This window comes from Lemur catta, chromosome X (genome assembly GCF_020740605.2).
Source record: "Lemur catta isolate mLemCat1 chromosome X, mLemCat1.pri, whole genome shotgun sequence".
NCBI classification, from domain to species: Eukaryota; Metazoa; Chordata; class Mammalia; order Primates; family Lemuridae; genus Lemur; species Lemur catta.
The window spans coordinates 38,269,920-38,519,722 of NC_059155.1; the positions used below are offsets into that span (position 1 = coordinate 38,269,920).

The 249,803-nt window shown below is 38.1% G+C and overlaps 2 protein-coding genes and 1 non-coding gene across 9 annotated transcripts; 2 read left to right on the plus strand and 1 right to left on the minus strand.

The window, feature by feature from the left end:
- Positions 1-88,066: 88,066 nt before the first annotated feature.
- F9 (coagulation factor IX) lies at positions 88,067-119,192 on the plus strand. Its single transcript, XM_045538158.1, has 8 exons — positions 88,067-88,242; positions 93,930-94,093; positions 94,284-94,308; positions 98,294-98,407; positions 105,241-105,369; positions 107,479-107,681; positions 116,378-116,492; positions 117,159-119,192. Exons 1-8 carry the CDS (start codon positions 88,155-88,157, stop codon positions 117,704-117,706), a joined length of 1,386 nt encoding a protein of 461 aa, XP_045394114.1. The 5' UTR covers positions 88,067-88,154; the 3' UTR covers positions 117,707-119,192.
- Positions 119,193-136,218: 17,026 nt separating this feature from the next.
- MCF2 (MCF.2 cell line derived transforming sequence) lies at positions 136,219-233,130 on the minus strand. 7 transcript variants are annotated; one of them, XM_045538857.1, is made up of 28 exons: positions 205,902-205,971; positions 201,256-201,370; positions 198,560-198,650; positions 183,581-183,700; positions 182,334-182,450; positions 180,710-180,859; positions 178,174-178,307; positions 177,753-177,867; positions 174,893-175,012; positions 172,694-172,885; positions 171,482-171,673; positions 170,120-170,291; positions 168,574-168,621; positions 165,278-165,315; positions 162,751-162,839; positions 160,263-160,329; positions 159,448-159,563; positions 159,262-159,331; positions 157,317-157,409; positions 153,911-154,003; positions 152,973-153,098; positions 151,766-151,987; positions 144,283-144,375; positions 142,742-142,820; positions 142,046-142,112; positions 140,654-140,763; positions 139,006-139,118; positions 136,219-136,964 (listed from the first exon to the last, which is right to left on the minus strand). In XM_045538857.1, the coding sequence occupies exons 1-28, from the start codon at positions 205,924-205,926 to the stop codon at positions 136,932-136,934; spliced, it is 3,000 nt and encodes a 999-aa protein (XP_045394813.1). In that variant the 5' UTR covers positions 205,927-205,971; the 3' UTR covers positions 136,219-136,931. The 7 variants fall into 7 exon arrangements, with proteins under 7 accessions (XP_045394813.1, XP_045394814.1, XP_045394816.1 ...); XM_045538858.1 differs by lacking the exon at positions 168,574-168,621; XM_045538860.1 differs by lacking the exons at positions 198,560-198,650; positions 201,256-201,370; positions 205,902-205,971 and adding an exon at positions 195,245-195,657.
- Positions 233,131-238,688: 5,558 nt separating this feature from the next.
- Positions 238,689-238,819, plus strand: LOC123628982. The gene has a single exon (XR_006731857.1). It is a non-coding gene; the product is annotated as a small nucleolar RNA SNORA24 (small nucleolar RNA).
- The last annotated feature ends 10,984 nt before the right edge of the window (positions 238,820-249,803 follow it).

Here is a 249,803-nt window from a genome sequence, read left to right on the forward strand (position 1 = left end):
GAAACAATACCCAGGGCTCACATAATTATATTATAATTATATTATAACTTACTATCTAAGGGCAGGGTTCAAGACTGTTGGGGACCTCTGCTTTATGTAGGACTCAGGTTTTTTCTGTTATTATTCATACATTCCCTCAGCACTATTAACATTTTGGGCTGGATATGTTGGGGGTTGTTCTTGCATTGTAGGATATTTAGCAGCATCCCTGGCTTCTACCCACTAGAGGACAGTATGTTATATGGTCACATCTAACTGCATTGGATGATGTAATGCAGCTAAGCAACCATGTGCTCAGTCATAATTCCATTGCTTTGGAAGAAAGGGGAAATGGATTTTGGTGGGCAGCTAGCAGTCTCTGCCACCATATGTATGATGCTATTAAAAGACAGACACACTTGGATTGTAAAGCAAAAAATGTCCATTTATATGCCATTTATATGAAAAGCTTGAAAATTAAGGGATACAAAAATGTTAATGAAAAAAGCAGATGTAATAATCAATATCAGACAGAATAGCAGTCAAGACCAAAAATAAAATTTAAAGAACTAGCAGGAATATTTCATATTAATGGAAACAGTAATTTGCCAAAACCTTATTGCACTCAGGAAATTTTAAGTACCTGACACTTAAGCCCCAAAATATAAAATAGTAACAAGGAGTAGTGGACAAATTATTAATCTTACTTGGAAAAAAGCACATGTCTCCCTGAAACTGATAGATTAAGTATACTAGAAGTGATTACAAATATAGAGGATTCAAATGGCATAACTAATTTGCATTATCTTTATCTCTGCATCCTTATAGCAGTCACCAGAGATGCTTTCACATAGTTGGTGCCCTGCAAGTATTTGTTGATTTAAATACACAGGGTTTACACTGTAGCAGTCTTTTAGAAGCTTGGAATAGGACTATTAAAAGGTATCCAAATTTATGTAAAAATTCAAGGGACCTAGAATAGCCAAAACAATCTTGGGGAAAAAAGCAAATAACACAGTTACACAGTTGGAGGATATAGCACTTCACACCCACTAGGATGCCTATAATAAAAAATACAGATAATAACAAGTATTGGTGAGGATGTGAGGAAATCAAAACCCTCATACATTGCTGGATTAACTTCAAAGATATTATGCTAAATGAAAAGTGCCAGTCACAAAGAACTACACACATCACACATCACATTTTGTGATACCATTTATATGAAATATTCAGAATAGATATACCTAGAGACAGAAAGTAGATTAGTGGTTGCCAGGGCCTTGGAGTGTGTGTGTGTGTGTGTGTGTGTGTGTGTGTGTGTGTGTGTGTGTGTGCTGGATGTACTGGGAGTGACTGCTAAGGGGTGTAGGGTTTCTTTTTGGAGTAATGAAAATGTTCTATAATTGGTGGTGATGGTTGCACAGCTCTGTAAATATGTTAAAAATGATTGCATTGTGTACTTTTAACACATAAATTGTATGGTATATGAATTACATCTCAAAAAAGCTAAAAAGGTTTCCACTGTTAGAAATAACAAATGAATTCAGTAAAGTTGCAGTATACACAATCAACATATAGAAAACAGTAGTGGTTCTATATACCAGTCAATTATGTGAAAAAGAAATAAAACAATCCCACTTACAAAAGCTATAAAAATTAAATACTTATGAATAAATTAACCAAAGAGGTGAAAGCTCTGTACACTGAAAACTATAAAATATTGATAAAAGAAATTGAAGAAGACACAATTAAATGGAAAGATATTATGTGTTCATGAATTGGAAGAATTAATATTTTTTAAATGTCTATACTACCCAAAGTTATCTATAGAGTCAAAGCAATCCCTATCAAAATTCCAGTGACATTTTTCACAAAAATAGAACAATCCTAAAATTCACAGGGAACCACAAAAGACTCCAAATATCCAAAGCAATCAAGCAAAAAGAACAAACCTAGAGGTATCACACCACCTGACTTTAAAATATACTACAAAGCTGTAGTAATCAACACAGCTTGGTGCTAGCATAAAAACAGACACATAGAGCAATGGAACAGAATAGATAGCCCTCAAATAAATCCATGCATTTATGGTCAATTGATTTTTGACAAAGATGTCAAAAATACACAATGAGGAAAGGACAGTCTCTTTAATAAATGGTGTTGGGAAAATTGGATATCCACATCCAGAAGAATAAAATTAGACCCTCATCTCACACCATATACAAAGATCAACTCAAAATGAGTTAAAGACATAAATAAGACATGAAACTGTAAAGAAGAGAATAGGAGAAAAGCTCCATGACATTGGTCTAGGCAATGATTTTTTAGATAGGACCCCAAAAGCACAGACAACAAAAGCAAAAATAGACAAATGGAATTACATCAAACTTAAAGGCTTCTGCACAGCAAATGAAACAATCAATAGAGTGAATAGGCCAGGTGTGGTGGCTCACGCCTATAATCCTTGCACTCTGGGAGGCCGAGGCAGGAGGATCACTCAAGGTCAGGAATTTGAGACCAGCCTGAGCAAGAGCGAGACCCCGTCTCTACTAAAAATAGAAAGAAATTGTGCTGCTATAATTATCAGGACAACTAAAAATGTATAGAAACAATTAGCCGGGCATGGTGTTGCATGCATGTAGTCCCAGCTACTCTGGAGGCTGAGGCAGAAGGATTGCTTGAGCCCAGGAGTTTGAGGTTGCTGTGAACTAGGCTGATGCCATGGCACTTCTTGCCAGGGCAACAGAGTGAGACTCTGTCTCCAAAAAAAAAAAATAGAGTGAAGAGACATCCTTTGGAAAAAATATTTTCAAACCATACATCTGATCAGGGGTTAATATTCAAAATATATAAGGAATTCAAACTACTCAATAGCAATAAAACATAATCCAATTTAAAAGTGGGGAAAGGACATGAATAGACATTTCTCAAAAGAAGACATACAAATGGCCCAAAGGTATATGAAAAAATGTTCAACATCATTAATTATCAGGGAAATACAAATTAAAACCACAATTGGATATCACTTCACACCTGTTAAAAGAATGTAGAGAAGGGGAACCCTTGTATACTATTGATGGGAATGTAAATTAGTACAGCCATTATAGAAAACAGTATGCAGGTTTGTCAAAAAATATAAATAGAACTACTATATAATCCAGTATTTCTACTTGTGATTATATATTCAAAGGAAATGAAACCAGTATGTTGAAGAGCTATCTGCACTCCCATGTCCAATGCAGCATTGTTTACAATAGCGAAGATACAGAATCCACCTAAGTGTCCCTCAGTAGATCAATGGATAAAGAAAATGTGGTATATATACACAATATAATACTATTCAGCCTTAAAAGAGAAGAAAATCCTTTCATTTGAGACAACATGGTTGAACTTGGAGGATATCATGTTAAGTGAAATAAGCCAGGCACAGAAAGACAAATACTGCATGATCTTACTTGTATGTTGAATCCAAAAAATTTAAACTCATGGAAGCAGAGACTAGAATAGTGGTTACCAGAGGATTGGGGTGGGGGGATTGGGAAGAGCTTGGTCAAAGGACACAAAATTTCAGTTCAGAGGAGCAAGTTCAAGAGATCTATTGCAAATCATGGTGACTACAGTCGACAATATATTGTATACATGAAAATTGCTAGGAGACTATAGTTAAAGTGTTCTTATTTAAAAAATGAAGTACTTCATATATGATAACTATCTTGATTTAGCCATTCCACAATGTATGCATATGTTAAAGCATCATGTTTTACACCGTAAATATACAAATTTTTTATTTGTCAATTAAAACAATAAATTAAAAAACTTTTTCATGGCTTAATCCAGAATGTTAGCTAGCGTTTTGGCAAAATGGGCGTGCACATTCGTGGGAGAAGGAAAAATATATCATGTTTCTTGGCATCTGAGGACTTGTAGCAGTCCTCACACCATACTGTGCATTCAGTTAACCAGACGATAGCTATTTTCATATTCTTATCTTACTAAATCACATTTCAGGGCCACGTATTTGCCTTTTGTCTCTGTTTTTTTATTTATTTATTGAGACAGGGTCTCACTCTGTTGCCCAGGCTGGAGTGCAGTGGCGTCATCATAGCTCACTGCAACCTCTAACTTCTGGGCTCAAGCAATCCTTCTGCTTCAGCCTCCCAAGTAAGTAGCTAGGACTACAGGCATGCACCACCATGCCCGGCTAATTTTTCTATTTTTTGTAGAGACAGTGTCTTGCTCTTGCTCACGCTGGTCTCGAACTCCTGGGCTCAAGCAATCCTCCCACCTTGGCCTCCCAAAGTGCTAGGATTATAGGCATGAGCCACTGCACCTAGCCTTGCTTTTTGTCTTTAAATCTGGACTTAAATCAGGAGCTCTCCCATTATACTCTTGGGCAAGTTGCTTAACATATCTGTGCCTCAGTTTCCTCATCTGTAAAATGGAACACATATGGCACCTACTATATATGATTGCTCTGAAAACTAAATAAGTTAATACATGTAAAGTGCTTATAATACTATCTGACATGTCATAGGATATTTGTCAAATAGTGTTGCTGCCACTATTATTATTATTACTCAAATCTAATTACAGTACTATAAAATTTGTTGTTCATGATAATGACTGTAGCTCTTTAATAAATCATTAATTGTATTAATTCAAGAGTATCTGAAAATATACAGTGGATGTTGGAATGATTTCTATCAAACTGTGGTTAAATAGTTATGTTTGGGGTTTAAAGGGTTCACATCTGCTTATACGGAAAATGTACCATTGTGGATGTTTCCTTTATAGATACTGCTGGGTAATTAAGATGTTAGCATTAACAGTTACAAAGAGCCTAAATTTTTCATTTTTTAGGTTAATCACAAAAGAAGAGTTTGCCATCAGATATACCCATTCCCTTAGGAATTACATCTGCTGGCATATTAGTTTGCTCTGAGATGGTAGATGAATCCAAATTTGCTATTAAATAAAAAACAAAGATTCTGATCTCTACCATGAAATCCCAGTCCCTTCCAATCAGATAAACCACCATGGCTCAGACTTGAGGCAAAAGCCATGGCCTAATCATTCATTACTTCATCATTTCACTTTTGTTTGAGGGGGAAATTTGGTCTCAGGTGGAAAAGGATACCATAACCTAGTTACTTGAAAGAAGAATTATTCTAAGGCTCCGAGGTTGCTTCATCCTCACCCATCCTCCAGGTTTAAACTAAGACAAGAGAGTTTTATGCAAGGCAAAATAGGTGGGTCAAAAGTGCCTGGCCTTGAAGCTTGGAAAATGACAGTATATATTTCAACTCTGCCTATGACTTGCTTTATGAACTTGGGCATAAGACTTAGTGTCTCTGGTAATACACAGTATATGAATTCAGCTTCTTAATTCATAAAATGAGGTAAGGTAATTCTTTTTGTCTATCTCATAAGGTTATTATAAAGTCCAAGTGAGGTATTAGACCAAGATGTGCTTTTGAACTATAATATTCATTGGAAACATAAGATGTTGCTGTACCACTATCTACACATTCATTCATTTAACAGATATATGTGTGTGTGTGTGTGTGTGTGTGTGTGTGTGTGTGTGTGTGTGTTGTTTGTATTGTACTGACTATATAATGGACGCTCTTCTAGGTCCTGAGATACAGTAGTGAAAACAAGACTTCTTCCTTAATGGAGTTTCTGTTCTACTAGGTAGAAGAAAGATAATAAACAAATATTTATGGCATTTCAGGTAGTGATAAGAGGTATGAAGAAAAATAAAGCAGGGTAAAGAAGATAGAGAAAACTGGATGATAAGACATGGGGGCTATTTTAGATAGGGTATGTGGAATTCAAGGGACCCCCATAATACCAGTTGAGAAATTAAAAAAAAAAGAGTAAGGCATAGGGAAGATAGAAGACAAGAGAATAGAAGAGTCTCTCACAAATTGATCACAGCACAGTCTTATCTCAGTGCCAGATTAGGAAAAATCATTACACATGTACATGCACACACTGAGCCTTTCTCCTCAAAATTAGTTTAGTGTGCTTAGTAATTTGCTGCCTGCTTTCCCAAACACAAGCAATAATTCCATAGTTAACAAGCACAACAGGAGGAAATTCAGGATTTATAGAATGATGCTCGTCTGAGGGTTCTGAGATCTCAAAAATAATTCTATGGTGTCTCAGTGGTAATAGGCAATATCACTCAATGAGTAAACAGAGGTACAGCTGTGTATTGCAGCAGAGAATATATGACGAAATATATTTTAGTGATTGATACTCTAGAATTGCCAGTTGAGAGGGCCTATTTTTGCAATCAGTGGAAGTGAGAAACCCAAATGACAGGATATCAGTTGGTCTTTTGTCAAACAAATGAAGTAAGGAAGTGATTCTCTCCAGCAAAGATGGATGAGACCAGCAGCATGTATTACAACTAGGAGCATAGACAATGCCTCCTGCGAGAGTTACTGGGGCTTTAGAGCCAATGTAGTATAGAGTTTTGCACAGAGGATGTGCTTGGGAAATATTTCAGGAAAGAATGAGGTCCAGAATCTCCTTGAGAAGATTGTTCTTTAAGGATTTGGCTCTAGGAAAGCTGGTTTATGGCACCAAAGCTTGAACTGTGAGTTAGAAAATCAGTCTATTAATTTACAATGGAAACATAAGTGTTGAATGATCAATCATATTCACATCAGTCCTTTAACTCCTGAGCGAGGAAAACTATAGCAGGAACACCCTTATCTGATGCTTTGGGAGTGTGCAGTTGGTCAGTTATTTTATTTAAATTTTTATTTTGATAAAAATTAAAAAATACAAAAATATTGCAAGAACAGTACAAGGAACTACCCTGTACCACATACCGTGTACCCTTCACCCAGGCTCATCAACTGTTTACATTTTGCCCCATTTGTACTTAGTCTTGCACTCCCTTTCTCTCTGTGTACAGTCATGTGTCACTTAACAATAGAATATGTTCTGAGAAATGCATTGTTAGGCAATTTTTGTCATTGTGCGAACACCATAGAGTAGACTTACACAAACCTAAGTGGTGTAGCCTGCTACATGCATAGGATACATGGTATAGCTTAGTGCTCCTAGGCCACAAACCTGTTCAGCATATTACTATACTGAAGAGTGTAGATAATTGTAACATAATGGTAAGTATATTAGTATGTAAACATAGAAAAGGCACAGTAAAAGCACAGTATTATAATCTTATGAAACCACTGTTGTATATGCTATTTGTCACTGACCAAAATATCATCATGTGATACCCGAATATGTACACACACACATGCACACATGCACACACACACACACGTGTGTGAAATTTTCATGAATCATTTAACAGTAAGTTAGAAACATGATATCTCTTAAATACTTAAATGTATATTTGCTAACAACAAGGATATTCTCTTACATAAATATGGCACAATTATCAAAATCAGGAAATTTAACATCAATACAATTCTATTATTTAATTCATAATCATTTTCAAGTTTAGCTAATTATCCTAATAATGTCATGCATAGCTAATGTTTTTCTTCATCCAGGATACAATTCAGAATTATTTATTGTACTTAGTTATCATGTTAATTTGATCTCCTTTATTCTGGAATAGTTCTTCAGCCTTTCTTTACTTTTTTGATCTTGACATTATTGAAGAATATAGGCTACTATTTTGTAGTTTGTCCCTCAATATGAGTTTCTCTGATGTTTCTTCATAATTAGATTTCAGTTATATATATTTTTGGCAGAGATACCACAAAAGTGATATTATGTCTTTCTCAGTGCATCATATCATTTTGATGCTAATGTAAGTGGGATTGTCTTTTTAAATTTTATTTTACAGTTGTTTACTTGTGGTATACAAAATATAACTGATTTTTATATATTGATGTCATATTCTAATGCTTTATTAGATTCACTCATTAGTTATAGTAATTGTTTTGTAAATTCTTTATGATTTTGCATGTAAACAATGATGTCAAATTCAGATAGAGATTTATTTCTTCCTTTCCATCTTTATGCCATTTTTTCTTGCCATATTAGATCATCTAGTATAATGTTGAATAAAAATGGCAAAAATGAACATCCTCACCTATTACTGAAGACAGGGTGATATGTTCAGTATTTTAGCATTTAATGTAATATGAGCTGTAATATTTTGAAAGATATACTTTATAGGGTCAAGGAAGTGTCATTCAATTCCTGGTTTTCTGGGAGTTGTTATCATAAAAGGGTATTGAATTTTGTCACGATATTTTCTGTATGTATTGAGATAAACATATGGGTCTTATTTTTAATCAATTAAAATGTTAGTTAACATCGATTGGGTTTTTATTAATGTTAATATAATCTTGCATTACTGAGATAAACTCCTCATTATCCTTACATATTATCCTTTTTATGTCCTCACTGAAGTATCTTTGATAATATTTTGTTATCTAAATTGTGATACAAAATTTTTGTATCTGTCTTTATGAGGGATATTGAAACATAACTTTCTTTTCTTGTAATGTTTTGGCTGGTTTTTGTATTGGGGATATAGGCCTTAGGATCCAGGTTAGAAGTTGGAAACCCTGGTGATGATGCCCCAAACCAACAAGAGCCACTTTAAGAAGGCAGGCCTATGTCCTAGAGGCAGGATCTCCAAATATAGTACTGACTGCAGACTGAAAGCAGCCCCTTCCCTCTATAGACTGAGCTCCGGCCTTGCTTGGCCATAGTCCTGCAACTAGCCCCATTCACCAAGGGACCTGAGAGGAGCCACCGTCATCTGTGCCCCTTGTAACAAGCTTGCCAACCTCAGTCCTATCTGCAGATCCTGAAGTAGCCCTTTGACCTGGTGCCATCCCTCCTCTGCCGTGGTCCAGAGTCAGTCTCAACCCAAAGGTACCTGGTAGGAAACATGCCCATCCATGTCCCTGGTAACAGGACTGCTGGCCTTGACCAGACTTCAGTCCCTGAAGAACCTGAATAGATAATTTCAAAAGAAGATACATAAATGACCAACAGATATGTTAAAACGGGTTCAATCATCACTAATCATCAGGGAAATACAAATCAAAACAACAGTGAGATATCATCTCACATCTGGAAAAAGTATATCTACCATATGATCCAGCAATCCTACTTCTGGGTATATATCCAAAAGAATTGATATCAGGATCTCAAAGAGATATTTGCAACCTCATATTCATTGCAGCATTATTCACAATAGCCAAGATATGGAAACAATTTAAGCATGTGTTGATAATGGAAAAAGAAAATGTGGTGTTATATATATGCACATATATATGTAAAATATATATGTGTGTGTATATATATACACACACACAATGAAATATTATTAAGCCTTAAAAAGGAAGGAAATCTTTCCACTTGTGACAATATGAATGGACCTGGAGGGCATTATGCAAAGTGAAATAAGCGAGGCACAGAAAGACAAATACTACCTGATCTTACTTATATGCAAGATCTAAAAATTGGTGAACTTATAAAAGCAGAAAATAGAATAGTGGTTGCCAGGGGCTGGGGGTGGTGGTAGGGGAAAGGGGAGATGTTGGTCAAAGGGTACAAAGGTTCATTTATGCAGGATGAATACGTTCTGGAGATCTAATGTATCACATTTTGACTGTATTTTACAATACTGTATTGTATACTTTAAATTGGCTAAGTAAATTGATCTTAAGCATTCTCACCACATACACAAATCATAACTATGTGAGGTGATTAATATGTTAATTAGCCCAATTATGGTTATCATTTCACAAAATATGCATATATCAAAACATCATGTTGTACATCTTAAATATATACAATGTTTATTTTTCAAATACACTTCAACAAAGCTGGAAAAATTCAAAGAAAAAAGACCATGTCATCTGCAAACAGGGACAATTGTACTTGTTACTTTCCACTTTGGATGCCTTTTATTTTCTTTTTCTTGCCTGACTACTTGGTTAGGACTTCCAGTACTATGTTAAATAGAAGTGGCAAGAGTGATCATCCTTGCTCTGTTCCTGATCTTAGAGAAAACACTTTCAGTTTTTTACTGTTGAATATGATGATAACTGTGTCCTTTTCATCTGTGAATTTTATTTTGTTGAGGTTATTTCCTTCTATTCCTAACTTGTTAAGAGTTTTTAATCATGAAATGGTGTTGAATTTTATCAAATGTTTTTTCTGCATCTATTGAGAAGATTATGTGATTTCTATCCTTCATTGTGTTAATGCAGTGTATCACATTAATTGATCTCATATATTGAACCATCCTGCATTCCAGGGATAATTTTGATAAATTCCACTTGGTCATGGCATATTGTCCTTTTAATATGCTGTTGAATTTTATTTGCTAATATTTTGTTGATCATTTTTTGTATCTTCTATGTTCATCAGGAATATCGGCTTGTATTTTTCTTGTGATATATTTGTCTGGCTTTGGTATCGGGGTAATGCTTGTCTTATTAAATGGCTTAGAAGTATTCACTCTTTTTCAATTTTTTTTGAAAGATTTGAAAAGGATTACTGTTAATTCTTCTTTAAATGTTTGCTAAAATTCACCAGTCCAGACATCTGATCCTGGGCTTTTCTTTGTTAGAAGACTTTTGATTACTAATTCAATCTCCTCAGTGGTTATAGGTCTGTTCTGTCTTTCTATTTCTTCATGACTCAGTCTTGGTAGGTTGTATATTTCTAGGAAGTTATTTTTTTAAGTTATCCAGTTTGCATATTCATGAAATTGTTCATTGTAGTCTCTTATGTTCTTTTTTATTTCTATGGCATCAATTGTGATGTCTAGTTTCTTATTTCTGATTTTATTTTTTTAACCTTTTTTTCTTAGTATAGCTAAATGTTTTTCAATTTTGTTTATCTTTTCAAAGAACCAACTATTAATTTTGTTAGTTTTTCTATTTTTTTCTATTCTCTATTTTGTTTATTTATGCTCTAATTTTATTATTTCCTTTCTTTTGCTAATTTTGGGCTTAGTTCCTTTTTCCTAATTATTTGAGGCACAAAGTTAGGTTGTTTATTGCATATGTTTCTTCATTTTTAATGTAGGCATGTATTGCTATAAGTTCCCCTCTCCTAGCACTGTTTTGCCTGCCCTCCTATAAGTTTTGGTATGTTGTGTTTTCATTTTCATTTGTCTTGAGATATTTTCTAATTTTTCTTTGATCTCTTTGATCAATTGTTATTTAATGGCTTAACTTCCATGCCTTTGTGAATTTTATCATTTTCCTTTTCTTATTAATTTGTAGTTTTATTCCACTGCAGTTGGAAAAGAAACTTGACTTGTTTTGTAACCTAACATGTGATCTGTTCTGAAGAATGTTCAATGTGCATTTGAGAAGAATGTATATTCTGCTGATTTGGGGTGGAATGTTCTGTATATATCTGTTAGATCAATTTGGTCTATAGTGCTATTCAAGTCTGCTGTTTCTTTATTTTATGTTTGGTTGTTCTATCTATTATTGAAAGTGGGATATTAAAGTTTTAATTCATATTTTTATTGCTGTATATTTCCTCCTCCCTTCAGATCTGTCAATGTTGGCTTTATATGTTTAGGTAATCTGATGTTGGGTGCATATACATTTATACTTGGTATATCTTCCCGGTGACGTGTTGCTTTTATCATTATATAATGTCCTTCTTTGTCTCTTGTGACAGTTTTTGATTTAAAGTGTATTTTGTCTGATGTAAGTGTAGCTATCCCTGCTTCTGTTTTGCTTTTCATTTGTGTGGAATATCTTGTTCCATTCTTTCAATTTCAGCCAATGTGTGTCCTTAAATCTAAAGTGAGTTTCTTGTAGAAAGCATGTAGTTGAATCTTAATTTTTATCCATCAGCCACTCTATTTCTTTTGAATGGTAAGTTTAATCCATTTTGATTAAAGTAATTATTGATACGGAAGGATTTACTGTTGTCATTTTGTTAATTGTTTTCTGTCTGTTGTGTAATTCTTTTGTCTCTTTTTCTCTCTGTGTCTTTGTGTTTCTTTGATTTTTGTATTAATATGCTTTGATTCCTTTCTCCTTTTCTTTTGTGTAACTTGCATAGGCATTTTATTTGTGTTTACTCTGAGACTTATACAATGTACCTTACAGGTATAACAGTCTATGTTAAGCTCATAACAACTTCAATCTCATACAAAAAGTCCACACTGTTATTTTCCCCCTTCACTGTATGTTATTTATGTAATAATTTATATCACTTATATTGTGTGTCCATTAATCTTTTATTTTGATTATAGTTATTTTTAATATTTTTGTTTTTTAACTTTTGTACTAGAATTTAAAGTGATTTACCTGCCACCATCACAGTAATAGTACTCTGTATTTGTCTATATATTTTCCATTACCAACAAATTTTATATTTTCCTTATGCTATCATGTTGCATTTTAGTGTCTTTTTGTTTACTTGAATAACTTCCTTTAGCATGTCTTGTAAGGCAGGTCTAGTAGTGATGAACTCCCTCAGCTTTTGTTTGTTTGTTTGTTTGTTTGTTTGTATTTTTGAGAAAGTCTTATTTCTCCTTCATTTTTGCTGGGTAGCATTTTTTTCTATCAGCACTTTGAATGTATTATCCTACTTTCTTTTGGCCTGCAAGGTTTCTGCTGAAAAATCTGTTTGTAGTCTTATGAAGGGTCCTTTTACATGACAACTCATTTTTTATCTTGCTGCTTTCAAAATTCTCTTTGTCTTTGACTTTTGATAATTTGATTATAATGTATTTCAGTATGGATTTCTTGGGTTCATCCTATTTGATGTATGGATGCCCATTTCCTTCCCCAGATTTGGGAAGTGTTAAGTCATTATTTTTTGGAATGAGCTTTCTGATTGTTTTTCTCCTCTTTCTGAGACTCCCATAAGTCCTTTAAACCTTATTTATTCTTTTTCTTTTTGTTTCTCTGACGGGATAATTTCAAATGACCTATTATTTTCAAGTTTGCTGATTCTTTACTTTGCTTTCCCTAATCTTCTGTTGAGTCCCTCTCTTAAATTTTCATTGCAGTTATTATATCCTTCAATTCCAGGATTTCTGTTTGGTTCTTTTTTTTCTATATTTTGCAACCTCTTTGTTGAAATTTTCACTGTCTTCAAGCATTGTTCTCCTGAGCCCATTAGCATTTTTATGATAGTTATTATGAATTCTCTCTCAGGTTATTCATATATTCTATTTCATTAAAGTCTATTTCTGGAATTTTATCTTGTTAAGTGTTTGGATCATGTTTCTCTATGTCTTCATTTTCCTTGACTCTTTTTATTGATATCTATGCATTAGAAAAAAACTACACCTTTTCTGAGTCCCATGAATTGCCCTTTATACAGGAAAAGAACTTTAGCAATCAACCTGGCCAGAATTTCTGTGATCCTCTGAAAATGTTTTGGTAGTTCAAATTACAATCATTGCTCTTAGTGGTCCCAGGCAGGCGTCTATGGTATTCCAGGTCCTATCAATACTATAATACAGGTGATACATAAGCCAGTCCCTTGGGCAATACCCAGAAAAGTTGGAATGTTTGATGCATGGTCTAACTCTTTCTCTCTTTAGGGAGAAGCTGGTAGCTGAATTCATTGTCTCCTCTTGTGTTCTCTGCATTGCTACACAGTAAGGAGCTTTGATCAGATCCTACACACTAGTTCAAACTGCCACCTTTGTTCTCTCTAGCCTTAATGGTCTAGTGTATACTGGATTCCATGAGCATGCTGATACAGTTGAGATAGAAGCCAATCCCTTGGGCAGCACCTAAAAAATGAGGTCATTGGATGTATGGTCTAGCTCTCTCCTTCCTCAGGGAGAAACTGAAAGCTGGAGATTTTTTTCTGATCACATAATGATCTGCCAGGAGTGGGGATTATGGCAAGAGGGTGTCTCCAGTTTTCCTACTGGTTTCTATGTGGCTACTTTTTCACTCAACCAGGGTGCACGAGCCTCTCAACTAGTTTCTGGATTTCTCACAAAGGGAATTTATTGGTGTATTGCTGTTGAATTGATGTATTCATGGGGTAGAAGGAAAGTCCAGGGCTTCTGCTGATATCATACCTGGCCTTCACTTTTGAAAGATACTTTTCTAGATACATAAATTTGAATGAATTCGTTTTTTTGTTTTCTTTATCACTTTGAACATTCTTTTCTTGTCATCTGGCTTCCATTGTTCCTTTGAGAATTCAGGTATCATTTGCATTGTTGTTCTCCTATATATCATGTGTTATTTTCCTCTCCTTGTTTTCAAGATTCTCTTCATCTTTGGTTTTCATCAGTTTGACTAGGATGTACTTAGGTGTGATTTGATTAGCTGATTTTTAAATGATAGTTGTTGAGATTAATTAAAATGTTCACATACAGATTCTAACATATTAATTTAAAACAAAGTACCACATTAATACATTGTTCATCAATATTTAACATAGGGCTGAGGTTTTTGTCCTTGCATTAATCATACCTTCTCGAATGTTTACAGTTTCTGTTTCTTTAAACTGGATAATGAAGTTAATTATGACACCACAATGCAATCTGAGTACAGAATCCTTCTAGGCTTTTACCATTCTCCCCATTATTTCACAGATGTCTTGGTCATATCTAATTTAACAGTGACTTATATTTATGAAGTCTTTCTGAAGTATTCAGCTTAACTTTTAAACAAAGAACACCTCACCTTTTTCTCAACTTCTGTTTAATTGGTTTAATCAATATTTTAATTAAAACTGGTGATTCTGATAACAAGTAAAATTTGAATAAGCATATTTGGGAATAAATTGAATTTATATTCAGCATGCACATAGCCTAATGGTGGAAGCACAGTGGGGTGAATATACCAGACCTACTTTATTATACCTGAGGATTTAGCATGCCATGGCTATTGGGCAGGATATTTTACAAATGGAATGAAGTATTTGGTTAATTTTTAAATATAATTTAAATGGATATCATTTAAGAGATATTCTATCTTACTTAGAAAAGTTTATAAGAGTGGAAGGATGCTTGATTAAACAGAGGCACATCAAGTGGATTTGGAAAATCCTAAAGTGTATTTTCAACCAGCTGTTGTGACCCGATAAATTACTCTTTTACATTGTAGGGATATTTACACCTGCCAAGCCATATGGATACTTAAGGCACCAAGATGTTGAAGACATTCAGTTTCGTTGATTAGATCAAGGGTTTGGACTGAAATTGAAACAAGGAAGATAAACACCATGAATAACTAGGGACTGTGGAAGAAAAAAATAAAGTGAAATTGCTTTATGAGTTTGAAGAAATACCTCTGAGACTAACACAGATGGTTGAAAAAGTGTGGGAAGAGAATGGTATAGGCGAGGATTCCCTGCACCTGCTAAACCAGATCAGGTATGATTTTATCTATTTGTCTTTTGGGCTTGTGCTTAAAACTTTGTTGAAGAAGAATTATGGCTCTAAAAAGTTTTGAAAACCTTGCGTGGAAGAACAGAAATGGAAGAAGGCTTCCAATGATCTACAAGCTAAAAATTTGAGGGTAATTTCTCATAGCTTCAGGTGTCCATTTCCAATGTATAGAGAATGGATCAAGACCAAAATGACCTTAAGGATTTTGTACATGGAGTTAAAATTATCTCCTAGGTTTTGCTGAGGTAGGTAGAGTGAGATTCATGACTGGAATGCTGTAATAGGTTGTATACACTATATCTAAAAATACTCATCTGATGGGGGTTAAAAGTTGCAAGATACTGTACCCCACAAGCTAAAGCCATAGAACTAAGGAAAAACATAATGAAAAGCAGGTGGGTGGTGGTGTTGCTGGGAGAATACTATGGCTGTTTTGAATGATGCTTTTCTAATGTTAAAAAAAGAGAGAGAAGAAAAGCAAGATAGAGCAGTGATGGCAAATTTTAACTATACCGATGATGACTAGAGTTCTCCTCCTACAGCACAGCACCCTAATAATTCTTGATGCACCCACAGGCAATTTAGCTCTCAAACAGAGGACTTTATATGCTTTAGGATGAGAAAGGCATGGCCATGAGACACAGAACTTGTACTTCTAAAATAGGCAAGTACTGGACAAAATAGCTATATGAATTTATTTCTAGAACTTACCTCATGATTTCAAGGAACACCATTTTTTGCAGGTGATGGAGCCCTCTCTTTATAATGCTGTGCCAATTTGGGAATCTCTTTTTTTCTCATGTTTCCAATCATAATATGTGTTTGGGCTATCTTCCTTCTTACAGATAGGTCCCTTTATTAGAATTCTTTTCCTGTGCATGCTTGAACTCCTCCCCATACATATCACCTTAGAAAAGTTTAGCACAACCATGATAGGCTAGGGAGAATTACTCTAATTCTCTGGTATGGTTTTTCTATATTATTCCTGGAAGATTAAGTTAGAAAGCCAGTATTGGTGCATGGGGAGGTGAGTTGTTCAAGGGAAAGGTACCAAGGCAGAAGACGCATGGTCTTTCCCATATCTGAGTAAAGAGAATTCTTAAAGCTTTAGCTCTGCCAATCAGGATAGGAGAGCCCACTGACAGATTGAGAATCAAAGTTCCTGGTAAGTATAACAATGGGCATTTGCCTTTAGTGTTCTGTCTTGTAGTAGAGTAGTGAGAGACAATAGGACTGAGTCACAGATTCAATGATCCTCAGCTTGGATACATTTTACTAAAAGTAATGGTAACTGTAAAAGATAGGGACTACCAAGTGTTAATTAACACAAAGAAAGGCAAAGCTATGCTCAAAAGCATATCATAAACTGTGATTTCAAAAAGTCTAATAAAAATTCAAGGATGAGGTCATGGCCAAGACTCTAGAAAGAAAGATAGCTCTAGAAAGATGAGGAGCTCTCAAAAATGAAGCTGATCATTCTCAAATGATTCCAATAAAGAAACTTAAAGGACATACATTAAAAAATGTGGCTATGCTAAACAAATCATGTTGGAAAAACTGGCTATCCCCATGCAAAAGAATGAAGTTGGCCACTTACTTATACCATATATAAAAACTCAAAATAGATCAAAGACCTAAAACTATAAAACTTTTAGAAGAAAACATAGGGAGAAAATCTTCATAACATCAGATTTGGCAATGGTTTCTTGAGCAAGACACCAAAAACACAGGCAGCAAAGGTCAAAATAGATAAACTGGACTACATCAAAATTAAAACTTGTACATCAAAGGGCATAATTAACAGAGTGAAAAAGCAACCTATGGAATGGGAGAAAATACTTGCAAATCTGATAAGGTGTTAATACCCAGAATATAAAAAAACTCTTACAACTCAACAAAAAAAAAACAACCTAGATGAAAAATGGTCAAAGGACTTAAATAGACATTTCTCCAAAGATATACAAATGGCCAATAAACATATGAAAGGATGCCCAACATCACCAATCATTAGGGAAATGCAAATTAAAACCACAATGAGATATCACCTCACACACACTAGGATGGCTACTATTAAAAAATGCAGAAAATTATGAGTGCTGATGAGGATGTGGAGAAATTAAAACACTTGTGCACTGTTGGTGGGAATGTAAAATGTTATGGCCAATATGAGAAACAGTATGGCAGTTCCTAAAAAAATTAAAAATAGAACTACCATATGATCCAGTAAAGCTAATTCTGGGTATATATCCCTCAAAATTGAAAGCAGGGTATTGAATGCTCCTATGAACATGAGTGCTATGGTCACCCATGTTCATAGCATAGCACCCATGTTCATAGCAGTATTACTCACAATAGCCAAAACATGGAAGTAACCAAATGTCCACAGACAGATGAATGGAAAAACGAAATGTGGTATATACGTACAGTAGAATATTATTCAGCCTTTAAAAGAAAGGAATTCTGGCCTTTGCTACAATGTGGTTGAACCTTGAAGACATCATGCTAAATGAAATAATCCCAAAAGACAAATGCTCTATGGTTACACTTATATGAGGTATCTAGAGTAGTCAAATCCATACAGAAAGTAGAATGGATGTTGCCAGGAGAAAGAGGGATGGGGACATGGAGAGTTGTTGTTTAATGGTTACAGAGTTTCAGTTTTGTCAAATGAAAATGTTCTGGAGATCTGTTATACAACAATATGAATATACTTAACACTACTGAACTGTATTCTTATAAACAGTTACGATGGTAAATTTTATGTTATATGTATTGTATCACAATTAAAAATTAAAAATATTTAAATGTGACCATGAAATAAACTTTCTGATGATCTTAGTTTTAGGAAAGCCTAGCATGAAAAGTGAAAGTACCTAACCATGTTGTATACTATTATTTTATTTTATTTTTTTGAGACAGAGTCTCACTCTGTTGCCCGGGCAAGAGTACCGTGGCGTCAGCCTAGCTCACAGAAACCTCAAACTCCTGGGCTCAAGCGATCCTTCTGCCTCAGCTTCTCGAGTACCTGGGACTACAAGCATGAGCAACCATGTCTGGCTAATTTTTTCTATATATTTTTAGTTGTCCGATTAATTTCTTTCTATTTTTTTTAGTAGAGATGGGGTCTTGCTCTTGCTCAGGCTGGTCTCGAACTCCTGGCCTTGAGCGATCCTCCTGCCTCGGTCTCCCAGAGTGCTAGGATTACAGGTGTGAGCCACTGCACCCAGCCTGTATACTATTATAAATGCCAGCGAGAAGTTAAGAAAAGGCTGTCAGAAGATTAAAACTTGAATTGAGCGGAGAGTGTCAACAGAAGACAGAGGATGACTAAAGTACTATCCTCAAAGATGCAATGAGAGAGTGCAACAGATGCACTTAATTTTTAAGGCAAATGGCATATAAGAGGTGATTCCTAGAAGGCCTATGTACTCAATTTATATTTTACTCCTCTCCTTTTTCTCAAGAGAAATGGCCTTCAACAAATTCAATACCAATTGATAGTGGACTCCTTGTTTTTTCAGGTCACTGTAGATATGAAGACAACCACAAGCATGGGTTGTGATTGTTCTCTGCTTTGCTGCATCCATTCTTGGCTTGCCACCAACACCACACTAGTGGTAGACCCTAGCACAGTATCTGGCTAATAGTAGGAGTTCAGTATACATAAATTTATTTGTCCAAAATATCTCTGTATACTTGGTCTTTAAGTTATGACATTGTATTCAAACAGCTACTGTTTGCTTTAATTACATGCAGGTCCAATGCCTAGTAGGCAATTATGTCTCATGAGTCCTAGCCTGGATATACAAAAGCTTAAAAGTTTCCTCTGAAGTAATTTTTGGCTCATTCATTTTATTGCCACCTAAACTCAAAAGTCATCAAACTTAGTTAAACTATAGAGCAAAGACTGCCAAATCCACAAAAGCTTTCCTTTGGAAATACACTTTTGAAGACTCAATTGAATTTAAAAATTACTAATGGCCCTCTTTATATCTGTCTACATTCTTTGGCATGCCAGAGGGTTTTGCTAGTTGTATACTCTACAGATGGGCTCAACTTTAAGAAAATATAGTAAAGAAAAAATATGAACTTACAAAACATAATCAGTGTATCTTGCTTCAGGGGGTTTCAGTGTGTGGGTAGGGGACAGGTATAATATTATCTTATGGGGTTTTGTAAAGCTTCACACATTCCTATATTCCTCCTTTCCCCTTTTGTTAATACTAGCTCTTTAAATATTCAGGCACTAAGGCATATAGAGTCTCAGGAAGAGGCAGGAATAGGTTAAATATTAAAAAACTCACAGGTGATACTGAAACATGCCTGATGTACTTGCTTTGCCAAAGTTTGGCTTTATAAAATTACTTGTCAATGATGCCACAAGGAAGGTATATATTTTAATTCCATTCATTGGGAAAACACAGCTAAATTTACAGTGATTCAATTCACACTCCAGAAACACATCTACTGCCTAATGTAAAGAATGTGTGGAAGTGTGATTGTCACTTAGGGCCCTCCAAAGCATTCTTTCTTTTAGTCAACACTACTTCCTTACTTCTGTTATAAAAAAGTCAGATCCTGGAGAATGAGGAAGGCACAAGAAAAAATTTCTAGGAAAAGGCCTATGGTTGCAGATGTTAGAACTCTCCATCCCTAACCCATTTCCATACATAAAGCATAGAAGGGCTTTTCTTAGGCTGGTACCTCATCATGTTTGTGGTGGAAATAGAGCCAAGGTATGGGTGGAGCTCTCTGTATAGAAAGAAGGAAGTCGAGGGAGTGAAGGAAAAGATGAAGAGCTACTTTTGAGAACTTCCCACTATATGATCTGATGATAAGACAGAAGCAACATTGCCTTTTTTTCTCAAAAAGCAGCATCATTAACAAAGCTTGTTTGACTCTTTAATCAACATGTATAAGAGTTCAATACACATCTAGCTAAATTTAACAATGCAACAAGGAATTAGTTCATTTCCATACATGATATTGAGATAATTTGACATTACTATTGAGAAAATTAACTTAAGCCTACACCTCAAGCAATGTATCATGATTAACAACATAAAAATTAAAATGTGAAATATTTAGAAAAATTTAATTACAGGGTTAAAAACCAGGAGAAAGTAGAATAGTTATACAATCTATGGTGGGAGATAATGTTTGATTAAAGTACAAAAATAAATTATAAAGGAAAAGAGACATCATGATTGTGTAAAAAATTAGTACTAATAAAATGCAACAGTGACAAAATAGAAAGTTATATTTAGTATATATGATGGTGGATACATTTCTAAATTATATTAGGAGTTTTTATAAATTTATATTAGGTTCCCTGTGTATAGTGTCCAAAGAATATGAAGAATGATTACATAAGATGAAACACTATTATTAGTATATTAACATAGGAAACAGTGTGCATTCTTGCCAACAGTAAAAGAAGTGTGAATTAAAACAACAATAACATGTCACTTTATGCCTCTAAAATTAGCAACAATTAAGGGACATTATTAAAACCTGTGATGGGAGTATTGGGGAAATGGAAACATTTATACATTTCTATTGGCATTGTAAATTATTGCAGTCAATTTGATGAACAATCTGGTAGTTTTTAGCAAGAGCCATAAAAATGTTCATACCTTTTTAATAAATAATCTCACTCTTGGGTATGTTTTAAAGATATAATTCAGAAGAAGTAAAGCATTACATATTATTTATTATTATGGAAACCTGGACATATCCCAAACAGCCATTAATAGAGAAATAGTTATAAAATTATGGCATTTTAAATTTAATGGAATTGCTTACAACTAATGAAAATGATAAATATGAAGAGTATTGAGATAGAAGGAAAGGTATATACAAATATTATATTAAATATTTAAAATAAAATAAAAATGAATTATAGGAGCCCATATAAGAAGGCCTGAAGAGGCTGGAGCTGGATATTCCCTATCACCTATTAAAATTGACCCACTAGGACTCCCCTCATAGGATAGAGATCCATACTGAAGAGGAACTCCTAGCAGTTGAGTAAAATTGGAACATATTACAAACAACAGAGAAGAGGGAAAGAGAAGGTCTAAATCAAAGTTGGAGAGGGAAATATCAGAAAGCAAGTGGTCATATTATTTAATATTACACAAAAATAACAGAAGAGGGGACCCTGTGAAGTTAGAAAATCCATCTGAATCATGACGTTCTAAAAGTTGAGTCAAAGTAAATTTGCATTAAAATAAGCAAAAAATGTATCAAGGTAAAATCTCATATGAAGTTAGACTATCACCATATATGTTAACAGTGCCTAGAACTAGTAGGCACTCAAGTGTGTTGAATTGAATTCACTGAACCCACAAATTAAGCAATAGATTTTCTGCATGTAGAAGTTATAAGAGCACTCGGTGGATCCAAATAATCTCTTTATTCTACATTGTATTTTGGCTTCATTCTTTCCCTTAACTCTTCTTTCATGTGTTCAGCAGGAAGAGGAGGTAAGACACTGGCTTATTTAGATTCAGATCACAGCTTCTTTCTTCATGTGGGAACTAGCACTCTCAGTCTGTTCTGCATGGACACTAAGGATCTTCTTTCATTCACATGGGTGTTCTCAGGCATCTGGGAAATACGAATATTATCTTGCTTTCCAGTTTTCAGAGCAACAGATGTGCTCAAGAGGGCACATTCAGTTAGTTCTCTATCTCAATATTCTTTCTGAACATAATCAGTAATTTAGAGCATGACTCACTCAACAAAAACATTGCTTTAGTTTGGAAAAACAGGGTTCAGATTGTAGTCTCTCTCATCCTGCTGGGTAAAGCCATTGCCTTTGGTCTAGCATGCATGTATTTGCATTATGTTTCATTTAACAAATATAGCCAAATCCCTGACTTAATTCCTGGGAAGACATATGTGGGTGTTTACAGTTAACAACATTGCTTTAAATGAATTAAACTCATTCTTAACATTTTTCTCAACTGACTTTTCTTCATTTAACATGTATGTGCCTACAAGTTTACTTTATTACAATCTTCGATAATCTTCTGATTCCAGCTCTGACTTTCAAAGACAACTGAACTTTCTGACTATTGTTAACCTTTTAACATTGTGATGAAGTGTAGTGGATAGTTACTTTTAAGTCCCAAACTGCATTAATGTGATGGATCTCCACCCTTTAGAATGTCATCCATGTATATATCATGGGTATATGTGGAGAGACAAGTGATTAAGAATGAGAAGGGTAGATATATAAGGGTTTCTTATCCCTTGGGGTTATAAAAATCAATTTTTAAGGATACTGCTTACTCATATTCATCAGACCTAAGAGTAAGTAACTTCATGTCAAACAGCTATTGTACCACCTGGAAATCAGAGATGCCACTGGGGATGTTACAATTCATATAAAAATAATTCCTTCTGCAAATACTTTTATTGGTACAATCATCACTTTTTTGCCTTTAAATTTTTGGTCTTATTTGACCAATCTGTAAAAAGTGTTCATCTAGGGAGAACCCATTTATTTTGAAGAAAGAACATCTATTATTAAAGAGTTTATTTGTCAAAAAGCACTGGAACTTTTAAAACTGAAGAACTAATGAAATATTCTTATTTTCTGGGTTGTTTTCTCTCTTGCTATGTCCTAACTTCTATCTCAGAAGTGTTTTCCTAGTAAGCTTACAAGGTCCTGGGACTCTATTTCTACATGGTTATGTGGCACTTCATTACAGTTGTAAAACACTTTTAAAGACTGCTAACTGTTTCACATACATAACAATATTTCTCTCTGAGGACTCAAGGGAAATGCTATGGTCACGTTAAATAGAAATCAGGTTACAGAATTGTGATCTACTTTTCTCAGTAAAGAGTGGAAGGCATATGTGTCTTAATCACTCTTATGGATTAAATTGTTTCCAAAAAAAAAAAAAGATATGTTCAAGTCCTAACCACCAGTACCAGTGAATGTGACCTTCTTTGGAAAAAGAGTCTTTTCTGACTTAATCATGTTAAGACTAGGTCATACTGGAGTAGCGTGGGTCCTACTCCAGTATGACTCATTTCCTTGTAAGAAGAAGAAAAGAGACATACATACAGGGAATGTGGCCATGTGAAGAAAGAGGCAAACACTGGAGTTATGCTGCCTCAAACAAGGAATGCCTGGGGCTACAAGAAGCTGGCAGAGTCAAAGAAGGAGTCTCCACTAGAGACCTCAGAGGTAGCATGGACCTATCAACATCTTGATTTCAGACTTCTAGCCTCCAGAATTAGAGGAGAATAAATTTCTGATGTTCTAAGCTGCTCAGTTTGTGGTACTTCATTATAGCAGCCCTAGGAAACTAATGCAGTTACTGAAAAAAAGGCAGGGCATAACTCAAAAATGCATCAAAACTGCCACATGGGGCCATAATTTGATGAGGAACAAGCTATATTGCCAGATAAATCTCTAATATATGGAACCCTGCACATGTTCCAGAAGTAGAAGGCAACTCTCTATTATTTTAATGGTACCCACCCTGCTTAAACCATAAGCAAAGAATCCTTGAGTAGATATGAAAGAAACCTTGGTGAATGTGATGTTCAAGGAGAGGGCATGGTTTCCCATAGTAATTTCATTTTATGATGTTGGACAAGTTTCTCTTAGTCCCTTGGACTCCTAATCAAATTGGTTCCATAGAAGTCATGAAAGCATCTGTGTGAATGGGACAATGAAATGCAACTTACTCCTGGAAATCACTGCACTGGAGCACAGGCAACATTATTAAACTCAACGATACCAAAGTTACATGATTTCTTATCATGCAAAATATAACCTTGGCTGGGTGCAGTAGCTCACGCCTGTAATTCCAGCACTCTGGGAGACCAAGGTGGGAGGATCGCTTGAGGTCAGGAGTTCGAGACCAGCCTGAGCAAGAGTGAGACTCTATCTCTACTAAAAATAGAAAAAATTAGCCAGGCGTGGTGGTGGTGTGTGCCTGTGGTCGCAGCTACTCGGGAGGCTGAAGAAGGAGGATGGCTTGAGCCCAGGAGTTTGAGGTTGCTGTGAGCTAGGCTGATGCCACAGCACTGTAGCCTGGGCAACAGAGCGAGACTCTGACTCAAAAAGAAAAAAAAGAAAAGACAAAGAAAATATAACTTTTACTCATGGGCATAGAAAAATAAGACAGTTTCGTCCTAGGTATCTTCTGCAATGCAGTAGTGGTAGCTATTAGGTTGGGCAGGCAGAAAGGCTGTGTCAATCTTTCAAGGGCTTTTTACAATATACACAGAAATAAGGGACCCCTAACTCCCTGTCTAAATAAGATTAAACAAGAAGAAATAAAATCATGTTCTTAGGTTCCTCTCAGCCTGTCTGTAGCACATTCATTCACACTCTCCCTTTTCTTTATGGAACATAGCTGATCTTCTTAACTAACACTAATGTCCCCTTTCTGTTTAGCATCAGGTCTTCTTTGCAGGACAAATAATACAAGTGGTTTTCCTAAATTACATACTACTTTGTATTCAATATTGGCAGGCACAAGGAAGAAAAGGTCCTCCTCCTCCTCCTCCTCCTCATCATCATCACCACCAATTTATTTAGAATCTATTGTTTAAAGGCCAGTTGGCTAGGTCTTGGGAATGCAGAGAAGCATAAGGCATGCTATCCTTGTTCTCAAGAGCTGGCAATCTAATTGGAAAATTAGAACATACAGAAATGAGCTAACTTACACTTTACAGTGTGGCATGTTAAGATTCAAATGAGTGAAACTGTCAATAAGTACACTAGGATTCTATAGGAGATAGAAGCTTGTAATGAGATATAAAGTTAGCAAAGACTCCATAGAGGAGCTAGGACTTGAGCTAAACCATTGGAGATAGACAGAGCTTATTTAAGGGAAAATTATGGGAGAGTGCATTCTGCCTCTAGATGGAAAGAATGTAGTGGGCAAAACCCTGGACAAGGGAATACATGAAGCACGTTTAAGGGACTACAATTCAATCCATTTGATTAGATTGGAAAGTTTCTCAAGGGGAATAAATGGAGACTAAATTGTGGGAGATTTTGAATATTTGACTTGGGTCTTTTGAGCTTACTTTTAAGAAACTGCTGAACATGGGAATGGTATTTGCAAACCAATATTTTCAAAGATGTGACTAAGGGAAACCAAATAAAAATTTACATGATAGTTTGAAGATCTAGATATGGCACTAGGAACAAAAAGGAATTGACAGATAGAAAAGCTATCTGTAGGAGAGATTTTGGATAGGTGACTTACTGGATTTTGGAGTTGAAAGAAGGATCCTAGGAAAGGAAGTAACCAAAGAATCCTTGGATTTTAAGTCACCTCATATACCTGCTTAAGAATGTTCTTATTCATTTTTAGCCAACAATTATCAACCTTTGATAGTGTGCTAGGCAGCATGCTAGATTTGAGAATATAAAACTGGGTAACGAATGGATGGTTTTAAAAATAAGACTATTAGTTTTTTGGGTATTGAGTTGTAGGACTTATTTATATATTTTAGAAATGAACTCCTTATCTGACAAATGGGTTGCAAATATTTTCTTCCATTTAGTGGGTTGCCTTTTTACTCTTTTGATTGTTTCCTTTCCTGTGCAGATTTTTAGTTTGATGTAGTTGCACTTTTCTATTTTTGCTTTTGTTCCCTGTGCCTTTGATGTCATATTCATGAAATCATTACTAAGACCAGTGATATGAAGCTTTCCCCTATGTTTTCTTCTAGAAATTTTACAGTTCCAGGTCTTATGTTTAAACCTTGAACCCATTTTGAATTGATATATATATATGTATATATATATATCTCAATTCATATAAGGGTCCAGTTTCATTCCTTTGCATGTGTATATTCAGTTTCTGCAGAACCATTTGTTGAAAAGACTGTCCTTTTCCCATTATATGTTCTTGTTACCCTTGTCAAAGATCAGTGGATTGTTTGTTTCTGGACTCTCCATTGGTCTATATGTTTTTAGGATAGTATCATACTTTTTGGATTACTACAACTTTGTAATATATTTATTATTTATTTTTATTTCAGCATATTATGGGGTACAAATATTTAGGTTACATATATTGCCTCTGCCCCACAAAGGCAGAGCTACAAATGTGTCCATCCCCCAGACGATACACACCACACCCATTAGGTGTGAATATACCCATCCCCTCCCCACCCCCCGCCCATCTGCCTGATATCTGATGAATGTTACTACTATATGTGCACATAAGTGTGATCAATTAAGACCAATTTGATGGTGAGTACATGTGGTGCTTGTTTTCCCATTCTTGTGATACTTCACTTAGTAGAATGGGCTCCAGATCTATCCAGGATAATATAAGAGGTGCTAGATGACCATTGTTTTTGTGGCTGAGTAGAACTTCATGGTATACAAATACCACATTTTATTAATCCACTCATGTACTGATGGGCACTTGGGTTGATTCCACATCTTTGTGACTGAATTGTGCTGCCATAAACATTCGAGTGCAGATGTTTTTTTTATAGAATGTCTAAGGAAAGGAAATATGACTCAAAAATACTTTGCTCAGACAAGCTGGTCAAGTGTAAAAGCAATAGGCAGATATTCTCAGACATGAATAAATTAAAATCTCAGGAAATGTAGCCCTAATGACCTCCACTTTAAAAAATACTACCTGATAATGAAATTCAGCTAACCAAGAGGGAAGTCTAATAAGGAACTCAGGACAAGATAAGATAAAGTAATGGGACAGTAAACATTGAATCCAATTAAATGTAGAACTTCAACAAGGGAGAGCTTTGTGACTGCAGAATAACATGTAAATATCATAAGCCCCGAAGAAATAAAACCAAGACAAACAAAAAAAATGAGAAGCAGAGGGGAGGGAAGTAGAAGTGGTAAGAAAACTAAGAAGCTGGTGTTATAAGGCAGTCAGCTCAGTTATATCATTTAAAATTGAGATATGGAGTCCTGCAAGAAAGCATTACTTCAGTCTCCTAAGTGATCTTTGCAATCTGTTTTCTTATCTTAAATGGATCTTTTAGGAACCAATATCTCTTATGGCAAAATAAAAATGAAAATATGAAAATATGAAAAATAAAATCTAATAATTTTTATTATTAAAATAAGATTAATAACATGATCCTTTTCTCGTAAATTTGCTTCTATCTGCACACCTACACATACATTCATCCTTCTATCTTCATATGGAGAGCAATCTATAATTATGGCCACAATGTATGATATTATCACTCATTGCTGAGCACTGGGATTTGGGATTTTTTTTTTTTTTTTGAGACAAGAGTCTCACTCTGTCGCCCAGGTTAGACTGCAGTGGCCTTATCATAGCTCACTGAAATCTCAAACTCCTGGGCTCAAGTGATCCTCCTGCCCCATCCTCCCAAGTAGCTAGAACTACAGGTACACACTACCACACCTGGCTAATTTTATTAAGATTTTAATTTTTTGTAGAGATGGGGGTCTCACTATATAGCCCAGGCTGGTCTCGAACTCCTGGCTTCACTCAATTCTCCCACCTTGGCCTCCCAAAGTGCTGGAATTATAGGCATGAACAACTGTTCACGGCCTGATTTAGGATTTTTTAAAAATATATATCCTTTGTATGGTTTTGTATAGCTAGCCTGTGTCATTTAAAAAAAAAAATCATGCCTGTTAAAATGAATTAGAGGGTCACTGTATGGTAGAGAGGAAAAGGAGAAAGAGAGTTGGAAAAATATTTATTTTTGACCCTAAAATGAGGCTCTAACCATAAGTCTCTGATGTCAGAACTACTTTACAAGGTCATCACTTTGGGCAATTTCAAATTGATTTAAGTTATTGAACATGTGCTGCCTGTACTGTTCCATCACGTAATTCTTTCTCCTTCTGTTTGTGGTAAAACAAACCCTCGCCAAGAGAACACTGACAGAAGACATAAATTATCCTGTGAGTTAAAGGGGCAACTGAGGCTTTTATTGTCTGCAGCAGTGGTTAAGGATCTGTTCAGAGACAGAAAACATTTGGATCCTGGTGGCAGTGACTCTGTGATACTCTATCACAGGCAGCTGGGTGGTAACTCTCCTGGTAACTAACTATTCTGGTCTTCTACCATTCCATAGACATGATTGTAACATGTGTCGTGATACATAGTCCAAAGCAGAGCCTAACAGAGACAACGTCTATTTAGAAGTATATAGAAACAGCACAGTTCTGAAACTCTAGATCTAGTGACTCAGGATCATTTTCATTTACAGACTTATAAAATGTAGATTAACTACTAGTGGACTGTGGATATAACTCATAAAGGTATGTGCCCTATGGAAATGTTCATTAAACTAGGAACAAATTTCCTCCCTTTGGAAAACCAAGTGAGTCCTGCCCTCAGAGATGAGACTAGAGATCTGCAGAAAGGAATTTTCCTAGCAGAAAAATGGCAAAAATAGCAGAGTTCACATATACCCTTCTCTCAGTTTCCCTTAATGCTAACATCTCACGTAATGATAGTACAATCATCAAAACCAGGAAATTAAGATTGGTAAAATACTATTAACTATGTGTCTTATTCAAATTTCTCCAGTTTTTCCACTAATGTTCTTTTTCTGTTCCAGGCTCCCACGTTGCATCCAGTTGTTATTTTCCTTTAATTCTGATATACAATAATTCCTCAGTCTTTGTCTTTCATGACCTAGACACTTTTAAAGAATATTAACCAGTTATTTGCAGAATAAGCTTCAACTTTGGTTTGTCTGATGTTTCCTCATGACTACATTGAGGTTATGTAGTTTGGGCATGAATAACAAGAAGTTACGTTGTACCCTTTCCAGTGTTTCATATCAGCAGGTACGTCATGCTCATATGTCTTATTACCATTGATGTTAGCCTTGATTACTTGGTTAAGGTGGTATTTGATTGGTTCTTCCACTGTTAAGTCAATACTTTTGTCCCTGTGTAACTGGTAAACACCTTTGAGATATTTTTAGACCATCCCAATATCTTGCTTCTCACCAAATGGTCACCTATTTTTTTTATCAGAGATAGAATTTTTTTTTTTTATTTCAGCTCATCATGGGGGTACAAAAGCTCAGGTTATATACATTGTCCATGTCCCACCCATCCCCCTGAGTCAGAGCCTCAAGTGTGACCATTCTCCAGACAGTGCGCCTGGCACTCACCATGTAGTCATACCTCCATCCCCTCCCTATTGATTTTGTTATTCACTGGTGGATTTCACCTGTTAATAATTATCACTGTGGTATTTGCCTAATGGTGACTTAGCATTTTGCTCCTTCCTTCTACATGTATTAATTAGAATTCTGTAAGGAAAACTGCCCCTTCCTTTCCATTTACTTATTCATTCAATCTATGGACAAATGGATGTTTGTTTTATTCTGGGTTATAATCCAATAACATTATTTATTTTGTTGCTCAACTTGTCCCAGATTTGGCCACTGGGAGCCCTATCAGGTTGGATGCCATCTCCTTTTGACATGTTCTGATCTTTCTGTGTGAACATTTTCTTATTTTCTGGCACCACAAAATGTTCCAGGTTCATTTTATATCTTTCATGCCCCAACTCTGGAATTAGTCACTTCTGCAAGGAATCTGGGTTAATTGTGCTTACTGCTAGTGAGTTTTCATTAGTTCTAGTCCTCTCAGAGGATCAAGCTGGGAAATATAGGTATGTACACTAACCTGCATGTAAGCAAACATCACCATCTGTTTTCATATCGACACCTCTATACTAAAAGCCACGAGTCCATACTAATACCTCTGAATCTAATTTAACACCTCAAGGTTCATTCTAGTCTTCCTTCTTTCCTTGTTTGTAAATTCTTTCTCTACCAATGAGAAAATTGGCTTTTATCATCTACAATGGATTCATTCATTTGTTCAATCTTGATCATATAAAGTTGCTATAGAATTGCTAAATAATACCCCTGGGAATAATAGCATTACCAACAAGGGTATGGTATTTGTGTAGCTTTTTTTGTCTTTAACCTTATGATATCCAGTCAGAATACTGTTTTCCAAAGTTACTGTATTAGTTATCTATTGCTAAAGAACAAATCTTCCCCAAAACTTAGCAATTGAAAATCACAAATATTTCTCTGTGGGTCAGGAATCTGGGCATGGCTATGCTGGATGCCTTTAGCTCATGATCCTTCACAAAGCTCCAGTCAAGAGGTTAACCAGGGCTGCATTTATCTCAAGGCTCAACTGGGGGAGGGCTGTCCCAAGCTTATTCATGTGGCTGTCTGCCGGCCTCAGCTCCTTATTTCTGTTGAATGGCAACTTCAATTCTTTGTCCCATAGACCTCTCCATGGGGCAGCTCACAACATGGCAGTCACATTCTGTCAGAGTGAGCAAGCAAGCAGAAAATGGTGCCCAAGACATAAGGCACAGTCTTTTCATTAGTTTTAGAAGTAACATCCCTCCATCGCTATCACTTTCTTTTCACTAGAAGCAATCACCAAATCCAGCTCAAACTCAAGGAGAAGGGGTTACACAAGGGCATGAAGGCCAGGAGGTAGAGATCACTGGGGGCCATCTTAGAGGGTACCTACCACAGTTATTTCTATCAGTTCTTCCTGATACCCTTCAGGGTAGCTATGTTGTTCATTTGAAATACAATTAAGTTCATTTGTTACGGTTTGCATCCCAGTTGGGTTCTCCCTCAGCGCATCTTGCTCGATTTTAATTGATTCATTTTTGGCCAGTTATATGAAAATTACCACAGTTCTATAGTTCTACACATCATAACTATACAAAAAGATAAACTCTAAGAAGTGTCACTGCCTCCTCATCCTTATTACCTCATCCTATTCTTCCCTTCTTTCCACTCAAATCTCACTCAGACCCTGAATGTAACCAGCCTCTTCAGTTTCTGATTTCCTTCCTATAGTTTGTATAAATGAGCAGATATGTATATATTTTCTTATATCCCTTTCTTGCTTACACGAAGGGTAGCATATTACTGATAGTCTTTTATACTTTGTTTTTTCACTTAACAGTATATCCTGGAAATCATTCCAAATCTGTTCATTAGAGATCTCACTCTTTTTTTAATCAACTGCATAGTACTCCATTGTGTGCATATGCCATGGTTTAGGCAAAGGAATTTTTGATTACCCTTGTATGACCAAGAAATACTCCCCCAAATATTAAAGTATAATTTTTCAAGTGATAACTAGGTTAGAACATTGTGCTTCTGCTAGGCTTCTCTGCAGATTAGAAGAGCAATGTATTAATTCTCATTGCTTGGTAAAGTAGAACTAGAATCTTCACACTCCACTGGTGGCCTTGTGAATTGACACATCATTTTGAAAGCAGCATAGCAATATGTAAGAGCCTCCTCCTTTGACTCACTAATTCAATTCACGAGAATTTACTCTAAGAAAATAATTTAACAAAGGGGGAAATCTTGAGGCAGAAGGATGTTCATAGAAAAAAAGCACAATCTTCAAAACCAGTAAAACAATCTAAATATCCAAAAAGGGATGGCCTAATAAATTAAGAATCATCAATACAATAGAATATTATGTGACAACTAAAAAATTGTTAGGCAAACATGCAGATAGAAAAGATGTTAATACACTATTAACTGAAAAAGCAGGACACAAATGATATGATTGCAATGATGCCCAATTGAAAATAATAGCTATGTGCAGCTGCACCAAAGTGGGTTTATGCTGGGAAGTGGCTGCCTTGTCAGGTAGGATGTTTTCCAGTTTCCCTTGCATCTTTGTGGAGCCATGTAGTTGTGTTCTGGCTGATAGAATTGTATAGAACTTATATGAGCAACTTCCCTTCCTGATCCATAAACATCCCTCATGTAGTTTCTTTCCTTGTCTGCCAGTTGGATGTTAACACCAGGAAACCATGTGTTGAAGATGGCCGAATATCCATCAGTCTCCCAGAGTGTGGGGCAGAGCCTCACCCACACCATTGCTGACTTGGCTTAAATGATCTAGAAATAAATATCTCCTATGATAAGACACTGAAATATCATGGCCTATCTGTTACAGTTGGAAGCATTACTTTAACACCCTGTGCTATAGTGGTAGAATTAACAAATGATTTTATTTTCAAAATTTTCTTTAATGCCAATATCTTACCATATGTTGATAATAAAAAGTAATATAACACTTTGATCTGTAGGAAAAGATTAAAAATGAGCAAGTGAGCCATTAGTACTCCTTGGTACTTCATCAGGGAGACAGCCAATATAAGCCTAATCTCCACTTTACAACTGATTATTCTAAACAGAGTTTCAGAACATTCCTGGATAAGGGCTGGAAATGTTCCCTGGACTCTCAAAATGCTTTACTCACAGGCTGCCACAGGCAGCAGGAATACAATAATCTAGGAAGCCAAGAGTGTCAGAGATTTGGGGCTATAAAAGATGACTAGCAATATATCAAAGCATCACCTTAATCCAATTGTTCAAGCAAAGATGTATTAGACTGAACAGCTGCTTTGGGCCTGTCAGAGATCAGTTGACCCAACCCTCCAGACCCTGACAAAAGGAGCCCATGGAGTTGTATATCATCAGCCTTAATATTTGCAGCCACATCTACAAACAGCATTGCTTCTTGTGTTAGAACTCTCGCTACCAGTTTGCCTCCTGTGGCTTAGTGCTGACAGTGCTGGTGGCTTACTATACCATTTAGAACTTAGAATTTGGAAGCCAGATGAACAGCTAAAGGAGGCTACACCCTTTAAAAGCCCAAATGAAAGCTGTCACCTCCAGAAAGCCATCCCTACATCTCTCTCACAACTACAGTAAGGAAAAAAGACCTCTTGACTTCTATGAGCTCTTAAGATTTATTCAGTGTGTATTATGCTTATTGCACTGGCTTAAATATACATCTTACCTCCCTTCTCACAATCTCCTTCAGAGTGGGAACTACATCTTTTTGATCATCCACTCCCTCCATCTTCTCATTTTAGGGCCTAGAAAAGGGTCAAACAAGTCTTTTCTACTCATTTACTGAATTTGAAGTAGATTTGCAAACACCCAAATAGTCAATACGTTTCAACTAGATAATGTTTTCACTTTAGTAAGCCACTGATCTAAAGATGCTGGTGTGTTGGTGAACCAGATAAATTATTTGTCTTAATTTAGGAAAATTTTCCATACAAATGTCTATCCTGATTAATTATATCAGCCAATTCAGCCATTCTGACAAATCGTACACTTTTTAATGTATTTAGTACCACACAGCTGATTTGACTGGTTTTCTTTCTCCTTGAGGAAATCAATTGTACAAATAACCAGTTGTTCAGGCTCACCCCCTGCCTTATATGAATATAATAAGGGTTCTCCTTTATTGAATCTATAATAGCTTAGGCAACCCATTAAGTGTTGCTAAACTTTCAACTTATATAGTCATTACAAAACTCTAAGATATAGAAATAATATTCATTTGACATACAGAAAACCTCAGTGAAGTTAATTAATTTTTCCTATGCCATGTGGTACATAGACAACAGTGCCAGGATTTAAACTCAGTTATGTCTGATTCCAAAATCCACTAGACCAACACTTGTCCTGGAAGAGGAAAACAAAACCTGAGTGGGTTCTGTTTGTGTGGAGCAGGTTTGTGCTCCTTTAACTGTAGCAACTGGAGTATCAGAGAACATAGTCCAACAAGGCTGGCATTAACACAGAGCACTATATCTAATGGTGGAGTTGTTGAGCAGATAGGGAAGGGACCTGATCAGGCCCTAGGAGAAGCTAAACATGGTGTGGGTTGGGAGACTTTCAGATGTGGTGAACTGAACCATACAGGGATATATCTGTTTCCTTCTCAAACACCATAAAGTGAGGGTAAAGGAATAAAATAGGACAAATCTACAAGCATGGGATACTATAAAGAAAAAGAATATCCAGAAAACAAGATATACTTCTGTGGATTAAACATTTAACAGCATATTTGTTTTAAGGACTATGGAAGGGTTGGAAGGTCAAATTGAGACACTCCAATCTCCTTAACTGCAGAGTGGCAGGCTAGGTAAAATGAGGAGGAGGTATAAAATGGTCTGCCTTTAAAAACATCAAAAGCACTCATGTAGTTGTTGAAACAAGTGACTACAGTTGTGAACCTTTCCAGGCTGCTACCACAAGACTCTAGAGAGCAATGCTACAATAACTCTATGTCCACCATGTCTAACATTGCTCTGTCAACTCCGCAGACACCCAACTCCCCAATTGCAGATGCTCAAAAGGATAACATCTCTTCTCCCAGCTCTACTATCTGGTTTTACCTTGACCAGCTCAGTCTAACCACCATCCAAACGCCTTGATCTTAGTAAAGAACTTCTTAAGGCACAGACCAGCAATCTTTGGCATCACTAACTTTCTAGCCTAGGTAAAATACAAATCCATTCTCCTACAAGAAACATATCCCTCCAAAACGGACATGAAAATCTCTGTATAATGCTAGTCTTGCAGGAGAGAACTGATATCTATTTCAACCACTCATCCTACATAGAGTGTTCTATCTGGAGCACATGGTTTGGCCAGCAATATAACTGAACATATGTTATAGTAAGGTTGGGTGTCATGGAGTTCTACTACATTTACTCCTGCAAAGGCAAGAAAATCTGGTCCTTTACTGTCCTTCTAGGGGAGAACAGAAGATAAATTTATAGTCAAGATGTTTGAATTCTAAGGGCTTGGGTTAGGCTAAAACTATTTTTGGAGAATATTCCACACTGTATCACACACAGATCATCTAATTCAAGGAAGATTTATATCTCTCCCCTCTTCTTGCAATTATAATTAAGCAACCAAGCTCTCAAATTAAAATGCATAAGAATTTGGGTGATATTCCAAGAAATGAATGCTTGGGAATGTTAGATTTTTTTCACTGATCTTGCTTTGCAATGTCATAATGGTGCCAGACCATGGACATACACAGAAAGTTCTGGTAGAGTTTATTGATGTAGAATTCCTTCAGGCTCTGGCTTCTCTCCTAAAATCCTCAATTAGAAAAGTGATAGTTAAGAAGGTTGTGAGAGGTGTCTTTGGTTTGTCTCTTGTTTTTAGTTTTATGGTTGTTTGCTTTTGCAAGATGCATTTTACATCTCTTAGAAATGGAATTGAAAAGAAGAAACTCTCCTGTTAGTGTGCATAATGTCCCCCTCTGTACAGATGCTTCCTGAGGATCACAGCAGCTGCACTCATCAACACTGTCCTGAACACAGAGCTGTCCCAGGAAGGGACTCACAAAGTATAAAGAGGAATAATAAAGATTTATCATCAACTTAACATTTACTAGGAACATTCTCATACTTTTCAAGGCTTCAATGTTCATACACCATTGGCCATCATGGCATTTTATTCTTCAGCAGCATAAGAGATCTATGACTCCTCTTAGTCTTTGACTAGAACCAGGTGTAATATTCAAAATACTTAACACTCAGTACCCACAGGCACTGAACAATCAAAGAAGATGCAGGCTGAGGGCTGTAGATAGTTGCTGGAGGTCCCTTGCTTCACCAGAACTTAACCCTTTAATCACTACCTGGGAAGGGGGAAGTAGAAATTGATTTTACCCATGCAAATCTGCTGAATTCAGCACTGACTAGAACTGGAAGTTAGGCTACAGCAATCAAACTGACTCGCTGACTTCAGTACAGCTGAAGATAGTACAGAGGTACCATTGCCACTGGTGATGGAGGGGAAGGTCATGGCCAACACAGTGGTAGTAGTATTAATTGTAGAAGTAGCAGGAACAAGAGCAGCAATAGCGGCAGCAATAGCGGCAGCAATAGCGGCAGCAATAGCAGCAGCAATCAAGCCAATCGACACCATCAACTGAGGATTAGCCAGTAAGCTAACCTTACATTTATAATTTCTAATTGTCAAATAATCTTGCCAGACAAGTATTAACTACAGCCTGTAGATACAGACCCAAAGTTTCAGAAACTTTAAGTAACTGGCTCCAAGCCACATAGCCAGTACACCATAGACCCAAGATTGGAACCCAGTACTCCAAAGGCTATGCTATTTTCTTATGCAATACTGACCACCTCCTATGCAAAAGTGAGCCAAAGACTAATGCCATACACCTGGGGGATCCAATTTCATGACTTAATTCTGACATGTGCTTATACAACTTATAATTCTATAATAACCTTCTGCCATAAAAAAGAAAGGATATAATTTAATAGTTCATATGGAAATGTTTATCTACAAGGACTAATAAGTTTTGCTAGTAAAGTTTAGGAATCAGGAAAAGTTATACAACCAGCACTTTGGATGTTTAGATCACTCTGTATATTTTATCATATTTTGGAATATTATGGGAGTAAAAATGTTTTGGTCACATGGATTACTTTTGCACTGCTTGAGTCAAAGCTACAAGTGTGCACATTACCCAATTGTACCATTAGGTATGATTTCACCCATCTCCTCCTCCCCGCTCCCAACTGCATGATTTCCGTTGAGTTTTACTTCCATCTGTGCATATGAGTGCTGATTGGTTAATTCCAATTAATGGTGGGTAAATGTGCTGTTTATTTTTCCATTCTTGCAATACTTCACCTAGGAGGAAGGTCTCCAGTTCCATCCAGACTGTTGCAAAAGTTATTAATTAATATCTTATAGCCAATTAGTACTCCATGGTACACATATACCACATTTTCTTAATCCGCTCATGAATTGAAGGACACTTGGGTTGATTTCACATCTTTGTGGTTGTGAATTGTGCTTCTCTGAACAATCGAGTCCAAGTGTCCTTTTGATAAAAAGACTTTTTTCCCTTTAGGTAGGTACCCAGTGGTGGGATTGCTGGATCAAAATGTAAGTCTACTTTTAGTTCTTTGAGAAATCTCCATACTATTTTCCATAGAAGTTGCACTAATTTGCCATCCCATCAACAGTGTATAAGTGTTCCTTTCTGTATCCATGCCAGCATCTACGGTTTTTGGACTTTTTGGTAAAAGCTATACTCACTGGGGTTAGGTGATACCTTATTGTGGGTTTTTTTGAGACAGAGTCTTGCTCTGTTGCCCGGGCTAGAGTGCCATGGTGTCAGCCTAGCTCACAGCAACCTCAAACTCCTGGGCTTAAGCAATTCTTCTGCCTCACCCTTCCGAGTAGCTGGGACTACAGGCATGTGCTACCATGCCCAGCTAATTTTTTTGTATATATATTTTTAGCTGTCCAGATCATTTCTTTCTATTTTTAGTAGAGACGGGGTCTCACTCTTATTCAGGCTGGTCTCAAACTCCTGACCTCGAGCAATCCTCCCACCTCAGCCTCCCAGAGTCCTAGGATTACAGGCATGAGCCACCATGCCCGGCCCTCATTGTGGTTTTGATTTGCATTTCCCTGATGATTAGTGATGTTGAGCATTTTTTCTTATGTTTATTGGCTATTAGTTTATCTTCTTTTGAAAAGCTTCTGTTCATGTCTTTTGTCCACTTTTTAATGGGGTTGTTTGACTTTTTCTTGCTGATTTGTTGAGTTCTTTATAGACTCTGGTTATTAGCCATTCATTGGATGTATAGCATGTGAATGTTTTCTCCTATTCTGTAGGTTCTCTGTTAGCTCTGTTGATTGTTTCCTTGGCTGTACAGAAGCTTTTTAATTTAATGAAATCCCACTGATTTATTGTTGTTGTTGCTATGATTGCCCGTGGGGTCTTCTTCATAAATCCTTTGCCTAGGCCAATATCTAGAAGAGTTTTTCCAACATTTTCTTCTAGAATTCTTATGGTTTCATATCTTAGATTTAAGTCTGTTATCCATCTTGAATTAATCCTAGTGACTAGTGAAAGATATGGATCCTATTTCAGTCTTCTACATGTGGCTATCCAATTTTCTCAGCACCATTTATTGAATAGGGATTCATTTCCCCAGTGTATATTGCTCTCTACTTTGTCAAAGATCAGATAGAAATATGTGGATGGTTATATCTGGGTTTTCTGTTCATTCCATTGGTCTGTGTCTCTATTTTTTGCCAGTACCATGCTGTTTTGGTTACTATCGCCTTATACTGTAGCTTAAAGTCTGGTAAAGTGATGCCTCCAGATTTGTTCCTTTTGCTTAAGGTTGCTTTGGCTATTTGGGCTCTTGTCTGGTTCCAAATGAAGCGTAGAATTTTTTCTAGATCTGTGAAGATGACATTGGTATTTTGATGGGGATTGCATTGAATTTGTAAATCACTTGGGGTGGTGTGGACATTTTAACAATGTTGATTCTGCTGATCCATGAGCATGATATGTTTTTCCATTTACATCATCTGCAATTACCTTCCTCAGTGATTTGTAGCTCTTTGTAGACATCTTTCATCTCCTTGGTTAAATATATTCCTAGGTATTCTATTTTCTTTGTAGCTATTGTGAAAGGTATTGAGTCTTTGATTTGATTCTCAGCTTGAGTGTTGTTGATGTATAGGAATGCTACTGATTTGTGTACATTGATTTTGTAGCCTGAGACTTTGCTGAATTTATTTATAAATACCAGGTGTCTCCTGGAAGAATCTTTGGGGTTTTCTAGATATAAGATCATATCTTTAGCAAAGAGTAATAGTTTGTCCTCCTCTTTCCCCATTTGGATACCCTTAATTTCCTACTCTTACCTGATTGCTCTGGCTAGGACTTCCAGCACTATGTTGAATAGAAATGACAGTGGGGACCCTTGTCTTATTCTAGTTCTAAGACAGAATGCTTTCAACTTTTGCCCATTTCGTATGATGTTGGCTATGGATTTGTCATATATGGATTTTATAATTTTGAGGTATGTTCCATCTCTGCTTATTTTAAGAGTTTTTATCATAAAGGTATGAATTTTGTTGAATACTTTTTCTGCATCTATTGAGATGATGTGATCGTTGTTTTTGCTTCTGTTTATGTAGTGAATCACATTTATGGATTTACATATGTTGAACCATCCTTGCATCCCTGGGATAAAGCCCACTTGGTCATGGTGGATTATTTTTTTGTTGTGTCACTGAACTCAGTTTGCTAGCATTTTATTAAGGATTTTTTGTATCTATTTTCATAAAGAATATTGGTCTACAGTTTTCTTTTTTTGTTGTGTCCTTTCTTTGCTTTGGTATCAATATGATACTGGCTTCATAGAACAAGCTGAGGAGGATTCCTTCCTTCCCAATGTTATGAAATAATTTCTACAATATGGGTCCAAATCCTTCTTTGTAGGTCTGATAAAATTCAGCTATGAAACCATCTGGTCTGGAACTTTTTTTGTTGGATGACTTTTTTTTGCTGCTTCAATATCATTGCTTATAATTGGTCTGTTCAGGAGTTCTATTTCTTCCTGACTGAGTCTTGGGAGTTTGTTTATTTCCAGGAATTTATCCATTTCCTCAACATTTTTGAATTTATGTGCATAGAGCTTTTTATAGTATTCATAGAAGGTATTTTGTATTTCTGTGGTATCAGTTGTAATATCTCCTTTTTCATTTCTGATTAAGCTTATTTGTGTCCTTTCTTTCCACTTTTGGTTAATCTAGCAAGAGGTCCATCAATTTTGTTTACCTTTTCAAAGAACCAACTGTTTGTTTCATTAATCTTCTGTATTATTGTTTGTTTCTTATTTCATTTAGTTCTGCTCTAACCTTAGTTATTTATTTTCTTCTGCTGGGTTTGATTATGGTTTGCTCTTCCTTTTCCAGTTCCTTGAGATGATTCATTAGATTGTTGATTTGTGATCTTTCTGTCTTTTTCATGTAGGCATTTAAGCTATGAATTTTCCCCTTTGATGGCAATCTAGGTTCTAGGTGGATGCCTTAGTTATAGATATCTTTGGTGTGGTGGTTTTCTCAGTTGCTAGTTGTTTATAGGGTGTAGGAGTGGTGAGCTATGTGAGAGGGCAGATTCCCTGCCTCTCTTTGATGAGTAAGGATGGAGGTCTTTGAAATCCTTTCTCTTTCCCCAGCTCTGTGGTCTTCTTAACAGTGTGAGTTGTAATGGCATGACCAGTTTAATCTCTGAGATAATAGGTAGTGCTTGTGGGTGAGAATTAACCATACTCTGTATGATTCAGTCAGTAAATGCTGTAAATGGCTATGCAAATTAACTTCCCTGTCAGTAGGCGGTGCTTGCCAGAAGGAATGAGCTACAATGTTGTTTTGGGGTCCTATTACCAAATCTAGTCCCTCAGGAAAAGCACTCAAAAGCCCCAGGTGGTGGGTGGGGCCCTAGAATTCAGGTGAGTCATTACTATCTGCCACAGCAGAGGCAGAAGGGGGAATGCCGCTGGGCAGGGCTGGGTTGGGTGAGCTTGCCCTCAGGCTCCCCAAAAGCTGGCAAGGTATCTGTTTCAGCAGAGATCTAAGGTCTGCTCCTAGCTTCTGGGCAAAGCCACCAGGGAGGGGCTGAAGTGTCCCACCCAACCAGCAAGTCTGCTTGTGGAGGCAGGGCTATTTGAAGTTTACAATCTAGCAATGTGGAGAGGCCTTGCTCCTCTCTGCCCTCCTCTGCTCTGCGGTTTTCCCCCAGCATCTGCTGATAGGCAGGAGTTCAAGCCAGCCAAGCTCCCCAACAACTGTGATGCTGGCCAAGAGGTTCTCTACTCAGGATCCTGGCCTGAGCTAAGAACGCAGCCCTCCTATCATGTAGGGGTGCTCCACAAGCACGCTGAAGCTAGGACCCACACTGCACCCTCCCCTCAACCTGCCCATGCAGGCACCCTTGCCTCCTGAGACTAATTGACAAATCTCCCCTCCATGCTCCGAAGCAATGCAATCAAGACCTGGGGGTATGGGATCTGGCCTGCAGGCCCATCCCCAGGCCCCCAAAGATCAATCCCTGACCATGCCAGGGAGAAACGTACTGGTCCCAAGTTGCTCACAGGGTGCCCAAGCAGGTTCAATGTCCCTCTGCCTCGGGGTGTACCCCACTCTGATGTAGTCACTGGTCAAGTAGTACCAGGGAGGGCCAATGAGCATGGAGCTCACAGTACAAGTACCCCTCAGTCTGCTGCAGGGCCCCAAGGGGAAAGGTCTGAGCTCCACTCCCTGTTGAAGCCTCGGTGTGATGGTGCAACTCTCTCTCTCAGCAGCCAGGGCCGGGGGAGGGGAAGGAGAGGAACAACAGTCTGAATGGAGTAAATCTAGCACTCTGGTTGTGCCTGTCCCTCACTCTGGGAGGCTGCCCACCCAGAATGTCTAGGCACTAGTGTCACGCAGATCACTCAAGACCCACTGGACCCCTGTGGTTCCTGCAGTCTTGGCCAGAGTTGGGAAATGTCTGTGTGGGAGTGAGCAAGACAAAACCTGATGAATTTAAGCCCCTTGGGGAGGGGTGGGTGGAGAAGCAATATGGCACCTGCCATCCCATCTTGGGTCTATGGAGACAGGAGGCACCCCTGGGGGCTGGGAGCCTGATGCCCTGTCCTTAAGAAGCTCCCAGCTCACTGGCAGTAGCAGCCTCTTGGCTTATGTGGACAGAGAGTCTCTCCAGCAGTCTCTCCACCAACTGTCAGAGATGTGAGAGAGGGAGGAAAAAACTGCTCCACCTACCCTTCTCACTGGACTCTAAGCTTCTCAGGGGTTGATCTCTGCTGATACCTTGCTCCTTCCTGTTCTGCTCCGTAACTTCTTCCCATGTAGTCTCCTGAAGGTTCTGGCACCCTTCCCTTAGATCCACACCTGATCTCTGTTTGTATGTTTGTTCATTTTTTCTCTTTCATCTATAACTTCTTTTTACTGAGACACTCTGGCAGCTGGTCTTTCTGGTCCACACCATTCCCAAGGTGAGGAGGCATACCATGTCACAATTACAGAAGCTGAGAAGTCTCACGATCTGCCATCTGCAAGCTGGAGATCCAGGAAATCTGGTGCGGTACATTGAAGGCCTGGGAGCTACAGAGAAGAGGGTATAGATTCCAATCTGAATCTGAAAGCCTGAAGACCAAGAGCACTCAAGGCAGGAGAAAATGGATGTTCAGCTCAAGCCATGAGGAAGAGACCACTCTACATTTTTTCAATCAAAAATAGAGGATTCTACCATTTAAAACAGCGAAACTTCCCCCTTTCTTCCAGTCACTAGTAATTTTCATGACAATGTTTAGATGCTGGACTTGACTGACAGGTTTGGTGACTAATGTTCTTCTCGTAAGTAATTAATGTTCATTATAAACTTTGGAAAACACAGAAAAATATAAATGTTACCCACAATCCCACTGCCCAGAGATAACCACAGTTTAAAATGTGATTTATTTTTTCCAATATTTTTACTATGCCTATATCAGCACATACATACATATAGACACAAATTGATATCTCATATATATATATATATATTTTAAAACAAAATGTCATTATGAGCATTTTCTAATGGCCATTAAAATTCTGAGAAACAAGCTTTCTTAATACTCCAACATATAGATGTAGCATAATTTATTTAACCATTCCCCTATCTTTGGAGAACAGCAGGCCTTGGTTAGGAAATAAATTGTTATGTAAATAACAGGGCCTGAATTAAGTGCAGAAGATTAAGAACCCCAGGTTATTCCTTGGTCTCTGCAAGTTAATGAAATCCAACAAGGCAGGACAGTCAAATGCAATATTTTTAGCCTTCTGAAGGATCCATCCATATACATATAGCCTTTGTTGCCAACATGTTATGCTGAAAGGTGCCCAGAGCAAAATGTTTAAGACAGAGGTTTCTTGCCAGAATGGTATGCATCTGTATGGGCGAGAAACCAGTACCAGAGATCACAACTCAAGGAACTCTACTGGCCCCATCAAAATCCAGCTCTAAGGAAAGGAGATCATAGTTTTTAAATAATTTCTAAACTTGAGCTGAAATTGTCAATAATTTCATTTGTTTTTCTATCCTTTAAGTGATGGTACAATTTTTTCTTCCAGCTTTATTGAGGTATAATTGATAAATAAAAATTGTATATATTTGAGATGTTTTTATATACATATCCATCGTGAAATGATTATCACAATCAAGCTAATTAACACATCCATCACTTCACAGTTACCTTTGTGTATGTGTATAAATGTGCACGTTCACAGTGAGAACACTTCAGATCTACTCTCTCAGCAAATTTCAAGTATATAATACAGTACTATTAGTTATAAACACCACACTGTATGTTAGGTCTCTAGAAGTTATTCATCTCACAACTACAATGTTGTACTCTTTGACCAACATCTCCTCATTTCCCCCACCCCCAGACCCTAGTAACCACCATTCTACTCTCTGTTTCTGTGAGTTTTACATTTTTAGATTCCACATATAAATGAGATAATGAAGTATTTGTCTTTCTGTGATGATGGTCCAATTTTAATGGTGGATTTCTGGCTCAAGAAAACATAAACGGTAAGATGTTTGCAGCTATAAACATATAGAGGTGCCTCACTTTTCTCCAGATACAGTATTTAAATTAAGAGACAATCTCATTTCTTACTTGTAGCTTTGACTTGAGGAGGATTTTTTGAATACACATAGTTCAGGTAGAACAGAGAACAGAGCAGGTCACTGAGGGATCAGAAGACAGGCTGAGGCGTTCTTATGGAACAATGTTTTCAAAGGTTGGTGAGCCACAAACAGCTAGAAGTAATACCAAAGTGTAGTGATGTCATTGGGAAGTGACTGCCTGGCTTGGCTAGCTGCTACATTTCCCAGTCCCTCCAGGATCTGTATGGGGCCAAGTGACTAGTTCTAGCCAGTACAATGAAAGCAGAAATGAAGTATGTACCACTCTGGGCCAAATGGCCAGTATTCCATCCTCACATCCATCCTCACACTTTCTTTCCCTTCTGAAGTGACCATGAAGGCTCATATTGAAGATGACAGCATCACAAGATGGAAGGAGACTATATCCTTGAGTGAGCAATTAGAAGAGAGCTTCCCAGGACAAATGCCTGACCAAAAACATCAACACTGGATTTTGTACGACTGAGGAACAAATATTTATTATATGTTAAGTCATTGACATTTGAGGGTTGTTTGTTAAAGTAGTCACCATATCTTGACAGGGACTCATTAAAAAGGCCTTGGGTATCTGAGCACCTGATTTGGGAGAGACAGGGCATGGGAAAAAGATAAGTGTGGAGCACTTCTTCAAGATGGAGAACACAAATTCGGCAAACACAGGGCAAGGAAAGGATAAAACAACAAGGGTAATAGTCACAGGAAATCAAAGCTTAAGTTCCAAAAAATCAAGGAGGTGGAGGGAAGTCTAAAATCAATTTTTTTATATGACTTGGGCTCTTAATTTGTTCCATGGCCTACATGACCAATGAAACAATAGTTACAAGTATATATTTCTGTCAACAAGCAGCTTTTTTCCTTTTGTATTTGAATCATTTCTGTTCCCCAAATAATCTCCCTTTTTGATTGATGATTCTTTGCTCTTGATTTTAGGTCACATTTGAATTCATTATGTTCTCTTGAGAGTTTGGTTACTGGTTCAAGCAACAATAAAGGCATGAAAAATAGTTTGAGATTTCATTATACAGATTAAAGATGTTAATGAAAGCTTTTTTGATCCTAAGCAAGAGCACTCGGGATTTTTCAGTTAGCTAAAGATTTTTCAGACCTCTGTTATCGTTCACAGTGACAAGAAGCTGCACCAATCTGTTTACTAATATCATGAGTGTTAAATGCTCCTTATATTGCTCTCTGAGGATAAAGGAATATTGAATTGTTATAAAGTACTAGCCTTTGCCTCCTGCTGAATTACTAAGCCTCATTTCCATCCATCTATATATCTGTCTGTGTCTCAATTTTAAGCCCTAATAATGAGCTATGCAGGGAATATACTAGACACTAAAACAAATGCTGACTAGGGAAGAGCCTTATGGGAATCCCATCCACACCAAAAGTTGAGATCTATACAGTGTCTTCCTGCCCTCATATGGTGCTAGATCTTCCTGATGCATGTTATATCCAATGCTCTCTCATTTCCTTACAGATTGGGGCCATTATATCCTCAGTGCCTGGCTTAGAATCTGGTACACAGTAAACAATCAACAAATGTACATTGAGTAGAGCTAAGTTCTGGAATGCTCAGAGTCATGATTTTCTTGGAGCCCTTTCCGAATTGGTAAAGTCTGTTTGCGTGGCTTCCTGCCTCACTTTCTTACTAGGGCTAAATATCAGCCCTACAAATCAGTCACAGTCTACCCTAATACTGACCAGTCCCTTCCTACAGGAGGTTGGACTCTGTTTTCAGTGGATATATCTTTCCCAAAAGAACCAAAAGAAACTCTCTACTTGATTTAAGAGCATCACCCACTTGTGCCATGTGCCCCCTTCCCACCCATACAAGCACACACTCTAGAACTTTGAATATTTCCATAAAGGCTTTAGGTAAGGCAAAATTTACCCTACTTCACTGGATACTGTATTTTCCATCATTGGATAGCCATGCCTTTGGAACATAGCCTATAACTTTGCCTCTTTCTGTTAACTTATTCTACTATTTCTATTGCTACTCCCTCAATAATATCTGCTCACTGCAAAAGCTCTAGTAAGTCCCTCAACACAGTCCCTTCACCAGCCCCTCTAACTCCAAAGAATGACCTCTAAAGCTAGTTGGAGGGACTTTTCAAATGATCTCTGCTCCTTATCAGACCTAAGGTTTACAATGTGCAAATAACTACACACATAATTAGAAACCCATAGAATATGAGTGTTTTCTACTGATAACTTATTCAATCCAGGATTTACTGAAGATGGGAGAACTCCACCTACGTACAAAAGGAATCGAGGTAACGTGCACCTGTGAATAATTATAAATAAAATTAATTGGGGGAGGTGGACATGATTATAAAACAACAACATGAGGGAACCTTATGAGGATATAACTGTTCTGTATGTTGACTGTATCAATGTCAATAATCCTAGTTATGACAATGTACTATAGTTTTTGTAAAATATCAATATTGGGGAAAGTAGATACAGTCTATATTATTCCTTACAACCTCATGTGACTCCACAATGATGTCAAAATAAAAATTTTAATTGAAATGAGTGAATGGGAGTAAAAGGAGTCACTTTTGGAATTTGCTCTTAGAAGTCTGTGTATACATGCAGAAGACAAAGAATTTTAGCTGAAAAGACTAAGTTGAGCACACATGTACACAGAGGAGTATGAAACTTAAGCAGGGAGGGAGGAGAGAGGAGGGAGAAGTAAAAACTATCTAATGGGTACAATGAACACTAGTTGGGCAATGGGCACACCTATAGCCATGACTCAAGCATTACAAAAGCGATCATTGTAACCAAAAACATTTGTACCCCCTTGATATTTTGAAATAATAATTTTTAAAAAGACTGAGTTGATTTGCTGATAAGGAAAATTCAGATAAGATACAGGTTAGTCAGGCAATTCTCAGTAAAGAAAATGAAGAGAGAGAGCAGAAGAAACATAGTTGTAGGACCTCCTAGAACTCACCAAGATATGAACCATTCAACTTCTGACAATAATATAAAGAAAACTCCCCAAATCAAAACATTTAATTCAGTTCCTACACTGTACATGCCATAGTGATAACTGTAGATATAAAAGAACAGTCTTTCCTTTCTGCAATATTTCATTCAGAAGTTTAGGATATGAAATAGCAAAATGAACCTATCATTCTCTGTTATAAGTTAGATGAGATAAATCATAATTAAACATTGAGATGCCTCGTGACTGGAGAAATAAGTATTAGGCTGTGACCTGAAAGTCAACTAAATAAATTCCTGGCATTAACTTGAAACTCTTTTCCACAGTTGCAACATAAACCAAATTATTAATGAAATGATAGCTGATGTGCTGCAGTCCTCTGGGTAGTGATGCCAAGTTATACTTCCCACATGTACATTCACTAGAAAATAATTATAATTACTTTTAGTACAGCCCTGGGCTATCATTAGTGATAAATAATGATGATGATTGCATTGCGGTTCAGTGTTATTGACTACATTGAATGATAATATATTAACAAATTAGATTGAAGGTCTTATCTAAAACTAATTCCCTAAAGAAGAGAAGTAAACCCTTTTCTATGACAGGCCCAGAGTTATTTACAGATTGCCAGTACCATCTCCCTGTGAACTCTGATGGTATAAGGTGGATAACAAGAAGTGATAAGTCTCCAATTCTAAAGATACTCAGGCCCCTTTTCTGAGTGAGAATGAAGAATAACCTTGTACTGCTCATTTGCAGAGTCATTAGCCAAGACTTCCAGCTTCCTGGAGAGAGACTCAGAGAACTGGCACTGTGGACACCTAATAAACTGTGAAAGATCCAGGTCTCCAAGTTGACATTACAAGAGTAGAGATCTTGCCAGAAATGCCAAGTCATACAGTAAGTCAGAATAGGAAGAACATGTGCTCATCCAACTGAAATTAGCCATCAGAGCCAGGGAGGGGCCAGGTTAAGAATGCACATTCAGGCTCACAGGACACAGCCAAGGGCAGTCATGAGCACATTTTCTTTTCTCTAACTCTACCTTCAATGCCTTCACTTATTTTTTTTTATCTTGGACTATTTCATTGCAAGTCACCTCAATTCCTTTTTATAATAAATTACAAATGAAAGTGTAAAAATAAATGTCAACAATATACTGGCCTTGCTTGCTGCTCTTGAAGGCCTATATCGGCCTTCTTTCATGGTGGCACCTTGATGGTCTAAAAGCAGCTTAAGTTATGAGGTTGTGAATCACCATTAATCAATTGCTGATTTGGACATTTATGAAGAACTGTTCTGATCAGATAATAAGCCATCTGATCCTAGCTGGCAGTGGTCTCTGAAGAGAGAAATATTCTGCTGGGAGGACTACCCTTACACACCTCTGGGTCCCAAAGAAAGTTTAAGACTGTCCAAACTGGACCAACCAACACCCCTATCTTTAGATACCCATCAGGCACTGTACTTTTATCTCTTCAAATAATTTGAACCAGAATCACTGAATATTTGAATTCTACCTACTTCCAAAAGCACATTAACATGTTCACCACCTGTGACTAACTGTAGATAAAAATGGCAGAAGTTTTTTTTTTTTTAAAGTTAGTCATTTTTGGAATTTTTTCTTAAAGCCCTGTCAACACATGCAGAAAGGTAAAGAAACTTCAACTGAAAATGACTAAATTGATTTAATGAAAAGGAAAAATCATCCAAAGCATAGGCCACTCAGTTGTCAGTAGAGAAAAATGGGAGCTGGAGAACAAGGAGAAGAACCAGAAGAGCAGTGAGAAAGTTTAGCCATGTTTACCCGCTCACTGTCTTTGTATGTGTCATTCCTCCCACCTGGAAAGCACACCCACTTTCAATCCTCACACCCACCATAGATGTGTCCCTATTGCTCATTAACTCTTTCCTATTTTCACTCCTTACTCTCCTTAGTGGTGATCCACTCCTTTTGTGATTAAAAAAGAAATCAAGGCACAGATGATGAAGTGTTGAGAATAAAAACAAATTACTATTTATCTGAAATTCAAATTTAACTGGGCACCCCTACCCAGGAACTATTTATGAGCTTACATGATGCAGTCACACAGACAGAACTGGGCTTGAATATAGCTCCACTGGACAAGTCACTTAATTTGTGTGTGTGTGCTAGTTTCCTTACCTGTAAAATGGGAAGAAAAACAGCACCTACTACACAGTCTTATTGTGAGGATTAAGTGAGATAATTCATGTAAAGCACTTTGAATAATGCCTGGCACATAGTAACTGCTCAAGGAATATTTATTAGCTATTATTATCTAGAAGAATATCAAGGGCCATAATAACTGGATCAGAAAGATAGCCTTTATGCAAATGAGCCTCAAAAACATTATCTCTAAAAACTCTTCCTCCACTGGGTAATGACAGACCAATTTCCGCAGCATCTCAAAACTGTCTAAGACAAATGCAACATCTTCCCTAGAAGCTACAACTCCTCAGTACAACTTTGTGTCCATTCATAGCACCACCCTTCCCCCAGGCTCAAAATCTAGGAGTCATGTCTGGCCACTCCTCTCCCAACTCCACATCTAATATCTTTGGTCTGAGTTAAGTATTTTCACTTTGCATGCTAATTTCTTATTAATCCCATAAGACTGTGACATTCTGGCTTGGCATTATAACCATGCTGTTTTTAGACTAATTAATGAGGGCACACACAAGCTGCTTATCTAATCGACACTCACCTCAGAAGCAGGATATGTGTTTATTGACGTTAGTGTAAATCTCACAGTCACGGCTTCCTTCATATACAAGAACAATAATATGAACATTGCCTGTTGGGAAGGTTACAGACTTTGGATATGAGCCAAAGGCCTAAGTTTTATTTGGTTTTTCCTCTTTAAGAAAAGTCAATATATACAATGCAGACTTAAAGACTCTTTCACACTCTGAATCACATCGTGCATGTTTCTATATAGTCTAAATTTAACTTCTTTGGCTACTGTACCCAATGCCAAACCAGAATACAATCCGTAAACATATCTTCCATTATCTATCTATCTCCATACTTTGATTTTTGTTACTCCTTCAGATTCACATTTTTGAGTACTCCATCAGGAGTCATCATATACCCTGTACCATCTCATCTAATCCTCAGAACAAACCTGTCAAGTGATTGGTATCATCATCCCCATTTTATATATGGTGAAACTGAGGCTTTGAGAAGTCCAGTGACTTATACAAGGATACATACTAGTGTGTGGCAAAGCTTGAATTTGAACTCAAGTCTTCTGGCTCAAAGTCCCATATTCTTCTCACTATACTACACAGCTTCCCATGGATGCAAAGTGCCTTCAACTGTACCCCATTCCAAATTTTCACCTGTGAAGAGACATTTTTAAGGTTCATTTCCAATACTATCTCCTCCATAAACTCTTCACTGATCATCCAATCTAAAATGAGCTCTCCAACAAAGAAAATAAAATATCTAGGAATATATTTAACTAAAGAGGTAAAGGACCTCTATAAAGAGAACTATGAAACGCTAAGGAAGGAAATTGCAGAACACGTAAATAAGTGGAAATCCATACCATGCTCATGGATTGGAAGCATTAACATTGTTAAAATGTCTATACTACCCAAAGTAATCTATAGATTCAATGCAATTCCTATTAAATTACCAACATCATTTTTCACAGATTTAGAAAAAATAATTATACACTTTGTATGGAATCAGAGAAGACCCCATATAGCAAAAGCAATCTTAAGCAATAAAAACAAAATGGGAGGTATTGATTTGCCAGACTTCAAACTATACTACAAAGCTGTGGTTCTTAAAACTGCCTGGTATTGGCACAAGGGCAGGGACACAGACCAGTGGAACAGAACAGAAAACCCAAATATAAAACCATCCTCATATAACCATCTAATCTTTGACAAAATAGACAAAAACATACTCTGGGGACAAGAGTCCCTATTCAATAAATGGTGCTGGGAAAACTGGATAGCCACATGTAGAAGACTGAAACAGGACCCACAGATTTCACCTCTCACAAAAATCAAATCATGGTGGATAACAGATTTAAACCTTAAATGGGAAACAATTAGAATTCTAGAAGAAAATGTAGGAAAGACTCTTACAGACATTGGTCTAGGCAAAGAATTTATGAAGAAAACCCCTAAGGCAATTGCAGCAACAACAAAAATAAACGAATGGGACCTGATTAAATTAAAAAGCTTCTGCACAGCCAAAGAAACAGTCACGAAAATAAACAGACAGCCTACAGAATGGGAAAAAATTTTCGCATACTACACATCAGATAAAAGACTGATAACAAGAATCTATTTAGAACTCAGGAAAATCAGCAAGAAAAAATCAAACAATCCTATCAAAAAATGGGCAAATGACATGAATAGAAATTTTTCAAAAGAAGACATAAGAATGGCTAAAAAAATGTATGAAAAAATGCTCAACATCCCTAATCATCAGGCAAATGCAAATCAAAACCACAATGAGATACCACTTAACTCTGGTGAGAATGGCCTTTATCAAAAAATCCCAAAACAACACATGTTGGCGTGGATGCGGAGAGACAGGAACACTCATACACTGCTGGTGGGAATGCAAACTAGTGCAACCCCTATGGAAAGCAATATGGAGATACCTTAAACAGATTCAAGTAGACCTACCATTGGATCCAGCAATCCCATTATTGGGCATATACCCAGAAGAACAAAAGTCATTCTTTAACAATGACACCTGTACCCGAATGTTTATAGCAGCACAATTCACAATCGCAAAGATGTGGAAACAACCCAAATCCCTATCAATCCACGAATGGATTAGTAAACTGTGGTATATGTATACCATGGAGTACTACTCAGGTATAAGAAATAACGATGATACGACATCTCTTTGGTTCTCCTGGAGAGAGCTGGAACCCATTATATTAAGTGAAGTATCCAAAGAATGGAAAAACAAGCATCACATGTACTCACCAGAAAACTGGTTTCCCTGATCATCACCTAAATGCACATTGGGGAAGGATACCAATTGGATATCAGACTGGGATGGGGGGTGGGGGGAGCGGATGGGTGTATGCCTACATGATGAGTGCATTGCACACCCTCTGGGCAATGGTCATGCTTGAAGGTGCAGACTCGGGGAGGTGGGGGGGGAGGGGATGGAGGTATGACTACATGATGAGTGCCAGGCACACTGTCTGGAGAATGAGAATGGACACACTTGGGACTCTGACTCAGGGGGATGGGCGGGACATGGACAATGTATATGACCTGAACTTATGTACCCCCATGATGAGCTGAAATTAAAAAAAAAATGAGCTCTCCTTACTCATTTTAGAAGAAAATGGCAGCTATGTCCTATGGATTGGTATTTTGGGTTGGCATCGGGTACAGTTACAAAAGAAGTTAAATTTAGACTGTATAGAGACATGTACAATGTGATTCAGAGTGTGAAAGTATCTAAGTCTTTCTTTAGCATGTTCTATGTCCATTCAGTCATTCAATAAACAAATGAGCACCTGTTATGTGCCAGCTTCTATGACAGGTGCTAAAGAAACAGCAGTGAATAACACAAAAAGGACACTAATCTCATGGACCATATATTTGTATGGTATATATCATAGAATCATAGAATAAATAGTTGTGGGGTTTTTTTTAGGATTTTTGCTTCAGTATTCTTTTTTTAATTTTTTTTATTTCAGCTGTGAATAGTTTTAAATATCACATCATCTATAGCCCTTATTTCACAGATGAGTAAACTTACACACATGAAGTTGAGGGTCATGCCATTTTAAGCAGAGTTCAGACAAGAGGGCTTCACCCATGTTTCCCATCAACATTGTTTGTATCTATGGCTTCTTTTCCCTACTAGGTTCTCAGCAACTTGAGGGCAGGAACTGTGCCTTAAACATCTCTGTACATTCCTCAGCATTAGCACAGACGTTCAAAAAATGAGTGGAATGTGTGATAATGGTGGTAAAGAAGAAAGATGGATTATCTACATTCTTAGATCCCCAGTGGGCAAAAGAGCTAGATATTTAACATTTACAAATATGTTACAATTTCAAAATATTCCCCCACATCCTTCCTCAGCAAAGGAGCTTTCATAAATTATGGATGCACACTGCAGAGTTGTGGAAAGAATCACATATTTTAAAAAATAGGAAATGTTTTCTATGATAATAGCCTTTAATTTCTCTTTATTTACCCCCTTAATCCAAGTCCCAGGAATTATAAATAGTATATTAATACCTAACTTATATGGAGGCTACAACCTATTAATTTCAACCATGAGGAAACCACTTAAGATACAAGCAGCAACAGCAAATTCCTCTGAGCAGCCAAAGTACATTTTATAAAGTATAAGCACTAAAGAAATATATTGCTTCTTTACCACCAATGTATTGATCCTTTACTGTTTATTCAATGCACAGTTACGGAGGACTCATGCTTTCTCTGTACTAGGAGCTCACTCTGGGATTCTTATCTCTCATTTCGGGCAAAATTCTATCAGGAATATACATCTAATTTTCATGCCCCACAGCCAACGAAAAGCAGCAAACAGAAGGTAAAAAAGAATGGCCAGAAGCAGTCCATTCCATTCCATCTTCCTAGATCATTGTAATTCCAAAGGTCACAGCCATATGTTATAAATGCTAAAGAATGAACACAAGGCAGTGCTAGTCCATGGATTATTCTATTTCACATGTGTGAAATATGTTATATATAAATATACTGTGCAAGAGAACTTGGGTTCCTTTTTGCAGCAGCCAGGTAATAATCAGATTGTAGTGGCTAATGAAAAAAATATTCATTTTTCTTTCTTTTGTACTTAAAAGGCAAAAATCATTAACTATGTCTAAGTGAAAGCATTTTGTTACCATGAGACTCAAATCCACTATCCTTAAATTGTTCTGCTTTTGAACAGAATACATGTGAATTATTTTTCACCAGTAGGGGGAGGTTAAAAATAAGGAAGTTCTGAAAATTTCTAAGTCTTCACCACAGAGGCTAAGTCTTTTTGCAATGTGACCAATTGCCTCCCTTTGGCAGCATGGTCTAATTTAGAAAGGTCAGAAAATAGTGTTCAACATCTACTGAGGCAACAAACTTTGGAAAAACAAAAGTGACAAAAAGGAAACACGCTCAGCAGGGCTGGCCCTTGTGCAATGGCTCCAAGGAGAAGAGCTGAGGGAGAAGCTTAGCAATGTCTGCACCACTTCACACTAACAAAAAATCCTTTTTGACATGAAATCACAGTTGGCATATTTTTACAGTGAGAAGATATATGCACTTTAACTCAGAGAGAGCTTACTCTTCATTGCAATGAAACTGATGAGACAAAGGCATTTGTTGCTGCTTTTACGTAGAAATCAAGCCTAAATCCAACTCCTTGGCAAGACCAGGGGGGTGGGCAGAGAGAGGCCAAGCCGCCGCCACTGCTGCTGCTGCTGCTGCTGCTGCTGCTGCCGCCTTTGAGGTTCAACAGAAATGGGTTTTGAGGGCCTGGGAAGGAACATCCCACTTAGGATTCTCCCAGGGAGGCTAAGTAACAAACTGGAAAGCACAGTATGATGGCTAATTTTAGGTGTCAACCTGACTGGATTAAACAATACCTAGAGATCGGTAAAGCATTACTTCTGAGTGTATCGATGAGGATGTTCCCAGAGGAGATTGGTGTGTGAGTCTGTGGACAGAGTGGGGAAGATCTGCCCTCAATGTAGATGAGCACCATCCAATCATCTAGGGACCCAGGTAGGGCAAAAAAGGTAGAGGAAAGACTATTTCCTTTCTCTCCTGGAGCTGGGACACTCTTCTTCTCCTGCCTTTGGACAGCAGAACTCTAGGCTTTTTGGCCTTTGGACTCCAGGACTCATACCAGCACTCCCCCTCACCACTCACCCTGGGGTTCTCAGGCCTTCAGCCTTGAACTTAGAGTTACACCATTGGCTTCCTTGGTTCTGAGGCCAGCGGACTTGGACTAAGACATGCTATTGGCATTCCAGGATCTCCAGCTGGCACATGGCCAGTCTGCCATGAGACTTGTCAGCCTCTATAATCACATGAGCCAATACTCCTACTAAATCCTCTCTCATACATCTATATCTATATATCCCATCAGTTCTATTTGTCTAGAGAACCCTAACACACACAGTATAAAATAACCACCAGACAAAATCAGAACCAAGGAAAAAGGGGGTAGTGCTTTGAAAAATGCAAATTTTGTCAAAATATTTGTATCTCCTGAGAGACACAGGCATACCAAATCCAGGGGAAGTGCAAGTTCTAACTTGAACTTTCCGTGTGACCTTGAACAAATCACAATGCTTCTCTTTGCTTCAGATTAAGGAATAAGTATGGACTAGAGAATCTCTAAAAGCACCTCTCCTTCCTAACTCAATGGTTCAGTTGCCAGATGGAAAATATGTTAGTATTATCTTCCCAAACAAAGGTTATCACACATATTTGTTCATCATAAGAAAGGCCAATTATTATAATTATAATGGGTCAGTCTTCCCTCATGAACTCTGCTCAATTTCCAGCTACATAACGATATTGAGGAACAGGAATACTTGCTACTTTGAGCTGACTGTAGAATTCCTCTCTGGGAGAGAACTGTTTCTATTTAGGACAAAGACGACGTTTGGTTATAAAGATGAGTCCCCTGGGCAGAACCTGAATGGTCTGGGCTGTGACCAACTTACCAGCTAAACTACTCTCCATAAAAAATGAAAAGAATTTGGGTGATTGGAAGGAAATGAGCTGGAGAGGGAAAGAGAAGAGGTGGAAGGCAGGAGCAAGAGGCCCTGCAGCACAATGGACAGCTGAATCACCAGCTCAGGGAAGATATGAGACTGAGGTTGCCAGATCAAATTTAACTGGACATCTTGCATTTTAATTTGAGGTAAACAAGGGATAATTTTTAGTATAACTATGTCCCAAATATTGCTTGAGACATACTAAAAAAAAATTCATTTATCAGAAACTCAACTTTTACTGGGTGTCCTATATTTTTGTTTGCTAAATCTGGCAATTGTACCAGAGATAGAAATGACAAACATTTTAAGGACTTCAATTTGAGGTTGTTTAGCTACACTAGGGTATAACCTCCCTTAGGGCTGCCACTAACCCATAAAACATGTTTAGGTCAGTTAGAAAAAGGTGCTTCTGACTCCCAGGACCCAGCAAAGCTGCAAGGCTTGGTGAGTGGTTCATGGGCTGGATTTCAGCCTCCATTTTCCCCTCAATCCTACCTCTCTACCATGTCTTTAAACCTTTAGTAAAGTCTGCTGCACACAGCCCTCTGCCACGGGTATGGAGGGCAGTGAGGGTCCTCTGGCCCCAGAGTGCAGGATTTGCATGAAGAAATGCAAAACAAAAAAAAGAGAGGCAAGGTTATTTCAGGAGATAAGCCTCAGAGCAAAGATCAAGGATCACTGGTCACAGGGAATAGGATCCAGAGGTGACTGAGTAAAACAATCCTTAGCCCTTGCTAAGAATCCCCAGAGATACAGGAGGGATTCTAGCTGCCCACTATGTATTGGGTAGGGATTAGTGTTGATAATAAAGGACAGGGTAAAACCCGAAAATGAGATGATTTGCAATACAAATGTGTTTGCATAACTAAAGAGAGAAGTAGAAAAGTTCATGAAGATTTAGAGATGGTGGAGAAAAAGGAACTCCTACTCACACTTCAAGACTAAGGACAACTGCTACCTATTCTGTAACGCTTTCCCTGATAGCTCTAGGCAGAAGTCATTCCTTCTTCCTTGTGCTCCATTGTTTCTGGCGCCCACCTTTATTAAACCACTTGGGGAAAAAATCATAATATACTGTGCAAGCCAGTCTTTCTCTTTCTCTCTCTTTCTTCCTCTCCCTCTCTCACGAACCAGATTATGAGTTCTTTGAAAACAAGGACTGATTTATTAACTTATAGGTCCAGTGATTAACATATATTAGCCAATTGATACATTTGTGGGAAAAAGAAAACATATTTTGAGTTTGAAATTAAGACTGTAGAACAATATAATAATGGTGTTTATGTTTATGAGAGCTCGTACAGATGTTCTCCATGTCCATAAGAGGACAGACATTTCAAATTGAAGATTAGGGACTAGCCATAAAGAAGAACAGAAGAATCATTCCAGCAACTGGGTAATCAGCCTTTGATGTGGGCTTTTAAAAATAGAAAAAAAATCATTTTTCATATACTTTAGTCAGTTTAATATCATCCTACCTCAAGGTCCCTTGCAGATCTAGAATTCTGTTTCCCATGACTCTGAACGCTAAGTACAACAGGAGTAGCAGCTACCATTTCCCTAACTCAGAAGGGTAGTTCACTATACAAATTGCAATGCTATGTGGATGGCCAGCAGAACTGATGCTTTGGGAAGACTTTCTCCAAAAGTAAAAACCAAACTGCTAGTCCGTAGGAGACCGGGAAGTACCTACTTTGATTCCACTCTGAAATTTTCCTTTAAGGAGGGAGAGATGTAAAAGCCCAGCTAATTCAGTCCTGTTGACTAATCCTCCTGGGTTAATTTTGGAAGTGCTAGAACTGTCTGAACTCTCATATGAAAGAATTGTAAATAGAAATCTGGAAAGGAGAAAGGAAGGACAGGTCAAGTCTCAGAATAATATTGCTAATACTGATGGTGAGAATTTTTATGCCACACAAAATCTCATGGAGCCTTCATTCTCCCTCTTTTGTTCACATTTGACACAAAGAAAGACATGCATCCCTCCTTTCCAAGGCTAAGTTCACCCCACTTGGTACTTTCGTGTCCATCCCTCTTCTAGGATTTTACCCTATTAATTCTTATTTTTTCTCACTCTTCTCTTTTCCCTTTTCAAATTCCTCTTCCTCTGGCACCCATCTCTTAGCCTACATTTATGCTCAGTTCTCTTCTAGGCTACAAACACTCTTCTGCTTCTCTGTTCCTTTCCAAGCAAATGTGACTCGTCCTCACAAATATCCAGTTTTCATCTTCTCCCAGGTATATAAAGTACATACTTCCCACTCTCTTGTAGGTAGGTAGGATCATGTGACTTGTTTCAGCCAATGAATTGTGAATGAGGTAACATGTCACTTGTGGGTTGTTAGTGTAATAGTGCCTAGCCAATCCTGATCAATACAGTCCTCTCTCTCTTCCACTTTACTATGAAATTTCTTCAAATAATAGTCTAGACAGTGGTTTTCAAATATACCTGTGCATAAGAAACACTTGGAGTGATTTTTGAAGAAGCCAGATTTCTAGGCCCCACCCCAGACCTGATGAATCTGAATACAATTCTGGGGTTTGGAAATCCATATTTGGGGGGCAGTCCCCAGGTAACTCTGAAGCAGCTGAACTGTACCACTCCTCAGACATGTGTGGGTACAAATGGACACACATAATCTTACTTCCTCTCCTCCCCATTTACTCAATATTCTATAACATGGCTTCCTCATCCCCTATCCTTTACTACTAATGAAAGTGCTTTCTCATAGGCCATTTAAGACTTCCAGGACCTCCTAATTGCAAAACCATTCAGTCCATGTCCTACTCAAATTCCCTGTGGCATTGGGCACTGTTTATCTGCCATTCCTGTTCTTGAAATTCTCTCCTCTCCTAGTTTTCATGACACAACAGTACTATTGTTTGCCTTCCATCACTATGGCCAATATTTTTTTTCTTCTTTGCTGTCTTATTTCATCCTTGGTAGAAGTGACCTTATGCTTTTAGTTTTAGTCCTCTGCTCTTTTCTCCATTATGTACTGTCTCCCTCCATTAGTTTGCTAGGGTTTCCATAACAAAACACCACAACCTGGGTGGCTTAAACAACAGAAATTTATCATCTCACAGGTCTGGAAGCTAGAAGTTCAAAATCAGGGTATTGGTAGGGTTGGTTCCTTCTGAGGCCATGAGGGAAGGATCTGTTCCAGGCCTCTGTTTACCTTGTAGATGGCTGTCTGTCTTCTCCCTGTGTCTCTTCACATTATCTTCCCTCTATTCATTCCCTCTATTCCCTTCCCCACACAGAGCTAACACAAGATCATTACATAAATAGCTACAAGGGAAAGTAATGAGTGCTGCAGTGGAATAGAGAGAGTGTAGGGATCTATAGGAACCTATTTCAGTAGGATCTACTCTAGTTTTGTTCCACTTTCCACCTGCTTTTTGGGTACCTTTGTTCGGATGTTTAACCAGCACTGCAAACCCAATATATTCAAAACCAAGTAAATCTTCTCCCCTTTCAAACCAATGAATCCAGCTGATTCTCTATTTCTATGAGTGATCCTATTCATCTAGTCACACAGGCTTGCAAACTTGCTATCATCTTTGTTTCCTCTCTACCTTATTCCCAACATCCAATGAGTCACCAAGTATGATGGTTAACTTTAGGTGTCAACTTGACTGGATTAAAGAATATCTAGAGAACTGGTAAAGCATTACTTCCGAGTGTGTCTGTGAGGGTGCTTCCAGAAAATAGAGTGTGAGTTAGTGGACTGAGTGGGCAAGATCCACCTTCCATGTGAGTGGACACGATCCAATCATCAGAAGAACCAGATAGAACAACAAAAGGCAGGGGAAAGCTGTCCCCCCCCCCCACCCCTCCTGGAGCTGGGACACTCTTCTTATCCTATCCTTGGATATCAGAACGCCAGGCTTTCTGACCTTTGGACTCTAGGATCTGAGGCTTTTAGACTTGGACATGCTAGCATCCCAGGGCCTCCAGCTTGCAAACAGCTTGTTGTGGGATTTTCAGCCTTCATAATTACATGAGCCAATTCCCTGATTAAATCCCCTCTCATATATCTATATCCTATTGGTCCTGTCTCTCTTGGAGAACCCTGACTGATATACTAAGTCAGAGCCAACTTAGCTCTCCAATATATCTATCAATCCTGTCTCCTCTGTTCTCTTCCCATTGCCATCAGAGTAAGTCAGGCCCACATCACCTCTACCTAGAGCACTGCAGTGGCCTAACTACCTTCCACACTTCCAAGATATTCTACAGAGCACTATCCAACTCATGTTCAAAGTAAGAGCTGCTCTCGCTAACACTGGAGTCTACCCTATCTTTTCAGCCATATTTCCTGTCACTCTTCTACTTTATCTGGCACTGGACCTTGTATGACCTATATTTTCCAATCCCTCTTTATGCCTTTGTTACCTGAGATGAGACATGCTATATTTACTGAGAGCATGGAATGCAATACTCACCTCTATACCCTTCTTAACTGTAATTAGAGTGCCTTTCACTCAGGAAATACAGCTCAGTACATATCTGCTTCATTGAAGTGTGTGGTGTTATATGGTCCACTAAAGATATATCATTAATTTTCAAATTCACCTTTTAACATAGTTGCTGCATTTGGCAGGGGTCAACTAATCCCACTCCCAACCCAAAACATACAATTCTTCATTTTTATCTGCCTTGGGCTAACCTGACTGGGCCAGGAAATGAGGGAAGACAGCCATCCTGGCCTTTAAGAGCATGCCCCTTGCCCAGGGAAGCATGCCAGGCCATGCAGAGGAAGGCTGTGTTCATGAAATTACTTTTGCCACCAGCTTCAACCCCTTGCATCTTGCTCTCCTCTCTGCTGGCTCCCTTATGCGTATCTGACTCCCAGCTACCACTGTCCTTCCAGTGTGGTGACCTGTTTGGTCAATCTTCTGGCTCTTGATCCTTTTGCTTGCCTTCTATGCTATAAATTGCATTTTTCCTCCAAACTCAGAACTTTCCCAGTCTCAGTTCCAAGACACCATTTGGCTTGGCCCCAGGACCTCAGGAGTAGGAAGAACATAGCTCTATACCATTCCAGGAGGGACCATACAACTATGGGGCTGCTTCCAAATTTTGTGTTCAAGTCTGATGGCAATAACTAAAAACCACCCCCTGTCTTGTTTTAGCATGAGTAGTATAGCTTGCAAATACCTGGATGTCACCACCTTCCATCAATTATTCCTGAAATTCTGGGTCCTGTTGTGGAGGGATGGAAGAAACAAAGTTGATCGATCTCAGTAAGATCTCTTCTGGTGCTACCGTGTTTATTGATCACAGAGGGACTGTGCATGGATTTCCCCCATTGTGTGTGCTGTCCTTATCACCTCCCAGCATACAGCTCCTTGTTGGTACTTTCTGTAGGGCTGAAAAGAGAAAGAATTATCTGCTTTTTCTCATTCCCACCTGCTGAAAATCCTGTCCCGTTTTTATGCTTCTGAGATGGGCAATATAAAGGTCTTGTTTTAAGGGCTTCAGGACACTAATTCAGACAAATGGCAGATGTGGTATCAAAGTACTTGCTCTGCTTCTCTCTTCACAATTCCTGAACAAAAAGCACAGGGCCATAAGAAAAATATTTACTCATTCATTCCACAAACATCAAGGGAGTACCAACTCCGTGCCAAATGCAGGGAATCCAGATCTTGCCTCCCGTGAGTAGTTCACAGTAGAGCAGGAAAGAGCCAAACATATCATTTCCTTTATTTTAAAATTATGATCATTCCAAACAAGCATTTTCTCACATTTGGGAGGCCCTTGTTCAACTTTCCTCATCCACTTCTGCCTTTTTTTTCCTTACAAAAGAAAATGTGAGTTTTGCTTAGGGAACTTTGCATGTAGATCCAGTGGGCAGAGGATAAAAGATTTCCATGGTGGGGGCTTGTTTATAGCCTTTTCTTTGCAGAGATTATTCAGCCACAGAAAATAAATATTCCATTCACAGGAGAGTTTGCTTCATTTTATCTTTCTTTTGCCTTGTGGGAACCCTATTGTGATGTAGCATGAACTTGAAAATGTCCCACTTTAACAAATAGATCACTTCCCCTCATTGGAGTAGAGCAGGGGTAGAGGTGAGGCCATGCTTCTAGAGAAACACAAGAGGCCAGGCCTGGTGCCTGGTCTGGTCTGGGAAGTGGAGGTCAGGAAAGGCTTTTTAGAAGTAATGTTTGAGCCAACTGTGAAGGATTGAGGGAGTGGTAGGGGAGTGAGTCAGGCTAAGAGGATGATGGTGGAGGAAGGCCTCATTCCAGGCAGAGCAGAGAATGGGAGCAATGGCCTGGAGATCAGGAATAGCAATGACATGTAGCACCTATAGATCACTGGATCATCAGCAAGAAGTAGGAGATGAGGTTGGCATGGTAGACAGTGTCAGGTCACCAATATGGCTTCTTCACTTCCTTGGCAAATAGAAACAACAAAATATCTGTAAATTTTCTACCTCTAGTGTGTGGGAAACCTCTTCAGTGACTTTGTGAATAATTTTCCCCCATGATGCCTTAAAGAATTTCCCTTCCTCCCATAATTGGATAATAATATATCCCAAGTAGCCTGGGTACCAATGTCATTTGGGTGTTTCTTTAAGTCACTGTAGATATATTAAAGGGTGTGAAAGTTCCGGGTCTCTTTTGAAAATACAGAGGCACTAGGCAACCAGTAAGGGCCTATTGTGAATGTGTCAAGTAACGCATATTCAATTGCTAAAGAAAACTGAAGGAAAGCCTTCAGTTTAGACAATACGACAGATGCAGTCTGTAGTGATCAAAAAGAATGTCTCCCAAACAAGAGCAAAGAGAATATGGGCAGGGAGAAGGAGGTATGCAATTTGAAATGGATAGTGAGCTGACAACAGCATGGCTCTTTGAGCCCAGTCAGATGCTTGCGTAGAATGAATAACTGATGGGCAGGCAGCATGGTCCATCACAGTATTAGTTTTCTGTAACTGCTGGAACAAATTACCACAAACTTAAAACAGAAATTTATTTTCTCACAGTTCTGGTGGCCAGAAGTTCAAACACAAGGTATCAACAAGACTGCATTCCCTCCAGAGGCTCTAGGGGTGAATTCTTTTTTTTTTTTTTTTTTTTTTGCCTCCTCTAGCTTCCGGTGGCTGTTGGCATTCCTTAAGCTTGTGGCCACATCATTCCTTACTCTGCCTCCATCTTCACAGGGCTTTCTCCTGTGTGTCGGTGCTTTCTCCTCTTCTCTCTCTTATAAAGATACTTGTCATTGGTTTAGGGCCCACCTTGATACTCCAGAATGATCTCATCATGAGATTCATAATTACATCTACAAAGACTCTTTTTCCAAGTAAGATCACATTCACAGATTCCAAAGGTTAGGATGTGAGCATACCTTTTGGGGGGCCACCATTCAACCTACTACATAGTGTTTGCAAGGGGGAGAAGTAGCCTTTTCTCTTCTATTCTCGATTGTAAAGTTAATACATACTCATTATAAAAGGTATAGAGAATATAGAAAAGCACAAAGAAACATAAAACCCATCTTTAATTCCACAACCCAGAGTCAATCACTGTCAAAAATTTGAGAAATTATATTCCAGTCTTCTGTGAATATATGTACTGACTTTGTCAGGCTTCTACTGTACTTACTATTTTGTAATGTGTCTTTTTTTCCCAATTACTGACATATTGTGAACATCACCCCATGCCTTTAAATCTCTTTCTGCAACAAACTTCTTGTCACCTGCATAATATTCCATCACATGGCAGTATCATAATTTCATGAACAAGTTCCGTACTGTTTGATATTTAGACTGTCCTCAATTTTTCAGTGTTATAGTAACACTGAGATGAGAACATCCATGCCAGGGTAGTTAAAAGAAGACTTGGGTTATAAGATACAACAGGACATTGACTGTGGATACCCTAAATTCTCTGAGGTTTATAGTAAAGTGTTCGCTGGACTATACTGAATCAGGCTGGAGTTTGGCAAAAGATTTGGCCTGGAGCTGAGAATTACTTTACTACTCCTCTTTCTTAGAAAAAAATGTCTTATTTATTCAGCTTCATCTCCTGCCATTCCCTGTCTTATGCTTTTTACTTTCAAGGGTGGGGTAATATGCCTGCTACCTCTTTTTTAAGTCTCATTAATATTTTATTAATGCTCACCATCTTATCTAGCCAAGCAAACCTTCTTACTCAGTGAAGTATAAATATAGCTTTTCATTTTAAGCCCCATGGTGAAGCTTGAAATGAATAGCACTAGAAAAATCTACCATAGTTTTTTTTTTTTAATTTCTAAACATGCACTGAGAAATATTTGTATTTAGACTAGAATAAAAGGCTGGGAGTAGAGGGGTCATGGACAAACTCAGCAAATACAGAGTTCTCTGAAAAAGCTGTTTAGACTTCTGAGTAACTAAAGAAGATGGTCCTCAGATTGATGTGAAAGGGAAGTTTATATTTGAACTACAAAAAAAGTCAGTACAAAACCCATCTGGGAGGCTCATATCATAAGGAATACAAAGAGCCTCCAGATTGTTCATTAAAGAAAATTAGTATTTGCTGAGGAAGCCCATTGTTGTGCACTGCCAGCTTACTTTTTGAAATGACATGGGAAGTAGAAAGTTCTGATCTACTTATATTTGTGATTTCCAGGATTACTGCCATAGAATTTTGGCCCATGAAGTGAATGCTCTTTCTGGTTTGGCATTCTGCATTCATAAAGTGAGCAATTGCTGAAAAAAAAAAAAACAGAAAAAAAGTCAATCTGAAAGTTATTTCTGCATCTGAGTAATACAAGTATACAATTCTGATGATGAAATCACAGAAGTGACAGCAATACACAATACTAGTATATCCAGTTTCAAGAAATATGTTGAAAGTGCATATTCATCACTCACTCAGCTTGACTCCAGTAGTGATATAAAAAAAATCCAATCTGAGCAAAGGGGGATTGTTGAGAACTTTAGAAAAACACATTTTGGTCCAAACAACCAATTCATTAATAGCAGCTTCTGTCATCATGCAGCTCCATATAGCTCACTGCTTTCTGTACTGAAGCTTGATACACAGCATGAACACTTGGCCCTCAGATTGGCAAAGAAAGCTCTTCTAGATTTGTCCCATTCAGCTATTTCCTCATTCATCAAATATTCACTATGTCTACTATCAATGATCTCAAAATCTAGAGAAGAAACACACAAATGAAACTATACAGCCTGCTGAGTACAGTGAGAAAGGTAAGAAACCAGAGGAGGAGCAGATACTTACCCTACCTAAACCACTATCAGATCTTCACTCCCAGGGTCCTACTGTTTGACTTGGTATCTCAGCTGACCACTCAATGTCTAGGCTCTTCCCAGGCTGACCACATTTATTTTTTGCTTACTGTATGCCATATTTTACATACATTATTTCATGTGATCCTCATAATCACAATACAAGGTATTTACAAATTCTATTTTATAGTCTTTGAGAAGGTAAGTAAAATTACCCAAGAATTTGAATCCAGTTTGGCCTAAATCCAGATCTCTTGTTTATTCCATCTCACCATGCTGACACTCAAATTTTAAAAAGTAAGATGACATACGACTAAAGAGTACAAAGTGATTGGCCAGAGTGCGTAAGAAAGAGCCTTTGGACTTGATCATTAGGAAATCATATTTATGCCCACTGTACTAGTATGCTAGGGCTGACATAACAAAGCACCCAAAACTTGGTGGCTTAAACAGCAAAAATCTGAGAGATCAATGTGTGAGCACGGTTGATTCCTTCTAAGGGCTGTGAGGGAGACTGCTGTAGTCCTCTCCCCTAGACTCTGGTAGCGTCAGACATTCCTTGGCTTGTAGACAACATTCTCCCTGTGTTTTCACATCAACTTCCCTCTGCACATGTCTGTCTCTGTGTCCAAATTTCCCCTTTTTATTATATAAGGATATCAATCATATTGCTCTTGAACTTCTGCCTTAAAGCAATCCTATTGCCTTGGCCTCCCAAAGTGCTGGGATTACAGGCATGAGCTACCATAATTAGCCTAGGACTTCAGTCATATTGGATTAGGGCCCACCTTAATGATGCCATTTTAACTGGATTACCTCTGTAAAAACCCTATTTCTAAATAAGGTCATATTCTGAAGTACTGGACATTAGGACTTCAACATATTTATTTTTAGGGCACACAATTCACCCCATTATACCCACTGAATGAGCACTTTCAGCTCAGTAGTAAGCACAGAAGACAGATTTAGAAGGGGTAAGGCTTGAGACATGATAAGGTCATGGGAATTGGCCGGGAGGGGGCGCTAGAGGAGGCTTTAGAGTGTTTTCCAGGTGAGGAAAAGACACTAGGAGAAAGGGAGAACTTTCTGAAGAGAGGATAATTGACAGAGTAGAGTCCTTAAGGGAATGGGAGGGGGTGTGAATTGTCAGAAAAGAGGTAGGATACCACTTCTTTTAAAACAAAAAATAAAGAGAGAAGCTTTCACCAAATGCTATTTGTGTGTGTTTCTAGAGATTATCTTCATCACCCTCAGCTGAAATTTCATCCCAGATTTGCCAGAGGCCTGCCTCATATTTCTTCAATAACTTGGAGCTATTGCTTTATGAGTTTATAACAGCTTCATTTGCAGCTTTATAATTCTCAGGTACAGCTTGCCACTTGATAAAAGTATCACAGGAATCTATCCCATAGTTATTTCTAGAAAAATGCTTAAATGAGTGATTGAACAAATGAATGCACAAGTGAAAAGAAAGGAGACAATGTCACACAAAATAATCAGGTCTTGTCTCTACTTAAACCTGATAGTAGCAAGTTGTGGAGGTTGAGCATGCCTGAGGCAAAGTCCTGCTGGTGCAGATGACAGGGAAAAAGCATTGAACAAGGGTGGCAGCAAAGCATGCACCTGGGCCAACACATGTGACAGAGAGGAGCCCTCCATTTGCAGCTGTTCACACTCCAATAATAGAACATTCAAAGAGAACAACTTCAAAACCCCTCTTCTTCATTTCCTGCTAGGGTAAGCAGCAGTTGTGTACCTAAAATCATTATCACAGAATGAGCACTTTGAATAAAAAGGATACCTTAATGCCCAGAACTTCAATATTTCAACCCAGGTGTCAAAATCAGAAGCTATTAGACAAGAGGAAAGTCCTAGAGCCGGGTGTGAGATGGACACTTTTGAAAATAGACATTTTGCATATGGTGACCTACCAGCCACCAGAGTGCTAGTGATTCTGGCAGTGCTTCACGGAGTTGGCACTGGTGCTGCTGATCTGGGGACTTGGTAGAGCATAGCTCCTGCCATCGAATCATGTTCATTTTTGCAAATTAAGAGAGCCCATTAGAGAAAGTTGAAATGCTTTCCCTAGGACCTTTTATCTAAACAGTGCAAGCGTATAGAATGTGACCAGAAAGACCCCTGAGTGCCCCGTTTGTCTCTTAACCATAAACAATAGGAGGCTTAAGAATATAGCACAACACAGAAGGCAAGTATGATAGCATTGTCAATATTCTCTCTCCCATCACTATTTCTCTTGGACTCACACACATAGTGCATATTTACGGAAAGTGTTTATATATAGCTTACCTGCCTGAGAGCATGATTCACGTTCTATAAAATGTGACATTTTATAATTGAGCACTTACGCTACACAGTTTATTCTTTCACTAATTTGACAGCTCTCTTTTGAAATGAAAAGCTCTCATAAACCAGCACCCTCTGTATGTGTGTGTGTGTGTGTGTGTGTCTGTGTGTACGTGAATGTACATAACATAAGCAAGAGAATATTTCAGTATTTAAAGCAATAAGGCCCTAAATTTGATAAGTCTATCCCCGAAAGAAAATGAAGGCTTTAAAGAACCTGACAGGTTCAACCTTTAATCCCCTTCCGCTTAAGATATTATTGACAGAAAGAGGTTTTTGAAATTGTAGATCAAATTATAAAAATTATTATGTATTCCAGCTGCTATGCTACTTGTTCATAATTCAAATATTTTGTTTTCGAAGCAGGGTTCACATTCAGAAACAAAGCCTTGAAACAATGCTCATGGACTAATTCAGTCAGACCATTCACAGCTTTGCTTTCCTTTTTCCCTCCCCTCATCTCCATTTGGGAGCTAAGAGGCAATTAGTGCTGTCTCTGTGTGCTCTGGTTAACCATGGAAGAACTCAATTCACAAAGTCCAACTGTTGTTCACTCACGCCAATTAAAGGACTCTGTGCTTAAATCTGCCCCGGGCGATCTTTTAGAAATGAGCCTTTGTGACCAAAATTCTCAGATGGGGAAAGGCACTGAAAATTAATTAGTGCTATTTCCAGGTACCAGCAAGGAATTCACCTGGGACTTGAAGCTATGCTCAGAATTTGCACTATCTCACCTATTTGCTAAATTGATTCTTACAAATGACAGATACCGGCAGGTCAGTTCAGAGAAGGTAAAATTCAAAGAGCAAAAAACCAAAAGTTGGGCTGAACTTTCAATACACAATACACATGGCCTTAACTTTCTGCTTCAAAAGAGATTTGTACATCAAGGATGGCTCTTCAAACAAGCAGGAATATGGAATCAGCCTCCAAGCTGTCACTGGTGACATGACATTTAATTGTGGCAAAGGGGAAAAACAGCACTTGGGTCCTCTTTTGTGTGACCTGTTGTTGAATATCAGAATAAACGATGTCATATGTTCAGATGGTTAGTCTTTCTTGCTTCATGCTAACCTTTTCAACTGTATCCTGTCATACCTTGCTCTTCTCCCTCCAAAATTAGCAAAGTTCTCCATTGGCCTGTCATGATGATGGAGTGCAGCAATGTCTTAATTATAACACTCTGCTTTGGATAGAACAAAAAAATGTTTTCATTACAATATTTGCTCTGACACACTGTCACTGCCCAATATCTCTTTTCCTTCTTATAGTCAACAAATTTGTGAGGGGATTATCTCTAACTAAACTGTAAAAATAAGTGAAGAGTCTCTTGACAAACAGTTGACTCTGAGGTCCCTACAACCCAGTGATGGGACTTCTAGAAATAAATTTTGTTCTGCATTTACTCTCACCATCAGGCATACTTGGGGCCTCTCAGATCACCTCACTGACCCCTCTTTTTGGTGACCTCTGCCAGCTCTTCCCTATTTCCCTGAGCTTTAAGTGTTAGAGGGCCTCAGGGATTACTCTTTGGACATCTCCCCTTCTCTGTGTTCACTCCCTTGGTGATCTCATCTGTCTCATGGCTTTAAATTCCATCTATATAAAGACAACTCCCAAATGTGCATGCATGTGTGTATGTGTGTGTGTGTATGTACATATGTATGTGTGTGTGCCTTCTAACGCCCAGATATGTGTACCCAGCTGCCTCCTCAATAGCTCCACTTGAATATTGGTAGGCATCTCAGATTTAACATATCCAAAACCAAAATCCTGACTTTAAAAACCTGTTGCTCTTCAATTTTCCCCATTTAAGTTAATGACAGTCCTATTCTACTTGTTCAGACTAAATCCTTTTAGTCATTCTGACTCCTCTCTTTCTCTCACACCCGACAGCCCAACTGTAAGAAAAATCCTACTGGCTGTACTTTCAGAATACATCTAGAACCCTACCAGTTTTCACCCCCTCCACTGTTGCCACCCTGGTCCAGCCACCATCATCTCTCCCCTAGATTGTTGCAACAGCCTCCTCACTGGTTGCCTCTGCAATTGCCCCCTTCAGTCTATTTCCACATAGCAGCCAGAGTGATCCTGTTAACAAATGTCATCCTATCACTTCTCTGCACAAACCCCTCTACTGGTTCCCCATTTCTCCCAGAATATAAACTCAAGTCCTTGTGCTGGCCCATGAGGCCTTCCATGATCTGGAGCTCCATATGTTCTTCAACTTTGTCTCCTACCATACTCGGCCTCCCTCACTCAACTCCAGCCACCTAGCATTTCACTGCCCTTACTACACATGGGCCCATCTCAGGGTCTTTGCACTTGTTATTCTCCCTATGCCTGGAATATTTTTCTCCCTGTTATCTGCATGCATCATTCCTTCAACTCTTTCAATTCTTCACTCACAGACCTTCCCTTGCCCCCCAATTGAAAATGGCACCCTCTTCCATATACCACATGTGTACTCCCTGTCCCCCTACCATCCTTTATTTTACTCCATAGCACTCATCACTAACATACTAGATGTTTGATTTATTATTTAATTCTGTCTCCCTGACACTTGAATGTATAGTCTACAAGTTAGAGATTTATGCTTATCTTGACCTCTGCTCTATCCCTACCACCTAGAACAGTATACCTAGCATATGGTGAGTACTCAGTAAATATCATTTGAATAAATGAATTAAAACCCTAAGACAAGCAGTCAATTCAGAATAAAACTAAGGTAAATCAATAAAGTAGCTATATATTGAATTAAAAGTTCACTCCAGCCAATTATTCAATTTGGGGGCTATATATACATATACATGCACACAAATACATACGTATATATGACACAGAGAGAAAGAGACAGACAGACAGAAAGAAAGAACTTAAACTAGTTAGCAATGAAGCAATAGAGACAGGAATGAGGGTACCGTGGCTGAGCCGAGGTGTTCCCAGCCCCTGGGACACCACCAAGGAGGCCAAGGCCAATTTTGTAGGCCTGATGTTTTAAAAAAATAACTTGGCAAAACTTATGATAAAGCACTATTGACAATTCAATCAGCCATACAAAAAAGGCAGATTCACCTAACCTCTGGCTCAAAACTTTCTCTTTTATTGCATAAAATGGCTATAATCAGTCATAGACATAAACAAAATTACCAGGTCTGATTTTTGTTTTATCTGATAGTTCATCATCAATAGAAAAACAGACCAGACTCAAGAGAAGGAAAATGGTAGACACTATAGGAGGGAAATGTGGTTTACTAATGAATTAATAATCATGTTTGTCCTTTCTACTATAAAGACTTGCTTTTCTTGCCACTCATTTCTGTCACTTAAGTGGGAAAGCTATCTGTGCAAGAATTTTTTTAAGTCAGGAACTTCATCTCAACCTGCATATTTTTTACCTTTTGATATTTTTCTTCCAAGACATATTTTACTGTGACAGGATTTCTCAGATGAAAGCAGAGTTCAAGGTAGGTTACTACACACAAGTCTAATTAAATATTTGAGGAAATATGTCTTTTGATCCAGCAAGAGTTCAAAATTTTATGTATTAATTTCCTTTCTAGTTTACTAAAAGTTCAAAGGTGGGGGTTTAAAGATGGCTGAAGAAATGCTAACAAAGCTAGCCCAAACATCAACCCAGCTTCTGGGATAGCAGAGCTGGATAATGGCAAGAATAGTGGCTAGGATTCAGAGTCTTGGCTTCCATACATCTAAGACTGATAATTACTCTTTTCCTTGCCTGTCTCAAAGGATTGCTGTGAAATGCAAATGTGAAAATGAATGGGAATGGGCTCTCTCAATGATAAAATGCTGTCCATGTAAAAGCCAAACTACTGGGAGAAGTAGGGTAAACTTGCTTCTACTTATTTCTCAAGCTGGGTGAGCAAATTAAATTGTTAAATGTAGAAACTTTTAGCCCCCAAAGAAAATGGAATGTTTTAAAAGGCAAAAGAACATCGTTGTGTTGAATCACTCAAAAATTCCTTTTACGTTTCATCTGCTATGATGTATTATCTTTGGAGACAATATGATGCTTCTCTTCTAAAAATGTCACAGCTCTGAGGATAATAATTTCAGAATTTCAGACAAGCCAATGAATTTCTTTTGGAAGATCCTTTTAGAAAAATCACCAAGTATAAATCCTTTACCCTCAATTTATGTCATAACAATCAATAACCAGAGTGGCTGGCTGACTTATAATTGGCTATATCCTACTGATAGGGCTCTTGATTCTAGAATGCAGAGATACAGCAACTACTTTTACAAGAGCCTGAGATACATACTGAAAATCAGCTACTTATATAGCACTATTTTTTTGTATGTCAGAAAACCTGTTATCTAACTTGGGTAGAATGGTGTCCTCTCTGTTCCCTTTCAACCACATAGTCACATTATGCTGTACAATTGCACCTCATTTTCTCCGGGCTCCTTTGCTCATTTGAAGATTCTTACACAGAGAGGACACTGAGTGATTATCATCACATCCTCTAGTTTTAATTCATAAATAGATTAAGTACAATTTAACACATTTCTGCAGCTGAAACATGAGTGTGATTACTTCACAGATCATCCACTGAGGCAACCCAAATTGCAAAACAATAAAATGAAGAGTCTATTCCTCATGCTGTCAGTTACAAGACTGAGCTCCAGTAAAGCTATGTAAGTAGGTCACAGCCAGTTGTACCTCAACTCCCAGCTCTGTGTTCTTCCCTGATGCTTTCTCTTGATCCCTCTATTCAGAGGCAGGCAAAAATGACTGATAATAGGTGCACATTTTTGCCCCTACCCTAGTGTGATACAGCATGAACAGAGATCAAATCTTTAAAAGGTCAGGAAAGGAAAGTAACATCTATTTTACTGAGTACCTATCAAGTGGCAAGGACTTTATAGACATTATCTCACTTATTCATTCATTTATTCATAAATAACCTATTAAATGTTAGACAACCCAAAATAAGTAAGGCAGACAATGTTCCTACATTTATGTAGCTTACAATGGAGTATGTTATACAGACATTTTAAAATAATCATACTACTTCTGCTTCCAAGTAGAATGGACTATATAATAAGGCACAGCAAATAAATACTTCTGTTGTAATAAGTATTAATATCAAAATATGAATAAATTATACAAATAATATTTAAATGCCTGAGAGAGCTTTGTTAATAACTAGATGAATGAAAATTCCAGAAAGTAGGAAACCATTTCAAGCTCTGAGCTAGAATAAAAGATAAAGGGAATCCTTGTGACAGAAGAAAAGGATCCCAGACAGAAATGTGGAAATGCAGGAAAGAGTGAAGAACAGAAGAATGGACTATTATGTGGATTAATATAAGTAAATATTAACTTCACAAAGTAATAGTGATATTGCCTTGTATAATTCACATTAACTGGCAATAACAAAAAGGCAAGAGAAAGGTAAATGGAGTTTAGAGGATCTAAGGATTTATTGGTTATGGAGATATGGCAAAATAATAACAGGAATAGCAGGGAACTTTCCCAACCTGAAAAAAGCACTCTATGAAAAATCTACAGCTGACATCATACTCACTAGTGAAAAACTATTTTCTCCCTAACCTAACATCAGGAGGTAGACAAGGATGTCCACTCTCATCACTTCTACCCAACATTGTCCTGGAGATTCTAGCAGAGCAATTAGGTAAGAAAATGAAATAAAAGTCATCAAGCTGTAAAGGAAGAAATAAAACTATCTCTATTCAGAGAATATATATATTATATATATGAAATCATAACTAATATTATAATTAATAAGAGAGTCCAGCAAAGTTTCAAGATACAAGATCAATATACAAAAATCAAGAATGTTTCTATACATTAGCAATGCACATTATGAAAATGAATTCCATATACAATAGCATCAAAAAAAATAAAATACTTGGGAATTTTTAAAGGAATACAAGACTTATATATTGAAAACTAGAAAACATTGTTGAAAGAAATTAAAGAAGACCTAAATAAATGGAAAGACATCCCATGTTCATGGTTTGGAACAATTAATATTGTTAAGATGACAATACTTCCCAAATAGATCTACAGATTCAATGCAATCCCTTTAAAAATCCCAGTTGGATTTTGTGTAGAAATTGACAAGCTGATTCCAAAATTCATATCGAAATGCAAGAGTCCCAGAATAACCAAAACAATCTCAAAAAAGAACAAAGTTGGAAGACTCACTCTTTCCAATTTCAAAATTTACTACAAAGCTACAGTAATTAAGACATTGTGATACTGACATAAGGACAGACATACGCATCAATGGAATAGAATTGGGAGCCAAACAGTTTGGCAGTTCCTCAAAGTGTTAAACATAAAGTTACCATATAACTCCAGCAATTCCATTCCTAGGTACATACCCAAAGAAATTGAAAACATATGTCAACACCAAAACTTTTCATGAGTGTTCATAGTAATATTGTTCATAATGGCCAAGAAGTGGAAACAACCCAAATGTTTATCAATTAGTGAATAAACAACATGTGTGATATCCATACATGGGATACTTTTCAGCATAAAAAGGAATGAATGATTGATACATGCTACAAGATAGATGAACCTTACAAACATTATGCTAAGTAAAAGAAGTCAAACACAAAAGACCACATTTTGTATGATTTTATTTATATGAAATATCCAGAATGGGCAAATCCACAGAGACATAAAGTAGAATAATGTTTTCTGGGGTCTTGGGGTAAGGGGAAAATTGGACGAGACTAACAGGTGCAGAGTTTCTTTGGGGGGTGATAAAAATGTTCTTAAATTAGATAGTGGTGATGGTTTTACAACTCTGTAGTTATCCTAAAAATCATTCAATTCTACACTTAAAAGCATAAATAGTATAGTAAGGAAGTTATATTTCAATAAAGCTATTATAATTTTTAAAGCTAAATTATTCTTACAAGAGCCTATATTTTTTAAAAAACATAAGAACACAGAAAAGTGTAAAGTGAAAGGATAAAAAAGAATCATTCAAGCATTAATCAAAAGAAGCCTGTCATAATTATACTGATATCAGGCAAAGTAACTTTTAAGGCAATAAGCATTATTAGAGATAAACAGCAACATTTTATAATAATAAGAGGTCAAAAACTTCTCAATATCTTTATAATGATAAAAAGGTCAATATGTTCAATAGGAAGACAGTACTATCCTAAAACTATATATACATAGTAATATAGCTTCAAATTATATAAAGCAAAAACCTGACAAAAGTAAAAAGAGAAATTGACAACACAATCATAAAGGAATAATGACACACCTATCTTAATAGCTGATAGAACAGGCAGACAAAAAAATCAGTAGACATATGAAAGTTCTGAAGAGAACAATTAACAAACTTGATATAATATTCACTTATAGCACACTGAATCCAAAAAAGCCAGAATACACATTTTTCCAGTGGCACGTGGAATATTTATCAAAACCTACCATATGCTGAGTCATGAAGAAAACCTCAACAAATGTTAAAATATTGAAACCATTCAGAAAATGATTTTTAACCAAAACAGAATTAAAATAGAAATTAACAACAGAAAGATAACTAGGAAAAAACCTAACTGAATGGAAACTATACAGTACAAACAAAACAGACATGACCGTGGGTGATGGTGGTTTAAATATTAGCTCAAGTCTTGAAGTGCTCCTTTGAGTCTGTTTTGTAACAATGTGGTTCAGGGCTCAGCCTGAGACTTTCATGCTGTTCATACACAGGATTAGAAGATCTCCTTCTCCAGCTCTCTTCCCTCTGGAAATTATCCTTCACTCTGTAGATATGGCTGCCTGGGTTTCTTTCATTGATTCTCCTAGCCAGAAAGGCAGCATCATTTCTATCTGAGTTTTAGCTGTCTTTACTGTTCTGTCCCACTAAACAACTGATGCCTACTTTTAAGTCAAAGCCACAAAAACAAAAATAGCACAAAACTCATGCCCTTCCCTGTTGTTTCTTCAAGTTTCAGTTGTACTCCACAGTTTGTCTGCCTGCATTTTTTCCCTCAGCATCCTCAGGTAATTATCTTTGCATTTTGTCCAGGGTGAAGAGTTGCCAGTGGGAGAATTGGTCTACTGGGGGGTTGCACTGCTATAACAGAAGCTAGAGGTCCCACACTGATTTTAATTTGTATTTATCTGATGATAATGAAGCAGGAGGACCATGGTTTTCTCATCAGAAAAATATAAGATAGCGGAATAGCATATTTAAAGTGATGAAAGGAAAAAAAAGGTCACCTGGAATTCTATATCCAGTGAAAATATCCTTCAGGGATGAAGGTGATATACAATTTAAGAAAAAATAAAACATTGCAATGTTATTAATACTGAAGGGAAATAGTAGTGGAGAGAAGTCTGTATCTTCAAGAACAAATGAAAAGCATTAGAAATGGTTCACTTCTTAAGTTTTTAAAAATATGTATTATTGAAGAAAAATTATAGTATTTTCTCATGTGGTTTTCGATGTAGGTAGATGTAATATATATGATAATTATAACATAAAGAATGACAGTGGGGGTTCAATGGACCTGCTGGATTAAAAAGTTTCTACATTTTACATGATACAATATTTTTTTTTTCTGAGACAGAGTCTCCCTCTGTTGCCCAGGCTAGAGTGCCGTGGCGTCAGCCTAGCTCACAGCAACCTCAAACTCCCAGGCTCAAGCAATCCTTCTGCCTGAGCCTCCCGAGTAGCTGGGACTACAGGCATGCGCCACCATGCCCGGCTAATTTTTTTCTATATATATTTTTAGCTGTCCAGATAATTTCTTTCTATTTTTAGTAGAGACAGGGTCTCGCTCTTGCTCAGGCTGGTCTCGAACTCCTGACCTTGAGCAATCCACCTGCCTCGGCCTTCCAGAGTGCTAGGATTACAGGCATGAGCCACCACGCCCAGCCCATGATACAATATTAATTTTAGATAAAGTGGTAAATTTTAGGGATATATATTGTAATTGCTGGTGCAACCACTAAAAATAGTGTGGGAGTAGTGTTATGATAATGAAACAGAGATTCAAAGAAATGGATTGGTTTGCCCAAGGTTACCTCACCATTAAGTAAGTGGCTGAGCTAAGATTTGAACCCACATTGTCTAACTCTAAATAAAGCCTGTGCTCTTTTCACCACTATATGCTGCCTCCTCAAACATGGGCTGTAATCAAATCCATAATCTTTGAATTTCTGTGTATTAAGTCACAGAGCCACACCTTAAGCCAAGAAATGAAGCTCCCCTATTTGTCTTATAAGCATCAGTCAGCTGACGGTCAGAATTATCGGTCACTAGATGTCCTCCTGATGCCCTGATGCATTACTTCACACGTGAGAAACAGTTCCTAACATTGTATTCATGAAATAGCATATCTCTCTCTCCCTCTCTCTCTCTCTCTCTCTCTCTCTCTCTCTCTCTCTCACACACACACACACACACACACACACACACACACACACACATATACACGATTCTCCTACACAGGATAAAGAGCAATTCACAAAACATTTTCACATTCATTCTTTCATTTAATCCTCCCACCACTATCATAAGGTATAAAGCCATTATTACTCCCATTTTTACAGATGAAGAAACTAGGATCCAAAAAGGAGATGCATCTTATCCAAGGTCTCACAAAATAAATGACAGAACTGCAACTTGAACCCAGGTCTTCTGTTCCAACAGTCTGCCTCTAGTTCACTACTGCACCCACAGTTTCAAGACCTGTCACTAAATGGCATGTGAAAGAAAAACTGTTCCAACTCACACAAAGATATTTGAAGGAAAGGACAGCTGCTAACTGTAATTAGAAAAATCACTCTTTTCCTGCTCTTTCCATTACACCATTAATACCATGCCTCCAGCACATCACAGATATGGTCAAGTACTCACCTATGCATGATGACCTATAAGGCAATGTGGGTTCAGACAGGAGGCACACTGAGACCTCTGCAGTGGGCCAGTGAGTGGAGAAGAATGCTCTGAACACACAGAGGTCTGGCCCTGAACAGAGTGGTCCACAGTCCACTACATTTAGCCCAAAGAGTCATGGGGCTGGCTTCTATATGCTGAGGCAGCTGGTAGCACACATTAGTACTTCACAATTGAAAACTGTGAGCAGCTGAGATCGTAAGAGCTGGCTCCAGGCTCCAGGGAATGTGTAGGTAAAGGAGACTATAGATTTGTAGAAGAGGGTTTACAGAAAAACTGGTGGTCAGGTGGAGGAAAATGAGGCAAAAGACTAGTCATATGGCCTGGTTGGGAGGATTCACCTCAGCCATCATGGTAAGAAAAAGCCATCACCTGATGGCAGGGATGGGACTTCTTAATACCCTCTCTGCCTCAGGGCTGGTTGGGGCTAAGTACACAGGCTGGAACTTGGGAAAGGCAGAGGCTGACAGTTGGAGCTTTCCCTGGTCAGAGAGAATGCTCAGTAGTTATTAATTGCACAGAGGAAAATAAGATGGTTTCCCTGAAGTTTGATGTATGGAAATGAAACAATTCTATGACCTACTGTTTTGCTTCTGTAACCTAAACTCATCTCTAAAAATTAGTGCAATCATTTCTAAGATACCCCTCCATCACTTCTTGTGGCTGCTTCTCTCGGAAAAACACAGGAGAATGTTTTAGGTAACAGCAACAAAGAGAGAATGCTAAGGGCTGTCTCTTCCTGAGCTAGGCAATTCCCAGAGAAAAGTGAAAGGGACAAGATGAAATTCTGCCAGCAAAACCCCTAGAGATCATTCTTGGCACGTGACCCTCTTGCCCAGCCCTATGCAGGCTGGCTATCTGGCCTTTCATTTTCCGAGAGTACTGGCTTGTTGTCTTCCTAACCAAGAGGCCATTTGACAGCCATACTTATTTCCTAGGTATATTGCAGCATGAGGGTTATTTATTTTGTGGATGGTTAAGCCAAATCTGGGATGATAAGTCTAACGCCACCATTTCTTCCTAATAGCTCAGTTTTTCCAACACCATTTTCAGTAATTGTTTTTGCAACCTCCAAAATACAGGGTACTTTGTTTATTTTAGTATTCTTTGTACATTTAGCCATCATTCTTATTCGATAGGGGCTGGTGAAGAAAAGTAACTACAGTTACCAACTGTGTTTATTCAAAAATCCTTCTTTATGAGTTGATTATTCCCCAATTATAGCTGCTCCCCCTCACATGCCTCATTATTCAGGACTCCTAGTTACCTTGACCATGAAAGTTCAAAGTGGAAATTTCTCCAGACCACACGCGAGGTAGTCCTTTGAACCCTGAGCATGCCCCAAGAGCTGTGTCCACATTAAATTCTGAACCACCCTTTCATTCCATTTTGTAGCTGTCTGGTGGTTGACAAAGACTTAATCAGAACACTTAATACTCTCAAATTTCTGCCAATTGATTATGTCAATTTATTTTAAAAAATGAACAAATCAGTTGGAATAAAATTTACTATGGTCCTTGGAAATTTGCAATGACAACCAAAACTCTCTGTAGTGGGAACTTTGGATTGATCCACATAAATTATGGTCTAGTGCATGGAGGATATTATTTCTATGGTGCAACATATGGGTGAGGTACCAAAAGAACTTCAGTAATTTGGTCTTACAATTACAGAGAGGAAGGAGAGTGGAGTTTAAAAACCTATTCCCTGGGTTTGGGAGTCAGATAAAACTGTATTCAAGTTCTGCCATTTCCTAACTGTGACTTTGACCAAATTACCTCATCTCTTTGAGGCTCAGTTTCCTCATCAGTAAGGCAGGAAAAGCAAAAATACCAACTTTAAAATGTCATAAGGATTGAGTAAGTATAAAAAGAACTTGAGAAAAGAATCTGGTATATGGTTCACATTCAGTAAATGAGCACTGCTGATATACTTAGAAATATTTTCATTATTCCCAAACACTGAAGTGAGTTGATCACACATACTCTATTCCAGTCAACCTCAACTACTTAGAAGGCAGGATATAGATGGTGGTAATGGTGATAAATGATAGCAGTTACTTTTTATTGAGCTCTTATTGTATTCACTCTGCTAAGTACCTTACATGCACTATCCTATTTAATTTCCTTTAATTCTGACAACAACTCTATGAGGTAGGTGCCAATGTAGTAGCTAACCACAAGGGTTTTGAAACCAGAAAGATCTGGGTTTGAATTGTGGCTCCCCCACTTAATAGCTTTGTAACCTTGGACAAGCTACAGAAACTATCTTAGCTACAGTGTATCAAATTCCCCATCTGTAACAAAAATATAACTCTTACTTCCTAGGGCTACTATGAGGATTTAAGAAGATAGTGTAAATAAATTTCCTCATACATAACAAGTGTTTAATGTTAGACAACTTCCTTCTCACCTTATAATTTAATATGAAGAGGGCAAATGAGTGAGTTTGTGTATTATCTTATCACTCCTTAAATCCAAATATTACACTAAGATTTGTCAGAAGAAATATAGTAGAGAAATAAAATAACAACCCAAGCCATCTTGGAAGAAGTGGGAAGAATGAAAGAAAGCTGAAAGGAGATTTTTATCTTAGCTTTTTTCAATATTACTCCTGAAAACGGTGCTATTTTTATTTGAATGGAATGTTATTTCTCAGTTTCATTCACTTGACAACTGCTTCAATAGTTCTTCATTGGGGTTGTGATTACTTGAATAAAGAATATTGTGACATTTGAATAAGCCATTTTAGAACCTCTATTTTAGACAAATATAGACAATATAAACGTCAGATAAGCAGAGTCAGAAATCAACCCAGTGGCTTGATTATCTTTGTATTTTAAATATATCTTAATGGTAACAACCTCAACTGTCAGTTCCCAGAAATATTCTAACTGGCCTTTTACCAGCAAGAGACAGGGTTCAGCCTTGTACAGAACGCTAACAAGCTTCCCCTGCCACAATCCGCCACACGCCCAGTGTTCACAAATGCGTTTCCTCAACTGCCCACCCAAATTCACTCTGTACTTTTTTCCTTGTTCTGACTTCTTTCACCTACTGGCCCCTGACCATTCCAACTTCAAATCACCCTTTCAGCTGGACAGATAATCCAGTCCATCTAAACTTTCAGCCTTCCTCCTGGCCAGATGTCCCTATTATCTCCCCACCTAGCACATGCTGATAACTCACAGAGTGAACCCTTGTTGGATTAACCTGGCTCCATAGAAAACTTCTGCCCACATACTGTCCCTACCTGCAGCTTCCTAAACCTGTTCTACCATATAGTCTTGTAGACAGCCCTGGACTGACACGGGTGAAAAAGAGGAGGGATCAGCAATCCAACAATCATCCCTGCAAAAAGCCTGAACTTGAAGGCAAATGGAATTCTTATGGACTAAGGGAACCTGCAGCCTTAAGGCCACTTGTGGCCTTCTAGTTCCTTAAGTGTGGCCTTTTGACTGAATCCAAATTTTACAGAACAAATCCTTTTATTAAAGGGGTGCAGAAGAGAAAGATGAAGCTTTTCTTGCCTCTTTTGGGGCTTAAAAAAGAATAATCAGAAGGTTACAGGTTCCCCACTCCTGGAAACTTCCTCCCAGGGCCCTTCCATCTCTCTTTTCTCACCCCTCCTCTTTGCCTTGTCCCAGTTCCAGTTTCTTTTAAGATCACTCTCCACTATCGCCAAAACGTAATGCCCCCTCCCTAACTCTTCTTTTCAGCACCTAGCTATTTGGATTGGTATTCCCACTAGCTTCATTATGGCAAGTGACTGCCATAAAAGAAATATCTTTCTGAGTTGCTGCTGAGCACACCAGTAGCTTCAGCAAGCTCACCTGAATGGTTTAGCACAACATCTACCTTTCCATTTTAAAAAATGCTTTGGCTTCTATGGACACAACTACAGTGTACAGTTTGAGACTTTTGTAGCATTCAAACAAGTTATTTATACTCCCCCTTGTTACCAAAAGGATTTAAGGTAGCTTACCATATGATAGGATATGATTTTGTTCATTTTAGTTCAGTTCACAAGAAAATTAAAATTATAATTGAGAAGATAAGTCAGGAAATCAAGGAAAGCTGAAAATAATGGTAAAAAGGTTAAAATGGGGCCAGGCAAAAGGTTAGTACTCAAAATGTCTACTGAAAGTCTAGAACACCTGGCTAAATGGTGAGCCACAAAATTGGCCAGTGTGAAGGAAGAAAGATGATTACATGATTTACAGTGCCTATAGGAAATAAGCTGAACAAGAGAAGCATGAGTATTTCTGATACCAAGACCAGATATCACATTACAGTATCTACAACAATGTGTAGATAATGTAGATAATGAAAATGTTTTCTTATTTTCTGTACAATCACATTCAGAGGGAAGGTATTATACAAGAGCATGGACACCCAGAAAAGGGCATCATGGGGGCTACTTTATGATTTATTTATCAGCCACACTTGTGATTTATTTTAAAGTTATACCAGGATGTTACATTGAGGAAATACAAAACACAGACCAGACCAGGCAGAATCTCAGAGCTTGAAGACAACTTTTTCGAATTAACTCAGTCAGTCAAAAATAAAGAACAAAGAATTAAGAGGAATGAACAAAGCCTACAAGAAGTATGGGATTACATAAAATGGCCAAATGTAAGAATCATAGGCATCCCTGAGGGTGAAGAAGAAAATGCACAAGGGCTAGAAAACCTATTTGAGGGAATAATTGAAGAAAACTTCCCTGGTCTTGCTAGAGATTTAGACACCTAGGTACAAGAAGCTCAGTGAACACCTGGGAGAATCATTGCAAAGAGGCAATCAACAAGAAACATAGTCATTAGATTGGCCAAAATCAATACAAAGGAGGAACTCCTGCAAGCCATGAGACAAAAATATCAAGTAACTGCCCAAAGAAAACCCATCAGCCTAACTATACACTTTTCAATGGAGACCTTACAAGCCAGAAGGGATGGGGCCCCATTTTCAGTCTTCTTAAATGGAACAACTGCAAGCCTAGAATTTTGTATCCTGCAAAACTAAGTTTCATATATGAAGAAGAAATAAAGACTTTTCCAGACAAGTGAAAACTGAGGGAATTTGTCAAGACAGACCTGCCATGCAGGAAATACTCAGAACTGCATTATACACAATTCAGCACAATAGACACCCACCAGTGTAAAACCACCCAAAAGCTAAAGCTCAGAGTTCATATAAAACAATAGCACAAAAGGTAAAATGAAGCAATAAGGTACTACCCAACAGGATGAACAGAACAGTATCCCACATATCAATTCTATCAATCAATGTTAACAGTCTGAAAGCCCCACTCAAAAAGACATAGGCTAGAGGAAAGGATGAAAAAATATAATCCAAGTATCTGCTATATCCAGGAAACACATCTAACCCACAAGAAATCATACAGACTCAAGGTGAAGGGAGGGAAAAGAAATATTCCATGCAAATTGAAACCAAAAGAAAGCAACTGTAGCCATTCTCATATCAGATAAAATTGACTGTAAATCAACAATGGTAAAGAAAAAAAAAAGATGGTCATTATATAATGGTAAAGGGAGCAATTCAACAAGAAGACATAACAAACCTAAATATTTATGCATATAACACAGGTGCACCCAGATTCATAATGCAAACCCTACTAGATCTAAACAAAGTGATAAATAGCAGCATCGTGATAGCTGGAGACTTCAACACCCTACTCACAGAACTTGACAAATCCTCCAAGCAGAAAATAAACAAAGAAACACTGAACTAAAATGGGACTCTACAACAAATGTGCCTAACAGACATTTACAGAACATTTTACCCAAAACTACTGAATATACATTCTTCTCATCAGCACATGGAACATTCTCCAAGATTGATTATGTCTTGGGCCCCAAAACATGTCTCAACAAATTCAAAAAAAATAGAAATTATGTCACGTAGCTTCTCAGACCACAATGGAATAAAATCAGATATTAATTCCAAGAGAAACACTCAAATCCACAGAAGGTCATGGAAATTAAACAATTCCTCGAATTGCGCTATATAACCATAAAAAGAAATGGAGAAAATTTAAAAGCACATTACTAAGTGAAAGAAGCCAATCTGGAAAGGCTACAGAGTATATGATTACAACTATAGTCAAGTACCACATAAAAATGTTTTGGTCAATGATGGACTACATATATGATGGTGGTCCCATAAGATTATAATGGAGCTGAAAAATTCCTATCACCAAGGACGTCATAGACATCATAATGTTGTAGTTCAACATATTACTCATGTGGGGATGCTGGTGTAAACAAACCTACTGCACTGCCAGTCATATAAAAATATAGCACAAACAATTGTGTGTAGTACATAACACTTGGTAATGATAATAATGACCATGTTACTGGTTTATGTATTTTCTATATTGCATTTTTTATTGTTATAATGTACTCCTTTTACTTATGAAGAAAAAAGCTAACTGTAAAACAGCCTCAGGCAGGTCCTTCAGGCAGTATTCCAGAAGAAGACATCGTTATCATAGGAGATGACAGCTCCATTCATGTTATTGCCACTGAAGACCTTACAGTGAGACAAGAAGTAGAGGGGGAAGACAGTGATATTGATGATCCTGACCCTGTGTAGGCCAGGGCTAATGTGTGTGTTTGTGTCTTAGTTTTTTAACAAAAATGTTTTAAAAAGTTAGGAAAAAATTAAATTCTTTTAAAATAGAAAAAAGCTTATAGAATAAGGATATAAAAAAGAAGATATTTTTGTATAGCTGTACTATGTATTTGTGTTTTAATCTACATATTACTACAAAAGAATCAAGAAGTTTAAAAATTTTAAAGTTTATAAAGTAAAAAAGTTACAATAAGCTAAGATTAATTATTAAAGAGGGAAAAATTTTTTTTAAATTTAGTGTACCCTAGGTATACACTGTTTATAAAGTCTATAGTAATGTCCTAGGCCTTAACATTCACTCATTGACTCACCCAGAGCAACTTCCAGCCCTGCAAGCTCTTGTCACTGTAAGTGCCCTATAGAGGTATACCATTTTTTATCTTTCATGCTCAATTTTTACTGTACCTTTTTCTATGTTTAGATACAGAAATACTGACCATTGTGTTACAGTTGCCTATGGTATTCAGTACAGTAACATGCTGCATAGGTTTGTAGCCTAGGAGCAATAGACTACACCACATAGCTTAGGTGTATAGTAGGCTATACCATCAAGGTTTGTGTAAGCACACTCTATGATATTCACACAATGATGAAGTCACCTAATGACACATTTCTCAGAATGTATCCTCAGCATTAAGTGACACGGGACTGTACGTGGCTTTCTAGAAAAGGCAAAACTATGGTCTCAGTGGTTGCCAGAGGTTGGGGGGAGGGAAGATGGAGCACAGAGGATTTTTTAGGGCAGTAAAACTACTCTGTATGGGACTATAATGGTGGAGACATGTCATTACACATTTGTCCAAACCCAACGAATCGACAACACCAAGAGTAAACCCCAAAGTAAACTATGGATTTTGGGTGTTAATGATGTGTCAATGTAGGTTCATCAGTTGTGACAAATGTGTGACTTTGGTGGGGGGTGTTGATAATGGAGGAGGCTCTGCATATGTGGGGACAGGGGCATATGGGAGATCTCTGCACTATCTACTCAATAATGCTGTGAACCTAAAATTGCTCTAAAAATATAAAGTCTTAAAAAGAAACACAATAGCATTCATAATCACTCCAGAGAAAATAAAATACTTAGTTATCACTTACCAAAACATGTATAGGATATATATGCTGAAAATTACAGAATATTAGTGAAAAAAAATCAAAGACCTAAATAAGTGGAGAAACATACATATTGTGCTCCTGGATTGGAAAACTCAACACACTAAAGGTATCAAATTCTCCCAAATTGACATACAGGTTTTATGTAATTCCTATCAAAACCCTAGCAAGAGATTTTTTTTACGATACAGATAAGATCATTCTAAAATTTATATGGAAAGGTACAGGACCTTAGAATAATTATAACCATCTTACCAAAGAAGAATAAAGTTGGGGGAAACCACAAAGGCTAACTATTAATATATCGCTACAGTAATCATGGCAGTGTAGCAGAGGGATAAATACAGACATCAGTGGAACAGAATAAATAGAGAACCTGGATATAGATCCAAAACAATATTCTTAAGTGCGTTGTGAAAAAAAAATGTAAGAGCAATTCAATTGAAGAAAAATAGTCTTTTTAACAAATGGTACTGGATGAATTCAACATTCATACACACAAAACAATGAAGCTTGACCTAAACCTTATACAAAAATTAACTCAAAATGGAATATGAGCATAAATCTAAAACTTCAAACTATAAAACATTTATTAAAAACATAGGAAAAAAACATTAGGATCTAGTGTTAGTGGAATAGTTCTAAATGTGATCCATAAAACAAAAAATAATGATAAACTGGACTATGTCAAAACTAAAAAATTTGCTCTGTGAAAGACCTAATTAAGGGGACAAAAAGACAAGCTATAGGTTTAAAGATAGTATTTGCAAACCATACATATAACAAAGGACTCATATCTAGAATACATAAAGAATCTTAAAAGTTTGACAGCAAAAGAATGAAATAATCTAATTAGAAAATGGGCAAAAGACATGAAGAGACAGTTCATTGAAGAGATAGATGACAAATATTTAAACGATAACATATTGACATCATTAGCCATTAGGGAAATCTGAATTTAAAACACAATGAGATATCACTACACACCTATCAGAATGGCCAAAATAAAAAATAGTGATAGTACCAAATGCTGACAAGGATGCAGAGAAACTGGATCACGCATATATTGTTGGTAGAAATGTAAAATGGTACAGCCATTTATGTAAACAGTCAGGCAGTTTATTAAAAAACTAAAGATACAACTACCATAATACCCAGAAATTGCATTCCTGGGCATTTATCCTAGAGAAATTAAAAATTTACATGTACACAAACACCTCTACTTGAATATTTATAGGACATTATTGCAATAGCAAAAAACTGGAAACAATCAAAATGTCACTCAGTAGGTAAATAGTCGAACTGTGCTACATCCTTACCATGAAATACTACTCAGCAATAAAAAGGAATTACTAGTGAAATTAATATTGAAATAATTAACTATTTTTTTTGAAATAATTAACTACTGATACATGTAACAACCTAGATTGATCTCAAGGGCAATCTATCTAGGTTGTCACATGTTGAAAATGAAACAAGTCAATCTTCAAAGGTCATACATTGTGTGATTCCATTCACATAGCATTCTCATTGTAGAGACTGAAAACAGACTAGTGGTGCCAGGAGTTAGGGATGATTGGGGGAAGGGAGGTGAGTATGATTGTAACATGGTAGCACAAGGGAGTTCTTTTAGGTGACAGAATTGTTTCGTATATTGATTGTACTGGTGGTTACATAAATCTACACATGTAATAAAATGACTTAGAATTATGCACATATATTAATATTATACCAATGTTTATTGATATTGTGCTATAGTTATGTAAGGTGTGAACACTGGGAGCAACTAAGTGAAAGATATGTGGGATCCTTCTATACTTTTTCTTTTTTTTTTTTTTTTAGACAGGGTCTCACTCTATCACCTGGGCTAGAGTGCACTGGTGTCATCCCAGCTCACTGCAACCTCAAACTCCTGGGTTCAAGCAATCCTCCTGCCTCAGACTCCTGAGTAGTTGGAACTACAGGCAAACGCCACCATGCCTGGCTAATTTTTCTATTTTTTGTAGAGATGGGGTCTCACTCTTCCTCAGGCTGGTCTCAAACTGCTGTCCTCAAGGGATCCTCCCATCTCCACCTCCCTGAGTACTAGGATTACAGGCTGGTTTTTGCAATTTCCTGTGACTCTATAATTATTTCAAAACACAATTTTAGGAAGGTCCAAACATTTTCCAAATTATATTAAAAATATCAAACCACAGATCCAAGAATCTCAATTAACCCCAAGAATGCCTTGGCTCAATGTGTAATAGTTATGTTACTGAAAATCAGTAATCATATTCAGTGCCCTCTCTTCAGAAACAACACATGCCAAAAGATAATAGGATGACAACTTTAATGAGCTAAAAGAAAGAAAAAAACTCAGTCTAGAATTCTATATCCAGCCAAATTACTGTTTAAAACTGAAGATAAAATGGAGATATTTTCAAATAAACACAAGCTATGAAAATTTATCATGAGACCTACACTATTGAAATTATTAATGAAGAAATTCTTCAGAGTGATGAAAAATGATAATAGATTGAAACTTGGATTGACACAAAGAAATAAGGGGTATCAGAATGGTAAATATGTATCTAAATATAAAAGACTTTTCCTCATTTTTAAGTTTCATTGAGAGATTGCTGACCACTTAAAGCAAAAGTAATAACAATGTAATATAGGCTTTATAATATATGTAGAAGTAAAATGTACCACAACAATATCACAAAGAATGACAGGCAAATGGTTGTATACTCTTATGAGTTTTTAATATTATATGTGAAGTGGTATGCTATCGTTTATTAACATATACTATTATATCATAATATACATTTATCTATATATATAATATATATGTGTACATATGTATATATATGTATGTGTGATACATACATACATGTGTTCTGAGACAGAGTCCGTGTGCTTCACCATATGCGTATATGGCACAACACAGTTTGTAAACCACTGATTATGAGGAAGAGCATAAAGGATTCATCCAGTGACTTGGGGTATATAAATTCATTTTTAAGTATTTTTAGGTGAATGATCAAACGACTGTTTTTCCCTTTAAACTACATGACATAAGTACTCCCTGACAAAGATAATATGGGTCCCACTGATGAATTTTGCTGCCACAGCAACTGTAGCCACTATGACTGGCTCCATGCTGAAGATGTGTCACTTCCTGCTTTGGCCTCAAATCAGCCACAGTGGCAGAAACCCATGAAATCGCAGTTGAAGTTTAATGATGACCACTGTCCATTCTCTTCACTTGTCCCAAGGGGCCATTAGAAATAGTCCAAAGACCCACTGAGGGAAATGGATATAATTTCCCAGAAGTAAATACAGCTCAGCTTGTACTTTGGAACAATTGATCGACCTTCCCACTTGCACAATCTACTAGCAAAGGTTATGCAGTGCCTGAACACGATCATGGCAGAATCACCAGGCCTCGTCACCATTTGCCTTTTAGGATATCTACTCAGTGCTGAATGTGCAGGTTGGTTTCCTTTTAAAAATACATTGAGGATGCTTGTCTTTTAGATATAGAAATGTCTGGTGCTGTCTTCTTTACTAAATAATAATTGCATGATTTGACAGCAATATTGAAGATTCTAGCAGCCAGCATTCGGGTTGGTAAGTACTGGGTCTCTGGTAGCTGGGTTTTCTTCTCCCTCATTTTTAAAACTAAATAGATTTACAATGCTTATAATGTGTTTTTTACTTAATGAATATCATTGAGTTTATGATTTGACAATCGCTTATGATTTGACCATGTAATTCCTCTTAGAAAACATTCATCTCCTTGATTAAAAAAATTAAAAGTGGGAAAAGATTTTAACAAGGAAACAACAGAATATGCAGGAAAAATTAACTATATATTTTTGGATTTTTCTGACTCACCACTTTGAAATCAAAATGGGAAACATTAAAACCATAAACAATGGTCTAATTAACACAAAAAATCTAATTTTAAGATACACGTTGTATTTCAAAATTTTGGAACTATATAATGAGGCATGTCCCTAATTTTTAAAATTATATACCTTCAATTTAAAGTTTTAGTTAAAATCCAAAGATTAACAATTCATTAGTAAGTAGTTATTTGTCACCAAAGTTTTTCATGGATTAGGAAAAAAAATCATTTTGTCTCTATTCTAAACATCTTAGAGTCGCTATTTGGAGAAACACAATGCTTAGTTGCGCTCCCTAGGGGAGAAAAGCAAGTCCAAGAATTGATGCAAAGAGTAAGGCCTTAGTTAATGCAACTTATATCATTTTGTTTTTTCACAACTACAGACTTTATATACTCCCCAGAGGAAGGCACACAGGGAAGAAATTATCCCATTTGGACAAACAGCATGTTCTCACAGGAAGCATGTATCACACTCACTTGTCAACCTTCTCAAATCAAATCTAGTAGCTGACAGTACCAGGATCAGGGGTGCCAACCCTAAGCGTCCCCAGAAAGCAGACTGGCCCTGTGGTTTCCACTCCAGACATGATGTCAGCTGTAGAATCAGACTGAAATGCTAAAATAATGATGCGAGAATACAGAGGTTAAACTATCAAAGTGGGTAGAGTCGAGGGATAAAGAAAATTTGTTGGAAAACTCACAAAGCAAGACATAAAGCAATGTCATTAGACATAACTCATCAGTGTGATATCTGGGAGAACAAAAAATCCAAACCTTTTCTTAGAGATAAGTGGTGAGGTGATGAAGGTTACAAGAGGGCTGCTGCCCCCCGGAAGACCTCAGATATTAGAAAAAGGATAGATACAAAGAAAGAGGAGCTAGGATTTCAGAGCTGGGGAAATAATGACTAGAGATAAACATGAAGGGAGGTTAAATATATGACCCCCAGATAATACTAAGGAGAAAGGCAGTGTGATTCTGGAGCCATTATAGTCCACCATAATAGGTCCTTGAGGAAAGGGCCAGAGGAATTTCCTTAAGGATGGATAGTATTGATGCAGCACTCTCTTGTTATTAAACTGTCATTGGTATCTAAAAGGAGTGACTTGCTGAGATGCTGAATTTTCATGGCTGCTGCTCTTAGGTATTAGACATCAATTTGGAATTTTGAAATCAAAACTGTTCTGTAAAACCAATTCAGTTTTGTAAAGTGCATGGATCAAAGCTGTCTTCCATTCGTTCAGACAATACTGAGTTACTAGTATGGTGCCAGGTACTGCGGCAGGGTACTAGGGACATGGGGATAAACCAAATTCCTTCCTTGACCTAAAACACCATAAGGTCAGGTGAGAAATTTCAATATAATGTGATAAAATGTATACTAGGTGCTAATGGGTCATAGAGAAAGGAATACATTAAATGGCGAAACACTTGATGGTATTTTGAGGTGGGTCTTGAAAGATGAGTAGGAGTTCACTCTCCTTAAAAGTCGGATCTAAGGCATTTTATGCAGAGAGGATCACTCATGTGCAAAGATCCAGATTGACAAGACTGTAAGGTACTTCATGAGTTCTGTATAGTTTGAATATTGACTATGACAAGTAAGGCAGGAGAACTAGGCAGGGCTGGGTCAACAGATAATAAAGGTCCTAAACTAAGGAGATTGGACAGTAAAATGCAATGTGGAGGTATTGGAAGTATAAACATAAGAAGTACCACTGCTGGCTGATTTAGGATGCTCAGTCTGGCAGCACTCTGATGAACTGATGAGGGTGGTGCCAAGACTAGGGTAGAGCAGTTCTGAGGCTACTATTGCAATCATCCAGGGCAGATACAAGGGCCAGAACCTAGACAGTAGCTGGACAGAGAAAAGGGGAATTCAAATGATATTAAGGAAGTAGAAATGACCTGACTTAATAAGCATCTGGGTATCGAAGGGGAAGCATACAGAGTATGTCTTGAGCATTTTGAGTTTGATGTGATTATGAGACACAGCATAGTAGCTAAGAGGGTGGGCCCTTTAGTCTGACTGCCAGAGTCTAAATCATGGCTCTGATATTTTAGCATGTTACCTTGAGCAAAGTGTTGAGCCTCTCTGAACCTCAGTTTTCCTTATTTACAAAAATGAGGTGACAGTGCCTACCTACCTCATGGGACTCTTGTGAGGATGAAGTGAGATCATGGATGGAAAGTACTGAGCACACTGTCCAGCACAACATAAGCATTACATAAACATCAGCTATCGCTGGCCACATTACAGTGGACAGTTAGAGAGCTGGAAAAATTATGTGAAATTCAGAAGATATATCTGCCTAGAGGTGGGTATTTGGGACTCGGTGTTGTATGAACAATAGTTACAGCCATGTGTGCGTGAGCATCCAGAGAGTGAGTATGGATGTTTTGACACCTAGTACAGTGCCTGGCAGTAGTGGTTGAATGCTCAGTAAATTTTGTTGAAAGGGTCAGAGCCAGACTTGGGTGTAGTGAGCAAGGCCCATAGGGCATAAATGTACTTGCATACCTTGAGAGTGAGAACCCCTTAATACTGTGCCCTAGACGTCTTGTTTACCTCATTTTAGTCCCAGCCCTGGCAAGCCTGTGTGGAGTGAAGAGGGAAAAGACTGAGGCTGGTGCCCAGGAGAACCCTGGACATTTCAGGGCCAAGCAGAGGAAGAAAGTTAATTGATTCAAGTGGTGGATAGATAACAAAGAGTTACAGCCAAGAGGAGAACCAGAACAAAGTGGTTTCATGCAAAGAGTTTACTGAAAAGGCAGAGATCAACAATTGGAAATGAGGAAATGATTTAGCACAGTCAGTAAATACTAAACTCAAAATCATCCTTTAGGAGGTCATTGCTGACTGTGACAATAGTCATTTCATTATATGAATGGGAGTATGAAAGTAAAGAGCTGCACAAAATTACATCAAGGAGCTAAAGAAAATTGAGAAAATTATAAAGAAAGTAAAGCCAGCATGAGAGGAGTAGGGAGAAAGAGAGACAACCAGCATATGCCAGCCTACACATTATCTCACTAATCCTGTCAACAACACTGAGGTAGATATTCTTATTACACTACTGTTATACTCATTTTACATTTGACAAAGGTAAGGTTCAGAGTTTATGTGACTTGTCCAGTGTTACACAGTCAATAGGAGGCAGATATGTGATTCAAACCACCCAGGTCTGTCTGACCCGATTCTAAACCCTGCTTTTTCACTCAAACACACTGTGCGGTTGGCCCTCCCTGTCCATGTGTTCTGTATCCACAGAATCAAGCAACTATGAATTGAAAATATTCAGGGGAAAAAATGGATGGTTGTGTCTGTACTAAACATGTACAGACCTTTTTTTTTCTTGCTATTATTCCCTAAATGATATAGTATAACAACTATTTACATTGTGTTAGCCACTATAAGTAACCTAGAGACAATTGAAGTATACAATAGGATAAGTATAGGTTATATGCAAATACTATGCCATTTTATATCACAGACTTGAGCATCTGCAGATTTTGGTATCCACAGGGGATCCTACAACCTATCTTCTGCAGATACCGAGGGACAACTGTAAATGGATGCAGATATGGATGCTATTTAGGAGTGCCCAGGGCCAAGTCATGAGTTGCCAAGGAGAGAGGCGGGCCTGATGGAGGTTGGGAGGCATCAATATGTGGTGGCACCTATCTGTAGCTTGGTGATGCCCCCCATGGTGCTGGGCCATCTGGGAAGAGAAGAAGGCAGGCAGATGGCAGCACTGATCTGGAGGTTGGGACTGCAGAGTAGGCACAGCATTGCAAAGGGGTGAAGGGAATTGAGAAAGTTGACAAGTGAAGAGTTGAAGAGAAAAAGTTTAGCTAAATTCAGGAAAAAGTGAGCTCAAAGGAGACTCACAGAACAAGAGAAAAGCAGGGATATTGAGGGACTAGAACACTCCATAAAATGAACAGCTGCAATGAAAATAAGGAAATAAAGTTTAGTTCATTTTTTTTTTTAGTTAATGAGAGAGTAGTCCCAAATGCCTTGGAAAGTTTATCTTATAAGCACTTGGTCCTGTTGAGATGGCCTCAGATACATTGTCAGTCCATTGAAGAAAGGAACAACCCAGGCAACTTCTTGAGTTCCTCTTATTAATTATACATATATATAAAATATATATATACACATAAAGATATACATGGGTGTGTTTACAGTCATGCATAGCTTAACTGGTATACATTCTGAGAAATGCATTGTTAGGTCATTTCATCATTGTGCAAACATCATAAAGTGTACTTCATAAACCTAGATACTCTAGCCTACTGCACATCTAAGCTATATGGGAAAGCCTATTTGCTCCTAGGCTACAAACCTGTACAGCATGTTACTGTACTGAGTACTGGGTACTGTAGGCAACTGTAACACAATGGTAAGTATTTGTGTATCTAAATATATCTAAACATAGAAAAAGTACAGTGAAAATACAGTATTATAATTTTATGGGACCACCATCGTATATGAAGTCCACTGTTGACTGAAACATTGTTATGCGGAGGCACATGACTGTGTGACTGTATATGTAGAGAGAGAGACAGAGACAGGGGAGAGAGAGAAGAAGGAAGAGAATTCAGATGGAGACCTCAACCTTCCACAGTTCAGGAGCGTCCCTACAGACTAGGCAATCATAGCTAAAATAAACTACATCCTGAATTCCTGAGAAATGCTTAAATCATTGGAATTCCTATAACACATGCCAACTGAAGGTGTTCTGGGTCTAAAAATAAAAAAAAAATTAATGCAGTGGTTTTTATTTAACATCCAGTGAGAGACACTGGAGTCACATTTACAGCGGGACCACAGTTGCCTGAATGTCTGTTCTTCAGGAGACATTTATTGCAAAGTCATTTGGGCAACTGCATTCTGAAAACACAGCCCAGCCAGGGTGATGGATCACCTTGCAAGGATCTGCAATGAGCTATTTTCAAGTGATGACAAAGTGTGAAGTTAACTGCTTATTTGAGAACTTTCTTTTGCATCCAAAGTAAATTCAAATACGATTGAAAATCTGACCTTTTATCACTAGAACTCTCCTGACTAAAAGTAAAATTGAATTTTAATTCCTAAATCTCCATGTGCATACAGTACTGTGGAAACATCACAGATTTTGGCTCCATGCCCCAAAGAGAAATTGGCTTTGGGATTACTTGGATTAAAAACAAAGCCTTTCTTAAGAGATGTATTTAATTTTGATGATGTTTTCTTTTTCCTAAAGTATAGCTCTTTTAAATTTCAGTTTTTCTTGATCGTGAAAATGCCAACAAAATTCTGAGTCGGCCAAAGAGGTATAATTCAGGTAAATTGGAAGAGTTTGTTCGAGGGAACCTTGAAAGAGAATGTATAGAAGAAAAGTGTAGTTTTGAAGAAGCACGAGAAGTTTTTGAAAACACTGAAAGAACGGTGAGTATTTCTATATAATGTCCTTCAGAAAGAGAGAAAAGAACATAAAACCTTTAAAAAAAGATACTTCTCTTTGGAATTTTAAAATATCCCACACATATATGTGTATTATAAATGTTACAAAAGAGAAGAAATCAACACCAAAACACTTTAGATGCTACCATTAACTTCTCATTTTTTTTCTTTATAGACTGAATTTTGGAAGCAGTATGTTGGTAAGCAATTCATTTTATCCTCTAGCTAATACATGAAACATTCAAGAATTTGTATTTTTCTCTGTATAAATAGACAATATATTAAAGTCTGTCAAAAGGACTCAGATCCATCCAACCCTTTAACCTAAGATTGAATGGTGATATACTACAGTTTTAGGCTAGTGTGGGAGCTATCAGCTGGCAGTTAAGCTTGCTCCTCCCTAGGGCTTCACAAAGAACATTGTTCCACTCCATGAAGCTGGAAGGAAGAAACTGAAATGACTGTATCTTAGGACCTAATGAGAGTTTGCAATCCTAAGTAAGGAATCAGAGAATGATGATTGACTTAAATGTTTACTGTTTCCAAGTTCTCCTCTTTTAGATGGCTGACAAGGTCTTCCATGATTGTCCTTCCCCACCCTTCACATTGCCCTTCTCACCTCCTCTCCTAAGATGCTCCTCTTCACACACTGGGCTCCAGCCATCCTGGCCTTCCTGTTGCTCCTTACACACTCTAGGAATGCTTCCATTTTACAGGCTTTATCTGGTTGTTCCCAGCTTCCCCTGGGCTGGTTCCCCCACCTCCTTCAGGCCTTCACCCAAATGTTACCATCTCAGTGAGGCCCACCTTGATCATCTATTAATATTCCAACCTGCCTACCAGTAGCCCCACCACTCTAGACACTCATGCTCTGTTCTATTTTTAATAGCACTTTTCACCACTTAATGTAGCATATCATTTTCTTATACTATTTGTCATTTATTTTTCCTACTCTACTAGAATGCAAGCTTCATGTTAGCAGAGATATTCGATTTTTTTGTTTTTTGATATATTCCTAACACCTAGACCAATATCTGAAACAGAGGGACTCAGTAAATATTTGTCCAATTAACTGACCAAAAGGAAGAAAATTCAAAACTTTAATGACAACTAGTTTTAAAACTACACTCATTTAAAATCTAGCAGTAGGATTTTGAAGGAGCATAAGTTTCAGAGATTGATTTACCTAAGACCATCTGTATGGATAGAAACAAATTAACCTGGACACCAAATTCACCAAATTCCACCAGTTAGAGATCCAACTCTATTTTTTACAAGTTTCTGCTCTGGAGACACTATTAGTCATTGTCTTATCCTCATAACTCATAATTCCTCCACTACTGTTTTAAGGCATGAGAGAAAATAAGGTTCACTCTTATATGGCTTTACCTGCCTTTTTTTGTTCTTGGTGATAAATGCTACCATAACAATTTCTACTGAGGTATCTCCTAAAGCTAGTCCAAACAAGTCTTTTTACTCTCTATTCCCACTGAATTTAAAACTTTGAATCCTGTGACTTATCTCTAAAAGCAAATCAATGTCTACTTTTCAAAATATATATATATTCCTGGCTGTATTTAAACTCCTATGATCCCTTCATTGCCCACTCCCATCCCTAGCAGAGTATTTTGAAGTTGGGCCTCTGCCTTCTAAGTCACACAGGTGCATTGTTTGCTAGACCTCAGGTATAGATGATACTGGGGAATATCAAGGGCATGATTCTGTCACTACTGCTTTGGCAAACAAAAAATAAAACAACAAAAACAAACAAACTTCATGCCTCTTTTCACTTATAGTTGGGATTCCTAATCACTGCAAAAGTAGCCTATGGGCAGGGCGCAGTGGCTCACGCCTGTAATCCTAGCACTCTGGGAGGCCTAGGAAGGAGCATTGCTTGAGGCCAGGAGTTCAAGACCAGCCTGAGCAAGAGCAAGAACCATCTCTACAAAAAATAGAAAAATTATCCGGGCATGGTGGCACATGCCTGCAGTCCCAGCTACTCAGGAGGCTGAGGCAGGAGGATCACTTAAACCCAGGAGTTTGTGATTGCAGTGAGCTATGATGACACCACTGCACTCTACCCAGGGTGACAGAGCAAGACCCTGTCTCAGAAAATAAAAAGTAGCCTATGCTATTTCTCATACCTAGCAGGCACCCAGGCTCCTCACTGCTGTGCTACTCTGTAACATCAGCTCACCACATAAAGAGCTTGGTTGAAGAAAAATGATCGCCCAACCACATTAACTAGCACCTGTCAAGCACTTTGTAGTTTACAGAATGCCTATCACATTTAACCCTCACACCATGTCTGTGAGAAAGGCATTATTAACACCATTTCACAAAGGAGGAAACTGAGGCTTAGAGAGGTTAAGGGACTTGCCAAGGGTCACCCAGATGAGGAGTCATGAAGTCCAGAAGAACCCAAGCTCTCCACTGCCCACCCCCTTGCTTTCGCTATTATACCTCAAGGCCTTCAAATCTAAAGGCAGTTATTCATGAAACAGGAGCCTAGTAGTCTTAAACAGTACTCTCTCATTTGGCAAGGTCTTGTCTCTTGTTGTCTTTGACCCCAACTGTCTACGGCTTTGCCTCAGCCCAAAGTACACCTGGACAAGAACCCAAAGGAGGACTAAATGCAGGATAAAATGACCCTCATTTTAACAATATGTCTCAGCAAATGAGTTCCTGTGTAGCTGGCTGAAAGCCCAGACCCTTTCAGTGAAACATCCTAAATAATTCAGAATTGTTGGTCTATAATATAAAGTGCAACTGTAGCTCGTTTTTTAGACCAGTCCTGAACATCAATAATAATAAACCAGAGATAACGTATTTTGTTTTCATAGAATTGGAACAAATTGAAGTATCTGTGCAAAAGCACACTGGATCAAGGGGCAAAGGAGACAAGGTCTAATTTTTACAGTAAGCAGATTTTCCAGAGAGGGACTATTTCTGAGGAAGGGATTCTAGTCCCTTAGTCAATGGGACCTAGATACATGCTTCTCACAGAGAGGAGGGAGAACAGGCAGGGGTCTATGCAGTAGATGTCAGGGAGTTTTGCTCTAAAGTCTGACTGGCAATTAGAAATGTCTCCTTGATTTCCTCCTTTTCTCTCATACTTTGATTCTTATTGTTATCTTTATCTCTTGCTCTTTTGTTTCTCGGATATTGAGTCTTACTGATCCAGGTCCAATTTTTCTTCAGGGCTATTTTTCTTAGCTCAAAGTGTGTACCAGTCTCCCTTCCAGTTCTATTCATCCTTTTCTCCTGAAGCTTCCTTAGAAGCATAGATTGAGGCAGAGCACTAAGAAACCAGACTTAAAGGTTCCCTTCTCATCCTGACCCTTCCCCTCTTGCCTATTTCTTCCTCCTGTTTTCTTAACACCGGTATCTTCAAAGGCTTTCAAGACCTCTGTAAATATAGAAACTCCGGGAAAGGTAGAATGAAAACATAGCCAATCTATACATGATAAAGCACCCTGTAGAATCTTTTTAAATTCTTTATGATATATTGAATGTTGTTTTCTCACTTTACCTAGACCATTGGGAACCTAACTTGTAGACCGTAGACTATCTCTAAGCAGGAACAGATGCTCCTGGCATCTTTTCTATTGTCTTAGAGCATTACTACATACCACACTTCAAAGTTAAATGACAATATAAGGAAGTGGGTACATTTGCTCCATGCCTAGACTGCCAGCTCCTAGAGTAGAAACACCATATATTATCTAGTTCAACTTGGTCTGCAACACCTGTAAAAGAGCAGGCCTTATATGACATACAGATAATACTTGTTGAAGTAATTCAATTTGATTTAGAATTAACTCTGCCATTATTTTATAAGGAAGGATTGAAAATATTTCTCACCCTATGCTGATATTTCTATGCAATATACTGACATTTCAATGCAAAAAATGTTCTTCTCCCTCTTCCCTTGGATTACATAAACTATGTACATGCCTTCCTTGGGGCAATTGCTTAGGATAGTGGTAGCCTAGAAACCTTTGCTTGGGTGGCTTTTAGAAACTCAGGAAGACAGGAGCATCACATGCTTATAGGCAGCTGATTCTCATGTCAGTAGTTCTACTCTGGCCCTAAAATCTGTTCCATCCCCATAAGTCTGTGCAGGTGAGGACTAGGCATTCTAAGCTGTGTATCTGCTAATTCAATTTTTAACCTACCTCAAAGATGGAGATCAGTGTGAGTCCAATCCGTGTTTAAATGGTGGCAGTTGCAAGGATGACATTAATTCCTATGAATGCTGGTGTCGACTTGGATTTGAAGGAAAGAACTGTGAATTAGGTAAGTAACTATTTTTTGATTACTCACAGTTTAAAGTTTCCCTTTGAAACCAATTGAAATTAGAAAATCCAATATTGATGTATCACAATTTTCTCTTAAAACATATACTTTCAAAGCTGAAAAACATTCCCTTCATCTGTAGTCATAGTTTTGAGAATATGAGTTCAAGAAACTATATTAAAATCAATTAACAATATTTGGTAGCTAATATTAAGTGGTAATGATGTTCCACTCACTTTACTTATTAATCCTAATACAACCATATTCAGTCAGCCTCATTATTCCCATCCTGTGCAGCTCCAACAGCTCAAAATCACAGAGACATAAATGGTTTAGCCAGGACCTGAACTTCTGTTTGACCAAAACCCATGCTTCTAAGTACTGTACTCAAAACTCAGAGAACACTGAACCCATAAAATTGTTTGAACTCATTAATAAATTGCTGTCAACATAGGTAGTGGAAGTCAAGTAAGTATAGAATTGGGGTATGACAGACCAATTATCCCACATAATAGGAACTTGTTCACACATACAAACCACTTCACATGTTAAATTTGTTGGCAAAAATTGGAGATCATTTTTGAATTTGACTATATTTATTACATCAAAAGAGTTCCATAGCAAACATGAGAGCATTGTGTACCTTTTCTTCTCATAAGGCAGAATATTTTTTTCTGGGGTTTTGGTAATTGGAGCAGTAAACCCCAAAGTCCTTTCTCTACTTGTTTATTACCTCCAGACGCAATATTACTGGTATTGTGACTGTGAAAAGCACACGGTGCTAATGAGGGATTCTCTTTTTACTCTGAAACTCCAGAAGAATAGAGATGTAATCCTAGGGAAAGAATTTAACAACACAGGCTACATGACTAAGGACAAAGAGTAGAAAATTAGCAGGACTCTATTAAGGTCTTATAGGAATCCATCTGACAGATGAAAAAGGCATAAAATGAAATGAAATGTAGCAGCTGCACTTGTCCTACTGAAAAAGGAAACAGTGTCACCAGTAATACTGTTCAGAAACCTTTCAGTACTAAAGAAAACTTCATTGATCATCTTCCTTTGAGCTCTAAAAGATCTTAGAAGTAAGAAAAGGAAATGGTGACAGGGCAAAAGAAAGAAAAGAAAGAAAAGAGTGAATGCAGGTGGATGAACTAGCACACCTTGCTTGGACCCCCATTCCCTTGGGTTTCCCAGCAGGGGGACAAACCAATACCTGGATTATTGTTCCTGAGGGTGTTTTAATTGGTTCAATATCTCTGATGTGCTACTTTCATCTGAAAGGTTATAATTTCACATTCAGATATACCTGGATAAATTTGATCTTGCTATAATGGAAACCTACAGAAATCTTTGGAGTAGTTACTCATTATCACCTTAAATAACATAACTGTTGGAGCTGAGGGAATGAATAACTCAATTAGTCTCAGTTATGACTGAAGGGCATGTTGCAGTAGACTATAATCAAGAACATAAATTTCTTTATCTAGTTTAAAAGTGAAGATGTTTTAAATGGAGGGAGAGAATAGCCTTGAGGAATGTAAACATAAGCACAAAACTTCTATAACAGAGTTTACTAAGTATGTGGTGATGATCCACACAGCAAAAATGCTAAATCTACAACTGGCACCATCACCAATACTCTCTCAGGTTCCCACATCTTGGTTAGGTCAGGGCTGTGCAGTTGCACTGCAGCCACCACCATGCCTAGCCTCTAGGGAATATTGATCTCACCCAGTCAATCTGATCAACGTTTAGAAAAATCTTTTCAGCTCAGTTAGTTCAGAAACAAAATGAGAATTTCCTCAAAAAGCTCTTTATCTCAGACACTAGAGGAAAGCAACAGCAAAAGCATACACAAACTCCCGTTTAAGCTTTTTGCTTCAAACCAAAATAAATAATCATTTCAAAAGCTACTAGATAGCACAGTTTATATGGTATCTGGGCTCCAAGTCTCTTGTCTGACATTGTTTTGGAAAAGGAAAGGAAATTTCCATTGATAAGACTTTTTTGTTTTCTTTTTCCCTTATTCATCAGGCTCTTCCTTAGAGGAAAGAGATGCAAACATTCAGGGCACTTTTCCTAGTTAGAAGAATAACAATTAATTGACTATTGGATCCCTTTGGCTACAATAAGACCTTTATATATCTATCTACAGCTGCACATCAAATCTGAATCTCTTTCAGAGAGATTAAGGTCTGAAAGAATTTGGTCATTCTTGCCCTTTCTAAGAGTACAGGAGCCATTTCCCTACAGCAAGGTAGCATAAAAAACCACAGGCACACAAATACTTTTTTTTTTTCATTTTTCCAGCACTTCACAGACACTACTGTCTTAGTTACTATGTATTTCTGTGAAGTGGGGAAAAATGGAACTATGTTGAATTTAGCTGAAAAACAGCATATTTTGCAGTAAACTTGTTAGATAGAACATCTTTCTTCCAAGCGCCAGTTGCCACATCAGTGGATAGATCAGGAAAGATGAAAGCATAGTAAAATAAAGCAGAACATGATAACATCTGTAGTAGGCATGAAGGGAATTAGAAATAGTATTTGTGCTAACATGGAAGAAGAACAGATGCTTTGAGAGTTCTTCAACAGATACGCTAGGCACCGAGGCCAGCTTCAGGACCAGGGAGAGAACCCATACCCAATATAGTGCCTGACATCTAAATGTTCAATAATTGATGAATGAGTCCCATTCAGACTGTTCCTCAGGTCCTGCTCTACAGACCTCTCCCCTGGATTCCTTGTGCTGTTATTCTATTTCTAGAAACTTGAGCCTTTTACCTGAGGGCAAAATATTACTGATTAGGCAGCAATATTTCCCACCATAAGCACAAACCAAGACAAAGATCAACAGCAGAAGCAATACACTGGGCCATCAAGGGCAATAACAGATGAGGAAAATGATAGAAAGGGCTGGTTACTTAGCCAAGGACACAGAATCAAAATTGGGAAAACCCCACTGAGTTTACCTATTCCCACTGTGCATGCCCTGGACAAAACCAGACTGCACTTACCACCCACCTCTGTTAACTTATCACAATCTCATATTGACTGAACACTTTCTACAGGTGGTATTTGATTTGGCAGAACACTTTAGTGTTGCTTTGTAGGAACAAAATCATAGCTAGTAACATGAAGAAAGCCAGGGATGTTATCACTGTTAGTGAGGAGAAAGGTCCTAAATAAATTAATTAAAAGGACCAAGTGTTATCTTTTTTCAATCATGTACTTAATGGATTATTGGTAAAAAAAAAAAAAAGGTTAAAGTTCAGGCTGGTTTCTTTGTCCACCTGGCAACAGTTTATTTGCCTCCCCTTATTTCCTGAAGTATCAGTAAGGAGTAAGAGCTAATTATTACTTTAGCCTATGCCAGCACATATAAAATAGGATTTAAAAGTTATTTAGATTTGTCACTCGAAAATTCCTTTTATACTTAAAAACCACACACTCTGTTAGCCTACATTCCACCAGAAAAAAAAGACCCTGTGACACACGCTTATTTCTTAGGGTGTGCAATCCTAGGCACAAGAGTAAGGGACAGGAGAGAGTGGCAGTGAAAAAAGGAGAGCCAACGGGAGGATGAGTTATCAAACTACTTGCTTGTAACTGCAAGTGATTGCTTGATTTCCTGGGACTGTATCCAAGAAGTCATATGAACTGGCTGCAGGACAGTACACCTGAGAGGGAAGAAGAGGTGAAAGAATTTGTCCATCAGTATCTGTCTTCCATTGGTCAAAAGTTCAGTCTACGGGGCATTAACTCCCCTACATTTCCTGGCTGGGCATGCTTGAAACTCAGACAGTCATATGACATCCCATGCCTCAGCATCAACGTGGAAGCCCCAAGGCGAGAAGTTAAGGCACATAGTGCAGATGTAAGCCAAGGCAAGTCAAGGCTACACCTGTATGAGGTCCACCAAAGTCCACATAGAGCTGATCACCACAGTGCTGGAAAAAGACACAGGTGAGGCTGAGAGAAATGAAGGTGGTGCATAGGAGATATCTAATACTTGTTTCAAATTTTCCATGTTATAATTGCACTAACAACTGAGCATTTCTATTGAGAGTCATACTTTTATCGAGCACCTAGATAATAAGGTGGAAGGTATCTTACATTCATTGTGCTGCTCTCCAGACAGAAATAGGCCCAAGGGCAGAGCCTATTTGTTTCTCTTAACTCAGCAGATCTCAGCTAGCAAGGCCTGAACCATGCTACTTCTTGTTATTGAGATTGAATAGGTGAAACAAAGGGAAAGCACAGTAATTAGAAAATACAAAATAAGATGGCAGGAATGAGCCATATATATCAGGAATCACAATTAAAGTGAATTGAGGTTAAACTAATCTGTTAATGACAACTTTCAGTTTGGAGTTAGAAATCTAATTTGTATACTGTTGACAAAAGAGATACCTAAAATAAAATTATACCAGGAGCCTAAAATAAAGGAATGTAAAAAGAACTATCAGGTAAATGCTAACAAAAAGAAACTAGCAAAGCAATATTAATGTCAGACAAAATAGAATCCAAGATGAAAAGCATTTCAAAGGACAAAAAAATGTGTTATATTAATAACGGAGATTGCATAGGAGAATAAAGAAAATATGGGCCACTGGAATGCTTAGCACCAACAACATATAATGTCTTTGGCCTTTAGCTACCTTTAAGGACCCTATTTCATTCTCTTATGTTTGATACATACCCATCTCAGCCAGCTTCAAGTTGTTCTTTGGCCCTAATGGACTCTCCAACACTGTAATTTCTAAAGATCTCCAATTCTGTTATACTTCTGTAAGTAATTTGTTAAACTATCTAGCTCTGGAAGCCAAGCAACTTCTAGAATAACTAAGCAATAGAGAATACACTTCAGTATAGAGAGGCAATATCTATATGAGATTATGGGATTGTTGTTCCTCTTTTTGTTCATTGAAAAAATAAGTAAAACTGTAACTTTCAGAAAAATGAGTCTACATAAGAAAACCAAAAGTACCTAAACAATTGGAATAAATAAATAACTATAGAAAGGTAACGATATAAAATTGACATACAAATATCAATTAAATATCTATATACCAGCAACAATTAGAAAATGATTTTTGCAATAGCATAAAAAATTAAATGCTTAGGAATAAAAGTAAAAAAAGATGTCAAGAACTCTACACAAAAACATGAGACATTATTGAGAAAAATTAAGGAAGAACTAAATAAATGAATGGATAGGCCATGTTCATAGATTGAAGAATACAATATAGTAAATATATCAATTCTTTCCTAATGGATTCAATGCAATACCAATCAAAACCCCTAGCATGCTTTTTTTTTTGGTGGTGAAGGGGAAGGATAAGCTAATTCTAAAATGTATATGGAAATGCAAAGGGCCGAGGATAGCCAAGACAGTTTTGAGGAAGAACAAAATTGTAGTACTTACATTACCAGATATCAAGACTTATTATAGAGTTACATTAATGAAAACAGTATAGTATTGACACAAGGATAGACAAATAGATAAATGGAACACTATAAAATGTTCAGAAACACACTTGCACATATATGGAGACTTGATTTATAACAGAGGTGTCACTGCAGTAGAGTGGGAAATGCTTGGTATTTTCAGTAAATAGTGATGGATCAATTAGATATTCATATAGGGAAAAATGCATCTAGATATCTACCTCACACCATATACCATAGTCAATTCCAAGTGTACTAAAGATATAAATATGAAACATAAAACAATAAATTTTTTATATTCAGGACCTTGGGGTAAGCAAACATTTCCTAAACAGAATATAAAAAGTATTCACCATAAAGGAAAACATTGATAAAGTGGACTATATTAAAACTAAGAACCCCTATTCAGTAAATGACACTATTTAGAATAAAAAGGCAAATCTCAGAGTAAGACAAGATATCTGTAATACGTGTATCTAATAACTGAAACTCTCATACACTGGCGGAGGGAATTTAAATTTGTACAATCATTTTAGAAAACTGCTTGGCAGTATGTACTATACCTGAACATATGATCCAATAATTCTACTCATAAGTATAAATCCAGTAACAATGCAGGCTTATGTGCTCATGTTACTCAAAGATATGAACAAGAATGTTCATTACAGAACTATACATAAGAGCCCAAAACTGGAAACAACTGAAATATACATCAATAGTAGAATGGGTGAATAAAAGTTGTAATGTTAATACAATGGAATACTACACAGCAATGTAGATAAACTACTGCTATACAAAACAGCATGGATGAATCTCACAGACAAAATGTTAAATGAAAGACACAGAAGAGTACATATTGTGAGCTTCTACTTATATGAAGTTCATGAACTGGCAAAACCATTCAGTGTGTTAGAAGTCTGAATAATAGTAACCTATGAAAAGGAGATAGGATAGAATGATTGGGAGGGGAATTAAAAGAACTTCTGGGGTGTTGATAATGTGCTATGTATTGATCAGTTTAGCATTTAAACAGGTGGATTTTCTTTATGAACACTCATACTGAAGTTCTGTGTATTTTTCTGAATATATATTGTTTTAACACATAGGGATTTTTTTATTGCAGCCCATGATTTAGTGAAAGGAGAATACCCAAACATTTAGTTTTATATCAAATCAAATATAGTGCTACCACCATTTTTATGCCTTATTGAGAATTTTATTCTGCCTTTCTTTCCACTCTTAGCTCAAGGCTCCCAATTTTTCTCTCCATGAATGCCCCCAGCTTGTATTTGACCCATACATGAGCCAATAGTTTCACGTACTTTTTAGAAATGCATATTAAATGGTGCTATGACTGTTGATTTTGCTTCCTTTTAGATGCATCATGCAACATTAAGAATGGCAGATGCAAGCAGTTTTGTAAAAAGAGTGCAGATAACAAGGTGGTTTGTTCCTGTACTGAGGGATACCAACTTGCGGAAGACAAAAAGTCCTGTGAACCAGCAGGTTAAAATTTGAATAAGTTTTTTTTTTAAAGAAAATCTGTATTTGAATCTTCAGCATTTTAACTAGCCTACATAATTTTAATCCCTACTTCTATCTATTTCCTTTTGCAATCATAGAAAAGATCAGTAGCTTGAACTAAAAAAATTAATTTTCCAAATTGTACCATTATTTTAAATATAAATTATGTAATTATCTACAGCCTGAATTCTTCCGTGTCCAATTTTTTCTTTAGCTTTTATATCACAAAGCAATTGATTTATGTGATTTATGCATACATATTTGTAAATTGATCAGATCAAATTAATGTGGTAATACTATACCATAAAATATACATAAATGATTGAATGAGTGATAGGCTTTTAGTACAAGGGTGGTGCATTTTAAGCATTGTTCTGTCAGGGCCTGGCTAGTTTACTCTGAGAAAGTTGTTTCCTATCCTTGGGACTCCAGCCGAGTTTACACACTTGGTATCAGAATGGTTCCAGCAACTAACTGTTTTAAGTTCTGCTAGGCTGATCAGCACAATCTATACAGCAGTAGACAAAGCAGTGTTTCCCAGTAATGTCAACTAAGCAACCAAGCCACCAACCATGCTGATTGGTGTATTCAAAGCATCTCCACTCCATATTCATATAGCTCCTCTCTGAAGACAAGAAGAGTAGAAACTTTGATTTTAAAAAATAGCCTTTGCAGGATCAACTGTATTTGATAAATGAGGGGCCTTTATGAAGGAAACTAGATATAATTTATTGTGCATTTCCAAAGCCTGATATCTTATTAAATTGATACATTAAATCATGTACCATTCCTCTGTACCTGGGTTTGATACCTATCTTAGCGCTGCACCAGGTGGAGGAAATTAAAGAAAGAACTAGAAGCCAGAAGTACACATTACAACTAAAATTAAGAGTTTCTAATGCTTTAGGGCCTGCCCACCTGTCTTTCTGCCTAGTTCTTCACATATACTGTCTCAAAGCTAGCCTACCTTGGGAGGAGTGTGTGTGTGTGTGTGTGTGTGTGTGTGTGTGTGTGTGTGTGTGCACGTATGTGTATATGTGTATTTGTTAACCTTTAAAACCTGGCTTCCAGTCTAGACAGATGGCATAATAGCTAAACCATTACAAGCCCTTCTATTTTATGAGAGAAAAAAAATTGAGAACTGCCTCCAACTATTAAGTGTTATATTTCAATACAGCCTTAGCTTTAGCAGAATAAGTAGGCCAAACCTGAAATAAGCTTTTCTGCCTCTTCAACGATAATGGTCCCTTTTCTCTAGCCATTGTTGATCACATATATTTGTACATAAGTATTTTGAACTAATTTCCTGTTTTCTCAACCACATGCTGTCTTCATGATACTTTGCCACAGCTGGTTGCTATGGAAATGTCTGTTATAAGGAATGTGGCTAAAGGAAAGTGAGAAATAAAAATGAAATGTGAAGTGACTTTGTTTGACTACAAATTTCCTTTCTGGTAGTCCCCAGTATATCAGTAGATGATTTATAAACCAGCCCAAGGAGAAAAGGTGCCCGGGTCCTGGTGAATATGGATGTGATAATCATATTAATGATCTATTTGGTTAATATTTGACAGCCAGGTAATCGAATCACAATTATCTCTCCCAACAAATACCTAAAATCCACCTTGGAATCTAGAATTCTAGTCTACAAAGGAACCCCTGTTAATGATAAACAGCAGAAGTCCCATTTACCTAATTCTAAAGTTAAAGTTACAAGGTACCAATCATCAGACTTCCATTCAGCGATGGCAATTGGGAGTAAGACTTTTTAGTAAAGAAACTAAAGAGAAAGTCATTAGATGCTATAAAAGGCTCACCAAATTTGATTCCGGAACACCTATTCTATTTCCGTAAAGATGATGAATTCTGGAGCCAAATGTTCTTTTCATGAAGGGTTTGAAAACTTTCCACAAAAATAATGCAATCAACCTTTTAGTTTGAGACTATATTCGCTGATTAGATCTCTTAAAAATATTGATGGGCCTGCTTCTCAGAAGTGACAAGGATGGGCCTCATTTTCAATTGTTGTAATATATGTCCCATTTTCCAATGAGAAATATCAGAATCCTAATTTTTTTTCTATTTTTCTAGTGCCATTTCCATGTGGAAGAGTTTCTGTTTCACACACTTCGACGCTCACCCGTGCTGAGACTATTTTTTCCAATATGGACTATGAAAATTCCACTGAAGTTGAAACAATTCTGGATAATGTCACTGAAAGCACTCACTCACCTCAAGACTTCACTCGGGTTGTTGGTGGAGAAAACGCCAAACCAGGTCAATTCCCTTGGCAGGTACTTTATATTGATGGTGTGTCAAAAATGGAGCTTGGCTGGCAAGGACAGGCCAGGTGGGAGACTGAGACTAGGACACTAAACAGACCTATCGGAGAGAGAAGTATTTGGGCAAGTTTCAGCACTAAGCAATATGAGAAAACCCCCAGAGGTGAGCAACTGGTGAAAGAGAAGTCCAAAACCAGCTACCATACGTGGTCAAAAAGGGTTTGCCATCAAGAAAATAGCATAGCAGGATTCCAGTCAAGCAACTGGTCAGCAATATGGAGGTCAGGAAGAAGGGTCACAGCTACTGGAGTTCAGGGTACTATTTCAGCTTCAGACCTTGGAAAAACTGATGAGAGTTGGAAAGTCTCTAGGCTCAGAGAAACTGGATTATTTTGAAGGGAGAAAAGAAAAGGACTAATCTAAGAAGGCTTACGGCAAGAACAAAGTTCCTTTAACCAGGATGTCAGATAGAGGCTTGTTCCACAGCTGTGGTTCTCAAAGTGAGGCAGCATCAGAATCACCTGAGGACTTATTAGGACTGCAAGTTCTCATGCTTCACCCCAGACCTAATGAATCAGAATCTCTGGGTGGATCCCAGCTGTCTGCAAACAAGCCCTGCAGGTGATTCCAATGCAAACTACAGTTTGAAAACCACTGATCCAAAGGAAATAAACTTGTTACAGAAGCCAGGGTCTAAAACATCAAATAATAGACTCATGGTACCTAGTCCTCTAAGTGTGGTTTGCAAATAACCTACATACGTAGAATTACCTATGCACAGTTTTGATTTAACGACCAAGAGCTACATTTGTAGCAAAATCTGGGTTGTAATTGAGCCTACACCTAAAGCCTGATTCCATCTGTGAGAAAGAATAGGAATTCCCCACCCCGCAAGACAAGGAACCAAGGCTAGTCCTTATATAAAGTTGTACTGTCCAATAGGTAACCACTAGCCACATGTAGCTATATAAATTTCAATTAACACAATTAAATTAAAAATGCAATTCTTCAATTGCGTCTGCCACATTTCAAGTACATAGCAGCCACATGTGGCTAGTGGTTACTGTATTGAACAATGTAGGTATAGAACATTTCCTTCACTGCAGAAATTTCTACTGGACAGCAACCATCTAACTTAAAACTCCCTAGTGGCCACAATCACGATTTCATAGCAATGAAATATAAGTAAATATAAGTGTGCAGTGAGAAGGACATGAAAAGATTCGAAATGATGTGCATCATTTATATCTTCTTCCTCACAGAGCAACTGCAACTATAATCTAATAGTCTATTCTGTTCAGAAAGAAAATAAAATGTCTGCTAGAGTTACTAAAAATTTCTTTTAGGGAAGAACTGCATTGTTAAAACATTGGCAACATCTGGATTAAAGGAGGTGGGTGGGAAAGAGATTATGTGACTAAATTGAGACTTTGTACCCCCTCCCCTTTTTACCTCTCATTTAGGTGTACTTGCCATTTCATTTGTGGGATGACAAGGGGACAATGCTAAATCCAAAATGCGTATATCCTGAAATTTTTTTAAATCCTGGGATGTTTTAAAAGATAAGTCATCTTTTTAGCTAATAATACACTCCTGGGTTCCTGGCTCCTCTACTCCAAGAACTTACTCTATGTCCCACAAACCCAAGGAAGATAATTGTCATAAAGTAGGATCTTTTGTCGTAAACATCTTATCAGTGGAAGTTAGATACATAATGAAAATGCATGAGAACACAAATGACCAAATTAGATGGATTAGATACATGGATATTAAGTAGATTGAGAGCATAATTAGAGTAGTTGTACCCAAGAGGGATTGTTCAAGGAAAGGTCAGTGGAGAGGGTCAATCTTACAAAGAGTTGTAAAGAAGAGTAAAGATGTGGATGAGTGAAGGAAGGGGTTATGGTGGGTGATGGAAGCAGCCCTGGTAGAGTGCACTTAATTAGGGACAGAGTGGGGTATAAAGGGACATAGAATTGTATTTTATTGGCTATAAGATCAGGCCCAACAAATATTGTTTTGTTTTTTTTTTTAAAAAAAAAGCAAAGGTAAAAGAAAGGAAAATATCAAGTCTTGATTGTGATGTTCTGCCACCCTTTGATACCATTGTCCATAATGCCTGTGCAAATCCCCCCATCCCTAGGTATGTTTAATACCTTACATCCATTATATTGGAAAATGGCAAGCATTCTGAATAATCCTGGAGAGATACACAGTTAGTCTCAGAAAATTTCAGTGGCACTAAACCTGAGGACATTGACCTGTTCCTGGCTTAAATTGTTTCCAGTTTGATGATTACAAAGTGTTTCAAGCTATCAGTCTCTGATGGCAGAAGTTCAAATCTCAGTGGAGAAAATATTTTGAAGTGAAGTATCCTTGAAATTGCCATGAAATCATGATTGTGGCCACTAGGGAGTTTTAAGTTAGATGGTTGCTGTCCAGTAGAAATTTCTGCAGTGATGGAAGCGTTCTGTACCTGCATTATCCAATACAGTAGCCACTAGCCACATGTGGCTGTGTGTTGTCTTTTTTCTGTCCAGCCTAGCTAAGATCATTTGGAATGTCCAAGATCACTCGTATACAATTGTGCACACATGCACATGTACATACACATTCACTCCCTATTTCATCCATATGAACTAAGATAACTGACTTTTTGAAGTACAAAGCACTAGATTTTATTCTTTTCCAAAGACAAGGAGCTGAGCTACTTTCTAGTATAGTTGAGAAGGGCCCTCTCATACTTCTGCATTGTTTCCTCCACACCACTTCCGCTCAGTTCCTCATGAAGGTTACTGGTTTTCAAAAACATGAGACAAATTGAGAGTGCAAAAGTCACTTTTAGACAACGAAACAGAAAATGAAACAAACCAGAATCTCTCCTTATCTGTGGATGGACCAGCTCCGCCAAGTCATGGTTCATCTGTAAGGAGGAAACACTAGATTTGATTGCAAACAAGACCATAACAAATCTGCTATGGCCGAGGCATCAAGAGAAAGCAAGCCACAGCTGGTGTTTCAGAGTCAAAATATTATATATCTGGCTCTGAAATATGAAATACTATTTAGCAATACTGCTTTCACCTAGAAAAGAGTGTTTCAGACTGCTGATGCTTCATAAAAGTCTCTCTATTCAAAACTGATTATTTTATCTTTTAAATTGTCAAGGGTGGAAGATAAAGCGATCAGTGAGTGAAGAAATCCCACAAAGAACATAGACAGTTCACGTTCATCTGGAGGAATGAACAGTTTGAACAAACTGGAAATGTTCAGTCTGTTAAAGAAAAGGTTTAAGGGAGCTATTTGCAAGAGCCACAGGGGAAAGGGGAAGGCGACTTCTTTCTTTTGTGGACTTAAGGGTGAAAGTTGCAGGCAGGCAGGCAGATTCTGGCCATGTTAAGAAAGCCCCAACCACTGGGTTGGTTACCCAGGCTGGGCAGCTCCGGGAGCAAATGTTGGTTGAACAAATGTTTGTCGAAATTGTTGACTTGAAGAACTGTTCTGTCACTGGGGACAGCAGCGGCTGGATAGCCCCATCCAGGGTGAGTGTGGAGGGCGTTCGTTGACCTGGTGAGAGATTAGAGCAGGCTAGGGGACCGCTGGGATCCCGTGCAGTTTTGAGACCTTAAGAAGCAATGTTCGCCTTCCACCTAGCCTGTCAGCAGTCGCGCTCGTTGCTTACCTCATTCTAGGGCTTCCACCTCAGCTTGCCGGGCTGGCGGCAAGGCCCACTGCAGCCCCACGTCCCAAGAGCCCCCTACAGTTCCGGAGCAGCGCCGCCTGCCCCAGCCCGGTCTGACTCCTGAAGCGCAAAGGCGCAGACGGACCTGCCCAGCCCCTGACCACGCAGGGTTGTCAGAGGGCCTGAGAGACCCGAGCGGAGAGGTGGGGGGGGGGACCGGAGGAGGTATGGCCTTCGGTTTCCCTCCAGATGCCCAGCGGTGACCTCAGAGTTCCTTGAGAACTCGGGGAAAGGAAGCAGGGACACTTCAGGAGGAGAAAGAGGAAGCTGGAGGGTTAGGAGCACCACACAGGGACAGAAAGGAGATTTTCTTAGAGTCAGTATATCCTCAGCAGAGTCGGAAACTAAAACAAGAATTGAATTTCATACAGCTACAGAGGGAAGAAATGAAAACTTTTGAACATTAGTGAAACTAGGGAAATGGCAACACCTGTATTACTAGATCATCTTCATCAACAGCTCAAAAGGGAGACATTTGAGGAAGGAGCACCGTGTTTCAGCTCTCTAAAGCTTTCATTTGGTTTTGGTCCCATGCTCATGACCCTGCCATCTGATAACTCTGTGCCTGTGCCCAGAATCTTGTTGGCCCCAAGAACAACTCCCATGTTTTCTGCTTTGGAAGACCTGTCTGGCCCTGTACGTGAAGTATCTGGTCTTTCTATTTTTAGTTTTACTGTAGGCCTCAGTTCTGTATGAGGCATATTTATTCTACATTTAATAATTTGAAGATCATTCTACTAGATTGAAAAAAGGAATACAATGGAAATGGAGTGGTTTTCCTTATCTTTAGGTTATAGCATATGCATTTACCAATATTTAACAGTTTTAACCTACAGAAAATATCCTAAGAAGCAGTCTATTCCTTATTCTATTCTTGGCCTAAACAATCTTTAAAATGTCTTAGCATTTTCCACAGTCTTGGCTTCCCTCAGCTTTAGCCTGAAGCTATAAGGTACCTGAGCTCTTGCCCTGCACAGCTAGCTACACAGATCTAATCCTTTACATGCGATTAGGACACACCCCAGTGGCAGTCAGCATGCCAAGTTACCATATGCATGAACCAGAACTTTCTTTGTCTTGGGGGCAATATTACATGAGGCTTCTAGGACTATAAAAATATCAGCACTTAAAAAAGGTAACCTTTTATTATTCCTAGCTCAGATGATAAAATTCCAAATTAGAAGAAATATGACATACGTAATCTTACCTGGGCCCACAAAGCTATTTTGGACAGAACAGTCAGACTGTTAGCCTCAAAGATTATTCAATGAAACATATTTCAATAACTAGTTAACCATTAATACCCAAAGTGAGCATCCCCTCTGTGCCCAGCAAAATGACCTAGGGTCAAGGGCTGGGCAAACCACACCTGTGGGCATAACAAACTGTACAGCATGCACAAATGGTTTTGTCTTGTGTCTGAGAGGAAGCAAACATAGAAAAAGTGTTATTGTAAAGCTGGGGTGGGTAAGTAGGGAGAATAAGGGTTTTCCTGAAATCACAGGGAAAGGCCAAGTTGGAGTTAAAGGTTGGGAAGGGAGCCACAGGGCAACACCTATTGCTCTGGGCTGGCATTGTCTATGCAGAGCATAAATACAGATGTGTGAATGTGTATTTTGTAGAGGTTATATGTATGTGGTTGGTTTGTATATATGTGTGTCTAAAAGAGGGAAAACAGCCTCCTATTAGACTTTGACAAACATAAAAAATGTTCAACAGATCAGAACTCAGATGCTCTCTCATTTTCCCCATCATTCTCCAAAGTGATGGCTTGCAAGAACTTGTCCTTGGTCAAGCAGACAGTTCATCCCCCAAATAGCTAATATTTAGATATCTGTGGTCCTGAGGTAGCCTAACAAATATTCCCAAACCAAGTAGTTTGTAATATCTTTAAATACAAATATATTTTAGATGTTCAGTAAAATTTCTAATACCAATCAGGAATTGGCAAAACAAAAATGCTCTTCAGACTTAAAAGAACACAACCATATTTCTCAGCCATCTACCAGAAAGCAGTAGAAGCTCCAGGCAACAAGTCTTTGGCAGGAGTCAGACTAGCTCTGTCATAGTCTCTGTGCCCAGGGGCTGTGGATATCATTCAATCTGGCCTAACTAGCTCACTAAGCTGAGCGATGTCCAATGTCCCCCTAATACAGTGGGCCACAGGAGAAGCAGCATGATATCATCACATGTGAATTCTTAATTCCAGTTGCTTAAACAGATGTGTTCAGTTGTAACCATCAGGACTAGCATAGAACAGTGTTGCCCAAATTTGCCTGGTGATAAAAATCACCCGGGATCAGGGCCAACCACATGGTCTTATCACCAGTGCACTTGCTCAGGGCTCTGCACTGAGAAGAGTTGCACATCTGGGGATCAACGCTTTTGCATTTTTGCTCTGTAACTCAAGTCCAATGAGACAACAGAGCATGTGCTAGGGACTTGGAACCTCAGATCTTGGCAGTCCCACCTCTCACCGTCTCCCAGGGATGGTTTCTCCACCTCCTACTCCGTTACCTCCTGGTGCCTCAGCCAGCTCTGCCTCTCCCTCCCAGACTGCCCCGTGATCTCTGCCATCCCATGGCTACCAGAAATATTCCACTTCCTGGTCCCTACCCAGCTACCATTGCTGCCCTCCTCCCCCAGTTGGGAGCTTGTGCACAGGTGCACAGAGGGTTAAGATCTGGTGCACATGCCCTTACGCTAACTTAGGAGGGGGCACGGCCTCATGGCATCTCCAGACCAGGAATGTGCCACAGCACATTTGGAGGGTGAATGGTGGGGGTGAGTCTCTTTCCCACCTCCATTCCAGGTACAGAGCACATCTTGTCATGGAAGTTGCAATCCCCTGGGAATCACCTCTCCACCTTGATTGCTGCAGTAGGTCAGTGGCAAGGAAAAGATTGACTTACCCTCCACTGCTGGGGCCCAGCATCCTGTGGCTGGCAGGCAGAGGATCCTAAGGGGGTATAGGTGCTGAATTACAGGGTGCACACCCAGGCACCTTTGAGGGTCTGTGGTCTCTCAGCAATTATCTCCATGTAAAGGAAGCATAACATTAAATATCAAATTTTTTGAAAAATAACATGATAGGTTGTGAGAGAGACCACCAAGGAAAAGAAAAGGTTTATATTTTAGTATTTTCAATGGCACTTTTTTTCCTGGCTTTTGAACAAAAGGCCCCATATTTTCATTTTTCACAACACACATAGCCCAGTCCTGCCTGGAGTGAGTACTTTTCCAAGCCTTGGAAACTCTGATTCAGTAGGTATATAACAGTTCTCAAACTTAATTATGCATAAGAATATTCTGGGGAGCTTCATTTTCCCCAGTCCCACCTACCAAACACTCTGATTATCTAAGTCTGGGTAAGCTCCCAAATCTGCATTTTACAAGCACCCCAGATGATTCTACTGCAACTGGTCCAGAGACCATGCTTGGACAGATGCTGGGTACCTAGGAGCACAAATTCTAGAGTTAGGAAGATTTCAGTTTGCATCCTGGCTTCACCACTTACTAACCTTAGAGGAGTTAATGTGTATCTCTAAACCTTAGTTCGCTCATCTATAAAGAATATATTAATATCACTCCGTAAGATATTAGGTTGTGAGTATTAAATGTCTATAAAGCACTTACAATGATCAGCCCAAAATACACTCAATAAACGTTAGAAAAAAAAATTAGGAAGACTGTTAAGTCTGAGTTGTATTCACACTGGTGTTTATTATATTATGTGTGGTTTTCTACATTTTTACAACTTTTCAAAATAAAAAGCCATAGCTAGTTAGAAAGGGAGGTCCAGAGTATAAACAAGGAGGTCAGAGACCTAAAATGAGTCAGCCCCATAGGTCCCCCCAAGGAGGCTAGTGTTTCAGTGTCTAGGACATAATAGGTGTTCAGCAAGTTGAATTTGGGACAAAAAACATGCCACAAGGACCATCTCTGAAGCGCACTTTATAGGCTTGACCGCCTGCTTTCCCTTGTTTATGCATGGCTTTATACCTAGGGTTACGTGTGCTTTGGTAAAAGGGCAGGAGTTCAGGAAGAGCTAGTCAGCTGCTGAAAAGGGTTTACTGAATGTTGAGTGTGCCCTCTAGTGTTCACATTTCTCAGCTTCCTTCCTGAAAACGTGAATCAAGGCTCTTGCTTACACTGGAACTGAAATCTTCCAAGTTGATCGAGACATTGAGGTAGTGAAAATATTCATTGTCTGCTGTGATTATGCAATGAATATACAGTGAAAGGAATGGATTGCCCTCCTATCTAATGATGTCCACTTTGCCCAAAACTCAAGCACAGCTAAGCAGCTCTTTTAGGAAAAAGACAACTTACTATCCAGCCAGAGGAGAGTCGAATGTGGCTAAGGGAGAGTGGAAGGAGTGCATGAGTCCTGCTGTTCCTCACTGCCCGGATGACTATAAGCACGGCCCTTATGGAGAGGCCTTAGGTTTTATTTCACAATATTCCAGTTTAGAAAGGGTTTGAAAAGACCTCCGAGAAAAATCAGCAGTTTTTCTCTTTCAAGTGAACTGTAGCAAAGAGATTTCCTCGTGCAGGAACAGGAGACTCGATCATAACTATTAATATTCAGGAGTCAAATCAGTGTGTTTTCTAATGTATGTGCCATATCTCCATGAAGGAATTTGTGCCACCAGAGAATCTGCCTCACCTAGAAAAGAAATCCAAGGGCCCCAAATCACCAAAAGAAGCCATTCCTCAGATTTGCCTCAGCTGGAGCTCCCCTGTCTCTCATTGTGTGTTCTCTTCAAGACAGTTATAGAAATGGCTTTTTTAGTGGTGCTCCAGATACACTAATTCATCTGCAAAGCTGATACTCTCCAGAAACATTCCATTTCTGCCAGCACCTAGAAGCCGTCTTTTTGCCCACTCCTGTAACCAGCACACATGTTTATTTTTTCTGGATCAAATATATTATACAGTAAGATTCTTAATTTTGTTTCCACAGGTCATTTTGAATGGGAAAATTGATGCATTCTGTGGAGGTTCCATCGTTAATGAAAAGTGGGTTGTAACTGCTGCCCACTGTATTGTACCTCCTGTTAACATTACAGTTGTTGCAGGTAAATAAACAGAAATTATAATAATCTCCAGCATCACTAGATCTTCTATATGATTGGTACATTATATTTTACTATCTAATAGGAGTGTTGCTGAATAAATTGGGCTAGTGGTAGATGGGCTACAATTCCAAAACCTAACTTGCTCCATCCTCCAAACTCCCATAATTCTTTTGGGATATCAATATTATCATTCATCTGAGTGGGGTACAATTAGTTATTAATGTGTCCATTTCCTCACCAGACTAAGCCTTCTCAAAAGCCAGTGTCATGTCACTGACCTTCATACCTCTGATGCCTGGCACAACCTGTAGCAGGTCCTCAGCCAGCATTTGAATTAATGACCAGATGAATTTGTGCTCAGAAAGTGGGTCAGAATACTTGAAATTGGGAAAATCTAGGATAATTCATGACAAGTAGATTCATTACCACCAATGTAAGACTTGTAACAGCATAGGTGAACAGAATCATCTCTATGATGGCCCCGAATGGCTTTTGGTCTGAAAAATATACACTGGCCCTTGTTACATTTTACTAAAATCATCACAATATAAGATTGAGATCTTTGACATTGCCAGTTATATCAGTGATGCTGAGTAGACACTTGGAAAATCGGTTCCTTTATGTAAATGACTTTTCATGACTGAAAATAAAACTTATTTTCAACAGGTGAACATGACATTGAGAAGACAGAACCTACAGAGCAAAAGCGAAATGTGATTCGAGTTATTCTTCACCACAGCTACAATGCAACTGTTAATAAGTACAGCCATGACATTGCCCTTCTGGAACTGGATAAACCCTTAACGCTAAACAGCTATGTAACACCTATTTGTATTGCGGACAGGGAATACACAAACATCTTCCTCAAATTTGGATCTGGCTATGTGAGTGGCTGGGGAAGAGTCTTCAACAGAGGGAGATCAGCTTCAATTCTTCAGTACCTTAGAGTTCCATTTGTTGACCGAGCCACGTGCCTTCGGTCCACAAAGTTCACCATCCATAATAACATGTTCTGTGCTGGCTACCATGAGGGAGGTAGAGATTCATGTCAAGGAGATAGTGGGGGACCCCATGTTACTGAAGTGGAAGGGACCAATTTCTTAACTGGAATTATTAGCTGGGGTGAAGAGTGTGCAATGAAAGGCAAATACGGAATATATACCAAGGTATCTAGGTATACCAACTGGATTAAGGAAAAAACAAAGCTCCCTTAAAAAAGAATGTATTTCCAAGGTTGATTCATTGGGATTGACAATGGACAGGGCCTCTTACTAACTAATCACTTTCCCATCTCTTGCTAGATTTGAATAATACACTCTATAAATAGTGCTTTTTCTTTTCACAGCAGAGGATTTCATCTAGAATTCATGTTTTACTAGAGTAAATAGATTAGAAAATGGAATCACTACAGAAATAGAATATGGTAGGAAATCATGACCATTCCTATGAGCCCAACACTTGACAAAATTGTGAAGTTAAGTTCTCCACTTTGCCCATCAGGTACTATGGTTCTCCATTGTGGTAACTCACCTGATTCTCCTCCTTTCAAAGCTTTCCATGTTCTGGATCTTCCTTGCCTCTCCCACCAAAACATCAATAGTTATTAGTTCTGTATATAGGATCTTTAGTCCATCACAAGGCCAGCACCACTCTCATAAAGGAAGAAAACAGGAGCAGCTAACAGGTTAAAACTCATCGAAAGCACCACTTCTTTTCCAGTACCCTTATTCCTGACTCCTTTATTTTTCCCAACTCCCAATCCCCAAATCAGTTTTTCTCTTTCTCACCTCCTCTCTCCCCTTTTCCCTCCACAGTCATTAAAGGAGGGAATGGGAGCATGATGTTTTACTGTTTCACACGGTTATACATGTCTATCAAACCCAGACTTACTTTCAGTTAGGTCTCAGACTTGCTTTTCAGAACATGGGGATGACGTAAGGTGCCTGAAGAATTCGGGGGGAAGTTCCTTTCAGAGAGTTAAGTTAGTGAGTTATATACATGTGTTAGGAAGACATTTCACATGTCATAAAATGTAACATATGTGTTTAAATTCAGAAACCTGACATTGATCCAGTTATATTGTCCCCTGTCTGAAAAAAATAATGCTAACAGAAAGAAGAGGACAGTCAGTTTGCAACCTAGAACTAGTAGAATCTTCAAGGAGGAGTTCAACAGTGTGTCTCCAGCATTGTCCAGGGCCAAGCAAAAAGTTGCCTAGACCAGAGCCCGTGAGCATGATGTCTCCTTGACCAGCATACCTCTGCAGGAGAAGGGTGCAGTCAACTCAAGGACATGAGTCATTCTGATCAGCCAGCGTAAATCTCTGTTTTCTGGTTTCATGCTCAACAAGGAACTTTTTGATTATAATTAATCCTTCTATCTTGAATTTTCTAGAGGGTTGCTGACCAACCAACATATGTCTCCCTCCTTGAATTAATAAACTGGTGTCCTGGTTCATGCTTTGGCTTTTTGTGAATTTGGGCGATGTGAATCAGTCACCCTGCATTTGATGGTGCATGGGACTACAGACAAAATCATATTTTGGACCACTTTGACCCCACCAAGCTGCACTTTCCCCTACCCCCTTCTAACCCCCAGCCAGCCCTCACTCTTGCTGATTTCTTTAAAGTTCTTCTAGTTACTAATTTTTTTACTTTAGTCTTTCAAACATAAGTATCAATAAATGTATTTTTAAATTTCTTGAAGTGTTTCTTTTTAAATCATTCAGAGAGGTATTCCAAACACTATGCTTAGCAAAACACTCAGAAGAATGTACTCAAATTCAATATAAGAAAGCAGAGATTTGATGCTCTGTTATCATCTGGCTTTCCTGTGAGGCAGTGTGGGTTGTGTCTTGGAGAGGAAAGTGGTCTGGATCCACCTGGGACAAAACTGGGTCTAACTAGCTGTGAGTATGGCCTTGGATAAGTCACTCTCTATTGGGGAATGTGCTTTCTCCATTTGTATAATGAAGGAGTTTGATACGATGCTCTCCAAAGACGTTTGTGATTTTGATAGTCTGTGATTTCATGGGTTTTTTATTCCTTTATCCAACAAATGTCCAAGGAGTGATTACTGAGTGCCAAATACCAATAATGTTCATTAAATTTGAATTCACATTTATATTTTGGGGAAATTAAATAATGTAGGTAAATTGCTTTGTCAGTGCCTATTACACTACCACACAGCAGTTGCTCAATAAACATTTGCTGACTCTGAATCCATGTTTATCCCAGAGTAGCAATTAGTCTTGCATTGAGTATCATGAAAGAAGACTATACTTAAATAAACATAATGCCTAAAGTTTACCTCTCATGAACAAATGAAAGAAATCAGTTCTACTATTGTTGGATGACGGAAGGAAAAGGAGAAGAGATACTATAATTGTCTGCCTTAGGTTTAAGGAGGATGCCAATGCATGATAAGACATATTACTTGAAATTTGAATAACTAAAGGTCTGTAGCCCCAGAGCTCTGCAGTTGGTAAAAGTGAGATGCTCTGGCTTTGTTGCCATAGAGACTACCCCTTACAAAGGCAGCACTGGGGAACTGGCCTCACACCTTTTGTGATTGGTCTTCCCTGTGGCAGTAGGAGGAGATTCTGGGCCCATAAATCTCTGAGCCACAGATCTCCTTTTTCCCATAGGCTCGAAAATGACTGAATTCATCATGAGCCACCTGTGGCATGTTGCCACAACTAAATGTGTGGGGCCTTTAAATTCACCTACGAGCCAGTGACTTCAGAGCCATGCACTGGCTGGATTCTACTTAAAGCATTTGCAGTCACCATATAAGAATTATTAGTGCTTTCAAAATCACTGTAGCTACTTAGTCTAAATGGGTTGAAACATGGTGCTGTAATATTGGAAGTGACAGATGAAAATAGAACTCTTGCTGAGTGAAAGAAAGTGTGTTACTATAGTGTAGTCATTTTAACTTGCTGTTTAACTGTTTCTGGTTCTTTTGAATATTAGTTGCTTTATGGTGACAGGAACAAAGTACTGTCGAATTTTCTCTGCCAAGGGAAAAAGAAAGGGTTTTCTCCCATGCTGTCCTGAACCATGACAGATCAGTTTACAAAATTGCATAATTATTATTTCTAAACAACTTTTCAATGTCTCCTGTCCAATCTAAGAATGTCAGAGCTGGAGGGACCTTAAACACCATCCAATCACTTCAATCCATTTAACAGGTAAGAAGACTGAGGCCAAGATAAATCCAGGCCCAAAGTAACACAATAACAGAGCCAGGACTAGAACTCAAGTCTCCCACCCTGCACCATGAAAGCATGGTGCTTTCAACTGGAATTCGTTAATTCTACTGTCAATATTTTTAGGGCAGCTGGGGCCTAAACTGCATTGGTGGAAATTCTTTCAGCAAACCTGGGACTGAAATTCTGGAATTCTTACTTGTGATGTTTTAATTGAAAAACAGGTGACAAAATCAAAAAGCCCAACAGGTAGCCTGGAAGGCAGAGTCACAGTCAAAAAACCAGAGCTGCAACCCCTGGCTCATAGCAGGTACTCAGTAAATACATGCACAATGAATGTGTGGTGCTGGTGTCTGGCATTTAGCACTGGCCCTTCCAGATGTGACATTTGACTTCTAGAGCACATTACTCAGTATCATCTGGCACATCATTATTCCAGCAACATTTCAACTTTATTCATTGCAACTGTGCTGGGGAGGATATGCTCCAAAAGCTGTTGTTTGAAGGTTGAAGGAAGCCTTCAAAAGCCCACTGAAGCTGGGATTCTAACAATACAGTGCAGCTGTGGGATGACTAGGAAACAGACTACAGCTGCTGGCAGACCTGTCTGAGTAAAACAATCAAGAATCAGGGCTCGTTTTTAATCTGAGGCTTATGCCATCTAGAAATCTCAGGGTTAAAGCCACAAACATCAACATGCTTTGCAAGTCATGGAGGCTGTTACAGGAGCCACAGAGGGCAAAGGACTGTGGGACCCCTGCTCTTTTCAACCAATCCAGGTCCAAAGATCACTCTACTTATTTTCTCCTATAGTAGTTTCAAGGCAGATCTTTTTCAACCTGTTCTTTGGGCTATGGACTGCCTCAAGATTTCTGAGTTAATCTCAATTTCTAACATGGGTAAATGTATCAAAAGGGAAGAACAGCAGGCAGGCTGTTGCTTATATATAGACAAAGAGGAAAAGGCTTCTGGAACAGGGCCATGACATTTTCTCTACACCCTCACAGAATATGACAGAAGTATTTCAAACTCTTGGCCAGATTATTTCACTCTAGTAGGAGAGCTATGCTTCTCTTGGTTAAGAGAAGGCTGGAAATAGATACAGGGATATTCCTGATTCCAACGACTTCCATTCAAATGGTTGTTTCATTGCAATGTTAAATATGAGATCCCTATCTATAGAAACTTGCCAACATAATAAATCTCTCTGATGCTGTCACTCTTGAACTTATAGAAATGCTGTGGTATATAGCTTCTCTACATCAATAACTACAGGAGGCTTAAGTACTGACCTCATAAAGATAAAGGGGTCTCACAACTTACATATTATGTGCTTTCAGGAAGATCTATATATGAAAGCCTATTTTCCTCTTGGACTATTTTATAAAAGTAAGCAGGCATTTCATGAAATTAAAACCCAGCTCTAAGAGTAAAAACCCAAATTAAGAATATAACAATGTGTGAATGAAATGGAAGAAAAAAGGCTATTATTAACCACAACACTGTGCAAAACTCGCAGTCATTTAAGGTGGGAATAAGATATTTATCTTGAACACATAAGGGGATTTGCCACACAAAGGGAGACAAATACAAAAAAGGCCTCCTACATTTACTGTCTTCCTACGATATAAAAAGAAGTTATCACTAATTTCTAGGAAATGTAAAAAAGATTAGCCTAAAAGACTATGGTTATAGCCCTGGCCTTTTTCTCTCCTTTTAACATTTATTGCTTTTGTGTTTGTGATCTCCAGAAGCTATATTTACCTCTCATGTTTCTTTTGCTTTTTATCCTAATTTAGGTAGCTATTTTGTTGTTGTACTTTATTTTTAATAGATTCAGCTCTTAGCTTTCATTTAGATTTCTTTCTCCCTAGAGTTATTATTCAACCAATGACCTTGTAATGAAGTTTAATATCTGAATCAAGCTGCTGTTCTTTGCCACAGAGATTTCATTTCTCCCAATATGCCTCCCATATTTTTTGTTGTCCATGCTATCTTCCATACACTGTTTCTAGTTGTAGATGATCTTAAGATTAGAATCTCTGCTTCCTTAGCTTAGAAAATGTAAATATGAATAAAAGATATGCTAAAAAGACACTACACATTATTAATGGTAGGATTGTTATAATTTAGAAATCTTAGCACATTCTCATAAAGAATGTTACTGAATACTCACTATATACCTAGTGCTGCATCTGTTTCATAATACATAATCAAACGTATGCTGGGACTGGCATGTGCTAACTCACAAAAGCCAATGTTAAAAGGAAAACGTTAGACAAAATAAATTTAAAAGAGTTTATTTGAGCAAAGAACAATTCAAAAATAGGGCAGCACTCAGAGCCAGGAGAGGTTCAGAGAGCACCACTGTAGTAGCTGGGGCAGTGAGCTTTTATAGGATGATGGAAAAGGAAGTAAAAGAAAATATATTTGATTGGTTATCGTGGAAAGACCCTCATTAGAGGTGAGTTGGCAGTTTCTGACTGATAAAGTCTCTAGTTTCCTTTTACTGTTTACATTGGGCTTTAGTTTGCTTATACAGGTACTTAAAGGGCTAGAGCTGCACCAGTCTACCAGCCTCCCAATTAAATTTTTTTAAAATCAATTTTGCACATCTCTTTCCAACTCCCAGTTCAGTGACTTCATGTCAGTAGCTTAAAATCCACTATGGTAGGGATATTTACACCATAGAAATCAGCAAATGCTACAAATAAGGATTTGGGATATTTTTTTTATTTCAGTATATTATGGGGGTACAAAAGTTTAGGTTACGTATATTGCCCTTGCCCCCCACCCCAAGCCAGAGCTTCAAGCACGTCCATTCCCCAGACAGTGCACATCACACTCATTATGTAGGTATACACCCATCCCCTCCTCCCACCCCCAACATCTGCCCAACACCCAATTGGTGTTATTCCCAAATGTGCTCTTAGGTGATGATCAGTGAAACCAATTTGATGGTGAGTACATGTGGAGCTTATTTTTCCATTCTTGGGATACTTCACTTAGTAGAATGGGTTCCAACTCTATTCAGGAGAACATAAGAGATTCTATATCACCATTACTTCTTATAGCTGAGCAATACTCCATGGTATATATATATACCACATTTTATGAATCCACTCATGTATTGATGAGCACTTGGGTTGTTTCCACATCTTTGCAATTGTGAATAGTTTTTTTAAGAGACCCTGTTGCTTAACATTTACCAATATACAATTGGACACAATGTGATTATTTGACTAATAACTCATAACTTTTGCAGTCTATTGCTACTCGATTGTTTCTATGATTGAGCACTAAATGTACACTAAAAACTAAAATATAAAGGTTATTTAAGCAGAATGTTCATGAAGTAGAAATATTGAGAAATAAGGCCTTATAAGATGTTCTTACATGGCAACAGGTATTTTATGTTATAAAATAAAACATAACATTTCTTAAGTGCAAATATTTCTCCTACAACACATTCACAAATAAGTCCATGAAGGTTTTGTTTAGGGTATTTTTCTGCTGTGCTAGTATGTTAGTTCATAGTAATTTGTAAGATATTTATAAAAACTGTGGAAAAGAGTGCTTGAATTTTTAGGCAACATGTAAGATAACTAAAAAAATAAATTCCCACATGGATATATGGAAGGTAAGTTTGATGAAGACTTTCACTACATTTTAATCATCAGGGGACGAGACATTATATTCTACTTTCCCAGTACTGAATTAAAGTGAACAGAATGCTTTACAGTGTGAAATGTTTCTGACATATAAAAATGTATAGAGAGTAATATCATGAATCCCCAAGTACCAATACCGATCCATCTCTCCTTGTCTATTTCTCTCTCTCTCTCTCTCTCTCTCTCTCTCTCTCTCTCTCTCTCTCTCATCTCAGAGGTAGCTACCATCCTTAATTTGGTGCTTATCATTATCCAGCATGTCCATATACTTGTACTCTAAACTATCCATTAAAATATACTTTTTGGTTTGCACATTTTAAAACTTTATACAAACGCTATCATACTGTTTCTTTCCTGCACTTTTTTTTCTTACGAGATTCAATGATTTTGAATGAAGCACACCTACAAGATCTAGAAAATAACCTCAAAAGGGCAAATCTAACAGTTATTGGCCTTAAAGAGGAGGTAAAAAGAGAGATTAGGGGAAAAAGTTTACTCAAAGAAATAATAATAGAACTTTCCAAGCCTAGAGAAAGGTATCAATATTCAGGTACAAGAAGGTCACAGAACACCAAGCAGATTTAACCCAAACAAGGATATTGCAAGGCATTTAATAAGCTCCCAAAGGTCACAGATAAAGAAAAGTTCTTAAGGGAAGCAAGAAAAAAGCTCTGACAGGGCACCTACCATACCCAGGATTCCACAGAGCTTGGGGCGCAATACTTTCCCTCTAAAAAGCCACAGCAAGTGCTTTTCTGTTCCACAAGGACTAAAGCTACCACCTCCCCTGATGGAGAACAGGGCTAGCAGTCCTTTCCTCAAGCTGCCTGTCTCTTCTGGGAGGAGCCTGCTGGTGAACGATCTTTGTGTCAAAGATGAAATCAAGATGGAAATTAAAAAATTTTCTAATTAAATGACAATGGCAACACAAGCTACCAAAATCTCTGGGATACAGCAAAAGCAGTGCTAAGAGAGAAATTTATACCACTAAATGCTTACATCAAAAAGACAAGATCATAAATTAACAACTCAACATCACACCTCAAAAAGAAAAAGAAACAAGCCAAACCAAAAGCTATCAGCAGAAAAGAAATAACAAAGATCAGAGAAGAACTAAATGAAATTAAAACAAAAAAATACAAAGGATCTATGAAATGAAAAGTTCACGCTCTGAAAAGATAAACAAAATTTACAGACCCCTAACTAGAATAACCAAGAAAATTAGGGAGAGGATTCAAATAAGCTAAATCAGAAATGAAAAAGGAGACATTACAATTGATACCACAGAAATACAAAAGATCACCTGAGACTAACACAAAAATTTCTATGCACACAAACTAGAAAATCCAGAGGAAATGGATAAATTTTTGGAAACACATGGCTTCCCAAACTTGAATCAGGAATAAATAGAAATCGTGAACAGGCCAGTAACAAGTAGCAAGACTGAATCAGTAATAAAAAATCTTCTAACCAAAAAAAAGCCCAGGACCAGACAAATTATACCAGACCTACAAAGACTCAGGGGGATGGGCGGGACATGGGCAATATATATAACCTGAACTTCTGTACCCTCATAATAAGCTGAAATTAAAAAAAAAAAAAAGAACTGGTACCTATACTACTGAAATTCTTCCATAACATCGAGGAGGAGGATTCAATCCTAACTCATTCTGCAAAGACCAAAGCCAGGAAATGACACACCAAAAAAGGAAAACTATAAGCCAATATCCCTCATAAACATGGATGCAAATATCCTCACCAAAATACTTGGAAACCAAATCCAACAGCACATCAAAAAAGTAATTCACCATGATCATGTGGGTTCCATCCCAGGGATGCAAGGATGGTTCAACATACGCAAATAAATACATGCAATTCACCACTAAACAGAATTAAAAACAAAAACCATACGATGATCTCAATCGATGCAGAGAAAGCATTTGATAAAATCTAGCACCCCTTCATGACAAAAATCCTTAACAAACTAGGCATAGAAGGAACATACCTCAAAATTATAAAAGCCATATGTGACACACAGGCAACATCACACTGAATGGAGTAAAGTTGAAAGCATTCCCCCTAAGAACTGGAAAAAGATAGGGATGCCCACTCTCCCTACTTCTATTCAGCATAGTACTGGAAGACCTAGCCAGAGCAATCAGGCAAGAGAAAGAAATATATGGCATCTCAACTGGGAAAGAGGAAGTCAAATTATCACTTTTCACTGATGATATGATCTTACACCTAGAAAACTCTAACCACTCTTCCAAAAGACAGCTAGAATTTACAAATAAATTCAGTAAAGTCTCAGGTTACAAAACCAATGTACACAAATCAGTAGCATTTCTGTACACTAATAAACAATCAATCTGAGAATCAAATCAAGAACTTAATACCATTTATAATAGTTTCCAAAAATATAAAATACCTAGGAATACACTTAACCAAGGAGGTGAAAGACTTTCACAAGGAGACTTACAAAACACAGATGAAAGAAATCATAGATGGCACAAGAAAATAGAAAAATATTCCATGCTTATGGATTGGAAGAATCGACATTGTGAAAAATTGTCCATACTCTCCAAAGTGATGTACGGAATCAATGTAATTTCCATCAAAATACCAATGTCATTTTTAACATACTGAGAAAAAACAATCCTAAAGTTTATATGGAACCAAAACACAGCACGAATAGCCAAAGTAATCTTCTGCCAAAAGAACAAATCTAGAGGCATTGCATTACCTGACTTCGAATTATACTACAAGGCAATAATAACCAATACAGCATGGTACTGGTATAAAAGCAGACACATAGACCAATGGAACAGAATAGAGAACCCAGAAATAAAGCCAAATACCTTCAACAACTGATCTTCAACAAAGCAGAGAAAAGCATACACTGGAAAGATTACACCCTGTTCAATAAATGTTGCTGGGAAAAATTGATAGTCTCATGCAGAAGAATGAAAATAGATCCTTATCTGTCACCATACACAAAACTTAACTCAAAGTGGATTAAAGACTTAAATGTAAGACCTGATACTATAAAAATTCTAGAAAAAAATGTAGGAAAAGCTATCCTCAACATTGGGCTGGGTAAAGAATTTATGACTAAGATCCCAAAAGCAAATACAACAAAAACAAAAATGAATAAATGGGATTTAATTATACTACAAAGATGCTGTACAGCAAAAGATATAATCAACAGGGTAAACAAACAACCTATGGAAAATATTCACAAGCTATACATCTGGCAAAGGCCTAATATCCAGAATCTATAAGGAACTCAAACAAATCAACAAGAAAAAAACAACCCCATTAAAAAGTGGCCGACAAACATAGGGGAAAAAGGCTCAACATCACTAATCATTAGGGAAATGCAAATTAAAACCACAATGAGATACCACCTTATTCCTGTCCGAATGGCCATTATTAAAAAGTAAAAAACAATAGATTCTGGCAGGGATGTGGTGAATAGGGAACACTTACATACTGTTGGTGGGAATGTAAATTAGTACAATCTCTATGGAAAACAGTTTGGAGATTTCTCAAAGAACTAAAAGTAGATCTACCATTCAATCCAGCAATCCCACTACTGGGGATCTACCCAAAGGAAAAGAAGTCATTTCATTTAAAAAAAAAAAGCTGTATGTTTATTGCAGCATGATTCAAAATTGCAAAGATATGGAACCAACTTAAGTGCCCACCAGCTGAAGACTGGATAAAGAAAATGTGCTATATGTACCATAGAATACTACTCAAACACCAAAGACAATGAAATAATGTCTTTTGCAGCAACTTGGATGAAACTAGAAGTCATTATTCTAAGTGAAGTAACCCAGGAACAAAGAAAATAAATACCACATGTTGTCACTTATAAGTGGGAGCTAAGCAATGGGTATGCATGGTCATACAGAGTGACTTAATGGGCATTAGGTACTAAGAACAGGGACGGTGGGAGGGGGCTATGGGATGAAAAATTATCCATCAGGTACAATTGTATGCTACTTAAGTGATGGGTATATTAACAGCCTAGACTTCTCCACTATGCTATTCAACCATGTAACAAAAAAACCACTTGTACACCTTAAATCTATTTAAATTAAAAAAAAAAACTTTGGAGAACAGTCTGGCAGTTCCTCTAAAGGTTAAATGTAGAGTTACCATAAGATTCAACAATTCCAAATTCCACTTCTAGGTATATACTCAAGAGAAGTAAAAACATATGTTCACACAAAAATGTATACATGAATGTTCATAGCAGTATTATTCATAAAAGCCATAAAGTAAAAACAAAACTCAAATATCCATCAATCAATGAATGAACAAATAAAATGTGGGATATCCCTAGAGTGGGATAATACTCAGCAATAAAAAAGAAAGAAATACTAATAAAAAGTAGCTCAAAATAAATTTAAAGGCAAAAGAGGTAGTTATCCTGTGATATTTATTAAAAAATGGATAATTCCATCAAACCAATATTATAGATTTTTCTCCCCACTCTATATTAATTAAGGCACATGTTCTAATTCCCACATGGGTTTTGAAAGAGACCATTAGGTTTGGCAATCTCAATTAAGGAGCCCTTTGCAGAAGCAAGTCATAGTTCAGGAAACAACTGCAGGTATCTAGGTGCTTTCCAACGCTTGGGCTCCATTATATGGAAGCAGACTTTTTCAGTGTGGAAATATCCACTCATAAACATGGATATCTATCCTCTGACACTGCTTTTATTGCTATCTTATAGATTTGGGTAAAGAAATTTTTTGAGGGAAACATTTTACTCTGGCTCTGGTCAGATCTCTCTTCTCTCTCTCTCTCTCTCTCTCTCTCTCTCTCTCTCTCTCTCTCTCGCTTGCTCACTCTCTCAGAGAAAATCATGAAGCAAGGCTGAAGGCAGACATTAACTAAAAATATTTACAATGCCTTTAGGAAGGTGTCACCAACAAATGAGAGGAAAGGAATTTTCAATGTATAATTAATACTAAAATAAAAAATATATGAATAAATTTAAGGTTGGATATTTTTAATGTGGAATTAACACAAGTGCATTTACATTGTAAGTACACTTACAATACAATTAAATTTTTGAAGACTTAAAGGGAAATTGCTGCTATATTTTATAGTAACACATCTATAGCCTAATAAAATTAATAGTTTCATTTATAAACATATACAAATATAGCATTCATTGTACAGTAATTAAAACATTAAATGACTATAACTGTACATGTGAATCTACAGAACTGAATATTATCTTAAATGATTAAAATCCCTAGTTTACTATGATAAAATTAAAACATTTTGTTCAGAGAGGCATCATGTTTCAAAAATTTTATCTCCTTATTCTGTCTTCTAACCACAAAAGCAGTACACAAAAGAAATGTATTTTGGTTTCATGTTGTTGTTGTAGAAACATTAGTGAAATATCAAACATATGGACATTTTCATGAGTAACTTATAAATGGACCATCATGAATTCCAGCAATTGGACATTAGAAGATTTATAATTTGTGGGTATCTTTGAATAAAATATAATTGGTTTGTTATACAGATTGTTACATTAAATTATACCACTGGCATAATCTATGATTTTTATATAATACGTAAATGTATTTGAAAGGTAAATGATGAAAGTTATTGTGTTTGTTGTTTATTATAAAGCAATCACAAATAAACATGCACCTAATATGCCAACCTGATAATCCAACTCACAATCCATGATTCAAAAAGCAGAAATTTCAAACCATTGTCTTCAGTGGTCCATAATATAAATTACCCCAACCATAAATGCCACACTACATGCAACAACTGGTCATTTTCTTCAAAACAAATGATCACGGTGTTCATATATTTAAAAGAAAGATATCTATACATGTATTATTTTAAAAACTAGGAAGAAATACAATATAACTTAAGAAAATCTTTACTAAATTTTTCTAGAAAGTTCAATAGTAAAGACACTGAAAAGCAGAACTTTGTTATAGGAACATCTGTAGTGTAACTATGAATATTTAACTTAAAGCTGTGATACATGTATCTAAATTTCAACGCATAAAATGTAAACTTTAACACATCAAAATTACAGGACTTTTAGCTTTGGATATTTTTAGACCATAAGAAAGCTCTGACAACCCTAAATGCTAGTCAAAGTGCAAAAGAGGTCCTTCTGAATATATCTGTTTAGTATATTACAGTCACATAGATAATATAGAATTAATTAAATATGCTGTCAATTAACAAAGGAGTTTATTGATTCTCTCTCCTCCCTCTTTGAAGTTTTGTTATTGAAAAGTTACCCAAAAAATACAAATAAAACTTATCTGTAAATATTCAAAATAATTGATTTCAGGTTTTCAGATGGAATCTGAATGGATGCCATGAAAAATTTTAATTCACAACAAAATAGCACTGCACTATCACCTGGGGGGAATGGAAGGCATGAAGATGGATTCTTGCAAGACTGAGACAAGCTGTGAATGACGAAGTCCACCTCAGTGCTGAGAAAGTTCTGTGAATGTCATGGGCAGTGTAGGATAAGCCTGACTATGATGATGTTTATCTTTAACACTTTTAGGAAATATAATCTAATTCACACCTCCAAAGAAAATCTTGTTTTTAGAAAGTCTATTCGATCTCCTTTAATTCAAGGGGAACTTAGTTTCCTTGTGTTACTCAGAGCAGCATCTACAAAATAATTAAGAATGATGTTAATACTCAAGTGACTTTTAAGGCCAAAAATGTTTTCTGTGCTATAACGTCTAACACTAAATGTGAGGATTCAAAAGGTCCACCATAACTTCAAGGCAATGTATTCTGGTTGTTTATTTTAATATGAAAGTCATTATTCAGTTTCATAAGAATTTATTAAAGGCATCTATTTTATAAGAGACACAGCTTCACTGAAAGCAAAATAAACAGAATTCATATCTTCTACACCTGGATGTTATCAACATTGTACTAATTATGCTCAGTGCCTGGAGATAATATGAAACATGTTAAGTGCTTAAATATCAGAGAGACCTGTACATTCTATTTGCCAGATTACAAATGACACACTAGAATATATTTTTTAAACCTAACTGCTAATGACAGTTGCATGTGTAGTGAATTGTAAGTTCCAAATCCACTGATTAACACATATTACAATATATTTCTACAGGCCACAATATACTGTTTTGCTCTATGCAATGTAATGTGAGGGTAGATCTCAATCAAGACCTCTTGATGTTATAGCATTCAACCAAAATCTACCATGAATAATTAGTCATTTCAACATAAGTCATAAATGTGTGTTACTCGAAAATAATATATATTTTAATAACATTAAGTCAGAAGTTTCTAGAGAATAGGGATCAATGGGATCTTGTCCTCTTATCTAGTAGCATGCCACACTGAGTAATAAATGCTTAAAATTCTGATGATATATCAATACATTACACTTCAACTCTCTCAACACCATTGCAAAAAGAGATATTGAAAAAGTACACTCACAGCAGAAAATAAAAGTGACTACAAAAGAATGTGTTTCCCCCCAAATAAAGTATATTACATTAGCAAATAATAGCAATCCCTTTATTACCTGAAAAATAAGTACAGACCCAAAGTAGCTTTAAGTTTTTGTGTATCCATGCACTTTTCAAAGGGTGCTAATATGTTCTAAATCTACTGGGATTAGTTAATAGTAATGGAATCATTTCAAATTAAAACTAAGCATATATGTAATTTTATATGTCCTGCATTACTGTTAGCTAAAAATTAATGTAATTAACTTTGTCCTGAATTAAGTATGAGGATATCTGGTTCTATATTTAAAATGATGATGATAAAAGTTATGGAAAATCTACTCTGGGTCTTCTCAATGTTGAATACAAATGTCAATACTATATGGAAGTGAGATGTGTACACTTAGTGTTTTCACTTTTGAATCTTTGAGACCTGAGCATTACCTTCTAGTATATATATTGCACTACTATTTCATGGCTTTATTGTTTTTTTAATTCCTTCATAAAAACTGATTTATATGTCTTAATCTAAACAGCTCTTTGAGCACATATTTTACATGACTCATTTCCAATCCCTGCTTCTTTCTCTCTCTTTTTTGTTAAGCATTTAAATAAGCATAAAGCAGTTGGTAGAAAGCTGGCCATATTTATTTTCAAACTTAACTCTTCAATGTGTAACATGGGATCAGTTAATTTTGGGAGAAATGTGATTCATTAAAATAATTTAGCTTTTAGAAGTGTTCAAAATGTTACTTAGATTTCATCCTATTCTAACAGGTATAAATTTTTAAAGTTGTAAAGTACTCAATTCAGCATATATAATGTTTCTTTGTTTTTATCTGATACTCTTATTTTATGGCTCCCACTTTTTGTCTTATATAAGAAGTTGTTAATTACACAAAGTCATGAAGATATTGTCCTGTGTGTGCTTTAGAAGCTTTATGATTCTAGCTTTTATGTTTAGATCTATGATCCAACTCAAATTAATTTTTGTTTATGGAGTGAGGTGTGTAGGGATGGAGGTTCATTTCTTTTTCCATATGGATACCCAGTTGCCCAGCATTATTTATTAAAACAATCTTCCTTTTTCTATTCAATTGACTTGGCACCTTTATTAAAAATTAATTGATCATTGGCTGGGAGTGGTGGCTCATGCCTCCTAGTACTTTGGGAAGCTGAGGCAGGAGAATTACTTGAGGTCATCAGTTCGAGACCAGTCTGAGCAAGACCGAGACCCTATGTCTACCAAAAATAGAAAAAACTAGCCGGGCATGGTGGTGCACACCTGTAGTCCTAGCTACTTGGGAGGCTGAGGCAGGAGAATCACTTGAGTTTGAGGCTGCAGCGAGCTATGATGACATCACTACACTCCAGTCTGGGCAAAAGAGTGAGACCCTGTCTCAAAAAAAATTAATCATGTATATGTAGGTCTATTTCTGAAATCTCTATTTTTCTACACTTACACCAATACCATATTGTATTGATTACTATAGTTTATAGTGGATCTTGAAATCAGTTATATGTCCTCTAAACTTTTAAGATTATTCTGTTCTAGATCCTTTGCTTTTTCACATACATTTTAGAATAAATTTGTCTTTATTTTTTTAAAAGGACCTGCTGAGATTTTGATTGCATTGAATCTATAAGTCAATTTGGATACAATGGATTTCTTAAAGATATTGAAATTTCCAGTTCATGAACATGGTATATCTCTTTTATTAAGTCATCTTAAATTTATCTCAGCAATGGTCTGTAGTTTCCAGTATAGAAGCCTTATAATCTGTTGTTAGATTTATTTCTACTTGTTTTATGTTGTATGTTAATGTAAATGCTTTTTGAAATTTCATTTTTCTTTGTTAGGATATAGAATTACAATTTATTTTTATATAAAGATTTTGCACATTATGGTCTTGTAAAATTCTCTTCTTAGTTCTAGTAGGGTCTTCTTGTGTCTTCATAGATTACTTATGGTTTTGTACATATATATGACCTGCTAGTCATGACAGTGCTGCATTTTCTAATTTTTTTTAAATCTTTTCATTGAGTTATGGCACTGGCTATGCCTTCCAGTATAATATTGAATGGAAATCATCAAAGTGAATATCCTTGGCTTGTTTCCAATCTTAGGGGAAAAGCTTCCAATATTTCACCATTAAGCATGATATTAGCTGTGAGTTTTCATAAGTGTGCTTTATCAGATTGAAGAAACTCCCTTTATTCCTAGTTTGCTGACAGTTTTTATAATATCATGAATGAGTATAGAGTTTTATCAATTGCTTTTCTGCATCTATTAAAATGATGTTTCCCCCTCATTATGTTCATGTAGTAATTACACTGATTTTTAAGTGTCTAATACAGATATTTAAAGCTATACATTTCCCTCCTTAGCTCCATCCACAATTTTGATATTTGCATTTTCATCTAGTTTGACATAATTCTAATTTCCCTTGTGCTTTCTTTGTCCCATGTGTTTAGATGTGTATTGTTTAATATCCAAATGTGAGGATTATTGATTTCTAATATAATATCCTAAAACTGTATATAAAACAAAGAGAAATAGAATAGAAACAAACATTAGATTAGTTCTCGGTGCTTCATATTACCTTCATATGTAAGTCTTGGGCACAGAAACGGGTGTGTCGGTGCGTGTGTAGCAGAAACCTACCATAAGGAAATAATGTGCTCCTAGGACAGAGTAAAAACTCACACTAAAGCATTCTTAGACAGTAAGGCAGGTACCTTAAAAGCATATCCTTAGATTTAATTCTGAAGGGTCTCTTCAAGACTTCACAGTATCTTAAATCTCTTTCAAGCCTATCAACCTTATAGGGAAAAGTTTAACATGATTTTAAAATCTTCGTTCACGAATTTAAAACTATTAAAGAGAAAAATTAATCCTAGCTAATGTAATATGTTTGCTGCTTCATTTTTAACTGCAGAGAGGACCTTACCCTCTGCCAATGTCATATTTGGTGAAGCTTTAAAAATTTCAGTCTTCAAATAGTATGCAGTTTGTTCATATGATACCTGTAACTCTGGCATTGCAAAACCTACAGTCACCGATTAAAATCTGTAAACTGTTCCCTGGAATCAGACCTTCTTTTCTTCTGTTTAGATTTTCCACCAACCTAAATAATAAATAAATTAGTAGCCAACAATGATAATATACGCAGGTAATAAAAATGTTATATAATAAATATGCTACATAACAGCTCAAATTTTCACAAAGCTGTTGCATGTGTTCAAACACCTTCATGACACTGTTTGGGTCCTTTGAGTAACCTACAAAGCACTTAGGTTACTACAAAAAAAATGGTTATTACTTTAATGATCTGTCATTAACTTTTACCCTCGTGTGTACATTCTTCCACTTTTAGGGTTAGAGTACACAGTCAATGTCTCATTTCAGTTCAAGTTATTGACACAATGAAGACAGAATTTTTTCATTTAGTATTTCCATAACAATTATGGAAGCTTCATTCAATCCTCTTCCAAACAGTATTTCCTTCCTGCTTTAGGTTCTCTCATAATTAAACAGTACATTTGGCAGAATCGTCTTTGCAATTGGTGCTGTATAAAGTCAAAGCATAAAGGTAGAATGATAAGACTAAAAAGTCAATATTTGAACTGATAAAGAGAAGTGTGGCTACATTGTCAAGTAGCAAAGCATGGTCCCTGACACATAGTAGAGGCATTCATTAAATATATGGTTAATGAATGGCTGAAATGACCAAATAGAATGTGATCCGTAGCCATTACAAAGCCCAGATGTACCAGCTAAGACATCTGAGCCCAAGGTAAACCACAAAAGAACATGCAGACACATAGTACGTCATTCTTTCAAAGCATCTTTCACTCACCAAAGGTTAATGTTCCTTTCAGTGAGCTATACAGGCATGGCTGAAGCAATGAAAATGAAAGCCATCGTTGTGATATTTCTGCTTTTGGAGACTGTATAACAAAGATACAGATAAAGCAGAAGATTGGATTAGCTATCTATGTGCTCCAGCCAGAGATCATCACAGGCATTGCAAACGCACCTACCATTGACCCTCAGCATCCTCATGGAGAAGCTGAATGACATCTCCATTTCTAATCAGATCTTCTGAGCCTCTCTTCCTGCAGTCTGCTAGGGCTTTATATTTGCCTGGAGACTATAAAGTTGTTTTGAAAAATTACATTACAAACTTGATTGCAAAACTACTTGTATAACTGCCTGCTCTGTGACATAAAAAATTCACTCTTTTACTTCAGTGGCAAATGTGGTAGCTGCAGCTTTGCAGGAACATACAGACATGGAGCAGTTTGTGATGAAAAAAAAAGCAGAACATAGGTTTATTTAACCTGAAGAATTAATTTTTATTTGAAAAAAGAGAATTACAACATGAAATGTACAGAAAATAATAGAGCACAATTTGTTACATGAGATATAAGCATAAATCCAGAAAAAACAAGCATGAAAATATTAATTTTTAAATACTCTTATTTGTAAACTATTTTCATGAAAATTTTATATTGGCACATACAAAAGACAGTAGCCCTGAACAAAATTTACTCACGCCCCCAAAACAATTTCTGGGCTTTATATTGTTTTGCACAGGTTAAAATAATGGGCACAAAAGCTCTGGGTCCAATTAAAGCATATTAAAGCCTAATGTTGTGCTTTACTTGACCTTAGTCATTTTGCAGCCATAATTTTAACTTAATTCCTTAATAAGCTAAATAATACAAGGCACACTGATTGCATTTGGTTACAAAGTAGATAGAGAAGAAATGATTTTCAAGTCCCAAAGTATTCTGAGATGAGAATCTTTCCTGCACAATATCTTACGCATTGACTATGTGATTTTAAAAGGAAAGAGTATAATTAAAATTTTTATAAAATGAAAGAAAAGAAATAATTATGTGCTGTTGATTGTTTGTGTGTCCAAGGGAATTAACCTGAAAACAACATCCACATCATTTGGGCTGAACGTCTTTTGAGTAGTATTTTTTCCAAATGGGCTGAGGAGCAGGCAGGAAAGAGCTACTTGCCATTTGCATAGTAGCTTCATCAAAATAGGAGAGCCATCTCCGACACGGGTCTCTACAAGGGAAGCGGTACCCATTATTGCTTAGTTTTTAACTTGATAACTTGATAAAGTGAGGCCAAAAGAGCCACTAGTCCCAACTTCTTTTTTGGGCAGGGAGGGAGGTATATGGAATGCACTGTATTGCTGGTATGTATGTTTTCCTTTGTAGCACAACTCAGAGAATTACTAGAAGAAGGGAGAAAAACTAATAGGTTTTTCTACATTTCCATCCCGTTATTAAAGCATTAGTCAATGTTGCTTATGTACTTTATTTTCTGATACCATAGCTGGAAAAATGCTTAAGATTGAGTTCTTCACTATTTGGGTGATGGGCACCCTAAAAGCCCTGATGTCATTAATAAGCATTATAAAAAGTATCCATGTAGCAAAAACATTTGTACCCCCTTAATATTTTGAATTTTTTTTTTAAAAAAAGGACTGAGCTCTTGACAATCCCTTCATAGATCATCTACAACAAATGTTTAAACACAAACTGGCTTCTTCTGATTTTTTGCTCGCATCTGAGCAACTACCCATTCTCAGATAACATTAATTAAAGAAATTTACTTTTTTTATTGTTAATCTAAACCAGTGGTTTTCAAAGTGTAGGAGACAGACTGTTGGGGGTTCCTGATACCCTTTCAAAGGGTCTGCAAGGTCAATCTACATTAAGACATTATTTGCCTTTTTCAGTCTCATCCTCTCACAAATGTATAGTGGAGTTTTCTAGAAGCTATCTGATGTGTGACAGCACAGCAGGTTGAATGCAAAAACAGATATGAGAATTCAGCTATCCTTTACTAAGCCAAATATTAAACAGATTTACAAAAATATTTAAAATGTCACCCGTCTCATTTTTATTTTGAAAAATGTAACTTTTTAACAAAAATGTCATTTATATAAACTTACAATGGGTTTATTAGTATTTTTAAATGAACAAATTATGTACTTGTTTTTAATTTATAATATGGTAAATATCAACAGATGTAACCTACATAAACCAGAGTTCTTTGGGGTTCTCAGGCTTCCTTCATTAAAAAGTTTAAGAACTGCTGGTCTAGACAATTAACTAAGAACAAATCTCTTACGAGCTCGAAGTCTCAGTTTCCTCCTCTGTCAACTGGAGGTACTAAAGCCTGCCATATCTCACATTAGTACTGTGATATTAATTGAGAAATCACCTGATAAACTGTAAACTACCATACAAATATGTATTATGGTCATCACATTGTTAGAAGAAAGAATATCTGTTACTTTTTTAAGGAAAACATCGCAGAGTCAATGCTGTGCAGCTTTGTGATCATCCATGTCATTACTCTCTTACACCAACAGTAGACCTGTCAAATTGAATGGGTTCCTCTGAAGGGCACTCAAGGAGCAGTTCACTACCAAACATTATTCCCACCCTCCAAGCTGGTGAACTTTAGAAAAGTAGGGATTTAGCCCCAAACAGTGCTAACTCCCCCCTAATAACACACCAGTATCCTAACAACTTGCAAACTATTTCTTCTATAAAACATTTACTTTTACTCTAAAGCTACTTCCTTTAATTTTTCTGGGTAACCCCCTGCTCTAATATGTTGAGATTTGATATGAGTAGCACATTTTTAGAGATACCACTAAAATATATTCCCTGGATGTTATGCAACAGTTTTTAATGTGTAATGTTTATTTCCTATATTTTAGAATCTGGAATTCAAACTGACTTTTAAAGTATATTTGAAACTCCTTTGTTCTCTGATTTTATTTCACGTGCCTAGATGGAAATCACAGTGGTGAAGATCAACCAAAGATAAATTTGGTCAATTTATAGAGATTTGGAAATATTGACTATTTCACCAACGTCGGAAGAAGCTCCACGTATAGGTCAAACAAGTTCTACTTAAAGAGAGAAGTGTTTTCTCAATGTTCATAATAAGATTTGTTTCAAATCTTTTGGCCATGGGATACTCATAATGACCTCAAGGATACTGACTAAAGACTGCCCCTATGGGCTCTACCTATTTCATCAATAAAACTGCCTGAAAAGTTTTAATGTAATATATCATTACTAACCATCAGGGGCCTATCTTCCTCTTCATTGTCATCATAAGTAGAGTAGAAATAGTTGCTTGACCATTCCTCAGGCTCTTCAGGGATTTCTGCAGATTGTGACATCTCAGTCCAAACTATAAGAAAAACGTGGAGTGTGGCAGTTACTTACTGGTGCTAGTTTACCACAAGGTAAGAAGTAAAACTAACTATAATACTTAAAAAAATTGAATTTGAAAAAATCGGATTAAGTGATCAAATGTAAGCAGCAAATTAATAGAATCTCATCCTGGCCACATTAAACTCTTCATAAAATCTTGGAAAAGAGATGTCAACTTTCCCTAACTTGGTGTCCTCACCTGTCAAATGAGGGTATTAATATTATCTGTCCTCTCTCCATACTGCTCTCGGGGCCACAGCATAGGTGACCTGAGGGAAGTGACCTTTAAGTAGATAACTGAAAACTGAGCAAGGTTGTAATTAGTTGCTTCTCCTCAACTTGTGGAGAATTCTTCCAGATTAAGAGCAATTATATTTAAGGATTGAGTATCAGGCACTGTGCTGGGCATTTCTCCAGAGAATTCTATGCTGTTGATCCTAGAGCTGTTTAGGTAATCCCATTGTGTACTTCTAGAGTACTTAGTACTTCCCTGTTGTAACACTCAATATGCTTTTTTTTTTTTTTTGGAGACAGAGTCTCGCTCTGTTGCCTGGGCTAGAGTGAGTGCCGTGGCGTCAGCCTAGCTCACAGCAACCTCAAACTCCTGGGCTCAAGCAATCCTCCTGCCTCAGCCTCCCGAATAGCTGGGACTACAGGCATGCGCCACCATACCTGGCTAATTTTTTTCTATATATATTTTTAGTTGGCCAGATAATTTATTTCTGTTTTTAGTAGAGACGGGGTCTCACTCTTGCTCAGGCTGGTCTCGAACTCCTGACCTCGAGCGATCCACCCGCCTCGGCTTCCCAGAGTACTAGGATTACAGGCGTGAGCCACCGCGCCCGGCCTCAATATGCTTTTAATTGTTTATTGAACTATCTTTCCACCCTCCTAGCTTCATGAGGATGGCAGCTGAGTGTATCCTAATTAGACTGTATGCCCAGCACTTTGCATAATTCCCAGAATACAGGTCATGTTATGTTAATATTTGTTGAATTAAATAAATTGTTTAAAATCATTTCAAACACAATTCACGTGAGAATAACAAATATTCCAGCTGTAAACTACTCTTCTCTCTTCATTAAACCAAGCGGGTAAGTAAAGCATGCATTCCTTAAAGCCAGCATATGTGTTTTCTTCATCTCTATATCCTCTACAGCAGGGATTCCCAAACTTGAGCACACATCAGAATCACCTGGAGAGCTTGTGAAAACTCAGGTGGCTGGGCCTGGCTCCCAGATTTTCTGATTCCGTCTGCGGTGGAGCCAGAGAATTTGCCTTCCATGCAAGTTCCCAAGTGACACTGATGCCACTGGTCCAGGGACCACGCTTGCACAACCACTGCTCTGTAGTGCCCACCAGAGTGTCTTGCATATGCAAGACAGGAAAGCCTTATAAAAATGGGTAAATTTTATTTTCTTTTCACAAAAATACCAGACGAGTAGATTTTCCAAATTTGCAATGACAGATGCACAGCCATGAATCTCATCTTGGGATGACCATGACACATACCTTTATTTGCTTTTGCCTGAACTGACACGACTGCCTCACAGACCTCCACAATAGCACTAGTGTGTTCTGATTCGGTTTCCTCGACACTTATAAAAGCTCCCTGCTGCTTTCTGAAAGAGTGATGTATAAAAAAAGTGAGCTTTTGTATAGTCAAAGAGTAAAAAGAAATTTAAGATGTTATTTCTTTCACCAATCCCATGTGTTAAAAACATGCTCTGAGAATCCAAACAGCTGATACTCCCTATTTAGGTCTGTGTGACAATAGCTTATAATATACCAAAGCTCAAATCCCAGGATCCAAGCTGTCAAGTTCTCTCTTTATTATGTGGGGGAAAAAACTACTCCCTTCTAGACCAAAAGCAGGTATATTGTGTACAATCTCTGTTGCTCTGCAGACTTCTAACCTTAACAAATTAGGTAAGGAGTGTATAAATGAAGATGAAACCTTCAACTGATTCATACTGTTGAGTTTGTATCAGCTACTATTAAGACAATTACTGCATGAAATCTAAAGACTTTACTCCTATAATACATGATAAAAGATTGAGTATCGTGAACCCTGGAAGATAAAGACTTTCTCTGTGACCTTTAAATGGTTTTCCTAAAGCCCCAAATGAACCATCATGTTGCATCTGATTTTAGCTACCTCTGAAAGACGATGTGGGGCAAAGGAAAAAACATTATTTCTAATAAGTCACTCAATAATCCCTACAGCAAGCAGACACTGTATGGTGAATCTCTGTGCCAGGCCTTTGGAATCAGTTTGGGAATTCTTTCTGCATATATGCAAATGTGCTATGGAAACTCTACCTTTTAAAATTTCTAGAGGCAGAATACAAAGACTACATCTGTAAACCAGCAGCAGTGTGCTATTATATAGGACTGCCACCTTTCTTAAAGACTTCCTGGTGTGTCCGACTCAGTTCCCTCCCAAGATCCATAGTTTCTCTTCAACTGTGTAGGAGAGGCCAAGTCAGCAGCAACTGGTCTCTATCAAGGGACTACAAAGCTGTGAGCCAGTCTTTCATCTGCTGTGTTCCCGTATTCTTACAACTCCCTTTCTCTAATCAAATAGAAGGTGACCAAAAATACTTTTAAGAGAAAGCCATGAGTGCAGGCACCTTTCCTGTCTGCCTACATGCAACTATTCCAATGACATATTTAAAACAAAGCATTTAATCATGTTTAAAAATCAGCCCATGGGGTAGTTAGGGACTATCAGGCTCCAATACAAGGCTAGAACTGAGAAAATTATGTGTTCATGGAATTTGATGAGGTATTGCTAAAATGACTAATTGTTTTTGTCTGAGATACTTTAATTACACTGTTTCATGTTACATACAGAAAACAGAAGATTGCAGGAGTGACATTTCTCAAAGAATAATCACTTACCCATCATTCTGCTGAGGAGAAAGCTGATCCTGTTCTGTTAACTGATTCTGTTGCTTTTGTTTTTTAACTATGAAATAAAACAAAGCTTATATAAGCATCATCCAGAAGCCAGACTTCTTACTTCCTTGAAGGCCAATGACTTTCTCTCTCTCTCTCTCTCTCTCTCTCTCTCTCTCTCTCTCTCTCTCTCTCTCTCTCTCACTCACACACACACACACACACACACACACACACACACACACACACACATCACTACCATTAGAGTTAACCTTCACTGACTTGAAATAACCAGAAGGATGACCCACATGAAGTTGGAATTTGGAAAGGTCCAAACTATGTAATATTTTATTCAAGATGTCCAAGTTTAGGACTGGAACTGGCTCTCATCCCAACATTATCAAGCACTGATTACTTGAGGTGCTAAGCAGAGTCATCTCCTGGGAAGGACTGGGAATTAATAGCCAGTTCACTGTGCTGCTTCTCAAACAACAGGGTTCATTTTCTTGTGTAAAGTTCATTCTCCAAACTAGTTTAAACAACCCTCTGAATCTCAATCTCCTACTAGTTTAACAAACCCTTTCACTATAAATAGTACAAAGTAAATATAAGCCCCATTCCCTGCAAAAATCAACACAAAATCGAGTTAATGAGCTGTTACTATACTACTTGTTCTGAAGAATGCATGTTTGAATTTACCTGTCATAAGTTCCTGTTGCTTCAGCAAAACATTTCTTATTTCTTTTACCCATGACATCTTTACATCTACATTAGGAGCCTAAAGATCAAAAGAAGGAAAGAGGGGACACATTTTCTTTTAAAATGGATGCTCTATAATAAAACAAATGTAATTAAGTATATCGAACATAATCTATTCCCTAAAACACCATATTCAAATTCAAACCTTTTGACTCTTAAAATTTCTAAGAATAAAATCATTTGCCATCAGATTAGATGAAATAATACAGTCAAAACTATTTTTAAATTGCCCTTAAATGGAATGGTAATGCTTACGTAAAAATGTGAACTATAATTCCACTTATTTTTTCTTCACAAGAGGCTTCTTTTTAAAATATAAATATGTTTATGCTTAATTTTAGTAAAATAAAACAAGCTCTACTAGTTCTGAAAAGATGATTTATTGCAGAATAATCTTAGTGACTGATAACATGAAAGTCTCCTTCAAGGCCGGGCGCGGTGGCTCACGCCTGTAATCCTAGCTCTGGGAGGCCGAGGCGGGTGGATCGCTCGAGGTCAGGAGTTCGAGACCAGCCTGAGCAAGAGTGAGACCCTGTCTCTACTAAAAATAGAAAGAAATTATCTGGCCAACTAAAAATATATATACAAAAAAAAAAATTAGCCGGGCATGGTGGCTCATGCCTGTAGTCCCAGCTACTAGGGAGGCTGAGGCAGTAGGATCGCTTAAGCCCAGGAGTCTGAGGTTGCTGTGAGCTAGGCTGATGCCACGGCACTCACTCTAGCCCGGGCAACAAAGTGACACTCTGTCTCAAAAAAAAAAAAAAAAAAAAAAAGAAAGTCTCCTTCAATGTCCTCCCACTACTTATAAGTTTGTTAAATGATACCAAGTATTGTATCTTAAGGAAACCAAGAAAATACATTTTTATAGATTGTAGATACCTAGTACAGAATTAAAACAAAAAACACTGAGCATTTTCAGCAGATGACAGCACATTGACAGGTTGTTATACAAATATTTGTTGAAACGACAACATCCTCTTGAAATGTTCTGATTCCTCTCCTCTTTCCTGAAAACAGGTTGGACCTTATAGCACATCTGGCCAGGGCTTTACCCATGTTCTTTAGAAGCAAGGAGCAAGTTTAAATTATCACATGCCCCTGTCTTATAATCAGGTACTGTGTGAATGCTGAGCACATGAGGAAATGACAACTGTTATAATTCCATAACTCTGAAAACTTGACAGGGACAGAGAAGTACCTGCCAAGCTGTCTGCGCTAGTTGATAAGTCTCCTAGAGTAGTTGTGAAAACTTGAACCCCTAGAGAATAAATACCACAGGTATATCTCAATTTAAAGAAAACATGTGCTACCAGAAAAAATATTTTAATACACCACAAAGAATATTCAAATAATATTTTAGTGACCTACATAAAAGGAATGGAAGTTTGTGATATGTGACCAAAATTATTTTTGTTTGCAAATTCAGACTTTTGAATCTTAATGCAAGTTCTGGTTTCTAGAAGAATTTTGAAATGACCAACCTGGACAATATAAACTTCTTCTTTCCCACCATACCAGATTTCAAACTTGCGGTTATCACCTTTTACATATTCAGTGACTCCAACTTCATCCATCTATAATAAATAAGTCAAAATTTTCATAAGCATTTTGACTATGAAATTACATTAAATTTATCCCATCATATTCTAAGTGAAACAGAATTTCCAACTTGGGCAAAATACACATTTTATATTCAAGGAGTATGAAATGATAACTACAATCATAGACAAGAGTATTTAAAGTTTTTAATTGAATCAGGCACTTTATAGCTCAGATTGCATGTTCCATTCCAGTGACTGACACAAATGTTATAAATCTGAACATCTAAGTAACCGATCTATGATTCAATTTCTGTTATAAATTCACTTATACTATTAAAACAAATTATTGTGTCAAACACAGAAGTAATTAAACATCAATGAAAAAAGCCACTCCAAATTAACTTAAATTGTTATTTAAAATAATTATTTGCCAGATCTTTTACTTAAAAATGATTACTTATCTTGACAGAAGCCCTACAAGTAATAAACATCCAATTTATGGGGCGGGGGAGAACCAGCCAGTACACAAGGATCTATTTCCACCAATCCCTCGGCCTCTCTAGAAAACAATCTATCATGAGAAAGTGATGTCTCCTTGTAGCCAGTGAAACTTTTGTGTGCAATATCTCTCCCTTACCACAATTTTTCTTCTCCTCCATATGATTGTGCAAAGTACGAACTCTTCCATTTTCTTTCATCATTTGCTGCTAATAGCTTGGCTAATTCCTCTTTGAGATAGTTCACTCCCTTGTACACATTCTTTTGTAGTTCCTTTCTACCTTTCCTCTTTTCTTTCAATTCCTATCTATTTATGTAAAGGACTATCTCACTCTCTGTTCCAATTATGAGCCCCCCAAATGACCCTAATTAGAGCTGATAAGCATTGAAAGTAGTGCTAGTGAGCTCCTTATACCAAGGAGAAGGAAAGCAATTATGCTTAGAAATGAAATGTAACTTCTTAATGAAAGAGCCTGTGACATCCACCCTGAATAGTCAGAAGTTACCTTCAGAATGTCCCAAAATTTTTATATTCTTACTCCACAACTCTAACCTACTTCTGCTCAAATATCAGAATTTAAGATAAATAATAATCATCTCATAATCAATATTTTCAAAAATCAATTTTTTTCCATTATATGGTTTGTCTTTTTTCATTTTTTTTATTTCAATAGATTTAAAGGTACAAGTGGTTCTTGGTTACATGGATGAATCATATAGCAGTGAAGCTGGGCTTTTAGTGTACCCACATGACAAACTGCAAAGCACACAGGCTTTGGAGTTAGAAAGGCCTGGGTTGCAATTCCATCTCTACCACTCACTAGCTATGTGTCTTGGTGCAAGTTGCTTAACTTTTCTAAACTTCAGTTTCCTCAACTATATAAAATGGGAAGAACACCTATTTCATAGAGTTGATATAAAAATGAAATAGCACTCCTCAAAATTTTGAAACAAAAAATTAAATAGTGTATATTAAATGCTTAGATTATATAATAAGGTTTTAAAAGTATGCATTTGCCTTCTATTCCGTCCCCTATTTGAATTGCAATAATTTTATTATTTTTCATTGCAAACATATAGCACATCATTATTGATTAAATGAACGTTTTTGAGTTTCCTGGAAATCTAACCATTACATCTGGCACATAGCAGTATGTGCATGTTTGTTAAATTAAAAAATAGATGATAATAATAAACACATGAACTAAGGAATCTGAAGAATTTAAATCTCTCCAACTGTTCAAGTGTGACCTTAGATAGGGCCTTTCTTTGCATATGAGTAGCTGACTTAAAATATAGCACACAGTCATTAGAAAGTACATGGTCAGGCCTTGGCATTCCAGCATGCTATGATGGAGTCAAGACCAGAGTCCATTTAAAGTGAGAGAGAAGTTGCTCAGCAGTAGAGTATCTGTGCTGATCCTATCTATCAAGGGGTGAGATTTTGAAACCAACAACCCTAATTGTTAAGTAACACATTGACTAGTAATGCTAGCAATTGCTTAATGCTAGAATCTCATGACAGGTAAGCATGAGGACGTAAGCACAGTGAGCACTAAGAAATATCCTCTTGTCCATCTTTCTCAGTCAGCAACATCACTGTTTTCCCAGTAATCCTGGTCCAAAGCCTTGTAGGTATCACTAGTCTTTTTTATTAAGGATGCTAGGTATTACTGGGGAACCAAAAAGAACCAGACAGATTTTATTCCTTCAAATGTCAGATATTATTTATTTCCTCTATCTAATAAGTCACCAAGCCCATCTGTCTACCTTCCATTGAAATGTTTCTCATATCTCCCACCCTCTGTTTCCATGGTACCATTATAGTTTCAATTCTCATGACTTCATCACCTCATACTCGTCTCTCCTTACCTTACCTTAACGTACTTGAGAAACATTCTGTTGGCATGCCCACCATTGTGACAAATTAAAGGTAAAATAAAAAATCAGTACAAATCAGCAATGCTATAGAAACTAGGTCACTCCACATGTAAAATGTAAATCAAATGGATTTGGGTCAAACATGCCTATGAAGGTAAAATACCTTCCCAAGGAATAGGTATATAGACAGCAAGAGATCTCAACCCTGCAAGTTCTTGGTTCTCAATCAAGACATGAAAGGCCCTTAGAGATTTGGGAGCTGGGAAGTGGACTGCTAATATCAAAGGAGCAACTGGGCAACTGTGATAAAAACAGTCAGAGTTTTAAAAAAGCAGTGAAGCTACTGTATGTTCAGAAGTGAAGCAGGGAAAATAGATAGTAGGAAGAGCTACTTCCTCCTCACCTGACCCTGAGGAGGAACATTGTCAGGAACAGCTAGGGGCTGCTGAACCTACTGGAACCATCAAAAGCGGGGCCTGCTTATCTGGCAGCCTCCTAAGACAAACACCTCCGGCCTATCTCAGGATATATTGACTGTCCTATTTGTAACTGCCGTTGAAAATTTCATCACCTCTCAAATATCCTGGTGATGACAACTATGAAAGAACACGCTCGTGAAAACTAACTAAAGTGATAGTGGAAAAATTCAGGTCCAAGATGGCTGACTAGAGACATCACTTGTCAGGCCATTCCAGTGGGAAGGCAAGAAAGATATGGGGTAGAGGAGTGGAGAGAAGAATCACAGCTAAGGTGTGGGTCACAGAGAGAGATGACAAAGACATCTGGAGACCACAGAGAGAAAATTTGCGAAGCCGAGAAGAAAGAAGATAAAGAGGAAAAGATACCGGTGAGGATCAAACCCAGAGAGGCTCGGAGCTCAGTGAAAGGATAAAGGGACTGCCCTCCCCTTCCTCCATGCCTCAGTTGGGCAGCAGGACACTAAGTTTACTGAAGGCTTTTCCACTCTCCACAAGCCCAGGCATGGCAGAAAATAAGGAATAGTGGGGTGAATCAGAGAGCCCCAGGAGTTTGGGCAGCCTGTGAGGGGCTCCCCCCAGGAAAGTGCTACGAGAGGCCAGAGTGCCCCCTTTCTCCCACGCAGACACCTCCTCCCTTACAGTTTGGGTTGGGGGGAGGGGGGCTGCGGCCCCTCCCCCACCCGGTACCACCATGATAGTAGTTCGAGCTGAGAAGTTCGTGAACGGCCACTTCTCCCAGGCGGGCACGGATCCCAGGCTGAGGTCTCCACAGAGAGTGGGGCCCACCCTTCTTCCCTTGAGGGCTTGTGATGGCACAGGGGTGTACAATCTGGGAACTTCCTGCCCACCGGCATGTCGTGGGGTAACACACCGGCAGCTCAGATAAGCAAGGCAGCCCTGGTGCCCCGCCCCCCAACAAAGGGGTTGCAGGGGGACACAGGGGAGAAACCTGGGAGCCAGACTCGGGTACGAGGAGGCCCGCATGGACATATCTGGAGGGAGAGCACGGTGAGGAGCTGACCACCGGGGCTCTGGGAGCACCCCCAACCCCCCGCTGGAGAACCACCCTACTGGATAGAGTGTGGCATTTGGAGAGGAACGGCCTAGCTCCCGGCTCCATGGCAACCAAACACCTCGCACGCAGGTACGCTGGGTGGCCAGGTGCTGCGGCCCTTCCCCGACTCATTGCAACAGGCAGAACAGTTTTAGTTGAGAAGTTACCAAGCGGCCATTTCTCTCCAGCAGGCACGTGCTCCAGGCTGAGGTCCCCACAGATAGTGGGGCCCACACCTCTTCCTTTGAGGACATATAGTGGAACAAGGGGTACACAATCGTGGTACTCCCTGCCTGCCAGTGGTTTGCAGAGATGCACACTAGTGGGTCTGACACACAGATAAGGGACGGGTTTGAGAGCTGGACTCTGGTGGTGAGAGCTGGACTAAAACCGAAGGGAGTGGCTGTGGGGGTCCAAGGAGTGGCGACTTGGGGAATGCACACCCCTCCCTGCAGAAAAACTGTGCTACCAGATAAGGGTGGAAAGATCCCAGCCTACGGCCTTAGTACTCAAGCGACTGGGCCCCTCCCCCGTGAACAGCCCTCCTGATTTGGAGAGCTTGTCCTGATCCTCCTACCAGTAGCTCCCTCTAGTGGCCAGAAAAGCAATTTCTGAGCAGCACTGAGGGTTTGCAAAGCCTTTCAGGTTCCTGCAACCTAGCCACGGACTGCCTTGCTCCTCCCCATACCTCAGTGGTGGTGGGGAACAAGCAACACCCTGGGAGCCACAGAGTCTCTCCTAAAGCTTGGAGCACTCAAGTACTCCACTTGGGGCACCAGGGTCTACCATGGGCACAAAAGAACATCTGGGCAGCTGGCTCTTTTATACAAACATTAACCAACGACAGGGAGAACAACTATATAGCTCATCATAGCGTCTTCCAACTCAAGCAAACAGGGCATAGCTGATTCGTACTTACAAGTACCACCTGGCATATCAGATATTAAGCTGGGAGACTCAACACAATTCACACTGTGGGGAAGAGGTGAAGACAGCAGGACAAAGGCAAACCAGAGGACCATCCAACCTGCTTAAACACCCACAGGCAATTCGGGACCAGCACTCTCCTCCCTGGCACAGTCAGGGGTTGATCTTCAGGGTCCCGGAGAAAGGCCCACAAGCCAGACCCAGTACCCCCAGGACTCGATCAAAAGGCCACATATCAAGGAATCAGCAAAAGAACTCCAGAAGTATGAAAAATCAGAGCGAAAGGATACCCCCGAAAGGAAACAACAACTCTTTATGAATGGATACCAACCAAAATGAAAATATTGAAATGACAGATAAAGAATTCCAAATTTGGATTATAAGGAAGCTCAACAAAATACAAGAGAAAATGAAACACCAACACAAAGAAACCACAAAAACAATACAGGAAATGGATGAAAAATTCACTAAAGAAATCAAATTATTAAAAAAGAACTAAATAGAACTTATAGAAATGAAAAACTCATTCAAGGAATATAAAGCACAGTGGAAGGTTTTAAGAATAGACTAGACCACGCAGAAGAAAGAATCTCAAGAGTTTGAAGACAACACCTTCAAACTGAACAAGTCAGTCAAAGATAAAGAACAGAGAAGTAAAATGAACAAAGCCTACAAGAAATATGGGATTATGTAGTGAGGCCAAGCATAATAATCATAGGCACCTGAAGGTGAAGAAGAAAACACACAAGGGTTGGAAAACCTATGTGAGGGAATAAATGAAGAAAACTTCCCTGAACTTGCTATAAATTTAGATATCCAGGTACAAGAAGATCAACAAACATCTGGGAGACTGACTGCAAAAAGGCAATCACCATGACATAGTCATCAGACTGGCCTAAGTTAACATGAAAGAAGAACTCCAGCGAGCCATGAGGTGAAAACATCAAGTAAATTATAAAGTAAAACCCATCAGACTAACTGCAGACTTCTCAACTGACACCTTACAAACCAGAAGGGATTGGGGCCCCACCCTCAGTCTTCTTAAACAGAACAACTGCCACCCTAGAATTTTGTATCCTGCAAAACTAAGTTTCTTATATGAGGAGGAAATAAAGACTTTTTCAGACAAGCAAACACTGAGACCATTCTTGTCAGTGAAGTATCACAAGAATGGAAAAATAAACACCACATGTAGTCATCCTTAAACTGGAACTAATCGATCAACACTTATGTGCACATATGGAAATGACACTCATCAGAAATCAAGCAGGTGGGAGGAGAAGGAGGGGATGGGTAAATTCATACCTAACAGGTACAATGCACACTATCTGGGTGATGGGAACACTTATAACTTTGTCTCAAGCAGTACAAAAGCAATGCATGTAACCAAAACATTTGTACTCCTGTAATATTCTGAAATTAAAATAAATAAATAAAAGTCATAATGATTGGGGAATTGAAGGTAATAATTTTCTCTATCTTCCAAATTTTCTATAACAAATGTTATATTGCTTTAGAATTTAAAACTTGAAGGATAAAATTCATTGGATATAAAAAAAATCAAATTCATGAAATATAGCCTCATGTGAATTGGAAGTTCTCTTGCCTAATGGCAAAACTAGCTGGAAGTATCACTGAGTTGCCAGTGACTTCCTCAAATCATACTGCTCTCATTTTAATACCAAACTAATATTAGGACAGAATGGCAGTTTTATTTATAGGAGAGAATAAAGTAATTTCAAAGGATACAACAGGACAGGTGTAAAAAGGATTCAGCGGTATGTGGCTTTGGACACCCAGGAAGGGTGGAGCTAAGGAATGGAGGAGAGACACAGAAAGGAAACTGGGAATATGATAAGCACAAAAGTTATCCATTTTTAGATTGCATTGAGGAAATGCAAGGCACTCTTTCCTCCTTGTCCCACCTGTGGCAAAAGGCGCCTTGCTAACATCAAGAATGCCTACATGATGAGTGCGTTGCACACCCTCTGGGGAATGGTCATGCTTGAAGGTGCAGACCCGGGGAGGGGGGGGGGAGGGGGTGGAGGTATGACTACATGATGAGTGCCAGGCGCACTGTCTGGAGAATGAGAACGGATGCGCTTGGGACTCTGACTCGGGGGGATGGGTGGGACATGGAAAATGTATATAACCTAAACTTATGTACCCCCATGATGAGCTGAAATAAAAAAAAAAAAAAGAAATCAAAAAAAAAAGAATTCCACCCAGCATCACTGGAAAGATAGTGATCCTGGGGGAGCCTGGGACACTCCACATAATTTCAAATTGTGCTCTGCAGGATGCTAGCGGACCCCTGGGGCAATACCTAGGATTGTAGTGAGAGAAGAAAGGATTTGATTTCTATCAAACCTATATGCATTCCCTCACTCTCCAGAATTTTAAGCAGAGAAGTTCTGCTTTACCTGACTTCTACATAAGACTTCTATCTAAGATTTTTTTAAACAAAGTGATGTGCAGCTAAAGTATAAAACCCATTCATTTGAAACGGAAAAGCATATGATCTGGGAAACACACGCATACACACACAAAATAATATTACATTACACAATTCAAATTGTCTTACTTTCAAGCAGTGCTTAAAACTATATGATGGGTATCTGTCAGCGCCTTCTCCACTTTCAACACGTCTTTTACAAAAAACAATGGCTTTTTCATATAAGAAAAGGTGTCGCTGCATTGGTTTGAATCTAGCAAAATCCTTCATTTTTGTAGCACCTTTCCTATGTCCTATCCAAACACTGAATCCACCTTGCATTATCATCTTGCCCAGCTCATTTAAGTTTCCCTAGAATGGAAAATCAAAGTCCATTAGTACAAAGCAGAGCTACATTCAGATCTCTGACATCAACATTTTAGTGTTTAGCTTGAGCTACTAAAACTCTCAAGCATAATTTATATGTTTTTTAAAAATATATTCATTCTATCTTTTTACACTAAAACATGTATCACATACGTACAAAGTTCTGTGGGGCGAAAGACAAAAGAAACTTCCTTTTCCCTGGCTTCACAACATCTCCATGTGGCAGTATTTCAGCTAGCCTAACTCTCCCCATGGCTTCCTTAATCCTTATTGGTTTCCCCACTGGGTAGAGCTAATTTGTTAAAAGGCTGCAAGCTCTAAAGATGCGATCCTTTTCTTCCCTATCTACACTGGACCAGGGCAAGCAGCAATTCTGGGACAACAGGTCTCCCCTGAGGTCCGGACTTGGGGGCAGGCTGTTGAGGACAAGGGGAATCTCACAAATCCATTTGGCTGCTGATCTAAAGCCAATTCTCCACTTAGCATTATCAATAATAATGCTAACATTTTGATCTCCATTTATCTCTTTTTTTTTTTTTTTTTTGGAGACAGAATCTCACTCTGTTGCCCAGGCTAGAGTGCTGTGGCGTCAGCCTAGCTCACAGCAACCTCAAACTCCTGGGCTCAAGCGATCCTCCTGCCTCAGCCTCCCGAGTAGCTGGCACTATAGGCATATGCCACCATGCCCGGCTAACTTTTTCTATATATTTTTAATTGTCCGGTTAATTTCTTTCTATTTTTTAGTAGAGACGGGGTCTCGCTCTTGCTCAGGCTGGTCTCTAACTCCTGACTTCGAGCAATCCTCCCTCCTTGGCCTCCCAGAGTGCTAAGATTACAGGCGTGAGCCACCACGCCCGGCCCATTTATCTGCTTCTTATACATTATTTCTCAATTGGTTCCAGAAGCAGAAGAAAGGGTTATTGATATTGCTGACCCCCTAAAATTCCAACAATTATTAATATCTACTTACAATATAGCCATTTATTGCGATCTGATGCATGGAGTCATTAACTGACTTCAGTAAATCAAGCATTGTGTCAAGTGCCTCTTTTAATTGAGCAGATCCTTCACAGTCTTTGCTATATTTTAATAGCTCCTATAATTAGAAGTCAGGAATTAAACCAATATTAGGCAGATATTAATAGCTAGTGAAAATGAATAAGCTTTGACTAACACGCTTTCAAGCAGGAATCCAAAGATAATGTCACTTTTTGGAGTAATTTCTTTTATGTGCTCTTTGTTGAGTTAATACTATTTTTAATAACAACATCAAAATTGGGAAAGAAGTAGAATAGCGACTGAAAAGTATAAAACAAAGGGTATTCAATGCATTTGGAGCTTAAGAATAATAGCTATTGAGATACATTAGAGATTAGTTTTTAATGCAATTACACAGGTTTTTTCGTCCTCTATGTACAATAATTTGTTTTACATGATGCCTATAGCATAGAACACTATGGAAATCCATTTTAAAACAAGCTATGTTGTATTTATACTTAACACAAGATTTCAGTCAGCCTTTCACATTACACTAAGGGAGTGTCATTTGCATCTTTTATTGAGAAGGCCCATATGAAACACAGCCTCAAAACTATGAAAAATATTTGTTTAGTTCTTAATATTAAAAGTTCTTCCATAAAACATTATGCATAAATCAATATAACTTGTATGAAGAACTGAATAGCTAAGACTCCAGATAGTCACAGCCTAACATCTACGCATATGACATGTGCATAGCCACAGTGAATGGAAGGAACATGCTGCACTAATTCTACTGCTAAATCCAGCCCTCCCAGTCATTAAGCCTACCTATTTCTAGCGCTTATTAGTCAGCTACTTCTTTTTTAATTGCTTTGCCATATCTGACTCAAAAAAGTAAAGAAAGAAACAAATGTTTTACATAATTACCTTCAACAGTAACTGATATTTAGTGATTCGTTGCACTGGTTTGAGTAAATAGGAATCCAGACCAAGTCTGTGTTTTAATTTTCTTTGACATTCCTGTCATCGAAAGATAATTATCAATAAATTTAAATTAGGACATGTACCTATGAAAATGCCAAGTGTTCATTGACTAAACCCAATGCATCAATGTTTCTTAAATCTCAACGAAAACTGATCGGAAAAAATCACTGGTATATATGGTATGGAAATTTTAAGACAGTATATCTGAGAAACTATAGTAAACAGCATTTTCCGGATTTAGAAGATAAAAAATTCCAACATTTTAAAGATTAAAAGGTTTTCACATACAAATTCACATTGATGTGGAATGCTGAAACGGTGAGAAAGCAAGGAATGACTCTAAATTAACATGATTAAAAAGTTCTTCAATATATCTAAGAACAGCCTGAGCAAGAGCAAGACCCCATCTCTACTAAAAATAGAAAGAAATTATCTGGCCAACTAAAAATATATATATAGAAAAAATTAGCCAGGCATGGTGGCACATGCCTGTAGTCCCAGCTACTCGGGAGGCTGAGGCAGTAGGATCGCTTAAGCCCAGGAGTTTGAGGTTGCTGTGAGCTAGGCTGATGCCACGGCACTCACTCTAGCCCGGGCAACACAGCGAGACTCTGTTTCAAAAAAAAAAAATACATATATATATATATATCTAAGAAAATTAAAAGATTAAGCTCCATAGCCCAAGACCCAGAAAATAGGCTGTGCTGAATATAAATCAGACTGGATATAAGAACAAAATGTTTTAATATCACAAGAAACAAAACAACCCTCATCAACTCATACTATATTTCATCCAGTAATTGGCCCACTGCCACTATAAATATAAGGGTCATGACACTGGGTCCTGGGAACATTGTAGGACCCATAATTAGGGCAAGATGGAGCTGGTTAGGATGAAATGTGTGTACAGGAAGTAGAGAACAAAAAGGGATTAGGGAAGGATATGCCTGAATAAGATCTAGGGTCCTCCTCTGGATATAAAATCCAACATCCAGTCTAATGATGGCAGACTGATAACATGCACTTAGATCACCTCACTTGTGAAACCCAACCAAAATGATGGAAAAGTTGTTTTTTTAAAGGCAAGAACTCAAAGTTACATAGAAAATGAGAAAGGAGAAAACTTCAGCAAAATTAAGAAACTGGAAACCAAACTGCCAAGTGGTAAACCACTAAGCACACTGGAGAAAAGTGAATTCAAGTTGGCAGAGGGAAAAGCCAAGGAACAATTCAATTTATGTCCTTCCTCTCCACAAAGACTCAGGGATTATAGAGCAAATACCTCTGAAAGTGGGAGATGAAGGTGTAGTTCAAAAATGTATGGTTGTTGAAAGTCTGTTTAAGAAGTAATTAGATAATAGCAAGTGTTGGTGAGGGTGTGGAGCAATCAGTACCCTCATACACTGCTAGTAGAAATATAAAATGGTGCGGTAACTTTGGAAATAGTCCAGCAGTTTCTCAAAAAGTTAGACATAGAGTTACCACATGACCCAGCAATCTCATTCCCAGGTATATATCCAGGAGAAATGAAAACTCATGTCTACACAAAAACTTGTACAAAAACTTTCATAGCAGCATTGTTCATAATAACCAAAAGGAGGAAACATAAATGTCCATCAACTGATGAATGAATAAATAAAATGTGATATATCCATAGGATCATAGTCAATAAACCCACACATGCATTGGAAACTTCCAATGAGCTTTCTAGCGCTTACTCCTAATGTAAGTATCATTAGACATTTGAGGATACCATCTAAGATGAGTGACAGGAACCGAATGAAGTAAAAGAGAAAAAGTTAAAAAAATTGAAGGCAACAGAAACCACGTAGGGAAAAGAAAGCCATTTTTAAAAGGAAACTCTATTATTATCTTTGAATAGATAAATGAAGATATTGAATTCATGAAATGAAAACAGGATTCTACTAAAAGGAACACTGAGGGAACAAAAAAAAAATGAGGGTTCTTCAAAATGAAAAATATAATGGCAGAAATGAAACCCTCAATAGAAGGACTGGAATATAAATTCCAAAAAGTAGATTAAGATGACAAAGAATGGAAAATAGAGAGAAAAGATAGAGAACCTGTCCAGGATATCCAACATCGGTACAATAGAGATTCCAGAGAGAATGGGGAAAATTGGATGGAGGAAATAAAAAAAAAAATCTGAGTCGATCTGAACAGGCACTTCCAAATTCAAAGTGATCACCATGAGACCGGCATAATGGATGAAAATAGTGCCAACACTCGAACCCTGAGGATAAAAGAAGTTCCCATAAGCTTTCAGAAGACAAAAATGAGGTCACCTGCAAAGGAAAAAAAAATCAAAATAGCATCAAATTTCTGAACAGCAGCAGTGGAAGCTAGAAGACAATGGAGCAATACTTTCAAAATTCTGAGTATAATTACTTCTTACCTAGAATTGTATAGCCAGCCAAGCTAGCAATCAAGCGTTAGGGTAGAATAAAGACATTTACAGACACATACACTCTCAAAAACTTCTACCTACTGTGCACATTTTCCCAGTAAAACTACTGGAGGATGTGTTCCACCAAACGAGAGAGATAAACAAGAAAGATGGAGAGATGGCACCAGGGGAAGCAGAAGATCCTATGGAACAGACAAGTGAAGAGAATCCCCACAGTGATATTCACCAAGATTCCCAAAGGACTGCTGTGCAACAGGCCAAGTGAGTCTAGATGAGCAGGTCAGAAAACTCCAGGAGAGATTCCTTTAAGAAGATGAAATTCAGAAAAAATTAAATGTGTTTAAATTTACTGAGAAGATTTTTATAACCCTCACAAATGAGAGAGGTTGGGGTAGAATAGGATAAGAACCTAGAAAACTGAGTAAAAAGACAATTGCAAGGCAAACAAAAGGGAAGGAAAAGCAACCGTAGTATACCACATGACTCATCTGAGCAGAGAAATTACATAGTCTTAATAAAGTAACACTGTATATCAATCTAATGAAAATTACAATCCAACTATGTTGGAAGAAAAGCATTTGTGTATGTGGTGGTGGGGTGGAAATCAGTAAAAGAGATCTAAATTCTCCCGTTCCATGGTAGCAAGGAGGAAGATAAGCATGTCATTTGGAGATAAGGAAGGAAATACCAAAAGATGTAGCTAGAAGTACTGAAAGCAGGTGCCTCTAGGGAGCAGCAAATACGTGTTTGCGTGCATGTGTACATGTGTGCATGTGTATGTGTTTTGGGGAGGATAGAACTGCTCTTTAACTTATATGCATATGTAACTTACTTACAGTCAAAAATGAATTTATAAATAAGAAATATCCCATTATCTTCCAGAAAGAATATATCCAATACTTGAATAATTAATTACTTTACCTGGAAAAAGGCGCATTCTGAATACTTCTTCCAAATCGTCTCTGATCTGGGCTTATTCTGACAATATTTTGCATACATCTGAAAATCATCCTTCTGTGATAAACAGCAAATTCAAACATATTACCAATTTGTGAACATGAACTTTTGTCATCAAGAAAGGCTGAGCAAGAATAAGTATGGCCAAGCATCCCAGGGAATGTGGCCTAAAGGGCCCGCTGTACCAGCAGCCAGTCAGGAGCCCTCTTTGTATTCCAAGAACAGCATGTTCATTGGACCTGGTGGAGGGACACATAATTATCCAAGTGGTATCAGACCTTCCACTTACCAAGCTTGAGACTTAGATGAAGAAAAGCCTTCTCTGTCTCATCTATAAAAACAGACTATTTTTTCATGACTGTAAGTTAATAAGGTACCAAGAAATATATTTTTCCCATGTTATTAGTCCCTCCATTCCCTAGTGAATGAACTACTGTAGCTAACTTCCACGTTAGAGCCAGTAGTCTTGGTTTATCACTGGGAAATTATAATTGTAGCATAACCCATCTAGGTATCCGCCCGTGCTATTCTCTCTTCATCTTTCTCTGACCCTCAGCTAACGGGCTACCTCCTACTTACTCTTTAACATTCATTTCATGAGCCATCTCTTGTATAAAGCCATTGTTTATACTCCCAGTCTGTGTAAAATACCCCTCTTCAGGGCCCCTATAGGGCCCTTTGTATATCTCTAATATAGTGCAACTCACTCTGTACACAATTAATGATTTCCCTGTTTTTATGCCTAAATTGTCTTGGGCTTGGCATCCACACTGCCTAGCACAGTGTTGGGTACATAGCAGGTGTTCAGTAGATGGCTACTGAATAAATGAACATATTGTCAGTAAACATTTATTAAATTAATACTGGTTACCAAGAACTCTGCTAATCTTAGGACAGATACAAAAATATATAGGATAGGAACCCTGGCTCTAAGGGCTTCCCTTCAAGTTGGGGAAAGAATTCATGTGTACATGTAAAGATGCACAGTAAATGTAAAATCTCTAATGAGGAATATAGACATTAATGTTCTACAGAATCCAAAGGGCATATGGACACTGTTGCTTGAGGAAGGTGGGGAAGCATTTGGTCACAGTTTAAATGTGTTTAAAAGTTAGAACATATTGAGAAAGGTAATGACACACAGTTCTTTCTTAGCCTTATTCTCTTCTCATTTTATAAACACTTTTTGCGATAAGGTATCTATTTTGAAGCTTTCAACAATCTCTACTGAACTGATTCCCAAATCAAGACAAAACTGATCTTTCAGGAAGAGGAGGAACTAGATAAGCAGGGAAGCATATGCAAACAATATTCTGAGAGAAAACTCTAATGGCGGAGAGGATGATCACTAACCTGGGAAGTCCACTGTACTAAGCATACTCTTGGGACACGGAGTAATAAGCCTCCCTGAATGATTTTGTTGAATAATAAGAATCAACATCTCTGCTTTTGTGAAGTTTCTGTGATAGATGCCTTGGTGGCTGAAAGCCTTAATAGATTCGATTCTAAGACTCTCCATGTTTGACAGGGGAACAACAAAGCATCTTTTAGCCAAAAAATTAACGAACCCCAGAATGGTTTTGCTAAGATGATCCCAACTGTCACATTTTCACAGTCAGGAGGGTCCCTTGATTCCTAGGATCACCCAGGGGTTAGTGGTCATTAGCTGAGCCATTGAAGCATTTGATACCACGTAATACAACAGGCATTTGCATGCTCTGGGTACCCCAGTGTGTCAGTTTCTGCAACAAAACTTGGTTTGGCATTAAATACTGGCTGGAGAGTTTCTAAAAACATACAAAGACATAAAAAAAAACAACATCCATCTTATCTCTAAATCTGTACTTATAAATCAGCTGCTATTTTGGTGGCCCATATTTATATATAGTTTTTAAAGAATTCAACTAACCCTTTCCAGGAAACAGGATCCCACTCTTTCTGGAGCATTAGTGCAATTTTCCAGGCTGCTCATGAAAATGCTGTGAAAATTTTAGAGAAAAAAATATAGTATGATTTCATGTGCAATATAATAACTGGTCAACAGCCCTTTAAATAATTTTATGAAAAAGAAATATTTGATTCAACAATTACATACCTGTTATGGAATTCATATATTTCTGCCATATTTCCAAAGAGAATGTCCTTTTTATTTCTCAGGAGAGGTGGCATAAGATCAAACATCTCTGGATTATCCATCTCTGCCCTATAGCCCTACCCAAAATAAATACATTTATGCATTTAAAAAACATTTGTATTCACATTTGATTGGGCCACCAAAGGTATAAGTGTAGAAGAATATATAGGGGATTTGTGGGTAAAGTTGTTTAAATTTTAACATTCAAATGTCTTATTTCCCAAAGTTATCCATGACTTTTTTTTTAGAAGGCAGGACAAGGAAGTCAAGGTTTTCCACTCAATAGGCAGAATAAAGTGACAACTCTGGGCCTTCAGGGTAGCTTGTAGTGTAGGAAACAAAATAGAATCCTAGTATGAAAAAAATATATTACAGGTCATCAACTTCTCCTTAAACTGGCAATGTGTTTAAGTTTTCCCGGACCAAATTAATATTGTGACATTTTTGTCAAATGAATACTATTATCCCACTCTCAGTTCTTTACATCATAATCTCTAAATAGCACCCTGGGGATAATTATAACAATCTGCTGTATCCCTAAGAGAACAGCTTCTCTCTTCTGTAATAAATTCTGAATCCATCATTCCCACTACTGAGGGAAAACTTGAATATACACATTTAACCAACATGCAGCCTCAAACAATAGAAGAAATGCCCACTGCTGCCATGTGACAACCGAGGGAGGAGACAGAAGATTATCCTACACTCTTTCTTGCTTCATTCAAGCAAGGGATCATTCAGGAAAAGATGGGAAAAATATAACTTGAGTCACTCACCAATAAAACAGTAAACAGCTCTCGAACGTACACCCTCTCAGTCTGTATCAGCTCATTTAGGACATGGCTAAAATGATAAGACCATACTTAGTTATTTTATTATTTGAGAACTATATTGTAATCTTTTAATTATTATTATAAATTGTCTAAGGTAGAAACAGTTAATGCATAAGGACTACCAATGGTTTGGGTTTTACCATCAAAAGATGAAATTTTTTTTAAGAAATGGGGTCTTGCTATGTTGCCCAGGCTGGTCTCGAATCCTGGCCTCAAGTGATCCTCCCGCTTCAGCCTCCCAAAGTGCTAGGATTACAGACATGAGCCACCACGCCCAGCTAAAACTACTTTTATGATTTCTAGACTAGGTATCACCCACAAGACTCTTTAAAATATATATATGAAAGAGAGGCCGGGCATGGTAACTCACACCTGTAATCCCAATGCTTTGGGAGGCTGAGGCAGGAAGATCACTTGAGACCAGGAGTTTGAGACCAGCCTGGGCAAGGTAGCAAGACCCTGTCTCTACAAAAAATAAAAAATAAATTTGCCAGGCATGGTGGTACATGCCTGTAGTCCCAGCTACTCAGTAGGCTGAGGCAGGAGGATTGCCTGAGCCCAGGAGTTTGAGGTTGCTGTGAGATATGGTGACGCCACTGCATTCCAGCCTGGGAGACAGAGGGAGACCTTGTCTCAAAAAAAAAAAAAGAAGAAGAAATAATACATATATGAAAGAAAGGGTGATCAAGGGTTATTATTAACTTCTAAAAATCCTTTATTTCTAACTCACTGAGAATCAATTTACTAAAAACTCACAAAAATCTATTCCTAAATGTCTGAGGCTTTATTTATTTATTTATTGACAGTACAATTTGAGCTTTAGTATCCTCCATTTTTCTCAAAAAATGATATTCGCACTTTAGGCACTATTTTTCCCTTTTCCCAATAATGTTCTGAGATGTTCTAAGACATGCAGTAGACACTGGTCTTTCCAAGTGTAGATTACACTTAAGTTTCTGTAATAATTTTGTTTACTGTCCCTGTAAAACATATTTTCCTTTCAATGTGATTTCCAAGTGACATCATATTTAAAATTCATTCTCCCTCTCCCCAATATAAGTAACCCATTTGATTTATCTTCTACCTTTGGCCTTTTTTCCCCTTTCTATTTCTTTTTTTCACATTTTAAAGCATTTAAGATTTAAAAGTTTTTGAATATATATATGTATGTGTATATATATCTCCATATGTCCCTATACAACTTGTTGCAAATACTTGCTACTTATAACTCTGTGATATAAAATTTAAAAGGTGGATATTTTTATATCCAGAATGCATTATAAAAGCGAATAAAATAATGATTATTAATATCTATAAAAACACTGTATACATCTATATAATCCTCTGTAGTTTTTGATGCACTGTCTCAGTCATTTTCACTTCTTTCTTTTTGATATTGCCAAAGGGTACAAACTTTTGGTTATGTAGGATGAATACATTCTGGGGATCTAATGCACAGCATGGTGACTGTAGTTAATAATACTGTATTGTATACTGAAATTTGCTAAGAGAGTAAGCTTAGCTGTTCTCATGACAAATATAGAGGTAACTGTGAGGTAACAGATATATTAACTAACTTGATTATGGTAGTCATTTCCCAATATATACATATATCAAAGCATCACATTGTACAATTTAAATGTGTACAATTTTGTCAATTATAGCTCAGTCAAGCTAAAAAAGTGATTGATATGCTAATCACCTTCATTTGATCATTACACATTATATACATGTATTGAAATACACTGTACATAAATATGTACAATTAGGCCGGGCGCGGTGGCTCACGCCTATAATCCTAGCATACTGGGAGGCCGAGGCGGGTGGATCGCTCGAGGTCAGGAGTTTGAGACCAGCCTGAGCAAGAGTGAGACCCCGTCTCTACTAAAAATAGAAAGAAATTATCTGGCCAACTAAAAATATATATAGAAAAAATTAGCCAGGCATGGTGGCGCATGCCTATAGTCCCAGCTACTCGGGAGGCTAAGGCAGTAGGATCAGCTTAAGCCCAGGAGTTTGAGGTTGCTGTGAGCTAGGCTGACGCCATGGCACTCCCTCTAGCCCAGGCAACAGAGCGAGACTCTGTCTCAAAAAATAATAATAATAATAATAATAATAATAAGAGCAAAGAAACTAAAAAAAATAAACAAAAATCTTCATTTTCTTTTCCAATCTATGGGGAAAAAAAGAGGAGATGAAAATTCTGAAAATGTCTAATTTTCCTCAAGTCACATAAACTGACCACAGGTCTATTTAGCCAGGCCTAAATCCAGGATTTCTGACACCTGCACTAGAGCTCTTTTTATCACACCCAGTAAATACCCATTCCGCAAACTCAATATTCTAAGCACATTGGCCTTGAACATTGAACCAGAGACCCCTACAGGTAGATGAGCATGTGTGTTTATATTAATAAAGAAAAAAAGAATACTTCTTTAAAACATCCAAGCTATTAGCATCATCCAAACTGGGGGATTGACCAGAACTTCTCTGCTCCCGGCAATCATGCACCACTTCAATCTGAAATAATGAAATTAAAAATTAAATTAGCATCTATGTAGGGAAAGTTCTTCTTCAAGGATATCTAGCTCAAGTTAAATTTACTCTAGGTCCTAATTCTGCAGACAAATTGGAAAATAACACTATGGTTTTTCTCAAAAATAACTTTGATATGTACTAGTAAAAAATTATTTGAGTTGCCTAAGATGACAGACTTAAGATACTAATTAGAATTATGTTATACATTAGTTTTTCATTTATTTGGCACTCTTGGGAAATAAGATTCATTCATTAAAAGTTAACTTTCCAGATAACTAAAGTTTATTCATTGAAGAATCAAAATAGCTTTTAAACCACCATGATTTTTCATGGAAATCTTTCTAGAAAATATTACATGCATCCTTGAATTCTTTCCTCAAGGACACACAACATAATTGATCCTTTTTCTAATGACTGACTCAGTGGCATCACCGTAAACTTGAATACGATAAAATTTAATGATGCACTCCAGGCCTACTAAGACCTGAAGAACTGTCTATTCTTTCTCAAAATAGCTATTAACCTGTACATCTCTGTCTCTACTCTCTGCCACATGTCTATTGTTGCTATAAATGGCCTCCCTGATCCTAAAGTGCTGCTTTATTTTGCAGATTCCGAAGAACTTGTACTAGCCTACTGAGTGAACTGCATGGGATTTGTGATGGTTATTTGCTCTTAAGAAGCATTTGAAATATATTTCTGCAATACCAGCTGTATTGGACAGCCAAGCTTACCTGACCTCCAAGTCAATGTAGTATTGCTTTATGACAACTGAAACCCAAAATGAATACATGGTGGAAAGGAACAAACATTTATTATGACATTCTATATATTAGGCAGGTACCGTCCTAGGTGTTTAGCACACATCATTATATCTAATCCTCACAGCAATTCAGCAAGCTATGGCATTCTTTCCCCTATTTTAAATATGGGAAAATTCAGGCTCACAGAGATTTAGTAACATAGCCAAGGATGCATACTTAGTAAGTGATAAAACAGAGTCAAGCCCAAGGGTCAAAGCCCATAGTCTCCTACCTTTACCATGCTCCCTCATTCAGGGTATGCTTTGATTTGTTATGTCTGGCAAATGTACCAACCATTATCATCATTTTAATACTATAATGAAAACTAAAAATACTGCATACTCCACTTAACAGATAGGTACGCACCATTTACTCCTAACGGGTTTCTGAAATACAGGTGCATAAAGATGTGAAACATAAATGGATACTTTTAAATACCTACGGATAGTGCAAATTGACTTGAATTGGAAGAATGCAGTTTGAAACTGTTTACCAGCTATAACCCCACCAAGAAAATGTACAGAGCCACAGCCTCATTGTTTTTTCTCTGGGTATATGCAACTGAATAAATCCATATAGAGGAATGCTAAAGTGTCATGACTTGAAGCTAGAACCAAAAAACATGTAAGACTATGGAATTCGGCATTCACCCTGTTTCCTTCTTGAAACCAGAAGTGTGACTGTACAATATGATAACCAAGTCTCGTACATCAGTATAGGCCATTCACTAGGCAGCTAACAATTATATTAAAAACTTTTTATACAGCCAGTAAGTGATGGAACTGGGATTAAAAGCCAGGCAGTCTAGTTCTACAATTTGTAGAACATTCTGCCCCCTTAAAAACATGCTCTTGTCTTTATTCACCATAAAAGCACACAAAGAAAATATAGGATCTTGTGGTTATGATGAGGCTAATGCCCTGCAGATACCAGACTATCATGGATAACTGAGAAGGAAGGAATCTTGTATCAATCAAGAAACAAATGGACCCGACGCAATGGTGCTCGCCTGTAGACCCAGCTATTTGGGAGTCTGAGGCGAGAGAACTGCTTGAACCCAGGAGTTCCAGGCTGCAATGAGCTATGATAGTGCCTGGGATTAGCTACTGCACTCCAGCCTGGGCAACACAGTGAGACTTCATCTCTAGAAAAATTAAAAAAAAAAAGAAATGAATGGATGTCTTTTTTGAGCTCAGAGTAAGCCTCCACAAGGTCCATTAGAACCTTTCCTCTGTGCTTCTTACTTTGCAGGACTGGAATCGCTTGTGAAAGAAAGCTCCTTCTGTAGAACGGTGCGACACTTATTTAGATCTATTCAGGTGAATGTGGGTGGTAGTAAAGAGAAGCTGAAACTTATATGAGATGTTCTACAGAAATGATTCTGAACTCGAGCCAGGACTTGAGAAACTGCTCATATTGAGAAGCTGGCATATCTGGAGATAAGCCAGTAAGGCAGTTAGACACAATGCAGCAGCAGCTTTTTTTTTTCCTTTTAGAATAAATAGGCTTTCAAATACACCGTATTAGCATAGTGAATGAAAAATATGGTTTAAGCTCCCATACCGACTCCGCAACTACAGCAATAAAGTCAATTTTGAATTAATTAATGATATTTACTTTTAAGTTGCTCTGATTTTGTCTCCAAGTCTTCTTCCCTGGTAGAGAAATATGAAAGAAGAATTTCAAACCAGAATTAAAGACAGCACTTTTAATGAAAACACATGTATGTTTATTAAATAGAGAGTTAATATTCCAACATGTTCATATTAGTATTTTTAAATCACACTACAGAAGACAGTGATTGGTTAGACCTATCTACCTGATTTCAACTTCTTACTGAGCATGATTTTGCTACGTACTCGCCCATTCTCTCATTCATCAAACATTCACTTCCTTGCTGATCGTGCAGCTAGCTGTTAGTGCTGATAATTATTTGCATATTTAGTGTTCTCTCTGACACATAAAAATTTAATCAGATTGTAGCTCGTTGACTAACTGAATCAAAAAGAATTTTGAAAAAATTCAAAATTTAACCTAGCAATTAGAGCATCTAACATTTATCTGGCACTTCCTACATACTAGGCACTGTGCTAAGTGCTATGCATGCAAATTCTTTTTTAATCCTCAAAACCACCCCTAAGAGGTAACTAATGACTTCTATCCCCACTTTATAGATAAGGAACTAAGGTTAATATCTCGTCCTAAGAATCAGAAGTAGTATTCAAATCCACATAGTGTACTGTCAGAACACATGGTTCTAACGACTATATAAAACATTTCCAAAGCATGATAAAATGCTTTTAAAAACTTCATAAAAATTCAAAGCTTTAACCTTTATTTTTTTTAAATGTTCGGTTTACAAAGAGTGAGCCACTGTACTATTAAGCAAGGAATTCATATGTTCTTACAAAGCCAAGGGCATGGTCCAATCAAAGACTAGATTGTTTAAGTTCCTAATTCTCAGGGCTGCTGAAAAGGCTGTCACACCCACACAGGCGGAATGGGTCACCTTGCCTCGTGAAAGGAACATACCTTTTGTTCTTCCCGCCTCTGCAGGAGCCAGCGTCAGGCACACTCAGGGAAAGGATGTGCTGTTACGTTCCCTCGACTCTACACTTCACTTTCTCACTTATTAAAATATATTTTTATATCTAAACTTCATGTTTATATAATCATATATAAATTATATTAAACTTAGTGGGTATTGCCACATAAAATCAATTTCTCAAGAAATACTGATGTGCCCCATTTTAAAGAAACCTGGTACACAGAGATTCAAATTTATTTCTAAAGGTAACTTAGGGAGCAATTATTAGTTTTGCTAATTAATTCTTTGCAAATACATTAAGGCATGCAAAAGGAATGTATACACAGCTTATGAGAAACACATCTTTTTCTGAAAAGCAAGGTAGATGTATTCATTCTTTCAACAATGGAAATACATATAAAATGACTGAGTGCCTACACTATAGGCTAAGCTCTGTGCTAGGGGTTACAAAGATGAATTGCACACATTCCCTGCCCTTACAGAGCTTTCAGTCTAGCAAGAGAGTCAGAAAACAGACAATTACACTAAAGCTGAGAAGAAATATGGGCGTGGGGGGGGGGGCGGCACTTATTATCACATAGCATGAACACCTAACCAAACAGGAGTGCAGGAGAGGAGGAGAGGCAGGGAGGACAAGCTTACCTAAAGGAAGTGGCCTAGAGACAGGAAATCTGATGGAGGCATAGAAACTGGCAAGGGGGAAAGGGAGAGGGAAAGGAATCGTGCTCCAGATGGAGAACAATACATGCAAAGTCTACAAGGTAAGATACCTAGGAAAAGGAAGAGAAAGTGGGGAGATGGGGAAGACAGGGAAACTGTTGCAGTTGTCAAGGCACCAGATGATGTTAGCTTGGACTAGAAGTGGTAGTAAGGATGGCAGTGGGAATGGAAAAACATGGATGGATTTGAGAGGTAAACTTAGTAGATGAAAATTCATACGACATGGGATTTTTCTGACCAGAGGTAGGACATGTATGAGAAGGAACAATTAAGGTCCCAAGTTTGGGCAACTAGGGAAATCACAGTGCTATTCGCTTAGATGAGGAAGACAGGAAGGTTTACAAGAGAGATGAGTTAATTTGGTGTATGCTGAGTTTGAGTTCCCTATGGGAAATTCAAGGAGACAAATTGTTGGCCGGGCGCGGTGGCTCAGGCCTGTAATCCTAGCACTCTGGGAGGCCAAGGCGGGCAGATCGTTTGAGCTCAGGAGTTCGAGACCAGCCTGAGCAAGAGCGAGACCCCGTCTCTACTAAAAATAGAAAGAAATGAGCTGGACAACAAAAAATATATATAGAAAAATTAGCTCGGCATGGTGGCGCATGCCTGTAGTCCCAGTTACTCAGGAGGCTGAGGCAGGAGGATCGCTTGAGCCCAGCAGTTTGAGGTTGCTGTGAGCGAGGCTGATGCCACGGCACTCACTCTAGCCTGGGCAACAGAGTAAAACTCTGTCTCAAAAAAAAAAAAAAAAAAAAAAAAAAGGAGGCAAATTGTAAACACAGGTCTGATGCTTAGGAGACAGATCCAGGCTAGAGATACAGAGTTACATTTTACATTTTGCCCCTGTCAATGTCTCCCACTCTCAATAACTCCCCTCTGTATTCAACGTTAATTCAACAAATATTTGTTACACATCCTGCTAGGTGTCACGCACTATGTTAGGTACAGTATTATATTTGATGCCAAAAACAACAAAAAAAAACAGTTTGACTCATTTTTATGAAAAACTAACACTTGTGCTTTGAATTGACCAAATTTTATAAATTTGGCTTAGCAATTAAAATATTTAAGTAATTGGAACAGATTGTTATTAATACAATCCCCATTACTCACAGAGCAATAAGGTAAAATGAACAAGGTTTGTAGCATAAATAATACTTTGATTTGATTCACAAACCATGATGGATAATGGTTAGAATCACTTATTCATCCACGCCACTTATTCATTAAGATGCCCTCTTCCTCATAAATAAATACATGAGGCAGTCTTAAACTCAAGAAAATCCAAGCTACTCCCAAAAAAATGTTGAATTGTGGATGACATGAGAGTCTCTAAAACAAAAGAAAGCCTGATTCATCTTAACATTACCAATTGTTTTTCTTTATTCTTTTTCAGGTGGTCATTTTATGAAAGATACTGAGATTAGAAGCATAATCTACTTTTTATACAGTTGTTTTCCAAGGTAAGTGTCATACTGAGAGAAAATAATGGATGGTTATTATGAAAAAAAAAAAAAAAAGGAAAAAGTTACTTGCAAGCAGAATGCAAGAATGAACTGCTACTGTTTTTAGATGCCAAACTGGTTTTTCACATGAACACAAACTCAGAAAATGTACTGGTGAAAAGTAATATAATAAAGATGGGTACCTTTCGAAAAAAGTTTACATGCTTGAAAGAAAGAGTATCCAACTCCCACTGCAGAAAGAAAGTGTAACGCCATTAAATAAGAATATCAGAAAGAAAAAAAAGTGAAGCAATGCAAAACAAAATGTACTCTGAGTGACTACTGACTTGAGTGGGTCTTGGACAGTCTCCTCAAAACCCTGTTCCTCAACACAAGGTGTGCCACTTCAAGAACACCTTCAGAAGAGCTGAGTTTGTAGAGGGCTATTAAGAAGCTTTAACTGGAGGAAAGGGATAGTCCAGTTTATTATTTCTTATAGCTTCCAGTCTATTTTTTTTGTCTTCACAACAAAGTGAAGTTAGCAGGTATTGTTGTCCCTATTTTCCAGATCAGGAAACAAACAGAAGTTAAGTGAACTGCCCAAGGTCACACAGCCAGTAAATGGAGCCAGAAATCTGAGTTCTGTATTCTGCTCAAGAATATTAACCTGTTCCATTTTTATTCTTGTGGCTATTGGTTTTTATCCCCTTATTGTTTTTTATTTTGTTCTTTTTACTCTTTTATTCCAGCATCTTCGATCTATCTTCATATAGTCAGTATTATTCATTTAAGACATTGTTTATAGTTTTATTTGTGAGTATATCTGTATATTTCATAAGCATTAACTATATAACTTTCATCACCTTAGCCTCGTTATCTGATTTCATCACCTCTTTGTGATCTGATCCATGCTAGGGATGAGCTATATTTTTATGCTCATTATCCTTGGCTGAAGCTTCGTCTGAATTTCAAAGCAGTTCCCCTGCACTAATGAAGTCTCTGATTCTATTTAGATCAGAGAAACTGAATTTAGTCCCCTGTTCACCCATTCTACTAACTTAGGGCCCCAAAGACCAAATTACTCTCCCCAAAGAGGCAGACCCAAAGGCAACTTAAGAGAACCCATAAGGCAATAGGGCCATCTAATTTCCAAAATAGTTCAACACTGTTATGAGGACAATTATTTTTCCCATAAAACTTTGAAAACAAATAGATATTACATGGTTAAAATTAGTCTATAATGATTAAAACTAGAAAATGAACTCTGTAATGGTAAATTACCAACAAAATTAGTTACCAGCACCTATTTAGAAAAAGCAACCCATTGTATTATCTAAGCCATTTACTGAGCAGAAACTTATCAAAACCAAGTAACAGTTTATCTAGAGTAGTAGTAAATATGTGTGTGTGAGCATATGCATATATGTGTAAACCAATTTCATATGCTTTCCTCCACCTACTGAAGAAAAGTGTGAGTTTGACGCTGGTAAAATATTCATACTCATTTTCAAGGCCAGAGTACTCAGTCCTGAGATGTTCATCATTCTGTATTATACTGTCTACTGTGTTCTATTACCATCATGTCAATCTGTCTCCTACCTTGTGCAATAGAATTTAAATTAAACATAACTAAAGATGCTGAAATAAAATTTTAATTTATCACCAATGAAGAATGAATTCAGTATTTATATCATGAGTAACAAGGTAAACAATAGCAATAAAAGAGAAAGTGAATGTAATAAATTTTACCATGTTTAGATGAAAAAAATGGAGCTCTAGATCTGATCAAATTTTCGGGTGTAGGTACCACAAATGGGATTGGCCTCACATGCTTGTCCCTCAGGTTCCTGAAACCAGCCTGCTGGTTCTCAAATATACTTCGAATATGTTCAAGCTTGAGTTGTATAGTCTGCATTTGGACCTGCAGGTTGCATGAGAATTCTATGAAACATTTTCTGAAATGGGGTCATTACAAACCCTATTACATTTCTCAAACAGTCAAAAAAGCTTTGGAGTTTAAAATATAGCTAGAAGTAATTTAGGAAAGTAACAGAAAACAGATTGATGTATTATCTTCACTCTTCACATGGCTATAAAACCAAGATCTCAACCAAAACAACCTGAGGAAAAAATTTACCAAGTGGTCATGAAATTGGTCACTGCATACAGTGATTTCCCCCTTGTTGGCTGGAAGGGATAATGGCTGGAAAAGAAGGCATATTACCCTTTGTGGTTTAGCATGAGAAAGCCACCAAGTTATAACAACAATCAAATGAGTAACATTGGCATAGTACTTTGTTACATTTTACCCTATAGGACCCTCTCTTTATACTTCCCTATGTTGTAACAGGCTCCTCAGCACCACCCTCTGCCTCTCCTAGGTGCTTTGAGGCAGCTAGAGTTAAGCTTGGTTGCTTCCAGGGAATCACTTGGTTACTGCCATGACCATGTTTCTGATTTCCTGGAGCAGCTCCTAGGATCTTCAATTAAACATGGGTTTAGACACTGCTCCAACTACACATTTTAAGAGCATAAATAGCATCACAAATTTTCTCATCTCCAATGTGAAGAGAGTCCTTCATGTCATGTCCAAGAAGGGAGTACGGAACTAACCTACAGCCCTCTACCCTGCTGACACCAACTTTTCTGCCTGTTCCCCCTTCCTCAAGAAGACTCAGATCCTATTTTTACCCCTTCATTCTCTGAGTAGGAAAGCCACATCTACGTCCACAGAGCATCTGTTAGTGGTCACCGCAGCACAAAGGAAAAATGTTTGAGGTACAGTGCTCTTGACTAGGTCCAACATTCTAGAACAGCTTTGATCCTTTCTCTAAGGATGTGAAAGAAAATACGTGCGAGAGCTCCCAGAATGTGAAGAGTATAAAAGCAATGGAGTCAGAGCTCAAAAAGGAAATTACTCTTCATTATATAGCAAGCTTACACCTTTGGATTCTTTGATGCTTGACAGTGGCACTACTGTCCCCCTTAATCCTTAAGAGGGCCGAGTATATGCAATCCAACATAAAGTTAGCTATGAGGCAGTAAAACTCTTACCCACACTACTGCCATTATTTTGTAATTTGTGTATTTAAAAGTTAAAAAGTTTCCTACCTTGAGTTCAGGAGATAACATTACATCAAATTCATACTGTAGGGTTTCAGGATCATAGTTTATAAAGGGTACAGCCATTTCAAGAAAGTGTTCAATGTCTTGGAGGGCTTTCTGAGCATCTTCTTTAGACTGAAACTTATCTATTTCCTGATTAGCTAGAAGGCACTCCCCTTCATCACAGCACTGACGAGCCTGGTGAGAAAATCAAGAAAAATACCATGAATGCATAAAGAGGAAATATGTTGGCCCATTAAGAGAGTGGTTATCAGCCCTGGCTTCTGTGAGTCAGAATTGTTTTCAGAGCTGTTAAGAAATAAAGATATCTGGGTTCTGCCCCCAAAATTCTCATTCAGTAGCTGTGGGCTATAAGCTGGGCATTTTTACTTTCACAGAGCTCCACAGGTATTGCTGTCGCACGGCCAAGGGTGGGGAGCACTGCATTTATTTCATAACAAGTAATTTATTCTCCAGCAGGAGTCCAACTATCATCTCAAAACTAACACTTTTAGTTGCATGTTATTTTCCCAAAATCAATAACTGAAATACGAAACTCCTAGCAAAACATAAAGTGTAATATAAACACTTGATGACTGCCAAGGACAAGAATAAAGGTTTCTTTACCAGAGATGTACAGACTGAAAATGTTTATGTTCAGATGTGATGTCTATAAGTGATACTTTTGTTTTACATTCCACCGTTAAGACTAGATCTGTGGAGCAACCTGTCAATTTATTGCCTAATCATGGAAGGGGTCATACCCACAAGCCATGGAGGAATATTTTCTAGTGGCAGTTTAATTTTTTAGTTCTATACTATGAAACATGGAAGGAGTTTCAGGCTTTTAGAAAAATGTACTGTGGGACTTTAAAAGTATTCTGAGTACAAATTGTCACCAGTAGAGGCTTGAGACATGTACCCAAAACGTTACCAGCACAATCCCAATATGTAGAACAGAGAGTGCAAAATCCATACTATACTGGATCTTCCATAAATAGCACATAGGTAGATGGATTGAAAAACTGTAATTAAACTCAGTCCTTCAGACTTCTTACAAATTTAATTCCAAAGCTATACCAGACCCTGACCCCTATAACCTCTGAGAAGATAAAAGATGTACCATGGGGCATAAGGACAGAGTATTTCAGGCCAGGAGGACCCAGGGAAAAAAATGTATATTCTTTTTCAGAAATGGATCATTTCCCATCACACTACCTGCTGGAGGAGTTTATGCATTTTGAAGGTCCTGCTGAGGTGTATCCGTTTTGCTTTGATCTCATTAACCAAAATATCAGAAAGGTAACGTAGCTCATTGCACCTCTGGCAAATTAAATCAAGTGCATAATGGTGATTTGCAGCAAGCCTGTGTCCATGTAATACCACAAATCGGGCCTTTGCTAACAGATCCTGATTTTAAGAAAGAAAGGAAACAATGACTGAATGATCTTTGTATAGAAGAAAAATGAAGAAAATAATTAAGAAGCAAATTGTTTGAGCAAGGTAGATATATTGACAAAAATACAATTTGACATCACACTTCTACAGGCTGCAAAAAAAAAATAAAAGCTTACAGTTCCAATAATTAGCTGCAGCAGCGATATCATCAGAAGCTCATGCATTTCTGGTTCCAGAAACTGAAAATTAACCATCCTGCCCAGAATGTGGATGAGATTTGTTTCTCCTGGTATGTATGGATTTAGAACAGAACCACATATGTCAAATGAGGTACACACCAGCCGAATGAAAACTAATGTATTTCATATCATCTTGGCCCGAGAAATCTTATCGGTCATCATGCACCTGATGTGAACATCACAGGGTTTCCATGTCAAAAGGGGTCTTAGTGGCCTCCACTCTGTCAACTGCTGACTCCCCCCGCCCCTGTGTAGTAACTGAAACATAGTGCAAGCTCAGGAAATGTCTGTCAAGGTAAAATAAAGAAAACTGAAGACCAGAAGGAAGACGTGACTAGCCTATCTAGCTAGTAGGAAAACCAAGATTAAAATGAGGAGTTGGCCGGGTGCGGTGGCTCACGCCTGTAATCCTAGCACTCTGGGAGGCAGAGGCGGGCGGATTGTTTGAGCTCAGGAGTTCGAGACCAGCCTGAGCAAGAGCGAGACCCCGTCTCTACTAAAAATAGAAAGAAATTATATGGACAGCTAAAAATATATATAGAAAAAATTAGCCAGGCATGGTGGCGCATGCCTGTAGTCCCAGCTACTCGGGAGGCTGAGGCAGGAGGATCGCTTAAGCCCAGGAGTCTGAGGTTGCTGTGAGCTAGGCTGATGCCATGGCACTCGCTCTAGCCCGGGCAACAGAGTGAGACTCTGTCTCAAAAAAAAAAAAAAGCAAAACGAAGAGTTGGTGTTTAAGGGGTATAGAGTTTCAGTTTTACAAGATGAAAAAGTTCTGGAGATCTGTTGCACAATGACGTGAATATACTTAACACTGCTGAACTGAACACTTAAAAATGATTAAGATAGCAAATTTTATGTTATGTTTTTTATCATTAGAAATTAAAAATAAAAAATATCAAAGCCCCCCCCACCCCAGTTTCCAAGCCAGTTTGCCTTCTCTTTCTATTATACCATAAGGATATGTAAATTGCCCCACAATCACAGTCATCTACAAGCATAATTCCGGAACCAGTTACCACAACTTCTGCCTCTCAATTTTTGTTTGTACATGCTTGTGGTTCACCCACAAATCTATTTGTTTGCTGAGAATTCCTCTTTAAAAGCACAGCCTTGCTCTCACATACAAGACAGGAGAGCAAAGCTAGGGTTTAAGTATTACAGCTATGAGTCCATAAGCTTCAAGACTAGCAGGTGTAAGTACTCTTTTGAGTACTTACTATACATCCCAGATGCTGTGCTAGATGATTTATATACATCTAAATGAATCCTCACAATTGTTCTGCAAAGTAGGTCATTTTATTACCAATTTATAGATGAGGACATTGAGGCTTAGAAATCAGTTTACCTGAGGTCACACAGCTAGTAAGACTAAGTAGATCTGTCTGTGAGTCTACATTTGGTTCAGCTGCACGTATCACATAGTGGGCATTTAAGGAATTATGTTCTTGTATGTTCCCGTCATTTCTAAGCAACAAATATCATTCTGATAGACATTTTTCTAGCTTCTCCAAAATGATTTTATGCTCTTTTTTCCTACTGGTGGGCTTGAAACAGTTCACACCCTTATCTCAGAGGGCTCATTTCCAACTACATGACATATGTGCAGTGTTACCCCTGGCCCACATGGAACTACACAGAATATAGACTCCTATCATGGTGCCTACAGTACAGAATACTGCTGTGAGAGATTAATAGTAAGGGTTTGTACTGCCTAGTCCCACTAAAATATAATCACTCTACTCCATAAATATAGCAAACTTCAAAAACATAATCTTACCTGAGAGTTTTCATCTAAGTTTTCCAACTTTTTTATTTTTTGTTTTACTTGAGCTATATTCCCTGTTACATCGGCCAGCTCTGCTTGCTGGTTTAATAGAAATTCAATTTCAGTCACGAGCTAAAAATAGGAAATAAAGAGATTTTAAAACATACAAATTCTTAAGCCTTTTCCCTTTATGATCAAGTTTTATAGGAAATGCTATTAAATAAGAATGCCAATATGGAAAAATATTTTCAGTTATTTTATTCACAAAAATAGATATAATAAACACACTCTTAGGTATCAGTGTGTTCTCATGATTTATAAAAGATCACCATGTACAAGTGCAGGTATACATATGTGGACATGCATTTGCATGTATGTATACATGTAAGTATGGATATGTGTGTATACATGTATAGATAGTCACCAGGTCTAGCGTGAGTGGTCCTAGAAGCAAAGACCGTCCAGCAGCAATGAGCACACTTGGCACCCAGATACTGATCTTTAATACTATTTCCCAGGGGGAAAAAAAAACAGGGCTCCTCAGGGAAATGGCTGATAAGTACCAGGGCTGAGGCAGAATAAGTACAAGATTAGCTTGGAATATCTCTTTATACCAGAAAGTAAGTAAGGGAATTTTAAAAATTGTTGGAACATGTCACAAGGATATAGTAGCAGTTTGAAACACCAAAATAGTTAAGAACATTAATGAATTATAAGCCATCAAAAAACTAGGAATCTATGAATTAAACAAATACATGGGGAGAAGGGAAGGCCCTTCCTTCAGTAGAATGCTTAGTAGGGACTGGTAAACGTGGATGGACACTGACCCTGAACAATCATCACTTTGCAACCATCATAGTAAAGACTGGTCCAAGCAAAAATCATCAACTAATACTCAATCTATGGGGAAATTTTGATGAGGAGCAGGATATTTGCATGACCTTAAATTTTCTCCCGACACATTTCTCACTAGTTACAAGTGTGTGGGGGGAGGGGGGGGGTAACTTTACATTGGAGAAATTTAAGAACATCCTGAGTAATCAAAATCCACATCAATAATGAGGGGCAGGTGGGCATCATTTACCTCTAGATGTGATACCTCGAGAAAGGCACATCACTGATGTGGTATTCTAGCTGGTTATACTACTAAATATAACCATGAGAAGTTAGCAAACTCTACATGAAGAACATTTTATTTCAAAAAGGACTGTATTCTTCAAAATGTCAGCGTCAAAAAAGACAAAGGCCTTGGAAATGTTCTCTATTCAAGGAGACTGAAGAGATATGACAACTTCATGCAAGACTGGCCCCTAGATAGGATCCTGTTCTGGAGTAAAAAGAAATGCTATAAAAGACTTGATCGAGTCAATTGACAAAATTGGAATATCAATGGCAGATAATATAAAAGTATTGCATAATTGTTAAATGTACTAAATTTGACAACTGTACTGTGGTTATGTAAGACAATATTTCTATTATTAGAAAAAAACAAGTATTTAGAAGGAAAGGGCCATCATGTATATAACTTACTCTGAAATGGGTCAGAAAATACATTATTTGTCAGAAAGATATTATCTGTATATATACATATATATATATATACACATATATAAATATATATGAGGGAGGGAATAGAAATGATAATGCAAATGAGACATTATCAATAAGTGAATCTGGGGAGAAGGTATGTGGGTGTTTCCATTTTTCTTACGTTTGTAACTTTTCTGTGAGTTTGAATTTCCAAATAAGTTTTTGTTTTTTAAAAAAATGTAAGCTCCTAAACATACAGGACCTGTCCACATCACTATGAGATACAGCCCATGCCAGTGAGGTTACAATCTAAGACAAATAATACTGATTAAAGATAGCAATCAATGACTTGGGGAAACAGAACACAACCACAGGACAAGAATTTAATATGGATACAAATTAACATGTAGGTATATGCACAATATCCAGGAAAAGTGCTATTTTGTGTGTACTCAGTTGGCGGGGGCAGAAACACAAATAACTGAAAGGACCAAGAACAATTTGATCTATCCTTTCCTTAAGGACCGTTTCATGGAGAACATGGTATTTCAAAAGCTGTTTGAATCAAAGCAGGGAAAGGGCTGGTAGTGACTGAGCTCTATGTCCAGAATGCAGTGTTTCTCCCAAACCTAATTCTGCTACAGCAAATGAAATACCAAGCAAGCAAGCCATTCATAGGCAAGAAACAAACTGAGCACATGCAAGAGAGAAAAGTGAGTTTTCCTTGGTAAAGTCCACACTATGAAAGATACTGTGAAGAACTTGAACATGACTGCAAAAGAAATGGAAGAAACTAAATCTATGTGCCTTGACTATATATGATATTTTCCAGGAAGGTCCTACTGGAATATTCTTGTAATCATTTATATGTAACTAAACTTGATTTAATTTCATCTGTCAGGTTTTACATAGAAATAAATTCCTGGATCAGAAAAAAAGTTTGTTAGATCATATTAAATATGATCAGCACAGGGATACGATATTTAAAAACCAAGAAGGAAGTTGGTATTATTTTCTTAGAATGCTATCCCATAGCCTGAATGTACTTTAGACCTACAATAAATCTGAATACAAACCTCAAGGTACAGAGAAACCTTGTCCCTGTCATATATGTTGGCACTTAAGTACTTGCTCATAGGAAATGAGTGAGACAAACAAGTAGAAGTCTTGGAATTTTAGTGGTGGTTTTCTTTAGTCTAAATCAAGGTTCACTTATACTTGCCTCCTTTTGTCCTCTCTATAAGCATAAACGGGCATCTTGCAAGACTGGATTTCTGATGATCAAGGAGTAAGAAACTCTGGCATGATGAAAAGAAATGTATAAAGAAATGTTTTAACTGACCTCTTGAAAATCCTGCTCAAACTTCCATAGTTGCAGATACTGCTCCATTTTTAATTGATGTTTTTCCCAAAATCCATCAAAAGCTATTTCCATATCACGTACTTGAGTCAGCAATCTTAACAAAGAAAAGTCAAAGAGTTCCTCAAAAACCATCTGTTTTGTAAGTATGTAGATAAATCTGGTCTGGACATTAAGAATTACAGGAAAAGTCATAGCCTATGACACTTGGTTCACATAGAAACAATCAAAGTCCACAGAACCTCTTCTACAAGCAAACTAATCTCTGTGGGACAACCCAGGAAGATCTCAGATTTCCAGAGGTCCAGGAGTACTTTCACACTTAAGAGATTGCAGTAAAAATGTATGATTCCCTTTCAAAAATATAAAATAAGTAACTCTAAGCCAAAAAGGGAGTACTCACTTATTAATAGTTTGCCAGTCACCAGTTATTTGCTGACGACGTTCTAGTCTTGAACTGACAGCTTCTTCAGTGTCAGGCACTTCCAGATTTGTTAGCAGAATTTTTCCTTCTTTGGTTACAGCTGTAATATCATCCTATCCATAAGCAAAACAGGATGCATCAGCCAATTAGCAATCTCACCTGAATGATGTGATAAGACGGGAGCATACGCCCATAGCTCACTGAACAGAAATACCAGTCTAGAATGCCCTTTGCTTTCATAGCTATCTGATAAATCAAGGAATACTTCAGTACCACAGAATCCAAAAGTTGTGAGGACCCAAGAAGCCCCTGTCTTGGAGATGGATGTTGCAATCACAATTTTTATAACAGTTACAGGCAGGAGTATCATGTGCTCTGTTTTTAGCCTCTTTCTTACTGGTAGAAAGTTCCAATTCCTTCCATTCTATTCTGTTAATACTTTTAAAATGCTCAAATAAAGCAGTAGTAGCGCAATCAAGACTCACACTAGAAAGCATATAATTACAAATAATATTGAATGCATATTCAGATACAGTTAGATGCCTTTTCTACTTATCCCTAATTGTTACCAATCACTCCCTGCATTAAGTCTTATTTTACTTCACATTTGGACTTAGTTAATTCATCAGGAAGTATTTCTCTACTCAGAAGACCTTAACCTTAGAGAATGATCTAAGGACATAGACCTTCCTTAGGCATCTAAGGGTGATCTAAGACCTCCTTCAGGAGATCCAAGAGCCCCCTGAAATTGTAAGCCAAAGTTTGGGTGTACATGTATTTTTCTAGGAACAGGTTCTATGATACCACCACCAGTATGAGTAAGAACATAAACATTAAGGGCTTATATTTATGAAGTGCCAACTACGTAGCAAACATTGTTGTACATACATCACATACTTACCTCATTTCACCCTCACATCACCCCTACAAGGTATGCATATATCACCACCATCATCATCAGCCCCATTGTACAGACAAGGAAATTGGAACTCAAAAACGGTAAGCAAATTGGCCGGGCGCGGTGGCTCACGCCTGTAATCCTAGCACTCTGGGAGGCCGAGATGGGAGGATCGCTCGAGGTCAGAAGTTCGAGACCAGCCTGAGCAAGAGCGAGACCCCGTCTCTACTAAAAAATATAGAAAGAAATTAGCTGGACAACTAAAAATATATAGAAAAAAAAAATTAGCCGGGCATGGTGGTGCATGCCTGTAGTCCCAGCTACTCGGGAGGCTGAGGCAGGAGGATCGCTTGAGCCCAGGAGTTTGAGGTTGCTGTGAGCTAGGCTGACGCCATGGCACTCACTCTAGCCTGGGCAACAGAGTGAGACTCTGTCTCAAAAAAAAAAAAAAAACCCAGTAAGCAAATTGCCCAAGAACACAGTTTGTGAGGGACAGAGCTTTCTTTCCTTGGACAGAGTTTTGCTTTTAGATTGTAATTCAAAAATTCAGTTTCTTTTTTTAATTTAAACATATATCTCTACATAGCACTTGAATCTGCCAGCATGTCTATTATCAGATGAAGAAGACGAGTTATATATGGGTGCCTGGTGCTCATTCAGATGGTTCTTAAACTTTTTGAGGAAAGTGGATCCGAAAGTACTTGCTAATTGCCTGAACTGTGCCTCAGAATTCTTCACAACACAACATTCCAGAGAGAACTGGGTAGGAGAACAAAATCAATTTGCCATTTCTGGGCTACTGTAGAAAACATCAAGAACTAGTACTCTGCGGAGAAGAGAACTTGTAGTCAATTGTGCATTGTTGGCCTTGGTCACAATGCCAGTTCACGGCAGAGATGGGACATGAAACTACGCCTCCTGACTCTTCAGGTTCTCCTTCTCCCATTTCATGCTGTATCTGAAGTGGAGGTTAAAAGAGAGCACTCTTGATTCTCAGCCTTGATTTCCAAAGGAGAGGGCTTTTCCATAAGATAAAGAAAACAGTCATGCATTGCTTAATAATGGGGATATGTTCTGAGAAATGCGCCATTAGGTTTCATTATACTACAAACATTACAGTATACTTACACAAATCTATATGGTATAGTCTTATTACCCCTAGGCTACACACCTGTACAGCATGTTACTGTACTGAATACTGCAGGCAACTGTAACACAATGGTAAGTATTTGTGTATCTAAACATAGAAAAGGCATGACAAAAATTCAGTATTACACTCTTAGGGGAAAACTGTCATATATGCCGAAACACCTTATGTGGTGCACTACTAGGTTAAAAAAAAAAAAAAGACTGGAGATTTCTTACTCTGGAGCATCTGTAACTATTCTATTTACAAATAAACAACTTCTCAAGATAATGCACCATTTACAAAGGGGACACTTGGGTTCAACATACCCAATACATTCTTCTCTTATAAAGTATTATTTTTATAGTTTATATAAAAATGTCTTTTATCACCCCTTATGCAATAACCAGTGTGAAATGGACACACTAAACACATCTCTAGAAAAAGAAAAACCATGGGAAACTTTAGTTTGTCCACTCTATCAGACATACCTTCAACAGATGATACCTTTCAGCACGAACTGCCAGAATTTCTTCGATTGAAGGAATATCATCTGGTAGTTCTGTCTCAGCCAGTTCAGTTCCAAAGGACTGTAACATCTGAGCCATTTCCTTCACTGTGAGGGCAAAATTTTCTATAGCCTGCAAAGAGTCAGTGAATCTTTTAATTCAATGGGAACTCTGCTAGCTTATCAAAACCTGGATCAGTAATTGTATTTATTTGGGTATAACAGCAAACACATATACTATGAACTCTCCTCTGCTAGGGAAATTTGGCATTGCCCTTGGCAATCAACTCCAACTTTGCATCTAGCCTCTAAGAAACCAAAGCAATGTTAAGAGTCTTCCTAAATGTCTTTTATCTAAATCTCTTTACTTATTTCTTGGACACTGATAAAAACTATTTCTTAAAGATGCCATGTACTGAGTAATTTGTTTTATGCCATTGAGTGTTTTCCTTACCCTATAAACTCTGTAACTGATAAAAATGTTTTATAATAACTGCACTTCTGAAGAGAGATGAGAACATCAAAGTCACTTTATATTTATTATCACTTATGAACAAGCATTAGCATTCCACACAAGGTGATGGTCTAAGGTAATGGAAGAACAACTAGTCACAACAATTCATTTCAGGTGCTGCAGATTTAGAATTGTGGTCCCAAAGGCTCTGTTGCCCTAAAATGGCAAGGTTTTGTTGTTTATTTTGTTTCCAGAATCAATTATTCACAGAAAGAAGGGCAAAATGTAGAGACCATACGAACCATCTGTTTACCATACAGCTTTTTTATTTATAGCTTTATAGATTATTAAAGGCTAGACATTGCTACTTTTGACAACACATCTTCACATGAATGAATTGTTGAATGAATGCACTATTGAATGAACTGTTGGATGAAGAATAGGGATGAGTAAAATGGAACCCTGATTTAATGAAACATCATTATTTTCTTCAGAAGGGGTCCCATATCTCTGGGATTTGAAATCAAGATAATTATACCACAGACTCACACCTGGGAGGTGGCAAGGCCTTCTTCACCTATTTGTAAATTTCTACAACAAAAGGACTCTGCTACAAATCTAACTGCCCCAGGGGCATCACTAAGATAAGAATAATAATATACTTGCATTTATTGAGGGTTTGCCATTTGCTAGGCACTGTGCCAAACATTTTACATTTGTTATCCCATTTAATCTTCCCAAGATCCCTATGAGGTAAGGTACTATTATTTCCATTTTATAGTTGGGAAAACTAAGACTCAGAGATTATGGATATTGTCCAAGGTCATAGAGCTAAAATCAGCACTGCCAGGATTTGAACCCCAAACCCTTTGTTTCTTCAAGTTACTACATGGCCACAGGAGGGGGTGGGCAGAGTATGATCTCCTTATTCCCTAGGCCCCTCCTTCAATTGCCATCCTCAGTGACTCTTCGTCGTTTCTAGATATTTCCTATGGAAGAAAATCAAGATGTTGAATTATATATGTATTGAAAATTAAGAGCCCCAGAAATCTGTTTTGTTTTTTTTTTTTCAAATAGGAAAAATTTCTAGAACTAGATGCAAAAGCTAACATGAAGAACTATAGGCTCTACAGTAAGGGCAAAAACAACATACATTTCTGAAGATGATCCATTCACTGTGGCAGTACTGCAAGGTGCCGCCTAACTCAGGGGTTAATTGCTTGTCATCAATGTATGCCAGCAAATCACTAACTGAGCTCAGCATAACAACCTATATAAATAAGCAAGAAAGATACTGTTAACTGCCCTTCATGGCATCCCTCCATTAAACTGTAAAATGAACTTTAGCATATATTTAGCAGAAAGTTAGCTTTTAGAAATGGTTCTTAATAATTCTCTCCTGTACATGACCCCACACCTGTATGCACTACCTTCTTCAGGTAATAACAGTTTTCTTTACAAAAGATTTTTCTGTAAAGCAAAATCAATCTCCATAGAAACCAAAACACCTAATTCTCCTTCATCTAAAAGTTTGCATTGTTATGGTCAAGCTTCTGAAAGAATGCTACACCCACAACAAAGTAAAATGACTTTATGTACTAAGTTATAATTTACCAGGAGGAATTTATCTTTTCAAAAGTATTAAAATTTATGAGTACTCTATTCCCAACCCTAAACACATATAAAAACATCTTTCAAAAAACAAGAGGGCTGGTCACTGTAGCTCACGCCTATGATCCTAGCACTCTGGGAGGCCAAGGTGGGAGAAATCGCTTCAGCTTAGGAGTTCTAGACCAGCCTGAGCAAGAGCAAGAGTCCATCTCTACTAAAAATATAAGAATTAGCCAGGTGTGGTGGAGGGTGCCTGTAGTCCCAGCTACTCGGGAGGCTGAGGCAGGAGGATCGCTTGAGCCCCAGAGTTTGAGGTTGCAGTGAGTTATGATGATACCACTGCGCTCTACCTGGGGCAACAGTAAGACTGTCTCAAAAAAATATATAAATAAAAAATAAAATAAAAAATAAAAAAAAGCATGGTACTCTGAACTAGCTCAGGATGTAAGCTCATGGGAATTCTAATACATAAAACACACACTCATTTTTACTAAAATGTCCTGATTATATACACATACATACATATACGCATGCATACATACATATATACACATACATATAATACATGACATACATCTTTTTCAAAAGGAATTGCTTTGTAATATACTGATGAATCTATACCTTTCTAAACAGAAGTAGAAGACTTGAACATTTCTAATCTACATTTTTGAAAGACAAATTTTATTTTTTCTTTTAAATGCTATGTGGGCACATGTAAAATATAAACAGCATGGCACAAAGTCTTCATGAGAATTAAAGGGACAAAGATTTTAAATAATATACTCTTACCGGTAATTTGAGCATAAAATCCTCTTGACTGAATCGAAATCCAATGTCTGTGAAAGTTCGTTGAAGAAAACTGGTAGGACGTAAAACCAAAACCAAATGCAGGTTCCCAGGGAAGGAAGCCTGCAGAAAGAATGAAAAAAAAAAAGAAAAAAAATTGTCAAAACAAGCACTCAATGAGCACATAGCAGAAAATATGTAATTGAAAGAAATAAACTTTACTCATTATTAAATTAGAACTAATCGATCAACACTTATGTGTACACATGGAAGTAAAAGTCAACGGAAATCAAGCAGGGGAGGAGGGGATGGGTAAAATCACACCTAACTGGTACAATGAACACTATCTGGGTGATGGGCACACTTATAACTCTGACTCAAACTGTACAAAAGCAATCCATGTAACCAAAATGTTTGCATTCCCATAATATTTTGAAAAAAAAGTCATAAAAGCCAGTAAAAAGGCCAGCACTTTAAAAATGGATTTTGACAAAATCTTAAAACATGGAAATAGAAATAAAAATAATGTAAGGTTATCAGGCCAGATCTTTGCAATGCTCCTGGCATGGAATTTTCTCACACTAGAAAAGCAGATCCCAAGTTACAAAGAATTAGACTCCAGGCCGGGCGCGGTGGCTCACACCTGTAATCCTGGCACTCTGGGAGGCCGAGGCGGGCGGATCGTTTGAGCTCAGGAGTTCGAGACCAGCCTGAGCAAGAGCGAGACCCCGTGTCTACTAAAAATAGAAAGAAATTATATGGACAGCTAAAAATATATAGAAAAAATTAGCCGGGCATGGTGGCACATGCCTGTAGTCCCAGCTACTCGGGAGGCTGAGGCAGGAGGATCGCTTGAGCCCAGGGGTTTGAAGTTGCTGTGAGCTAGGCTGACTCCACGGCACTCTAACCAGGGTGACAGAGTGGTATGTACTCTGCCTCAAAAAAAACAAAACAAAACAAAAAAAAACAGCAACAACAAAAAAAAGAATTAGACTCCAAAGCTTCATTTTAAAGTTTGTTATTTGAATTCAAATGTGCCTTGTTTCCTGTAAAAACAAGTTGAATTAGAAGGCAGTTTCCTAGGATAGCCCTAAAAGCCAAAGGGAACTGAAATACTGTGTACTTATACTAAACAATGAAATAAAACTATATATGGGGTATTTTTATTTTCATCCAAGAAACATTCACTGAACATCTGTGTGTGCACTCTATGTATTTAAATGAATGATTATCAAACACTGTTAGGCATTGAATGTACACATATTGATAAAATACAGTCCCTACGCAACAATCCAACAGCAGAGTCCATTAGTAATCAGTAACTCTTTAGCATGATAAATTGATAAGGGAAACAAAGGAATTACAATAATATTCAAGAGGAAATGATAGCACAAAGCCTAGTCCTTAGGAAGGTAAAAAAGGCAGCATAGCGAAGGAATTAATTGAAACATACAGAGGAATTAATTGGATCAGAATGTCGTTCCACTTCACCAATAATTCCTTCAGCTTCTAGAAGGATGCAGGCATATAGTAGGCAGTTAAAAGTAATTGCTACATAGAAGAATTCAAAAGACAAGGGAGGGCGCTATGCAAAATGAGTGAGGAATGGAATAGCACGGCCAGATGTTAACAAGACATCACTGCCTACTAAATGCTTACTCTATGCCAAGCATTTTGCCAACATTATCATAGTTCCTTTTTATAATAATCCTAGGAAGGAGTTAGGTTACCACTTTTTACAAATAAAGAAGGTGAGACTCAGAGAGTTTAAGTACAACCTGCCCCAGCTGGGGAAGCCTTGAGTTGCACCTAAATCTGTGCTCTTAATCACTAAACTACCCTACCTCTTGAAGAGGTCCCAGTCAAGAAAGCTGGAGGGAAAATAGTGCTGGGGAACAATAGGAGATGGTTTTGGAAAGATGGGCAGGGATCTATCAGTTAAGATCTTGGGGGTTTTTTCCTGGAGGTAAGGGAAGCCTCAAAGAGGTTTTGAGCAGCAGAACAAGGTCAGATTTGCATTTTAAAAGGATCACTTAGGCTTTGGAAAAGAACTCGATTTGAACAAGAATAGAAGCTGAGGACCTAGGAGGCTGTTACAATAATCCAAGCCAGGAATGATGAGATTGAAGTGGAGCAATGATAGCAGGAATAAGGGTAGAATTTAGGAGCAAGACATAACAATTATTCAGAATGTGCTTGGTGAGAAAGGAAAGATGAGGACAATCAATGTCGAGATACGGGGCTTGAGTAACTGGGTGAATGGTACAACCTTCACGGAGATGGGAAACAAAAAGGGACAAGCCGGTTGTAAGGAGGGGAACAAGATTCTGATTCCCATTCATAGACATGTTGGGTTGGAAAGGTCAGCAGAACATCTAAATTACGACCATCAGACCGCTGTGTGCACAAGGAGGGAAGGAAGCCTAGGCTAGGAGTGTAGAGTCAGGCGTCATCAGCCTCAAGATGGCGAATTAAAGCTGAATAAGCCCCTTCCCGGCCCCGAGATGCCCGCAGGCCGGGCGTTCACCCCCCGCATCTATTCCGCTCCCCCGCCCCAATCCCCACGTCCCTCTTGGCGCCCCAAACCTTGGCTTGATGACGAGTGCGCACGAAGCGGGCCACCGCCGCGCGGGTCTCCATCGCCAGCGACGCCTCCAGCTTGCCAAACTCCAACCAAAGAGCAGAGGGGTAAACGACAATTTGTGGAAAGCAGACTGCTCGCCAATCCACCGGCGGTAAAGCACCCAGGAGGCAACTGGCTACAAAAGCCGCTAGCAAGCGTGCGCCCTCTACTGGAGGGGTGAAGCAACTAAAGTTCCTTCCCAGCGTCTGGTGCGTGAAATTGCCCTGGACTTCCACACAGATCTGGACTTCCAGAGCACACCTGTTGGTGCTTTACAGGAGGCAGGTGAGGCCTAGCTGGTTGGCCTCTTTGAAGACACCACCCACCCGTGTGCTATCCATACGAAATGTGTAACAATTATGCGAAAAGACATCCAGCTAGCACATCACATATGTAAAGAACGTGCTTAAGAATCCACTATGAAGAAGACAGGATAATGGCCAGCAAACATATAAAAAAGTGCTCAACATCTCTAATCATTAGGGAAATGCAAATCAAAACCACAATGAGATATCACCTAACTCCAGTGAGAATGGCCTTTATCAAAAAGTCCCAAAACAACAAATGCTGGCATGGATGTGGAGAGATAGGAACACTCATACACTGCTGGTGGGACTGCAAACTAGTACAACCTCTGTGGAAAGCAATATGGAAATACCTTAAAGAGATACAGGTAGATCTACCATTTGATCCAGCAATCCCATTACTGGGCATCTACCCAAAAGAACAAAAGACATTCTATAAAAAAGACATCTGCACCCGAATGTTTATAGCAGCACAATTCACAATTGCAAAGATGTGGAAACAACCCAAGTGCCCATCAATACATAAGTGGATTAATAAAATGTGGTATATGTATACCATGGAATACTACTCAACTACAAAAAACAATGGTGATCTAGCACCTCTTATATTATCCTGCATAGAACTGGAGCCCATCCTTCAAAGTGAGGTATCACAAGAATGGAAAAACAAGCAATACATGCACTCGCCATCAAATTGGCACTAACTGATTAACACTAAGGTGCTCACATGGTAGTAATATTCATGGGGTGCCAGTCAGGTGGGGGGGTAAACTCACAACTAATGGATGCAGGGTGCACTGTATGGGGAAGGGCACACTTGTAGCCCTGGCTTGGGCAAGGCAAAGGCATTACATGTAACCAAAATGTTTGTACCCCCATAATATTCTGAAAAAAAAAACAATCCACTATGATGGGAAACATTTCATTCTCAAAAAAAAATTACATTCTTCCTGTTACTGTTAGTTCTGAATGTTAGATTTTTTTCTCCCCCATGAGATCAAAAGGTACCTAAGTATATGACTGCAAGTGGAAACATAGGGGACAGAAATCAGGTATTGGCAGTTTTTCCATTTTCATTTGTGTGTGAATTTTTAATATAAATGTGGTGAAATACAGCATTAATGCAAGTCAGAATGTTTCAGTGAACAAGTTTCAGGACTTCAATTTTCTAACAATTACAAATAAACCTGTTTATTTTTTCTGGAAAAAAGCATAATAAAGTAAAACATGAAAAATGTTTCAAATACAATCATATTCCTGGCATGTTGCAATATTAGTAATTGGACAAAGCTATAAAATAAAAAATAAATAAGACATCATTGGAGCAAGGAGTTTATGGGAACTCTGTACTTCCTGCTCCTTTTTTTGTGAACTTATAACAACTCTAAAAAATAAAGTCTATTTTTTTAAAAAGGGCAACTTTCACTGAAGTATAAACACTGAAGTATAAAACGTAGACTCTTGGGGAAATGACACTCAAAATTTGGGATTTTTTTTTATTTCAGCATATTATGGGGGTACAAAAGTTTAGGTTACGTATATTGCCCTTGCCCTTCCCCCACCCCCGCCCCCCGCCCAGAGTCAGAACTTCAAGCGTGTCCATCCCCTAGACAGTGCACATTGCACTTATTATGCCCATCAATACATGAGTGGATTAATAAAATGTGGTATATGTATACCATGAAGTACTACTCAGCTATAAGAAATAATGGGGATTTTTAAAATTCACTTTGAGATGGTGATAAAACAAAGCATCAAGTGGCAATGAGAACTAGAGCAAAGAAAAGAGAGCTGAATGTGATATTCACAAACAGATGAATGATAAGAGCATAAACTGAAATCAATAGATTAAACAAATGAATATAAATAGACACAAATCAGGATGTTTGTCCAACTCACAATTCCCCCAGGTGGCCATGTCTGTTACCCTCTCCCTTAATTTGAGAATCTACTCCCCCTCCTATTATTCTAAACATTGGTTCCAATTGAGAACTCTCTTCCTACACGAACCTGCCCTTCCAAGACACAGTGATTAATAGTGACTAGTAGTATGATTAGTAGGGTGTTAGTATGAACATTTGATGTAAGCAGGGCCAAAGTCTTGCCATAGGAATTTCCAAACTAGTGCTGAGGGAAGGACACTGCTGCTGGACAAAGCTTGTTTCAAAGAACAAAGTCAACATGTATACAGAAATGGAGGTAAGAGACAGAGTTCCAATGATAATGTATATTCTACCCTCAATTATGTACATAATGTATATTTTATATTATGTTAGCCATGGTGCATATTTTCCACAGTTATTGCAGAAATTAAAAGAAAGAATGAATGTAAAGGCACTTTGTAAACTCTAAAAAAATTAATAAGATAGGTTCCTTTTTTTAATTTACCTTGGATTCTTGGACCGAAGGACAAGCAGGTTTGGGAAGAAAAGTTTAGTGATATGGATAAAGGCTTGCTTAAAGGGAGAATCTGATAGGGAGTTGTGGGAACTTTGGGCCTATTTTTAGGTTGAGAGCATTGATTCTATTTCTATCCCATTCACTTTGGAAGTTAAGCCTTTCTTTTCCTTCACCTGGGCAAATTCCCAGTACATTATTATATTTACCTGCCTTGAACCAGTTTATTTTTTCACTTTTAAATGAAATCAAAAGCACCCTACTTTTGCCAACATTTAAGGCAAAATTACTTTTATTCTTTTATGGATTCTAGATGGATCTGGTTTTGTCTTTTTCTTTCTGACTTTCCTTAATCTCATATTCTCTGGAACTGTGGTTTAGGAATTCTCTAGGTGAAAGGCCCTAGAGCTGACCAACTTCAAAGCCCAGGATACTCACCCATCTCTGCAATTGTGTGTGGGGCGAGAAGAGGTAGGAAGATGCCATGGGAACAGAGAGTGCCATGCTGCAATTCTCTGCCCGAGGTAAGGCCCTGGTCTCTACCCTGCCATTCCTAGAAGAGCAAGGCTGTCCCAGCAGCCAGGTCCAGGGATAGTGATGACACAGCAGGGAACAAAGCAGAAAGAAAGGAGAGAAGCAAAATCATTGTCCACACAATCAGTAGGGAAGTGATTTTAAGCAGGGATAGGGGTACTTAGTTACTCAGAAGTCAGGAATTTTATGTCAGATGTTTATTAAATCTGTCATTGCTCTATTTGATAAAGTGGTTTATCCCAAACATTGACAGGTATATAAATTGCTTTTAAAGATAATACTGCAGTCTAATCAGATCATTCTTAAGTAAAGCCTTCTGATTATTTTATCATACATTCTCCTTCCTTAATTTCGTCAAAATGTTTAGTAATTCACTTGTCACAAAAATTTGCATTTTTAAAGAAAATGCACTATCAACAGATGAAAGCTTCATTTATTGCCAGTATAATTACATTTACAAAGTTTTTCATTATAATTGTAGACTCTTTAGTGAGCTACCATGTACATCTTCCTAGAGCACATGGATTCTGTTAACCCAATAGCTACTCTCAAATTTAGTAGCCATTTGAGGGACTAATAACTTGTAGGCAATAACTGTACAACTAATAAACAACTGAGTGGCACGCAAACAATTCATTTGATTTGTCAGAGTTTTTTTTTTTTTTTTTAGAAAACTAAATCATACAGTTCAGACCAGGTGTATTATTTCTATCCTTCATGCCCACATATGAATCAGACATACTTGATTTTTCAATCCTAGTCCCATTCACTTAGCCCATATCTTAACAGATGCCTGCCAAACTGTCATGCTAAAAGTGAATCCACAACCTCACATGAATGACTACTTTTCATAGCTTCTCTTTAGCAAAAAAAAAAAATTCTCGTGTTTATATATATTCAGGACCTTTTAAAGACTTAAGGTAAGGAAAGGAGATTGTATAGTTGGGCAGGAGTGGGAGTGTCACTATTTGTTGAATGCTTATTATGAGAATTAGGCTCATAAAGATCACTTTTATGACATTGTGCTAAGCACTGACGTGCAGTAGGTTCTATTTTCATCCTCATTTCATAACTGGAGAAACTGAGTGTGGTAGGCAGAATAATGACTCCCCAAGGATGTCCACATCCTAATCCCTGGAACCTGTGAATATGTTACCTTACATGGTAAAGGGACTTTATAAATGTGATTAAGGATCTCAAGGTGGGGAGATTATCCTGGTTTATCGGGGTGAGACCCATGGAATGACAAGGGTCCTTAGGAAAAGAGGGAGGCAGAAGAGTCAGAGAAGAACATGTGATGACACAAGCAGAGGTCAGAGTGATGGAGGGCCACAACCCGAGGAATGTGGACAATCTCTAGAAGCTAAAAAAGACAAGGAAAGTGGATTCTCCTCCAGAAGGAACACAGCCCTGCTGACACTTTGGTTTTAGCCCAGTGAGACTAATCTTGGACTTCTGATCTCCAGAATTATAACGAAAAACTTGTGTTGTTTTAAGCCACTAAATTTGTAGTAATCTGGTAACTAATATACTGAGGTTTTGTGAGGGCAAATAATTTTTCAAGACTTTCCAGCATACAAGTGGCAGAATTAAAACCCAGGTTCACCTGCCTGTGGAGCCAGACTCTTAATTAACAGGAGGAATTTGGAGAAGCATAGTGGGGATGATATAAGGATCGGGTTCAAGGTTGAGAACCTAAGCCTGAAACCTAAAGCAAAGGTGACAAATGTGGATGCCTACCGTGTGTTAGGGAGGTAATATAATCAATGAACAGCCGAAATGAGGTGAAAAATAGCAATTCCCACTCTTCCTATATGACCAAAAGCAATAGCAAGTGTGGTGAACTGGAGAGCATCCAAAAAGGAGGGCACTCACTCCAGCTACATGTTGTCATCTGTGAAGGTGAGCCTAGCATTGCCAGATTTTTTAATTCTCAAGAGAAGCCAGAAATCCAGATTTCTTTGTGAAACCCAGATTTTTAAAGATGGGAAAAAATGGCAGTTTGTTAACACATCATATAGTCTAAACAAAGCACATCTGTGGGCTGTCAAATTTGTAACCTCTGAATGAAAAAGCTTCATATATCTTTACACGGGCCAATATCAATAATATGGACATATCCCTCTCTGTGATTGCTGGCTATGAAAATCTGGAGGGGACAGAGCACTTGAGCAATTTTAACCTGACATATGGATTTAAGATTAGCTTGCATGTGTCTATGTGAGCATACATATAGGTATACAGAGAGAGCACTTTATATACAGATATTTGTACAACTTCAAGTTTCAAGAGAATCCATTTTAAAGCTAATATTTAAATGAACAACCAAACAGCACAGGATATCAGATACATATATCACAGCAAATACAGCTCAAGAGCATCGAGCTTTCCCATTTTGCTTTGGGAATACTACATTTCTAAATTCTTTGGTATGCTGCTTTAAGAATCTCTAATCTGTATGGTTATATAAACATGAAAAAGCACAATTTCTGTTTTCCTCAAAATTGAACCCTAGGTTTTTGAGAAGCTGTCAAAAAAGCAAAGGGATGTATGTAAGGATCAGCCTTGTTTTATTTTGTTGTTTTTCTTCTAAAAAAAAAAAAAAAGACTGCACAAGAGAGGAAACAACAGCATGGTTTTTGCTTCTTGCACGCATTTTTCTGGAGTTCCAACATGTGACTGCTTAAAGGCACCTCAGTAAAAACGAAAATGCTGCCCATCTCATAGAGCTCAGAGCCATGTGTCCAATCACCGTGCGTGGTGGCCCCACGTCAGCCCTCTGCAGCACTCTGACTGGCTCTGCAAGGTAATGGCCACAAAATAAGCTCCCTCTCCGCTTTCCCTCACAGAAAACGCACTCCTTTTTACTCACAGCTCCCCCCAGATTGCCCAGTTCTATGGTCTTACAGCAATAACAACAGCAAAAAACAGCAGGCATAAACCTCATACGTCATTTCACCACCAAAGTCTAGAAATTGAGGTTGTTTAATATTCTTTTGTGTGGCATCTAAGGGAGGCAATTCATACACCCTATGCACGCTTTTCCATTAGTCTAGTGATTTCTTTAAAAATGTTGAAAGTGCCATATACAACATAAAAGTTTGGTTACTTACTATAAAAACAATTTATATTCCTATAGCTTTTTTTTTAATCTTTTGGGCAAAGAAAGGCAGTATTAATAAGAGGGACCCTTGACTGAAAGCCATTACATATGTGCCAGACTTGTTGTATATATTATACTATTTGGCCTTCACAGCATTGCAGTGAAGCAGGTATGATCTCCTTTGTACAGAGGAGCAAACTGAAGCCCAGCTGGTAAGCAGTGGCAGGCACTAAGGCCTATCTGGTCCTAAAGGCAAGCTCTTTCCAGACACTTAACACTTTATAGACTGAATGCACACTCAGATTTACTGTTTGTCATTTAGGAATGACTTGACCTTGACATCTACAAAATTGTACAAATAATAACATTTGAAACAAGCTGTTGGAAACAATTTACCATCATGGAGCCTACTAAACGGAAACTACTATAATCTAATATCATGACGGAATATCATGTTGAGATGCTGACATAGGCTTGTCCTTGATATGGTCTGAACCATCTATGCAGAATAAACTGGAAAAAAAATCTGATGACCTCAAGCTATAGAGAATAGTTTTCAATGGTATAAACCACTTCTGCACTCTTCCCCGATATCCTCACCGTTAAAAAATACAGACAGCATTGAGTTATTCCACATGTTGCCAAGCAACTTGCCAAGTGACCTTAGGGGCATGACAATCCAAAGCAATACTTTTTCCTTGTGGTTCGCCTTTTTTTGTCACACATCTATCTATTCCCATCCCCTCTCTCTCACTTAGCTACAGTCATCGCAATTTCTACCAAGTTACCGGTTCAATGCTCTCTTTGGACTTTAAATTCCACTGGATCATCCTTTTAGGTGCTACCTATCATAGCCTCCAGGAACAGCCCAACTCCAGAGACCCTTCAAGGTCAAACCATTTTGTCACTGGCTGAAGTTCCAATTTTTTACTGTGATCAAGTCCTATCTATGTAAGCAAAACATATTTGTCTTCCACCATACATCTGAGCTTTAGAGTTAATCCAATCAATTTCATTTCATGATATCTGTTCCTAGGGACCACTTAAAGTAATTCATTCAGAAAAACACATAGGAAACAATCAAGGAACGGTAACAGAAATATATGCTCTTACTTAAGGTTCAAACAAATGTCACCTCCCGTATGAGGCCTTCTCCACTAGCCAGAAGTTTGTTCAAAATATTTATTATGAACATGTCCTACCTTCTCTACTAGATTGAGAGTTCCTTCAGCCCAGTAGCCATTCCATATTTACCTTTGTAACCTATATTGTGTACAGCGCAGTGTTAGGTACGTCTATTCAATGACTACCTGTATGCTATATTTATTTGTGTGTAATATTAATGTATGTACATACATGAAACTAAGTTTAGCACTGAGAATATATGTGTATATATATGTGTGTGTGTGTGTGTGTGTATATAAGGGAATTAGGAACTTTCTTAAAGCTTAAGTCAGTTACCTTTGATAACAAGAGTGCTAACATCAGTTACTCATAAAACTGCAAAGCACATACACAGGCATTTCTTGTACGCCATAAATTGTCTGTTAAAAGTCTAAAGCTATTATCCTCATAACATAAAGTCATGTAGAGAGCCAAAGATATAACTTTTGTGAAAATAAAAGATTGATATCTTAAGTATAATTTTAAAATAGCATTCTGTGCTAAGAACTTTATTAGAAAATAAATCATTTACTCACCCATTGATGTTCACTGTCATTCAACAGTAATAAAATTCTTACTTTCTTTATCCTAATTTTGATTCAAAATATCGTTTTTTCCTATGGCAAATTTTTACCTGCTCACTTTTGTGTGTGTGTGTTGTCTCAATTTTTTAGAGAGCCGGTTTATATTTTAACCATAACATCAATAACGTTATCTTAAGTTTTGAAAGAAAAAGAGTAGCATTTAAAGCCTTTTTGATGACCAATTTGTTATTAAATTTAGCTAGTTGAAATGTTATTTCAACATTTCTCCAAAATTCATGTAAAGATCACAGTATAAATTTGCTGGAAATTTACTCTATGAATAAACTAATAAAAGGAAAATTTAGGTATAGGAGTGTTTGGAAGGTATCTGGGAGGAGAGATCTCTGAATTGTAACCTATATTGAAAAGTGAGTCACTGTGTTTTTCCTTAAAAGAAAAAAGTTGTCAACAGGCTAGAATTTTGTATCTTTTAAAGTTTAAGTATGGAGAAGAATTGAAACCATGAAGATTTCAAATCGTTAGACTTTTAAAAATTTTCACTTGTACAGTAATACCCAGAAAGGACTGCTTTTTTATGTGATGATGAAATCAGCTCCAAACCCGTCCATAATATCGTACTCTACTTGACCATGGTGAAAGGATAAATCCTTTCGTTAGATGTTATTTTAACTCGTGATTTAAAGCCATGCTGCTAAACAATTCAAAATTGTTCATACAGTCTTAAACAAATAACATGACTAACAGCGCTCCCTCATAAACTTGAAGAAACGTAGATTTTGAAATTATATTCTACCTCCTCGATTCCGTTTAATTACCCTATGTCAGTATCAATATCACAGTAATCACATTAACGCAATTCATGCAAATACAAGTCTCCATTCTCTCCATTTATCCTTAAAATCCCCACTCAGCAGTTTGTGCTATAGCACCATGCTGCAGCATCCCTGCACTTGAACTTGGGAATAGGCTTTCCAGGACTGCAGGCAGAGCCCTTACCGCATTCCTTTTGAACCTCATCTTGCCTCTTGGGGGATTTGCTTCTGCCATCTCGTCTATACACAGTTACACTCTTCTTTTCCAGTTGTCAATGCAACATTGATGAAATATGAGCTGCTTCTTGGGTAGTATTTAAAAACGGCAGCCAAAAATCTCTATCAAACAAAGCTACCGTAGCTGCTTCCATTACCACCGTGGCAGCACAGCAAAAAAACCACTATCCCTGATTAGTCAGCTGACAGATCCTTCCCTGCTGCTCATTGTAATTCAGAGTGGACACATTCCCCCAATTACTTAGCCTGATTGAACCTTGTGGATTAGCTTGTGCCGGACTGCTCAAGAAGATCAGGCATGTCCTAAGAGTGGAGGAAGGAAAAAACGATTCTCCTCCTAGTAGCAGTCCTGATGCGACTGGCTTTCTCCTCTGCGCAGTTTGATTTTTAAGGTGGAATGCTAGGAATCTTTGTGAAGGTAGTCCAAACTGATCATTTTTACTCTTGTCCTACCCTGGTCTGTGACTTAAATTTCAATTCTGTTTTATCTGTTATTAAATTCTATTCTAGGTTTAAGCCTTGTGAAACGTTACAGTTTGTGAAATTTTATCCTGATAATGATCTAGGAAGAACAGAACATGCAAACTTTCTAAGATGGATGGGATTCTCTCTCAAATTAACCTTTCTACAAAATGTATAATAACTAAAAGAATAAAAAAAAGTCTCCCCTTGTTAATTATGAAGTATAACCTAACTGCTTTCATTTATTTTGGAATCTACAAATAAAGGTCTTCAAATTGAATCATATGATTATTTCACAGACACTTGTTTAAAATAATATACCACGGACAATTAATTACACCTAGCTACACAATGATAACTTTCACCGGAAATTCTTTCTGAATGCCAACTTTTACACTTGAAATTAGCTTGTATTCAATATTTACCTTTACTTCAAACAGTGCCCAGCAGCTATTAATGGTTGAGATATAATTAATGTGCTCTTGAGTATGAATATAGAAACTATACCACAGACAAAAACATTGAAAATGCTAAAAAGAAACAACACATAAGACAACCTATAGCCAGTTACATGTCATCAGCACCTGTACCCCTAGCCTTGCCCAGCACCATTTCTCTTTTATGAAAAATAAGACCTCTGTTTGAAGCAACCTATTTGATTAATAAAAATAAAACTACCAAAAAACTGATACCATGTGCCAGTCACACAATGAAAATTAATCTAATCAAGAGGGTATAGTGTTGTCCAAAAGAAAAAATGCTGGGCAATAACAAATGTTTGGTTGCAACAAGTGCTCTATTTAGCATAAAAGAATCAGTTATTGGCATAAACCAAGGTCTACTCAACAAGGTCAAGTACGAATCCTAAAAGGTCAGACCAAGGGAAATAGCTTTTATTTTATTTCTCCCCACTGATAAGACTCAATAGTATATGGAGGGCAGGTTTACTCTCTCAAAAGGAATTTTACCTTTTTCAAAAAACATTCAATTTCTTTGTCTATTCATAATCCATTTGGAAAATGATAGAAAACAACACCAACTGGAATTCATAACATTTTACTTCTTGCTCAGGGTCTTTTGGTTACTTGGCTATTTGACCTTGGATTCATCACATAACCTTTCTAAAGTACGTGTATCAGTATAATTTATCATCTGTAAAACAAGTATAGTGATACCTGCCTGCAGTAATTAATCAGGAAATAAAGATCAGTAAATAAATAAACAGTACTTAATAAATGTGAATGCTTTTGAAAAAGCAAAAGTATATAATACAATGTCGGCTGGGCGCGGTGGCTCACGCCTGTAAGCCTAGCACTCTGGGAGGCCGAGGCCAGCGGATCGTTTGAGCTCAGGAGTACGAGACCAGCCTGAGCAAGAGCAAGACCCCATCTCTACTAAAAATAGAAAGAAATTGGCCAAACAACTAAAATATATACAAAAAAAAATTAGCCGGCATGGTGGCGCATGCCTGTAGTCCCAGCTACTCGGGAGGCTGAGGCAGAAGGATCACCTGAGCCCAGGAGTTTGAGGTTGCTGTGAGCTAGGCTGACGCCACAGCACTCTAGCCCGGGGAACAGAGTGAGACTCTGTCTCAAAAATAAATAAATAAATAAATAATATAATGTCAATGTTTTGTTATTTTATATTAGTAACTTGTATGAGACTCTGACATTAATTCTTCTCTCCACTGCTTATGATTAAACACCTCTGTTAAACAAATATACAGGAAACCACTTTGCTGACTTGCCCAACATGAGGAATAACTCATGCTGGGTATGCAAAGAATAATGATCTCATTCGTTTTGCCATGTGAATGCTAGTTTATTTCTTATGCTCGTTGATAAGACGGTATAGAAAGAAGAACATTGGCTCAGAAGTCTAACAACTCAGATTTTTGTCTTTCCTTTATAACTAAATCAACTTCCTCTGGTGGAAGCAGCCTCCTGAGTCAGTAGGGAGACAACATAAGACTTTCAGATGGCTGACAATGTTGAAATTGCAAAGAAAAAAAATATATTGATTCCCAGCTTCTCTGGTTTGATAGAGAAAGTTGGCCGCATGGTATTTCCACAGACAGCCCCAATCTTACCAGCTCAGAAGGAATCTGTGGGTTCCACATCTCCTTCCTCTTCTTTCAGTGAAGTGTCAAACAATGTCACTATATCCTGGTGAGCTAATATTGTAAAAGATCATCTTGGCTGTTGGCAGGATTGTATCTCTCATATTGGTTTTTTTGTTTGTTTGTTTGTTTGTTTTCTTTTAGGGAAAATATTTCTCTCTCTGGGTCTTCAGAAGCTGGGGACTAGATTCCAGTAGGGGAGATACGTCATTTTGTAAGTGACTCATCTCCCTATCCTATCCTAGGGGGAAAAAAGTCTTTAAAGATACACACCAAAATGTTAAAAAGTGCTTATTTTGGGGTGGTTGCTTTACCGACCATTGTTTTATAATTTCTTGTTTATACTTTTCCATATACAATGAGTACATAATATAGCTATTTCCACTAAAAAAAAAAAAACAATTCCCATAAAAATCTGCCTTATTCTGAAAGGCATATATAACCATGAGTCTCTTCTCACTCATAACTCAAACCACTAACTACTCATTCTTTCCCACTAGGTTTTATTTTGGGTGGAGTTTTCAATCTCAGTGTCCACTACAAACTCTTCTTCTGCTTTCCATCCTCACCATCCCATCTATTTTTACCGTCTCCATCAGTATCAAACTAGCCTTTTCTCCTTAAAACTGAAAGTATAATGGAAAACAAAAATAAGTTACTGTAGAATACATAGGGACTTACTGAGATTTTTTGTAGAGAAATTTTGAGAGAAGACCATGTATCCAATCTTCGATCCAAAATAATGGTAAACCGGGAGTCAGATCCATTTTGCCTATAAGATAACAGGAAGTAAGAAGTTTTTCTTAGTAATAACCAAACTTCGATATACATGTTTTCACTCTATTTCTGATTATTTATCTACATTTGATGTCCTGACTGAAGACAGATTTGGATTTGGAAAGCTATCACAAAATGCTATCTTAGAAAACCATTTGATTCCATATTCTCCTACTCACTATTTAAAATTTCTTTTTCAGCACTAATGTCAATCATTTAAATAGGAAAGTGATAGTGTAATGAAGATAGGTCACTAAAATTGATTTGGAATACTGCAATCTTGGGTGTGGGAAAGCCCAAAAGACAGCTGTCCTTCGTGACATCAGATTTAACTTTCATGGCAATCCATCTTGAGCCAATGATCCATTCATTCAGAAGAACACTGTTAAATTTATTTTTCTATCTCTAGTCTGCTCTTTGGGAGGAATGCAATTTAGTGGACAATATAACTGTTATTTGCCCTAAAAAGATCACTTTCAAGCTTGAATGGGTATATTGTAAATTTAGTTTTCTGGGATTTGATTTTTGTTCATGAAACTTCAAAGTGTACCATCCTAAAATAATCAACAAAGTGAAGAGACAAGTCAGAGAATGGGATAAAATATTTGCAAACTACCCATCTGACAAGGTATTAATAACTAGAATATATAAGGAGCTTCAACAACTAAATAGGAAAAAAATCAAATAATACAATTAAAAATGGACAAAAGATCTGAATAGAAATTTCTCAAAAGAAGACATACAAATGGCCAACAGGTATATGAAAAAAATGCATTTTTAGTCATGAGAGAAATGCAAGTCAGAACTACAATGAGATGTCACCTCTCCCCAGTTAACATGGCTTGTATCAAAAAGACAGGCAGTAACAAATGCTGGCAAGGATGTGGAAAAAAGGGAACCCTCATACACTGTTGGTGGGAATGTAAATTAGTACAACCATTATGGAGAACAGTATGGAAGTTCTTCAAAAAATAAAAATAGAACTACCATATGACCCAGCAATCCCACTGCTAGGTATATATCCAAAGGAAGGGAATTCAATATATTAAAAAGGTATCTACACTTCCATGTTCATTGCAGCACTATTCACAATAGCTAAGATTTGGAATCAACTTAAGTGTTCATCAATAGATAAATGGATAAAGAAATTGTAGTATGTATACACAATGGAATATTATATAGCCACAAAAAAGAATGAAGTCCTATTATTTGCAACAACATGGATGGAACTGGAAAACATTATGTTAAGTGAAATAAGCCAAGCACAGAAAGACAAACCTCATATGTTCTCACTTATATGTGGGAATAAAATTTTAAAATAATTGATCTCTTGGAGACAGAGAGTAGAATGATGGTTACCAGAGGCTGGGATGCGTGGTGGGGAGGAGGGAATAAAGTGGGATAGTTAATGGGTACAAAAATATAGTTAGAGAGTTAGATAGCACGAACAATATTTACTAGTACAACAAAGTGACTATAGTCAACAATAATTTATGGTACACTTTAAAATAACTACAAGAGTGGAATTGTAATGTTCCTAACACAAAGAAATGATAAATGCTTGAGGTGATGGATACCCCAATTACCCTGATTTGATTAATACATGTTATAACTCTGTATCAAACTATCACATGTACTCTATAAATATATACAACTATTGTGTACCCATAATAATTAAAAAATTCAAAGTTTATCATCCTAGATTTGTTCCCTCTTATTCTTCAGGGTTGGTAACCGTAAATGCTCCCTTAAAACGTTTCTATTTAACATAAATAAAATCTCTAAGGAAGCTTTTCAAACTTTCTATTTTAAAGCATTCTACTTCAAAATAATTTCTAATATTAAGACATGCATCCTGGCTGGGCGCAGTGGCTCACCCCTGTAATCCTAGCCCTCTGGGAGGCCGAGGCAGGTGGATCGCTCGAGGTCAGGAGTTCGAGACCAGCCTGAGCAAGAGTGAGACCCCGTCTCTACTAAAAATAGAAATAAATTATCTGGACAACTAAAAGTATATATAGAAAAAAAATTAGCTGGGCATGATGGCACATGCCTGTAGTCCCAGCTACTCGGGAGGCTGAGGCAGGAGGATCAATTGAGCCCAGGAGTTTGAGGTTGCTGTGAGCTAGGCTGACATCATGGCACTCTAGCCCGGGCAACAGAGTGAGACTCTGTCTCAAAAAAAAAAGACATGCATCCTAGTATCTCCCAATACCACAACTGAGTTTATTCAAGATTCAGTCTTCTTGTGTTACCTTAAGAAGAAATGAAAAATAGCTGTTCTCACTCTTGGCTGGTAAGATTTCCTTTTAAACAAATTAAAGTCTTTATGTACGATCATCATTCTCAACCTATATTCTTTTTCATGGGGACAAATACTTCTAGACCTTCAATTTTTTTTCATATATCCTCATTATAATTTTTATAGCAAGTTAGGTAGCTAGAAGCTGCTTCTTCTAAGTTATATTTCTTATTCACTCTGAAAGTAGCTCTGATGATTATTCACAATAATAGCTATACTAACAAGTCATTTTCCTGTTATGTCATTCAAATGGATACCTGATATAAAGCAAATTGAAAAAAAATGCAATGAAATGCTATACCTTGCAATAGATGTCAGGTAAGTGAGTACTTTTGCTATTACTTCCTCTGGTATACATCTAAAATTACAGTTTTCTGGAAACGTAATGATCCAAGCATTGTCCTTTCCCCGGCCACCTAAAATAGTAGAACAAAATCAACTGAATTAATAATTTACATAATAACAATGCAAGGAAGAGGATTTTATATTTGAGGGGGGTTGCTAGAATACTGTTTTGGGCTAACAAAACTTTATAAGGATAATGATCTCCACATAGGATTAGTAAAATGTGGTATATGTATACCATGGAGTATTACTCAGCTATAAGAAATAACGGTGATATAGAATCCCTTTTGTTCTCCTGGAGAGAGTTGGAACCCATTCTATTAAGTGAAGTAGCCCAAGAATGGAAAAATAAGCACCACATGTACTCACCAGCAAATTGGTTTCCCTGATCATCACCTAAGTGCACATTTGGGAATAACACCAATTGGGTATAGGACTGAGGTGGGGGGTGGGGGGAGAGAATGGGTGTATACCTACTTGATGAGTGTGATGTCCACTGTCTGGGGAATGGATACGCTTGAAGTTCTGACTCAGGGGGATGGGCGGGACATGGGCAATATATATAACCTGAACTTTTATACCCCCATAATAAGCTGAAATAAATAATATAAAAAAATAAAAAATAAATAAAAATGATCTCCACATAAACCAAAATGCCACCAAGCTTCTGACAAGTTTAAAAAGTGGCAGACTGGTTTCTAAATAAAAAAAGAAAAACAAAGAAGGTAAAAATGAATGAATGCAGTCGAAAGAAAACTTCACAGAATATCTGTAATAAATGTGGTCGAAAAAAATAGCTGATTCTCCAAACTGGATAACCAAGGGGTTTGGGAAATAACTGTTTCTACACCAATGTTATGACCCCAAATTCAAAATGAGTGATTGGCAACTTGACACCGAGTGGAAAATTTGATATAACTGACCTTTTGGGGTCATGGTGAACATAAAAAGATACAGAGTACACACCATAGAAAATAAGTGGTGGTCTAATACATTTGCGGAAGAAACAACAGAAGCAATAATAGCAGCAATGGTATAGGAATTTTATTAATGCAAAGAAAGAAAGACCACAAATTCTCTGAGGGTTAAAATTCAATGTGCAACCAGAGTGGGAGTGCGAGGTCCGGGTGGGGGCGTGGGGTTGTGGTACTCCACCCCGGCCCCCCCTCCCAGGCCTGTGCAGTCACTAACCTGGAGGGGTTGCACCCAGCAGTACCTTGACCTGATGGGCAACCATGACCCTGGGAAGAAATGGGTCCCAGGGTTCATGGGAGAGGTTGCCCTGAGCACACTTCCACAGGGACCAGGAATAGGGGTAACTGTCATAGGGGTTCTCGGTGGGATAACGATTGGACTGGCCCTGAGCTTTCATTCTGGTCTGCCCACCTACCTCTCCATCCAGCCCTGTGGCCCTCTATGCAGCCTGGAGGATGAAGAACGTTGAGAACGAAAGCCATCTAAGTGCAGGCATGAGCCTTACACTTGTTTAAGGTCTCAATCTATAGCCACCCTAACACCTATACACAGAGTAGGTCCTCAGTAAATATTAAGTGCTAAATGGAATTCGAAGAATTATTTTAGGAGGAAAATTACAAGGTGGCCTTTGAATTTAGCTTGCTAATAGAAATTTTTTGAGGGATTTAGTTGTTATTCTTACTTGGCTGAATTTAAGTAAACAAAGATATAAAAATATTTTTTAAATTCAATGTGTAATAAAAATATGACAATGGCAAAGGAGACAAAATGGAATGATAAAAATTCCCAATCCAAAAGAAGGTAGAAATGGAGGAAAACAAAGAATACAAGGGACAAATAGAAAACAAATAGTAAGATGGTAGATTTAAATCCATCCATATGAATGATCACATTAAATGCAAATGATCTAGACACTGAAATTAAAAGTCAAAGGTCATCAAAGTGGCTAAAAAGTAAGACCCAACTATACGCTGCCTATAAGAAGCACACTTTTTAAATATAAAGGTAGAAATGTGTCAAAAGCAAAAGGATAGAAAAAGATACCATGCTAATACTAGTTAAAATAAAGCTGTCTAATATTAGTATTAGACAAAGTAGACTTGGGAGCCCCCAAATTATTAGATATTAAGAAGGTCATTTGATATTGATAAAGTAGTTAATTCATCAAGAGGACATAATCTTAAATGCTTACACACCAAATAATAGAGCTTCAAAATACATTAAGCAAAAACTGAGACTCTGTCTCAAAAAAAGGAGAACTATACAAATCTGAACCAAGAGATTTAGTGAATCATCAAACAACAGGCCTCTATAGGTATGGTATGGTGTAGAACTAGTAATATAATAGTACATCATATACAATATAACAGATACCTTATATATACCTCATATATATAACTGTACACTTGCCAAGGAAGCAGCTGGTGAGCACTTTAGTTAAGGACAAAACCATCTAGCACTTGGGCAAACTATACCTGTCAAAGGAAAGGATGCAAGGTTCCTATAAGGGTAAATTATCATTGACTAATCTATAAATTGTTATTATCTCTGAGCACCTACAAGTACTGTACTAGGTAGTAAATTTGTGAGAAGAGAACAAAAGAGATATTCTAAATTGGGAGGTTTTAATTATCTTTCCCATTGGGAACCCTTTCTTCAAAAGAAACCACAGGCAGAAGCATTTTTAAAACAAAAAGCAGATAAGGGGAAAAAAGCATAGAGAGGGTCTGGATAGATGCGGCAAGCCCTGACGATGGTTCTGTTTGGAACACAGCTTGGAAAACACTGACGACCTTTTATTTTTTATTTTTTTGGAGACAGAGTCTCACTTTGTTGTCCGGGCTAGAGTGCCGTGGCATCAGCCTAGCTCACAGCAACCTCAAACTCCTGGGCTCCAGCGATCCTCCTGCCTCAGCCTCCTGAGTAGCCAGACTACAGGTACGCCATAATGCTTGCCTAATTTTTCTATTTTTAGTAGAGACGGGGTCTCGCTCTTGCTCAGGCTGGTCTAGAACTCCTGACCTCAAGTGATCCTCCCGCCTTGGCCTCCCAGAGTGCTAGGATTACAGGCATGAGCGACCACACCCAGCCGACACTGATGATCTTAAGTAAAATTTCTGAATCTTAAAAGTAGAGCTATCATACCACTAAATTTACTAAGACACTATGTCACACATTTATGCCACTTATAAAATAAAACATAAAACCACATTAAGTCATCACTAGTTCACAATTACAACTAATTATAATCATCAAAAAGCATAGGCCAGATTGAAGCGTCCAGTTAGGATCATCTATAAAGTAAATGTATGTTTAGTAAAGTGGGCACGTAGGTGTTATTTTAGGAGAAATAATTAAACTACTTAAAGGGAATAAGATAGTTTCTTTTACTCTCAACACCCAAGAAGCTCTTGTTTTCATAAAACAATGTATATACTGGTAAATTTTTCTTTAATGGTTTAATATAATAAATATAATGTTTAATGATATAGTTCAAATTACTCTAACACCTGAAAGTAATTTGTTTGTTTTTAAGCAAAACCTTCCCTAGAATCTGATCAGAAGCAAAAGGGGAGAGGTGGTTTACCACAGTTGTCTCTAGAAATATATAACGCTATTTAGCAGCATTATTCATAATAGCCAAAAGGTAGAAGCAACCCAAGTATCCATCAATGGATGAATGAATAAACAAAATGTGGTATACACATACAACAAAATATTATTCAGCCTTAAAAACAAAGGCAATTCTGACACATGTTGCAACATGAATGAACCTTAAGGACATTATGCTGAGTGAAATAAGCCAGTCACAAAAAGACAAATGCTGTATGATTCCACTTATATGTGGTATGTAGAGTAGTCAAAATCATAGAGACAGAAAGTAAAATGGTGGTTGCCAGGTGCTGAGGGGACGAGGGAATGGAATGGGGAGTTGTTTCATGAGCACACAGTTTCAATTTTGCAAGATGAAAAGAGTTCTGGAGATGGATGGTGGTGATGCTTGCACAAAGATGTGAATATACTATGCCATGGAAGTGTACTCTTAAAAAATGGTTAAGATGGTAAATTATATGTTGTATGTACTTTACCATGATTTTTAAAAATTATATACAAATACTTATACATATTTAAGAAAAATAAACTTTATCACATGCAAATGAAATCTTTAAGAAAAACAACTTAGTGCACGCATTTAATGAAAGCAGCTTGCCAGCATTTGTAATAAACATTTATGTGATCAGAACTATGGCGGAGGAGAAAATCTCAAAGAAGCTACCTCAGGTGCTGCCCTCTCACCCCGCCTAAACCCACCCGGGAGACATAGTCTACTTTCACCTATCACGGATTTCTGAAGACTTGTCTGAAAGTCAAATGTACAAGAGTGGTAAGGTTGGTTTTATTAACATATCTAAACATGCTGAACACCTGTAATTATTCTCTAAATGCCCATTTGTTTAGCAAGTAGGTGCACAATGTATAAAGGTTTATTAAAATAGTGCTTCTCAAGCTTATATAGATGTAGATATATTAATATATATAGATAGGTATGTATATAATATGTACCAAACTAACTCTGCTAATCAATTCATGCATTTATCTGGACTATATATGAGAAAATTTGCTTACCAGACAAGAAGGCGATGTCTTGCATTAAGAAATGACTGATGTCCTTTACAGGGAGGAGCAGCTCAGTTTCTATAACAAACAAGAAAGGGGAGGAAACAATACACATTAAAGTGCAGCTAAAAACAGACACAGGATTTCTCACTGTGCCAAAAAGAACTTTGGCTCCCGCAGATCTGTGTCCACAGACACACTGATCTCTTTCCTCCTCTCAGCCACATGGCAAGGAAATCATGCTCTTGAAAATATCACTGAATAAGTAGGACCAGTGACCTACTCCTCAAAATCTACGCCCAGGACATAAACTACTCTCACTCTCCAGAAAGACAAGGGCAAAGATGCAAACTGCAGGGCATCTGGGATTATCTGAAGGATAGACGCTCACATGGAAACACTGTAGCAGATTGCCTTCTACTTCCGACAATGCCGTTCATTCTACAAAGCTTTATTAGCGATCGCAAAGAGCTTTTTGCACCTTTTATCTTATTGTAGCCTTAAAATAACCCTGAGGTAGGTATTATTATCCCATCTTATAGGTCAGGCAAAGAGTCTGAGAGAGAGTACCATGTAGCGGTTAGTCATGTGGACTTCTGAGCTTGTTGCATTTACTGGCTGTACAAACATGGGCAAGTTCCTAAGCCTCTCTGAGCCTTAGTTTCCTCAGCTATAAATTGGGCATAATGCTATCCACCTCAAAGTTGCCGTGCCAACTAAAGGTAATACTTGGCATAACAGTAGGTGTTCAATAAACAGGAGCATATTATCATTACATTGTTTATTATTACAAATAGAATAGCATCCATGCATTTTTTTAATTTATTTTTTATTATTATTTCAGCATATTGTGGGGGTACATAAGTTTAGGTTACGTCTATTGCCCTTGCCCCCCCACTCCTGAGTCAGAGCTTCAAGCATGTCCATCCCCCAGACAGTGCGCATCGCACTCATTATGTATGTATACACCCATCCCCTCCCCCCCACATCTGCCCGACACCCGATTGTTATTCGTAAATGTGCTCTTAGGTGAACATCCATGCATTGTTCAATGTTTCAGTTGTTCCAGATCTTAAGTGTTAACTTACACTGTTCAATTCTAATGAACTCTACAGGGGACAGAAATCAAAGTCCACTACCCGCCTCTGGTCCATGAACAAGGATAACTTTTTAAAAGAAAATGAGTCATCAAACTAGGCTATTTTGGATCATTGGTTTTAATGCCTGTGGTTCCACATCTCTTACTGAAGACTGTTTTTCACTTGCTCTCTGATACAAAGTGCCTTCAAAGTCCTGATCTCTAGTGGTGTCAGGCTGATGACGCATTACCTTTTTCAATACTCCTCAAATTGTATCATACAGATGTGGTTTATGAAGACCAATTCTCCTTGAGGGAATTAAAAATAAAAGTTCTCGATAGGTCCACACTAGACAATGGAATAGGGTATCTGTTATAGAATAAACCTCCCCACTCAATTTGAAACAACGCAATTAACTGACACATTTATTTTCCTAAGATACATGCCATTACAAATCTGCAATTTGTCAGGACATAAAAATCATTTCTTAAAAATGTCTTGTGGGCCGGGTGAGGTGGCTCACGCCTGTAATCCTAGCACTCTGGGAGGCCGAGGTGGGTGGATCGCTCGAGGTCAGGAGTTCGAGACCAGCCTGAGCAAGAGCGAGATCCCGTCTCTACTAAAAATAGAAAGAAATTAGCCAATCAACTAAAAATAGAAAAAATTGGCTGGGCATGGTGGTGCATGCCTGTAATCCCAGCTACTCGGGAGGCTGAGGCAGGAGGATCGCTTGAGCCCAGGAGTTTGAGGTTGCTGTGAGCGAAGCTGACGCCACGGCACTCTAGCCCGGGCAACAGAGTGAGACTCTGTCTCAAAAAAAAAAAAATGTCTTGTTATTTTATGTATTTAGACTCCTGGTATATTCCAGACCAAGGCATACATGTTTACATTTGCAATTATTTCTTTCAATGCTACGTGCTTCCTCAAATAAAAGAATGTGTTTATAACAGCTACAAACACATGTCACACATTGACATTTTCAGGCATGGAGACATGGAGGAAGGGTAAGAATGACGGTAATGCAAAAAGGACTAGAACTCTCTCTGCCCTCAGGAGCCTGCAAAAGTAGCAATGGCCAATACGTGTTCTACCTTTTAAATGAGAGAGCGTTAGACTTAAAAATATTCCTACATAATGAGAGACTCAAATTTCTCCCCTGCTTTGATCAGTTGGAACACCTATCAAGATAAATTTATGGATTTTATGTCAGATAGCAGATCTGGAAGTACTAATATGTGCAACTTGATTCCTCTCATACCATTCGGATTATTACACAGCTATAGAAACTACGTGCATTTACTCTACACTTTAAACATTCAGGTAATAAGAGAGGCCTCAGGGCATAAAATAAAAGGCTGTGGGCTGGGAGCAAGAGAACCAGGGCCTAGTGTGATTTCGGCCACGGAGCTGCTCTGTGATCTTGAACAAGTCATTCCCCCTCATCACCCCCATTTGAGAAGTGAGGGCAATACAGCTAATGCTTTCTAAGGTCCCTTCCATTCTATGAGATCCAACATGTAAAATCCATAGATATAAGAAAAACATCCTGATCTTTTCTATCTCAAAATGTCACCCACGATTGTGCTGATAAAAATAACATTTCCATTCTAATGAAAAAGGATGAAATCATAGCTAAAAGAGAAGATGTTACTACTTTAAGAAATGGTCATGTTCTGGGTTGGAAACAGACTGAAGGGAGAGGAGATAATACGGGAAAGGCAACAGGAGACACAGGGTTATCACTGAGCAGCCACAAAGGATGAGGCGAGATTGTTGCTGAGAACAAAGAGAAACAGAGTACTGACTTAGGAGAAAATTGTGACACTGAGTTACACCCCGCTTTGTATCTGACCTTCTTGAATTTCCACACAGATAGCTTCCTGAAATATAAAAATGAGAACAAATATAATTTATAATGTTCTTCTTCCTGACCCTTTAAACTCTCTCCTCGTGAGAGAGAGAGAGAGAGAGAGAGAGCATGAGAGATAAAAAGCCTGGATCACCAAAGCTGGATCAAGTCCACATTATAGCATGTTCCCTGTTGACTGGATTCAATTTTAATTGGAAGCTTGTCAAGCTGCCCCAGGTGGAAAGTTCAATTACTCACAAATAAAAGGCATGCATTTTCCTTACTTTTGACTAGTTGCTAAGCCCAAAAAGGGCTGGTTGGGAAGCCAAATAAAGGGCTGTAACTCAATAGGCAATCTGAAAAACACCCTTATAAACACCCTGACAGAGCACATCTTCCTTTAAGAGCTCTGCTGAAAAACCATGCGCTTGTACAATCAAACACAATCAGACACAAACTGAAAACAAAAGACAAGCGAAGCGCTCGCCAATTCATTCATGCCATACAAACAATCAGGAAGCAAAAGGGTCGAGCTCTTATTGTCTTGACCATAAATTGCAAACAGATCACTAATATTTCTTTTATAACATGAAAGGTAGTTATGCAAATGAGGATGCAAGCTCAGAATTCTAATATTAATTTTTAAAGTTCTAAAAGGTATGGAAATAAATCATCTATTTAGGATGGTTCACAGAGAGAATGAAGGTACAGCCATCTAATCAGTGGCTCCATTTTGACTGTGTCACTTGCAGAAATGCAGAACCCATGTCACCTCAGAACAGGATGCACTTTAAAGGTTTTAAAGATTTATTTTGCATTCATTCACTTTTTTAAAAGATTGAGCACCTACTATATGCCACATACTATTCTAAGCTGTGCTGGAACAGATGTTCTGAGAAAAAGTAAAGGTTCACAATCAAATAAGTTTGTGAAATACTGATGGCTAACCATACCGCAATATGTCCCAGGGACTACACATGTACACATTGTGTCTCTTTGGGTATGAGCCATGTAGGTGGTGTTTCCCAAACCTACTTGACCAGGAACTCCTTTGCTTGGTTGATTGGTTGGTTTTTCCCCCACAGAGAGTGACAAAAGACAAACAAAAAGCAACAGAGAGGGCTATAAAGACTCCATATGAAGAAGCACTTTGTTCTAAAAGTCAGAGCTGTGTGTAGATGAAATGACTGCCACGGAAAGCAGACAAACCCTTTCCTATCACTAATAGCATTTAAACAGAGGCCAAGCAGCTCTGTGGTGAGGATACAGAGCTCAATGAAGGACAGAATTGGGTTGGATCTTCCAAGTCCTACTTCTCTGAGAGCCTATGCCTCCATGATTTAAATTCTACTGAGTTTATTATTAACTCCTATTGGGAAAATGATAGTTTAAGAAATTAAGTAAATCGCTAACTACAAGCATTCCCATTTTACAGAAAACATTTTTACTGCAGATCTTGGAGTACAACAGCAATAATTCCAACCCTTGAGCTATATTTCACAGTGACACTCTCTCACGTCCACTTAGCCCTCTCTGGGGTTTCTGTTCATATACCATAGAAGAATACGAGCTCTGAACCAGGCTGCACATACATGCCTCTTTGTCCAAGCACTCCAGAGCCATGGCAAAGAAACCACTTAAAAGGGCAAATGCCTCTATTCTCACATTTTCCTAAAAATCAAATAAGAAGCAAAAACAGAACACAAAAAAATACAAATAGAAAGGAAAACAAAGGAAATGTCAAACAGAAAGATAAAGTCTCTTCAATGGCAATAAACCCACTGCTGCCACCAATATGAAAAGAGAGTGGGAAAGTGAAGTAAACGATGAACAACAGCTATCATCTGCCCAGCACCTAGTATTTGCCAGGCACTGTACAAGGCACTGCATATGCGGTTTCTCTCACCTTAACAACCGTCCTCCAGGATGGATATTAAAGTCCTCAACTTACAGATTAGGAAACAGGCTCAGAGAGGCTACCATTCATGTACTTACTCATTCAAGAGACTCAGGTAAAACAAATGCCAGATACCAGTCACTGTCCAAATTAGAATCTAGTAGGAGGTTTAGAAAAGCTTTTACTGTGTCATCTATCTCATTCCCTAACCTTCAGAAAGGCCATCTAAAGTCTGTACTTAGAAGAATACACTCAATTAGCTCTAATGCAAATTACTAACCAGATATGGCTCCATATATCGAGAATGTTTACAAACAATCTTTTGCAAAAAACTCCATTCTTTTTACAGCCTTAAATTCTGAACAATGATGCTTCCTTTTAGCAATCATCTCTTTGAAAGTCCCCTGTTGCTGATATACAGGACAGATAAAATTAGGTTTTGTTCGGAGCCCTAAATCCTGCTGCAAGGCAGATGGGATTCTATGAGTGTAATTTTTCCCTTTCAATCTGACCGTCAGAGACTCTTTGTAACTCTTTGTAAACAGTAATGACTTAGCACATGCAACAAATTGAAGTGCTGTCTTGACAAATGTTATACTTTAAAAGGTAGGATAAATAAAAGGGTAATTCTAAAACCATCTCAAAATGAATTCCCATTAGACTCCAGTAGAACAATCTATACAGTACTTTGTTCTGTAACAAAGGTACAGTATGAAAGACTTACAAAATTCTGTACTAACAAAATAAAACCAAGATTCATGCTAAATCCTTCTTCTGCTAATACCTACTGGGGCCTCCTTCCAATCCATTGTCATTCAATTCACCAAACAGCTAGGAGTCTCTGCTAGGTGCTGTGGCCCATGGGAATACGAACTGAGTTCCTCACCTCACAAAGCTTAAAAATTAACTGAAGATACAACATATAAACTGCTGGCCATAAAATAAGGCAGAGTACAGTACATGCTATAATAGAAATATATGATATAGAATATGGGGAAGGGAGAAATTATTACATCTAAATTGAAGGAGAGAGAAAGAGGAAGGTTTCAAAGATGATGTGATATGTGAGCCGTGCCTTGAAAATTGATTAATATTCAAATACACAGACAAGGAATAGAGAATGATATTTCAAGTGGAAGAAAGAAGGCACCAATGCAGGAGCAGGTGAAGGAATCAGGGACTGTCTATGGCCTGATATGGTTTAAGTATAGAGACAGGGTAGTCTGGCTAAAGCTAGAAAGCAAGATCAGAAGCAGAAAGTGGGGAATCTTGCACGCATCCAGAGGAGAAGAGCAGGCTTCTTGAAGGCCTCTGATTCAGCATCACTGACCTAGCACCGAGGAGATGTCTAGGCAGGCAAACCCTCTAACAGCAGGGCAGGGATGTAGAAACTAGTGGATTCTACAATCAATTAGCTACCAACTTTTGATATAGCTTCAGGCAATTCACTGAAGGCTCCCTATGACTCGGGTTATGTACAAGCATGTATACAACAGAATGTAGGAGGATGGGAAGGGAAAGGGAAGAGGAAGGGTCTCCCCAATGAGTTATAAAACTCCAAATAAAACTTGGCAGGAGTTCTATTCTAAGGTGCTAAGTACTATTCTATTCAAATGTTAACATTTCTGAAATCTGGATGTATCTCAGACCTGAACGCCATCATCACATTTGATGCAGTTTTTTCATTTTTCTGCCTAAAATGCTATATTAAGTACCTTAGAACCAAATACAATTATAGAAAAGAAAAATAAGAAATTCAAAAAATAAATTCAAACCTCCTTATAGGTGACATATATGCAACATATATACGTATATTTTTGTAATAAATATTAGCCATCAGTACAACTATATTCCGGGTCCTGTGAGTTCACCTAGTAAATCACCTTACCTGGGGTGGTCTTGGGGAAACCCCACACACAGTCACTTCCCCAAAGGAAGACATTAAACTGTCTGTATTCGTAAATGATATGATCTTGTATATAGATAATACTATGGAATTCACACACACACACAACCTGTTAGAATAAACAAGTTCAGCTGGGCATGTTGGCTCACGCCTGTAATCTTAGCCCTCTGGGAGGCTGAGGCAGGAGGATCACTTGAGGTTAGGAGTTCAAGACCAGCCTGAACAAGAGTGAGACCCCATCTCTACTACAAATAGAAAAATTAGCCAGGCGTGGTGGTGGCATGTGCCTGTAGTCCCAGCTACTCAGGAGGCTGAGGCAGGAGGATCGTTTGAGCCCAGGAGTTTGAGGTTGCCGTGAGCTAGGCTGATGCATTCTAGCCCAGGGGACAGAGTGAGACTCTGTCTCAAAATAAAATAAAATAAAATAAAATAAACAAGTTCAGCAAGAATGCAGGATACAAGATCCAGACACAAAAATGAATTGTATTTCTATTGTGCAGAGTATAAATGCAAAACTTTGAAAACTCCGAAACATTGAAAGAAATCCAAGATCTAAATAAATAGAAAGCCATTCCACATTTATGTCTTGGGAGACAATATTATTAAGGTAGCAATACTCCCTAAACTAGTATACAGATTCAAAACAATCTCTATCAAAATTTTAGCTGGCTTTTTTTTCTTGCAGAAATTAACAAGTGGAACCTAAAACTCATGGAAATGCAAGGGAGCCAGATTAGCCAAAGCAATCCTGAAACAAAAGAACAAGGTTGGAGAACTAATACTTCCCAATTTCAAGACTTAGCACAAAGCTACAATAAACAAGACAGTGTGGTACCAGCATAAGGGTAGACATAAAGATCAATGGAATGGAAGGAATAGTCCAAAAATCAGCCCATATGTCAAGGGTCAATTGATTTTTGACAAGGGCAAGTCAATTCATTGGGGAAAGAATAACCTTTTCAACAAACAGTAAAGGGATAACAGGATAGCCACATATATCACATACAAAAATTCACCAAAAATGGATCAAGCATCTAAATATAACAGCTTAAGCAATAAAATTATTAAAATAAAATATAGGCGTAAATCTTTGTGACCTTGTGTTAGGCAAAGCCTTCTTATATAAGACACCAAAGGTACAAGTGAGAAAAAAATAAATTGGGCTTCACCAAAATTAAAACTTTTGTGCTTCAAAGAGCACTACCAAGAAGGTGAAAGATGATCAACAGAATAGCGTAATATATTTGGAAATCATATATCTGATAAGGGACATGTCTCTAGAATACATAAACAACATTTAACAAATCAATAACAAAAGACAAATAACCCAGTTTAAAATGGGTTCTTCTCCAAAGAAGATATATTAATACAAGTGGGTACTAAGCACATGTAAAGATGCTTGGCATCATTTAGTCATTATAGAAATACATACCAAAACCACAGTGATATCACTTCACACCCAAGAGGATGGCTATAATAAGAAAAGATGGACAGGCCAGGGGCAGTGGCTCACGCCTGTAATCCTAACACTCTGGGAGGCCGAGGTGGGAGGATCGCTTGAACTCAGGAGTTCAAGAACAGTCTGACCAAGAGCAAGACCCCGTCTCTACTAAAAATAGAAAAATTAGCCTGGCGTTGTAGCCAAGTAGTCCTAGCTACTCGGGAGGCTGAGGCAGAAGGATCATTTGAGCCCAGGAGTTTGAGGTTGCTGTGAGCTTTGATGATGCCACTGAACTCTACCCAGGGCAACAGAGCAAGACTCTGTCTCAAAAAAAAAGAAAAAAGGACAATAACAAGTGTTAGCGAGTATGTGGACAAATTGAACCCCTCGTACATGTAAATGTAAAATGTTCATGTAAAATATAAAATAGTTCATCCCCTATGGAAGAGAGTTGTGCAATTCCTCAAAAAGTTAAACATAGATTTACCATATGACCTACCATTTTTACTTCCAGGTATATACCCAAGAGAAATGAAAACATACATCTACAAGAAAACTTACACAAGAATGTTAATAGCAACGTCATTCATAAAAACCAAAAAGTGGAAATAATTCAAATGACCACTAACTGAAGAATGGATAAACAAAAGTGGTATATCCATAAAAGGGAAAATTATTTGGCAAGAAAAAGGAATAAAGGACTGACACATGCTACAACATAGATGTATCTTGAGAAAATTATGCTCAGTGAAAGAAGCCAGACACAAAAGACCACACATTATGTGTTTCCATGTATATGAAATGTCCACTATAGGCATATAGAGAAAGACAGAAAGTAGAGTAGAAGTTGCCTAAGGCTTACAGGAATGAGGAACCCGGGGAGATGATAGCTAAAGGGTATAGGATTTCTTCTGGGAGTAATGAAATATTCTAAAATTGCTTGCAATGATGTTACATATCTCTGTGAATATGCTAAAAACATTGAATTTAAATGGGTAAATTGTATGGTATGTGGATTATATCTCAATAGAGCCATTACCAAAAAAAATCAAGGAAAACAATGATATTTGTAAGAAAAAAGTTCATTTGAACAATGGATGTACTTTTTCCACTTCTCCTTTAAAAGAAATTTTATCATAAAAAACAGATAGAAAAGAAAAGGTATCAAAAACACAAGAAATGGGCTCAACTTTTAGAAATGTATGCTAAGGAAAAAAGATGAAGGTTGTGCATAAAGATAAACCATAACATCACAGCACCAATATGTTAAACGCAGTGGTTACAGTTGAGCATTGTTATCTTGGATGATACATATACATTAAATTCTGAATGTTTTTGCACAAATAAGTATTTCTTACAGACATCATCTAGCATAGTACTTATGAGTGCACACTCCAGAAACAGATTGGCTGGATTCAAATCCAGTTCTACCACTTGCTGGTTAGCTGCTTAAACTCTCTGGGTCTGTTTCTTTTATTTGTAAAATGGGAGAAATGGTAGCACCTACTTGACAGGGTTATTGCAATTAGTAAAGTTATTGATATATGCAAAGCATTTACAACAGTGTCTAGTATATGGTAAGTGCTTGATAAATATCAGTCATTGTCACAGAATAAAGAAAAAGTAACATTATATAATAATTTTAAAGGCTTCATGTAAAAGTGAGCATTCATGCAGAAGCAGACAATGATGAATTTAGCATTAGAGTTCTGCAAAAATTTTAATTCTGCATCACCTCATCATCTTCTCCAATCACAAAGGCCCCAGAGCCAGAACTCCATGGCTACCTTTTCCCCCCTTAGGCCATCTGTGAATAGGGTAATGGGTAGGGTAATGGGTCATGTTTCCTTATCTCTAGCTCAGACCTTATATACAAAAAGAACTCATCTAATATGAGTTCAAGAATCTAAAAATTGAACTTCCAAGTTTGAAAATAAAATGGAAGAGCTTCCCCCATTGGTCATACGGAGAGCTAAAATTCCTGAAAAACCTTCCTGCTACAAACCACGAAAACATGCTGGGAAGAAGGAAATTAAATCCTTTTTAATGCATGGCTGAGGTGGCAGGAAAGACAAACAAATCCTCAGAGGTCAAAACCATTACCTGGGCAGATATCCTGCGGGAGACACCAACTAAGAACAGCAGTTGGCAATCCTAGGTGACTCAAGCTTGGTGTTAATGGTCATACATTGGTGAGGATTCAAACCCTATGGTACTGGGAATTAGATCAGAGAAAATACAGGATAATATTTATATAACCTGCGGGTAGAATAGAATTTTTAAAACAGGGTACAAGAAGCACAAATCATAAAAGAAAAGATTGATAAATTAGGCTACATTAAAATTAAAAATTTCTTTCATCAGAAAACATGATAAAGAAAATGATGAGACAAGCCACAGACTGGGTGAAAATTTTTGCAACAAATATAACTGATAAAGAATGAGCCACCATATGAAGGATATATGAAAAGTTATAAGTCAAGAAGAAATAGAAAAACAACCCAATAGATACATGGAAAAAAAGTAACACAAACAGGTGTTTATTTCACAGAAGAGGAAACAGGAATGGCCGATAAACATTTGAAAAGATGCTCTACTGCATTTGTAATGTGTGAAATGCAAACGGCAAAGGCAGTAGGATAACCTATTATACCCAGCACTCAAGCAACAATTTTCAAAAATGTAACATCAGCAAGCATTTACGTGCACAACAACATAATCATTACAGGTGTGTTTTGGTGTTGAATTTGGCTTTTACCACAGGTTTACTTTTCATTTTGCACAAAGCATTCATTTCGAAAGATTACTTTAAAGTGAGTTTAGTGGTAACTGAAAGAAAATATATTGGGTAGAGTTTTAACCCATTAGAGCTGAAGGATAAATATGAGTGACTTGACACAAAGTCTAAAATGAAAAAAAAAAAAATTAGGTGCGGCAATAAAGATCAAAGAAAGGCTGAGATTGCATTAAAGACATGTATAATGTCAAATCAAACATTCGAAGTGTCGCCTGAGTACCTACTATGCATTCAATGTCGCTTACACAGCACATACTAATGTATAGGTTCCAAATCAGGGCAGAATGTCCACAGATCTGGCTGTCCTCAGATGTTCAGCCTTTTAAGTGTGCTTTGATGGAAGGAACCATGGGATGATTTTACCCCCAGTAGCAGCAAGTGGAATTCTAGAGGAAGATGGGAAATGGAAGGAAGGAATGAGAGGATAGAAAAAGGAAGAGTAGGAATACAGAACAGAAATCCACATTCAACACAACTTTAAGTGTTTTCTCATGTGTCTTTCAGCTACTCTAATCATTCATGCATTTGTTCTTTCAGCAGGCCTTTGTTAGGCTCCTGTCTTATGCCAGCCCCTGTGCAGGGCTAGGCATACAGAAATCAGTTAGACGCTGGCCCTGGATCTCACAGGGCTCTTCACCTAGAAGCAGGAGGCAGTTAAAGCCCAGAGCACTAAGTGTTAACAATAGTACTGAGCCCAGGGTGCCGCGAGCATGCAGTGAAAGGACGTCTAGCATTAAACTGATAAAATAAATCATGTATGAAAAATGAACAAAATGGTTTTATACCTAACCTATGCCAAATACCTCCGGGGACACTTTCAGCACTTGACTTTCATGTCATGATTCAACGCTATATTAAGGTTATACTATAATCTTAATTATATTAATAATTAAGACCTGCTTCCAAGGAGATCAGTATGATAGCAACCCCCCTCATCTTTTCATGTATCAGACATATTTGTGTGTGTTGCAAATGAAGGGGAGCTATTCATCTCTGTAACTTTTGTAACACTGATATTTACACATATATGTGCATACATATAGTGCACAGACATTAAAATGCTAAGTGTTGTAATTAAAATGGAGGGTTTCGGAAGTTCATTCTCCATCTTTAAAACCACTTGTAAAATCAACATCCGATATGAAGAAGCTCACACTGAGATGAAAAGGAAAAAAACGCAGTGGGGAGCCTTTTCTTACTCTTCAGTGCTAAAGCAATTTTGTGAGTTGATCATGTGTCTTAAAATTTACAGTTCATAAAAGTTGACAAAATCTTTGCTAAATGCCAGGTCTATGGTAAAGGGTCTTTTAAAAATGTACCATCATCGTCTTCAAAACTATACATTGTCATGAAAATAACTGTCTTTGAGAATTAACTTCCTTGGGTAATTCTGAAAGCACAGCCAAAAACAAACAAATAAAATAAAATCCCTCTTCATCACACATTTTGAATGTTCCAGATTATTCCTTAACAATAGAAATTTGAGGAAAAGGCACCTTAAGGGACATTACTTTATCCAGCCAAACCATCATCATTCAGTACACACAGTGCAAATGAGTAGGGACATGCTTGAACATCAGCTTAAAGACATGACAGTCCCCAACCACTATAGCCACAGCCACCACTAAATAATTCTAAACATACTATCTTAGCAATAGGTAAATATTTACATTAATCTCTTTTCAATTTTTATCATAGCAGCAGATGTTTAGAGAGCAGCTATTTAAAGAACAAGCTATAAAAATAGACAAGATGACCCACTAATATCAGAACTCACACTATCCACATAGACATATGACTAAAATGCCAGATCTCATACTCCATGGCTATTCATCTCTTCTTAGGTTCAGAAAATCTAATTTTGAAATAAACAGCATCTGCAACGGTAAATCCAATTAAAATGACTTACTTTTAGTTTATAATCCATGAAGAAGGACACACAACATCTGTGAATGGTCCTTGAATATGTTAACAAAGGAAGCAAAAATGATCCTCTTTTGTAAACTAAGTGCAAAGTGACAAACAAAAACAGGACTGCTGCTTTTTGCTCTGTGACTAATCCCATCATCTGGCTTGCAATTGCAAAGTCAAAGGTGTCCCCAAATATGCATATTCCTTCTAAGTGCCATCAAAGAGTCTATGAACACATATACCTAATTATACAATTTTAGTTGAAATAGAGAAAATATTATTTAAACTAACTCTCTAAGGTTATTCTTGTCATCAGACTGGGTATTCAATAGGTAATGCTTCAGCGTAACTAACAGTGGCACAAGGATGCAAATGAAGACGTGATGGCCAAAGAATTCTCAGTATCCCTGAACATATATAGAATACTCCTGGCTGATAGCAGCCGCTGATGGCGGCCCTGCCAAGCTATATTTGAAAGGCAGCTCAGCCTCTACCAGACCCTCCAGCTATAACCAAGTTATTCAAAATTCATATCCCAGTAGCATCTACAACCTGTCTCTTTCACCTAGAACCTTTACAAAGAGATTCATTAGCAACTTATTAAAAATGATGTCACTGTATAATCACATTTATATCAAATACATATATAATACATGTTATATATAAAGTATATATGTAACTTGATTTTAAAACTTGATTTCCAGTGAAGAAAATTACAGGTAGTTATCTTGTTTTGGTGGAATTGCTTTGAGAAGTGGGAGTTGATACCTAGATTTTTTAAAGTCCAGAATTCTACTTTTAGTGACTGAGTAAAAGATTATTTGAATATTGAGGAATTAAAGTCATAATGATGACACTGACATTATGTTTTAAAGTCATTGGTTCTAACATCTATAAAGGTACTTCAGGCAAACATCCGTTTATTAAATAATATATTTGTTATAATCATTTTAATTTTAACTAATTTTCTGAGTGGCTGGAGGTGGTCTGAATAGGAAATTGGTCCAGTCTACAGCAAATAAAGACAGAAAGGAGCTTCTAAATTTCATCTGCTTATTTGGACATAAGCAGTGTGGACAACTGTGTACATAATTCATCATTCTCAAATATACCAGTTTCTCCATGGGTTTATTTATTTTTTTTAATTTCAGCATATTGCAGGGGTACAAATGTTTAGGTTACGTATATTGCCTTTGCCCCACCCGAGTCAGAGCTTCAAGCGTGTCCATTCCCCAGACGGTGACCACTGCACTCATTAGGTGTGAATATACACCATGGGTTTATTGAAATTATAAGCACACTAAGACAAAACTGGGCAGATGATTTCTCTGTGCCGAAAAGCTACAGTAGCCTTTTTGTGCTCTATGAAAGGAAAACTTTAAAATGACAAAGTGATTTTATATTATATATCTTATTTTTTCCCCTTGTACTCTGTTATGTGTATCAAAATTTTCATAATGAAATAATTTTGAAATACACACATTCAAAGACAGCTGGAACCCATTATATTAAGTGAAGTATCCAAAGAATGGAAAACCAAGCATCACATGTACTCACCAGAAAACTGGTTTCCCTGATCATCACCTAAATGTACATCAGGGAAGGATACCAATTGGATATCAGACTGGGATGGGGGGTGGGGGGAGGGGATGGGTGTATGCCTACAGGATGAGTGCGTTGCACACCCTCTGGGGAATGGTCATGCTTGAAGGTGCAGACCCGGGGAGGTGGGGGGGGGAGGGGATGGAGGTATGACTACATGATGAGTGCCAGGCGCACTGTCTGGAGAATGAGAATGGACGCGCTTGGGACTCTGACTCTGGGGTATGGGCGGGACATGGACAATGTATATGACCTAAACTTATGTACCCCCATGATGAGCTGAAATAAAAAAAAAAAAAGACAAGTCTTAGATCAACATATCGGGTATGATTCCAGTTTGGTAAAATACCTAGATATATGGGGACTCTTTATTGTCCTCACCAGTTAGAAATGAGTTTCCTGAAGGCAGAGATTTATTTTATTCACTAAAATATCCCCATAGTGTCTAACACATAGGAGGTGATAAAAAAATGTTGGTTGAATTGAATTGATATACCTATATTTATAGAAAACCTCTTATGTCTGCACACACATACAGAGCAGTGTTTGCCTCCAGAGAGTAGGACTTGGCTAGGCACACGGGTGACTTTTACTTATTAGTTTCTGAATGTTTGTACTGCTTAGATGTTTTACAAAGATCACATATAAATAATTTAATTATAAACCTAAGAAAATGAGGGAATAAAAGATATTTCCCTACCAAGAACAAAAAACAAAAACAGGAAAAAGAAGTGCCAAAGGCACTGGGCAAGGAAGGGAGTAAGAAAGAAGAAATAAGGAAGAGGAAAAACCAAGAAGAAACGGGGATGAAAAGGAAGGGGCAGGCCGGGCGCGGTGGCTCACACCTGTAATCCTAGCACTCTGGGAGGCCGAGGCAGGAGGATCGCTCGAGGTCAGGAGTTCGAGACCAGCCTGAGCAAGAGCGAGACCCCGTCTCTACTAAAAAAAATAGAAAGAAATGATCTGGACAGCTAAAAATATATATAGAAAAAAAATTAGCCGGGCATGGTGGCGCATGCCTGTAGTCCCAGCTACTCGGGAGGCTGAGGCAGGAGGATCTCTTGAGCCCAGGAGTTGGAGGTTGCCGTGAGCTAGGCTGACGCCACAGCACTCTAGCCCGGGCAACAGAGTGAGACTCTGTCTCAAAAAAATAATAAAATAAAAAAATATATAAAATAAGAAAAGGAAAGGGCATGAGGAAAAATTAGGTGCAGCTGGAGGGAAATGACAGTGAGAAGGCCTCCACCCATGAGCTTGGTGCCCCAGGTCGCTGCCCCTTGACTATATATGTCTCTTGTAGGTGGTTAATTAAGAGCACATCTGTGGAAACCTTTTCTTTCAGCCTCCCCCCTTCAGATTAAAATCAGCCAGTAGACCAATGTCCTAGAGAGTTTCTGCAATATTTTCTTCTAGTAGTTTCATAGCTTCAGGTCTTAGACTTAAGTCTTTGATCCATTTTGATTTGGTTTTTTTGGTAAAATGAGAGATAGGAGCCTGGTTTCATTCTCCTGCATATAACTATCCAGTTTTCTCAGCACCGTTTATTGAAAAGACTGTTCTTTCTCCACTGTATGTTCTTGGAGCCTTTGTGGGATGAGTTGGTAGTAAATATGTGGATTTATATCTGGGTTCTCTATTCTGTTCCATTGGTCTATGTGTCTATTTTTATGCCGGTACCATGCTGTTTTGGTTACCGTAACTTTGTAGTAGATTTTGAAGTTAGGTGATGTGATGCCTCCCATTCTGTTCTTTTTGCTCAGGACTGCTTTGGCTATGTAGGGTCTTTTGTGGTTCCATACAAATTTTAGGATATATTTTTCTATTTCTGTGAAGAATTTAATTGGTATTTTGATAGAAATTGCATTAAGTCTGTAAATTGATTTGGGTAGTATTGTCATTTTAACGATTTTTTTTTTGAGAGAGTGTCTCACTCTGTTGCCCAGGAAGTGCAGTGGCACAATCTAACTCACTGTAGCCCCAAACTCTTGGGCTCGAGAGATCCTCCTGCCTCAGCCTCCCAAGTAGCTGGGACTATAGGCACGTGCCACCACACCCAGCTAATTTTTTTGTATTTTGTAGAGAAGAGGTCTCACTCTGTTGCTCAGGCTGGTCTCAAACTCCTGACCTCAAGGGATCCTCCCACCTCGGGCTCCCAGAGTGCTAGGATTACAGGCATGAGTCACTGTCACTGGCCCATTTTAATAATATTGATTCTTTCAATCCATAAGTATAAAATATCCTTCCATTTTTTTGTGTGTCGTCTTCTATTTCTTTCATCAGAATTTTATAGTTTTCCTTGTATTGATCTTTCATTTCTTTGGTTAGACTGATTGCTAGGTATTTCATGTCTTTTGTAGCTATTGTAAATGTGATTGCTTTCCTGATTTACTTTTCCAGGACATTGGTCTGGGTGAACATTTTTTGTGTAAGACCTCAAAAGCACAGGGAACCAAAGCAAAAATAGGTAATTGTGATTACGTCAAGCTAAAAAAGAAAGCAAAGGAAACAATCAACAAAGTGAAGAGACGACCCACAGAATGGAAGAAAATATTTGTAAACTATCCACCTGACAAGGGGTTAATAACCAAAATGTATAAGGAGCTCAAACAACACATTAGTTAAATAAATAAAATAATTCAATTAAAATAGGCAAAATATCTGAACAGACATTTTTGCAAAGAAGACATACAAATGGCCAACAGGTATATGAAAAAATGTTCAGCATCACTAATCATCAAAGAAATGCAAATCAAAACCACAATGAGATATCATCTCACCCTGGTTAAAATGGTTTATATAAAAAAGACAGGCAATAAAAGATGCTGGCAAGGATATGGAGAAAGGGGACTCCTCATATGCTCTTGGTGGGAATATAAACTAGTACAACCACTATGGAGAACACTATGGATGTTCCTTAAAAAACAAAAGATAGAACTACCATACGACCCAGCAATCTCATTACTGGGTGTATAACCAAAACAAAGGAAATTAATATATCAAAAAGATATCTGCACTCCTATGTTTATCGCGGCACTATTCACAATGGCCAAAATATGGAATCAACCTAAGTGTTCATCAACAGATGAACAAATAAAGGAAATGTACATATACACAATGGAATATTATTTAGCCATAAAAAGAATGAAATTCTGCCATTTGCAGCAATATGGATGGAACTGGAGGCCATTACACTACGTGAAATAAGCCAAGCACAGAAAGACAAATCTCACATGTTCTCACTCATATGCAGGAGACAAAAAAGTGGATTTCATGGAGAAAGAGAGTAGATTGGTGGTTACCAGAGGCTGGGAAAGGGAAGGGGGAGGAGGAGATGAAGGGGAAAAAAGAATATAAGTGTATTTATTACTACTGAACTGTACACTTAAAAATGATAGAGACGGTAAATTCTATATGTGTATTTTACCTCAATAAAATAAATAAATAAAACCAGCCAGTAGAGACGGCAGGTTTTCCCTGCACAGCAGCAGGAGCTACCATTGTCTTGGTAACCTGCCTAACAATCACAGCTAAATGAATTCATTATTCAAAAACCCAAATGCACAGGTCAATTTTGAGAGTGACTGCGTCATTCTATAAAGAACTACATATGTGGTGATTTACTAGATGTAAAAATTGAAATGATAAATGTGTTTTTCCTGCTTAAGACAACAGAAAATCCACTGCAGAGCTGGTCCAAGCCCATCTGTCTAGCCACTGCAATCTCTTTTCCTAAAAAACATCTCCTGCCACGGGGACGGGGATTACACACTTGATTGACAAATGGTCTTGTCTAGCCTGGAAAGGTCTTTACAGATTCCTAGTGTGTGGCATCCAAACACGTGCCTCTCATTTTCTTTATGTTACCCCACCGCAGTCTTACATACATTTGAATCACAAACACTAAGGCAATTGAGTTAGTGTGATAACATTTTGTTGTTGTTTTTGTTTTCCTTTGGGAGAGGTCAGGTGAATACTTTATTGTCTCTAATACTTTCTTGCCTCTTAAGTCTTTAGCAGGGCCTCTAGAATAGTTCTCATAATAGGAATGAATTAATATACTGTAATCATTCTAAATTCATGACAAGCTAAACATCAATAACCATCCAATATGAGCACTAACAGACAGAATGCAAATATTTGTTATAGTAAATAATCCCCAAATACCTTAGATGTGAATACCCCATAGTTGGCGAAACCTCAATTTGTGCAACTATAAAAATGAGGTTCAGATACTCCCTAAATTGATCTACAGGTTCAGTGCAATCCCTAGCAAAATCCCAGCTGGATTTTTACACAGAAATTGATAAGCTAGTCATACAATTCATATGAATATGCAAGGAACTGGGACTAGTCATAGCAATCTCACAAAAGAAAAACAAACGTGGAAAATTCACACTTCCTAATTTCAAAATTTAGTACAAAGCTACAGCAATTGAGATAGGAATAATGATAGACTTATAGATAAACCAGTGGAAGAGAACTGAAAGTCAAAAAATAAATCCTTATACCTAGGGTCAATTCATTTTCATCCAGGGTGCCAAGATCTTTCAATGGGGAAAAAATATTCTTCTCAACAAACGGTGCTGGATACACACACGCAAAAGAATGAAGTTGGACCCCTAACTCATATCATTCACGAACATCAACTCAAAATGGATCAAAGATCTAAGTGTAAGAGCTAAAACCATAAAACTCTTAGATGAACACGTAGTTGTAATTCTCTGTGACCTTGGATTAGGCAGTGTTTTCTTATGTTTGACACCAAAAGCACAAGTGACCAAAGGAAAAATATAGATAAATTTAACTTTATCAAAATTAAGCTGGTGCTTCAAGGAAACCATCAAGTAAATAAAAAGACAACCAACAGAATGGGAGAAAATATTTACAAATCAAACATCTGATAAGGATCTTAAATCCAGAATATATCTCAACAACAAAAAGAGGAATAGCCCAATTTTAAATTGGGCAAAGAATCTACATCGATGTTTACGCAAATGGCCAATAAGCACATGAAAAGGTGCTTAACGTCAATAGTCATTTGGGAAATGCAAATCAAAACCACAGTGAGAAACCATTTCCCACCCACTAGGATGGCTGGAATCAAAAAGACAGAAATTAACAAGTATTAGGAAGGATGTGGAGAAATTGGAACTCTCATACATTGATAGTGGGAATGTAAAATGGTGCAGCTGCCTTGTAAAACAGTCTGAGAGTTCTCCAAGATGAAACATACAGTTACTCTATGACCCAGCAATTTCCACTCCTAGATTCCAAAGAGAAATGAAAACGTATGCCCCTATGTCCACATAAAAACTTGTATAAGAATGTTCATAGCAACATTATTCATGATACCCAAAAGGTGGAGACCACCTAAATACATATCATTTGAATTGGCTAATTAAAATGTGGTATATGTATACAAGGCAATAATATTCAGCCACTTAAAGAATGATGTACTGGTACATGCTACAACATGAATGAATTTTGAAAATGCTATGCTCAGTGAAAGAAGCCAGTCACAAGCGATCACACATTGTATGATTCTATTTATATAAAATGTCCAGAGTAGGCACATCTGTATAGATGCAGAAAGTAGATTAATGGCTGCCTGGGGCTGAGAAGGGCAGTTGGGAGAAAATGAGGAGTAACTGCTAACAGGTATGGGGTTTCTTTTTGGGTGATGGGAATATTCTAAGCCTAGATTGAGGTAATGGTTGCACAATTCTGTGATTATGCTAAAAAGCATTGAATTCAAATGCATTAATTGTATGGTATATAAAGTATATCTCAATAAAAGCTGTTTAAAAAAATAGGCTCAGGTTCAACTGGAATGAAATTCTGTTTCTCCCATTTGCCCTCTTGCTAACAAAACTCTTTCCTCCCCTTTGCTAGGAATGGCTCTCATTCTCTTTTCAGATTGATGAAAAAAAAAAATTATCTGAAAACAGAGCAGACATAGCTCCATAGGGTTGCTGGCTCATAATTTTCCAGAGACAGAATATGCATACATAAATTTCCATTGCTGCTAAAAAGTCTTTCCCAGCATCTGCTGATTAACAGAAACAGTTACACTTGTTTATGGCAGAGGTTACAGTATCATTAATAAATATTTAAAAGAAAGAAGATAATCTGCCTTTAAGAGTAAATTTCACTATATTAAAATGTTACTATATTTGCTGTCTGGGGAACATTAGAAGGCTAAAATTGAACTATTTTGTAAGCCCCAAATGTTGTGAGTGTAAAATGGTCCTTTCCAATTTGCTACCAGTGATTGGTTTTTCCATTTAAAAAAATTGATTTTTTAGAAAATTGAATCATATGTTGAAAATGATAGAGGTAATTGAATAAAGGTCTTCTCAGTTAGAGAGCAATAGTGGCTGGTTAATATTAAATAGTTGTGTTGAGGAAAGAATAAGACAGGAAGGGATTCATCTTCAGCATGAATGTAAACCGTAAGTTACTAAACTACAGATTTCTTGTATCCATAATGAAGGAGCAGTTAACACTGAGGTTGTGGGCTTTCCCCCTTCATCTTTATCCCCAGGCATGGATTGCATTGGTTCCAGACTATGAGCAGAGGAACATGAGTCAAAGTGACCTGTCAACAAATCTGACAGCACAAACATTTGAACAACAAACCACAGAAATGATTTGTTGTTTAGAGCACTGCTTCTACTTTGTGCTTTCTTTCTCCCAAAATAAATGTTGCTTTGGGGAAGAGCTACAGGTCCACCACAAGTCTTCACTGGTAGGACACAAACACTTATCTCTTCTGACTGATCTCCCCTATTGATACTCTCTCATCCAGGCTTTAAATACCACCTATGAGGCCGATAACTACCAAATTTGTGTCCCCACCCCAGATTCCTTCCTTGAAAGCCAGACTCCTACATGGAACTGCCTACTCAACATCACCACATAGATATCTAATAGGCATTTCAAAGTTAACAGGTAGGTCCCAAACCAAACTTCTGAGCCTCATGATTTTCCCCCAACAAACCTTCTCCTCCTGCAGGCATCCCCATCTCCTTTGACGAAAATTTCTGCCATCCACTTGCTAAAGCCAAAAATCTTAGCAACATCCTTTACTCTCTTTCTTTCATACCCCATATCCAAACCATTAGCAAAATCCTTCTGGCTCCACCCTCAAAATATACCCAGAATCTATCTGATCACTGCTCACCACCTCCATGACTGCCACTCTGGCTCAAACTGCCATCATCAATCCTAATAGCCTCCTAAATAGTCTCACTGCTTCCATCTTTGTCCCAGCTTAAGCCTATTCTCCACATGACATCCAGAGGGATATTGATAAAATAGAAATCACTTCTTTGCTCATAACCTTTCAGTGGCTCCTCATCTGACTCAGGGAAAACACCTAAGTCCTTACCAAGCCCCAGTGATCCAGACCCTGTTACATCTGTGGCTTCACCGCGCATGTGCACACACCAAGGCAAACACTCACTCTGCTTCAGCCACACTGGTTCCCTTCTTGTTTATTGAACTTTTCAGCACTCTCTCATCTCAGGGTCTTTCCACTAACTGCCCCCCTGCCTAAAGCAGAGGCAGAAACTCCTGATGGCTTACTTCCTCGCCTCCTTCAGGTCTTTGCTCAATGTCAACTTCCAAGAAGTCAGTAAGATTCTTACATTTGCCACACACAGACAGTGAAGAGAAGGTTTGGGTGAGAAATAAATGGGAGGAAGTTCTGTACCACTGGGCTCTTGCCAGGAGCTGTCTCTGGAAGAGACCTGGCAACAATAGGAAGGGACACTGGCCTCATCAGCCATCAGACAGAAGGCATCTCTCCATATGGGATTGGCCTCTGCTTCTGCCCTGGGGCAGGTGAGGTGCCAATTGTTTACTGAGCTTCTGCCCTGGGGCAGGTGAGGAGCAAATTGTTTGCAAAAGATGCTTACTTGAGAACATGCCCCTCAGGGACATGGACATTTGCATTCAATCCTGGGGACAACTTCCAAGAATGAAGTGCTTCCTAGGGCCAAGCACTTACAGGCATGCCTGAGAAATGCAATGGCTAAAATGCATCTGGATTTACTGATAGATTTTGAACACACTTGTTTGTTTTACAAGGAAGTAAAGTATTACAATTTCATATGCTGTAATACCTAAATTGGCAGGAGAACACACGTTTTACTGATTAACTAATTTAACAGCATCGACCCTCCAGAACACAGACAAGAACTAGGGAGAAAGAAAATAAAAAGCTTCTATGCAATCAGAATAGTTATCACAGTGTCCGCGTTCTAAGGTTCATATATATTAGTAGAAGTAGACTCCCCACAGTCCTACTCATAGCCTGTTTACTCATATTTTTCAGACAGTTCTAACAAGCTCGGTTATCTTGTTCCTTAGCTCATAACACGTCAGAAGGACAAAGGAGGAGGGGACGTGGAGGGTTAGGTAATAACAGCTAGTTGGTAGGAACAGTTAACAGCAGCAAGAAATGACAGCTAACAGAGAGGTGATATATGGAAAGATTAGAAAAGCCAGGCATTGCAAATTAAAAGGCAGAACAAATTGTGCCCATTTAACATAGGAACAAACAGCCTTCCACAGTTTAGGAGTCCCTGTATACAGCCATTAAAATAACTATTGCTATTACAAGGACAATCTTGAGTCACAAAGAAGGGATGCAGTTATTTCCAAGTTCAGGAGTCAGGAAGGTAAATAGTCTTTTTGAAAAGCTTTTTGTTCAAAATGGTTAGAGATTTTGAGGGAAAAAAACAAGTCGGGTACTGAAAGTGCTGAACCTCAGTTAGCTAGAAAAATCACTTACATGGAACACTCACAGTACAGTGTGGCTCGATAAATGACCCATCATTATTGGAATACATCTTTACACCATATGAGAATGCACATTGGATAACTAAATTTTGTTGTGATTTACACATCTCCTTGAGCTAAAATCTGATGAAATAAAAATTGCAATGAACAGGTTTTCACAACTGCTTATCTACGTTATCTGAATTCATCTTAGATCAGTATGGTTTCTATTTTTTCTCCTGCAGGGAATGCAAACATTTCTTTTTTTTTTTTCTTTCTTTTATTTTATCATCAGGTAAGGAGGAGATGTGTGAAGAAAAATATAAAGGGCAAGTTTGAAAGGTAATTTTATAATAAATGTGTGGCTACGTCTGTACTAGACTTGCTGAGTTATGAAGACAGCCCATAGATGAGTAGATTTAAGGAAAGAATTTCAGTTTAACAGACTCTATAGATGAGGGTAAGAAATAAGATTACTTCTTCCCAGCTCCAGACCTGTTGATCAGCTCTACCTGAATGTTCCACAGAAACCGCACACCCGAAATTGAACCCCAAACTTGGTCTTCCTCCTCCATTCCCTGTCTTAATGGTGTCCCGTTCCACCCAGTCACCCTAACGAGAAACCTGGAATTAACCTGGTCTCCTCTGTGTCTCTCAAATGCCAGGACTAGTCACACCATGTCAAATCAATTCCACCCTTTCAATTCCTATCAGGCCTCTCCCCTTCCCCAGAACTGACAGTCCATGCCTTCATTCACTCACCAGCTTATTTCAACCGCTTTCTAACTAGTCACTCCACCTCTCCACTGCATACTCCGCACACGGAATCCCTCACACCACTACCCCCACATCACCACCAGAGTGATCTCTGTAAAAGCAAAAAGTCCCACCATGCACAGCCACTCTTGACCACTGTGCATATTGTATACTGTACAACCCTAGCAAGGGCATCATTCACGGTGTAATCTGTGTGAATGGAGCCTGCAAAAGTTTTTCCAGTGCACAACCCATACAACCATATGCAACAGCCTCGCTCTACTCCCCTGCTTACAACACTCCAATGACTCCCCATTGCTCTGGAAATAAGGTAAAACCATTTAATATGCCTCACTTACAGGGTTCTGCCTGATGTAGCCCCTGCCTACCTCTCCAAATTTCTCTCTCCTTTACCTTTCATATGTTACGCTCCAATCATTTAAAAGGCGCCTACAATTCCTGAAACCTACTATTCTTTCCCCTTCTGCTTGTCTTTGCACATCTTATTTCCTTTGCCTGGAATACTATTCTCCCCTTCTATCCCTACCACAGACAATCTCCACCACTCCCACCTCGTCCACCTAGACATTTGTATGCATCCCTCAAAATTCAACTCATGCATAACTCTCTCCATGGAGTCTTTCCCTGACTCCCTAAGTGAAGTCAACCATTCCCTCCTCTCCCTGCCCCGGGGCAGATCCTGCACCCACAGATATGATTAGCTTATTACACTGTAGCATAATTTATGGCCCTGGGCAATCCGTACATGGTCATTACCCAAGTGGTCTTTCAGAAAGTTCTTATCCACAATGAAAAGCTTTGTAAATGTTTTTTTTCTCTTTGAGACAGGGTCTCCCTCTGTCCCCCAGGCTGGAGTGCACGATCACAGCTCATTGCAACCTCAAACTCCTAGGCTCAAGTGATCCTCCTGCCTCAGCTTCCCAAGTAGCTGAGACTACAGGTGCATGCCACAATGCCTGGTTAATCTTTTTATTTTCGGTAGAGACTAGGGTCTCACTATGTTGCTCAGGCTGGTTTCGAACTCATGTGCTCAAGTGATCCTCCCAAAGCACTGGGATTACAGGTGTGAGCCACTGTGTCCAGTCAGTAAACATATTTTTAAATATATGAATAGCTTTAAAGTATATGAATTTTTTTTCACATTTAAAATTATTGTGCATGTGCTCTATCCACATGGGTACAACCCCTTTCAGTGCACTCTCTTGTTCCATATGGAGGTAGAGGCTGCTGCTGAAAATGCTGAAAGGTACAAAAGTACTACAAGTGCATATAAAAACACAGCACAGCAACTGATGTCATTTAGGTGTTGTGATGCCACAGCAATGGGGGCTTCTCAACATGCAGGAGGCTTCAAAGGTATAGTAAGAGGAAACATCACTCAACTCTAGAAACAAGAGAAAGCATTGGCAGTAGAAATGTTGGCTTACATTTCATAGCAGAGCTAACACTCGTGATTAAGCACCCATTTCTCCTACTGAGATTTTTTTTAAATTTTTATTTATTGACTTATTTTTAGCTCTTAGGAAGATGCAGGACATAATGAGAACAAGACCCAAAGTACTTTCCACTGCACTGCACAGAAAGTTTCAGTGAAATTCTTGTGTAGACTCCAAAGACTATTTAAATTGCTCTTAAGATGGGAAGGATTTTGTGCCCCCTCACCACATTCCTCTTAATGATCTATCAGGCAGAGAAAATAATATTGACCACCTCAAAACAAAACAGGCAAGACCAAAGAATTCTGTGTTATGAAGATGCATAGACCACAGCTTTGAATTGTTTCCTCTGGTCTAAATGAAGTGGTTTGCATGGCTCCTTCAGATTCTCGCAGATAACCCTGAATAAAGAGGGATGTTTGGAACATGCGTTGTGGCTCCCTGATTTGTGGGAAATGGCCACCAAGTCGATTTTTTGAACACCAAAACTCCCATTGCAAGGTTTAGCACTTGGTAAGCCAATACGACCATGGGAGCACAGGAAGACATACCATCGATTGCAGCACCTTGCAGGCTTGTCTGAAAAGCACCAGCTGAACTTAAGGTCTCAAAGTTACACTCCGTTGTCCGGCTGCTCCAGCGCCCCGGTCAGAATGGTCCCATAGGACGAATCTCCTCAGAGCCCCAGAGCCCGCTGCACCCTCCCTGCTGCACCAACCCTAAAGCTGGGCGACCTGGGCTTGCTAACCCTGAGTTCATCATCACTGGCAAGTGACCAAGTCCACGTTACACCACTCACACCCTTAACCAAACCGCTGCAGCGGCAGTAAAGGTTTCGTGAGTTGGTTGACTTTGTTTTTGTTTGTCCTTCCAGACAAACAAGAGCTTCTGCCTTAGTAGTGAGGGCCCTGGGAGGCAGAAAGCTCATGGACCAAGATGAAAAGATGCACTTCTCTGGACAAAAAATCCAAATCGGTGGCAGTAGCCGTTTCCCTACAACTGCTCCTCCAAATGCTGTGCCGCCCGCACCAGAATCCGAACGTCTTTTTTACTTGGTTTCCACCAAATGTGGTGGGTTTTTTTTTGGGGGGGGGAACCTCGCTTTTCCAGTTCCAGGGAATACTACAAGGAAAGTTCACCCTCCGGGAGGCTGGGTTCTGGTGTGCGGGATGCGGGCTTGGAACATAAGGTCTATTCCCACTTCTCCCGTGACGCACCGAAGCGAGTAAGAAGTGGACAGGGGACCTGACCCAGCAGCGGCGGACACCCTCACACCGCCTCCCGGACTTTCTCACGGTCCGTCTGCGGCGTCCGAGGCCGCACGAGAGCTGCACGCCGGCAGCGCGGAGCTGGCCGGACAACGGAGCACGGATGGCGGGGGAGCCCGCGGCGGGGAGCGCCACTGCAGTGGGGAGGCGCGCGCGGTGTGGAGGGGGAGACAAAGTGTGCTCGCCGAGCCGGCCGGGGCGGGAGCCGGCGAGGAGAGGAGCGGGCGAGCTAGGCTGCAGCCTGAGGCCGCCGGGCAGCCAGTGCTAGGAGGGAGCTCACCTGCGACGAAGACCGTTTGCAGGAGGCAGAGGTAGCTCTTCCCGTACTTCTCGGCAACCCTCACGCGCCGCAGAGCCATGGCCATGTCCACCTGCAGAGGGATCGCCTGGGCGAGCGGCACAAAAGTGCAGCCGTCCGGCTTCAGGGGAAGGCCCGGGCTGCGGCGGCACGGCACAGGGCTCCGTGGCGCCGAGGCGGCAGCTTGGGACGAGTGCCTGGCCGCCTTAGTTGGAGAGCCCAGGTGGTGCCGGGACCCTGCCGCCGCCATCCTCCCGCTGGAATGCGGGGCCGGTGCCGCCACCCCAGCCCGCCGCTGCGGAGCTCTGCCCAGCGCACCGCCCCTGTGCGCCCGGGCGCTGCCGGCCGAGTACCGCCCCCGGCCCCGCTCGGCCCCGGCAGGGGCAGGGGCGCCGGCGGCCTGGGAGCGCCGCGCGCGCCGAGTGCGAGAAGTTGGTCGGAGTTTGGGGCTCCAAGGGCGGGCTCCTGGCCGCCGCTGCCGCCAGGGCAACTCCTCCTGGGTGCGCACCCACGCCTAGGCGCTTCCTGGAGCCTGAGAGGAGGCGGGGGCTGTGGAGGAGGGACGCGAGGAGCCAGAGGCGAGAACCCCCGCGGAGTCGCCCATTGTCAGGGAAGGGAAGGCCGGGCTAGGCAGGCACATGTGGTGGGAGGAGGTGGCCCGGCCTCGCACTCCCATGGCAACTCATGCAAGTCTCGGCGGTTCCTTAGCATCCCGGCCGGTACTGGCCGAGTCAAAGATTCAGCGCCACGGAGTTGCACAGTGAGGGCACATGCAAGTGGCCCTGTCAGGGCTGCTGTCCTTGCTTGCGCCAAGAAGGTACGAGCCCTGGATAGTCTGAAAGGGCCTGTGCTGAAGCCGAAATATGCCCCCAACAACAACAACAGCAACGCAAATACACACACACACACACACACACACACTCAGATCTTAGGCCTAGGATATGCCCAGTCCCGCGCCCTCCAGATCCCTGAATCCCAAACGCTGGCGTCCTAGGAAGCCCCCTGTATAGACACCTGGGCTGCCATCTCTCATGGGCTTGGGAGTCTTGACACGCTTTAGAGCAGGCACAAAACAAAAAGGCAGGAGGAGGCAACTCCGTAGAGAAGACAAGTGGAAAAGGAAAGAAACTAGAGCTCTTTTCCTTGCTCTGAGCCCAAAGCCCCTGGGACTGGGCCAAGGGAAGCTAGCAAAAGAGCCAGCAGGACCTGCAGGAGCCCTGCCCATGAAGCTGTGGCCAGCTGAGGAGAGGTTGGGGTGTCAGCATAAAAACTGCGCTAACTCTGAAACCCAGCCAATGCCAGAGGGATTTGCCCGATTTTGCTCAAATACTAGAAGTCTTTGTGGGAATTGCAAGGGTCACTCTTTTCTATAATAATCCTTTTCAAAATTTTCTGGCAGGAGAGAGGACTGATGTTACATAGGCTAATCATTCCAAGGAGATCTTTTAAGCACTCTATGGGGAACAACTGATTTATACTTGAGGAAAATGGGTGCAGGCAAGTACAAAAGAGAATGAGTGGGGGGAGGGACACACGCTCATCTCTTTCCCTAGGCCTAGCCAATTTAAGCTGTCTGAATGTAAGTCAACAGGCGGAATGTTTGCCCGCCCTTCTCTTGAATACGTGCAAAGGGAAGAGAAGCAACCACTTATAATTTCCCTACTCCTGGGATAGGATGACATTAAGAATTCCACTAATGCTACAGTTGTTGTAAAATAAGTTAAAACTAAATAAGACACAAATGAGTGGCAGTCTATAAAAGTACTAGATGACAACATAGGAGGATATTTTTATAATCTTGGAGTAGGAAAGGCTTTCCTTAGCATAATAAAAAATATGAGATTGATCTACATATGGAAAGATGCCCTGCTATATTGTTAAGTGAAAAAAAAAGAAAGAAGCAAAACAATATTTATATTTCATATCTCTTTTTAAAAACTATACATGTGCATATGCATAGAAATGATTGGCCAGCCTGAGCAACAGTGAGACCCCGTCTCTACTAAAAATAGAAAGAAATTATCTGGCCAACTAAAATTATATATAGAAAAAATTAGCCGGGCATGGTGGCGCATGCCTGTAGTCCCAGCTACTCGGGAGGCTGAGGCAGAAGGATTGCTTGAGCCCAGGAGTTTGAGGTTGCTGTGAGCCAGGGTGACGCCACGGCACTCTAGCCCCCAGCAGCAGAGCGAGACTCTGTCCGCTCTGTCTCAAAAAAAAAGAAAGAAAGAAAGAAAGAAAAGAAAAGAAAAAACAAAATTAAAAAAAAAAGAAAATGATTGGGAAGGATACAAACTGCTAACAGTGATTTCTGGAGAATGAAATTGGAAAGCACTTGATTATAGGAGAACCTCATGTTTTTTGCTTAATAAGTAATCATGTTAATTTCTTACAGTGAGCAATTGTTATTTTTATAACTCATTTGTAAAGAAGAAAATAAATAGAAAAATAACTTTAGGCTTAGAAGGCTATTAGAAAATTAATAATATAAAAGAATTTTTTCTACATGTGAAAACAATATTAAAATCAAAAAGGAAATTTTTAAATTTCTGTATAATTAAATAGCATAAACAAAAGTCAAATCACAAATGGGAAGTTATTTACAAAGAAATATGGTGATTAAAAGAATAATATTCTTCAAGGGATCCAGAATAGCCAAAATAAACAATCTCAAAAAAGAACAAAGTCAGAGGATTCACATTTCCTGATTTCACACTTTACTACAAAGTTGCAAAAATCAAATCAGTGTGATATTGACATAAGGATAGACTTATAGATCAATGGAATAGAATTGAGAGTCCAGAAGCAAACCCTTACATCTAAGGTAAATTATTTTTTTACCATGATGCCAAGACAATTCAGTGGAAAAAGAATAGTCTTTACAACAAATAGTTCTACAACAACTGGATATCCATATGCAGAAGAATGAAGTTGGACTCGTACATCACATCATATACAAGATTTAACTCACATAATATATGATCCATGAAATAGAACATATATGAAATATCCAGAATAGGCGAATATACAGACACAAAAAGCAGAGAAGTGGTTGCCGGGGAATAGAAAGGATGGAGGGACTGGGGGTCACAGCTAAGGGCAGTAGCGTTCCTTTCTATGGCAATGAAATGTTCTAAAATTGATTGTGCTGATGGACACTCAACTCTAAACAAACTAAAAGCCATTGAATTGTAGAGCTTAAATGGGTGAAATGTATGGTGTTTTAATTTTATCTAAATAAAGCTGTTAAAGATAACATCCTTAATATGTAAAGAGTATTTATAAATTAAAAAAATGAAGCAGGAATGATCAAAAGAACAGATAACTATCAAGAGAAAAATGCAAAAATATAATATATTAATATATGTAAATGTTTACCTTCAATAATCAAAAATATCCTAAGATACCATGTTTCACTCATCAAACTGGCAAAGAATTTTTTAATACTCAACATTGGTGAGTGTGGTAAGCCAAGCACTTTCATGCACTGCAGGAGCATAAGTTGGTACAATCTTTCTGGAAAGCAATTTGGCAATTAGTGTTGAGAACCTTAAAATATATATACACTTTGACCTGAGGAATCTCTCCTACAAAAATAAACAGAGATTTTGGCCAAAAATTATATACAAAGATGTTCTCTATAGCATTATTAATTATAATCCCAAATTGGAAGCAACCTACATGTCAAACAATAGCAGAACAAATAAATTATGACACATTCATAAAATGGATTGTTAAGCAGTTATTATAAATAACATTCTCTTGTAGTATGAAACTATTTTGTAACTTGATTCCATCAATGTTAGTATTCGGCTTAGGATATCATACTATAGTTTTGCAAGATATCACCATGGGGGAAATTGGGTAAAGGATATATAGAATCTCTTTGTATTATTTCTTACAGTTGCTTATAAATCTAGAATTATATTAAAATAAAAAGTCTAATTTTTTAAAATGACATTCTTGAAGGATTTTTAAGAACACTAGAAAACAGTCATGACCTTTTTACATTGATTGAATTCTCTGCAGGCAAGATGAAGGTGCAATATAATCTCAGTTATATGCCGTCTATAAGCACGGAAAGAATGCTGGAATAAACATTGAGTGGATAGATGATAAATAGACAAATAGACATATAGACAGGCAAACATGAGAGGGAGAGAGGAGAGAGAATGAGCTTACATGAGCTCCTTCTGTGTCATCCATAGGAGTGTTAATTATGCAGCCATTAAAAAAGACTACCTCCTCTCTGAAGCTTTGCTAGACTGCCGGAGCCAGGCGCCTTCTCTCATGTCCCTTTGTCCTATCTCCTTTGTACTGATTCTCATCATGTGTTGCAATTGCTTGCAGTTCTGTCATCCAGAAAGATTCTGAGGTCCTTGAGGATGGGAAAATTGTCTTATTAAGCACTGTCTTCCCAGGCTTGGCATATAGTAGGCACTTAAAATGTGGGTTAATCAAACGGATGAATAAAGTAATAATGGATGAACAACAGTCTTAATTTTACTGCCAACCCTTATTCAAAAGAACACTAATCTCAGGGTTTCTCAGGTCTGAAAAAGAAAATGCATAGCTATGACTCAGTCTTCCCCAGTTTGCACAGCACATTCAAATCCATCCACATTGAGTTACTCTGTAGTGCAGCCTTTCGGGTCCTTGCCACTGGGTTTATAACGTAACTAACACTTTTGGAAATAAGGCCCCTTGGTATTTCATTAATGCCCTTGGGTAAAGTCTAAGGATAAACTACCTTATACCGAATTCCTCTCTCCAGTCACTGATGTGGTAAATTTTCATGCCATTTGCCTAAATGTGTAAACTCACCTCCCTTAAGTAGAACAGAGGGAATTTGAGAAACAAGGAAAATAGTATGTCATTATCATACATTAGGCACAGGTTTTGAGAAATTAGAATCTCTGAAATGCTGAAAGTGGAAGTAGGCAATGAAATTGAAGGTATCCTTACTACCTTTCATTTTGAGAGATTATGCAGAATTTAGGAAGTCTATTGACATGCAAAAGGATTACCAAACAACAACTTGTTTACGGGATAAGGATAGTGGCAACCTCGCAATTTGTATAGATTAAATATGATTGTATAACGGGCTGTATCGAGTTTCACATTTTACTATGTTCTTTGCCATGCACGTAGGCGGCATCTGTTATTTTTGCCTGCCTAGTTAGCACCTATGTACTTTAATATTTCTACAAAGAACCTCCCCTGTCCCATTCTAAATCCATGTGACGCAAACAAGACTGCCAGCAAATTCCTGCTTCAGGGTGGGAGGGTAAACCAGGCCTAGTACATCAGTGTATTCTGTCCCCTTGGCCATTGTGATAGGTTTGAAGCAATGAGACATAATCCCAGGACTTTCTGAAACCAATGAAAAGTAGAAATTTTCTTTACTGGACTGTAAGTTAATTATAAGGGTGAGGTAAACCTGAGGCTGCAGAGAGAGCCTGCCTGAGAATGAAACCAATATGATGAAAGCAAAGCTGACATATAGAAAGACACAGATTCCTAATGACATCATTTGAACATCTGGATCCAGCCATGCCTGAAGAAATATCCACCCCCTGGATTTTTCAGTTACATAGATCAATAAATTGTCTTTTGTGCTTAAACTAGTTTGTAGTTGGGGTTCTATCATTTTCAGCCAAAAGAATTCTTATGACTAATATATTATAATCTCATTTAACGCTAGATTGGCATCATGGAACCTTTTAGATGTATGTATAAATCCTGAAAAGCCTCCATGTATCTTCGGGGCCTGTCAACTGTGGCAGTCTCCCTTCCTAGCCATGGAAGAACATATTCTTGTTTATTGGCAAAGCTGTCACCATTTAATTGGTATCAGATTCTGACTTGCACAAGTAACATTCTTCACTATTAAAAATCCAAAAGGTGCCGGTTCTTGGGCAAACTTTCCTAAACTATTGTTTAAATCCTGAAAAGCATGTAAAATACAAGGGAGCCACTTTGACACCCTTAGCTAAGTAAGTCCAAAAAGATCAATCAACATATTGATCTGAGTCCAGGCCCTGACACTGACTTAATTTTTACCCCTTCCCAGGAAATTCCTAAGAAACCTTATTCTCATTTGTTTCCATTTCTTAAATCTCCCATTTGTTGCCATATTAAAGGCCAAAACTTTCCTTTCCAAGGAAAACGTTGTTTCAGAGGTAAATGTTTTGATTTCTGTTGTCTGTTAAAGGAAGTGGCTCCTTCAAAACTTGCTCTGTTCTGATGGCCAAATGCTCTTTAAACACTTTAAGAATATTTTCAATGCAGTTTTACTTGTAGCGGAGCAAACAACTGCTTCTGTGAATGTTGGCAGTCCTTTTATGAAATGTTTTGAGTACTTGCTCAAACTATGAGAATATATTGGAAATGTAAATAAATGTTAATTGCTTGAGGCAAAATTAGAGTCAGGAGTAGAAATTTGGAATCATAACTTCCCAACTCTTTCTTTAATTTTTGGCTAGGAATACCTCTTTCCACATTAGACATGATGAGTTTAGGCCTAAACAATGAAATGGGTATAGATTGTTTACCGGTGAAATTCTGCACTGTTCAATCAAATATTTACCAAGGTGGATTGGAACTCAAGACTGGCATCTGCAAAGATGACCAAGTTAAATAGCTAGATGACCAAGGTAAACATCTTGACTTAAGAAAACCAGTTTTCCCAGACTAGTTATATAGGTCACATGAGGATAAAAGAAGTATAGGTAATAGACCCAAGGTAAGTGTTCATAATTGTACATATTACCAGGTTATTTCTCAAAAATATGTATTCTTTGGTACCAATGACCAATAAGAAATATACAAAGAGGACTTAGTATGTAAGACATGTTTAGTTCATATAAGGCCAAATTTAAAGAATTAAGTCTTTTTTTTTAATTTCAGCATATTATGGGGGGTACTGGGCGGAATAAGAATTAAGTCTTTATAAGATTAGCAAATCATCATCTTAATTCAATATAGAGTTGCTATTACTACTCATAATAGCCAAATTAATAATAAGTGTACCATCTTCATTTGCATAACACTTGTAGGGACTTTTTCATCTGTCATCTCATTTGATCATCCCAACAAACCTACGAGGACGGCCCAGTTTATTTATCCTCACTTTCCAGGTGAGGAAACCGAGGTTTTAAGAGGCTGAGAAAGTTTCCTAAGTTCGTGCCGTTAGTCTGTAGCATAACTAGAACTAGACTGTAGGTCTGCTGACTCTAATGCTAGCATTTGTGAAGTGAAAACCACCACACCAATGAATTGTGATTTTGCAGAACTGGAGCTTGAAAATAGTATGCCAGACCGACATTCTATAATTCTCAGGCTTCCTCTGTCTTAAAGGAATCTGAGCGCTTATAAAGTCTAGTCTCTCAATCCATGAAGAGATTCACCTCTTAGCAATTGCAGTCTCAATTTTAAGGATTCTAGTATTCCAGAATATCATGCTTTTTCTGGTAACAGATTTATTGATATATAATCCACATACCATACAATTCTCCCATTTAAAGTGCACAATTCAATGGTTTTTGTATGTTCACAGAGATGTACAACCATCACAATCTCGTTTTATTAATAGAACATTTCATCACCCCACAAGAAAACTTATACCCTTTAGCTGTCCCGAAACCCCCTATCATCACTAGCCTTCGGCAAATCACTAATCTGTTTCTGTCTCAATGGATTTGCCTGTACTGGACATTTCATATATTAATAAATAAAAAATGTGGGTGGTCTTGTGTCTGGCTTCTGTCACTTAGCATAATGTTTTCAAGGTTTGTCCATATTATAGCAAGTATCAGTACTCCATTTGTTTTTATGGCTGAATAATACCCCATTGTATCTATATACCAGGTTTTGTTTATTCATTCATCAGTTAATGAATACTATGCTTTTTAAATATATAAATATTGAAACCCGGATATTTTTAAACTAACAAAATATTTTTTCCTGGCCAGGCAGGTTAGCTCACACCTGTAATGCTAGCACTCTGGGAGGCCAAGTTGGGAGGATCGCTCGAGGTCAGGAGTTCGAGACCAGCCTGAGCAAGAGCGAGACCCCGTCTCTACTAAAAATAGAAAGAGATGATCTGGCCAACTAAAAATATGTATAGAAAAAATTAGCCGGGCATGGTGGCTCATGCCTGTAGTCCCAGCTATTTGGGACGCTGAGGCAGAAGGATCGCTTGAGCCCAGGAGTTTGAGGTTGCTGTGAGCTAGGCTGACGCCACGGCACTCTAGCCTGGGCAACAGAGTGAGACGCTGTCTCAAAAAAAAAAAAAAAAAAAGCTTTTTCCCTAAGAATATTGTCATTTTTTATCTGAAATATAATCTTGCGATGTGCACAGAGAATATCCTGCGGTAAAATTTCAAACCAGAGATACACTCAGTTTGAAAGTGTTCTAAAGGCAACACTTCCAAGACCTCTTACTGTTGTTGAAATGGCTAATTCTGGCTTACCTGTGTGGTTCAGAATCTCTTTCTGTTTCCTGATCATCTGTCTCTTCTCTTGGAGTCTGTTTGTGCCCCTGGTCTCCTTCCAGAGGTCTCTGATGGAGTGAACTTAGAATGGGGTGTGAGGGGCAAAAGCGGGGAGGGTGAGCATGAAGTAAGTTCTTATAGTGGGATGATGAGAGTAGAGGGATGGATGCTGGGAGATTGTCAGGCCCAATTCCCAATGCTTCTCCTTGAACTTGACTGCTTCCTTTTCTCGGATTTACTTCTTCTTCCCTCCTCCTTTTCCATCCAGTTCAGATTTCTTTTCTTAGGATCCTATCCCTCCCCCTCTGTGATAATTTATTCTATGCAGGAGCTTCTTTCTCAATCATCTTATCTGGGGCACACAAGCCAGAAGGACAGAACAGCCTCACCTGAGCCTCCCCCAGGAGGAGCAGCACGTTATAATATTAGGACGAAGATGATAACCATATCTCAAGTTTAATAGATTATCAATAACTTGAAATACCCTTGAAGTTGGAGGAGAATTTCACCACTCTACCAGTATGCTGACCAAGCCACGGAATTAGGGGCTTTGGGGGTCAGCTAAGACCTTGATGGTCTGCAACATTGGAGCTGAATCTAAGTCACTGGCTCTGCCAATGTGCTCTGTATTGCAGACCCCTCCCAGGCCACTGTGGTTCTTCAGCATACAAAGAAAGACACTCCCTTCCCCACCTTGCCCTCAAGGCTATTCCATGCAAAAATTAGCCTGAGTGGCTTGAAATGGCAGATGAAACACACTATTTCCACTACTTTTTTAAATTTACAAATGCACAGGATAATTTTGGGAAGGTCAAAACTAGATAAAGTCATGACTAAATGTTGAGGGAGCCACAGCCTGAGTGAGGTGGGAGTGATGCTCACAGAGAGGGATAGGGACGAAAAGGAGCCAGTGTACCTGGAAGAACCCTGGAAAGCCTTGGGGTCTGGCGATACCAGGTGCTATGAAGGGCAGGAGTGAGATTCAGGCCCCCCAAAAGGGGCATTCATTAAAAGACTCTAATGTGGGAAAAGTCCCCACTGCCTCCTCAGCCCCAGCCCTTACCGAAGAAAGCATCTGCACACAGCCCATCTCCCCCTGGCAAGAGAGCAGAGACTTCCTTGGAGAAACTGAAGGCCCTCCAGGGGAAGAAACTTCCCCAATGTGGTAGTCAGGGACCTTCCATCATATGGTTCTACTCCTCATCTTTCTCATCCTAAAGCAAAGGCTTCCAGTTGGCGGTCTCCTCCCTCACTTTTAAATATAAACAGGCAGGCAAAGATCACCAAATGTGAAGTAAGTCACTGTGATGGTTACTTTTGTGTGTCAACCTGGCTAGGCTATAGTTAGTCAATCAAACACTAATCTGAGTGTTGCTAGGAGGTTTTGTAGATGTGATTAACATCTACAGTCGTTGAATTTAAGCAACGGAGATTATCCTTGAGAATCTGGGTGGCCTCATCCAATCAGTTGAAGGGCCTTTACAGCAAAACTGAAGTTTCCCTGAGGAAGAGGAAATTCTGCCTCAAATCTATAGTATCAATTCCTGCCTGAGAATGTCCAGCCTGCTGGCCTGCCCTATATATTTCAAACTTGCCTAGCTACCCCCCCCACGATTCTGTAAACCAGTTCCTTGAAATAACCCTACCCTTTGCACACCTACTCTCTGTTTCTGTCTCTCACTCTCTTGCTCTCTCTCACTAACTGTCTCCATTTCTGTCTCTGTCTCTCTCTCATCAATAGATTACATAGGTATGTATAACACACACACATAGAAAGCACATGCATACATCTATGTATACATATCCTACTGGTTCTGTTTCCCTGGTAGAACCCTGATAGAAATAAGTCACCCAATGCAAAAAAAAAAGAAAAAAGACCAATACATACAGTAAAAATGATCTGGGTCTTTCTTATCTTGCCAAATTCATCTCCTATCCCTCCGACTCCTTGTGCACTTTGCTCCGGCTATGCTAGCCTTCTTGGTGTTCCTGGAACATAGCCTGCTCGTTCTCTGCTCACAGTCCATCAGCCCTGGGGCTGCTTCCCACTGCAGTGGTTTACCTGGCCTAGTCCCCCACCGTATTCAGGTCTCTGCTCATGTGTTAGCTCGGCAGAGACATCTTCTCAGACCACTCTATTTAAAACAGACACCCCCCCTACTCTCACACACCCCATCCCATTGCACTACTTTTGTTCATTCATAGCAATTACAGCTTCCATAAATGATATTATTTATTTTGTGCATTTACTAGTTTCTTGTCTGACTGCCTCCCTTAGCATGGAAGTTCCACGATGGGGCCCTTTTGTCTCTTGTTCACTATTGTGACACCATCACCTAAAAATATGTCTGGTCCTTTAAGAGCTGAAGAGTTGATATATGGGTGGATGGATACATGGAAAAAAAATCCCTGGAAGAAATAAACATAGTTCAGGGAACAGTGAACTTTAAAAACAATGCTAGCTGGTTATACATTCAAAGATTCTAATCATTATTATAATCCACAAACAATAATGGAATATGAGGAACAAGGTACAGTTGGAGAACAAGAAATAGAGCTCTTAGGGCTATAAAAGATGGACAAAAATTTTTAAATTCCACAGAACGGTCAGTTTAAAGCTACCAACTCCATGTCACCAAAAGCAAAGCTGGGAAGGGAGGTACAGAGTTGGCTCTCACTAACTGGTTTGAGCCAGTTCAGCACACTGCTGGCAGGTGCAGGTAGCTCATATGGTAGAAGCTGTGATGTGCCCATTCAGATCCTCCTTCTCAAATGAAGGACTTATTACCCTACCTGTTGAGAATGCTGTCAAATAAATCTTTGGCTGTCAGCCCCCTTCAGAGATTAGCTCGTCTGAAAAGAACTGCCTAGTCCAAGGTCACAGCCCCTTCAAGGGCAGCCCACATCAAATGACTGAACAACATGCAGTATCAGGGGCTAGCCCCCTTTCCCCAACTAGGGACCATTCTGAAAAATTATCTAACCTTCAGAACTTCCTGTAGGAGGTGAAAAACCATACCATGCTCATGGATCGAAAGAATCAACATTGTTAAAATGTCTATACTACCCAAAGTGATCTACAGATTCAATGCAATCCCTATTAAATTACCAACATCATTTTTCACAGATATAGAAAAAATAATTGTGCACTTTGTATGGAACCAGAGAAGACCCTGTTTAGCAAAAGTAATTTTAGGCATAAGAACAAAATGGGAGGTATTAATTTACCAGACTTCAAACTATACTACAAGGCTGTGGTTATTAAATCAGCTTGGTATTGGCACAAGAACAGGGACACAGACCAGTGGAACAGAATTGAGAATCCAGATATAAAACCATCCTCATATAGCCATCTAATCTTTGACAAAGCAGACAAAAACATACGTTGGGGAAAAGAATCCTTATTCAATAAATGGTGCTGGGAAAACTGGATAGCCACATGTAGAAGACTGAAACAGGACCCACACCTTTCACCTCTCACAAAAATCAAGTCACGGTGGATAACAAAGTTAAACCTTAGGAGTGAAACTATTAGAATTCTAGAAGAAAATGGGGGAAAAACTCTTATAGACATTGGCCTAGGCAAAGAATTTATGAAGAAGACCCCAAGGCAATCACAGCAACAACAAAAATAAATAAATGGGACCTGATTGAATTAAAAAGCTTCTGCACAGCCAAAGAAACTGTCATGAGAGTAAATAGACAACCTACAAATGGGAAAAGATTCTCGCATGCTACGCATCTGATAAAGGACTGATAACTAGAATCTATTTAGAACTCAGGAAAATCAGCAAGAAAAAATCAAACAACACTATCAAAAAGTGGGCAAGACATGAACAGAAATTTTTCAAAAAAAGACAGAAGAATGACCAACAAACATATGAAAAAATGTTCAACATCTCTAATCATCAGGGAAATGCAAATCAAAACCACAATGAGATAGCACTTAACTCCAGTAAGAATGGCCTTTATCAAAAAGTCCCATAAATGTTGGAGTGGATGCGGAGAGACAGAAACACTCATACACTGTTGGTGGGACTGCAAACTAGTGCAACCTCTGTGGAAAGCAATATGGAGATACCTTAAACAGATACAAGTAGAATTACCACTTGATCCAGCAATCCCATTATTGGGCATCTACCCAAAAGAAAAAAAGACATTCTATCAAAAAGATATCTGCACCCAAATGTTTATAGCAGCACAATTCACAATGGCAAAGATGTGGAAAAACCCAACAAGTGTCCATCAATACATGAATGGATTAGCAAAATGTGGTATATGTATGCCATGGAGCTATAAGAAATAATGGGCATAGAATCTCTTATGTTCTCCTGGATAGAGCTGGAACCCATTCTATTAAGTGAAGTATCCCAAGAATGGAAAAATAAGCACACGTGCTCACCATCAAATTGGTTTCACTGATCATCACCTAAGAGCACATTCAGGAATAACATTAATCGGGTGTCGGGCAGATGTGTGGGGGGGAAGGGGATGGGTGTATACCTATATAATGAGTGCGATGCACACCGTCTAGGGGATGGACACGTTTGAAGCTCTGACTCGGGGTGGGAGGGGGGGCGGGCAAGGGAAATATATGTCACCTAAACTTTTGTACCCCCACAATATGCTGAAATAATAATAATAAAAGAACTGCTGTAGGGTTGAATGAGGCTTCTGTTAAGACCACTTTACAGTTTGACTTCTTCTACCCAATCCTTCTTCCTTCTCTTCCCTACTCTTCTGCATGTGTTAACCCCAATTACATGTCTTGATACACCTCCTGTATCTATTTTCTCTTCAAAGTCATGAATTGAAGTTATTAGACAACAGTGAAGAGGATGAAAAGAAGGAGGAGGAGTGGGTGTGAGAAATTTGAGGAAAGAAAGGAAGGATGAAATAGTCATTTAAGAGTGAGAAATGAACTTCCTAGGAAAATATAGTGGGGTTTTCTGATAGTATTGAGTAAGAGAAAAGATAAGCGACATAAAGAATCAATTCAGGAGATCCAATATTCCACAGATGTCTAAGAAAGAAATAACAGAGAAAATAGGGAGGGATATTTCAAAGAAATAATAGAAGAAACAGAAGAAAAAATTTTCCCCAACTGAAGAACATAATTATTTGTATTAAAAGGACCTAACGAATGCAAAATGAGATAATTAAAAAAAAAGAACTACACTGATACACATCCTTATGAATTTTTAAGGACACTAGGTATATATATATATATATATCTATATATATATATATATATTTTTTTTTTTTTTTTGAGACAGAGTCTCGTTTTGTTGCCCGGGCTAGAGTGAGTGCCCTGGCGTCAGCCTAGCTCACAGCAACCTCACACTCCTGGGCTTAAGCGATCCTACTGCCTCAGCCTCCCGAGTAGCTGGGACTACAGGCATGTGCCACCACGCCCAGCTAATTTTTTCTATATAGATTTTTAGCTGTCCAAATCATTTCTTTCTATTTTTGGTAGAGACAGAGTCTCACTCTTGCTCAGGCTGGTCTCGAACTCCTGACCTCGAGTGATCCACCCGCCTCGGCCTCCCAGAGTGCTAGGATTACAGGTGTGAGCCACCGTGCCTGCCCTATTTTAAAAAAGAACCTAAATATTTACAGAGGGAAAGAGGTAATTTCCTTGCAGAGGATTAGGAATCAAAATGACATTGAACTTCTCAATACCAACACTAGATTTTAGAAACTAATTGAAAAATACATTCAAAATCATAAGGAAAAAAAATTTCAACTTAGGATTTTATACTGAGCCAAACTCTCAAACAAAAATGAAGGTAGACTAAAGACATTTTCAGACATACAAATACTACTAATGATAAAAATGTTTATTTGTTTATTTTTTATTTTTTATTTCAGCTCTTCATGGGGGTACAAAAGCTCAGGTTATATACATTGTCTGTGTCCCGCCCATCCCCCTGAGTCAGAGCCTCATGCGTGTCCATTCTCCAGACAGTGCGCCTGGCACTCACCATGTAGTCATACCTCCATCCCCTCCCCCACCTCCCCGAGTCAGCACCTTCAAGCATGACCATTCCCCAGACGGTGCGCAACGCACTCATCATGTAGGCATACATCCTCACCCATAAACCTTTCTTAGGAAGTTACTAGAGAATGTATTCCCCCAAAATGAAGAAGTAAATCAGTAAAACAAAAGACAATGAACTTAGCAAACTGACACAATCCAGGAGTACAGACAAAGGAAATTCCAGGAACAGATGTGGAGCTAGCCTGGAGAACAACCAGCTCCGATGGGGGAAGGAGGACAGAGGACTCTGAGAGGGGCTGCTCCCATTCCTTTCTACCTCTTTCTAACCAAGTTTGGTTCGTTTTCATCAGGGCCTTTTTGGTCTACCCAGACAGGCTTCAAGACCCTTGCTTATCAGAGAAAGAAAGGGTTGGAGGTCTCCAACCCCTTAATTCTTAGAAGACCTCTGGGCTCTTTATATAAATGTTCCCATTCCTTCCCCCCGAAACTTTCTACCTCCACAAGTCAATACCTTAGAGCAAGAATAACATGTAAAGTTTTGCCCTCACTAGACACCCTACTCAAAAATCTGAGAAATGTCATCATATTCTTTCAGAAGATTGTTCTCAACACCTCCCATTTTTCTGTGCTCTCCAAGTCTGTGTTCCCTTCAGCCACCTTCTGGGATCAAGGTAGTTTCCTTTGATCTGGAAAAATGATGTGCTTAAAAAGAACTGGACACAAGTAGTGGAAAGGTCTTTTCCCCACTGAAAATGAATAACTTGGTGTCCAAATATACAAGCCAATCACGTACAAGTTCGTGAGGCAGTTTCTCATGTCCTAATCACTACAGGGCTCAGAGATTGAGACCCATGGATTCCATAGGGACACTACCAGGGTACAGCCATCCCATGAAGCCCAAGGACAAATAGCCAGCTGACCAGATTTGTTACAGTAATAATCCCGGGTTTACTAGTAGCGAGGTCCCTAATCCAGAATTGAGAAATTCCCACCTGCTTTTCCTTGAGGCTCCAGACACCTGAATAGTAGACAGAGAACTGTCAGAAAAAACCCAAAGCAGGTTGTTGCAGTCCGTACATACAGACATACCTTCACAAGAACTGCACTGTGTCCGGCAAATCATTGAGCTTAGAAATGTGGGATTCTGGGGAAAGCGAAAACTACTGTAAGAAACAAGAATATTCCAGGACTGACCCACTCATGACTCAATCCATTTCTTATATTAGCCTATGGTAAAGAAATCCTTACCACCAAGGTTTGTCCTTAAGACAGTCGCTGCAGATTCTGTTTGCTCAGCCAAAGGAAACCACGATACACTGAAGCCTGTCTCTCCGCCTGCTCCAACTGAGAGCAGAAGCACTCTTGCTCTTAACTTCAAATTCAATATGAAAATAAGTTGCAAAACCAACTTGGTCTCAGCAACTAAAAATATGGAGAAGCCTTGACTTGAAGTAGAACCCAGTGACAAATTTTCTAAATCATACACTGTATCACAGTAAAGGAAGGAGACCTAAAATGTTTTTATTTTCAAGGACAAATCTGGGGAAACGGAATTTCCACTGAAAAGCCGACAAGTTGAAAGCAGAATGTTTTTGACAAAATGCACAAGAGGCTGGAGCAGATATTTTTTAATTGAGAAATAAAATTGTATATATTTATGGTGTACAACATGATGTTTCTATATATGTAGATATCATGGAATGGCTAAATCAAGTTAATTAACATATCTTTTATCTCACATATGTATCATTTCTTGTGGTGGGAATATGTAAAAATCTACTCTCTTAGCAATTTTCAAATATATAATACATTGTTATTAACTATACTCATCATGATATATAATAGATCTCTTGAACTTATTCCTCCGCTGTAACTGAAATTTTGTATCCTTTGACCAACATCTCCCCAGTTCTTGCCTCAGTTCCTGGCAACCGTCATTCTACTCTCCACTTCTATGAGTTTGGCTTTTTTAGATTCCACATGTGAATAAAATCATGCAGTATTTGTTGTTCTGTGCTTGGCTTATTTCAGTTGGCATAATGTTCTCCAGGTTCATCCATGTTGCCACAAATGACAGGATTTCATTATTTTTTACGGCTGAATAATAGTCCATTGTGTATATATGCCACATTCTCTTTAGGTTGCTTCCATATCTTGGTTATTGTGAATACTTCTGCAATGAACATGGGAGTGCAGGTATCTTTTCAACATACTGATTTCATTTCCCTTGGATATATACTCAGTAATAGAATTGCCAGATAATATGATAATTTTATTTTGAATTTTTTTGAGGAACCTCCATACTGTTTTCCACAATGGCTATACTAATTTACATTCCCACAGTGTACAAGGGTCCCCTTTTCTCGACAT

Excerpts from the sequence above, each read along its gene's own strand:
- F9 (XM_045538158.1), top strand. The coding sequence starts at position 88,155 with ATGCAGTGCCTGAACACGATCATGGCAGAATCACCAGGCCTCGTCACC. Across the intron at positions 98,408-105,240 it reads AGGAAAGAACTGTGAATTAG|ATGCATCATGCAACATTAAG; the intron begins GTAAGTAACTAT and ends GCTTCCTTTTAG. Across the intron at positions 105,370-107,478 it reads AAAGTCCTGTGAACCAGCAG|TGCCATTTCCATGTGGAAGA; the intron begins GTTAAAATTTGA and ends CTATTTTTCTAG.
- MCF2 (XM_045538857.1), bottom strand. The coding sequence starts at position 205,926 with ATGCAAGACATCGCCTTCTTGTCTG. Across the intron at positions 170,292-171,481 it reads TGTTATCTCCTGAACTCAAG|GTCCAAATGCAGACTATACA; the intron begins GTAGGAAACTTT and ends TGCAACCTGCAG. Across the intron at positions 144,376-151,765 it reads GTTTTAAGCACTGCTTGAAA|ATGGATGAAGTTGGAGTCAC; the intron begins GTAAGACAATTT and ends TATTTATTATAG.